General features: G+C 33.3%; 14 protein-coding genes, 3 long non-coding RNA genes and 3 pseudogenes across 39 annotated transcripts; 7 read left to right on the forward strand and 13 right to left on the reverse strand.

Moving 5' to 3' along the window:
* Positions 1–12,327: 12,327 nt before the first annotated feature.
* On the reverse strand, positions 12,328–50,564 carry LOC102627515 (glycosyltransferase-like At2g41451; annotated as a pseudogene).
* A 2,108-nt stretch (positions 50,565–52,672) lies between these two features.
* LOC102624560 (disease resistance protein RPV1-like) lies at positions 52,673–59,720 on the forward strand. The gene is made up of 6 exons (XM_052433162.1): positions 52,673–52,814; positions 52,925–53,421; positions 54,957–56,070; positions 57,174–57,476; positions 57,576–58,907; positions 59,015–59,720. Exons 2-6 carry the CDS (start codon positions 52,934–52,936, stop codon positions 59,528–59,530), a joined length of 3,753 nt encoding a protein of 1,250 aa, XP_052289122.1. The 5' UTR covers positions 52,673–52,814; positions 52,925–52,933; the 3' UTR covers positions 59,531–59,720.
* Positions 59,721–69,543: 9,823 nt separating this feature from the next.
* Positions 69,544–72,709, reverse strand: LOC102622516 (uncharacterized). Of its 11 annotated transcripts, none has more exons than XR_008051562.1 (7): positions 72,397–72,707; positions 72,207–72,288; positions 71,485–71,579; positions 71,349–71,416; positions 71,004–71,039; positions 70,255–70,448; positions 69,544–69,866 (listed from the first exon to the last, which is right to left on the reverse strand). XR_008051562.1 is itself a non-coding variant. In XM_015534313.3 (7 exons), the coding sequence occupies exons 3-7, from the start codon at positions 71,564–71,566 to the stop codon at positions 69,780–69,782; spliced, it is 303 nt and encodes a 100-aa protein (XP_015389799.2). In that variant the 5' UTR covers positions 71,567–71,579; positions 72,207–72,288; positions 72,397–72,705; the 3' UTR covers positions 69,544–69,779. The 11 variants fall into 11 exon arrangements, 3 of the variants coding, with proteins under 3 accessions (XP_015389799.2, XP_024948437.2, XP_024948438.2); XR_008051563.1 differs by having other exon boundaries at positions 71,349–71,429; XR_003062171.2 differs by having other exon boundaries at positions 71,004–71,044; positions 71,539–71,579; positions 72,397–72,706.
* Positions 72,710–74,135: 1,426 nt separating this feature from the next.
* Positions 74,136–80,197, reverse strand: LOC102622221 (glycosyltransferase-like At3g57200). Its single transcript, XM_052433163.1, has 11 exons — positions 79,639–80,197; positions 78,664–78,813; positions 78,514–78,566; positions 77,771–77,879; positions 77,540–77,674; positions 77,350–77,394; positions 76,942–77,129; positions 75,727–75,868; positions 75,218–75,264; positions 74,898–74,985; positions 74,136–74,805 (listed from the first exon to the last, which is right to left on the reverse strand). Exons 1-11 carry the CDS (start codon positions 80,041–80,043, stop codon positions 74,530–74,532), a joined length of 1,638 nt encoding a protein of 545 aa, XP_052289123.1. The 5' UTR covers positions 80,044–80,197; the 3' UTR covers positions 74,136–74,529.
* A 6,755-nt stretch (positions 80,198–86,952) lies between these two features.
* On the reverse strand, positions 86,953–101,207 carry LOC102625690 (folylpolyglutamate synthase). Of its 7 annotated transcripts, XM_052433539.1 has the most exons (18): positions 100,901–101,205; positions 100,598–100,780; positions 99,805–99,984; positions 99,215–99,426; positions 97,703–97,768; positions 96,849–96,958; positions 95,129–95,189; positions 94,158–94,241; positions 93,293–93,349; positions 93,025–93,085; positions 92,698–92,744; positions 92,470–92,547; positions 91,688–91,846; positions 90,887–91,237; positions 90,654–90,732; positions 90,061–90,216; positions 87,888–88,081; positions 86,953–87,268 (listed from the first exon to the last, which is right to left on the reverse strand). In XM_052433539.1, the coding sequence occupies exons 3-18, from the start codon at positions 99,968–99,970 to the stop codon at positions 87,209–87,211; spliced, it is 1,941 nt and encodes a 646-aa protein (XP_052289499.1). In that variant the 5' UTR covers positions 99,971–99,984; positions 100,598–100,780; positions 100,901–101,205; the 3' UTR covers positions 86,953–87,208. The 7 variants fall into 7 exon arrangements, with proteins under 7 accessions (XP_052289499.1, XP_006491539.2, XP_006491541.2 ...); XM_006491476.4 differs by lacking the exon at positions 100,598–100,780; XM_006491478.4 differs by lacking the exon at positions 100,598–100,780 and having other exon boundaries at positions 99,773–99,984.
* A 4,473-nt stretch (positions 101,208–105,680) lies between these two features.
* On the reverse strand, positions 105,681–110,363 carry LOC102628696 (peptide chain release factor PrfB3, chloroplastic). The gene is made up of 6 exons (XM_052434275.1): positions 110,013–110,363; positions 109,052–109,269; positions 108,494–108,694; positions 107,261–107,470; positions 106,851–107,028; positions 105,681–105,987 (listed from the first exon to the last, which is right to left on the reverse strand). The coding sequence occupies exons 1-6, from the start codon at positions 110,176–110,178 to the stop codon at positions 105,698–105,700; spliced, it is 1,263 nt and encodes a 420-aa protein (XP_052290235.1). The 5' UTR covers positions 110,179–110,363; the 3' UTR covers positions 105,681–105,697.
* Positions 110,364–121,582: 11,219 nt separating this feature from the next.
* On the forward strand, positions 121,583–122,101 carry LOC107178885 (uncharacterized). Its single transcript, XM_015534535.2, has one exon. The coding sequence runs from the start codon at positions 121,583–121,585 to the stop codon at positions 122,099–122,101; it is 519 nt and encodes a 172-aa protein (XP_015390021.2).
* Positions 122,102–122,681: 580 nt separating this feature from the next.
* LOC127899855 (uncharacterized) lies at positions 122,682–125,602 on the reverse strand. Its single transcript, XM_052433995.1, has 9 exons — positions 125,195–125,602; positions 124,484–124,636; positions 124,291–124,395; positions 124,031–124,207; positions 123,773–123,943; positions 123,256–123,687; positions 123,076–123,171; positions 122,847–122,975; positions 122,682–122,729 (listed from the first exon to the last, which is right to left on the reverse strand). Exons 1-9 carry the CDS (start codon positions 125,234–125,236, stop codon positions 122,682–122,684), a joined length of 1,353 nt encoding a protein of 450 aa, XP_052289955.1. The 5' UTR covers positions 125,237–125,602.
* A 1,436-nt stretch (positions 125,603–127,038) lies between these two features.
* LOC102628395 (U3 small nucleolar RNA-associated protein 18 homolog) lies at positions 127,039–129,266 on the forward strand (annotated as a pseudogene).
* A 1,623-nt stretch (positions 129,267–130,889) lies between these two features.
* LOC102626757 (uncharacterized) lies at positions 130,890–151,993 on the reverse strand. 5 transcript variants are annotated; one of them, XM_052433758.1, is made up of 14 exons: positions 151,835–151,993; positions 151,615–151,727; positions 137,230–137,286; positions 137,033–137,103; positions 136,666–136,763; positions 136,482–136,533; positions 135,780–135,872; positions 135,139–135,249; positions 134,567–134,840; positions 133,751–134,220; positions 132,713–132,822; positions 132,544–132,602; positions 132,268–132,455; positions 130,890–131,291 (listed from the first exon to the last, which is right to left on the reverse strand). In XM_052433758.1, exons 5-14 carry the CDS (start codon positions 136,725–136,727, stop codon positions 131,103–131,105), a joined length of 1,608 nt encoding a protein of 535 aa, XP_052289718.1. In that variant the 5' UTR covers positions 136,728–136,763; positions 137,033–137,103; positions 137,230–137,286; positions 151,615–151,727; positions 151,835–151,993; the 3' UTR covers positions 130,890–131,102. The 5 variants fall into 5 exon arrangements, with proteins under 5 accessions (XP_052289718.1, XP_052289720.1, XP_015389802.2 ...); XM_052433760.1 differs by having other exon boundaries at positions 151,615–151,689; positions 151,835–151,991; XM_015534316.3 differs by lacking the exons at positions 151,615–151,727; positions 151,835–151,993 and adding exons at positions 137,468–137,569; positions 137,663–137,731 and having other exon boundaries at positions 133,751–134,196.
* On the reverse strand, positions 140,422–156,460 carry LOC112495816 (polyadenylate-binding protein 2-like; annotated as a pseudogene).
* On the forward strand, positions 144,584–145,916 carry LOC102627228 (agamous-like MADS-box protein AGL103). The gene has a single exon (XM_052433761.1). It carries the CDS (start codon positions 144,910–144,912, stop codon positions 145,768–145,770), a length of 861 nt encoding a protein of 286 aa, XP_052289721.1. The 5' UTR covers positions 144,584–144,909; the 3' UTR covers positions 145,771–145,916.
* A 9,950-nt stretch (positions 156,461–166,410) lies between the features above and the next one.
* On the reverse strand, positions 166,411–173,847 carry LOC112495806 (uncharacterized). Its single transcript, XR_003062150.2, has 4 exons — positions 173,645–173,847; positions 173,221–173,280; positions 167,083–167,147; positions 166,411–166,676 (listed from the first exon to the last, which is right to left on the reverse strand). It is a non-coding gene; the product is annotated as an uncharacterized LOC112495806 (long non-coding RNA).
* A 1,680-nt stretch (positions 173,848–175,527) lies between these two features.
* Positions 175,528–176,386, reverse strand: LOC102628885 (probable F-box protein At5g04010). Its single transcript, XM_006491484.4, is given in 2 exon segments — positions 175,528–176,116; positions 176,119–176,386. Coding segments are annotated over 2 exon segments (804 nt in total). The 5' UTR covers positions 176,372–176,386; the 3' UTR covers positions 175,528–175,565.
* An 18,880-nt stretch (positions 176,387–195,266) lies between these two features.
* LOC127900012 (uncharacterized) lies at positions 195,267–200,603 on the forward strand. Its single transcript, XR_008051919.1, has 3 exons — positions 195,267–195,402; positions 196,081–196,161; positions 200,345–200,603. It is a non-coding gene; the product is annotated as an uncharacterized LOC127900012 (long non-coding RNA).
* A 9,460-nt stretch (positions 200,604–210,063) lies between these two features.
* On the forward strand, positions 210,064–210,664 carry LOC127900009 (uncharacterized). Its single transcript, XR_008051915.1, has 2 exons — positions 210,064–210,302; positions 210,415–210,664. It is a non-coding gene; the product is annotated as an uncharacterized LOC127900009 (long non-coding RNA).
* A 224-nt stretch (positions 210,665–210,888) lies between these two features.
* On the reverse strand, positions 210,889–212,364 carry LOC102629146 (malonyl-CoA:anthocyanidin 5-O-glucoside-6''-O-malonyltransferase-like). Its single transcript, XM_006491485.4, has one exon. The coding sequence runs from the start codon at positions 212,362–212,364 to the stop codon at positions 210,889–210,891; it is 1,476 nt and encodes a 491-aa protein (XP_006491548.2).
* A 14,244-nt stretch (positions 212,365–226,608) lies between these two features.
* LOC127899856 (uncharacterized) lies at positions 226,609–234,142 on the reverse strand. Its single transcript, XM_052433996.1, has 3 exons — positions 233,268–234,142; positions 232,856–233,198; positions 226,609–226,833 (listed from the first exon to the last, which is right to left on the reverse strand). Exons 1-3 carry the CDS (start codon positions 234,140–234,142, stop codon positions 226,609–226,611), a joined length of 1,443 nt encoding a protein of 480 aa, XP_052289956.1.
* Positions 234,143–236,108: 1,966 nt separating this feature from the next.
* On the forward strand, positions 236,109–240,579 carry LOC102630107 (GTP-binding protein BRASSINAZOLE INSENSITIVE PALE GREEN 2, chloroplastic). The gene is made up of 3 exons (XM_052433504.1): positions 236,109–237,659; positions 238,428–238,591; positions 239,905–240,579. Exons 1-3 carry the CDS (start codon positions 236,180–236,182, stop codon positions 240,259–240,261), a joined length of 2,001 nt encoding a protein of 666 aa, XP_052289464.1. The 5' UTR covers positions 236,109–236,179; the 3' UTR covers positions 240,262–240,579.
* Positions 240,580–240,759: 180 nt separating this feature from the next.
* Positions 240,760–242,251, reverse strand: LOC102629439 (protein EARLY RESPONSIVE TO DEHYDRATION 15). 3 transcript variants are annotated; one of them, XM_006491488.4, is made up of 3 exons: positions 242,084–242,251; positions 241,207–241,573; positions 240,760–241,095 (listed from the first exon to the last, which is right to left on the reverse strand). In XM_006491488.4, the coding sequence occupies exons 2-3, from the start codon at positions 241,547–241,549 to the stop codon at positions 240,974–240,976; spliced, it is 465 nt and encodes a 154-aa protein (XP_006491551.2). In that variant the 5' UTR covers positions 241,550–241,573; positions 242,084–242,251; the 3' UTR covers positions 240,760–240,973. The 3 variants fall into 3 exon arrangements, with proteins under 3 accessions (XP_006491551.2, XP_006491549.2, XP_006491550.2); XM_006491486.4 differs by having other exon boundaries at positions 240,760–241,101; XM_006491487.4 differs by lacking the exon at positions 242,084–242,251 and adding an exon at positions 241,946–242,068 and having other exon boundaries at positions 240,760–241,101.
* Positions 242,252–251,387: the final 9,136 nt, after the last annotated feature.

The following is a 251,387-nucleotide window of genomic DNA, read 5'->3' on the forward strand; positions in this document are numbered from 1 at the left end:
TTCTGGAGTGGGTAGATCTAAGGCATGATTCTGAAGCCTATAGACTAGTTGGTGGTGTAAGGTGGCTATTTTGGCAGAGGAAATTTGTTCAGCACCTTGAATTTGGATTTGAACTTTGAGGGTTGTGGGCAAGTTGGGATCTTGAAGGGAAAGGTTAAAATTTGGATAAAAGATGAGCAAGACACTTCCTGCATGGAGGGTTGTGAGGACAGTGCCTATAACAGCATCTTGGTACTGTTTAAACCGGGTATCAAGCATAGCAAGGCGAGCTGTAACCGGTAATCCTTTTCGACCATGAAGGGTAAGGATTAATCTGATGCCGCCAAGATGAAGATGGGTATAACCTTCACGTTTCCAGTGGGAGAGGAGCTCGGGGGGTATTTTCAGAGTGACATATTGCTCAGCAGAGGTTGCTTGGAGAGCACACTGATCCAGGCGAGAAGACTGGATATATTCTTTAGGATGGGGGCGTCTGGTTGAGATGAGGGTGCGGATACTGCGGGCAATAGAACTAGGACGTTTGTAAAGCTGATAGGGACTGAGGAGAGGATAAGAGGACTCACTAATTTGGGCAGATTCAGGGATATAGGAATATTCGACAAGGTTTTCGATTTTATTGGTTGTATGAGAAGTACAAGATGTAGGTAAAGAGAGTGTAGAAGAAAGAGTAACCGGAGTTGAAGATGAAGAGGAAGCCATGAAGGAGAAAATCTCTCTGCGTGGTGAAGATTAGAAGACAAAACAGAATAAAGAACAAATCATACCATTTTGGGATGAGAAAAGCAGATTTTGAAAACATAGATTTCAAGGACGAGTATGGCTCTGATACCAGTTAGGGTGAAGTACGTGGCGTTGTTATACCAGAACTACAACAGTTAAGACTGTTCTTAGGACCAGTAGTCCGCAAGCTCAGGTTTCCAGCCGATATACTTTCGCAAAACTTTTAAAACATTTTTTCTCGGGTTATACAACCCAAAACAGACTTTCCTTTAGTCTAAAACAGGGTACCAAACCAGATAAGAAATGATCAAAAGTTTTCTGATGCACAGGATCCTTAGAAAAGGCAAGTGCAGAGCATACTTCCTTAGGTTTTCAAAATGAACAGATTTAATTCTTTATTCTTTTTTCTGTTTCTAAAACTTCATTTGCAGAGAGAGAAGAGGGGTTTAGGGAGTCATGGAGAAAAACACACGAGTTTATTTCTTTCAAACTTCTATATAATAGAATCCATACTACACCAGCATAGTATTGCATTACAATTTAATGTAATGCATCATAATGCAATACATCATAATGCGATACAACTAATTAATACAGCATAATATAGTATAGTGTGCCAATTACACCCCAACAACATAAAACATAGCTCCATCAATGTCATTTTTTATTTTGATATTTTGACAATTTTAACTCTAGACTTCTGGAAAATAAGATTTTGATGTATCTAAAAGAAATTTTACAAAGGAATCCCCCTTAGTTCCCAAAGGCATATTCAGATCAAAAGACAATTTATGGGTTTAATTTGAAAGTTCTTAACTTCCATTTATAAATGCAACTTTTGAGAATTAAAATGCATTCGGAAGCTACCCTTTTTTCCTAAATTAGAATTCAAAATTGGCAAGAAAAAATTAGTTAATTTTAATTTTTTTCTAGACTTATTATTATTTTGTGCCCTAATAGCATGCAATAAATTACAATTACTGAATTTAATAAAATCTATTTATTTGTTATTCATATTGAGCATATATTCTTAGGCCTTATTTATAATGTATGTGATTTATGTATTGGACATAAGATGTGAATATTGAAAGTTCTAAATCACAACTTCTGTATAAATTAAAAAAGAAAAAAGAAAAGAAAAGATTGTTCAAATTCATTAATGAAATAGGCATTTCATTATGTAAGGCTGTAGCCTTTATATTTCTATGGTTAGTGGTCACCAAAATAGGGACTTCAAATAGAAAAAGTTAGTATATATATAAGATATATATATTGAATAGGACTATTGTGAATTATGATCTAGTTTAACAAATGTTATTGATCATGATTCACATAAGTTTCAATAAGCTTAATCAACATTAATCTTGAGTGGGAATTGAACTTGCGTTCATGTTTTATGTCTTTTGAGTTATCACGAAGTGAGATCCATATACGACCTCGATATTTTGGAGATATGATTTCGTAGGAATATATATATATATAAGATGGAATCTATACAAAAATGATGTTTACCTAAGCTGTTTGTGGTACTTGATCATTTAAATATGTAATCCCGGTTTATTCAATAAATTGCTTATTGAATAATAATATTTATTTATAAATTTACTTACAAATATAAATATATTGAAAGGGATCATTTGAACAAATGGTGACTTAGGGCTAAATATTTAATTATAGAGGCATGACGGTTATCATGGGCCTAGCTTTAATTACGAGCCTCAAATAAAGGGTCAATTGAATGCTTATTATTAGCCTAGAACTAGGTTTAATATTAATTAAAAGGGGCTTTAGTTAATTGGATTTTTATTTATTTATATGGATCACTAAAGTGCAGTCTTGGGCTTTCAGTGGAAATATCTTAGGTTAACTTAGTTCTACTATGTCATGAGAAGAATGTGCCATAACTATTAAGTTGGAGCTAGAACTGCATGAGTTTACAATTCTTCTACTAGCTCAATTCCTAATTAAACTTTGACTAATAAGTGTCGATATAAAGGAGAGGAAATTAAAACAGAGACAATACCTTATGTATAGATTTTCTTGGAAAAGAAAAGATTCAGTTCTGGGGTATCCATCTCCTGCTCGATAATCTGGATTCTTTACACACCCATGTGAGGGAGACTAGAGGGAGACCATTTAGGATAGCAGAGAAGATTGCAATATCCTTACACAGTTCTTCATAAAAAAATTGAGGCATTTCTCTAACCCTTTGCATGTATACATAATCAAGAAAAGATCCTGACTTCCATTAATTTTATAAAATAAAAAAATAATTTTTCTGGGCTTGATTTACCTACAGTTTTACAATATTTTATTTATTTATTATAAAAAAATTTAGTCATGAAAAAGATCAATGATCGGTAACTTCAAAAAAGAAAAAGCTTGTGGAATTTTAATCAATCTCTTTTAATTTAGAGTGGGCTTGCAATGTTATTTAATTTTTTTATTTTAAAAAATCACTGAAAAGAATCAATTACATAACGCAATGAGAGGATCAATGATCGAATAATAATTTAATTATATGTAGAAAAATGTTATGCTACCTAACCTAACATAAAAACATGTCAAAAACAAGGATCCGGCCATGTTGCAACAGTTGTATCATGCCCCAACTTTTGCCTTTTATGATTTAACTATTGTCCAATTTACTTGAGGACTTTGTACTCCTTTCATTTGCAAATTGTTTATAAGTCTTAGAAATAGAAAATTACCCTTCTTAACAAAGGTTGAAGATAATTGATAAGGTGCAGATTTCAGGTACTTTTGCGGTCATGAAAAGCCATTGCAGCAATAGACTTTGCTTGCTGAAATTATTGCTGAAGCAGGGAGAAAGAGATTGGATAAGTGGAATTTGATGGGTAGATTTTGAAATAAAGCTGGGTCTTTGGTAATGCGGCTTTTTTGAGGTTGGAAATAATTTATGTTAAGAAGCATGAAGCAGGTTTATTAATGTCAATTTGAACCTCAAGATCATTTTTTTTTTGGGGGATTTTGCTGATTTTGAATTGAAAAACATAATAATATCTTCTTCTTCTTTTTAGGGATTTTGCTGATTTTGGGTCCGAAAACAAAAGATTATATTCTTCTCCTTTTTCTTCTTCTTTGTAGGGGTTTTGCCGATTTTGGATCCGAAAACAAAATAATATCTTCTTTTTCTTCTTAAAATATGTGGAGATGAATGTGATGATGATAATAATGGAGGAAGATGAAGGTACGGAGTGATGATGATGGAGACGAAGGTGAGAGGAAAGAAAAAAATTCTAAAATTGTATTTATAATTTATAAATTTAAGGATATTGTTATCTTTTTATTTATATTAGTGTTCTCCGTTGATTAATATGTATTGGATGTAAACAAACAAATTCTTTAATACTTATAAAAAAAATAAATCAAAAGAGTTTACAGTGCTAAATAGAATTTTAGTAGTGTATGTATGTAGAAAATACCATAATATTTCTTCACATCTTATGAATACAATGGGAGTGTAACTGTGTAAGATGATCAGTGAAATTTAACTTTACTTAAATCACAAAAAAATGAAAACCGGGGTTCGGTGATTGCAACGTAGCTGGACCCAGAAGAACAAACTAAAAGACGCATTACTTTTTTTTTTAACTCAAATTTATGGAAATTGTGCTATTGTTGAACTAGCCCCTCTAAAATTAAATACAGTGGCGGAACTAGGATTTTAGTTTGATTGGGGTTTACGTGTATTATTTTAAGTCCAAATTTTCATTTTAAAGTTATTCCTAGTGCAAATTTGACTTTCAGCTTAAAAGTTATGAATATATAAGAGAATGTTACAAATAAATAAATAAAGATTATTCAAATATTAAACATAACTACTAGAAAACAAGTAATAGGTGATGGAAAATAACTATTATAAAAGGGGCGTATGACAGACAATTTATTCGTCAACTATGTCAATGTCATTAATTTATGACATAATTTTTTTCATCATAAATTTATGATAGTTTTTAGTAGTCATATGTATGTGACACTATATTTTAGTGGGAAATTTAAAACTATTTGAATATTTTTCTTTTTTGAAAAATTTTTGGCGGGAAAATTTTTATTATTTCAATTACTATTATTTCAAATTATTATTATTTTTTGAATTTTATTATTATTAGAATGGAATTAATTTTTAATATTAATATTATTTAAATTGTATCATTTATTTTGTAAATTCTCAAATTTTTTAATTTTTTTAAAATTTAATTTTCAAATAAAAATTAGTATATCAAATAAAATCCAAAGTACAAACGACCATCTAACAAATCAAAAGTTACATCCACCAGAATAATCAAATATCTAATAAATCAAAAATTACATCCACTCCTTTCAAAAAAAAAAATCTTCTTTTCTTAGTGTTTGCCTTCAGGTATTAAGTATTTCTTTGACTTATATGATTTTTTTTATTAATTGTCTGCCTTTAATTACTTGTAGTATGATTTCGGTAATATATGTGTGTTTGTAATGCTTTGACGATATGAACAGTCTGCATTCTTTGCTTCAAATCGTCTTCTTTATTTAGAATCACATGAATATGTTTATATATCATGGATCTACACATCCTAGGCTTTCCATTGATAGGTTTTGTGTTGAAATACTCTGAGTATGCAAATTGTTATGATTTTTTTCGAGGTTGGGTTACTGGTGCTGGAAAATTCCGATTTTCAGCAGCAGTTCTCACTTCTGGAAATTTTTCTGTAAGGTTATTCATCTTTAAAAATTATGGAGATTTTTGTATCAACAGATCTATGTCTCGCATGACTGAAAATTTAATTTTGTGATTTTATTCATTATAATTAAATTATTAAAAATCATAACCTACGGCTGCTGCAGATCTAGAAACTGTTTTCCAGAATTGCAGAAACTGAAGCATGTAACAGTTTGGGCTAATTTATGAACATTATATGCCATGTTAGGATTCTACAATGAAATTTCAATCTTTCCTCTGTCTTTAAAAGCTGGAATCTTGATTTTTGGGCATGTAAAATAAAAGATATGAATTGTTTAAATTCTGTCTTCAAATCTGGAATGTTTTTGGACAGGTTATATGTTTTCGGAAATAAAACGGTTTTAAAATAGTATCAGGCATCCAAAATTTAAGAATTTTACTTATATGATTTTTTAATGTGTTTAATGTAATTAGAAAAAGAAACGGATTATTTCGAGTACTAGAGAATATTTTATGAATTTCCTAAGTGGTAAAGGTCTGTTTTGGTCAATGCTGGACAGTTTTGTTACTTTGGTGAAATGTCAATATTCTGACTTGATTTTCACTTGTGCTGATTTTTGTGAAATTTTGTATGCAATGCTATGCATGTTCACAGTGCCTCTGTAAAATTTCATGGTTTTCCAACATGTGCATAGGTTATTAAAAATCAGCATGTGCAGGATACTCATGTTTATGTCTAGAATATGTATAAGTATTGAACCAGTATAAGTGCCTATGATTTAAGGATGATTGGGATTATGTTTAAGGTTAGAAATAATATTGATAAAGATATTTTTATGATGATTATAAGACGTGGGTGAGCTCGTTGGTTTGTTCTTGAGGTATTGAATTGATTGCTGTGGTTCGAGGTAAGTAGATTCATGCATAATGTGCTTTATAATAAGGGAGAATATCATTTTCCTACTAAAGTTTTTATGACATATTAAGTTAGTACCATGCTTTGGCAAAAACTGTATTTTACCACCAAATGTTTAATTTCTTATCGCTTCGCTACTTTTCCATTAAAAATAAGTTAATATTTAACGGAATATGAGTTAAAAGACGATTTTGGGCATGGAGCATTGAAGACAATTTTAGCCATGGAAAAGAAAGAAATAACAAAAAAGAAAACTACAAACTTATTCTAGCAAGTATCCGTTAATTAAAAATATCTCGCATAAGATTTTTTGAGAATTAAGATGGTAATACAAATGAAAAAAGAATCCGGCAATGACAAATCTACACAAAGGGATTATAGAGATAGAAATAGATTAAATACTTCTACTAGATATTATAACAAATTAAACTCCAATCTTTAACGCCACACTAACATGAAAGGCTAAAGAGAGAACGTCATACAGACAGATTCAGATCAAACAAACCCAAGATTTTAATCAGATCAAAAAGCATGAACATGCGACCTATAAAGCGAAAAAAAAGAAAAACAAATAGGGTCATATTTGGCTGATTTTAGAGAACCAGCCAGGAATAACAGAGGAAATACAATCAAGCTGTTTGTTAGAGCCCATCTCCATCGACACATTCCCGTTATTGTTGTTATTAGCCTCCTTCTCTCTGTCATCTCTCGACCTCTTCACTGGCAAATCACTAGCAGTAATAGACCCAGTTTCCGCCATAACATATATTATTATTTATTATTCTCTCGGCTTTCAATTCCCTAAAAACCAACAACCACTTCACTTTTATGGTGTGTTTACTTTATGGAATAGGGAATGAGAATGAAGGAATGAGAATGAAACTCATGTTTACTAGGCAAAATGTAATTTGGGAATAGGAATAAAATATGTGGATCCCACACAATTTGGGAATAAGGAATGAGAATCTCATTCCCATAGGGGGGTTGGGAATGAAAATGAAATATATGTTTACTTTTGTATCCCTCAACTTTTTTCATATTTCCCAAATTACCCTCATTCAAATCACAATTAATTTTATTATTTTAAATGTCATTAATAATAATAATAATTATTATTATTATTATTAAATTTTATTAACTTTATTATTTTAGTTATTATTAATTATTTTTATTAATATTATCATTATTAACAATAAAAATAATGATAAAAATAATAATTTAAAAAAATAATTAATTTATCATTATTAAAAATATTATCATTATTTTTTTTGTTATTATTAATAATAATAACAATAATTAATAATAACTAAAATAATAAAGTTAATAAAATTAATAATAAAAATAATTAATAGTAACTAAAATAATAAAGTTAATAAAATTTAATAATAATAATAATAAATGTTAATAATGATAATATTAATAAAAATAATATTAATAGTAATTAATAATAACTAAAATAATAAACTTAATAAAATATAATAATAATATTAATAATAATAAATGTTAATAATTATAATATTAATAAAAATAATAATAACAATAATTAATAGTAACTAAAATAATAAAGTTAATAAAATTTAATAATAATAATAATAATAAATGTTAATAATGATAATGCTAATAAAAATAATATTAACAGTAATTAATAATAACTAAAATAATAAAGTTAATAAATTTAATAATAATAATAATAATAATAATAAATGTTAATATTAATAAAAATAATATTAGCAGTAATTAATAATAACTAAAATAATAAAGTTAATAAAATATAATTATAATAATAATAATAAATGTTAATAATGATAATATTGATAAAAATAATAATAACTAAAATAATAAAGTTAATAAAAAAAATAATAATGATAATATTGTTAATAATGATAAATTAATTATTTTTATTAATTATTAATACTATGGGTATTTTGGTAAATTGATTCTCATTCCCATTTATTTTGCCAAGTAAACAAATCAATGGCATTCCAGCATATTCTATTCCCATTTATTTTTGCCAAGTAAATATTGAAATCTCATTCTCATTCCAGCTCATTCTCATTCCACCTCATTCTCATTCCCATGAAATAAATGCACCATTAATGAAAACTAATTGTTGATGCAACTCTTGAGAGTCAAGAGCCGCCACGCAAACACAATCTTGGTCCTTCTTTGCTGTATATGTAGAAAAAAAAAAAAAGCAAGCAGCAAGTGGTGGGAGAATATATATAATAGTTACAAATCTTTTATAAAAAAAAAAAGATAAAAGAAAAGTTACAAATTTGGCTTTCCAAAGATGCGGCTCCTGTGTGTGTTTGTGTTTTGTTTGTTGTTGCTTGTGCTTGGTTGATCGTGAGAGAGAGAGAGAGAGAGAGAAGAGATGGAGGGTTACAATTTTTTTACTTTTTTTAATTATTTACCAGGCGTATGTTGCAAGACTAATTGTTTATTTTACAATTGCAAACACAGCGTTTTGACTTTAGCCGAAAATGTCTTAAATGTCCTTGTAACATCAACAAATTTTTAACTGCGTTACCGGAATGGTGGTAAAATGATAACAGATTAAATGTTTGGTGGTAAAATATAATTTTTACCAAAGCATGGTGCTGACTTGATATGTCAGAAAAACTTTGTTAGAAAAATGATAATATCCCTTGTAATAAATGCAATTTATGTTATAAGAATTATGTTTCAATGAAAATTTTTACAAAACTAATTTCTAAAATATTTAAATGAATTTTGTAAAGTAAAAACACTTTTAAATGAATTTACATAAATATATTTTAAAATAATTTTTTCTTAAGAAATTAATTTTCTTAAGCAAAATGTTTTCTTAAAGAGTTTTCTAAAAGAATTAAATGATCAAAGAAATGTTCTTAAATGTTTTAGAAGATTTTAAATGCTATTTATAAAAGGATATAAGATGGATTAATAAAATGTTTTGGCTCATAGTCTGTAGTAATGTAGATGATGCTAATATTATGATGTTATATAATGCTATGGCCAGCTTGCTGGTATGATGATGATCTTGTGCACAATGATATAATGAACAATGCAAGGTATAGTACCCTAAACGAGGAACAATGCGGGGTATAATACCCTGAATGATGAATGATGATGACTACAAGGCACAAGATACCAAATATTTATGTTTTAATATTTTTATGAATGTTTTAATGTCTTTAATGCTTTTACATGAATCTATCCCTTATGCTAAATGAAGATGTTATTATAAGATGATATAAAATGTTTAAAGGTATAATGACAAATGTTTTCAAATATTGTGTATGGATTTACTTACCAAGTTGACGGCTCACCCCTCGTCTCCAATATTTTGTAGATTTATTAGAGATGTGATTTGGGTACTTAGATGGAGATTTTTTTTTTAGTGGATTTTTGGAGTTGCTTTAAAGATTAAATTTGACTAAACTTTTTATTTTGGATTAGAGACTTTTCTTTGGACACTTTATTTCAGATGTTTTATGTAAGGATTCAGTTAAAGTATGAATAATGATTGTCTATCTTGAAGTTTATTAATAAGAATAAACGATGTGAAGTTTCATTTCAATTTTACCCTTGTGCTTTCATGAATAAATTTTTGGGGTGTTACATTAATACTCCAATTTTTTAATTTTTTATAAATATTACAATACAATTTTACTAATACTATAATAAGAAGTTTGCCTAGACCTATTTTGATAATTTATTTGAAGCATAATCTTGAACTCTGCTTCAAAGAAAGATAAAGAGGCATAGTCCTAGATTGGGAGAAATTCTAAAGTTTATACAAAATTTGTAAACTTCAAAATTTGTTTCAACGGCGACGGTCATAATACCACGCGTTGGCCCCCTATATAACCGGCATTTAACGGCTAGTCTTTGGCGCCTAAATTTTAGACCAAGCTTCATTAGTAAACTTCTTATGCAAGCAAGTAAAACACCTTCCTAAACTGTAATTTGGTTTAAACAGCTATATATATATAACTCCTAAATCTTACTTAATCACACCAACCTAGCTTGATTTTAAGTAATTTAATCCTGATCCCAGAAGTTGTTTTCTACAAGTGTACTGTGTTGGCACATCATTAAATTCTCTATTGTAAATTTAGCAACAATCAATCTTTTTTATTTAATAAAACTGGATTTTATTAATGTAATGCAGTATGACAAAGGCTGCATCATCAATTTCATCTTTGTTTATAATTGTTTGGGAAGAGTCTCTGCCCTAGTGCTTCTGTGGTATTGTTTGTTATTAATTGATTGTTTGTTACGTATGTATGAATGTTACTGCAATTGGTTGAAATGTTCATGGGGTATGAAACTAATTTAAAATGACCAATGCTTCTAGCTAGAGTACCCAAAACTTTTCCTTGTTTGGGTATTTTTTTTTAATAATTTTTGTTTTTTGGGTTTACAGCATTTGCATCATCTATGACCTAGCTCTCAATAAGAGGGAAGACATTTTACATCTTTTTCCCTAAATTATCTGTATTTTTAATAAATTTTGTTCTTATTAATTGTCAAGGCATATTTTATAAATTATAACACACTTTTAGGTTGATTAGAAAATATGAAAAATGAAAAGCAAACGGCCTGTTCCTAAGAGTTCTGAATCTATTAACGTGTGGCCTGAACTCATTCGACTGATAATAAGAAACAAATATCCAATTATTTTTATCTAGCTAGCAGCACATATACTTTAAATATATTTATGCCTAAGAATACATTAACATATGATATGTACTCGTTTGACAAATAACAAATAAACCAATTATTTTTCCCTAACAACACGTCTATTCTAGATGTATTTTTTCCAAATAACACGTCAACATACGATATGGATTCATTTCAAACAATATATTTAATTTAGAATTGAGTGGACACCAATTATTTCAGTTGATAAAATTGCTTGTGCAGAAATAAAAAGTCTAAAATTCGAAACTCACTCACGTTAATAGGAAAAGGTTTGAGTTACTGTCTTAATAAAAAATAATTAATTTAAAATTAATGGTAACAGCAGGTATGCGTTAATGCTCCATTTTTTTTTTATAGTTTTTAAAAATTAAATCAATTTTTCTGATATTCTTATTAAAAGTTTACCAAGATCTATTTTGATATAATGTATTTGAAACCTCACTTGGAACACTGCTTCAAATAAGAGGCATAGTTGTAAATTGGGAAAAAACTCTAAGTTCATACAAAAAAATAATACTGAAATACTAAATCATGTTTAGACATGGACGTTTGCACAAAATTAAGGGCAATTCAAAATTAGGACTTGGTAGAATTCACATGGCCGCTAAATTAGAACTTCAGTTTCAACCGCAACGGCTATACAACCATACACCGGCGCCAAATATAACCTACATTTAACGGCTAGTCACTGGCGCCTAAACTTTAGATCCGGCAATTCTTTTGTATACTTGCTGTGCAAGCAAATAAAACACCTTCCTAATCCAAAATTTGTTCAACAGCTATAAATAACAACAAATTAGCTAGACTTGCAAGTAATTGATATTCCAAAATTCAGCGTTTTACATCTCTCTTGTTCTTCATTCTTCAATCTATTTAGTCACCAAAATTTAATGTACGCCCAAAATTCCTCAACCGTATTTCTTTCAGGGAAAAAATTTCTTTACAATGCCTGAGGTTGATTACAGATTTCATCAAACGGAACAAGAACTGGTTTGTAGCTTCCTGTAGGACAAGATTACACAAAAACCCAGTTCTTGATGATAGTCTTGCGAAAGAGTATGGTGTTTATGGGCAAAAAGAACCACGGCAGATTTGGAACTAATTGGAGAACACGGTTTTCTAGAAGATAAAGGGGTCTGACTAGCGAGCCAGGCAAGAAGAACGCATCGAGAGTCTCCGCAATTGTACAAACGATAGTTCAACATCTCCAAACGGGCAAACTAAAGCTCTGTATTTTTTTTTTTGGGCCAAGTCGGCTAATAGTTCAAGAAGATCAGCGCTGTGGAATTCCCAAGCAGTGGATGGAGCCAGGGCATTGGGGTTGCGAGTCTGATGATCATATAATAGGATTCAAGAAAAGGTTTCGGTATAAAAATATTAACAACCCTCAAGAAGACGACATGTGGATTACGCATGAATTTACGGTTAATTCATCGATATTAGAGGACTATTCAGATAAAGCAGTCCACTACGCAGAAAGCCAATTCAGGTAAGCACCATAAGAAGCTGAAATAAGTGAGTGATAATGAAACTTTTAAGGGCTGAACAAGCAGCACTTTTGGTTCAAGAAAAGTAGTTATCAAGAGCAAACAACAACATTCCGTAAATTAATCTGACACTGGTCTATGAAAACAGTTGGTTTCATTTGCAGTTACAATATAATATCTTTTCTTTCCTATTGCGAGTACTAATATGGTTGTAGGATTCAAAGAATATGAAAGAGGACTTGAAGATGATGTCGAACCTCTCATCTTTTATTTTCAATAAGAAATGATAGTGCCCCTTTCAATGTGTATAACAAAATGCAATCACAGTGGTTCAAATTACAAACCCAGGTTATAAGCCGAAGCATTTCTAAAATATGCAACTATGAGATTAAAAAAACAAAAAAAAAAAATGCAACAGCAATCATAATACCACTCTACATCTCTCACTCCATAGAACCTAAAATCTAAATCTGAAATGAACACAAGCGCTTGGGTAATAATCGGGAAGAGCTCCATAACTCGTAACCATAGGTAGACCTATCTATCACGCCCTTGAGTTTTCCCTTTCACATAGTAACAAAATCTTAGATCCCAGTTCAAAAACGAAGCAGCTGGATACAATCACCACTGCTAACGTAATATGATCATGTGTCAATGTTAAAGATCATCTGGGCCAGGGGGAGATTCTGGTGGGATTGCTAAGGTATAATTTGCATCATCAATAAATTCCAAGACCCTCCTTGCAGTTGCCTGTGATTGACTGAAACCACCAATCTTTCTTGAAGAATTTACAGATTTAAATTCTCGAGTAGGGTTACTACTTTCAACCGATGATAGATTTTTGAGTTGGAATTTGAAGATCAAAAGGAAGAAGATGAAGAACTGACTTTCATTTTATTATCACAAAAACTAATTATAGAAATGAGCTAAGCTGAGTATTTATAATAGAATCTAATACTTGCTAAGCACGCTAATTACAGCTAAGCAATGTAACTACTAATAACAAACTCTGATGTAACTGATTTCAATACAATTGATAAGTGCTGATTTGTTAACTAATTTCTACATCATCTAGCTGCATGGGAATCTCTTCATAACAGTTTTGCCATCTGGAACTTTCCAGCTTCTCACATGCACCTTTCACTTTCACTCCTAGACTAGCTACTGGATTTACAGCTGGCACTCCAACGTGTGTTGCATCAAGTTCAGCTTCATCAGCTAATTCAACACCCCTTCTCAACTTAAGTCTTTTGGAAAGACTTTAAGTTTGCTTCTGAAGACGCTGAACTTAGGATAAGTAAGAGGTTTAGTTAATATATCAGCAGCTTGGTCATTTGTAGACACAAATGCAATTTCAACTTCTTTCCTCTCAACTTTGTCTCTCACAAAATGAATATCTATTTCAATGTGTTTGGTCTTAGAATGCATTACTGGGTTTGTAGCTATAGCAGCTGCACTTGTGCTATCACTTAGCAGCAGTGGAGTATTTTGAAGTCTAATGTCCAATTCTTTAAGAATTGAGCAGATCCAAGTTAATTATGAACAAGCCAATGCCATAGCTCTGTATTCTAACTCTGCTGATGATTTGGAAATTATGCTCTGCTTCTTTGAACTCCAGCTGATTAAGTTTTCACCTAAATATACACAATAGCCACTAGTCGATCTTCTGTCATCAATGTCACTACCCCAATCTGCATTAGTATATATTACAAGGTCTACAAAGTCAGATCTCCTGAAAGTCAAGCCATAGTCTATGGTTTCCTTGAGATACCTCAGTACTCATTTACAAGCAAGCCAGTGAGGTTGTAAAGGATTAGCCATGAATTGGCTTAACTTGTTTATAGTATATTATTGTGTAAATTTTATTGAACTCGCAAATGCACGAATCTATTGTAGAATAGACTAATGGTGATGAGTGTCGATCCCACGAGGAGGTGGATTTTAATTATATGGAGAATTAATTTTGTATGAGGGTGGTTGGATTTGTGGTGAAAGTGATTTGAATTATCCAAAAATTCAAATTAAAATGGCGAGAATAAATTGAAGAGAAAACTTTTATAATTGAAGCGCTTGGGTATCTGGATCCATATCAACATGCACCATGAGCTAAACATTCATTATTAATGCCAATTAAATCATGAGGGGGGAATCCACACCTCATGAACCACACTCTAATCAATATGGTGCTAAAGGCTTATTGTGCCAAATAATAATAACCTTATACTAGGGAGCCGGTGAAACCAGGGTGGTATGTAGACAATATTATTATTATTTGTCGACGAGAAGTCAAAACATCCACAAAAACTAGAGGGGAAGAGAAAATAAATTTACCAAATAAAGCCCATGACACATGTTGAGACTTCACCTTCAACCCAAGCTTGAAAGAAAATTAGCTACTCATAATTGAATTAGGGGTAAAATAAGAATTTATTAAAATACGTAGAAAATACAAGATGGAGAAGGAATTACAAAAAATGGAGCTAAAAAATGGATTCAGAGATGCCAAATTAGGGGGGAGAGGTCCTTTTTTTATAGATACATTGAGTAAATCATGGTCATCAGATTAAAAACAGTTTGGACGCTCAGGATTGCACTACGTCATCAGTCAACAGTACGCAGTTTGAATAGTGACACAGTTTGACCACGCGGTTTGAACAGTGACACGGTTTGACCACACGGTTTGAACAGTCAACCGGTTTGAACAGTCAACCGATTTGAATAGTGAGGTGGTTTGGTTGAAAATAATCCTGTGTATATGCATGTACCGTACGCGTAATTTTTGGTCCACTAACATACTGCCACGTCACCAATCAACAGTGCATAAGAATTTTCTCCAATGGAATCGTCACACCTCATCAGTCAATGCCACATCATCGGTCAATGCCACGTCATCGATCCATCTATGTAAACAGTGTCGTGAACAGTAACATAGACAATACCGTACATGTGAACAGTGACATTTTTCCTTTTATGCTCCTCCTAAGGTTTTCAACTGTCCTGAGTTCAAAAGTGATGTTCGTTTTGCCGTCTGAGCTCTCGTTATTGTGAAATGACCATAATGCCCCTAAAATACATAAAAATACTTAATTAAAATAAAACACACGTAATTAAATCACAAGAAGTTTAAATACATAAAAGTAAGGGTGTTAGTATAACTTGAAGTGTAAAATGATGATTTTCTCCTTTATAAATATACATTTTCTAACACTCAACACACCCCCCAACCAGCTTATTGCTAGTCTCTAGCAAATAAAGCGAAAACAAAATTCAAACCCAAAATGATTTCTTTTTTTTTTTTAAACATTCTTGTTTATTCAATCAGATTAATGATAGCAATCAAATAAAAGTATAAGCATTATCTCCATTCTACAGAAACATCACACCCACATCAACCATCCACATGAATCAGCCCAGTAGACTTTGTCACAGCTACTTTCAAGAATGACATGTCAAACCCCAAAATCTCACTGACAGTAGTGACACTCTCACAAGGAAATTAAACCAAAAAAATAGTCACTCAAATGAATGGTAATTGAGAGAAAATAATAAAGAAGTAATATCACATGTTCTCACCATGATGAAAGAAATATGCAATCAGCTTAGAAACAATACGATCTCAAATCAAACAAAATGCTAGTCAACCCAATTTATTTATTTATTATTTATTTATTTATATGTATCACTACATCTTTTTAGCCCATATAACTAGCTTCTACTTCAGACTATAGTTCCCTAAAATCAAGAAGGACTTTTATTAGGACGTAACGTAGGCTAGGGACATGGCTAACAAAGGAAGGGAAATAAGGAAAACAAAGTGTATGTTTGAGAAAAATGTAGAGATTTTTTTATTTATTATTTTTTTTTTGAAGTTGCAAGGTGGATTTCACCTATTATTGTTATTTTTTTCTTTTTTTTTTAAAACAATTTTTTTTTTGTTTGGCACAATTTCATTGAACAAAATAATTATTTACATTTTTCTCAAATATAAATAAGTGATGAAACTTGTAAGATATCGGGTAATACTCCAAATCGGAGTGGGTCAAGATGATAAGTTTGACAAAGAAAAAAAAAATTTTAAGGCTCAAAATGGTTAACTATGGATAATTCATAATATGGATGGCTAGAAAGGCTCAAACGAGTCAAAGATGGCCTTTCCATAATCTTTTAAGGATCTGAATAATCTTCCATATCTACTAATTAGATGGGCCTCCAGATGTAGCAACACACATTTTTTTTTTAGTTTTTTGAAACAATTTTTTTTAGAGGGTTGACTCAAAAGAAATCTAGAGATCGTATATAAAATAATAAACTACTAAGATGTATGAAGAATGGGCAAAAAGGGTTACTTTTCAAGAAAAATGGTAGGCTCAAAAATTCACTTGGTACTTATTATGACATGTTCATTCTTTCAAGTAACTCATATTTGTCTCCGACATCAACATGTAGAGTAGCAAACATTGCGTAACAACACTTAAGACCAAAGATAATATAAATACTAAAATTTAAAATTCATCATGTCATCCAATGTTAAAACAAATCACACAATTTTTTTTTCAAACAGCATTCTACCCCCAACCTATTCTAAATATGAAAGGAAAATATGCATGCAGAAATGTGAAAATAATGCAAAAAAATTAATTAGAAAAGTTATACTTAAAATGATAAAAACAAATAATATTTTTTTTTAACTAAGAAGATGCGTTTCTAGAGGCACTACACACCATATTCAGCCATTTTCGACTAAAAAATTTGAAAATGTATATTTATAAAGAAGAAATTAGAAAGAAGAAGAAAAATGATTGTCAAAGCTTAATAAACAAAAAGAAAATGTCTGAATCTTTTTTTAAACGAAGAAAATGCATTTGTAGAGTAACTACACTCCATATTCAGCCATTTTCAACACAAAAAGTTAGCAACAGTTAGATTCTACAACAAAAAATCAGTAAAAACTTGACCAAGATTCCACAATTGTCGACTATTCCCTCCCCCCAACCAGAACGAAACATTGTCCTCAATGTTTGAAAGAAAAGAAGTAGAGTTTAGAAGATATCACCTGGTTGGTGCAACACAGAAGAGAATATTTATAAGCGGAGAGTTAAATCTAATTTGTACTTCTTACTGCGGCGATTATTACCATCATTATTTGGACACTCCAATACAAAGGTCCAGGGCTCTGGCTACAGTCTATAAGCTTGTAACAGATCAAGTAGCTCATTAGCAGTGTGAGCACAAATAAAAAGCTTTTTCGTTGTGGAAGGAACGAAATAGTTTTTTATTGCATGGTTAAGAAATGCGATAAAACCATCATAAAAGTTATTGACATTTAAAAAACCGATGAGTTTCTGGTGAATGTGCAGATGGGCCCAAGATGCTAATGTGATAAGTGCCTCTAGAGTTGCAAGATCTCCTGGTAGAAAAATAAAAGCATTAGCATGATTAAGCATTTCAGTTATTCTTTCTTGCATACATGAGACGACTAACTATTCTCTAGTCGATGAGTCAGACAAACTGCCCAAAGGTTTTAGGGCTCTTGGGATGATGCCTAACACTTGGCTTCCTCTGACAAAAGCAGCTTCTGAGACCAATTTTGATAACCCTTGGTTACCTCCTCCATACACCAAGTGTAATTTTCTCTCTGCTATGCTTCGACCAAGATCTATGGTTGCCTCAACGAACTCTTTATGTTTGCCGTAATTAAATCCAGAAAGCACACAAATGTTCTTGAATTGTCTATTGGGAGTAGCTGCCATTGGGATACTTCTCAAAAATAATTTGTGAGTGCTTGACAAAAAATCATATTTAAGAATCTTGGTGACAGTGGGTCACAGCTGTGTATGAAGTAGCATGTCAGTGTCAAATAACGCGTAAAGCACATGGCTCGCGAGTAAAAAAGGAAATATTAAAAAAAAGAAAAAGAAACAATGATAAAATAAATTTATTAAAGACAATAATGCAAATGATAAAACAACAGTGAAATAAAATAACAGTGAAGTAAAATGATATTTACAGGTAGTTGCGACTGTGGCTCACATCTTCCTCTGGTTTTATGTCCAGAAACGGCTTGAACACCCTCTATGGGTCGAGGATAGGCTTCCCATCCAGTTTTCTTATAAACTGGCAAACAAGGTCGTTTATAGTCAGATTCCCGAGACTATATCGTTCATGCTCTTTCTGGAATAATGGCCATAACTGGAGAATCGCTCCTTGCACATATCCACTGGGATGCGTTTCAAGAGACAAAAGGATATCATCCAATGACTCCTTATTCAAGCCATCCCTAATGAATTGAATCTTATCTTCCCTGTTATTAGACACAATTCTTAAAGAACATGGGTTTTTATTGCATCTCATTCTGGCACATTTACGACAAGCAACAGAAATTCTTCGAGCTCTTCGTTTTCTTGCATAATTTCCTTTACCACAACCAGGCATGTATGCAATAAATTTTGGAGGTAACTCACCTGCCAATCATACTTTAGCCTCGATTAACCAATCGATGTTAGCAGATATGTTATTTCTCATGAGCAATCGCATGCGTTCGGACCGAGCTTTATAGATTGTAAGGAGGGCATTCTGAGGAAGTGAAGGGAATCGATTGTGAAGCTTCGCTAGAATCGCGTTTCTGTCTATACATTCACCTCAAAATATCAGTTATTATGAAAAACTGGAGTAACCGACTTGATTGTCACAAAGTACCGTTATTCGCCACTTCACCGGGGTAACAAACTAAAGCACACAAACAAAGAAAAACAAACTAAAACACATAAAGAAAATTACAATCGTCCTCTTATTGAATTTATCTCAAGCTCCAACTGGATGTTGTAGACACTTCTCTCAATGTCTCTGAGTTGGCTTCTTAAATCATCAACATAGGATACTAACTCTGGTGGTTGCAGAGCCCAATACGATGTGTTTTACAAAATCGAATCTAAGTTTTGAGATGAGATTTTACACGTTAAAGTGGTTTAAGAATGTCCAGGAGGATCTGTTTAGCTATGGCACTCATTATTAACAATGATAAGAGAAAACTTAATGGTTAAACAAACACACTTATGCAAAAATAATTTCAATTAGCAAAAGAATAATAAAAAGAAAAAAAAATCAAATCACCGAAAAGAAAGAAAAAAAAACTCAATTCAAATATGGTGGGTCACTCAAATTTATTTCGGTGTCCTCTCCATGTGGTTGGTACTCTAAATATGGCTTTAATCTTTGACCATTAACTTTAAATGTGACATCGTTCTTTGGGTCCTTAATTTCAATTGCCCCATGTGGAAAACCAGTATGAACAATAAAAGGGCCAGACCATCGAGAGCGTAACTTACCTGGGAATAGGTGCAAGCGAGAATTGAATAAAAGCACTTTCTGACCTGGAGTGAAAGATTTTCTCATAATTTACTTGTCATGGAAGACTTTCATTCACTGCTTGTAAATTTTGGCATTTTCGTATGCATCATTGCGAATTTCTTCAAGTTCTACCAGTTGTAATATTCTTTCTGAGCTAGCTTGCTGCATGTCAAAGTTGAATTTCTTGATGGCCCAATATGCATGATGCTCGAGTTCCACAGGTAGGTGGCAAGTTTTTCCATACACTAGCCTGTAGAGTGACATCCCAATCGGGGTCTTGAAAGTCGTTCTATATGCCCATAATGCATCATAAAGTCTTAATGACCAATCTTTTCTGTTTGGCCTCACCGTCTTTTCTAATATGTGCTTTATTTCTCGATTGGAGATCTCAACTTGGCCACTGGTTTACGGATGATATGGGGTCGCCACTTTGTGAGTGATTGAATACTTTGTCAAAAGAGCTTTGATTGCTTTGTCACAAAAGTGGACACCACAATCACTGATTATCGCTCGAGGGAATCCAAAGCATGAAACAATGTTGCTTTTCAAAAATCCTATCACCACCTTGTGATCATTGGTTCTACATGGAATTACTTTTACCCATTTCGATACGTAGTCAACAGCAACCAATATGTATTGATGGCCAAAAGAAGGAGGAAAGAGTCCCATGAAGTCGATACCCCATACATAAAAAATCTCAACCACTAAAATTGGATTTAGTGGCATCATATTCCTTCGCGTAATGCTCCCCATTCGTTGACACCTATCACATGAAGAACAGAAAGTGTAAGCGTTACGAAATATAGTTGGCCAATAGAAACCACATTATAAAACTTTAGTTGTTGTTTTCTTAGCGCTGAAATGGCCTCCACACCCTTGTTCATGGCAGAATGAAAGGATATTTTGAATTTCACTTTCTAGGAGACATCATCTAACAATTTGATCTGCACAATACTTGAACAAATAAGGGTCACCCCAAAAGAAATTCTTTATTTCCGCAAAAAAAAATTAGTTTAGTCTTGCTTGGTCCAATACTCTGGAAGTTGACCTGTAATAAGATAATTAACGATATCAGCATACCACGGTAATACTTCCACACTCATCAATTGTTCATCTGGGAATGACTCATTCAATGTTAATGGCTCTGTAATTGTGTCAAAATAGAGACGAGAGAGATGGTCTGCCACAACATTTTCTATGCCTTTCTTATCTTTAAATTCCAAGTCGAATTCCTGCAAAAGTAACACCCAACGAATTAGTCTAGCTTTTGCATCTTTCTTTGTGAGAAGATATTTAAGAGCAGCATGATCTATAAATACAATTATTTTACAACCAATGAGATAAAATCAAAATTTCTCTAATGCAAACACTACTGCTAGCATTTCTTTTTCAGTAGTTGAATAGTTCAACTGTGCATCATTCAATGTCATACTAGCATAGTAAATAACATAGGGAATTCGATCAACCCTTTGTCTTAATACTGCTCCTATTGCATAATCAGATGCATCACACATGAGCTCAAATGGTAAGCTCCAGTTTGGGGGCTGAATGATGGGTGATGATGTCAACAACTGCTTTAATTTTTCAAATGCCACAAGACATGAATCATCAAAGACAAAAGGTACATCCTTAGCAAGCAGATTGCATAAGGGTCCAGAAATTTTACTAAAATCTTTAATGAAACGTCTATAAAAATCAGCATGCTCAAGGAAAGATCTTACTTCTCTGACTGTTTTAGGTGGAGAAAGATTAGAAATAAGATCCACCTTGGCTTTATCAACCTCAATACCTTTGCTCGAAATGATGTGACCGAGAATAATACATTGTTTTACCATAAAATGGCATTTCTCCCAATTGAAGACTAAGTTCTTCTCGATACATCTCTGCAGAACTAATGTTAGATGATGTAAACATTGATCAAATGAATCACCAATGACAGAAAAGTCATCCGTAAAGACTTCAAGGAATCGTTCAACCATATTAGAAAAAATGCTTAACATGCATCGTTGAAATGTAGTAGGTGCATTACATAATCCAAATGGCATCCTCCTATATGCAAAAGTGTCAAAAGGGCAAGTGAAAGTGGTATTGTCTTGATCTTTTGGTGCTATGAGAATCTGATTATATCCTGAGTAGCCATCTAGAAAGCAATAAAATTCATGGCCTGCTAATCTATCAAGCATTTGATCGATAAATAGTAAAGGAAAATGGTTTTTACGTGTGATAGAGTTCAACTTTCTATAATTAATGCATACACGCCATCCTACAGTTACTCTAGTGGGTATCAATTCATTATCGGCATTCGTAACTACTGTGACTCCTAACGTTTTGGGAACAACTTGCACATGACTGACCCATGAACTATCAGAAATTGGGTAAATGATACATGCATCTAATAGCTTAAGAACTTCAGTTCTAACAACTTCTTTCATGTTAGGATTTAACCGACGTTGCATTTCCCTAATAGGTTTAGCATTTTCATCAAGGTGAATGTAATGCATGCAGTCTACTGGGTTTATACCTTTGATGTCTGCTATGGTCCATCCTAATGCTCATTTGTGCTCTTTTAAAATATCCAACAACTTACTTTTTTGTTCGTCATTTAGGGATGATGATATGATCATCGGCAGAGTACTTTCTTCTCTCAGAAATGCATATTCTAGAGTGTTGGGTAATGGTTTAAGCTCGAGTTTCGGCGGTGATTCTGATGATGGGATGAGTTTCTTCTCTGATGGTGCTAGTTGTTCAACTATTGACTTCTATTTATTATTGTCCATGGATGGTGCTGAGTCAAGTAGAGTGTTGACCTCATCGACTGATCTGTCAATATCAAAATCAAAATCAAAACCAAAGTGAGTTAAACATGTTTGTAAAGGATCATCACTAAGGTTTAAAAGAAAAATATTATCAATTATTTCTTCTATTAAATCCACATCAATAATTCCATCATCTGCATTGTGAGGTTGTTTGGCAATGTTGAAAATGTTCAGCTCCATAGTCATGTTACCGAAGGACAACTGCATATTTCCAGTCCTACATTAAATGTGAGCATCTGCAGTTGCCAAGAAAGGTCGACCTAGAATAATGAGGATGTGCTTCATTGAATCTTGTATTGGTTGAGTGTCAATTATAATGAAATCAACAAGAAAATAAAACTTGTATGCCTGGATAAGCACGTCCTCCACAATACTACGAGGTATTTTCATGGACCGATCTGCAAGTTGTAATACCACTGGAGTTGGGTGTAATTCTCCTAGTCCAAGTTTTACGAAAACTGAGTAAGGTAACATATTTACACTAACTCATAAATCCAACAAAGCATTCTCAATTGTGTGGTTCCCTATACTACATGAGATATTGGGGGAGCCTGGGTCTTTGTATTTCAGAGGAATTTTGTATTGGAGTATAGAACTAACGTTTTCTGTTAAAAAGGCCTTCTTTTGAACGTGAATGTTTCTCTTTTTAGTACAAAGGTCTTTAAGAAACTTGGCATAAGATGGAACTTGTTTTATAGTATCAAGTAAAGGGATGTTAACACTTACCTATTTGAAGATTTCAAGAATCTCACTTGTGGATTTTCCCTTCTTTCCTTTAGCTAACCTCTGAGGAAATAGAGCTTTGGGAACATATTCTCGTAGGTTGGTTTCTTCTTTCTCTTCCGATAGTGAGTCCTCAACATTCATAGGTACAATTTGATTTTCTTTTGTCACCGGCATCTCCACTTTGTTGTCAACTTCTTTTTCTTTTCGCAAGGTAATGACTGCTTTGACCTCTCCATGTTGTTGTGGTGAACTGGTACTTACTTCATGTACTCCTTTAGGATTAGGCACTAGTTGACTTGGAAATTTACCTTTCTCAACAGTCATTGCCAAGGTTTGAACTGAAGAAGCAAGTTGTCCCACTATCTTCTCGAGGCTTGAAACTGATTGGGCTTGTGAGTTAAAGCTTGCTCTCATCTCATTTCGTATTTCATCAATGGTGCGGTTCTGTTGCTCAATCGTGGAGTGAGTAACATTCTTGAAATTCTGTAATGAATCCTCACATGGTTTGGGTTGAGAGTAGTTCTGGTTCTGATTGTATGGTCTAAATGGTGGTTGAGAGGCTTGAGGAATTTGAGGAATTGGTTGCATTGGTGGAGCTGGAGCTGCTGGTCCATTATATTGGAATCCTTGAGACCACGAAAAATTAGGATGGTCTCTCCATCTAAGGTTATATGTGTTGGAGTATGGGTTGTAATTTTATGGTTTTCTCATTACACCTATGACATTGGCTTGATCTAAGTATGAGTCATGGTCATGTGGTTCTGTTGATTTAGCAGTCGTTAACGATACTATTTGTCGAGAGAGGCCTTCAACCATCTCCTTGACTTCTTTGATTCCCGAAGTTGACTTGCCAATGTGAATCTCATTCACTCCTTTAATTCTTTTAGTATTCTTGAGTAATCGACTCCGTTGTTGGGAATTATCCGCTTGTCACTGGAAGAATTCCCAAATCTCTGATGCACTTTTTGATATTATCTCTCCTCTACTTGTTGCCATTAGCCATTCTTGCACATTTGGCAATAATCCCTTCAAAAAGTATTGGCATTGGTGCCATTTCTCGTACGCATGATGTGGACACTTCAAGAGTAGCCCATTGAATCGCTCCCATGTTTCGAAAAATTGCTCGTCTCCTCTCTAGGTAAACTCTGAGATTTCCCTGCGAATAACATTGGTTTTATGCACTGGGAAATATTTATTCAAAAATTTTGTTACTATTTGTTCCCATGATGTAATGCTATTAGCATACAATGTATTAAGCCATGAACGAGCTCAATCCTTTAAAGAAAATGGGAATAGTCTAAGTTTAACATCATCGTCTGAAAAATTCTTGTATTTAAAAATTTGACAAACAGCATGAAAATCATTCAGATGATTATATGGGTCCTCATTTTCTAGGCCATAGAATGTTGGGAGACAATTTAGCACACTAAGTTTTAGTTCAAAACTCTTAGCAACTACATTTGGGTATCTTATGCATGATGTGCTCAAATTAGCTAAGGGACTGAAATAGTCCTTAAATGGCCTCTTTGGCGGTGCTTGTTGTTGTTGCAAATCCATTTCACTTTTATCTTTAATTACAACGTGTTTGTGTGTGCGAAGTGTTTTTTCAAGTTCAAGGTCTATAGGCTCAAGATTAGGTAATAATGACCTTTCGACCATGCATGCAAAGAACACAAAATAAATGGAAACAAAACAAATAAAAATAAAGAAGAATGAGAAATTACAGTACTAAACTTATCACGCTGTTACAACCTTTCTATAAAAAACACATTTAAAAAAATACGTGAAATAAATTAACTAAAAATAAATTAATAAGATAAACAAAAAAATTACAAAGAAAAATAAATTGAAAATTAAATTACAGAATTTTAAAGAAGAGAAGAAGAAAAGAAATTCTTACATCTAAATGTAGATTCACTTTTTTTTTTCTTTTTTTAAAATAAGAAAAAAATTACAAGAAAATAATTGAAAAAAATTATTTACAAAAATTAATTCTATGAATTCAAATAACTTACCTCCCCGACAACGGCACCAAAAACTTGTTGTGCAAATTTTATTGAACTCGCAAGTGCACGAATCTATTGTAGAATAGACTAATGGTGACAAGTGTCGATCCCACGAGGAGGTGGATTTTAATTATATGTAGAATTAATTTTTTATGAGAGTGGTTGGATTTGTGGTGAAAGTGATTTGGATTATCCTAAAATTCAAATTAAAATGGCAAGAATAAATTAAAAAGAAAACTTTTATAATTAAAGCGCTTGGGTATCTGGATCCGTATCAACATGCATCATGGGCTAAATATTCCTTATTAATGCCAATTAAATCATAAGGGGGGACTCCACACCTCATAAACCATACTCTAATCAATATGGTGTTAAGGGCTTATAGTGCCAAATAATAATAACCTTGTACTAGGGAGCTGATAAAACCAGGGCAGTATCTAGACAAGATTATTATTATTTGTCGACGAGAAGTCAAAACATCCACAAAAACTAGAGGGGAAGAGAAAATAAATTTACCAAATAAAGCTCATGACACATGTTGAGACTTCACCTTCAACCCAAGTTTGAAAGAAAATTAGCTACTCATAATTGAACTAGGGGTAAAATGAGAATTTATTAAAATACGTAGAAAATACAAGATGAAGAAGGAATTACAAAAAATGGAGCCCAAAAATGGATTTAGAGATGCCAAATTAGGGGGGAGAGGTCCCCTTTTTATAGATACATTGAGTAAATCATAGCCATCGGATTAAAAACAGTTTGGACGCTTAGGATTGCGCCACGTCATCAGTCAGCAGTACGCGGTTTGACCACGCTGTTTGAACAGTGACATGGTTTGACCACACGGTTTGAACAGTCAACCGGTTTGAACAGTGACGCGGTTTGGTTGAAAATAATCATGTGTATATGCATGTACCGTACGTGTAATTTTTGGTCCACTAATATACTGCTACTTCACCAATCAACAGTGCATAAGAATTTTCTCCAATGGAATTGTGACACCTCATCAGTCAATGCCACATCATTGGTCAATGCCACGTCATCGATCCATTTATGTGAACAGTGTTGTGAACAGTAACGTAGACAATATCGTACATGTGAATAGTACCGTACATGTGAACAGTGATATTTTTCCTTTTATGCTCCTCCTAAGGTTTTCGACTGTCCTGAGTTCAAAAGTGATGTCCGTTTTGCCGTTTGAGCTCTCGTTATTGTGAAATGACCATAATGCCCCTAAAATACATAAAATACTTAATTAAAATAAAACACACGTAATTAAAGCACAAGAAACTTAAAAACATAAAAGTAAGGGTGTTAGTAAAACTTGAAGTGTAAAATGATGATTTTCTCCTTTATAAATATACATTTTCTAACACTCAATACATATGTTATTTCGGGCCTTGTTAATATTGCATACTGTAATCCTCCAATAGCTTTTCTGTATTGAGTTGCATCAGTAAAATCTTCACCCATGTTTTTGCTAAGTTTTTCTATTGTGGCCAGAGGAGTATCAGTTCCCTTACATTCTTTCAAATCAAACTTGGCAAGCAGATCTTTTATATACTTTGACTGGGATAATACCAAAGTATCATCATTTCTAATAACTTCAATACCAAGAAAGAAATTAAGATTCCCCAAATCCTTAAGAGCAAAAGTGCTGCTGAGGTTACTGATAAGCTATTCTATTTCAGTATTATTGTTTCCAGTCACTATTATATCATCAACATAAATCAACAACATAATCATAGCATTCCCACTTCTCTTAAAGAATAAGGATGTGTCTGACCTAGTTCTAGTAAATTGCCAAGACTCAAGAACTGATATGAGTTTATCAAACCATGCTCTTGGTGCTTGCTTCAATCCATAGAGGGCCTTTTTCAGCTTACACACATAGTTTGGATGTTCTGAATTCTCAAAACCTTCTGGCTGAGGCATGTAAACAGTTTCACTGAGCTCTCCATTTATGAGTGCATTGTTGATATCTACTTGTCTCAGCTTCTAGTTGTTTATGACAGCAAGACTTAGTATAATCATTATGGTTGCTGGTTTGACAACTGGACTGAAAGTTTCTTGATAATCAACCCCTTCTGTTTGTAAAAGCCCCTTAGCTATCAAACGAGCTTTGTATTTATTGATTGATCCATCTGAGTTTTGTTTCACCCGATAGATCCATTTGTTTCCAACCAGCTTCATATTTTGTTCTGGAGGAACTAAACACCAAGTTTGATTTCTCATTAAGGCATTGAACTCTTCATGCATTGCTTGTTTCCACTTGTGGTTATTCAAAGCTTCAGCTACACTTGAAGGTGTGTTAAGGGACAGAGACTTTTCAGTGTTGTAAATTTTTTGTTTGAATATGCCATTTTTAGCTCTAGTTGTCATAGGATGTGAAGGTCTAGGTTGATATGTAGGCTGAGATGTTTCTAAAATTTGGTTGTTTGGTTCAGAATGAAAAGAAGTTTGAGGAGATTCATGTGTGTTGATTTCATTATCATGCATTGAATTTATTTTATCAAGGTTGTTGTCAGGATTATGTTCATTAGAAGGATCATCTAAGCTAGCAGTGTCTTCCAATGAATTTGTACTTGCTGTTGTTGCCTTATGATTTTGGGTTTCTAAGGGAAATGATATTGAGATAAACTTGCTAAATGTGTTTACAGGTTCTGGTGTGTGAGTAGACTTTGAAACCATGAAATTTGAATCATTTTGGAAAGGAAAAGAATTCTCATTAAAGTTAACATGAGCAGCAATATAAATTCTACCATTTGGATTCAAACACAGATAACCCTTGTGCAATTTACTGAAACCTAAATGAACACATTTAGAGGTATGAAAATCAAGCTTATGACTGTTGTATGGTCTTAAGAAAGGGTAACACTCACAAGCAAAGATCTTGATTTGAGAGTAACTTGGTTTCTTGGAATAAAGGGCCTCAAAAGGTGTTTTGTGATTCAATGTAAGTGTACTGATTCGGTTGATAAGATAAGTAGCATTATAGAATTCTTCCCACCAAAACTTAAGAGGTATATCAGATTGAGCAAGAAGTGTGAGTCCAGTTTCAAAAACTTTGTATTCTCCCCCCCCCCCATGTCACACTGAATTGTTTAGCTTTCCCATTTCAGTGATGTGTATAGGGGCAGGAATATCTTAGAGCTATCCCTTCATTTCTGAGGTAAGGTTCAAAAACGTTTTTTTCCCCCCCCCCCCCCTCCCCATGTCACACTGAATTGTTTTTATTTTCAGCTCTAAGCTTTTCTCAATTTGGTTTTTAAATGCAATGAAAGCTGACAGTGCTTGAGACTTATTAGCTAACCCATAAATCCAGGTGTAGTTTGTTTTGTCATCAATAAAAGCAATGTAATATTTGAACCCCTGATTTGAGATGGTTGTGCTGGACCCCAAAGATCACTATGAATGATCTCAAGGACAGTAGATGATTTTGATTCACTACTTTTAAAAGATAATCTGTGCATCTTTCCATATTGACAAGCTTTGCAAACGGACAACTCAGACATTTTATTTCCAAATGAGATATTACAAGCTGACAGGGTTTTTCTAAGATCAGAAACATTTGGATGACCTAATCTCATGTGCCAAAGATCAAGAGTTTTATTGATTCTTTGATCTTTACAACTTGTACAATGTTCTTTAGAAACAACTGACATCATAGACTCTGGTTTATTTATTTTACAAACAGAAAGTAGACTAGAATATGAAACTGAAGACAACAAAATAGACTTGACTTGAGAGTGATTTAGAGGCAAGTTCAGCAACTTGTACAGTCCATCTTTAGCCACACCTTTCATGAGAACAATTCCCTTTCTCTTGTCCTTAACAACACAATATGTTTTGTCAAATTTAGTGTATATATTGTTATCATTCAATAGTTTTGATATGCTGATTAGATTTTTGGTTATTTATGGTACATAGAGAACGTGGTTTAGTTTAATGTATTTCTGGATATCAGGTTCAAGTGTGCCAAGCAATGTATAACCAACAGAAACAATTTCAAGCTTAGAGCCATTACCTACTGCAAGCTGATAATTCCCTTTGTATTTAGAACTTATGCTTAAGTTGTTGAGATCATTAGTGACATGATCTGTTGCTTCGCTGTCAAGATATCAGCCTCCACTTTTAGTTTCTGCACCTTTAGCCACATAAGCACTCATTTTGTTTCCTACAAAATTAGGCACATAGTTTTTCTTAAACCTATACCAGCAGTTTACAGCAGTATGATTCTTCCTGAAGCAAATCTGACATGGTTCTTTAGGTGCTTCTTCATCAGCTGGAGCATTCCCTTTCATTCTCTCCTGAGTTGGATTAAAGTTTCCACCACCAGAATTAGTTCCATATTGCCTTCCACTCTGATTGGTAACATTTCCAGTGTTGTTGAAATTTGATTGCCAATTCCTCCTCTAGTTTCCTTTGTAATAAGCAATGTTTACTTGATAGTCTACACCACTGACAGAGTTCTGATGTTCAATCCTATTTTCTTGGCTCAACAGCATGCCATAAACCTCTTATGGAGTTATGCTTTCTGACTTAGCATTGATTGTAGCAACAATCGAGTCATACTCAGGTCCAAGACTAGCAAGTAAACACAATACAAAGTCATCATTACTCATATGATTACCAGCAGCTCTAAGTGAATCTAAATTCACCTTCATCTTAGTATAATACTCATGAACATTCAAAAATCTTTTTCTAGTTGTCTAGATCTGAGTTCTTAAGTAAAGAACTCTTGAACGAGATCTAGCACCAAACTGTCCAGAGAGGGTTTACCATACCTCTAGAGATGAGCTCGCTCCAACACAGCACTTAACACTTCTTCACTCAGAGTTGAAAGCAACCAGCTCATGAGTTGTTGATCAACTTTTCTCCAGATCTAGAACTACGGATTTGCCACGGTGATTACAGTTTGATCGTTATCAACATTTATAATCATTCGGCTTGGAGGATTCTTAGTATTGTAAATTAGATCTTCCAGTTCATTTGCATTGATTGTGGCAATAACTTGAGATCGCCATAGCAGGTAATTATTGTTTGTCAGCTTGATCGAAGTGTTGAAGATCAGAGAGTTAACTGATGAGTTGTTGATTGAGTTTGTGATTGGATTTGCAGTTGAGCTTGAAGCTCGAGTGCTTGTGGTTTGAAATTCATTACTAGCCATTATAACAACTAGCTCTGATACCAAGTTGGAATTTGAAGATCAAAAGTAAGAAGATGAAGAACTGGCTTTCATTTTAGTATCACAAAAACTAATTACAGAAATGAGCTAAGCTGAGTATTTATAATAGAATCTAATATTTGCTAAGCACGCTAATTACAGCTAAGCAATGTAACTACTAATAACAAACTCTGATGTAACTGATTTCAATACAATTGATAAGTGCTGATTTGTTAACTAATTTCTACATCATCTAGCTGCATGGGAATCTCTTCATAACAGTTTTGCCATCTGGAACTTTCCAGCTTCTCACGAGCACCTTTCACTTTCACTCCTAGACTAGCTACTGGATTTACAGTTGGCTTGATTCCAGCTGGCACTCTAACGTGTGTTGCATCAGGTTCAGCTTCATCAGCTAATTCAATATTTTGTCCTTTAAGAGCGTTGTATTCGCTGATGCTATTACAGAGGTGTAAATCCCAGATTCCTGTAGTCCTTGAGTAATGATCTATGAAGGGAACTAATATCAAACAGTTTTACGACACTGAGTACATACATGCAACACAAAATCCATCAACTACACAACTCAAAAGCACTCACCATAGGAGCATAAATGCGAGTCAAGATGCCCTTCATCATAAGTTTCTTTTTCAGTTTTTTGTCAAGAACCAACAGTGCAAAGGAAAAAAACTCAAAACTCAGTCAAATTCCAGCATAAACCATCTTTTAACATCTTCCTTTGTAGGCCTGCAGCCACAACGATCATGTCATGAAGTTAAATTAGAAAATTTGGTGTATGTGTAATGCAGGATAGCAGCGTCATCCATTTCAATTTCACTATCAAAGATTACACGACAGTATTAAGCCTGTGTCAAAAAAATGAGAAAAAGGAAGTATTCTGATCCTTACCAAAACTTTCAACTGAAAATAGATACAAGCTGAACTACAGTGACCAGTACTTCAATAAAGAGATTTTCATAATGACCATGTTCTAAAAGTGTTAAGACAGACACAAAGTACATGAAGGGATAGGAATTGTATTGGTTCCCAATTCTAATGGGAACTGCAATAAACCCATCATGGCAGGGTAACGCTTTTCTTATCATTTTGGGGATCAAGGAAATTTGAGGATTACAACTAAAAACACAAATAGGGGATGACACGAGGTCATGCTATGGGTGCAACACTTGGCTAGTCTGACCTGGCTATACTGCCAAAATTACCCTGGTGAATAATCCATATTCTTATTGTTACCACTGCTCTAAACTCTGTTATCTCTTTCTTCTTCTCCCCCAGGATATTTGATCCACAATCAATTTCTATATTTTGATTACAACTTCATTTAAAGTATTGTCTTCAATATATTAGTAAAACATAATCCATATAAGCAGCCTACCAGAAGCTTGTAACAAATAAGGTGTAAGTAACACAAACATACACCATCCCAGTATATATAAAATGTCTATTCATTCAGGTGAATTGATCATTCAGAGCTTCACTTTATCCCCTTTCCTATCTTTATTTCTTCCCAAACAAATTAGTTCGGGCTGATAGTGCTACATATGAGCCCAAACATGGCCTGAACCCAAGGCAACCCATTTGGTTTTGGAACGATGGTTGGAATGAAGTATGTGAAAGACCTGGGACAAGACATGTTGGCACTACATAGGAGCCTAAACTATCCATATATACATGCATTTCGTGGTAATGTACTTCACATTATCTATCCATATAGCATCTCAATAAATATATACATACATGGATGCAGATGAAATACATTAAAATAGTTAGTGTAGTATAGAATCACCATACATTGGGTTATTCATGTAGTTTTGCCATCTATGTGCACCATTAGAACGAAGATGATCTTGAACACGAGCATATGCTTTACCATTTCCATATGTCAGAAAGTAGTTCGGATTATTGCGGGCTGCTTCCCTATAGTTTCCAAAGTAAACATCTTTAGGAAGATGGTCATAGTTATTCTTAAACATCGACACCTGTGACAATGTCATAGATCAACAATTACAAATGTTTTGTCCTCATGTTAAGATGCAAACATCCAAGATTGTCAAGAAAACTTGCAGATGATAATCATATATATTAGCAAAAACTTGTGAAGCCTTTAATAAACGAGCCTAGAATGACTCTAACTTTGATATTGTATTGATTTATCTGTTTACCCAGCCAGAAGCATAGGAAGCAACCAAAAGAGAGATCCTACCTCGCTGAACGGTTCCTGAATATCGTCTCACTCAATACAACTCTCCTGAAACAAATTATATCGCACCATTATCTTTCATGTCAACGCAACAAAATAAAGGGACCATCAAAACAAAGAGTGTCAAGTTCTTTTTGCACCAAAATATATACTAATGGGATTTTTCATCTGCATAATAAGTATTGTTCCACTCACATAATTGGGGAAGACTACCATATCGACATTGCTAGGTACATCTGACAGCAGCTGTCTCATGGAGTACTCACGAGCTCCTGCAGGATGTATTAGCTCATCTGTATCAAGATGAATAATCTAATCCATGCCTACATCCTAAAAGCTTATAAGAAGAAAGAGTTATCATCAAAACATATGAATATGACATATACGCAGGGTCACATGCTGCAGATGTAAATGTAGAACCCATACCCTTGCCTTGACAATAGTCATTTTCCATATTCAGGGATTGCTTCATAAATAACTCGTAATTACATGGTTTATAGAAGAAGCTCGACAACCAGGTCTCATTTCAGATGCGGCTATCCCAAAAACATTTTCAAAACTATTTATTTCTCAACATGTTTTCACATAACCTAAACCAAACAGAATGGGTTCTGTGGTTTTTATAAAATAAAATACTAATCCGAAAATTATGAAATTAAAACTGGGAATCCTAGACACATATATTAACCTGCATATAAACTTTCAGAATTTTCCGAGTTCATTTGGTGGTACAAATAATCTTGTGAATCCGATCGCAATGCTGGAATCGCAGTTTTCCAGTGCAGTGGTTTCTATTTCGAAAATACATATAAAATTGAAAACGAAGTCGAATTTAATGAAATAAAATTTACTCAAAAAGCCCTACATGTCTAGTTTCCAGAAATATAAATTTCATAAGAAATATCATTCAGAAAATATAAGTTTAAATTCGAGATACTCATGCTGTCCAGAATTATCCTGTGTGATTAATACGTCAAGGATTGATTAACTAAACTCCTAATAAATCAAAACTCTAAACAAAGTCTAAATACATTCTAAATCATGCATTATGATCTATAACCATCTAGAATCATGCCAATATAAACCCTAGATAAAGTGATTAGAAATCTGTTGAGAATGGGGAGAATAACTTACCCGTCGCTTTGATTCTCTCCTAAACAAAGGTTTGAATCCTAAGATTTTGGTAGAAGCGTAAAGAGCAGCAGAGAAGAAGAATAAATGTCGTGGACTGAGGGTTATGGAAGGGAAAAAGTATGAATTTATAGGGAGTCTTAAGAAACCCTATTTAATTAGGAAAAATAACTATTTTCCAAAACTATCTCATAAATAACCTCTATTTATAAATTAGTATCCCTTTCTTAATAAGGGTTATAGGCCACCCATAATTCTCAATGAAATCCCAATTTCCATAATTTAATATTATGAAAATTTGTGGCGTTACAATTTCTCCCTTCCTAACAAAAATTTTGTCCTCGAAATTAAAAGGGTACCTTATGCATGGAAGAGTTTAGTATACTTCTCCAACACTTCTGCTTCTCGCTCCCATGTGGCTTCCTCATTAGAATGATTCATCCATCGTACCTTCACTAGGGGAATAACTCTACTCCTTAATACTTGTTCTTTTCGATCAACAATCTCAATAGGTTGTTCCTCATATGACATGTCTTTAGTTATTTGAATCGGTTGATAGTCTAGCACATGTGAAGGGTCTGCAATGTACTTTTTGAACACAGACATGAAATACATTGTGAAGCCTAGATAGACTTAGTGGTAAAGCTATGCAATAGGCCACCGGACCAATTCTATCTAAAATCTCAAATGGTCCAATAAATCTAGGGCTAAGCTTCCCTTTCTTCCCGAACCGAAACACCCCTTTCCATGGCGATACTTTCAAGAAAACAAAATCTCCTTTTTCAAATTCCAATTCACGTCTACAACGATCTGTGTAACTCTTCTGTCTGCTCTGAGCTGTTTGAAGATGTTCTCTAATCAACTTGATTTTATCAACTGTAATCTGTACTAATTCTGGACCCAAAAGTTTTCTTTCACCAACCTCATCCCAGCAGATTGGGGACCTACACTTTCTTCCATATAATGCCTCAAATGGTGCCATGCCAATACTCGAATGGAAGCTATTGTTATAATTAAATTCGATCAACATTAAGCGCTCTTCCCAACCACCACCCAAGTCTAATATACAAGCTCGAAGCATATCCTCAAGGGTTTGAATAGTCCTTTCGGATTGTCCATCTGTATGTGGATGGAAAGCAGTGCTAAATCTCAATTTCGTCCCCAACTCTTTATGTAAGCTAGCCCAAAATCTTGAAGTAAATAATGGATCTCTATCAGACACTATTGACACTGAAACTCCATGAAGCCTTACTATCTCTTTAATGAATAACTTAGTTAGTTGCCCTATATTGTCTGTACTCTTCCTTGCCAAGAAATGAGTTGATTTCGTCAATCGATCAACAATTACCCAAATGCAATCATATCCCCTCCTAGAACGAGGTAATCTAGAGATGAAATCCATTGTTATGTGTTCCCATTTCCACTGAGGAATAGGAAGCGTTTGTAAAGTTCCTGCTGGTCTTTAATGTTCGATCTTCACTTATTGGCAGACTAAGCATCGAGACACAAAAGCAGCAATATCTCTCTTCATATTCCTCCACCAAAAACTCTGCTTTAGATCCCGATACATCTTAGTGCTACCAGGATGCATACTATAAGATGATTCATGCGCTTCTTTTAAGATCTCTACCTTCAACTCTTCATCAGTTGGCACGCATAACCTTTGCCCCAACCATAATGCATCCCCTTTGTCAAGTCTAAATACAGGCTTATGTCATTTGTTCACATCTTCACGGATTTTATTGAGTTCCATGTCGTTCTTTTAAGCTGCCTTAACTTTATCAATTCGAGTGGGTTGGACTATTAAATGTGCTAACAAGTCTGCTTGCCCATGAGTACTTATCTCAATCCCACATCTCCTTAAGTCTTTTACCAAATGAGATTGCATTGTGATAAGATAAGCCATGCACCCAGATGATTTCCTTTTCAAGGCATCTGCTACCACATTTGCCTTACCTGGATGGTAATTAATAAAACAGTCAAAATCCTTCACCAACTCCAACCATCTTCTCTGCCTCAAATTCAATTTCTTTTGAGTAAATAAGTACTTCAAACTCTTATGGTCAGTGAATATCTCACAAGTCTCCCCGTACAAATATTGTCGTCTCCAGATTTTTAGAGCAAACACTATAGCATCCAACTCCAAATCGTGAGTTGGATAGTTTTGTTCATGACTCTTTAACTGTCTAGAAGCATATGCTATAACCTTACCATGCTGCATTAAAATGCAACCCAAACCTTTTCTAAAAGCATCACTGAAAATCACAAAACCTCCACCTTCAGAAAGGAGAGTTAAAATGGGGGCAGTCACTAAATGACTCTTGAGTTCTTGGAAGCTCTTTTCACATGCCTCATCCCAATTGAACTTCACATTCTTCTTAGTCAAATTAGTCAATGGTGCTGCTATGCTAGAAAATCTTTTCACAAAGCACCTATAATAACCTGCCAATCCTAAGAAACTTCTTACTTCAGTCACACTAGAAGGCATTTCCCAATTCACAATTACTTCCACTTTGGCTGGATCTGCTGAAATACCATCCTTCATCACTATATGCCCCAAAAACATCACACAATCAAGCCAAAACTCACATTTCTTAAATTTTCCATACAATTTCTTCTCTCGCAATGTTTCTAATACAATCCTCAGGTGTGTCTCATGCTCCTCCTTACTCTTAGAGTAAACCAATATGTCATCAATAAAGACGATGACAAACTGGTCAAGATAAGGTTGGAAGATCATATTCATCAAATCCATGAACGTTGTAGGAGCGTTAGTTAATCCAAAAGGCATAACTAAGAACTCATAGTGTCCATAACGAGTTCGAAAAGCTGTCTTCAATAATCCTCACTTCTTATTTTCAAATGAAGGTAGCCAGATCATAAATCAATTTTAGAAAATACCTTTGCACCTCATAATTGATCAAAGAGATCATCAATTCGAGGAAGAGGGTATTTATTCTTGACAGTAACCATATTCAACTGCCGGTAATCAACACACAACCTCATTAAACCATCTTTCTTCTTTACGAACAAAACGGGAGCACCCCAAGGCGACACACTAGGACGGATGAAACCCTTATCTAGTAACTCTTGCAACCAGACCTTCAGTTCTTTTAACTCAATGGGTGACATCCGATATGGCGCCTTGGATATAGGTGTAGTACCGGAAACTAATTCTATAGTAAACTCAACCTCTCGATTTGGGGGTAGTCCAGGAAGATCTTCAAGAAATACATCAATAAACTCCCTTACAATAAGTATGTCTTCAAGGCATGCCCCATCGGGATGGTCAGCAACTACATACGCTAAAAATCCTTCACATCCCTTCTTTTGCATTTTCATTGCCTTAACCATAGAAATCAAACCTTTATGATTCATATGATTCCCTTGAAAATGAAATTCTTCATCGCCAAGTAGGCGAAAAATAATTTCCTTAGCAAAACAATCTATTGAAACATGATAAGGTCCTAACCAATTCATCCCCAAAATCAAATCAAGATCATGCATCTCTAAAGGTAGGAGATCCACAAGAAATTCTCTATCACACATGACTTATAGACATGATCCATTAACTGGCAATCCCTCATAGGGGTACTAATTGTCACATGAACATCTAGTGGTGTGATAGGCACATCAGTATAACGAGCAAACACACAAGATATAAATGAATGTGTAGCACCAGGATCAAAAAGAACTTTGGCTTCTCTAGAGAATAAGGACAATGTACCTGATACTACATCATTGGACACCTCAGCATCTTTCTCCGTCAACGCAAAGACACGCCCTTGCACCTTCAGTTTCTTCCTCTGCCCTTCATTAGTCGGAGTATTTGCAGTCTCGCTACGTCTCTTTGGGCAATCCATAATCTTATGCCCAGTTTCTCCACAAGCGAAACAAGCTCCAATTTTCCAATGGCATTCACCAGGGTGCCTCCTTTCATAATGTAGACAAATGAGGTAGTTCCTCCGAGCAGTGTCATCAGGAACACCCTTGTTATCCCATTTGTTACCTCCACCATTATACTTCTGGGAGTGAGTACCCTGTCTATAAGAACTTTCATTTCGCGATCCACCTTGTCGATTCTTTTTATTTCTCTGATCCCTTGTAACTTGAGCTTCAAGAATATCCTTCTCCGCAATAATTGCTCAATCAATCAAATTGGCATAATTGTTAATCTTAAGGATCGGCAATTGCCCTTTAATGTTAGGACGTAACCCTTCCAGGAACTTCCTACACTTACTACCCTCATTAGAAACCAAGGTAGGAGCAAAATGAAAGAGGGTAGTAAATTGTTCCTCATACTCCGTAACAGACTTTGTTCCTTAAGTCAACTTCAGGAAATCAGCCTCCATCTGATGTCGAACTCGTTCAGGAAAATTTTTTTCATAAAAAGCCTCCAGAAATAACTCTCAAGTAATGGGTGCATCTTGCAACCCAACCCTTAAAAGACGAGTTTTGGCATCCCACTAGTGGCCTACCTCACCCTGAAGGACAAATGAGGCCAATATTACCCTCTAATCATCATTACAACCCATAGCCACAAATATCTTCTCCATCTGTTTTAGCCATACCTCTGCAACCATGGGATCGGCAATCCCCTGAAAGGTAGGTGGTCCCAATTTCTTAAATCGTTCTAAGTTCACCATAGCTCCTTGATCTCTTGCGCCACCTTGCCTTTCAACTGGCACATTCTCTTGTGCCCTAACTCTACCTCTAGCCATATCTTGAATTAACTTACTTTGTTGTTCCATCAATCTAACCATTGCGCGCATCATAGGATTTCCTTCATTAGCCATCTCGTGCAAGGTTGGGTCAGCGTCATCAGCGATACCTAAAACATCTCTCGAGCTAGAGGCATGCCTAGCACCTCCCCTACGTTACATCTTTTGACTATAACACGGAGAATAAAAAATAATTAAATAATTAAAAGGGTAAATAATCCGTAGCTAAAGGTCGTGCAAGCGCGCAAAGTACTGAATAAGTAGTATAATTAAGAAAAATTAGTGATTGACAACAAGAGCAATAAATATTTCATTCTACGTTAATACCAAAAATCATATATCAAGAGTTATTACAAAGTCGCAAGCAACGTAGAAAATCAAAAAGACGAAAATAGAATTACTAGTCATAAATGATTACTCCTTGCCTTAAATATTTATTCTCTCTATTAACATCAATAAAGTCTACAGAGTCTCATGTCCTACAGCTACAAAGTTCATAGGTGTACTCAACCGGATAAGGAAAGGATCTAATTCTACTTTTCTCTCCTCAGTCAGGACTCTAGATGTCCTCTTTTCCTTAGGAGTTTTATGAGGTAGTTTATCTAGGTATGGATAAACCCATCCTTTGCTATAGCAAGACTTAAATCGAGGTATTGTCCAAATTAGGCGACTTATTACAAGCTTATTCTTGTTAGCTCCCTTGCCATAAACACGTAGTTCTCGTATAGCCTCGTTGAGCTTTTTCTTTGAAGCTCCAGGTCCTGGAGGAGTATCTTTGTAGACAACTTTAGTTTGTCCTAGTCTATCTTCCATTCGCTACTTATGAAGTCTCCTAAGATCTTTGACAAGAACTCCACCTAAGATAAACTGTTCGGTCCTGTCAATTTCTGTCCATCTCTTATTCTTAGCACTTTTCATGCCCATATTGTTTGTCTTCATGTCTACAAAACAAATGTAATCAATTCCATTAGACAATCTAATTAATCCTTAAAAGAAAGTCTATAGAATCCTAACCTAGCACTCTGATACCACAATTGTAACACCCCAAAACTAACACGTGCGGAGCACGTGAAGAAGGAGGTTACTTACAAATCGTAATCCTTACTCATAAATTCCAAACTGAAATACCTCAAATTCTTATTCAAACAAATCCACAAATTCCAACGTCTAACACTAAATAATCTCTCCCAAAATATAACAATAACAAAAGTCTCAAACTCTAAATTACAAGTTCATAACGGAAATAAACTGAATAGAAACATGAGTCTATTCCTCTTCTTATTCAAATGGCAAACGGAAACGAAAAATTACTAACTCCAAAGCTAAGCGCACCTCTCAAAAGAAACTTAATCTGCAAAAAGTAAGGACGAGGGGTGAGTTGTCAACTCAGTAAGTAAAACCATTCCTAACACACTAGACCTATCGATACTAAAAAATATTGCAAGCCTTCTTTTGTTTAAAACATATATCATAATCCATAAATTTCATAAAACGATAAATCACAATAATATAACATAAATTCTTAATAATTCAGAATATCCAAAAGCATATTTACTTACGAAGCAAATCATATAATATGTATACAGAAAACAAAACGTTAGCTCATATCACATAGTGTCACCTATAGTCCCGGTAACCCGGCCAGAAACAAAATCAGAATATCGTGTGCACACTCAGAACAGAAACCCAGTATTGGTCCAGATAGATATATCGTATATTACGATCAGAATCAGAATCAGAATAACTCTGCACAATGAGCCAAAATATTAGGAATCTCATACAATCATCAATAATTGAAATCAAACATGGGTACAAAACATTTGTATCATATTCATAAAAGTCCATATCAATAATTTAGGCTTGCATAATATTTTAAAGATAAAATCATAAAAGGTTGTAATGTCATAAAATAATTTACATATTAAAAAGCATTTATAAAATACTTTGTTAAAAAGAATTTAGGTTTGAAAACATTTACATAAAACTAATTTTGTTATCAAAATCAATTAATCCTTTAAGTAATATAAAAACAGTTATACTTATAATAATATCAAAATAATCATATATATATCCAGTACATTAGGAATGAAGTTACTTACCTCGACTAAAGAATTTGACTTAACACGCCTCTAAGCCTCTAAGAGCCTCAATCACCTCCAAAACCTTAAAGAAGTACAAGATATGACAATTAATAACTTATTCTAAGAATCTGATTTTCTAATTCATACCCGTACAGGTCTGATTCTCAGAATTTTGACTCTTAATCTAGAACTCATAATGACATAATGTTCTATGGAACTATTCTGGACATCCATGAGTACCCCATGTAAACTTTGCAAGAGGATCCGGTATCAAAAACATTTTCAAAACTATTTATTTCTCAACAAATTCGAAACTGTTTTCACATAACCTAAACCAAACAGAACGGGTTCTGTGGTTTTTATAAACTGAAATACTAATCAGAAAATTATGAAATTAAAACTGGGAATCCTAGACAAATATATTAACCTAAATATAAACTTTCAGAATTTTCCGAGTTCAGTTGGTGGTACAAATAATCTTGTGAATCCGATCGCAATGCTGGAATCGCAGTTTTCCAGTGCAGTGGTTTCTATTTCGAAAATACATATAAAATTGAAAACGAAGTCGAATTTAATGAAATAAAATTTACTCCAGAAGCCCTACATGTCTAGTTTCCAGAAATATAAATTTCATAAGAAATATCGTTCAGAAAGTTTCGAGATACTCATGCTGTCCAGAATTATCCTGTGTGATTAATACGTCAAGGATTGATTAACTAAACTAATAATAAATCAAAACTCTAAACAAAGCCTAAATACATTCTAAATCATGCATTATGATCTATAACCATCTAGAATCGTGCCAATATAAACCATAGATAGAGTGTTTAGAAATCTGTTGAGAATAGGGAGAATAACTTACCTGTCGTTTTGATTCTCTCCTAAACAAAGGTTTGCATCCTAAGATTTGGGTAGGAGCCTAAAGAGCAGCAGAGACAAAGAATAAACGTCGTGGACTTAGGGTTATGGAAGGGAAAAAGTATGAATTTATAGGGAGTCTTAAGAAACCCTATTTAATTAGGAAAAATAGCCCTTTTCTAAAATTATCTCATAAATAACCTCTATTTATAAATTAGTATCCCTTTCTTAATAAATAGGCCACCCATAATTCTCAATGAAAGCCCAATTTCCATAATTTAATATTATGGAAATTTGTGGCGTTACAACATCAAACTGTGTTTTTCATTTACTCATTTCAAGTCTTATTTCATGGCTAAGCAGTATTGAAAACAATTCTTCAACTGTGATCTTTTCCTTCTCAAGTCTAGTTAAGACATTTGTAACAAGTGATTCACAGGAGTCATCCAGACCAGCAAGAATATGCATAATGAACTCATTTGATGAGAGTGTATTAACTCCAATAGCTAAGGTATCAGAAATTTTCTTCGTCTTGTTGAAGTAATCACTGATGGAGAGTGATCCATTTTTATTAGTCTGGATCTACATCATTAGAGGCATAAACCAAGCCTTTGATTGAGACATGAAAATTTCTACAAGTCGTTCCCGAAGATCCTGAGAAGTCTCACAACTTATCACTATTATCAGCACATTGTCCATCATTGAAGAGAACAAGTAGCTCTAAAGTAGCTTATCAGTTTTCTTCCACTGAATATATTCTGGATTTTTAGTTTGCCTTACAGCTATAGCACTTGATTTACTGGATTCTGCCATAGATTCTGATAAAAGCTTTGTAGGACAGGGATTATCTCCATTAATGAAACCTTCTAGACCATTCCCGATGATGGAAGCAAGAACTTGTGTTTTCCACACAAGATAATTTGTTTGATCAAGCTTAACAGGTTGTACAAAGCTAAAGGATAAAAATGATGAGGCTGCTGAGTTATTTGCCATGTGATAATGGCTCTAATACCATGTGAAAATTTATAAAATGATTGTTACGGGAAAACTATGTGATTTAAGTTGAATAAACTAAATACAAATATTCTCAACACAATGTGTATCAAAGATCTGTGTGGAATAAATTATGGTTTCAATTTGGCAAAGTTTTCCTTTCTCTCTCAATTTTTTCGTCTCATTCTTCATCGGTTTCTTGGCCTTTTATAGGAAATCATCTCACGTTTTCTGAGTATTCTTCATGTCCCCCATTTTAGGGTGATGATGGACCTTCACAGGTCTCCAACCATCGAATCGTGGGTAAATGTGGGATGTCATGTTCTCCCTAGCGGCTTGGGGCATTGCGAAACTGTCGTGAGTTCGTGAGATCGTGTCCTTTTTCTTCGGGTGATAAATATCTAGTCGGTATACACCTCTGGTCGGTACTCATTTATAGTTGGCATAGACCCCATACAAGATGTATTATCAAGACTTTGCTCGTGCCGTTTAGCTGGGGAGTTTCGCCCTAGGGTGAGGGTGAGAAGATAGCTGAGCTGGTGCTTTTCATTACTCAACAAATATATATGTTTGACTTGTGTGAAAAGCCTATTTTGATATGTATGAATATGGATCTATATGTCTTTGCCCATATGTTTATGTGATGTGTTGTTATGTGTTGAGCTTGATTATGTACATGGGCATATGTATGTGTGATGGTTCATTGGCATAAGCACGAAAATGCATTGAGTGTTCTATGAATGAGAAAGTGGACTTTAACAAATGAGATTTATGTTTTATGAGATTTTGCATTGGGGGCCACCTCTTAAAGTTGTGTGGAGGCCACCTCTTGAGGGCCAAAGCGCCGCAAAGTGTCACACACAGTACAAAGTGCCACATTGCAGGATATGTATTTTATTGAAAGAAAATATGAAAGTTTGAAAGCGACAGAAAGAGATTTTAATGAATTTGTTTTACAATACAGTATTTCTAAAAGATCATGGCATATAATCCATCTGCATTATGTATAAGTATGTATGTATTTTCGTATAAGAAAAAACTAGTTTGCTTACTGAATTTTGTACTCATTATAGTTTATTGTGATTCAATTTCCAAAAGTCATGATTGATTCGTGATGAGCAAGAAGATGAATTTGAATTGAGAATGGTAGATGGTTTAACTGAATTTTTAAGTTATTCCGCTGGCTTTTGTATTTAAGGCTCGAATTTTGTCGTTTGTAAAGAATTATTTAAATTTATATGTGAGTTGTGGACATATTTGCCCTTGGAATTCGGGCTGGGGTGTTACATGTATTGTGTTGGCACATCATTAAATTTTCTATTATAAATTTAGTAACAATCAATTTTTTTATTTATTAAAACTGGTTTTTATTAATGTAATGTAGTATGAAAAAGGCTGCATCATCAATTCCAACTTTGTTTATAATTGTTTGGGAAGAGTCTGTGCCCTAGTGCTTTTGTAGTATTGTTTATTACTCATTCGTTATTTGTTACGTATGTGTGAATGTTACTGCAATTTGTTGAAAAATTCATGGGCTGTGAAGCTAATTTAAAATGATTAGTGCTCCTCGCTCGAGTACCCAAAACTTTTCCTTGTTTGGTTTTTTTTTAATATTTTTTTGGTTTTTTTGGGTATTTTACATCTTTTTCACTTAATTATCTGTATTTTTAATAAATTTGGTTCTTATTAATTGTCAACGCATATTTAATAAATAATAACACACTTTAGAATATATGAAAAATGAAAAGCGTCTTTCAAAAAAAAAAAATGAAAAGCGAACGGCCTATTTTTGAGAGTTCTGAGTCTATTAACGCGTGGACTGGACTCATTTAACTAATAATAAGAAACAAATATCTAATTATTTTTCCCTAGCTAACAGCATGCATACTTTAAATATATTTTTGACCAATAATACGATAACATATGATATGCACTCATTTGACAAATAACAAATAAACCAATTATTTTTCCCTAACAACACATGTACTCTAGATGTATTTTTTTTCCAAATAACACGTCGACATACGATATGGATTCATTTAAAAAAATATATTTCAATTAGGATTGAGTGGATGCCAATTATTTCAGTTGATAAAATTATTTGTGTAGAAATAAAAAGTCTAATATTCGAAACTCACTCATGTTAATGGGGAAAAGGTTTGAGTTACTGTCTTCATAAAAAATAAATAATTAAAAATTAATGCTAACAGCACGTATGCATTAATGCTCCATTTTTTTTTGTAGTTTTTTAAAATTCAATACAATTTTTCTGATATTCTTGTTAAAAGTTTACCAAGATCTATTTTGATATAATGTATTTGAAACCTAACTTTGAACAGTGCTTCAAATAGGGGCATAGTTGTAAATTGGGGAAAAACTCTTAAGTTCATGCAAAAAATAATACTGAAATACTAAATCATGTTTAGACGTGTACGTTTGCACAAAATTTCGGGCAATTTAAAATTAGGACTTGGTACCAACAAAGTGTTGACTCCATTGGCAATGGAGTCCCCTTAAGTGGTTTGACTGGGTTTGCTCCGCAGTTCGAGTCGCAGGGAAGTCGCCTTTGTTGGGAGAACATGTGCCTCTCGGTTCGAGCGAAGACTTCTAGTCTGGGTTGTGGTACGGGCTTAAAGGTGCCTCCCACAGTTGGGGCCCTCCCCAGGATACCTCGTGGTCAAAACCAAAAAAAAAAAAATTAGGACTTGGTAGAATTCACACGGCGCCAAATATAACCAACATTTAACGGCTTGCCTGTATAAGAAGCTGAAATAAGGGCTGAACAAGAAGCACTTTTGGTTCAAGAAAAGCAGTTATCAAGAGCAAACAACAACATTCCGTGAATTAATCTGACCCTGGTCTATAAAAACGGTTGGTCTCATTTGCAGTTACAATATAAGATCTTTTCTTTCCTATTGCAAGTACAAATATGGTTGTAGGATTCAAAGAATATGAAAGAGGACTTGAAAATGATGCCGAACCTCGCATTTTTTATTTTCAATAAGAGATGAGTAATATGATAGTGCCCCTTTCAATGTGTATAACAAAATGCAATCACAATGGTTCAAATTACAAACCCAAGGCATAATACCGCTCTACATCTCTCACTCTATAGAACCAAAAATCTAAATCTGAATGTACACAAGCGCTTGGGTAATGATCGGGAAGAGCTCCATAACTCGTAACCATAGGTAGACCTATCCATCACGCCCTTGAGTTTTCTCTTTCACATAGTAACAAAATCTTAGATCCCGGTTCAAAAAGGAAGCAGCTGGATACAATCACCACTGCTAACGTAATATGATTATGCGTCAATGTTAAGATCATCTGGGTCAGGGGGAGATTCTGGTGGGATTGCTAAGGTGTAATTTGCATCATCAATACATTCCAAGACCCTCCTTGCAGTTGCCTGTGATTGACTGAACCACCAATCTTTCTTGAAGAATTTACAGATTTAGATTCTCCAGTAGTGTTACTACTTTCAACCGATGATAGAATTTTGTCCTTTGAGAGCGTTGTATTCGCTGATGCTATTACAGAGGTGTAAATCCCAGATTCCCGTAGTCCTTGAGTAATGATCTATGAACAGAAATAATATCGAACAGTTTTAAGTCACTGGGTGCATACATGCAACACAAAATCCGTCAACTGCACAACTCAAAAGGACTCACCATGGGAGCATAAATGCGAGTCAAGATGCCCTTCATCATGAGTTTCCTTTTCAGTGTTTTGTCAGCCCACACAACATGTTCACGGTTCCTGTGTCAACAGTAGCCTTGAGAAAGCAATAAATTCGCATCAACTGGTACCGGTATTATGATATGAGAAACAAATTCTGGGGAAAACGCAATGAATAAAGCTGATTATATCCTGAGATATCCAGAAGCTTATAACATACGGAACACATAAAAGCTCAAGAGGTTCCCAAAAAAAAAAAAAATTGGAACTTCTAGAGTGAGAAATTGTGTTAATTCCTCAATAGGATACTATATTAGTTTAACATTATTTTACCAGCTCAGCATCTCATCCTCTGTTGCAGTTGAGGCAAATATAAATGCCTGCACAGAACATAATATGAAAGAGCTAATGTTAAAACTGTTTCACCGTTAGCCGCAAAAAAAGAAAAAAAATTTGAAAAATAGTCAATGATTATCAATATCTTCCAGCAGCAAGATGTGCCATAGAGAAGTTACATATATTAATTAAAAGTTCTTATCAATTATCCTTGAGAAAGTCTAAAGATTATTTTGTGAGGAATTTATTTTGCCTCTTTTTGTGTATACAACTTTGCTCTTAGAAGGAATTGTCTGTAGTAGAAAACTTTACTTTGAAGCTAACTTAACAAAGTAGAAAGCATATATACATTTAGTGGTGAAAAAATTAAAAAGAGACATGTGAAATTCAAATAATAGGAGCAATGATGCTGAATCAGAATGAAGTAACATAGATGCTGCATTGTAAAGAACAAAGAGTGCAAAGGAAAAAACTCACGGCTCGGTCAAATTCCAGCATAAAGCATCTTTTAACATCTTCCTTTGCAGGCTTGCAGCTACAGCGATCACGTCTTGAAGTCAGATCAAAAAATTTAGTGTATGTGTAATGCAGGACAGCAGCGTCATCCAATTTGATTTCACTATCAAAGATTACACGGTAGTATTAAGCCTGTGGCAACAAATGAGAAAAAGGAAGTATTCTGATCCTTACCAAAACTTTCAACTGAAAATAGATACAAGCTGAGCTATAGTGACTAGTACTTCAATAAAGAGATTTTCATAATGACCATGTTCTAAAATTGTTAAGGCAGACACAAAGTACATGAAGAGATGGGAACTGTATTGGTTCCAAATTCTAATGGGAACTGCAATAAACCCATCATGGCAGGGTAACGCTTTTCTTAACATTTTGGGGATCAAGGAAATTCGAGGATAACAACAAAAAAGACAAATAGGAGAGGGGGCAAGGTCAGGCTATGGGCACAACACCTTGCCAGCCTGTAATCCATATAAGCAGTCTACCAGAAGCTTGTAACAAATAAGGAGTAAATAACATAGACATACACCATCCCAGTATAAACTAGAGAATCTCTCCCAAATTCTTTGCACAAAGTACACTCAAGTAAATGTTGTCATTTTTTTTTTCAATTAGGAGGTCTATTCAATATTTAATAAGTTATATGAAACTCCATTCATTCAGGTGAATTGGTCATCCAAGCTTCACTTCCTCTCCTTTCCTCTCTTCATTTCTCCCCAAACAAATTAGTTTTTGCTGCTGGTGCTACATATGAGTCCAAACATGGCCTGAACCCAAGGCAACCCATTTGGTTTCGGAATGATGGTTGGAGTGAAGGATATGAAAGACCTGGGCCAGGACATGTTGGTACTACATAGGAGCCTAAACTGTCCATCTATACATGCATTTTGTGGTAATGTACTTCACATTATCTATCCATATAGCATCTCAATGAATATATATATATATATACATGGATGCAGATGAAATACAGTTAGTGTGGTATAGAATCACCATACATTGGGTTCTTCATGTAGTTGTGCCATCTATGTGCACCATTAGGACGAAGATGATCTTGAACACGAGCAGCTGCTTTACCATTTCCATATGTCAGAAAGTAGTTTAGATTATTGCGGGCTGCTTCCCTATAGTTTCCAAAGTTGTTAGAAGATGTGTTTAGGACTGCTGATGTGGAGTCATAGAAGTTGCTTCTGTTGAATGTTTCAAATTTTTCCTATTTTTCTGGTGTTGGTTATTTATTTTGTTGATTCTTGCTGTGATCGTGGCACAATCTTTGGACCATGATACTAGTGGGTCGTTATTTGGCTTTGTTGTTATTTAAGCTTCAAATTGTAATGTTTTTAGTTAATGAAAAGTCTGCAGTTCTTTTTGCAAAGTCACGTAGCCCTCATTCGCATTTGCTTTTACCTTAACTATACTTTGTTTTCTTTTCTTATTCAAGTAACAACAAAAGTAAACATCTTTAAGAAGATGATCATAGTTCTTCTTAAACATCGACACCTGTCACAATGTCATAGATCAACAATTACGAATGTTTTGTCCTCATGTTAAGATGCAAATATCCAAGATTGTCAAGAAAACTTGCAGATGATAATCATATTAGAAAAAACTTGTGAAGCCTTTAATAAACGAGCCTAGAATGACTCCAACTTTAATATTACATTGATTTCTGTTTACCCAGCCAGAAGCATAGGAAGCAACCAAAAGAGAGATCCTACCTCGCTGAAGGGTTCTTTGATATCGTCTCGCTCAATACAACTCTCCTGAAACAAATTATATTGCACCATTATCATTCATGTGGAGGTTTGTCTACGTCCTGTTGCACGATTTCAATCCACGGGTATTTATTTTCAAGCTTTTGCTCTCACCATATTGGATACTTATTTGCTCGTCCTTTCTTTTTCCAAAGACAAAAGTTTCATTTTTCAGCCTACTCCCAAGACTTTCTTAAAACAGTCCAAAGTTTTATTAGGCTATAAATAGAAGAAACTGAATAATGATTCCAGCTTTGCAACAAAATTAACACCCTCCCCCCCCACCACAACAACCAAAAACCCAATGCCATAAACGCTTCACATCTACATCACAGTTTTAAAACTTTATATATGCACATAAGAAACTCAAAACAAAGTGCATTGCATCATAGTTGAAACAACTAGAAACTGGATAAAACTATGCATGATTTGAAAAAAAAAAAGATAATCTCTATCATCATCAACTATTTAAATCGAATATCAGTGTACACTGACCTTTTGGCTTGTTGTTCCTCTAGTTCTCTTGTTCTGTATATAACCTTCACCCCCTACAAACATAAAAGTTATAGCTCATGGCTACGGATATTTGAAAAACAACAGTGAAAAGTCTGAATTATTACAGGCAAATGAGGAAGTAGATCTCACCGGAATTGATTCAAAGACTTTGGATACAGCAGGAGAGGCAGCCCTCCCCTCCACAAAAAGAAAAAAATTAGAAACACCAATAACCTTGTGATAAAAGATCCAAGGTATGGTCTGTTCAAGGCGAGCAGAATTGAAAGGTGTTTACTTCAAAGAGATACATAGTATTAGATTTATTGAACTGAGAAAACATTGATATAAGACCAGTTTTGGAGTTGATTACAGACATTGACTTAGAAGACAACAAAACATGAGGTTTATCAGAAGCAGAGACTATGGTGAGTCCTTCAATTTGATAAAGTCCATCTCTAGCAATCCCCTTCAGCAATATGATCCGGTGCTCTTGTCCTTGACAAAACAAACATATTTTTGAAACTCAACAATAGCATTATTATCAGTTAACAATCTAGAAATACTAAGTAAATTTTTTGTGATAGCTGGTTCATGTAACACATGGGTGAGGTGAATGTCTGGAGAATTAAGAGTTTTTATATTAGTTGTCCCAACAAATTAATATGCAAGCCTAAACCATTTCCAATATGTAATTTCTCAATACCAGTATATCTAGAACAGGATAAGGATATACTTGCATCTTGAGTAACATGGTTTGTAGCCCTTGAGTCAATATACCAAGCCGAATGTGCAACAAAATTGTAATTCGCCAGAGGAGCAGCAGCAGCACCTTGACTGATGGCAGTGAAAGCATTAGGATTGGCATGCGAAGCATCAGCAGTACCTTGAGTAGAATCAGTAAAAGCTTATTCAGAATTCAAACTTGCATTTCCTGCATACATATTAGCAGAAGGATATACAAAGCTTTGTTGCATTGGAGGCTGTTGATAGTTATAAGGTGATTAATAAGTAACATATCCTTGATAAGGTGCTGATCTAGGAAAGCCACCATTGAAACCTCTTCCAAAGCATCTTCCATAATTTCCTTCAAAGAATTGGCCACCTCTAGGCCTAAAACAACCTGGATTACCCCTTCCTTGTCTTGGAATAAATGCATGATTGAACCTGTTTCTGCATTTATATGCACTATGTCCAGGTATGAAGCAGATTTGACAAATGACATTCTTATCTCCAACAAAAAGAGTTTCTAGATTCTCCATTGTCAAGCATATTATTGTTAGGCTTATTATGGAAGCAAGAACTTGTGTTTTCCACACAAGATAATTTGTTTGATCAAGCTTAACAGGTTGTACAAAGCTAAAGGATAAAGATGATGAGGATGCTGAGTTATTTTCCATGTGATGATGGCTCTGATACCATGTGAAAATTTGTAAAATGATTGTTTGGTTACTGGAAAAACAGAGGGAAAACAGAGGAAGAATGAAATCAAAGAGGATTTTTGTATTATTGTTTTTCACACTATAAAATGTACACGAGCAGATTGTATTTTTATTACAATCTCTAAACAAACTTGCCAATAATAGATAGATAGTTGTACATCTCTAAACAAACTCATGTCATGCTAGCTAATTAACTAATTCAATTTAAAAGTGTGCCTACATTTAAAAAAATGAAAGCGCCCATTATTATTATTATTACATTGTAATTTGCTCTCTCTTTACCACTCTGTTCTCTCAAGTTCATGGTTTGTGTATTTATTCCGACGGTAGCAGTCGCCGCCCTTATCTTATTGACCATCTATATGGAGCCGAATAACAGTTTTTGCACTGGGGAGTATGTTTCATGACCCTAATCCTGTTCTCACTTGCTGTGGCAAAATGGCCCAAGTTTTTGAAGCACTGGTACTAGTACTAGTATATTTGATATCGTGCATTCCATATCACTATTTGTTTAATTTTTTATATTGTTAATTCTAGGAAGAGGAGTGGAAGAAATTTTACATCCTTCCAAATGGAGTGGATTGCAGGGTACACATTATTGTTAATTAAGATCGATAAAATAATATTTGTGGATATATTATAGAGACCAAGGTCTAGCTACATTGTTTAGTGGGCAACCTTACCAATACTTAGGTCTTTGGTGTCTTTGGTTTAAGTCTTATGTAATGTAGTCTCATAGACTTTATTTTTTTGTATTATTGCAATGCATTTTTCTCCAGATTCAGTATGTACCTCAACATTTTGTGGCAATCCATTGCAATCTTCCATTTAGCTTCGAAAATCTTGCGTATACAAGACCAGCACGCTTCTTGGATATATTATGGCTTCATCAACGGTGAGCTTCAACTGTTCAACCAGCCCTGAGTAGAGGTCATGTCAGACCTATGTTTTCTAGAAAGATGTTCTAGGTTTACTGTTCGGAAGGAATCCTAAAAAGAATATGCCCTTGTCAATGTTCCATTATTAGATGTAGCTTGGTTCAACACAACCCACACCAAAACAATCATTTATATCTAGCTTTCATCACCTTTGCCACTATGGAATTAGGATACTCTTATCAATGTTTTGCATGAAAAACTTGGTTGAAGCAGACAAGATCTCAGTATCCCTGGCCTCCATTCTATTTCCACAAAGCCCACCTAATTCCTTTGCCCATTTCATTCTCACCCCATCAGAATGCCGATAGCAACTTTTGCATATTTACTCATAGTCCCCAAGGAATCTTAAAGATGCTCGAAGCATATGTAGGAATTGCTTGAGCAATGGCGTTAATAAGTAATTCCTTTCCCCGACTGAGAATAATTTGTTCTGCAATCCTTTGTGTCTTTTTTATGTCTCTTCGCCATAGATTTCAAGCAAAGATACTTGTCACACCTTTCCATAAAGTTTTTATTAAAAATCCTCACGTAAAACTGAAATGACAAACCCTAAGAGAATAAGTAGAAATGCACAGCCACTTTTTCTCATTTCTTGAACTTAAAAATGTCCCTTTTTTTTCTTTATGTGTTAATTCAGTTCAAACCAAATTATATAAAATGTATTATTTCAAATTTTCAACAAAGTTACACCACCAGTTTAGCTTTGGGATAATCAATCATAGTCATGAAGTGATGACACTCGCCATCTCGCAGCAATGATACACATATATTAGTCAAAAGTGAAAAAACACAATAATTTGTCTTGATGAAAAAACACAAAAGTGAAAAAACACAATAATTTTAGTCAAAAGAAGTAAAACACAATAATTCACTCCCAACCAATGGAATCTGCCTGGTGGGGTAGAAGTGTAGGCAACCAGAAGTGGCCGTTTGACTTTTGAGGTCACCGTTTATATCTTGCTAGTGAGGCAGGTCGTTACAAAAATCAACAAAAGATAGCGTTTATTTTAAGCTAGTGATAAAAAGTTAGCATGAAAGTTCCTAGAAGGTTGAATTGACCTAAAGTTTTCTAGTTACCATAAAAATCCCTAGAAGGTTGAATTGAGCTAAAGTTTTCTATACGCTCCTTATGCTTTGTCTGATGCAGTCTTCTAATTTAATGTTTTCTGCATTCTAAATTTTCTGATCAAGAATCTCATCAACAGGAGTGACAGATGGCTTCTTCTTCATCATCGATCAATATGAATCCTCAGATAAAGTATGATGTTTTCCTTAGTTTCAGAGGCAAGGATGTTCGCCACAACTTTATCAGCCATCTCAATGCAGCTTTGTGCCGGAAAAAGATTGTAACTTTCATCGATGACAAACTTAATAGAGGAAATGAAATTTCTCCTTCACTTTTGAGTGCAATTGAAGGATCAAAGATTTCGATTGTCATTTTCTCGAAATGGTATGCTTCTTCCAGATGGTGCTTGAATGAACTTGTGAAGATCCTCGAAAGCAAGAACAAGTATGGGCAGATTGTAGTCCCAGTTTTCTACCTCGTTGATCCATCAGATGTAAGAAACCAAACTGGAACTTTTGGGGATTCATTTTCGAAGCTTGAAGAACGATTTAAGGAGAAGATAGATATGTTGCAAACATGGAGGATTGCTATGAGGGAGGCGGCCAATCTATCCGGCTTTGATTCTCATGGCATTAGGTAACTCTTTTCACAAAATTTCACTATAGAGAAGGAATTGTACATAGTAAGATTTTGAAAGCATCAATACACTTCATTAAAATAATTGACAATAAAGTAGGATTGGTGATTTGTGGCCCTGGGCTGGGGCTTTTTTATTAAATATAAAATAATTTTTTAATTAAGAAAAAAATATTTAAATTAAAGATAATTATCTAATACATAGTAAAAGAATAGTCCAATACATAAAATATTAGTAATATAACTTAAAAATAACAAATACTAATATAAAAAATTAATCGAATTTAGTATTTTGAGTTTTTTCTTTTTTATTTAAATTAAATTTATTTTTTATTTTTGTCTAGGCCTAATCTATGCGGGCTTTAAATTTTTGGACCCATATCCAAACTCAACCCATGCGGGCCTAGGCTTGGGCCAGGCATTTTTTGCCAACCCTTCAATAAAGTTTTAGATCACAATAATTGACTAACTTGAGTCCAACCATTATGTGTCATTCATCTATTAGATAATAATATTACATCATTTTGATTTAAACTATGGCTCAACTATTGGAATCCCTAACGTTAATTAATACTTAATGTTTGGGATCAGGCTACGGTGCAACTGTGGCACCGTGCCACAGTTGCATCTAGCCGTTGGATGCAGTTAGAGTGGTGGGGTCCACTGGCATCCAACGGCTAGATGCAACTGTGGCACGGTGCCACAGTTGCACCTAAGGTTCCCCCTAATGTTTGATGTAAATAGCTTGAATCTCTTCTAATAATATGTCTGATGTTTCATGACATCCATGTTATATCTAAAAGAGAGTGAGGAAACTCTTAACCTCTTGCTTCTAGGGATGGCAAAACTTGGGGGCGATCAAGTATGGCAATGCTCAGATCTGGCTCGGACATGTTTTTTGAACACCCAGCCGAGGCTTTTTTATTTGAACTTAAAAGCTTGGATTTTATATTTTGTAACATTGTATATGTATGTTTTTTAATTTTTAATTTTATTTTTGTGAAATTGGGAATGAAAATATGAAATTTAAAAATTTAAATATATGTAATAGTTGAGCCAAATAAATATAATTATTTAAAATAATATATATTTTATAAAATTTCTTTTATAAAATTTGGGCTCCGGACCAAACCATGAGCTTATCAAGTGATTCCCGAGACCAGTTTGGCCTCATTCTCAGGCCGAGTATTGCCCGAGTTCAAGCCGGATGGGTATTTTTAACATCCCTACTTACTTCCACCACAAGAGGCCAAACAAAATATGCTTATATTTTGGGATACTATTTAAAATAAATAGTGAATGATAAAACATATCAAAAAGTTTATAAACTATTATGCATAATAAATTTATATTTTTAACATTAGGCGATGGTCACTATCTTGTAAAATTAATTTCTATTTTTTTCTTTTCTTTGATCAAGTTTCAGTGTGAAACCTCGGCATTGTTACCAATTGGAATTATAAACACAATGTTCAGCTTTATTGAAGAATTTTTTATCCACATTCAATCTTACTGCTATTTTTCTTATTTGTTAGGTCCGAATCTGTACTTGTAGAGGGAATTGTGAATGACATTTTAAAGAAACTGAATGATTTATTTCCAAGTGATAACAAAGACCAGCTGGTGGGAGTAGAATCAATCATCAAGGAAATTGAATCACTCTTATTGACTGGGTCAACTGAATTTAACACTGTAGGCATTTGGGGCATTGGTGGTATAGGCAAGACCACAATTGCCAGTGCTATTTACAGTAACATCTCTAGTCATTTTGAAGGTTCTTATTTTATGCAAAATATTAGAGAAGAGTCAGAAGCTAGCAGATTGGCTGGTTTCCGACGAGAACTTCTTTCTACATTACTAGATGATGGAGATATGAAGATTGACATACCCAATATCGGCCTCAACTTTCAAAGAAGAAGGCTCAGTCGAATGAAGGTTCTAATTGTTTTTGATGATGTGACTTGTATACAACAAATAGAATTATTAATTGGTGGTCTTGATAGACTCGATTGCTTCATGCCTGGGAGTCGAATTATCATAACAACGAGAGATGCACAATTGCTCAAGAACCTTCCTGGGAGTCGAGTGGGTCATGTATTTGAGGTTAAGGTATTATCATACAATGATTCTCTTACCCTTTTCAGTCGAAATGCCTTTGGGCAAAACCATCCTGCTGCGGGTTATTTGGAGTTGTCAAATATAGTGATAAAATATGCGAAGGGTGTTCCATTAGCTCTTAAAGTTTTGGGACGCTATCTATTCGGAAGGAGTGAAGAAGAGTGGGAAAATGCAATAGAAAAACTAAAAAGAATTCCTCACATGGATATCCAAAAGGTGTTGAAAGTGAGTTATGATGGCCTTGATGATGAAGAGCAAAATATCTTTCTAGATATTGCATGTTTTTTTAAAGGACAACATCGAGATTTTGTTATGAATTTCCTAGATGCCTGTGGCCTTTCAGCGAAGATAGGAATATGTGATCTTGTTGATAAGTCCCTTGTGATTATATCAAACAACAAGATAACAATGCATGATTTGCTACAAGAAATGGGTAGGGAAATTGTGAGGCAAGAGTCCATTAAAGATTCAGGAAAACGCAGTCGATTGTGGCATCATGAAGACATCGATCAAGTTTTGAGCAAAAATACTGTAAGTTCAAAGCATTAACTTTCCGTTTCTATTTTGGTTATGGCAGAATTAGTTTAGTACTTTGTCAGATAGATAATATTATTTCTTATGACGCCCCCCACAAACACATTATAATATATAGAAAACTCTTTTATACAAATTAAGGAAAATATATAAAACTAGTGGCGGACTGATGTGCTACATTGTATATATCATATAGGCCATGTTACGATTTATAATAATAAATAAAAGGTTAAATTAGTGAAATTTGTTGAATATTTCCTTTAATAATCAATTAATAATTTTATTTTTATTATTAGTTATTTATTTCACATTAAATTTAATACTTATAATAATACTTCCATAAAGTAATTATAATAATAAATAATAAGTTTAAATTAAGTGATATTTATTGAATATTTTATTTTATAATCAATTAATATTTTTAAATTATTACTGATTTATTTTAAATTAAATTATAATAGTTAGAGTAATACTTAAATTAATAATTTTTCTTTTTGAATTATTTATTATTTATATTTTTAATTATAACATCAAAAATATTATTATACACATTGCATATTGATATGATATAAACATTGATAAATTAGTAAATATGCTTGAGTGATAGAATTGATCCCAACAAATCAATCCTTTGGAAATCATGGAATAAATTTTCTTAAGGTTATGGGATTATTCTGTGAGCTCAGGATAAGTTTATTCGCTGTGTTTTCACCAAACATAAAATAGGCTAAATTTCTGATGAATCAGTCGATGTCAAATTTCCTGCCACCAAATGCACCTTTATTTTGGTATCATGTACATGTTATTGTAGAGTCGTGTCATAAGTCATAACAATTGAACAACGCAACATATTTTTTGTTTTTGTTTCCCAGATTTCGTTTTATGTCCTAACTCCTAAGCTTTTCATTAAATGTCCCAACTTATGCATCATATTTTAAGAGTTGAAAAAATTTGGGAAATGTAACCTGAAACTTAGACTCAACAAAGAACGTGGGAAAAAGAAACAAAAAAACTTAATGAACTGTATGGATACGACGCCTGTAGTCTAGGCTTCTAGCATTTCCTTACACATTATTATTATTATTATTTCCTCTTTTTAGGGGAGTGAGATAATTGAGGACATCTCCTTGGATATGTCTCAAGTTAAAGAGATACGCTTCAATCCTAGTACTTTCACAAAGATGCCCAGATTGAGATTCTTCAAATTTTATAACTCAATCTCTAGAGAGAACAGATGTAAGGTGCATCATTCAAGATGCCTGAAATCCCTTTCCAATGAACTAAGGTATTTTCGTTGGGATGGATACCCTTTGAAATCATTGCCTTCAAAGAATTTTCCGGAACATCTTGTTTCACTTCAGATGCCTTATAGCAATATTGAACAGCTCTGGAATGGTGTCCAGGTATATCTTGAATATTTATATGAAAACCTTTCAATACCAAATTTTAAATGTGATGGATGCTAATTACTGGTGTTGAATTTTTTCCCTTTTTTTCCCCAGAATCTTGCTGCGTTAAAGAGTCTAAATCTCAGACATTGCAAGCAATTGACCAGAATCCCAGACCTCTCACTGGCCTTAAGTCTTGACTCGTTGGAATTAACAGGCTGTACAAGTTTGATTGAGATTCACTCATCTATTCAACATCTCAACAAGCTTGTCACCCTTAATCTAGAAGATTGCAATAGTCTAAAGAGTCTTCCAACTGGAATTGATTTGGTTTCCCTTAAAACGCTTTCACTTGCAAATTGCTCAAATTTCAAGAGGTTTCCTGAGATCTCTTGTAACATAGAAGTGTTATATTTGCAAGGAAGCGCAATTGAAGAACTACCTTCATCGATTGGGAATCTATCCAGACTTGTTACATTGGAGCTTCAAAACTGTTCAAGGCTTAAGAGTGTCTCGAGCAGCCTCTGTAATTTAAAATCACTTCGGAGCCTTTATCTCTCTGGTTGCTTAAAACTTGAGAAATTGCCGGAGGAAACTGAAATTAATTTGGATTCCCTTGAAGTGCTAAATCTTCGAGGGTGCTCAAATTTGAAGAAGTTTCCTGAGATCTCTTGTAATATAGAAGACTTAGATCTAAGGGAAACTGCAATTGAAGAACTGCCTTCATCGATTGGGAATCTATCCAGACTTGTTAATTTGGACCTTACAAACTGTTCAAGGCTTAAGAGTGTCTCGAGCAGCCTCTGTAATTTAAAATCACTTCGGTACCTTTTTCTCTCTGGTTGCTTAAAACTTGAGAAATTGCCAGAGGAAATTGGAAATTTAGAATCTCTGGAAATTATGTCGGCCAGAGAAACTGCTGTAAGCCAAGTACCGCCGTCCATTGCTTGTTTGAACAGGGTTTGGTCGTTATGTTTTGAAAGATGCAAGGGTCGTCTGCCAACAATGGGTTTGAAATTGCCTATTTTCTTTCAATTACAGAATCTGGAGGAACTGTCTCTCGTAGATTGCGGCATCACAGAATTACCTGAAAGTCTTGGCCAGTCGCCCTCTTTAAAACATTTGAATCTAGCAGAAAACAATTTTGAGAAAATACCTTCAAGCATCAAACAGCTATCTAAGTTGTTGATCCTCACACTACAAAATTGTAAGAGGCTTCAATCCTTACCAGAACTTCCACGCTGTAGCAGAATATGTGCCCGTCACTGCACATCACTGGAAACATTATCAAATTTATCGACATTATTCACACGTTCGTCAGAGCTTTGGCAGGAATTTGACTTTAGCAATTGTTTCAAATTGAACCGGAACGAGGTTGGAGAAATTGTTGAAGGAGCTCTAAAGAAAATTCACGTTATGGCAACATGGTGGAAACAACAAGATCCGGTAACTCTCTATCTAAGTGCATATATATGCATTTTTATAAGTTATTATTACCTTTTTCCCCCAAGTTAAATTTAATATTATACAAAATGATGGTTTTTGTGGTGCAGGAAGATGATCATAACCCTCCTCGGGGTTGTGTCAGTTACCCCGGAAGTGAAATTCCAGAGTGGTTTAGCTATCAAAGTATGGGATCTTCTGTAACTCTTGAGCTGCCGCCAGGTTGGTTCAACAATAACTTTGTTGGCTTTGCTCTGTGCGCTATTGTTCCAGATCATCATGGCATCACACGGGGTTTTAATGTTCGATGCATACTCAAAACCAAAGACGATGTTGCAGTTTGTTCCCTTTATGTATGGAATCATTTAGGAGTAAATCCGTCTATCGAGTCAGATCACGTGCTTTTGGGGTATGATTTCTCTCTGTCTTCAGATAGTCTCGGTGGTTCCAATAACGAGTTCTGTATCCAATTCAATATTCAGCATTACGAGGGCCCAGGCATAGAGGGTTTTGATGTGAAAAAATGTGGAGCTCATTTAATATACGCCCAAGATCCCAGCAAAAGGTTGAGATCTGAGGTGGAAGATTATCAGGTGCTACACCCCAAAAGACTGAAATATCCTTAAAATCGATTGCACGAGAGGTGAAAATAGTTTTTGACAGGTCTGTTTTTACTTTCTTTAATTTGTTTGGGGACAATATAAGCAACTTCGAATGCGAAGTCCTAGCAGCACTTTAGAAGGCCCGTATTCGAATGTTAGGAGAGGTAAGCATCTAAAAAATGATTCTCTAGATTTAATGTGAAACTACTATCAAGTGCTTGGTTCTTGTAAAAATTAAAATGGACTCACTGCCATTTTCATTCCACAAATTCACTAGATCTCTCAAATCTGTGCTTATTATAAAGAATGACCTAAGACCGTGGTGCATGTGGTTATGGAAATGAAATCTTAATTAAAATCAGTATGATTAAAATGACTTTTATGTCTCCAAATAGATAAAACATTACATCGGATTTGTATCACAATATTTTTATTCCTAAGTATTGAAGCGACATTTGAATAATTAGATTTATAAAATTGCCTATTTGTCCATCATGGACTACCTCACTTGGAATGAACAGGATAAGAATTTTTAAGTGCGTAAATTTTTAATTACTGCTTTTATATCATGTGTTTGCATTAATACTCCAATTTTTTTTTAATGTTTTATGAATATTACGATACAATTTTACTAATATTATAATAAGAAGTTTGCCTAGACCTATTTGATAATTTATTTGAAGCATAATCTTGAACTTTGCTTCAAAGAAAGGTGAGGAGGCATAGTCCTATACTGGGAGAAATTCTAAAGTTTATACAAAATTTGTAAACTTCAAATGCGTTTCAACGGCGATGGCCATAACACCACGCATTGGCACCCAATATAATCGACATTTAACGGCTAGTCTTTGGCGCCTAAATTTTAGACCAGGCTTCATTAGTAAACTTCTTATGCAAACAAATAAAACACCTTCCTAAACCGTAAATTAGTTCAAACAGATATATATATACATATATATATATATATATATATATATATATAGCTACATATAACTCCTTAATCTTACTTAATCACACAAACCTAGCTTGATTTGCAAGTAATTGATATTTCAAATTTAGCGTTATCACTCTCTCTTGTCCTTCCATCGCTATGACACATTGACACTATTCAGATGCTAAACAATAAGTTTAATTAATAAACTAACATTATATAATATACTAGATCAAACTTATGATCTATCTCCATAAATAATCAATTTCAAATGATCTGTCTCTAATCTATCACTAATCAATTTAAAAATTTTAATGCTAGAATTTAATGGCTAAAATTATCTTCATTTGACTTAATAGTAATTTAATCTTATACAATGAAATTGGAACAAGATTAAATAATATGACTTTTAGTCTTTACTACCTTACAATTAATAAATATGTTGTAAATGATTGAATAAAAAATAATTTAATTATCTATTCTTATCGAGAAGAAGTCGAAGAGGTGAGGAAGCGAAGAAAGAAAGCACGTTTTGGAGTCTCGAATGAAGTAAATGCTCCCTTTGTTTTGTTATATGAAAGGCAAAGTTGAAAGTTGTAAATTAATATAGTGGTCCATTTATAAATAAAATAGTGGCAATTTTGTAAACTTTGCACAATGGCATTTTTATAAATGTATCAAAAATTTTGGACTCTTAACCCACGCATAGCCTTTGTTGGGAAAATATGCTCTTTAAAAGCATATGTGTTTATTTAATTGTAATAAACAATTTTTCTGATTAATAAAATAAATGAGGTATTTTATACAAATATCTTAATTGCATTAATATTTTTATTAAAGTCCATTTAATCATATTATATGTATTTATGTGATCACCATGTGGATTCACAGAAGACATAAATACAAGTTATCTTATGATTAAATAAATTTAGTTCGCATTTGATAAATAAAGTTGGGCACTTTATTTTGGTATAGACTGTAATAAATTCATTGAATGATTTGTCTTAATCATGTATGAATTTATTGATGTAGTACGACTACATTGAACAGGATCACATATGAGATTTAATTAACTTTGTAATAACTGTCAGACTTATTAAATCTCCTAGGCATTGATTTTACTGTAATCTTAATCTTGAGTTAATTATGATTTCATGATTGTAATTGTTATTCCATTTGAGTTACCAATGGGCACGGCACATACTTGTGGTCAATATTACTCGGTATCTTGGTGGGAGCAATTATGAGTATTGGAGTTATGGATTAACAATATAGAATTTGTACAACACATCTCTTGATGGGTTTTCGGCACTTGATCATAGAATTCTCTAGCCAGAGTGTGTCAACATATTTAGTATGTTGGAAATTATCATTAGAGAAAACCAGTAAGTATCAAGGAATAAGACGTTATTAAATTGATTGGACAGTTGAGATATCAATTTAATTAACGATGTGGTACAAAGGATTGTGCAGTAAAGAAATCAATGTGGCTTAGGACGAATTATTATTCGAGCATACAATTATGGAAGTCAGTTCCAATCTTTTAATGGAGTAGATTTGGAATTAAATAATTGGGCTAATTTAATTACAGGCCTAATTATTGTAGCCACTATTGTATGTTCCAAAATGATCAACGGGTTAGCTCATTTAATTGATTGCACCACTACTGGACTAATAAGTAAGATAACTAGTTATTTGGGTCAAAAGCCTAAATATATCATTTAGTGAGAGGCTCCATTTAATTAGCTTTTGTGTAAGGAGCCTTATGTTATTTTACAAGGTGGGTCCCCTATAGAAAAAGTAAGTAACGTGAGCTTTGTTTTTTGATTATTTAGAGTCTAGGGTTTTCACTAAAGGGTGATATAAAAGGCTTATTTTCTCAAAAGAAAAGGGAGAAGTCACTTTATACAGATCAGAGAATAAGATTTTTCTCTCTATTGTTGAGAGAAAAATTTTCTCGTGCTAGTTGCTTTGGTAGTGATAAAGACGCTCACACGTCAAGTGCAGATCGAACCTGAGTCATAACCTGGAAGATCATTGGTGACAATTCGTGATCTAACAAGCGTGGTGGTGACGGATCGTGATCTAACAGGAGTGGTGGTGGCGGATCGTGATCTAGGAGCCTAAATCACTTTAGCGGAAAAAGTCAACTCGGATTTTCAAGGTACGATTTCTAGAATACAAATTCTTATATATTATATGAGAGCGATCTTCAAAAGGTTTTATAAAAAATTTAAAAACCTAATTTTTCCCCAACAGCCTTACCACTGCAAACACGTACATGTAATTTTTTTTTTGTGTATATATAATAATTGATAATTAAAATAAATATTTTATTTTATTGATTTTATTTTTTATTTTATTATCTCAATATAATTTTTAATAATAATAATCTCTTTAAATTTAATGATTTTATTTCCTAATTGAATAAGGATAATTTTGAATTTTTATAAAATATGGGAGGAGATATATGAAATTGTATTAAGTATAAAACTGATTCTCAAAATCAGATTTTGAAAAGCTACTCATTGTTTGTTTTTCAAAAATTATTGTAGGGTGGAATAATCTTACTGAAAGTGTCACTTTTGAGCCTCAAAGGCAATTCCAAATGCTCTAAGTGTAGCAAAAGATAGGGGGACAAATTTCTATATGGGATGGGATATTTCCACTCCAGAGTTTGTGTAACCACCCCATCTTATAAAATTATTTTTTAAAAAAAATCACATTATTTTTTTTTTAAATTTCAAATGAGAGAAATTTTAAAATAATTAACTAATTAGATTCTTTTTTTTTTTTGGATAAAAACTTTTGACTATTGTTGATCACAAATGTTGCTGTAACAAAAATGGTCAAGAGATCTAAATCACAAAAACTAATTAATGAAAATTTAATTGGTCAATCATTAAAATTTCTTCTTGATTTAAACGTAATGTAATTTTTTTATAATTATTCTTTTGAAATGGCATGGGTTACACATTTTTAGGGTTGGAAATATCAAAATTGTTTCTATATGCAATTTATATAAAATTTCTAATTTAATCCTGATCTTTCCTAGTTGCTTCACTTAGAAATTTTGATTAAGCGAAAAATTGATATCTATATTGTAGTGATGATAAAAATTTTTCCCAACCAATTAATTTAACAAAAGAAACCTTTCAAAATTTAAAAAAAAAAGTTAGAAAAAAAAAACACGGGACGGCTAACATTTTTTTTTTTAATATTAACTCAGATACCCATTAAATCTCGAATTAGTACTTGATCCTTAGGAAAGTCACTAGAGCTAGACCTTAGCTTCACGGCTAACATAAATGACTAGGTGGTAGATAATTATCTATTCACATAGATAATTATCTATTCACATCCCAGAAGTTGTTTTCTACAAGTGTACTGTGTTGGCACATCATTAAATTCTCTATTGTAAATTTAGTAACAATCAATCTTTTTTATTTATTAAAACTGGATTTTATTAATGTAATGTAGTATGACAAAGGTTGCATCATCAATTTCATCTTTGTTTATAATTGTTTGGGAAGCGTCTCTGCCCTAGTGCTTCTGTGGTATTGTTTGTTATTAATTGATTATTTGTTACGTATGTATGAATGTTACTGCAATTCGTTGAAATGTTCATGGGCTATGAAACTAATTTAAAATGACCAATGCTCCTAGATAGAGTGCCCAAAACTTTTCTTGTTTGGGTATTTTTTTTAATAATTTTTGTTTTTTGGGTTTACAACATTTGCATCATCTAGAGGTGGCCAATAGGTCGGACGACACGAGGCACGGCACGGGTACGGCACAAGGCACGGCACGAGCACATTTAAGTAGAGCACGCGGCATGGCACGGCATGCACGTGGGCTTTGCCGGGCTTAAATTTTAGGCACATGAGCCTTAAAAATACGGCACGATTAGAGATGAGCCAAAGCACGGCACACAAAAAAGCATGCAATAAGTATGTTTTATTTTTTAATGAAAGTAAACTTAAAATTTTATAATTTTATAAATAACTTGAAATTGAATATTTTAATATAGTTTATTGGCTCAAGTTTTTAAATTTATTTAATTCTTAGTTTCAAAAAAATTATAATTGATTTATGTTTATAATTTATTAAATAAATAATTGGTATCATGATTTTAATAATATAAAATTATAAATGTCATGATTTTGTAAATATGTATTGATATTATTATAAACTATGATATATGACTCTACGTAATTCCAAGTTAACAATTAAGTTAACCCTTTAAAAAATTATTATTGTTGTTGTTGTTAAGTACTAAAAAAGAATTCTAATACCATAGAGTCAAACTGAGCAACTAATATTCCATTCTCTTATTATTATTAATTTATTATTATTAAATATGGACTTGAGTTTTGAATTTTTTATTCTATTAAATTTAAATAAAGGCACATGGATCCAAAAAAAATACACAAGCTTACAAAAAATAAGATAACAACTTGACATGCACTCTAAAAAAATAAAAAAGGAAAAAGTGTAGTGGGCTAGTTTTCCTAGGTACGGCACGTGCGGGCACGGCAGGTGTGCCGGGCTGGCACAGCACGACACAACATGAAATACATAGTGGACACAGAACAACACGAGCATGAGCACGCGTGGGCTTCCTTTAATGGGCCTGGGTCGGCACGGCCCGTTGGCCATCTCTAGCATCATCCTAGGACCTAACTCTCAATAAGAGGGAAGACATTTTACATCCTTTTTCACTAAATTATCTGTATTCTTAATAAATTTGGTTTTTATTAATTGTCAAGGAATATTTAATAAATAATATTACACTTTTAGATTCATTAAAAAATATTAAAAATGAAAAGCGAACGGCCTATTTCTGAGAGTTCTGAGTCTATTAACAAGGGGACTGAACTCATTTGACCGATAATAAGAAACAAATATCCAATTATTTTCCCCTAGCTAACAGCACATATACTTTAAATATATTTTTGACCAATAATAAAAAAGTATTTAATTTAAAATTAATGCTAACAGCACGTATGCATTAATGCTCCATTTTTTTTTGTTTTTTAAAATTAATACAATTTTACTGATATTCTTGTTAAAAGTTTACCAAGATCTATTTTGATATGGGCACGGCTACAGTAAGTGCATGTATGTGATACATGCAAGCAATAAAAAAAGGAAAAAAAACAGAGCAATGGTTTGGCTGCCACAAACACTAAAAAAAAAAATAATAACTGGGAGCAACTAGTTGCTCCTTAAATGAATTAAATAATAATAAATATAATAATATTCAATTATAATAAAAAAAACATAAAAATAAAATAATTATTATTTTATATTAAAGGACACATAACAATAAAAAATTATTTTTATAATAATAAAAAAAGAGTTTCAAGTTTAATGGTATAGATATCAAGTTAATGGTCTGGATTTCATATTTATTGGTCCATTAATTTCATTATTTTTATAGTTGCAAGTTAATTATCTCAAGTTTCATGTTTATTGCCTTAAGTTTCAAGTTCCTTCAGTTTCAAGTTTAATGGTCCAGGTATCAAGTTAATGGTCATGGTTTCATGTTTATTGGTCCATTAATTAAATGATTTTCATGGTTGCAAGTTAATGATCTCATGTTTCATGTTTATTACCCTAAGTTTCAAGTTCACTGGTTTCAAATTTAATGGTTTAGATATCAAGTTAATGATCATGGTTTCATGTTTATTGGTCCATTAATTAAATGATTTTTATGGTTGCAAGTTAATGATCTCATGTTCCATGTTTATTGCCTTAAGTTTCAAGTTCTTTCAGTTTCAAGTTTAATGGTTCAGGTTTCAAGTTAATGGTTATGGTTTAGTGTTTATTGGTCCATTAATTAAATGATTTTCATGGTTGCAAGTTAATGATCTTATGTTTCATGTTTATTGCCCTAAGTTTTAAGTTCACTGGTTTCAAGTTTAATGGTTTAGGTATCAAGTTAATGGTCATGGTTTCATGTTTATTGGTCCATTAATTAAATGATTTTCATAGTTGCAAGTTAATGATCTCATATTTAATGTTTATTGCCCTAAGTTTCAAGTTCATTAATTAAATGATTTTCATGGTTGCAAGTTAATGATAACATATTTCATATTTATTGCCCTAAGTTTCAAGTTGACTGGTTTCAAGTTTAATGTTTAGGTATCAAGTTAATGGTCATAGTTTCATGGTTATTGGTCCATTAATTAAATGATTTTCATGGTTGCAAGTTAATGATCTCATGTTTCATGTTTATTGCCCTAAGTTTCAAGTTCATTAATTAAATAATTTTCATGGTTGCAAGTTAATGATAACATGTTTCATGTTTATTGCCCTAAATTTCAAGTTCACTGGTTTCAAGTTTAATGGTTTAGGTATTAAGTTAATGGTCATGGTTTCATACTTATTGGTCCATTAATTAAATGATTTTCAAGGTTACAAGTTAATGATCTCATGTTTCATATTTATTACCCCATGTTTCAAGTTCATTAATTAAATGATTTTCATGGTTTCAAGTTAATGATAACATGTTTCATGTCTATTGCCCTAAGTTTCAAGTTCCTTTGGTTTCATGTTTAATGGCCGAGGTATCAAGTTAATGGTCATGGTTTCATGTTTATTGGTCCATTAATTAAATGATTTTCAAGGTTGCAAGTTAATGATCTCACTTTTCATGTTTATTGCCCTATGTTTCAAGTTCATTAATTAAATGATTTTCATTGTTGCAAGTCAATGATAACATGTTTCATGCTATGGCCCTAAGTTTCAAGTTCCTTTGGTTTCATGTTTAATGGCCGAAGTATCAAGTTAATAGTCATGGTTTCATGTTTATTGGTCCATTAATTAAATGATTTTCATGGTTGCAAATTAATGATAACATGTTTCATGTTTATTGTCCTAAGTTTCACGTTCCTTTGGTTTCAAGTTTAATGGTCCATGTATCAAGTTAATGGTTCTGATTTCATGTTTATTGGTCCAATAATTGCATGATTTCCATGGTGCAAGTTAATGATTTCATGTTTCAAGTTAATGATTTAATGTTCCTTTAGTTTCCCTTGCTTCCCCCGAGAAGTTTCACCACCTGCCATGGAAACCAAAATCTTACTTTGAATAACAAATATTGTGTTTTAGGTCAAGATGAACCGATTAAATAGCATGCAAATGGGTTTGAAGTCAATGTGGGTGAGTAATTTCAGCAATAAGAAGTGAACGATTACTCAATTTTAGAGAAACAACCTCAGGCAAACCTAGGGTTTTCAATTGGGGTTTGAAGTGAAATAAAGTTAAAGAGTAATTAACTAAAGAAATTTGGATGTGTAAATGAAGGAAAATGATGAGGAGTTGTATATTTTCTCGTTAATGGCTGAAGAAGCCGTGAATTTCGTGCGACAATGAGAGAGGTGGTCGCAGGTTGAAGTTGAACAATGAGGGAGATGGGTAGCCATTTTGTTAAAGAGGCTAGCCATTACAAATGTAATAGATTCTGGATCGAAAATGACTAGCCTCTTTAAAATAAGCAGCTAGCCGTTTTCGATCAAAATGCTTTTTGGAGTAAAAAGGGTTAGCCGTTTACTTTATCGCGGCTAACATCTTTCAATCTAGAGAGCATGCAACTCCAAACAGCCAGCCTCTTTATTGAAACGGCTAGCCATTTTTGGGAAACATGCTCTCTGGAGTGAAAAGGGCTAGTCGTTTCCCACGAAGAGGCTAACATTTTTCATTCCAGAGAGCATGCGAAGTGAAAAGGGCTAGCCTCTTCATTGAAACAGCTAGCCATTTTCGAGAAACATGCTCTCTGGCGTGAAAAGGGCTACCTGTTTCCTACGAAGAACCTAGCCTATTTCATTCCAGAGAGCATGCAACTCCAAACGGCTCACCGCCTTTTCACTACAGGCTAGTCAATTTAGCTCTACATGATATATAAGCGCAATTAATTTATTTGTACATCAACTCAGAAACCAACCAAATCCTTCCATTAATGGTGACATTAAATGTTTTAAAAACCCAACCCAGATACCACTAAGCTTCTTATTACATGGAAGAACTAACACATTTTCTTACTTGAAGGATCGGGAATGATCAATGCACTCAATACAATAAACTCACCTAACCGTAGGCGTTTTGCTACTTAAAGTTAGTGGTTTGCCTTTTTAATTCTAAAAACTCTCCAAAATGGAATCAATTGGCCACTTTAAGTGTTAGCGGTTCACCGTCTGTGCCCCAAAAATTACCATTTTATTAAAAACATTATGAAACTCAATCAAACCTATTTTCCAAGATTTCAAATAATACTTGTTAATTTTCAACATTATGAAAATTGTATTTTATAATAGATATAGATTTTTTTTAATAGTACATTTATTATAACTTTAAAATACGCGGACTTTTTTTGGTTAATTTTTAGATCTATATAATATAAGTAGGGATGGCAAAATCCCGGGCCGGGTTCGGGTATTGCAATGACCAGACCCTGCCCGGATGCAACCGGTCTGGGTCTGGGCCAGGTTTTAATCCGGGTACCCAAATTTGATATTTTTTTTAATATTATATGTCTATATATTTTATATTTTTTGGTAATTTTATAAGTTTTAAATTTATTTCAATAAAATTTGACATGAAAATATAAATTTTAAGTGTTTAAAACTTTCTATATGTATAATAAATTAGTCAAATAAATATAAATATTTAAAATAATATATATTTTATAATTTTTTAAAAAAAAATCTAAGTTTCGGGTTTATCAAGTGATGCCCAAGACCGACCCAGCTTCATACCCGAACCAGATAATACCCAGACCACAACGCCTGGATACAGTCCGGGTCCAGACCGGACTGATATTTTTACCACCTCTGAATATAACATTATAATTCTTCTCACAAAAATTTTTAATTTTGAAAAATTTATTTTGGTCAGTTACATATTGCAAAATTAAATTTAATGTTAAAACAATGATTTTTCATTGAGGGATTATTTTAATGTAAGATGGAAGCCAATAATTCTCAAAATACTATTAAATTAAAAGATTAACAAACTTGATATTTTAGTTCTTGATTAATTATGGAGATCACTCAAAAAAGAACAAAAAGGAAAATAAAATTAAGCAAACATCAGTAAAAAAATATAGGACAAATCACAAGGTCGTACAAATTTTAGACCCTGCTGTTTGCAATTACATTTGGTATCATCATGATTCGAGAAACAAACCCACTACCCAAAGCCACCAATATCTGAAACCAAACGAGAAAAAGAAAATGCTAATGATTCAAAATAAAAGAAAAATAAGAGAATTGCTTCTGAAATCCAGGTCCTCATTGGTATCTTCTTGCTCCTTGTCCAGAAACTGCTAATAACCGATGGCTAACTCAGTTCATAGCTGGGTAAAACTACAGATTCGTTCATGGAAGAGAAACAATATTGGTAGTACTTGAAACTGAGAGCTGCACCCTAAAAACAAGTAAAAGAAGATATAATCCCAAGAACGAATACTAGACAAAATTGCAATTGAGATAAAATACAAGGGAATCTTCCCATTTTAAAAATTAAAAAATAAAAAGCAAAATGGAGATCATATTGAAATACAAATTATAGGTATATAAAAGAGCAGTTAAAGTCTTTTTACACAAATATTAGTAAAACAGTGCCAGTAAATTTCCTGGTGTTGTTTTTGCAGCATAACAGCAGCTAAACAGCACCTGGAAATTTTTTAATTTTTTTTAAAAAATAATGCATAGCAAATGCGAAGAGAGACTAAAAGATGCACGATAAAGGCAATCAGTACTTAAAAAAAAAAGGGGCTAAAGAACCACTTGCTCTTAATAAAACAAAGACGTACCAGATAACATTGGTAGATAAGTATAGCTTGCAAGCAAAACCATCCGGTTTGTATAATAACCATTCCTTTTGCAAACAAGAACCAACACAAAACTGAAACTCAAAACTAACTTCATTGTGGCTGTTGTATGGAAGGGAAAAACCGAAATCCAATAGCAAGGTTGAATTTGGGAATTTTCCATATGTTATCCATACCTGGACAATTACACCAAGTGAACTTCACAATTATGACATGGATTAAAGGTTTAAACCCCAGAGCACGACTTTACACATTTTAATGGATATTTTCTCTACACTGAAATATGTATGAAAAGTGTGTTTGTATGTGCCATTTCCCACAATCTATGTAGGGACTTCACAAACTGTCCAAGGACATAACATATATATATATTCTTGAATCAATAACAAATATAAATATTTTTAAGCAGCAATTTCTATCTGCATACAACGATTAGATATGCAGATGCCAACCTTTAAGATGAAAGAAAAGCCATTGATGAGCCACTAAACATCAACATTATTAATCAATGTAAAGAAAAAAAATTTCAGGCTCTTGTGTTAACCAGATGGCCACATATATGTTTACAGCTATATCCAGACAACACTAGAAGGCGGACAAGTAGGGAAAAAAAAAACACAAGAAACTGAGTATACACATCTAATACACATTATATAAACAGAAGTAAGTTCCAGAGAGTAATCATAAAATTATTTTAATAGAAGAAAAGAATCATCAAAGCCGCATATGACCTTTTCTTTAGGAGCATAATCTCGATCAGCAATAACCTGCACTGACAAATTCAAAGAATTAATATTAGAAATAGATATTTCCTTCAAGCCTACCAAATTTTACAAAATTAGCTCCAATAATGAAGACTTCCTACTTTATTAGGACCAGAAATAAGAGCAATGGTCAACGAGAACAAGCATCTTGTCCAGAACAATTCTGTTTTAAGTTTTAAATCAAGTTTTCCTATTGATTTTAAAAATAAAGAACAATTTATCAAACATTAGAGACCATATAGAACAGAGTTTTATTCTACTATTTGTCTCCATCACAGAGCTGGAAAATTAAGAGAAAAAGAGAGAATATACCTCTGACAATTGTTTATCCTCATCATGCAACACAACTGCTTCTGAAAGCCCATCGTGATTAAAAAAATCTGCAAATGGAATCTATAGAATAATTTAATAATTCAAAGAATTGAGCAAAATAAGGGGGAAAAATTACAAATGAAGTGAACACCAAAAGTTCTATACAGATGGCATTTTTATAATATGATACCAGTGATTCCCCCCTTGTGCTTCTCCATGCTCGCGACTCAACTGATACATTCACACCAAACTAATCAAGATAACTTATTATATTTTAGATTCAAGAGTTTATTTTTAATTCAGGAGTTCAGATTACAAAACAGAAATATAGGAAAATAAGACAAAAGCAAGTAGAACTTCTAACACAATAAGCTATAAAATAAAAAATAAAAAAACAGACGATTAAAAAATTTTTGCATATCATTTGCAAAGTGAACAGGTTATTCCATAAAGTTAGAATCTGAAACAGTTTAGGATTTTCAAGCTGCAAGAAACTAAAGTGTTATCACATATTATGTTATCAAACAAAATAAAACTAATTTCCAAAATATATATGTTGAATAAAGCTATTCACCGCAAGCTTAAGGCCATGCATCACATTTCATTGAATTTAATAAGCATTCGATTAGGTTGGCATATCTATCCAGACATGCACAAATAAATAAATGAAGACAAGATATATCTCAACAAAATGAGAAACAAACAATTTCAAAATCTGATTTTTAATGTTCATCCAAAAGCAAACAAACCCTAAAAATTCACACAAAAGCAAGCCCAATTTCATAATCATATTAACGAAATTTTAAAAATTGGTTCTTAGCATTTTTTGGTAGCATGTGTGATTGATTAACATCATACCCAATTTCTTCACGACGTCGACAAAGAATAGCGATTGCGGCTAAGAGATTGGACATTCATGCATGTCAGTGGTGGCTAGTGGCTGTGATGGTTTGTTTAATGGCAAGGATTGTCCAGCGTGCACCAAAAAAAAATTAGCAAAAAAAAGAATTGAAAGGCTATGTAATCAGTTTAGAGTTAACCAAAATACCTGAAAATCAAATCCGCCGCTGACCATTGTGGAAGTTGTGCCGCCGTTGACTGTTGTGGAAGCAAAAGAGGAGAGGAATTAGTAATTAGGGATTTTGAATTTTTTTTGCCCATAAGCCTGCGACAGGTGAGAGAGTGAGACTGAGTGAGCGGGGCAGGGGGTTGTTCATGCGCCGCCGTTCACCGTTGTAGAAGTTGTGCCGCCGTTCATCGTGCCGTTCACCATTGCCGAAGAAGAAGAGGAGAGAAGAACTAGCTTTGCGTGAGGTGAGAGCTTTTTTCTTTTTCTTTTTTTTTCACACAAATATATATAGCCGGTTGGGATGTGTGCCTGTTACCGTTTCTATAGGTTTCAGGTTTTGTGAAATTTTTTAATTATTTATTAATTAAACTCATCTCAACCGTTGGATTCGTTATATTCAATCCAACGGTCATCTTTTATGCATGTATCACATACATGCAAGTCTTGTAGCATCAATATTTTGATATAATGTAATTGAAGCCTAACTTGAAACACTGCTTCAAATAAGAGGCATAGTTGTAAATTGGGGAAAAACTCTTTAAGTTCACACAAAAAGTAATACTGAAATACTAAATCATGTTTAGAAATGGACGTTTGCACAAAATTTCGGGCAATGCAAAATTAGATCTTGGTAGAATTCACATGGCCACTAAATTAGAACTTCTGTTTCAACAGCAACGGCTATAAAACCATACATTGGCGCCAAATATAGCCTACATTTAACTGCTAGTCACTGGCGCCTAGACTTTAGACCCGGCAATTCTTTTGTATACTTGCTGTGCAAGCAAATAAAACACCTTCCCAAACCAACATTTGTTCAACAGCTATAAATAACAACAAATTCGCTTGACTTGCACGTAATTGATATTCCGAAGTTCAGCGTTTTACATCTCTCTTGTTCTTCATTCTTCAATCTATTTAGTCACCAAAATTTAACGTATTCCCAAAATTCCTCAACCGTTTTTCTTTCCGGGAAAAAAGTTCTTTACAATCCCTGAGGTTGATTACAGATTTTATCAAACGGAACAAGGACTGGTTTGCAGCTTCCTGTAGGACAAGATTACACAAAAACCCAGTTCTTGATGATAGTCTTGCGAAAGAGTAGGGTGTTTATGGGCAAAAAGAACGACGGCAGATTTGGAACTATTCGGAGAACGCGGTTTTCTAGAAGATAAAGGGGTCTGACTAGCGAGCCAGGCAAGAACAAAAATCGAGAGTCTCGGCAATTGTACAAACGATAGCTCAACATCTCCAAACGGGCAAACTAAAGCTCTGTAATTTTTTTGTTTTTTGGGGGCCAAGTCGGCTAATGGTTCAAGAAGATCGGCGCTGTGGACTTCCCAGTGGATGGAGCCAGGGCATTGGGGTTGCGAGTCTGATGATCATATAATGGGATTCAAGAAAAGGTTTCGGCATAAAAATATTAACAACCCTCCAGAAGACGGCTTGTGGATTATGCATGAATTTACGGTTAATTCATCGATATTAGAGGACTATTCAGATAAAGCAGTCCACTATGCAGAAAGCCAATTCAGGTAAGCAGCATAGGAAGCTGAAATAAGTGAGTGATAATGAAACTTTTAAGGGCTGAACAAGAAGCACTTTTGGTTCAAGAAAAGCAGTTATCAAGAGCAAACAACAACATTCAGTGAATTAATCTGACCCTGGTCTATGAAAGCAGTTGTAGGATTCAAAGAATATGAAAGAGGACTTGAAAATGATGCCGAACCTCTAATTTTTTATTTTCAATAAGAGATGAATAATATGATAGTGCCCCTTTCAATGTGTATAACGAAAGGCACTCACAGTGGTTCAAATTACAACCGAGGTTATAGCCAAAGCATTTCTAAAATATGCAACTATGAGATAAAAAGACAAATGCTCCAACATCATAATACCGCTCTACATCTCTCACTCTATAGAACCTAAAATCTAAATCTGAAATGTACACAAGCGCTTGGGTAATGATCGGGAAGAGCTCCATAACTCGTAACCATAGGTAGACCTATCTATCACGCCCTTGAGTTTTCTCTTTCACATAGCAACAAAATCTTAGATCCCAGTTCAAAAAGGAAGCAGCTGGATACAATCACCACTGCTAATGTAATATGACTATGTGTCAATGTTAAGGTCATCTGGGCCAGGGGGAGATTCTGGTGGGATTGCTAATGTGTAATTTGCATCATCAATAAATTCCAAGACCCTCCTTGCAGTTGCCTGTGACTGACCGAAACCACCAATCTTTCTTGAAGAATTTACAGATTTAGATTCTCGAGTATTGTTTCTACTTTCAACCGATGATAGAATTTTGTCCTTTGAGAGCATTGTATTCGCTGATGCTATTACAGAGGCGTAAATCCCAGATTCCCGTAGTCCTTGATTAATGATCTATGAAGGAAAATAATATCAAACAGTTTTAAGACACTGGGTGCATACGTGCAACACAACATCCGTCAACTGCACAACTCAAAAGGACTCACCATGGGAGCGTAAATGCGAGTCAAGATGCCCTTCATCATGAGTTTCTTTTTCAACGTTTTGTCAGCCCACACAACATGTTCACGGTACCTGTATCAACCGTAGCCTTGAGAAAGCAATAAATTTACATCAACTGGTACCAATATTATGATATGAGAAACAAATTCTGGGGAAAACGCAATGAATAAAGCTGTTTATATCCTGAGATATCCAGAAGCTTATAACTCAAGAGGTTCCAAAAAAGAAAAAAATTGAAACTTCTAAAGTGAAAAATTGTATTAATTCCTCAATAGAATACTGTACAAGTTTTACATTATTTTACCAGCTCAGCATCTCATCCTCTGTTGCAGTTGAGGCAATTATAAACGCCTGCACAGAACATAATATGAAAGAGCTAGTGTTAAAACTGTTTCACCATTAGCCTCAAAAAAAGAAAAAAATTTTGAAGAACAGTCAATGATTGTGAATATTATCCAGCAGCAAGGTGTGCCATAGGGAAGTTACATATATTAATTAAAAGTTCTTATCAGTTATCCTTAAGAAAGTCTAAAGATTATTTTGTGAGGAATTTATTTGCCTATTTTTGTGTATACAACTTTGCTCTTAGCAGGAATTGTCTGTAGTTGCCATTTATCTTGAACAAATTCTACCCGACAAAAACTTTACTTTGAAACTAATTTAACAAAGTAGAAAACATATATACATTTAGTGGTGAAAAAATTAAAAAGAGACACGTGAAATTAAAATAATAGGAGCAATGATGCTGAATCAGAATGAAGTAACATAGATGCTGCATTGTAAAGAACAAAGAGTGCAAAGGTAAAAACTCACAGCTCGGTCAAATTCCAGCATAAAGCATCTTCTAACATCTTCCTTTGTAGGCTTGCAGCCACACCGATCACGTCTTGAAGTCAGATCAGAAAATTTGGTGTATGTGTAATGCAGGACAGCAGCGTCATCCATTTTGATTTCACTATCAAAGATTACACGGTAGTATTAAGCCTGTGTCAACAAATGAGAAAAAGGAAATATTCTGATCCTTACCAAAACTTTCAACCGAAAATAGATATAAGCTGAACTACAGTGACCAGTACTTCAACAAAAAGATTTTCATAATGACCATTTTCTAAAATTGTTAAGACACACAAAGTACCTAAAGGGGTGGGAACAGTATTGGTTCCCAATTCTAATGGGAACTGCAATAAACCCATCATGGCAGGGTAACGCTTTTCTTAACATTTTGGGGATCAAGGAAATTTGAGGATAACAACTAAAAACACAAATAGGGGATGAGGCAAGGTCAGGCTATGGGTGCAACACCTGGCCAGCCTGACCTGGCTATACTGCCAAAATTACCCTGATGGATAATCCATATTCTTATTTGTTACCACTGCTCTCAACTCTGTAATCTCTTTCTTCTTCTCCCCCAGGATATTTGATCCACAATCAATTTCTATATTCTGATTACAGCTTCATATAAAGTATTGTCTTCAATAAATTAGTAAAAAGTAATCCATATAAGCAATCTACCGGAAGCTTGTAGCAAATAAGGTGTAAATAACACAGACATACATCATCCCAGTATAAACTAGTGAATCTCTCCAAAATTTTTTGCACAAAGTATATTCAGGTAAATGTTCACTTTTTTTTCCCAATTAGGAGATCTATTCAACATTTAATAAGTTATATAAAATGTCTATTCATTCAGGTGAATTGGTCATTCAGAGCTTCACTTACTCTCCTTTCCTCTCTCCATTTCTCCCCAAACAAATTAGTTTGTGCTGCTGGTGCAACATATGAGCCCAAACATGGCCTGAACCCAAGGCAACCCATTTGGTTTCAGAATGATGGTTGGAATGAAGCATATGAAAGACCTGGGACAGGACATGCTGGTACTACATAGGAGCCTAAGCTATCCATATATACATGCATTTCGTGGTAATGTACTTCACATTATCTATCCATATAGCATCTCAATGAATAAATACATACATGGATGCAGATGAAATTCATTAATAAAGTTAGTGTAGTATAGAATCACCATACATTGGGTTCTTCATGTAGTTGTGCCATCTATGTGCACCATTAGGACGAAGATGATCTTGAACACGAGCAGCTGCTTTACCATTTCCATATGTCAGAAAGTAGTTTGGATTATTGCGGGCTGCTTCCCTATAGTTTCCAAAGTAAACATCTTTAGGAAGATGGTCATAGTTCTTCTTAAACATCGAGACCTGTGACAACGTGATAGATCAATAATTACGAATGTTTTGTCCTCGTGTTAAGATGCAAACATCCAAAATAGTCAAGAAAACTTGCAGATGATAATCATATTAGAAAAAACTTGTGAAGCCTTTAATAAACCAGCCTAGAATGACTCTAACTTTGATATTATATTGATTTATCTGTTTACCCAGCCAGAAGCATAGGAAGCAACCAAAAGAGAGATCCTACCTCGCTGAATGGTTCCTTGATATCGTCTCGCTCAATACAACTCTCCTAAAACAAATTATATTGCACCATTATCATTCATGTCAACGCGAAAAAATAAAGGGACCATCAAAACAAAGTGTCAAATTCTTTTTGCACCAAAATATATACTAATGGGATTTTTCATCTGCATAATAAATGCTGATCCACTCACATAATTAGGGAAGACTACCATATCGACATTGCTAGGTACATCTGACAGCAGCTGTCTCAGGGAGTACTCACGAGCTCCCGCAGGATGTATTAGCTCATCCGTATCAAGATGAATAATCCAATTCATGCCTGCATCCTAAAAGTTTATAAGAAGAAAGAGTTATCATCAAAACATATGAATACGACATATACAGAGGGTTACATGCTGCAGATGTAAATGTAGAACCCATACCCTTGCCATGACAATAGCCATTTCCATATTCAGGGATTGCTTCACAAATAACTCATAATTACATGGTTTATAGAAGAAGCTTGACAACCAGGTCTCATTCCAGATGCGGCTACCCCACATAATATAAACAAAACAAAATAACAATTCATCAGACACACAGTGCGTAACATCTGAAAAGGAAATTTTGTATAACAATCTCATCATAAGAGGAAACCAAAGGCAAACTATAGCCATACAACATCGAAAAGAGAAAAGGGTAGTGATCCCAATTAAATGTTAATGATGGTGGTTGGTGGAGGTTTGTCTATGTCCTGTTACACGACGTCAATCCACGGTTATTTATTTTCAAGCTTGTGCTCTCACCGTAGTGGATACTTATTTTCTCGTCCTTTCTTTTTCCAAAGACAAAAGTTTCATTTTTCAGCCTACTCCCAAGACTTTCTTAAAACAGCCGAAAGTTTCATAAGACCATAAACAGAAGAAACTGAATAACGATTCCAGCTTTGCTACAAAATTAACCCCCCCCCCCCCCCCCCCCAACCCACCCACTGCCATAAACTCCTCACAACCACATCACAGTTTTAAAACTTTATATATGCACATAAGAAACTCAAAACAAAGTGCATTGCGTCACAGTTGAAACAATTAGAAACTGGATAAAACTGTGCATGATTTTGAAAAAAAAAAAAAAGATAATCTCTATCATCACCAACTATTTAAATCAAATATCAGTATACACTGACCTTTTGGCTTGCTGTTCCTCTAGTTCTCTTGTTCTGTATATAACCTTCACCCCCTACAAACATAAAAGTTATAGCTCATGGCTACGGATATTTGAAAAACAATAGTGAAAAGTCCTAATTATTACAGGCAAATGAGGAAGCAGATCTCACCGGAATTGACTCAAAGACTTTGGATACAGCAGGAGAGGCAGCCTTCCCCTCCACAAAAAGGAAAAAATTAGAAACACCAATAACCTTGTGATAAAAGATCCAAGGTATGGTCTGTTCAAGGCCAGCAGAAGTACTTGCCGTAATACATATCTGGACAAGGTCACACCAATAGGGAGAGTACATGAATTAGTGCCAATACCTGAAATTTAGCAAATTTAAAATGATCCCAAAAACCAGATTCCAAATTTCTCTATTGAGTGGTGAGGAAAAAACAGAGTAATGTCACTGATCACAGCCTGACTTAAAAAATCCTCAGCTTGCAGTACAAATTCTATTGAATTCCACTCCATTCAGGGACATCAATTGTTAGGTACTACAGATTTATGAATCACAACCCATTCTACGCGTAAATTTAAGAATTCTCTCAGAAAATTATGTTTCATGTACGAGGTATATAATTAAAAAGTGTTGTAGATCTGCACACTTCCACACCACATCTGCATTTAATGCATAAGCCCGTAGCAACCTTCAATACTCCACAGATGAGAATAATTGACTAAACGTTAAAAAGAGAAAAAAATAAAATAAAGTAGTGAAAGCAAATGGAATATTCATTTTCCTATTAAAAAAATGGAAGATTCATCTACATAAGCGTAAATAAAAAAAAATATGGAGTAAATAAAGCTAACAGAAGAAAATTAACTTGATCACAGAAAGTGAAACAGAATCAAATTTTTCAACCAAAACACAACAAAAAAAATGCAACTTTGAATATGCAAGAAACAAGATCCAAAAATTAAGGAAAATAACAGATACCAGACAAAGAAAAAGAAAAAAGGAAAAAAACAAAAGCAGAATAGTGTGTCTACTATATAAATAAATACCAAAAAAAAAAAATATATCAAAGATTGAATCTTCAAAAACCCATAAAGGGCATGAATCAAACCAAACGAAAATGACAAGAAAAGCGCTCACCTTGGGTTTTAGATCAGCTCCGTAATCAAACTTCCAGTCTTTGAAATAAGAAAAGGAAAGGGAGTTACTCCGGCCGAGAATATCAGCGCAACCACCGGGGGACGTGGAGGAGGAGGAGGAGGAACGGACGGTGGTGGTGGCAGGAAGGAGGGAGGAGTCGATGTCCATGCCGGGTAAGTGGTGGTGATAGTGGGACCAGCGGGCGACGGGGTCGGCAATCAAGAAGCCGTCGCCGACGCCGACACCGCCGCCGCGCCATTGGAGAACGAAGGCAAATGCGGCTAAAGTTAAGGGCAAGAGAGTTAAGAGAAAGAGGAGACGCGAAGTGAAGAGCTGTTGATGTGGGTGTGATGATGATGTGGAAATGAGGGGCCTTGATGATGATGAACCGTGGAGACCCGCCATTTGAGTTTTAAGAAAATGAACAAGAGATTAAGAAAGTTAAAGTATTGCGTGTGATTTTTTTCATTTTTGTTTTTGTTATATATATATACATATATATAATAAATGAAATGAAATGGAATGAAAATGGAAAGAAACTGAACTGAAACTTTGGAAGGAGATTGATACTAGGAAACCGTTTTGTCGTTGATGTTGTTTTTGTTTCATTACTGCCGTCGTCTTCGGTTTCGTTTATTTTTACATAATATCATTTACACCCCTTGTCTTTTACTTTTTTTATTGAGGGATCAAATTCTCCCTTTATAAAAATTATGTCCTTATGGTGCAGATTCCCCACATTTAATTTAAATTCAACTGATGTGATAAATAAGATTAGTTTTAAATAAATTTTAGATTATCTCAGTTGCAAATAAATTGTCTTTAAATTACTTACTTTTCTTTTGAAAACCTCAAATTACCCTTATATTTAGTTAAAAGATAATGAAAAAAATAAGGTTGGAGTGATGATTTTTTTTTCTTCTTAACAAAAATAAAGAGTAAATTGAGGTTTTTAAAATTAAAGGTATATTTAAAAATAATCAATTCACAAAAAGGATAATGCAAAATTAACCTATTAATTTCAACGATATCAAACTAGTTATTAATATTTAATGTGATATGACACTTACAAATAAATTGTCTTATCAATTTAAACTTAAGTTAGAATTTAAATATTTGAATCCTTCGAATTATTGTCTTTAATTAGGGGATGAGTTTTTCGTTTGTAATAAATCTCTGATGAGGTATGAAACATAAAAATTATTTGTAAGAAGAGAGCAATTTTGTTGAAGTTTCTATTGATGTTCTTACAAAATAGAACATTATTTTCTAACGTACAAAATTGCATAGATTATGTGAATTCAATAATAATTGAAGGTAGCACATAAAGTTAGCAATCATTGAATATTTTTATTTTTACTAATTATGACACCATGAAATGAAAATATACATGATCATATATTTAATAACACAATATCAAAATACATATTTTATCCCATGTTACACTAAATATAGTGTAACGCAAACTTTAATACTCTATAATAAATTACAATATAGTCCATTTGAATTTATTTATTTTACCTTGCTCCTAGGGGTGGGCATATTTTAACCGAACCGATCCAAACCGACCATTTGGATCGGTTTGGATTGGTTTCATTAGTAAAAAAACTGGTTTCGGTTTATTGGATTGCAAACCGACATCACTCGGTTTGGATTTCGGTTTGGAAAGATTCCAAATCGATTCAAACCGATCCAATCTAAAAATATTATATAATTACATTATATTCTAAGTTAAGCAATCTAACTAATTATATTTATCATTTTATGCAGATTTTCACAAATCAAAACTAATTAGGCCATAAGTTTTGACGGACAAGATGCACAATATTTTAATTGTCAAATGTTGTTCAACTTTATTTTAATTTTGTGAGTTTATTTTGAATGAATAGGTTAAGAACTTCTTTATTAGGATGTATTATGTTGTAAACTTATATGGATGTATCTTTGAATTGTTATGTAGATGTCTAGGTAGATATGAATAATATAAAAGAGGTATCAATTTGGATTACGGACACAAAAAAAAAACAAATAATTTAGGTAAAATAATAAAAAAGAAGTGGGTTTTTAGTTAATAAACTCAAACCGAGAATCCAAACCGATCCAATCGGTTTGGATCGGTTCGGTTTGAAAAATTTTTAAGTTGATATCGGTTTGAAATATTTTCAAACCGATAAGTTTGGATCGGTTTGAGAATATGTCTCAAACCGATCCAACCCGACTTTGCCCACCCCTACTTGCTCCCATCGCCAACAAACACCACTTTGGGCATGAAATTACATGTTGAAGTATTTTGGTCATTTTAAGATTAGGGACCTATTTGTAATTGAAAGATAAATTATAACATTTTTCAAGAATATGTAAATGCTTAGGAAACCAACATTACTATCGTTATCCAAATTCATGTTATCTGTTTATTCACATATGGTAAGTATCCAAAACGTAAGAATCTCGCCTTACTTGTACAAATATTTAAAAAATTTTATGATTGAATTTATAAAAAAAAATAATTAACATATTAAACTTTTCCCAGGAAAAACAAAAAAGAAAAAACCTTGATTCTGTTGCATTGAAATTCTAATTTATCAGATTTCATACCATATTATCTGTTTGTGATAAAGATATTCTTCTATGTATTTCTTCAATTTGTAGATTTCTTTCCTTTCTGGTGAAAAAAAAAAAGGAAAAATGCATTTTTCTATTTTGCAAATTTAACCTATAGTTGTAACTTGTCTTTTTTTTTTTTTTTCTTCTTCGTGTCATATTTTCATAGTGTCTGTCTAGTAGCTGCCAATTAATTTTTTTTTCATTTTCTATATAAAACTTGGATTATATTAAACAACATGGCCCTTAACTATAAGGACAGTTGGATATTTAAATTTATTTAAGGGAAATTATCATTGCACAACTTTTATTTTGTTTTATGTTCATCATCATAAAATTTTAACATGTTCTCTGCACCAGTTTTCTTTTTAAATTTGTATCAATTAGCCACTTTTGCACTAACACCGTTAAATAATTTAAACGAAATATCAATTTTATCTTTAATAAATTGAAAAACTATTTTATCTTATAAAAGCTTTGAAAAATAAAAAAAATTATAATTATAAAAATAACCCTAAATTTAGTAAAAAAAATAAATCCCAAAATTAGAATTTTTGTTTTTTAATAAAAAAATTATAATTATAAAAATAACTACAAAATTTTGGGATTTAATAAAAATCCCCTAAATTATTAAAAATTTGGGATTTATTTTTAATAAATAAATTCAATTTATTTTAATAAAAAATTTCAAAATTATAATTTTTTAATAAATAAATTCAGTTATTTTTAAAAAAAAATTCAAAATTAAAATTTTAAATAAAAATAATTATTAAAATTTTAGAAAATCTAAATTTAATAAAAATCAACTGAGTAGCTCTATTTGAGATTTATTTTTTATTAAATTTAGGGTATTTTTATAATTATAATTTTTTAATTTTTCAAAGCTTTTATAAGATAAAATGGTCTTTTAATTTATATAGGGGTAAAATTATCATTTTATTTAAATTATTCAACGGTATTAGTGTAAAAGTGACTAATTGATACAAATTTAAAAAAAAAAGACGGTGCAGAGAACATGTTACAATTTTATAGTTGTTGGATAGATATAAAGCAAAATAGAAGTGGTGCAGTGATAACTTTCTTTATTTAAATTTTAAGGTTTAGATTATGCATATATTGTTTTTTTTTTGGGAGATTAATTTCTTTGCATCATTACAGACACAACCCAATTACTACTAATTGGACTAAAAGAAAAATGGTTAATTTTATCCATTATCATCTTGTCTTTCAAATTTTAATCCAAAATATAATCTAGTTGTTCACTTATCAAATTTGTTATGATTATAAGGCTCAAATGGTCGTAAATGAGAACAAATTATGGCAAAAATTCAATAATTAAAAGATTCCATAATTTAATAGTCAAATTTATAAATTTCATAGTTTTTTTATAAAATTATTTGCGATGTACCATTATTTTTTGTATATAGTCATTTAAAGTTTTCTTTTAACTTGTTTTACTTTAATATCTCTTGAATATACTAATTAAATTAAGGGTTCAATTATGTTGGAACTACTCTAAGATAAAGCACCCTTTCATAACCACACGATTAAAATTATAATGAGTTTTTTTTAATGATTTATTACTTTGCGTATGTGGCTATAATTCGTGCTTTATTTTAGAGTAACTCCAAAATAGTTATGGTCTTAGATTAATTATCAATTAATGTAATAATATTGTATGTTTCAATACTTGCAGATATATCGTGATAGAAAATATATGACACTATTACAAAAAAAAATTGTAGTTAACAAAAAAAAAAATCTTTTATAGTAGATCATTTATTAAGAAAAACTGATAAGCATAATTCAAAAAAAAAATAAAGATCTAATAATAACTTGGTCCTGGACATCTACCATTATACTCACAATGGTCGGCCAAGTGATCCTATTTTATAGAAGTGGCAAATAGGTTAGTGGAACACTATGGAAAGAAATATCCATTAATAAGAGATAGCATGAGCAATAGCATTAGAGTAATGTATGGTTATGAAATCAGATTGCATGGAATCCACATTTTCTCATTTATCTAATCATGCAATCCATTATTTATTTGATCTGGATAAAAAGTTTAAATGCAACCTCCCACCATCATTATGTTTTAGTTGATTCATTAATTAGCCTTCTTTTCAATCATTCGCGGATAGCACCTTGTTATCTAAAACAATTACTAATTTCAACCAGAAAAAAAAAAGAAGAGAGGAGATAAGAGTAAGTGCTTGGTGGTATATGCACTCAAACTAAATTATCTTCCACAAATAGCTTTCAGGTTTCGCTTCAGGTATTTTTAAATTCTATGTTAACTTTTGGTGATAATTTTTAATATTTCATAAACTGAGTGTTATAATTTGATATCCAAATTCTATAATTACATATTTTAAAATGTCACGTTTATGACAATAATAATATAATAAGGATCAATACATCCACACCTTCATATTAATACTAGAGCCGGCAAAACGAGTCATCGGGTCGTGTTCGTGTTGTGTCAGTTTCGTGTCTGTCAAATTTAGGTTGACCCAAATCCGACCCATTTAATAATTGTGTTAGAATATTAAGACTCAAACCCGACATGAAAAAATAATCAAGTTACCTAATAACCCGTTTAATATCTATATATTAAATAAAAGTTACATCAAATATTTACACTTTGTCATACATATGTATGCACATAAGTACATACATACATACATACATACTTTATCAATATTATAAAATATACATATCTACTAAAATATTACACACACTATTGAGGTTTTAATTATATATATGTAAATAATATTATATATCAATATTATAAAATATACATGTCTACCAATATTTTATACATTTACACTATTAAAGGTCTAAATGTATTTAAAATTTTATAAATAAAATATTGTGTCTATATTCATCCTTTTAAAGAATAAAAATAATATCTTAATATTTGAGTTTTGATGACAAGAATCTGTAAATTATTTTAAAATAAAAAATATAATCAGGTCATTGATCGGGTAAATGGGTCAAGAATTTTAATCCTAACCCGACACGAAAAAAAATCGTGTTGACCCGGACCCGACCCATTTAATAATCGTGTTAAATTCGACGACCCATACCCATTTATTAGTGTCATGTTCGTGTCGGGTAATCGGGTCGTGTCAAATTTTGCCAGCTCTAATTAATACCACCATTTTCATAAGCTTTAAGATACTCAACGGAAATGAACAATAAACCTCAGATATAAATTTTAATAACAGCTAAGTGTAACTGCGTACCTAGTTTCTCTTTATCTCAATTAATTATGTAAAATGTAGAAGTTAAACATAAGGACTACAAGAAACCAATGAATGAAGAATAATACAACCTAGAAGCACCCAAAAATTTTCCACCTAGGGATGGCAATTGTACCCGCAAACCCGCAAACCCGCCCAAACCCACCCGCCAAAACCCGCCCGTTGCGGGTAATTTTACCCGTTGCGGGCGGGTTTAGTATTATAAATTAAAACCCGCACATGGATGCGGGTGGGTTTGGTATTAACCTTATATCCGGTGGATACCCGCATGGATATCCACCAAACCCGCAATATTTTTTTCAAATATTTTTAATTTAATTTTAATATAAAAATGTATAAAGAAAATAATGTCATTAATTAAATTACCAAATAGCTAAAGGCTCAAAGTTGTGTATGTGTGTATATGGCCTATATCCTATTCTAAAGTCATAATCTAAAGAAAACTAAAGGCATTTTCCTTCGAATTAGTATTTAAAAATATTAATCTTAATTATTATTATAGGCATTGTGTTGGATGGGTGCTTATGGTGGTGAATGAAATGAATATTTTCTCTTGGAGCTTGTTTTAAATGATAATATGAAATGTAATTATTATTTTTAGATACTAGTTTGTGTTTTTTAAATAGATTTGTGTAATTTATACTTAAATTTGAGAATTTGTGTTGAATTGATGTGGAAATTTTAATTTTTCATTTACATTATTTAAATATAAAATTGAGTATGTTATATGAAATTTGAGGTTATTATTATAAATTTATATATTAAACATTTGTGATTTTAAATACGGAAACCCGCAAAAAATCCGCCGGATACCATTGCGGGTTTGGTAATTGTTAAAACCCGCTGCGGGTGAATTTTTGTAAAAAAATTAAAACCCGCTGCGGGTTGCGGGTGGGTTTGGTAATTTAAATTTTGTGCGGGTTTGGGTTTGGTAATGGCAAACCCGCTGCGGGCGGTGCCCATTGCCATCCCTATTTCCACCCTTATTCGAGAAATTTATGTGGAAAGAGAAAGGCCAAAGTTTGACCGCCACATAGATCTTCTATTGGATTCATGCACAACAAGGTGACCTCAAAAGAATTAAGAAACATACAAAGTATAATGAAGGTAGACAAGAGTTGACACATCACAGCCCAAAAAAATAAAAAAGAAAGGAAAAAAAGTACCTAGGAGGCACAACCAACAAAACTCTATTGCTCCTTGCTTTTTCCCACCATTTCTATACAAACCAATCCACCAACATTCAGCCAAAAATAGGAGTAATTTAACCCCCAAAAAAAAAAAAATCTACTCGAACAAAGACATACACAAGATCGGCAGCGAAAAATTTTCTTGGAATAAATGACTCAAAACTCCTAAACATTTTATTTGACAAAGAGATAAGCATGGAATACATCAGCAGAAATAATAACAGTAGATTTGGCAAAATACAGACATACGGATCTTTCCAGCAACAAATTTTAGAATAATCGTTTCTTTTCTGAATTTTACAAGCATCATGTATTTTACACAGCACAACAATGAATCGTACCTATGCTGACTCAAAGAGAAGCATTATTGGTTTAGCCATGCATCACATTCCATGATGACCTTAAGACCAATTAATGATAAAAGGTTTAAAGAAGGCATTTGACGGATACAGAAGAAACATAAAGAAAAATGCAGCCGACTTCCGGAAGCATCACTTTTAAAATACTATACTATCTCTTTAACAGCTTTAGTACATCTCCAACCAAATGCAATGATCCGGTGACAAGAACCTGTAAATACACATTAAACAAATATAATATTTACAAGAGTGACTGCTTAGTGCATATATACATACATAAACAACAAACAAGCAAAGCAAAGTAACAGAGAAATAATCCATGCTATTGATATTTATCCAGAAGGGGGGGGGGGGGGGTCATTGCTTCTGATGGCAGGAGTATGATCTGGTTTATAATACAATGGTCATGCAACTAACAACAAAAAATAAGATGCCAATGCACACCCAGAGAGAGACAGAGAGAGAGAGAGTTATAAAACAACTTAAATACTGAGAACCCAGGTCCCAAAATCCTTCAAGAGTATGCACTTTTTCCATTAAAAAGTGATAACCAATATATTCATATATTCATAGGTGGTCATTCAAGTAATTGAGAATCCCCAAACCCCAGTAGTCTGTATATACAGTATCATATTAATGGCACTGGGTGCCTACTGATCCTGTAGATTAAATAAGAATAAAAATTAGTAAAACACTAACTTGTCGGTTTTTTGGAACCCATCCTTTGTCGATTCTAAAAAAGCCAAAATTGCAGTTCATTTTAGTTCTATGTTCTACCCATTTAGCCATGTTGTCTCAAACCAAAAAGATATCAAAGAGATTATTCTTACCTGAACTCTTATGGAAGGGTTTTCTTGTACACTATCTCTCAACCACTTTATTGTCAATGGCAATGAAGGAATTACTGCACTGCAAGCAAAACATTCTTCTGCAGGACTGCAAAGAGGAGCATCCTCATAAAGGAACTTGCAAGGAGGTAAGATCTCAGTGCTCTCCTTCATAGAGCTCTTTTCAAGTACAGGATCTGCCATCAACCCAAACGAACACCAGCCTCACTAAATTAATGTTCAATATCTTTAATCACTATCTGTTAATGCATGTGAATGGAATCTATACAGAAGGGAACTTTGAATAGAAATTTTAATCGTGATGACTCATCTTCATGTTGTGTATGTCGCATAACTGTCGTCAAGGGTACTCCTACAACTGTACCAAATAATTTGTGGAGTCAAAATGTTGATACTTATTTGCAATAAAATGAAAGCTTCCCTTTCTTGTTTGTCCCTGAATCCTGATAGTTTGTGCCTGAATTATTGGATGGCCTAAAAAAAATGGAAGTTAAAGGATGTGTTTGGCACATTACATTACATGGGACTACATTGCATCAGTTAGTGCAGTCAAATGTTTGGCAAATTAAAATATGGTGCATTATAATGTACCCCATAATATAGCACCTGCCGCATTAGACAAGCCCGGGGGACCCTAGGATTGCTCAGGGGATGTTTGGCACACTTTATTGCAATAGAATACATTGCATTAGGGTGCATTGCATACTGTAACGCAACACCACGTTTGGTGTAGTATGGACTGTATTATGAACAATAATCCATTATATTAATATTTATATTAAAAAAATCTAATTTAGATTTCTTAATATTTTAATATTTCATTATTAGCTATAATAAATTAGTTATTTAATTTATTATTAAGTAATTTATTCTATATATTAATTATAACAATATAAAAATAAGAAAATAAATTATTATTTATTATATTATAGTATACGATATTATTGAATAATATAACTAATGTAATATTCATATATAATATAATATCAAATTGTGGATTCATTTTTATATATTAATTGTTATAGCATAAAATAAAAAAAGCCAAAAGGCTAACGAGGCAATTGCAGCATTAAGCATACCTAAGATCCCTCGAGATTATTTAATGCAGCAGTTTCTACATTATAGTGCATTGTAATGCAGTCTCTTAATTTGCCAAATATGGGGACTGCCAAACATGGGGACATCATTAACTAATGCAATATAGTCCAATATAATGTAGTCTGTCAAACACACCCTTAATGCATCAACTGACACATTAATGCAGCAACAGCCACATTAACCCTTTTCTTCCGGTTATATTATAACAATTAACATATAAGAATGAACTTATAATTTAATATCACATTATACCTTTTTTATTTCTTTTATAGTATAATGATTAATGCCAAATAAATCGTATTAAATAATATTTATATCATTTAATACCCTAAGAATTTTGCAGTTTCCTTTTCTAAACGAAGAAACACGAGCCTTCTTTTCTTTTTTTTTTTAAATTATTACGTTATTGAGATAGAACAGGCAATTATTAATCATACTATGTTAGCTAAGTGAGCTTAAGACACTTATGCTGGAATCAAAATTGCTTTTGGCTGCTTGGAAGTCGAATTCATTACAGACTCCATCCTATGGTTAATTCAACCAAAGAGCCACTGGTATCTAGTCAACAAGAAATTACAAACTGTATTTACTCGAAGGCCACCTCAAGCTCAAAGTATTAACAGAAAAGCATAACTTATGCGTATGAACAGTAATTAGTATACCCATGTTAGCCCAATGAAAACTTTTGTTAGGTACAAATATAAAGGGGCGGGGGCAGCTTAGTGATTTTACTAATTCACTAATTAGGACTCAAGTATAATTAAGAGATTAAGGAGTCATTTAGGGTTTATGTTGAGTTTTGTCAGGTATTAGGAATAATTAAGAGTTTTGGGAGAGATTAACCTACCTCTCAAGTTGTAGGTCAGGATTGTTTTTTTTTTTAATTTAATTAATAAAAATTAGCCCTAATTTACCCCCAAGCCCAATCAACCCATTAGGTCATAATCTGTTATTCCCATCTATCATAATGCTTACTGAGTGGGTTAAGACCTGACAAAGAACATCAAGCAGAAAATATAGCTATTCAGCAACAGAGAACAAAAGAATTAGGTATTACCAGCCCCATGAATAATCCTCTCCCAAAGTCTCTGGAGGCTGAATTGCCAAGACAAGTCCTTGCCAGAGATAGCCAAAGGAATGAATGAGGAACCAGACGTAACCTTGCTATATGTTGAAACACTTGGGACGAAAAGTGCTTTTGAGAAATGAGTGCCTGAGCAAGATCGCATTACACATTGAATTAATAGAAGCTCAAAATGATGTGAAAACAGCAAAACAGCAATTGCCTTGCTGAAAGAAAACAGATGATAAAATATCATTTTGACTTTCAGTATTCAAGTACAGTTCACTCAAGTGATTTTTCCCTAGGAAGTGTTTCTCCAAGAAATAAAAGCAGCAAGTTGGGGGGGGGGGGGGGGGGGAAATCTGATTCCAGGCAGTATGAGCAGGACCGACATGCATAGTGTAACATAAGGATGCCAATGGCTTACCAAGATAGAATAAAAATAGAGCAAACTCATAATGCAAATTCACACAGTTGAAAGAGGTGATATGTTGACGAATAGGCTTGAGGTGATCCATAATATACGGTCTACATGTGTAAGAGACCAACAAAATGAAACTGATCATTTGTGTCTGAATTAGTGATACCTGAGGAAGCACATGTACTCACAAGCCGTGGAAGCAGAACTTGAGGGTGCCTCGCCTCCATGCAATTGAATAAAAGAATCTACAATGAGGCATGTACACCGAATGAGGTGCCAATAAAGGTGCCCACGAAGATCCACATTTAAAGAAAGTAATACAGGATTTACATACGCTTTCAAGGAATCACATGATGTAATCCACTCCTCAAAAAGTCTTTCTATTTGCAAAGTGTTTACCTGCTTAGATATTTTGTTAGCATGCTTGGTTTTCTCCATTTTATGTCCAATGTAACCATTCCTTTGAACAACTTCTTCCATATTGTTAGTTTTGGTTGTAGAAGACATTGATGATAGTGAAGAATTTCCGCTGCCTTTCACGACACTAGAGAACCATTTGGCACACGCTTCCATGCTCTCAGCAGTATGAGCTCCATCCAAGTAAAAGATCAGCTCTCCAGAGGAATTCTCAAATAACCCTGATGAATTGGGCACCAAAGAAATATCATAAACAATTTGAGCCCTCCCCAAAAGATGTGCAGTTGAAAGACCCCTAACAAATGCATCCGGCAAATCTGCTCCCTGGCCATCCTGTTTATCATTTCACCAATTTTCATAGTAAGTGCTCAGTTTCAAACCTAGACTGCATACTAAAGAAGAGGACCATTAATACCCATTGCAAAGATGATTACTATTTTTGGTGTCCATAGAATTTAACTGGAAAAGATGAATCACCAGATTCACACAACTTTAGGTTTAAGCAAAACCTAAGATGCCTCTCTCTCTCTCTCTCTCTCTCTCTCTCTCTCTCTCTCTCTCTCTCTATATCTGTGTCTGTCTAATGCTCAAACCCACCCTATAGCCGCATGCATATTAAGAAAAAATTGAAAATAATAACTCCCAATATAATTTCCACTAATTTCAAAGAATTGCATGAAAAAGAAAAAAATTACAAGTTTATATGTCCTCTGGTGTCTATCATGTAACTCCATGTTAAGCAGAAAGAATAATAAATTAAGGAAGAATAGGGGCACAACTGACATTGTGAGACACTTTCTCCCAGTTTCCAGTTCTTCGAAGCCAACATTCAGAGAGGGAGACAGCAAGACCAGCATTAACCAACTGGTGATCGCCAGACAAGCTAAGCTCTAGTCCCTTTAACTTTTCAATATCCAGAGGTGCTGCTACCTCCAGGGGAACCTGCAATTGAGAAAAATGTTCTCTGAGGAATGCTGGTAACAATTATAGTCTTTCTGCTGCTCTCCCTGTGTGTGTGTGTCAGATTCAGTCAGAGTGAGGTTTCCTTTTATTGGTTCGATGTGGATGGAGGTGAGTGATCTGCATCAAACCTACAATGACTAATGTTGAAAAGCGATAGTTGAAGACGAAGATTATAGATGTATGATATGGGGAAATTATAAAATAAAACAATAGCAATCTACATTGGTCTAGTTGCACATCAGATTGTACAAAAAACCATTACATAACTAAAGTCCATAAAAAAATTAGAGTCGAGTTGGACATGCTTATATCTTCTTTGGTGGAAATGGTTATTTTAAACTAGATTGTAATAAAACTAAACACATTTCATACATGTCAGCATACAAGTTAAATTGGCATGCAAAATGGATCACAATAAGAAATCATTCTGATGCTATTCCCTGCCAATCCATTGAGAGAGTTGAATTCTTTTACAACATGGGATTCAGATATATTCCAAATACTTCTATAAAGACAGAACCAGGTGTTTAACAAGAAATATATAAGCATGTGAAGTAGGAATTAGGATAAAGGTTACAACAGAGAAGAGTTTAGAATGATACCATCAATTCAAGTGCCCTGTCCTGAAGAACACTCATTGCTTCAGAGAGCTGGGGTACAGTGAATGCGGGAATTTGTGGCTTCAGAAGCAGGAAAGACATCAACTCAGAAAATACTTGAAAATGAAAACTGCCCATTTGAACAATTGAAATACCAATAATGAAATAAATCAATGCTAAAGAAAACCATATATTCATGCAAGTTGAGTAGCTAGCATATCAGATGTATACCTTGAAAATTCCAGCTTTGTGAAAAGCAATGTCGTTGAGGGTATTTCCTGCGTAAGACAAATACTGTCACATAAATAAGAGAATAACTCATTCATCTTGCATTTTTTAAAACCCCCTCCCCCCCCCCCCCCCAATCACAAAAAAAAAAATCAGCGGCAAAATTTAGAAGAACGCACGAGCAATTTAGTATGAGAGCCACAACGGATTCCAAAACCGCTAATGACACTCCCGTGGAAGTGAAAAAAATAAATTTTCCACAAAGTTTGCAACAAATAAAATTCGAACTATCTGTGAGCAAGAAAATGAAATTTTCAGAAAACAACTCACCCAACACTTCCATATGATCCATGCCAAGAGAAGTAACGCCACAAACAACAGGCTCTTTAATCTGCAAATTTCCAACATCAAATCCCATAACCATTAAATTTATCCTTTACAATTATTTTCACAATCACTTCAAATAGCATGCTAATACAATGCACAAGGTCATCTTTAATTTTTTGCTTTTTTCTTGTAAAACCATAAGGATAAGCTCTTAAACTTTTTGTAAACTCTACAACAATCACGAAAGGCAGTTCTATGATGAGATCCTTACCACATTTGTTGAATCCTTTTCTCCGCCAAGACCAACTTCAATAATAGCAACATCTACCTGCGAACAAGAATTGATTCAGTGAAAGAGAGAGAAAGGGATTAATAACAGGTCAAAATAAGGCACCAAAATGTTAGTCTGTGAATCTGAAATTTTATAAAAAAAATTGCTGCTGGTGAACAATGATCGCATTAGGAATGTGCAAATTAAGGAGATCAAATGAAGGCATTAAAAATTTAATAGAACTAGAAATAGAAAATATAGGTGGAGAATTAGAAGGGGGAAAGGAGTCATACATGATAGAAAGCTTGTGGTGATAGATGACATTACCAATAGCAACAAGCATAGTTACTTTTATGTATATTATGAATACCTAATTCGTATTTGCAAGCTGGCCCAACAAAATTTCATGGAAGTTTTTGTGGTGTGGCAAACGTTTCATGGAGTTTAAAGTGGAAAATCTTAAAGACAAGATTATTGGGGACAATATAAGTGTTTCAATTTTGGTTTCAAATCAAATGATATGATTGAGTGTCTAGAGTGATATTCATGGAAGATCTGAGGATCACTACTGGTTGCAGAAACATAGAAATCATTCCAGAAAGGTTTTGATACAATCTTCCATATGCTTCTAGAAATTTTTTAGGAGGAAGATTTAACACTTTGGAAAGCCCGGAACTTGAATGGTATCAGTCTCTGGAAGAATGGAAAATAGAACATACTGTGAGTGAAGGAAAATAAACATCCTAGAATGTGGTTTAACAATAACTGCTCAGTTTTTACTGCCAGCATGAGTAAAACAGATAGCCACTGCAAGGCCAGATTTGAAAGATGAGCACTGATGAAAATTAGATATTTCCCGACTCACCTGTTCACATACAAATATTTTGAATGCCAATACAGTGAGGAACTGAAACAGTGGAGGCATCGGCAGGTCTTCCGTAACATTTTCCTGCAAATTGAAATGATCCCAAACACGATTAAAGTACTAAAACAATATTTAGCCACAAAGCCCAAGGAAAATTTACTGGACAAATTATCATCTAATGCAAGGTCAGATAGTTAAGAAGTGATCATAATCAACAATACACCTTCACATACCTAATCACCTAAATTTAGTTTCCAACATTCAGGCTGGGAAATCAGCTCCAACTTTTGTTTAAAATACCGCTCATATTCTGCCTTGGCTTCTAAAACATACAAATGTCTATTTTTTCCATTGCTTTAATATAGCTATTTGTATAATTTTTTCATGTCCAAAATGAGCTTGAAAGTAAAAACTTTTTCACAAATTCAGGTTAGTAAATGATATGAGATTTGAATTATAGTCCTTCACCGTAAGTATGAAAAAAGGAAGAAGAGTATGGGAATGCCAATTGCCAAAACTAGAAGCAACAGGGGCTGCTCCTAGTTTTGTTTAAAATACCACTAATATTCTGCCTTGGCTTCTAAAACATACAAATGTCTATTTTTGCCAGTGCTTTAATATAGCTATTTGTATAATTTTTTCATGTCCAAAATGAGCTTGAAAGTAAAAACTTTTTCACAAATTCAGGTTAGTAAATTATATGAGATTTGAATTATAGTCCTTCACCGTAAGTATGAAAAAAGGAAGAAGAGTATGGGAATGCCAATTGCCAAAACTAGAAGCAACAGGGGCACAGCCACAACCAATTTCACATTTTACTCATTTAAGAGAGACTAAATGCAAAAAGGGTACCCATCAAGTACAAGAGTAGCAGAAAAGATAGACTTGGGAAAAAATACTTACTCCCAGAGTAAATACGTATCAAATCGAGACTAAAAACAGTAGTTACCATAAAGAAAAATATATCTTACCCTCAATAGGTGCCAGCACTCCCAAAAATAAAATAGAAATTTATCTTCAGTTATGTCCAACCTACAAAGGCATTTCAGTGTTAAAAAATAAGATAGAATACTTCAGAAATATCCGTAATTCAGGTAATTGATCGCAGCTAGTTTATTATTGAGGATCTCTCAAGTTGAGGTAACATTTATCCCAACCATTAAAATGACTTTTAGTTAGACACTAAGTGCCAAGTTAATACATACATGACGACAGTTAGATTTTGAATCTGCTTAATATTGATAGTAATACTTCTATATACATCAAGGAAATTGTTCTAATAATTTCCCCTGTTCTCATGAAACTATTAGTTCCCTTCTGAAAAAATTAATCAGATCACATTCAGCAAATGAACTATCCCTCCAGCCCCAATTATCCATCTCAATAAATAGTCAAAAGTTACTCAAGTTGATGTCTCATCTATGTTATAACTGAATTTTCTGTAGACCCTCAAATTTGACAGCTGAAAGAAATGAATACAGAAATCACAAAGATGACTAAAGCAGATGACCAATGAAGTTTAATGTCCCTAAGTAAATTAATAATAATAAATAAGTGAAGGTCCAACCATACTGAAATTTCTCTATGATATCTTATTAAGAAATAGAAGGCTACAAAGTTTTCCTTCTACACTGAGACCATCATCACAAAAATGAGTAAAGATAAATGATAAAAGGCATAATTTTACGGATATAGAGATTCTGTTGCAACAATTCCACACACCATTCCTGAATTTGGCAAAAAATGTAGCAATACTCCATGGAAAAAACCAGGAACTTTCATTTTAACGGCTTAGTTCTTTCATGATTCATCAATTCATACATCCGAACCAGCTTAGAGGATGTAGAAGGCAAAGGTGCATGGAAAAAACCAGGAACTTTCATTTTAACGGCTTAGTCCTTTCATGATTCATCAATTCATACATCCGAACCAGCTTACAGGATTTAGAAGGCAAAGGTGCTGGGCAAGGTGCAGTTCACGCATGGCTAATTGAGCATGGCAAATCAAGTACTTTCAAGGTAATGTAGATAGCAAAAATTTTACTGGTGTATTATGTGAAGAGGAAAGCATTGATTATGCAAGTGGCTTTGGAGTTTTGGTACAACCTTTTCAGCGTAGCTGAGATTTCAAGGGTGATTCCACCCTCCTGTGATCCTTTGATAACAGATCATTTCTGTACCTATGGCAGGGAAAGGACACCAAAGTGCTAATGGAGTTTCACTGTCATGGCAGTGTTCCCAATGATGTGGATGGAAAGAAATTTCCGGGATATTTTAAGAATGAGAAAAAGATCTTCAATTTTAGAAGGTGCATTTCTTAATTCTTAGATTCTCTTTTGACTCCAGTTTCTAAGGATAATGAATGTGCATTAATTTTTAATTTCATGCCTTAATTGGGTTCTAATCATTTTGTTAATAACGAGATGTGTTTAGCAGACTGCTGGTCCACAGAGTAGTATAATATTTTGTTTCCTATCAAAAAGTAGATAAATAAATAGCCATTTAAACATGTACATGAGTCTTGAGCAACATATCCTTCGGGAATGCAAATCTGGTCTCTAGTTATCTTGTCGTATTTTTATTTTTTTTGTGTAAAACCGCTCATACCCTTGAGTGATGCGTAATAAGAACCCAAAATGAAAATATTTGTCAAATTGGTTCTAAAAAGCTAGAAAATTTGAACATTACTAACCCATTGATGCGAAATCGTTCTCTCACATCAATGAGATGGGGTGAGGTGAAGAGTCCAGTTCGAAAACCACACTCCCGTAAAATAGCCTCGCAGAATGTACACGTTGAACCCTGAAATATGTATTCATCAGCATTAACAAACTGAAAATACAATGAAAGGTGGGAGAGGGGTGTCCTCCAATTTTACGTGATTCAAATTCTCAAATATTTTTATGCGTACACCCAACACTTCTTCAAAACAGATACTGAAGTTTGTTATAACAATAAAGATTGATGCAGATATAAGAAGGGCAGGGATCTATAAATCCAAAAGACAATTCTTCATTACTGAAGTACTAAAAACTCAAAGTACAATCAGAGACAAAATCATTTAATTGGTATCTGTTCTTTTTTCTTTTGAATAATCAAATACGAGGATATCAGAAACATATAATGACATATTTATGAGTTGGAGAAGCAATATCTTTTAAAAGGCTCTAACAAAATGAATGCATTTTTCAATTTAACCATCGATTTTGAAGCATTTCTTTTATGGATTTGGCAGCTTTTTATCGCTGGTTGACTAAATAAAGAGAAAATGTCCAGAACATTTCTAATGAAATAATATTGTCCAACCACTACCAAACTGAATCAGCGCTTGCTTAATCTATAAAATTTATCATTAACTGGTTGCACAGAGTAAAAGTTCAATTCACAGAATATTATGGCTGATCAATTGAGAATATCAGCCTAGACCATACTGTGGGTCCAATCCATATTAAAGGACTATTTTATTTGTACAAAAACAAGCAGAGCATGAAGGTTTCAAACCCTGCCTTATCCAAGAAGTAATGAATTAGTGAAAATGATCGATACCTTCCCTTTTGTCCCTGAGACATGGATAACTTTGAGCTCAGCTATACGATCCTCCAAGCCTAGTATCTATATAACAGATAACTAGATTTCAAAACTCAGGCAGAATTATTTCAGAAGGAATAAATGAGATTCCAAAATGGATATGCATCCAAAGTAACTAAGTTTCAATCATTGATATTCATTCTAATAACTGAAAACCATGCAACCAGAAAAAAATGCAAACCAAATCATATCACTGACAACAAATCAGCACAACAAATACAACATAAAAGCATAAAAAACTAAAAGAAAATGGATAATGATAGGTTATAAAAGAGAATAAGTTTATATATGTACCGAAAACATGGAATGGAGCACATCCTCCTCGAATTTGAATTTCTCAACACATCTTTGGGTTTCAACATGGTTAGAGAAAGAAAAGCCAACATCTTGATTCCAAAAGTCTTTCAGTTCTCATCCACTATGAACTAATCTGCCATCCATGGTCCCAAGACCCACTCAACTACTTAATGCCCCAACTAAAGTGATAGCACTGGTCACAAGTTAACTATCTCATGTACTACCCACAAATAGTAAGAATTGGGAAACTACCCATATGGCAAGATGTGAAAATGAAACAAGAGTTCACTCAAGTATACAGTTCTCTGGAGCAGAAAGTTCTCTCCTATGAATGACATACTGTAATTGCTAGCCTAATAACATCCTCTTTTGGTTATTGTTGGGCTTGACCTTAGTTCTTCGTGAGTCCTGAACGGTATTTGCCCTTAAGTTAATGTCACAAATATTAAAGAAAAAATTCAAAAGATGAATCTGCAAATAAAAGCCTTCTCTTTTCTTTCTTACACACCCAAAGTGTAAGACATTGCAGAGATACATAATATATATAGACTTCTGGGAAAAAAATTGAAGGCACTTTGGTCAATATTGAGCATCATATTAGTTTCTCATAAAATTAATGTTTGCCATGGTACCAACAAAGTAAGCTTCACTCATAAAACCAACAAGTAGAGATGCTTTAAATACAGCAGCTAAGAGAAGAAAAATTTAGAGCTAACCAAAGAAGCCACATAAATGCTAAATTAAGGAGGAAAATCGCCCAATTTGTTTGGTACAATTAAAAAGTTCTTGAAAGACAATTACTATTACCTTAAACTTTTAAGATTACCTTAAGGATGGAAATAACATTGAACATTTCAGAATCCAACAACAAGCAAAAATGTAAAACCCTAGAAAAATGTAAAACCCTCAGACTAGAAATGCAAGAATTCCTATAAGATTCAAGCATGGATGTAGACCAAGAAACTAAGTTAAGATAAGAAAGACTGACTATTTCAGTGATATAACACAGGGCAGTGGTGAAGCTACTGCATCCAATTCCATTTCTAACATACAGAAAATATGATGTAGCATTCATGTTTCATGAATTGTACGTAAAAAATTACTTTTGGAAGTCAGAAAGATACAATATTCTAAAAAATAAAGACGTGAAAATTTCAATCCTGCCAGTGTTACCTTAAGATACATCGACATTCTTTGCAGTTTTCCATATCTACCAGCTATGTGTGATTGCTCTCCACGTTTCTGCCGTGTAATTAGAGAGGAAAGTGCTTGCATTGCATTTTCATATGAAGATGATAGAGGTAAATTTTCCTCGTATTCTGTCGTGAGTGCATTACTTACTGTTTTTCCCTTGACCTGAGATGACATCTTTGCATATCTCAAACCTGAAACATTAGTGCAGAAAAAACTCAAGCTCCTCTTATGCACCTTGCATCAAGATAAAGGACGTAAAATTTTTGAAGTCACTAACGCTGGGTGATTTGTGGATAGAAATTTTCCCAATCTCAAAGAATAACATATTACAATGTTTCAAATACAATCAATGATCCTTAACCAAACCTGTGACATCTCATAACTAAGGGTGTTAAGTGAATGATTTGGTTTTACAGTCAAAGACCAGGAAGAAATTCAGACTTTACAGTTGAACGATCTTCAACACTCATACAAATTGTATAACATAAAAATTAGAAATTATATATGCATTTCCAATGTGCAACCAAGTGCATTTACCTTATAAGTAATATATAAAAGCTTGGTCCTACCCTTTGTCATCTGGTGGAGATCATTGTTCCCAGTGAGATCATGAATGTTAAGGGAGGCAGGTAAACTAGTAAAGCTCCATTTTTTTCTCATGGAGAATTGACAATTACGGAAGTGTAAAACTCCAAATATCCCACAGTTCAGAGTAGTATTTGAATGAACAAGCATCAAAGAGATCAATCCTGCGTGTCAACCAAAAGCACAAGTAACAATTAACAAAATTAGCTGAAGGCATTCTCACTTAAAAATAGAAAATATTGCTTTGAATCTTTTATTCTACAACGTCATAAAGAGAGGCAGAGGGCCACACAACGGAAAAGGAGACAACCCCAGCCCCAGATACCATTTTTTTTTTTTTTGTATGTAGCCTAATGGCAAACCAAATCAGCCACAATTGTTCAGCTTTGTTTTTCATTTTAAGAGATATGGTACTTATTATTTACCAGGACATAGCATAATTGTCAAATTATGAGTTGTGATCCTTATTACTGCCAAGTATTCTCTTGATAAGGACAATAATAAAGTAGCAAACCAGAAACCCATCTTTGTGATTTCTGAGCATTCAAAACCTGCCCATGGTAACATTCAACCTTTATTTATTTTGTGAATACGTAAGCTACTGGAAAACAGAATCTTTAAAGATTGCTGCATCTAAGGACCAAATTAATGAGCATCATGATGATTCAACCAACACTAAAAGACCATCTCATGAATAGCAATCAAATAGTCAGGAATAATTAATTAATCCCAAGGAAATGATCTCAACTCAACTCAAAATTTACATGTATTGATCACCTGAATTAACAGAACATCTGGCAACACCTATCCTCGCTTATTACTACTTTCTTGTTTCTATGAAACTGGAGCACTAGGCTAAGCTCCGAAGGAGAACTTGATTTTCCCAGGTCGTAAACAATGAGAAATCAGGTACCCAGAAGCTATAGCTTGAAGAACACAGTAATCATTTCTTCTTCAACTCTAGTAAAATAAAAAGAAAAAACCAAAGATCATATGCAAACATCAATGACGCACCCACATACAAAAAACATGGTAAATATGTAGTGAAATAGAGAAGTAGAGTTTAGAGGCTCAATTTACAAGTAAAAGGAGAAGACGTTGTCCTTCTTTTAGAATGTTGAGAGTTGGGTGCCACTTTTATTTGTTGTTATTTTTCAATTGAGTAACGAGTCGTTCGGTGGTACTTTTTGTTTTGCTTCCTTCTGTCGTCTGCTTCAGTGCTTTTGCGGCTTTAAGGTAAGCAACCACGGCTCATGATCAATGGCGATAACGGGTGTTTCTTTCGAATTACGGGAGTTCTCGTTCATCCTTATCAAATTGGTCCTTTTGATTCCTCAGATGGAATGACCAAAATACCGTTTAGCACTTTTTTTTTCTGAGTTCAAATGCCATTGAGCAATTAGTTTGGTAGTTCTTTCATCCTTATCAAATTGGTCCTTTTGATTCCTCATATGGAATGACCAAAATACCATTTAGCACTTTTTTTTTTTGAGTTCAAATACCATTGAGCACTTAGTTTGGTAGTTCTCTTTCATCCTTATCAAATTGGTCCTTTTGATTCCTCACATGGAATGACCAAAATACCATTTAACACTTTTTTTCTGAGTTTAAATGGATCTGACTACGGTGCAACGGTGGTATTGTGTCACCATTACATCCAGTTGTTGGGTCTACTTGGATGGATGTATCCATTGAGATTCAACGGCTGGGTGCAACGGTGGCACGATATCACCGTTGCACCATAGTTTGGTAGTTCTCTTTCATCCTTATCAAATTGATCATTTTGATTCCTCAGATGTGAAATACTAACTAGACAACCCAAGAGGGGAGTGAATTGGGTTTTTAAAACTTTAAGCTAAACAAATTGCACTATAATTTAATCTATTGCCTTAATCAAATAAAAAATAATAAATTCAATAAAGCTCAATAATAAAATAGTAAGGGAAGAGAAAACAAACACAAAGATTTTTACGTGGTTCGGCAACCCCACCTACGTCTACACCTCCAAGTACACCGGGCTTGAGGATTTCACTATCCAAGCCTCCCAAAGCTTCAAATGCTTACAATTGACTTTTCAAGATGTCAATGAACGTTTACAACAAGAGATTATCTCCTCAATCTCTTCACCTCAAGTGTTTCTCATACTTGTACATTCACAATTTGATGAGAAATGAAAATTACAACAAACAACTCTCTTTTAGAGTGGATATACAAATGATAGCTCAATGAAGATTTAATCTATGATGATTTTCGAAATTGAAGCTCAATATATGTTGTGTGCACTTGTTTATACTTGCAAAGATTGCTAAAAAAGAATTGGATTTAAGTTTATATAGTTTGAACTCAAAAACTAGTTGTTATTCACTTTTTGTTCATAACCGGCTTACCGTTTGTGGAATCCGGTTAGCCGCTTGTATGTTACCGTTAAGGTAAAAATTTAAATTTTAGAACATCTGATATGCTGCTTACGATATCCGGATAGCCGTTTATGCTTCAAAAGCTTACTGCCCAACATCCGGATAGCCGCTTACGAAATCTAGATAGCCGCTTTCCATCTGAAGAGTTTCTGCCCAATATCCGACTGGCCGCTTGTCACATCCGGTTAGCCACTTGCTACAGTAACGATACAGTGAACTGTTTACTAAAATTACAGTTTGATCCTAAAATTTTATATAATTATACTATAGCTCAAAACGTTATAAATTTTATAAATAGGTCCAATTTCAGAATCTCTAAATAATGTTTGTTATTCTTAAAACTTTTTGAATTTATGATATGGCCTCCAATGCTATGAAACTTTTCAAATAAGTCCTTCTCTAAAATTTCAAGCAAAACTTGTTGATTTTAAAGTTTTCAAAACTCTTTCAATTAAACCATAAACTTGAAAAACAACTAATTTCATAAAATCATTTTTCCATTAAATATAAAACCTTTATAATGTGAAAATAATGGTTTATTTAAAATGTATAAAAAATAATTTGAGCTTAAAAGATTAATCATTCTTAATCTTGTTTGTTATCATCAAAATCAACATTATGGAAACATATATGCTAACAAGATGGAATGACCAAAATACCATCTAGCCTTTTTTTTTAATTTGAGAGATAATTTTATTAAAATCCATAAGCATGATTACAACAAACTTAGATTAATAGTTGGAACTTTATCCGACCATATTATGGAATAACAAATCCTTAATTAATACAGATTTATTAAAATATAAATCTTTTAATTAAAACATGCCGAAATATAAATATATAATTCAATATAATATATTATTGTACACTATTCAGTACTCACTAATTACTTACACCACTTTGCTTATTAAATTAATGCACTATAGTTACTAAAACAGACCAGCCTTATAGTTATAAGGATGCACAATATGATAACACGCTAGGGATGGCAATGGGGTGGGTTGGGGGTGGGGAGGCCAACCCCATTCTCCACCCCGTTAGAAATTTTTGTCTGTATTCCCCAATAAATTTAGTGGGGTGGGGATGGGGAATCCCCATGTAGGGAATGCTTTCCCCATCCCCACCCCATTCCCCATTTATTTATTTTATATTAGGTATAAATACATGAATACATGATTTCAGTAAGTTAAAAATTAGAGACTTAAAATAAAATCATCACCATATTATAAAGTATTTAAATTCTTTTAAAAAAATATCTAAAAGTTTGAAACAATATTTTAAAATGATATTAAAAGTGAAAAATATGGTGAAAAATATAATAATGTTTCATAGTTGAAAAATATTGTAGGTTTTTCTTTCATTCATATTCTGTTTATATTGCATAAAAATTTAAAAAAAATATTAATTGACATTATAATTCATAAAATAAAAATTATTAAATAAAAATTAAAAACATATTTATATATAATGGGGATTGGGGTGGGGAGTGCAAAACCAAACCCCACCCCATTAAGAATTTGGGAATTATTTTTCCCTCACTCCCCACCCTATTTCCCAAAAATTATTCAAAATTTTTCCCATTTGGGGTGGGGCTCCATGAGACCCCAATCCCGTAGAGGATTTTGTCATCCCTATAACATGCTTCATGAATATATTATTAGGGATAACAATGGGGTGGGGTGGGGGGTGGGGAAGCCTATCCCATTCCCCACTCCATTAAAAAATTTTGCCTCCATTTCCCACCTTATTCTCCAATAAATTCAGTGGGGTAGGGATGGAGAATCCCCATGTGGGGAATAATTTCATCATTCTCATTCCATTTTCATTTACCTATTTTATAGTAGGTATAGATACATGATTTCAGTAAATTAAAAATTAAAGATTTAAAATAAAATCATCACCATATTATAAAATATTTATAAAAAAAACTCTAAAAGTTTAAAATAATATCTTAAAATGATATTAAAAGTGAAAATATTCAAAGAGAGCCGCACCTTAAAAGAGAAAAGAAAACATAACAAGATTTTAGAGTTGAAAAATATTATAGGATTTTCTTTTATTCATATCCTATTTATATTACATAAAAATTAAAAAAAATATTAATTGACATTATAGTTGATAAAATAAAAATTATTAAATAAAAATTAAAAATATATTTATTTATAATGAGGATTGGGGTGGGGGTGGAGTGGAGAGTGCAAAACCAAACCCCACCCCGTTAATAATTTGGGGATTATTTTTCTTCCATTCCCCAGTCCATTCCCCAAAAATTATTTAAATTTTTTTTCCATTTAGGGTGGGGCTCCATGGGGCCCTCAAACCTGTAGAGAATTTTGACATCCCTATATATTATATAGAATCTTATTTTATAAAAGAAAAAGTAAAAAAAATACAATAATATCACTTGATAAGTATAGAGACCCCAATTGGTAATTACATCACAATGAAGTATTTTTCCATAGATTTTTGAGTAACCTGCGACCGGGCGTCTCTTTCTTTACGTCCAGACAAAAATTTTGCACGTGATCATCATTTTATGGTTTAATGGGTTTTGTGTTTCTTGTTAATTGTTTGTTTTTTATTTTATTTATTTATTGTAGTAACAAAGTCAAACTTAATGAGGGAACAATATGATTGTTTTCTTTAGCAAAGACCCCGTTGGTTTGTTGCTTGTAATAAAGAGTTCAAAGGAATTGATTTTGTCTCATGCTAATCTTAGGAGTCCAGAAAATATATTTTCTATCTATTTTTTAAATTTAATATTCTGTTTTTTTATACTTTAATAGGAATAGATGTTTTGCCTGTTGTAATAACAGAACTTTTCGTTTCATTTACCTCTTTCACTCGTTATGAAATCTCATGTTCAAAAAATTGTTCTCAAGCATCAACCAATATCACTTGTTACAAAAATAAAAAAGCAAATACAAAATTAAAAAATTAATATCTCTTTTTGTTGAATGGCCTTTTTGAGCATGACTCAAGAATAATTGTTTTATGAACCACATAAATCATGCTTTGTGTTACCCACCAGGCAAGAACAAATTGTTAATGTTTGTCATTAACAAAAGAATAATGCAAGAGACTTGTAATTTGCTTCATTGCCACAAATCAACTTCAGCCATTACCCTAATAGGATTGATTGCTTTGGAGTTCTCATGGTCCATTTTCTCTCAAAGTGTCACCATCACTTAAGAAAATTGTTTAACCACACATTAGGTTGAATATGGGACATTTAATGTATGAATTTAGACCCAACTTCCACCAAATAGATTTGTATACTAGGTGAACTCATAAATTTCTATTTTTCACATCATCAGCTATTTCACAATCTTGAAGGGTGGTTGTGTTCGCATATATAACTGTTGATTTCCTGTGAAATTTCAAAATAATAAAAAAATAACGACAATAACAAAAGCATCACAATTCCATGGTACAGCGACAAGTAGGCAATAGTGAAGACTTAGTCTGTATCACTCGACCGTCTACTATTGATATGAGCTTCAATAAAAGGTTTAATGTTTCCATCCAAAACAGAATTGAAGTCAGGCAGTTGGATGCCAGTTTTTACATCTTGTACTAGCTTGTATGGGTGAGAGACATACCTTCGCGTCTCTCTTTGCCATATATTGACGATGGCTTCTCTCTTTATGCAACTTACATTGGAAACTCCTTGCTCTCCCACAATCACAAGAAGTTTGGCTTTCAATCGATTAAGGGCCTTCATCTTATTTGCAAAGTGGTTCCTCTCACCTGCAGATGAAAATATCACTTTTCTTCTTCTTTGAAGTAACAGAAACCAGGGAGGAAATGCCATAGATACAAGATTAAAAGTTATTTCCTCTGCTAGTGAAAAGAGAAGAGAATATAGTTAGGAAGTGAATCAATTATTCACAGTGTGCAGTACAGTAACCATTTTATCAATGACTCTAGGCAAACTAGGATTGCTATATGCAAACATTTCCTTCAATGAAACACAAAGAATGCCAAACATTTCCTTTAATTTTGAGGACAATGGAAAAAACAAGAGAGCAACAGAAGTATTTTGATAGGCTTCCTTAGGTGAATTAAAAGAAACTTCTTCGGTGCATTATTTGTCAATAGCCAGTCAAATGATGTGTCATTCCAACTTATCATTCTGTGCACTAAAAACTCCAGGGTGAGGGAAAGTAGCATAACTGAAACTCATAAAAAAAAAATTCCATTTCAACCTCCAGATAAGCACAGAAACAAAGAATGGAACCGAAAATGCAGGAGCTACTCCACCTCCCCCCACCTCACTCTCCATGCAGTTTGATATCCCATTCATACAAGTTCCTTAACACTCATAAAACCGTCGAAAGAAGTAACATTGTGAACCTAGGAGTGGCAGAAGTGCCATTTATCATATCCTATCCCTCATGTGTTGCTGCTCGTCCTTGAAATTGCTAAATACTCTAAGGATGTGTACGTGGAAACATTTTTCTAAATATCAGGATCAGAGGAAGATTGTCTGTTTTCCTGATCAGAGGCATGTTACTGGATTAGATGACAAGCTTTCTAAAAGAAATAAAAATACTGATAGGACGAAAACCCAATAATATATCGGTAATGAAACCTAGAAAATCATCAAGCACCTAAGGACTGAACTGCAATGCCAGTAGGGATATGCTGAATGCAAGCTGCAGGTTTAGCAATACTCTGCCTTTCTCCTGGCAAGGAAGGGGATGAGAAAAGCAAATCCTCATCACTAATTTGCAGGTCAGGAGATGTTTCCAAGAAGAGAGGAACAACATCTACACATGCTAACGTAGCCTGCAAGATCAAATTTAATTAACAAAAAGGCTAACCGTTGCATAATGAGCATAACATTCGTAAAACACTCACCTAAAAAGGTGAATTGAAATAAAATTGATATTAGAAGCTATAGGACAAAAACGAATTCATAGAAAGTAATCAAGAATGTTATGGTGGATGCTTTGGTTCCAGGGGAAGAGAAATGTGGATAACCTCGAACTTTAGCCAGAATGGAAACAGTAGTTTTTACCTCATGAGGAAAAGAACCATTCGGAAAATTAATGAGGCAGTGAGCACCTGTCTCTCCTGAAAGATAGCCAAAAGCATACTCAAATTCGAATTCAATAGTTGCGGACTTGACACCACCATTCTTGCAGCAACACTTATCAACTACCCTTCCTCTATATCCTTCCTTGTCAGCCCATCTAACATACATGTTGAGAAGTTGTTCTGCCCATATCTAAATTTGAAAACATTAGTACTTTGAGTAAGAGATGGTACCACATTCCATTGTTTCATATACACAGATCATATTGCAACTCAACCCAATAGAACTTCATATAAACCATGCAGGACTACCATGCTCATTGAATGAATTAACACCTTAAATAACTTGGATATCCATATATACAATTCAATCAATGCGCAAAATTATACAAGAGGTGAGGCTTACAAAGATGAAGATTTCTTCTCAGAATTGGTAAGTTGGGGTAAAAGATAAAGAAAAGGAGGAAGCATGATTCAGTAGTTGAATACTGAAACTTGTTAAGGTTATCTAATAATATTCGATAAAAGAGCCAACAATGAGTTGCAACCATTTAAGTGAACAACAATGCATGATAAGATTGACTCCCTCTGTAATTTTAGACTTATTTTAATAGGAGCAAACTAGAGATAAGGACAACTGTAACAGTAAGGCTAATGTAAATTCTTGAAAACAAGAAAATCAACAAGCTATGAGCCTACGTTGAAATTAAAGAAACATATAATTTGGAGCAACATCTCACAGACCAAATTAAAAATGCGGAATTCAGAGGAAAAAGAACCGATGATAAATCTTAACAGTTCCCATCATGAGTAGGAACCCAGCATCCACAACGGCTCAGCTATAACAATCAGCAATATATGCATCTATGGTTTACTTGGACATAAGCATCTGCGAACCTGATAGCAACACAAAATTTTTTCACACCACTAGTTGGATGAAATTTTTAGGAAGGTTTATTACTATCAACTGAAAAAGCTTGTTGTCCAAGGACCAACAAGAATGAAACATTAACATACGCATTGTTTACCCATGTGCACTGCCATTTATAACAAGTCCTCCAGAGAGGCAACTCTTTTGTTTACACATTTTTTCTCTTCTAATTTGAAAGAAAAGGCAACTTGTGACCTGGATATTGAAGCTGCATTCATTTTTCATTTTCCAAGATTTACTATTTCAATCAAACTTAAAATTAAGAGCAAAACATGAAGACCAAACCTCAGGACAGATGCCATTTGATCCAGCTTTAATAGTTACAGATGCTCCTTCCACGTCATTTGGCCCACGAAGAAGCTTGGACATCTCATACTGATCCAATAGCTTGCTCACATCTAAAGATGCACGGTATGCTCGCTTGAAAAGCCCATAATCGATAGCTTCCATCTCAGCCAACTGTGATATCAACTTTGCTTCCTCAGCCTGCAGAAAAAAGCAAACAAGCTCCAATCGTTAATTTTACTTTAGAAAGAATAACATTGTCTAGGGACAAAGTTCTGAGATTGTCCAAAAAGCTTATTGAGGTTAAAGATTTATAAGCATACATCAAAACAAATAAACTGGAGTTTGGTCAAGATGAGTATGTTTTACATTTAATTTGTAGACATCTAAAGGTCATGTATGGTTTGTATCAAGAGGCCAAGGAAAGTACACTGAATCAGAACAATGGCTACCGTCAAATTATAGGCATACAAGGTTCATCTATGTGGATCTGTTACTATAGTGAAATAAGAATTCACACATAGAAATCCAATAAATCCAGTATAAGCAACACATTACCTTATATCGTAGATCTTTGAGAGCATTAACTACTTTGAGACTGTCAGCTAGCTTGACAAGAACTTCATTGGATTTAGTTGGGTCATCCCAAAGGTTATAGTTACGGACCATCGCTTCCTGCTTAATTCTTGTTGCTTCCTCGAGTTCTAGTGCTGTTGTTGCTAAACTCTCAGCACGAAGAACTGCATCTTCAATCTTCTTTTTCAACGAAAACAAGCCTAAACAGGTCCAATTTTTATTTCAAATCGAAACCAAGATGTACAACAACACAAAGATATTGCAAAGTGACTAATTCACTAGTAATGGTACCAATTTCGTTAGAAGCTAAATTACAGATTCTAATTTAGTGACATCAGTGATGTCAATCTACACCATTGGATTAAAGAAGAAGGATGGTTGGAATTTCTGCCAAATGTTTTAGGCCAAAATTCAAGTGAAAAAGGTCCCAAGTTGTTCACCTAATGCATTGTAAACCAAAAAAAAAAAAATGGCCATCATGCTCAATATCAAATCACTAATAAAAGTTTCCACATGTAAATGGAACGGGCGAGCAATTCAAAGCCAGTGGTCACAACCTTTTCTACGACAAAATAACTGGATTAAGTTAAATTTGTTAGACAGTAAGCATTACAATTAACACTGTAACAACACTTCTCCTTGTCTGAAAAAGCTTAAGGCACAGCTACTTAACATATTCCAAAAGCAACAATTAGCAAACCTTAAGTAAGTTCAGCACTTGCTGTACTTGACAATTAGTGATTTTATTCAACAGCAGCAAGGTAATAAACCACAGCACTTCAATATCAAAGATACCCAGATACCCAAAATTTTAACATTAAGCAATTAAATTTTAACCGGGTGGAAACCATTTGAAGGAAGAGAACAGAATATATATATGTACACACACACACACACACACATGAAAGGGACATTAATGCAGTTTCAGCAAAAAGAGACGAACCCAGTTGTTTGTAGACCTTGTTTTTCTTGTCAGTGGAATGAGAAGCTCCGATTGTGAAGCAAAGAAGCTGAGCTTGTGACTTGCTTCTGTTCTTACTTGTACAAGCTTGCCATGAAGCTGAACTAGTAGTTCCAGTTCCTCCTACAAATAAAGGCTCCGCAGCCATTTTACTTTTCTTTTTTTTTTGAGCTACAAATTATAGCTGAAAGCAGAAACAAAGATAAAATCGCGGGCTTTCCAAAAGGGAAGCGTCATGTCTGATTGTTAATTATTTGGTCTGTGTACCTTGGAGATGGCTAAGGTACAGACGCTATACCTAACAGCTGCACCTTAGCCAGCTTCACAAAGGGTGCATTTGGTAAGCAATTTCTCTCTCCTGTGCACGTGTGTCCTTCCACCATTGGGTGTGTACCTAACAGATAATGTACCCTAGCAAGCTCCGTTGTTTGTTTGATTGAGTTTGAGAGTTGAGACGTGCGTGCGAGTCCACGTACTGGATTCTCGCTCTCTCTCTTTTGGCGCGTCTTATCCTCATGTTTTGTTCATTTGCTCATGCCATGTCAGCTGTCTATATGATCAAAATCACCTCCCTAAATAACTGAGGTAAAAATTAGAAATGGTATTATTTTTCAATTAGTGTTCTTTAATTTCATTTGTTTTAGGAAGAAAAATTAGTGTTTTTGTAGTAATATCTTTAAAGGTTAAAATTTTTAAATAGGAGTGGGTACGGGGTTGATTTAGATCTAAATCGATCTAAATCAATTGATTTATGTCCACTATATAAATTTTGGAATGACAATGGTGTGGGGTTCTCTTCATTCTATTAAAAATATCGCCATCATTCTCTTAATAAATTTAGTAGGGTGAAGATGGATAATTCTCGTGTGGGGAATAATTTCTCTATTCTCACCCCATTCCCTGTTTACTTATTGATAGTACCGCATACATAATTTCATTAAATTAAAAGTTAGAGACTTAAAATAAAATCATCACTATATTATAAAGTATTTAAATTATTGAAAAAAATCCAAAAGTTTGAAACAATATCTTAAAATGGTATCTAAACTGCAAAATGTTTGCATATACTTTTGTATGTCAAGATCAAGCTACAATTAAACTATTAGTCAATAGTAGAATATTTCTAACTTACCAAACTTTGCTCAAAATTTTTGAAGAATGAGGTTTGATTTGTTTGAAGAGAACAACAACTTAAGAGAGAAAAGAAAATATAACAATGTTAACGGTTGTATAACAATAATATTTTAGGTTTTTCTTTTAGTTATACTCTATTTATATCATGTAAAAATAAAAGAAAATATATTAACCAATATTGTAATTGATAAAATAAAATTATTAACTAAAAATTAAAAAAATATTTACATATAATGGGGATTGTGGTGGGTTGCGGTAGGAAGTACAAAAAAAACTTTATCCCATCAAAAATTTGGAATTATTTTTCTTCAATTCTCCACCTTATTCCCCAAAAATAATTTAAAATTCACCTCATTTTGGGATGTGGCCTTATGAGGTCCCAAACTCATAGAGAATTTTGATATTCTTACATAAATCGAATGGAATCGATTGAATTGATTCAATTTTTTATTCAGTTTCAAATCAATTCAATTTTTTTAACTAATTCTTTTATATTTTGTAATTTTTCCCGATTTCTAATTTTTTTATGTTAACCAACAATTTTTTAAATTAACCGAATCGTCGGTTCAGTTCAATTAACCCATTTGTTTTTTACCTTTTCCTAATTCTGAATAAAATTATGTAAAATTGCTTCCTATCACTTTTTATGACTTCAACGAAGACATTGACGCTTCCCACCTCCTCTTTGTCCTTGGTGAATAAGAATAGTGCTTAGCACCTACACCTTCAATTCCGATATGGGCCGCACTAACGATCATGTTATTGTTAACATATATGTTTCCATAATATTGATTTTGATGATAACAAACAAGAAGAGGGAGAAATTTGTGGAATCATTCTTTAAATACATGAAATATTTGTCATCATCAAAAAGGGGGAGATTGTTAACATATGTTTTCATAATGTTGATTTTGATGATAACAAACAAGATTAATAATAATTAATCTTTTAAGCTCAAATTATTTTCTTTTTAAATAAATCATTATTTTCACATTTTAAAGGTTTTATATTTAATGGAAAAATGATTTTATGAAATTATTTGTTCTTTCAAGTTTATGGTTTAATTGAAAGAATTTTGAAAACTTTGAAATCAACAAATATTGCTTGAAATTTTGGAGAAGAACTTATTTGAAAAGTGTCATAGCATTTTGGGCTACATCATAATTTCAAAAATTTTTGGGATTAACAAATCATTACATAGAAATTCTGAAATTAGACCTATTTGCAAAGTTTCATAACGTTTTGGGCCGTAATATAGTTTTATAAAGTTTTGGGGTCAAACTATAATTTTAGAAAATATGTCACTGCAGCAGTTACTGTAGAAAACGGCGATACGACATATTGATAATGGCTCACCGACATCTAACAGAATTGAAGATTAGCCTCTGGACCTAAACGGCGATCCGACAATTTTGATAAACGGCTCGCCGATATTTAACAGAACTGAAGATTAGCCTCTGGACCTAAACGGCGATCCGACATCTAGATAACGGCGATCCGACAGTATGCAGAAAGTCAATAACGGCTAGTTTTCTGCTCCAACTATAAATAAGCTCAATCCAATTCAAACAAGAAGATTTCCAACGATCATCATTGAGCAAAATATTGAGAATACAACTTTCATTGAGCTTTAAATCCTTGTATTCATCTCATTCATTCACACATTGAGCTTTCATTTGTGATCAAACACATTGTGTGAGAGAAATTCATTTGTAATCCTTTTTGTAAAATCAAGTTAAAAGATTGTAAGTGTTGGGATACACTTGGGTTAAGAGATTGGGGATAATCTCTTGTTGTGAAGGTCCATTGACACCTTGGAAGTCAATTGTAAGCATTTGAAGCCTTGGAGGCTTGCTTAGTGAAATCCTCAAGCCCGGTGAGCTTGGAGGCATGGACATAGGCGGGGATTGCCGAACCACGTAAAAATCATTGTGTTTGTTTTCTCTTCCCTTAATCTTTTTATTGTGCTTGATTGATTTATTTGTTATTGCTTTAAATCCGTTTTAGATTTGCATTGAGTTTTGTTTTAAAATTGAATAATTTTTAATATCCCAATTCACCCCCCCTCTTGAGTTGCATACTTGTATTTCAGTTATTGCGTTGCAGTATTGCACCTTTTAAAAAATATAGCAAGGCCTAGAGCTTTGCATAGGGTCTAGGCTCCGAGAAAAACCTGATAACAACAAATAGAAAATGTCAAAAGTGAATAAAGATAGAATTTTAAATCGAACCTTAATGATCCGATCCTAACCCAACAGCTTCGATTCAAAACCGGGTCAACCCGGCCAAACCAAAAAATAAAAAATATGGGTAATTTTTACTTTCCTCCCTTGAGTTTTGGGCTTTTTATACTTAGATGGCGAAGATCTGTTTATTAGTGAAAACCCCCTACGAAATGCAAACGTTAGTTCTCTGTTAGTCAGTTATGAGCACTTTGGTAATCTAATTTGACAAGCAAAAGTTTTACACATTTTGGTTGACATGAGCCAGTGAGTTGTCAAATCATTTTGAAAAATTATGTCTTAATTTATAAAGCAAAATTTGCAAAACAATTCAAAGCTTAAAAAAGATCTTTCTGTCTTGAATTTCAAAGTGGACTTTTCTCTTTCATGAAGCACGACTAAGAGCTCTTTGTTCGAAGGCTAAAAAATCTTCCTTGTTCATAAAGCAGTATCCATTAGTTGAAATCGCTATGTTGAAGCCAATAACATGTTAGTTTCTTACAATTTGTTTGGGCAAATTTAGAGTGTTTTGATACTACTGTAAGTCAAAAATGTCGAGTGGGTGCTTGATTTCTTGTTTTGATGAAATTTGTGGAACTATAGAGTATAAAATTCAGAACGATAAGGTTTTAGCTTATGTCGAGTAGGTGCAAGCAAATGGTTTCAACTTATGTCTGCATTTGAAATTCAAACATGTGATGCACATGACGAATTTTTTTAAGTGATGAGTTTAACAATATAGCATAATGATGGATTAATGTTTAATTGAATTATTATTAGGCAGTTTTTTTAGTGATCATAAGTTAATATATCTCTTATTTTTGTTTGTACCTCCTCATTTTTGGAGCATATTCCTGGTATTAAGGTAAGATTTGACCTAACAAATTGAAATTTCAATTTTAGAAGTATTGTTAAAATTTGAATTCACATATGAATACAAACATTTGTAAAAGCTAATGTGGGAATGTTATATCATTGATCCATTAGAAAATGATTGTGTGGAATTTAGGGAAAAATGCTTTGAAAGTTACTACAATTTTACTAGTCAAAACTTATAAAGAATCTATCAAAGTAGCTTTTAGTTTCTTTTAACTATTTAGGAAGGTATCTATACTCCAAACAAGAGTGGAATTGGTTATAATCAATTGATTGACATTCTATCATTGCATTATAGAGCAAAACGCTAGTGAACTAGCGAGTCAGTAACATATAAAAAATACTATCATAGCTAGATAGTTAGTGTAATTAGACCATTTTGATGTTCAAAGTGTTACTGCTCCAACACAATAATAAATTTGTTTTCTTTAAAATAGTAATACTTTTATCATAGCTTATGTTATCAAACAACAGTACAAGTCCAGAAATTGTTGAAGACATTTTCAACTTTTAATTAGAAAGATGAGAAAAAAAACGTATCCGTTTGCACTTAGTCATTTATAAAATATTTGTTTTGGAAATTATTTTTTTCACTGTTGTTTATGGAAAACAGAGAACTAACTTTGAGAAACAATACTAAACACCCCTTAACATTATTTAATGTTGTACTGTAACTCACTTGTTTTGGGCTGATTTGCACATTGGTATTATAGTCACATATTGTTTGCATTTAGTATTTAATACATTTTAGCTTTTTCTTTAATATATGTAGAATTTATTTATGTTGTTTTATGGCATTGCAATGTTATGTATTATAATGTTGAAGCAGTAATTAATAGCAAAGTAACTTAGATTGGTTATGTTATTCCTAACCATTATTCACCGGCCAAGCTTTAGGCTAACATTAGGGACATTTGTTGGGGTAAGCCCATTAGACATGCTACTGGCTTTAGAGCTCAGCTGCTATTGCCTTGGACATCTGATGGCAGGGACTTGTTGAGTGACAGTGACATGCAGCAGGCTTTCAAAGAACTGAAGGATAAAGGTTATAAATGGGCAAGATTCAAAGTGACATCTTTTATAGGGCGTGAACATATAGTAACATCTTTAAATGGACAAAACACAAGCAAAGAACAACCACAAGACTTGATAACTCCTAAAGATCAGTTCTCTGTCAATCTCAATGCTGATCCTGAGATTAATTAGAATAAATTGGATGATGTTGAAGAAATTAACAATAATAAGCATACTATGACACAAGTCAGCCTTGGTGGTGGTTTTGTACTCAAAGATGACATTGCGGTTTAGCTCGGCTTTCAGAATTCTAAAAAAAGTGGTGAGATTTCAATTGAGTCAGATTTTATTTCTAAATCAACTTCAAGTGATAAAATAGAGCATCCTACTATTGAACTCGAAGATGTTGATGGTTTGCCTAATGCGATTAATGATGAAAATACAATATTAGATGGTGAAGAGAGTGACCACGGTCTTGATGATTACCAGTCAGGTGATGACACTGGTGATTAATCTGATTCTTCTGATGATGAAGTTGCTGTTTGTGTGAGGTACGACACTAACTCAGGTGGATTTGAGTTCACACCAGATGGAGATAACATTGTTCTAAGGCCTGGTCAGTTATTTATGGATGTTTATGAGTTTAGGAAGGTGTTGAGCGTATATGCTACTAGAAATGGGTTCAAGTTGCATAGACTTAAGAACAAAAAGGCCTTAGTGACAACTAAATGTGCTAAACTAGGATGTACATGGAGAATCCATGCTAGACCAAATTGGAACAGCAAGTCATTCCAAATCAAGACTCTATGTGATGTTCATATGTGTAGTGGGATTGATGATGACAATAAAAAAGCTACTTCAACCTAGATTGCAGCCACTTGTCTCCATGTCTTCAAGTCAACTCTTGAAGTTAGTGTCAAAATAATAGCAGTTGATCTCTTAAAGAAGTATGTAATTGAGTGTAGTGTTCATAGGTTATACTAGGGATGACAATTTAACCCGGACCCAGACAAACCCGGATATTCCGAATTGGGTTCAACCCGCACCAGAATAAAATAAATCCAGTATTCAAAATTAATTTTATCAACCCGCATATATGCGAGTCCGGTTCCGAGTTTGGGTAAACCCAAAAATCCAAAATCCGAACCCGAATATATTTATCTTAGTATTATTTTTAATTATTTTTATATTATAAATAGGAAAGAAAAATCAGCCATAATTCACACTTCTATAGTCGCAGCCACCAAACCAAAGCCATTCTTTTCCTCCCTCTTCAACTCTTTCTCTTTCATCTAATCTTCGTCATCTTCACACTTTCACAGTTGTCCTAGCCAAAGCAAAGTATTCTTTTACTCTCTCTTCAACTCTTCTTTTCATCAAATCACTGTCGTCACTCGTCATCCCTTCGCCACCTTCACTGTGTTTCATGTTCATCATCATCACCGCCTGTCGCTTGTCTATCTATTTCATCGGTTTTGGTCGACGTTTGTCTGCCTTCGCGATTGTAAGTAATCACGGCTGTGGCACTATGTTCATCATCATCTTCATCGGCCTCCATTCGTTGCTTCGCTGGATACAGATCTTTAAAATTCATAAATATTGAATCTATGAATCATCAGTTTGAATTATAGATCTATGTTATGGATTTGTATTTGTGAATGTTTCATTGCTTCGAATCATTGAAATTAGAATATGTATTTGTGTTTGATCTTTTAGAATTTGGGATTTGTATTTGTAATTGGTTTCTTGAGTTGATTAAGTGATTCGGGTTTAAAACTTGTAATTCGAAAACCTGAATTTTTTTTAGTTGAACTTGTACCGGACTCGGAGGCAATAAATTTGAGTTTAAATTTGGATCCGGAACAACATTTTAGTATCCAGGTCTAGAACTAGAACGACCAAACTTGGACCCAGACTCGAACCTAGATTTCGCTATCCTTAGGTTATACAGAGCAAAACATAAAGTACTTGATATGCTTGGCCAAGATCGCAAGAAGAGTTACAGCAAAATGAGTAGATACCAACTGGCTCTATTAAAGTATAACCCTAGATCGACAATAGCTATTGAGAGGGAATTTAATGGAGATGCAATTCACCCAATATTCAAAAGATTTTTCATTATGTTTGATGCAAGTAAGAGGGTTTTTTTTTTTTAAAGGGTGCATACAATTTATAGGGGTCGATGGCTGCCATTTGAAGGGCCATATAAAGGAGTTTTACTAACGGCAGTGGGCATTGACGCTAACTATGGGATATACCCACTAGGCTTATGCTTAGTAGAGTGAAAACACTCACTCTTGGGTGTTTTTCATGGAGGTTGTATGATCGGATTGGCTATTATGGAGGAGAAGGCCTATGTTTCATGAATGATCGGCAGAAAAGAGTGCTCAATGCAATTGATAGGGTATTTCCAAATGCAATCAAGAGATACTGTTGTAGGCATATTTATGCCAATTTTAAGAAAAAGTTTCTTCGCACATTGTTGAAGAAAGTATTCTGGAGAGCATGTATGAGTCCAAACTACTCAGAATTCAACGAAAACATTGAGAAATTGAAGAAAATTAGTGATGCTGGTCACTAGTGGCTTATGAACATTCCAACTGCATACTGGGCTAAATATACTTTTCCTAACTACAACAAGTGCAATCATGTGACTAACAACATGACTGAATCCTTCAACAATTGGATCAATAGTTTCAGAGGCATGCCTAGTGTTAGAATGCTTGAAGAGATAAAGAGAAAGGTTATGAAACTTATTCATAAAAGGAATGAGGCTGCAACAAAGTGGAATGAACATCTATTATCTCTTAGCAGGAGGAAGATTGTGGAAGCACAAATTGAAACAAGATGTTTGACAGTGATATTTGGTCATGAAAACATGTTTGAAGTGATGGAACATTTTTCTAAATTGTTCATGGTAGATTTAGGTAAAAAGACTTGTGATTGTGGGGAATGGCATATATCTGGCCTACCTTGCAAGCAGAGTGTATGTTCTATTGATGTAAAGAGGCTGAACATTGAGGATTATATCCATACTTATCTAAAAAATCAAGCTTTTGTCAACACTTACAAGTATCAATACTTCCTTTTGCCCGATGAGAATAAGTGGCTATTGGTTCCAAATAATAATTTGCAACCACCTATTGTGATCAAGTCTGTTGGCAGGCCACAGACAAAGAGGAGGAAAGCAGCTGATGAACCAGCAACATTCAAGAGCAGATCAAGTATCAAATGCTCAAAGTGTGATCACTGGGGTCATAACAAGAGGACATGCAAAAGGGCAACAGTCTCTGGCAAACAGGTTAGCTATCATTTCTATTTCATTAAGTAGTTAAGTTGAATTAATTGAATTACTTTTGATGTAGTGTGTGCCACATGCTATGAATAATTAAGGCAGATCTAGTTCTGATCAGCCTGCAACTCAAAAGACTACTTGCATTGCATTATCTCAATCTAGTGTCCATGACAATGGTGAGTTTGATTCACAATTCTCTTAATGGTTTTAGCAATCAGCATCCATCTTTATAATTTTAATATGAGATTGTTTGTTTTATTCATGACAACAAGACATGTTACTCAAGAATGAAACCATTAAAGTTATAGCATCCAGCATGTGAAGCAGATCAAGTGCAAATGTAAATGAAATAAAATAGCAGTGAAGCATAGATTGACCATTTTTTAAAGGGATCAGATGATACAACATCTTATTATGAGCAGAATGATGGAGATGACTAATTATAGGTTTGAGCATTTTGTTATTTATTTTTTTCGTACATGATACTATTGTGCAACCAAAGATAAACTTGCTTGGTTAACACCTGCAAACTATCCATGAATTTGTAGGAACCTGTTTATATTTAGTTACTTCATGCTTTGTGATGGCTTTTCGAATGTAGCCATGTATGATACGACTTCAATTATTTAATGCTGGAATGGAATTTAATGGATTAGCTTCACACTTGTTCTGGGTTGGTTTGCTTGTTGGTGTATTATAGTTTCAATTCAACTTCAGTTTTGCTACTATTAATTGAAATTATTATAACCAAATTATTGTAATTTCACTTAATTTTCTAATAATGCTTAAAATATTCATGTTATCAATTAGATAAGAGTTGCAGTATTGAAGTTTAATTTTATGTTCAAATCAAATAAGGTAGTTCACATTGTATGCACTTAGCAAATATAAGTTGCGTTTTTTTTTTTTATAAGAAATCTGAATAGGTCTGAATTTTGCTGAAGTCTGAATATGTCTAAATAAAAATATCTGAATGACATATTTGTTTTCTCTTTTTTGACACTTGAAGAGAAAAACTTAAAAAATAGTAGTTTGACATAAATATCATTTTAAGTGGTGCATATATTTGTTTTTCACAATTTATAATTTTCATAGGTTGGTTAGTTTGGTAGCATTAAATAAAAAATACTATCATTGTTGATCTTAATTTAATTTTGTAATAAAAGATGTAATTATAACATCAAATTTTATTATAAAGTCAACACTGTTGTTTTAGTTTTGATTCATCACAATGGACATAATTTGATTTGTTTAATATTTCAGTTTAATTAATGTTATCATGTGAATAAAAATTTAAAGCAATTAAAAAAAATCAAGAATAATACAAAAATATTAGGTTTATAGATAATATTGGAAATACATGAATTATTAAGGGTATTTTTGAGATTTGAAATTAAAATTTTTCATTTAGACTTCAGATAAAAGTGAACTTTTTTTACTTTTTCTATTCAGATAAAATTATCTGACAATAAGTGATAAGTTAAAAAACATAACGTAAAATAAATAGATATCTGAAAAAAGTTATATCAGATTTCAAACTAAAAAACAAACAACACCATAGTATCACAACTTTATGAAGACTTAAGCCACTATGACTAGTTACAAAAAAGGGCATTATAACTTTACTACATTTTCATCTTATCATTACTCGTTAAAATAGTCAAAGTACAACTTATTACAAAAGCTAAGCTAGAAACTTAGGTTAATCATTTCAGTGCAGTACCCATAAGAACACTCAGGAAAATAAATAAGTTATTGAAACAGGGGAAATTTACGAAAATAACCATTAATATTTTATTATTTTCGCAATTAACCCTCTCAACTTTTTTCTATCAACATTAGCCAAACACAAGTCTTTCTTCCCAAATTACCCTTCTTTATAGAACAAAACCAACATTGTTTCTCCCATATCGCCAAACCAAAAGCAGTTTTTCACTCTTGAATCATCAGCCAACGGCGACCGCAAAAGACAACGGTAAAAGTGATATCCGATCATAATCTATCCGGATCCAACACAAATCGACATCACTTAATGGTATGAATTATTTTCTGAACTTACTGAGTCGGGTGAATCTGAATCTAGCAACAGGCTGCCTGTCGCACCAAGGTTTGGTGCGACAGGTGCATGTCGCACCCACCCTGGAGATTCATTAAAGCTGTATTATTTTAATAGGACTCAAATAATTTTTTTTATAATTTCAGGCTTAATGGATTCAGTTGTACTTGAATTGTGTTACGATGGTTGGTGGGAGACATTAGAGAATGGTCGTATGGAGTACGTGAATGGTAAAAATCAAGCTTTTTTGGTTGGAAAAAATTATCTGTTTGATCAGTTATTGACAAGAGTATACGAGGTGTTACAAATAAACCCTAATGACTATAGTATCACAATGAAGACAACTTTGAGGTCTAGTAACACATTATATCATATATGTGCAATGCCCATGGATATATGTGATGATGAAATGGTGAGGGTTGTGTTGCATATGGCATCTGACGTAGCTATTTTTGGATGCATTCCTATATTCGTGACCACATCACCTCGAGTTCCAAGCGAAGGTATTGAGCCACATGTCGATACAGAAACTTCGTTTACAACAAATATGTCTGGCCCCGATAATGATGAAGAGGTGTTGCCAAGGACAATATCGCTACAGCAATATTACTCTCCAATCCACGACAATTATGACAACATTGATGATAATGGCGTTACGTTACAGGATGTTGGAGCAACGATATTTCCAATAACAACGTCGTTGGAGCAACGATATTTTCCGTATCACAACAATGATTTTCGGGCGGTTGATTACCTAGAAAATAATGTCGGTACGTGTAATTGGGCAAGGTCTCAATTTGAAGGTAGGAGGTACAGCATTCTTACCACCAACATCGCAGAGAGTGTTAATGCTTTCATGAGGGAACCTCGAAAATTTCCTATTACTCATCTTGTTGATCACTTTAGGAAAACATTGCAGTAATGGTTTTATGATAGAAAAATTGTGGCTGAATCAATGACTACTCGGCTAACAACATGGGCGGATGAAATAGTCACTGAGAGGAGAACTGTAGCTGAAAGAATGATAGTTCGGTCGGTGTCTCCGCATCGCTTTCAAGTTATAGGCGGTGGGCTTAAGGAAGGGTTGGTTGACTTGCAAAAGAGAACTTGCTCCTGCAGAGTGTTTCAGCTTGATCAGCTTGTGTGTGCTCATGCAATTGCGGCGTGTCTAACACACCGGGTGGATTTTATTAACCTTTGCTCGGACTTTTACATTACAGAATCGTTGGCGATGGCTTATGCACAACCAGTGGAGCCAGTTGGTGATGTGGCTGATTGGGAAGTTTCAGATGAAATTCAGGAGATGCAAGTATACCCACCAGTTAAGGCACCACCACCTGGCCGTCGTAAAGAGCTCAGAATACCCTCGGCTGGCGAGGACGTTGACCGGCGGACTGTAAGATGCGACCGGTGTCATGAACTAGGCCATAATTGTAGGCGATGTAAGAATCCTATTGCGTCGACTCGAAGTTAGTTGTATTTTGTGTGTTATTCGTTGGTTAAAACTATTATTGTTTTTGTGTTTCGTTGGTTAAAACTGTTAATGTTTTTTGTATTTCGCTGGTTAAAACTGTTATTGTTTTTTGTGTATTGTACACTTATATTTCATAAAACTGTTATTTTATTAAATAGTTCAAAATGTGAGGCATTAAAATTATATAAACTTAAGTGCGCAAATTAAAAATTAAAATTACTACATAGGTCTACAATATAATATCGTCATTAAATATATCAACCGCAATCTTCTTTCTAAAGTACTCGACATGACTAGCGTTAAACTCCAATCTAAGCCCGAACATTAAATACATCGTAACCATCAATACGAAAACACCGCAATCGCCAGTTCCGGGCTCTTGTTGCGGCGCGCTCTTAACTGCGATAACTTTCCACGGGTCTTCACTCCGCAACTCAGTTCGGATATTGTAGAAGCCAATATATTCCAACCATCGAGGGAATATAACTTCAAGTGGCTTGAATTTCAACTTGTACCTTTTGTTGTCGCGAAATGTGAGTAATGAGTCATAAATCCAGACTTTATTTTTCCGAAAGTCAACTCATGCTAGTACCCAATGCGCACCGTCCAAGTTAACAGGGATGAGTAACTGCATATAAAAATTGAAAAACATGTTCGTTATATATGCAATTGAAATACAACAAAGAAAAAGCAACAACTCGAATATTTTCATTATAGAGCATGTGAAATGTAATAAAATACATACCATATCGACATCCGTCATTGATTTTGACATTGTGTGCTGTCGCCCACAAAGATAACTATTCAAGCGGTCGTCAAATACCATTGAATCGACTGCACAATTCCCGTTATTCCATAACTGATTCAAGAACACCTAGTACATAGATAACCAAGAAATGCATAAATTAATAAAACTTAAAGGCAATAATTAAAAAAAAATTAAATAGTATTTATAAGTTTTGTCGGCACGTTACCCAAAAAAATGTGTCAGTATGTGTGACACGTTGGAGTAAGGCATTTGGATACTGCCGTTGTTTCTCGCTAATCAAGCGGAGATACTCGTGAATATGCTGTAGAGAAACAGAAATATTACGATTTTAAAAAAATTATACACAAATCCACAACAGTATACACCACGAGGAAAATATAAATACCTCATCGCCTAGCCATCCCATCGAAGTTGTCCCCAAAATTATTTGAAAGAATGACCGCGGGTGCTGGACTCTTCGGCGGACTCTGCTATCACCAGTGAACCATCGATCAAACTCAGCAAACAGACTAGAGTCCTCCAATCCTCTCAGTGGATTTACATCTACACTCGTATTCATGTCAATTGCATGCTCCATGATTTGGGGTCGAGGTAAAGGCCGGACGTTCTGTCCTCGCCTGACCGGTGGAATCATGTAAGGACTGTTATAAACATACGATAGTATGTACGCACGGCCGAACTTACTAACGCCTGGAGGCACCTCTGTGAACACCTGCACGCTCTCCCCACTAACATCCCCGTAGAAACTATACAATGATGTGGGCGTAGACAAATTTTCATTGCCCACGTCAGTATACACTCCATAGTCATCCGGGGCCTGTACATTCGCCAAAAAGAACATATTAAATAACTATCAAATTAAAAGTTAAACGAACATAATTATTAAATTTAAATTAACTTACCGCATACGAGCGTGCAGTGGGAGAATCCTTATTTGGACATTTAGAAAATGTGTCGATGAAGCCAACAACGGTTTCTTTAAAATCTTTTAATTCTGACTTTATTTCATACACATTACAATTAATCTTATCCAGCCGTCGTCGTACGTAATCATTAAACTGTTTTGTCCTCGACTATTACAAAAGAAAAAAATAAAACTTTAGAATAACAATAAAATAATAATAATTTATAAAGGAAAAATATCGTATATTATTTATAACCTCAGAATCCCGTGCGTCATCAGAGTTGTCTGTTTGCTGCTGGTGGTCATCAACAGCTACCTCATTCTCAAAAGTGTCATGACGTTGCTCTGGTATTGGGTTTGGTATGTCGTCATGATCGTCATGCTCGTCTGATTGCCTTGTAACCGACGGCATCACGTTGATTGAGGGTTGGTGCTGTAAAAAGTATTATTTAAAATTAGTAAATGAAAAGTCAAAAATTTCGATTAACAAGTTTTTAGTACTTAGAGTATACCGACCTTATGAACCCAGTCTGGAATGCTTGGCAAGTAATCCTTCACAGAGAGCCAATATTTTCTGCTACTCTCCTTTGAATTTGGCTCAAGAGTTTGTAAAACGTCCCCCTGCCATAAATTCAATTGAAAATTTTAAGTAAGTATACATAACTTAAATTTAGTAAAGTTAAAAAAATACGTAATACATAGTACTTACAAGACGAGATTCGTCGTTGAAGAACGAATAAACCTCCGCAAAGTTGATTCTCGAAGACGCCATGGGCTTCCATTGCAGAATGCGGGGAATCTTATTCTTCGTTTTGACGACCCATGTTGATGGCAACCCTCCGATTGCTTCGTAAATCCAAGCCTACAACAACCAAAGTGAAAAATCAAATAAAACAACTATCAAATATTTAATACTATAAAACTTATTAATAAACAAAAAAAAGCACTTAAACCCCAGACGTAAAGCCGTAAAGATTGTATTTTTCAATATTATGATCTGGATTTTTCAACCGAGTCTTCTTAAATTTCTCGTCTTTCTCGAACAGTGCATTGTCAAGACTCTCGTAAATCATTTCCCACAACAATAGACCTCATGGACGCTTTCGGAAGTACTGTATATCATCAACTTGGTCAAGCCAATCAAAATTAATTTGACAGTGATTTTTTCTTGCATTTAATACTCTGTCCGCAAAATAAAACAGCGCAATCTTTAATGCGTCCATATCGTCCATTTCCTCGAATTTTAACTCCTTAAATACTGCATCGAATTGCTTCACATTAATCTTACGATGCACACCACCAAAATACGTATTCCGTAGCCTCTGCTCCATTTCATCATTTTTTTTATTGGTATCAACACCAAATGAAAGTCCAGTAACCAAGCACCATTCGACAATTGACAAGCGAATCAAATGCTTACCAATTTGAAACCATAACTAATCCTCACGGCTATCTTCTTCATGGGCCACTTGCCGCAGTAAAAGATTGTGCAAAATTACCCCACTAAATGGAAAACTTCGACACTCCAAGAAATGCCCAAATATATCTTTTTTTAACATACTCAACTGCCGCTTTGTTAATTTTTCCTCGATGGCTTTTACGACCGAAGATAACATACACATGCTCGAAATTCGACCAGGAAAGTGATCAGCATAACGAAAATACATCTTGCCTACTTTAATATCCCGTGATTCTGATTTCACCATGTATCTGTAATATTTATAAAATTATTACATTACATTTACAGAAAAAAAAAATTGACTCGTTAAAAAAAAAAACTCTAATTTTTGGTGCGACAGGCTTGGTGCAACAGCGTGCCGCGCATGGGCGCGCGCGCGCGCCCTGTCCCCCTCCCTCCCCACCCCCAAAATTAAGCACAATCACTCCAAAATCGAAAACAATACTCCCAAACACCACCAACCACCACAAACATCATCACCACCACTATTATTCTCAAGCTATAACTATTATTATTCTAAAATCTCATTTTAAATTAATGAAAATAAGAAAAATGACTAACCTAGGTTTTGTTGAAGGTTGTAGATCGTAGATCGGATGCCGGTGAGAGATGGAGCCGCCGCCGACGAGGGTCGATGTCGCCGCCGATGATGGGAGTTGGATCGGTTTGGGAGAGATGAGTGAAAGGGAGTGTTGGAGGAGAGATGAGGGAGGGGTATTTTGGTCTCAAATGTTGTTTTATGGCTAATGTTGATAGAAATATTTTTGGGGGGTTAAGATGAAAAAAAGCAAAATTTTTTTGGTTATTACTGTAAATTTCCCTTGAAACAGAGTACAACTTTTAGTAAGCCACACATCACTCCACCTTGTTCTATTGTCTTCACTTTATGCACATCACTTAGATCTTATGCAGGAATATTTTGAGCTTGATAAAGTTTTTTCAAAATAGTCTTTACTTCATTTAGGGCACTTAGTACTTCTTCAAGTTGTGCATTCACTTGTTTCTGTGTTACTGCACAACTTCTATGACCTTCAAAGAATGCGCTATTGTCGAAATCACTTGGTTCTAGCCTTCTAGGCACCACCACTGGAAAAAATCACAGACATCATAAGGGCAGTTGAAGAATAGCATGTTTGGATTATCTTCAGTCTCTGAAATTCGAACAATGGCACGTACTCTGCAAGCACAACTAAAATTCTAAACTTGATCAAATTTTATTAACTTGACTCTTCCATTTCATACTGCCCTTATTGTATCTACTCTTCTTGATGGTTGTTGCACATAACCCCTCTAAATCCATGTTGTTGGGATTGAAAGATTGAGAGAAATGTAGTTAAGTCTAGAAAGTGTTGAGAGGAGGTGGTGAAGCTTGCAAACAATGCTCTATATTTAAATAAGCAAATTTGTGGCAATGTGACGGTTGGGATTCAACAGTCCAATTACAACAGTAAGTATTTGTTTTACCTTTACTTAAATTTTTGTCTTTTTATGTGAATATTTTGGTTAATACGATTTATTGTTGGGGTTACAATTATCTTTTTATTTGTTGAATTCAATTGTAAATAACTCATATTTAAGGAGTATAATAGTAATATTGTAGTTGTTATAATCTTAGCGCCAAAATTTTCAAATGTGTAAGATTTTGAAAATCTAAACAAGGACATTTTAAAATTTTTTACTTCCACTAACAGTTAAACACAAAATTAACTGACGGTAGAAAAATTTTCACTAATGAACGGACCTTCGCCGTCTAAATGCAAAACGTCCAAACCTCAAGAGAGGAAGTAAAAATTACCCTAAAAAATATTTTTAAAACGGAGCCCTCGTTCTGACCTAGTCAAATCAAAACAAAACCCGCCAAACGAAAAATCCCTATAATTCGGGCGAGAAGAACCTGCTGCCTGCACGTCGAGCGTCAGCCCAGCTGCTACCACCCGCTGCCGTTACTCTGCCATCCGTCGTCTTCCTTCTTCCTTACGCCGCTATCTTCGAGTTTGATACTTGTTAGTTAATCTTCAGTAATTGTATAATTTTTATTTGTGTAGGATTGGTTCGCCTCTGCGCTTGTTTGCCATCTGTTTTTAAGTTATTTTTAATTAGATTAGCTTCGTTTTTCCTTTGATTGAATTTCGTTATACTTTTTCCTAGGTTTCTATTCTCAGCGAGAAATTGCTTGGAATATTTAAGTACAGTTCATATCGTAGTTCTTACAGTCAATTATGATCTCAGCCAAACCTTAGAATTTGAATTGGAAATGTTGGGTACAGTTCATTTACGTACTTTTTTTTTTTTGGTGCAGAAGCAAAGCTTATTTTGTCAAAATGAGTTAGATATCTCAAAATGCTGTTTCTAGAAATAGATTGAAGACAAAAACAGAGGATCGTGAGGTTCCTTTGGCTGAGGAAGAGAACAAAGATGTTGAGGATGGAAAAGACTGATTTGGAAACATCACGGGATAAGAAGAGAAAGAGAGAGAAGGAAATATGAGGGGAAATAGAATAAATGAAGGAAATGAAAAGGTGGGAGAACGTTTTGTTTGGATCTCTCTATGATTCTATTGAATTTGGGAAGGAAGATGAGGAAAAGGTCCAAGATGAAGCTGAGACTGGTTCTGCCATGTACTTCGTGGACCCTTCTGCTAATAGCATGTTGTCTACTAATGAAGATGATGCACAATTCTCAGAGGAAAGTGATTATGAAGGGGAAACTTGGCAAAAGAAACCTGCCTGGGTGGATGAGGAAGAGGAAAATACCATTGTAAATATAGCTAAAGTTAACAGGTTGAGGAAGCTGAGGAAGGAAGAGGATGAGAGTTTGATTTCTGGTGCGGATTATGTTTCAAGACTGAGGGCTCAGCATGTTAAACTGAACTTAAAGATTGGGCCCAGCTGATTCACGGTCAAGGGATGGTGACCCTCATGATGAATCATCAGATGAAGAAACTGGGGCTGTGGTGGCTCGTGGTCATGAGGATGTTGAAGCTGTTGATGATATTCTAAGAACAGATGAAGATCTTGTTGTGAAGAGCAGCGCCAAGTTGTCTCCTGGACTCCTTGAATTCTCGAGACTTGTAGATGCAAATGCTGAGGATTCATCGAATGGTCCTATAAATTCAGTTCAGTTCCATCGAAATGCTCAGTTCCTACTTGTTGCTGGGTTGGATAGAAGACTAAGATTTTTTCAGATTGATGGCAAACGGAATACCAAAATACAGAGCATTTTCCTTGAAGGTGTCCTGTTCGAAAGGCATCTTTCCTACCTGATGGTTCTCAGGTCATAATAGCTGGAAGAAGAAAGTTCTTTTACAGTCTTGATTTAGTGAAAGCAAAGGTTGGAAAAATAGGTCCCCTGGTTGGTAGGGAGGAGGAAAGCTTGGAATTTTTTGTAGTCCTCCCTGATCCAAGTACAATTGCATTTGTGGGCAATGAAGGTTATATCTTGTTGGTCTCGTCTAAAACAAAGGAGCTGATTGGAACTTTAAAGATGAATGGAACCGTTCGTTCTCTGGCATTCGCCAATGGTGGGAAGCAATTGCTGAGTTCTGGAGGTGATGGGCAGGTCTATCATTCGGATTTGATAACAAGAATGAGCATCCATAAGGCAAGGTGCATTAATGATACAGCTCTTTGCACTTCCCCCGATGGAGCTTTCTTTGCTGCAGGTTCTGACAGTGGGATGGTGAATAATTACAACGGGGAGATATCTCTAATGTAGCACTAAATTTAGGCTGCCGCTAAGTTACGTGAACGTAACTTGCATCCCTCTTACCGCTACAGTACCCGGCTCCACCAGGGGTACTGTAGCTGTGAGAGGGCCGTAAATTACGTTCACGTAACTTACGACTCTCTCCTAAATTTAACACTAAATCATCTTGGGGGTATCTCTAATGTAGCACTAAATTTAACACTAAATCATCTTTTATACTATTTTTGGTGTAAAATACTTCTTCAATGTAACACCAAAATCAACACTAAAATGGTGTAATGAATAGTATTGCACCATATTTGGTGTTAGAAAAAAAAAGTTTCAAATATCCTTATATTTTATCATATTTACATATATGTCCTATTTTATATAATATTTTAAGTTATTATTATTATTATTATTTTTGTTATTTTTTTAATTTTTGAATATTATACTAATATTTTAAATAAAAAATATTCAACACAAAAATTAATAATAAAAATAAAATGTCAATAACATTAATTACTAGATTACATGTTACAAAATTAAAAATACAAAATTAAATTAACACAAATTAAAAAAGCTACTACTACTAGCATAAATTAGAACAATTATTTAGTAATATGGGAGATCATTATTATATCCTCCAATATTATCAAAATATTGGCCAATATTATTGGAAGTATTTTGAGATGCTTGGCCTTGCTGAGATATTCTCTGCAAAATCTTAATTTGTTCATTTTGAAAATATTGACATAAGCTCGGATTACATATCAAATTTAAATCTTTAAGTAAAATTTTGTTTTCTTCACGATATGTGACCATCTCCAATATGATAATCTTAAATCTTAATTTGCTTGCATTATTATGCACAATATGATAATCGAAGATGAACGTGATGTTAATGCAACAATTAATGATTGGATGCAAGCCCTAATACCAACCGTTGATATGAGCGTAGATGAGAATACTAGATTTCAAGAATTTTTTGCTCGACATAAACAAATCAAGGATAAAGAGGCTCACATTGCACTCCGAAATGCACTAGTTGATCATTTATGGGATGAATTTTGTAATTCGAATAACTAGAGTATTATTGTTATTGTATTGTATTTTTCTATATTATTGTTGTTATTTATTGTTATTGTATTTTTATATATTAATGTAATGTTTAATTTTCATAATGCACTTATTATTGTTATTGTATTTTCTATATTAATGTAATGTTTAATTTTCATAATATACTAATTTAGTTAATTAAATGTAAATTTAATAATTTTTTATATTTTTTTGTTAATCGATATAAAATTACTTGTTACTTAATTATCTATATTAATAGTAATATTTATTGTGTTAATTGAATTAATTCTTGAGAATTAAAGGAATAAAAAGAAGAATATTCTTTTCGGTGTAAAATTTGGTGTAAATGGGTTGGAGATGAAATAGTAATTTGGTGTGAAAGATGTACATTTTTGGTGTTGGTGTTACACCAAAATGGTGTTATGCATTGGAAATGGCCTAAGAGAAAAGCAATCAAGGCCATTGAAAATCGGACCACCAAAGTGGATTTTATGAAATTTAATAATGGTGCACAAATATTGGCTATTTGTTCTACCGTGAAGAAGAACAGTTTGAAGCTGATACACGTTCCATCATATAATGTTTTCTCTAACTGGCCTCCTCCGAATAGGAATCTGCAATATCCTCGATGTTTGGATTTCGGTCCTGGTGGAGGTTTTATGGCTGTGGAAAATGCTGCAGGAAAAGTGTTATTATACAAGTTGCATCATTACCACCATGTATAGCCTGAACGTGGGCTGGAATATTCATTGGTGGTCGAAGATTATTATTTTCTTGCTTCTCGAGTTCACAATGGGGAAGATCTTATGTGGCAGTCACTAGATGAACAATGCTATCAGTTTTGGCTTATCTTTTCTGTTTTATCATTAGAGCTGCATCTGTTTCTTAGTGATTTATTGAATAATTATGTGAATCCCTTTATGGTTGAAGAACTTCAATGTTTTATACCTGTTGGTACACTGATCTCTGCAATAGAACTGGGTGCCTTAACACCCTCAATTCAGAAACTTATGTACTTAACTGAGTTCTCAGAACAGCAAAAACATGAATAATAAATATTACAAAATTTAGCATTTTCAAGCTGAACATAATATACACCGTCAGTTCACAATGACTCTGCAAACTGGGAGTGCTTCAAGTCAAGCTCTTGCTTCATGATACAATTCATCAGCCACTCACTGCTGAACGTCCATATTCCTTTCGTCGCCGCTGATAACGCCTCTTCCATGTCTTCTTCACAAGCAATAAAAATTGTTTCTGATGTTTCCTTTACATTGTCCAACTTCGAAATGACCTGAATTAATGACATGGTTAGTTGATACTAAAGATGGTATGAATGACACAAACCTCATATTGCAGCTGTGATGATATCACTATGATAAGCCGTTGAACTTTAATTGTTATCAGTGTTACTAATCATGAATTGAGCTACTATCAGCTCTGTAACTAGAACTTCCCACTCTTTGTGGACGATCAAAGTTCAACTCATATGAAGAGGACAGCAGGTGCATTTGGGGCAGCTGCGCTGTCACACTCAGTGTTTTAACATGTTAAAATAAAACAAAAATATTGAAAAATCAATATTTTTAATTTCTAGAAGCAAAGTTTTGCTGTAATAGCTTTTCTGTATTTAGAAATGGCTAGGAACATCCATGCAACCGAAAGCACGAAAATGATGAACTTGATTTATATTAAGAGAGCACCAAAGACAGTTTGAGATGACTATCAAAGCACTCTTGTATGTATGTATGCAAGAAAAACTACAAGTTCTTACGCTGCATTGAAAAAATGAGTATAACATAAAGAACCTGAAAGAGGATAATAAAAAACTGTATTGTTATGATTAATAAAGCTCAACCAAAAAGACTTAAAACCTCTGAAAAGCAAATTAAGTATTAATATAAAGACCCAAAAGTGGAAAATAAATAAATTTATTGTAATGATTAATAAAGCTCAAGCAAAAAGAGCTTAAACCTCTAGGAAGCAAATTGGTCTATAGCATGCAATAAGATGAGAAAAGAGAGGTTCAGAGAAGTTCTGTTATAATACTTGCAACAGATCCACCTCACTTGACGAGCAGCACATCCAAAATACATCCAATATTAAGAAGTTTGTCTTTCTATAGTTTTATCTCCATGCAATCTTAAAGACATTAAGCTTGTGCTAATCATGAAAAAAAAAAGTCTAGAATGAAAATTAATTTGTTCATAGAAGCTTGTAGGTTTCCCTCACAAAATTTAGACATTGTGTCAGAGGTACTTAGAACTTACATTTCCACCAGCAGACCTGACAATGGCAGACAGAGTTTTGATAGGGGGTTGAATATGAGCTGCCATGATTATATTATATCCTCTAAGTAAACCTCCTGGTCTTGCCTTTGCTCTAAGAACTGAATCTTTTAACTCACTTCTGTACTTCAACACATAATCATCATCATTTAACATGTAGGATGATTCATCTGCACAACAAGATGGGAACTTAATGGGAAATTACAGTGCTTTGAAGTACTCCATTCATTATATAATTAAATAGTCCTTTCAACTAACCCACAAATCTGCCTTCTCTGAAGCTTTCTTTTAACCAATTGGGTGACACGATCCAAGCTCTGCATTATGAGCCATTGCCTCAATATTGTAAATAACAATATAAAACCAGTAATTTTATGAGTCCTTATACAAAATTGAGTAAGATTTTGAGGATTCAGCAATGACTGACCCTGAACAGAGAGCTGTCAAGAAATTCAGAGTTTTTCTCACTTTTCCTGTTACAACATGTGTGCTTGTACTTCCATCAGAAGTAACAGCACCTCCTAGGTCTTCGATTACCTATATCAGAAACATTAATGAATAACAAACAGACATTCATGCAAAGATCTAGGGAAGAAATCAAAATTTTTGTAATCACAAAACATTGACATCAATTTACTGAGAAACAACAAGAAAGGAAATATCAAAGCAAAGAAACTAATTTGAGAGATAGATCCAAATTAATACAAATTTTAGGAACATTCCCTAGCCGCAAAGATATCCAGATACTAAAACAATAATTAAAATTAGTAAACTAGTATATGAATTGAACAAACTGAGTTGATAGCTAGAATCAATGTCACAAAAAAATCACTAGGTTTGAAGAGAAACTATGGCTCAGATGGGGGCAGAGATAAACTAGACATTGGTTATTTATCCTTAATCAATTGTTGAAATTTTGATATAGAATTTGGTTATTTCTCTTTAAAAACTTGTCAAGCAAATTTTTGGAATGTTTTCAAGTAATAACTTTAATAAACTCAATACTGATTATTCATATAACTGAGTAAAAACCACGCAAAACTAATTTCTCTTATCCAATTATGGTGGAGCAAAAGGGAAGACAATGCAATTCAGTGAAAGTTTAGCACAGTACATCATCCTCAACCTCCTCCCCCTCTCCCACTGAACCCCCCCCCCCCCCCCCACAACAGGAAACACACATTAAAAGAAAAAAAATTTAAAAAATTGGAACTTAAACAACTGGGCTATCCTTCAGGGATAATAAATTTTGGAGGCCTAATTTAGGGAAGCATCAAAATTTGTAAGAATTTCCTGTAAAGTCAAGAAAGATAGGAGATTGAAAAATCCTCACTGGTCCATATTTCTAAGCACTAGTATATTAGTAAGAATCTCAACCATACGGTAATTACTTCTTGGATCCCCACAAGAATACCCAAGCAACAAAATACACTTTGTGCAAAGAAAATAAGTCAGATTCATGTACCTTCGTGAGATGTACTTTCTTAGAGTCATCCGCAATATTCATCAACATGATTCTAAAGCATTTTCCATTTGACTGAAATTCTTTGCTGATAAAAGCTGCTGAAGTTGTACATACTGGCCTATCTTCTTTAGCATCATTCCCTGTGCAATCAACAGTCACATGATTGCTAGGAGTGATTTCCCGTAAAGGTTTACATCCTGAAAGCCCAACGGTTTCACCGCCTGCTGAAGCTAAGCTCCTGTCAGAATCTAAATGACAGTCAGCACAACTGCTTCCTTTCACTTTTTTCGACTTCAATGAAGATGTCGAGGCTTCCCACCTCCTTTTTGTCCCTTGTGAACAAGAACAGTGCTTAGCACCTGTATCAGTTCCAATCTGAGCTGCACCAACCGTCATGTTACTGCAGTGCACATTCTCAAAAGCAGCCAGTTCCCCAGAGCCATGCACTGGCTCTAGGCTCCGAGAGCAACCTGTTAACAACAAACAGAAAATGTTAGCTCTGCAGTGTAGAGCGTCTGAAGATTTGCTTGCGAAGACAAACTGACAAAAGTGGCGCTTAGATAACACGTAGAAAAGAGAGAAAGATAAAGGATTTCAAAACCACATGAAGTTCATGTACTTACTGAAACATAAACTACTTTTATTACCTTTGAAGGCTTCACAGATCTATGCTCATTTTTTATTACAACAATCACTCTCGGCAATGAAACCTTTTTCTATTGCGATTCCAATACAAGACACCCGTTGATATAAGTTCCCAGGAATTTCTTCTTTAAAAAAGCAATTTGTATTACCAAAATACTAAGATCTACTTACCACTTGACTTGGCTCCGTCTCTTGAACACCCATTCATCACCAACCTTTCAGCCTCTAGTGATCTATTAACAGTAACTAGTGAAGACTTCTCACAAGGCTTTACTGGAAAACAGAATTTTAGAGAGACTGCAGTGTCAGCTGATGTGTCCTTGTCAAGATGAGAAACCATAAGGGTGGAACCACCAGGAAAGCATAACGCTTTACGAATATCTGCCTTAATAGGTAGCCTGCGAGCTCTACCTTTTGTGTCTACCTCTGCTACTGATGCAAAACCCTGCACTTGCTTCAATTATTAACTGTCTCAAGCATCAAATATCAAATAACCAATTTCTGTGAAATGATAGACATTTCTTAACAAACAAACAATTACGCAGCTACTTTCAGAAAGAATAACTTCAGAAAGAAAAAAAAACTCCTTCTCAATAACAATGTTTAGTGTATTATTAAAAACTAACATCAATTGTTTCCATTTCTGTTATCTGTGATTTCAATTTTATTCAGGATTTTCGAAACACAAAAGAACTAATAATAATTCAATTCCTATCTCAAGAGAAATTCCACTCAAAACTTACCTGTTTATGCCAAAAACCTTCAGATTCCTTATCACCCCAACAGAATATAGTTCGAATACCAACACTCTGAAGTCTCTTTCTCAATTCCAAGTACAACAATCGACCAACACCCTAAATTTATAACATAAACAGGTTGTTAAGAGCAAACTTTTACAAATTTGCCCCACATAATAAACTAATGGGAGTGAGAAAAAGAATAAGTGACCACTAATAATATCCTGTAATAAACTTTATATTATTTTGTTAAGCCACCTAATGGGGATGAGAAACATATGGGATTCAAACATCAAAAAATAAAAATAAAATCCATTGAGTTACAAGATATTGATAAGTTCCCAGACCCAGGCTGGTTTCAAATCAAAGAAACTTCTTAAAAGTTCTAATATCTTGTATTCTTGTAAACCAGTTTCTGATATCTATTAATCTTACATATATTGCATCTCTGAGAGTGTTTTGCTGATATAATGTCTCCATCATATAACAGGAAACCAAGCAAAAATTAGTACCTAAAAATATTCTTTAAATGACCATAATCCGACAACAAAATTGGCTATGGTTTTGCTTTAAGAGATTAAAATAGAAAATATCGACACTTTGAATGAAGTCAAGCAACAGAACCAGAAACATTAATGCGAAACAACCTTATGTTGGTAGATTGAACTAACAGCAGCAAGAGGGACCTCGGCATATTGTGTATCTGCAGGGACAATTTGATAAGTAATTGCTGCTACAACCTGGTTAACGAGATAAAGGAGAAATAATTACTAACAAATCTCGGTAAAATAGTTACCTAAATTTCTTTCTTCTATTGCTCTAATTTATTAGCTACAGTCATAATGCTGGCTGAACCATGCAGAACTTAATGGTGGACGTAGACATTAATATTGCTCAGAAAAGGCAAAACAAGCTGCAACTAAAATATATGCACGTACGATATTCTTTAGATTGAGCACACCTTTCCCAGGTTCAATAAACTTGCCACCTTGGACATTGAGTGTAGATTAATCAGGAGGTGTATAGAACTCATATATAACTGATAAAATTCCATGGGCAAGATACTCTACTGAGTTTGTTCAGTGCACATGCTTGTAAGATAATTGTGGATTCTAGTTAAAAACTATAGAGGAATTGCTTTCCAGTATTGACTCATATAGGGAGGGCGCTTTTTCTGTAATTTGAACTGATGGGAGTTCTTCGATATATTATGCGATTCTTGTTGATTTCTTGCTGTTATCTTATAACTTGCAGCTTCTATTTAGCAATAAACTCTTGTTTCTTATAAGAACGAAAACATTAGCAGAACTAGACACTGAAAAGACTACGGAAGAACTTATCAAGCCTACCACATCATCATCATCCATGAAACTGGATTTCAGAAGCAACGTACAGTATTTCCTGCAGGATTAACAATAACATGATCACAACTTTCCACCCTAGTAACTTATTAGCTCAAAATATGAGGATTAATGGCTATTCTGGAACAGAGCTGTCATAAAAATCTATTCAAGAGAGTGAAAATAAATATACCCATTCAGTACACATTTTTCAAGGAACATTGACCGCTTCCCAGTATTTGCAGCATAATTCATTGTAGGTAGCTCTCTTGAGTATATTTGCAAGACATCCTGGAAAACAAGTAACGGCTACTTATAAGCAATATATCTTCTGAAGAGAACTATTCAATAGGCTACATACACATAAGGGTAAAAGGAAATATGATAAATCGAAAAGAACATCATCACTATACATAATATATCAAATTCAAAAGAGGAAGACACAGAAACCCTCTCATTAAATGTAGAGCCCATTATGAAATATTCATGGGAAATATGGAATGCTCGATGTAACACGTTAAGCCCATGTATGCTTGCAAGTTGTATATAAATAGAAGTACCTGAAGGTAGGATTTACTACAGCTATCTTCGGCATCCTTAGGATTAACAAGCACAAAGATATACTCCTCCCCTATACAATTACAACGAGTATTGCAAATACAAAAGCGCCATAGTTAATTCACCACAAATCAACAAAATTCCCAAATATCTATCAAATAATTGAAATTGAAACTGAATTAATGGGTTATAAGTGTACCTTTTTCTTCCGATTTCGAGTGAGTAGTATCATTACTGGACTTCAAATCTTCTCTAACTGCCAGGAACCAAACGATGAGTAAAAAAGTAATAACATAAGGAGTTACTGTCGTTTCATTTATTAAAACATCAATATATAGAGAAAAAAAAGAAGATAAATGTGTTTTAAGCTAGAGTGATATGGATTGAAATTGTAACTTAATTAAATCAAAGTAAAACTTATTTATCAAATTAAGTACCTGCGATTTTGATTTTTGCGGTTCTGGATATGGAGATTTGGAGAGTGTTAGGATCAGATTCGCAAGTGAACTTTTTTGCTTCTACGGTGACCTCACAATTACCTGCCAAATTTTTTTTTACAGAAAAAAGTGAAAAATTGACCTGGAAATGGGGAAACTAGAAGATTTAATTTTTAGGGTTTTCGGAGTGCCCACCGATTGGAATTGGAGATTGAGACACATGCGATGTCTTTTTTGGCGCCATGGTTTCTTTTTGGGGGGTTTTCGAATAGCAGAGGGGCGCTTAAATGGGCGGGACGGAGGACATTTTCGTGAATATGATAAAAGTCTGTGGCATTATCGTCATCCAATTTTTTTTTTCTATTTTCGTTTTGTATTCAAATTGATTATGCAAAATAAAATAAATAAAGTAGTTACAGTCAAAATTTCGAAAAATTAATAACTTGAAAACCACAAAAAATTTATTAATTTAGCGAATATTAAATAATCAATAAATGAATAAAAATATCCCTTATTTTAGAAAATATTTTCACAATTATAGAATTTCAACTACCTTAATTTGGTATGTTTCATTTGATTATTAATCAGTTGCATCATATTGGTACTAATAATATTATTTTAGAGTTTTTATTTTACGTTAAATATGATATATAAAGCTTGTATGACGCAAAAAAAGTACTCATAACGGTAATGACATTGAATGATTTTTTTGTTGCAAAATTATAACACCACCTGAATTTCACATTAGAAAAAGTTAGAAATAAGATTTAATTCAAAATCAATTTTAAGAAAACATAAGCAATAATAAAAACATGTTTTACAAAAATACGTAGATATAGAATAATGATATACACACAAAAAATAAACCCCAATTAAATCCCGCATTGGTAAAAAAAAAGTAAAATGAATTACACTTAGATGAGATTCAGTCATGGTTCATTTTTGGGGACGACAAGTATTTTCCCATAGATTCATTACAAGGATTTAGTTTGAAATTAGGTAATTATTTATTTATATAGTAAGTAGGTCCTAATGTAGAAGAGTTCGCTTATCGGCAGCCCTCCAAAATTATATTGAAACCCTTTTTATTTATAAATCTTTCAATTTCTAATCACTTTCTCACTCTTTTCTCTCTTAATATTTGTATTCCTCTCTTTAAAATTTTATTATTTAATTTCTAAATAAGAAATTAAAAGAAAAAGTAAAAAAAGCCTTTTTTAAAAAATGAATATTACATGAAAAATCAAGTTTTGATGATTCTGCTGAGATAGCAGATGCTCTTGCAGCTACATACATTGTGTTTAAACACTTTGCTCAAGTATATTCTGCAACACTTCTTAGTAGGGTTAAAATGGTAGGTGAAATCAATTTTATAGTTTTAATCAACCCCCAAATTATTGTATGTATAAATTTTGGGTGCAGGAAATAGTTTGAAAATCTTTAAAAAACTATTTGCAGTGGGTTAAAATTTTATTTAATTTGTTTTTCTATTGTGTTGTTTCTTAATTTAGTTGCTATATTTATTGCAAGAATTTTGCTTTAGCTTATAGGATTGCTTTTTAAATTCGAATTATTTTAATAATAATAATAAAATTTATAATAAGCAAAATAAAAATTAAAAGAGAGAGATGATTGTTTTAATACCAACTGTTATGACCTATGGGTAGAACCCATCCGTAAGCCTAGCACTATATATTTCCATATGTATATCGAAAAGACATTGTTTTTATTTTATTTTTTCTTTTTTAAATATCTCAATATCATTGTTAAGTTGTTTGATTTTATCAATTGAAAACATCTAAAGATGAATAATTTCACATTTATAAGACTTAATGATTGTTTGCATTTAAATTATTACTTTCATGACAAACAATTTTAAAGAATTAATTGAATATATAAAATATTAATTGTGACTTTTCAAATTAAAAAAACATTTTTGAAAAATAATGAAAAATAAAATTATATCGCATGTGAGATATATATACATTTTACATAAATAAGGTTTTTTTATTTTTCAATATAAATGCAATTAAAGGGCGCTGACGTTCTTCATACAAAGAATAAATTGTAAAATTTAATAAAAGGGAAATTATCACTACACCACCTCTTTTTTGCCTTATGTTCATCCAACCACCAAAAATTTTTAATATGTTCTCTACACCACATTTTTTTTAAAATTTGTATCAACTAGCCACTTTTTAACTAACACCGTTAAATAATTTAAATGAAATGACAATTTTACCCCTAAATAAATTAAAAAATCATTTTATTTTATAAAAACTTTAAAAAATAAGAAAATTATAATTATAAAAATATCCCTAAATTTAATAAAAATAAAATCCCAAAATTAGAATTTTTATTTTTAATAAAAATCTAAATAAAAATTATAATTATAAAAATAATTATAAAATTTTGAGATTTAATAAAAATCCCCTAAATTATTAAAATTTTGGGATTTATTTTTAATAAATAAATTCAGTTATTTTAATAAAAGTTTGCAAAACTATAATTTTTAATAAATAAATTCAGTCATTTTTATTAAAATTTTGCAAAATTATAATTTTTTAATAAAAATAATTATTAAAATTTTACAAAATCTAAATTAAATAAAAATCAGCTAAGCACCTTTGGTTGGCATTTATTTTTTTGTTAAATTTAGGGGTATTTTTATAATTATAATTTTTTTTATTTTTCAAAGTTTTTGTAAAATAAAATGGTATTTTAATTTATTTAAGGGTAAAATTATAATTTCATTTAAATTATTTAACGGTGTTAGTTAAAAAGTGGCTAGTTAATACAAATTTTTAAAAAAAAGATGGTACAGAAAATATGTTAAAATTTTTTAATGATTAGATAAATATAAGATAAAAAAAGAGATGGTGCAGTAATAATCTCCCTTAATAAAAAATTAAACAGTCAACAAAGCAAATCATGCGGCCCAGCAGCTACTAAGAATCCTACAAAACAAATTGACAGCATATCCAGGATCAAACTACATAAACACCTACGTCATCCATGCCAAAAACGAAGACTTTAATTGTTTGAAACCACAACTAACCCAAACTTGTTCAATGACCGCAAGATGCTCAAGAAAAATAGGTTATCATTCAGGGACAATGAAGCCAGTTGATCTGCTGGATTATTAGCCTGCTGCTGAGCAACACTCCTCAAAACCTCCATGGCCTCAGCTACTTTCGCCTTCAAAGCCTCCGGTGACTCAAGAAGATGCAAAACCTCTGTCTGGTGCATCTCCAAAAGCATTCCTGTTACCTTTTCAGCCGCTGCATCTCGCTCCAGCTGCTCTATTAGAGGATATAAACTTTCACCCGGCAACGTCCTTCGCTGTTCTGGTGATGCATTTGCAAGGGCAGTAGACAAAGGCGTAATCGGCGTAGGTTGTCTAACAGATGCATCTCGCCTAGGCATGCCAGCACCCATGTCAAAGGGAATAGGAAGCATACAGCCAGCAACACCTTGCATTGGAACATCTTGCATATTACGGCCAAGTGGGCACCGATAGACATGAGCCCTGGGAAGCATCTGCTGCTGCGTCATAGGGAGTGGCTGCTGCGTCTGTTGCACAGGTCCTGCACCACGTCGCCCGCCAAGACACTGGTCCTGCTGACCTTGCAAGACCACTGGAACAAAGAAGTTCGGCATTGGTGCGCCACCAGGACTCATTCCAAGAACAAGTTGCTGCTGGTAACCAAATCCAGCTTGAGGAGGAATTATTGCTGGTGCTGTGCTTGGCCGTACAGAAACTGTTGCCCTATGCCTGGAGCACCGTGTGGGTACATTGGCATACGAGGAGGAACCGAGGGAGCTATAGCTACTGTTCTCATTTGAGAAAAACTAAGCTTGCAGCCTAGCCCTCACTTTTTTCTGCTAAGCAAAAACAACATAAAGAGGCTTGCTAACGATCATTTTACTGTTCATCTCTGCAAGATCTCTAGTTGCTTCCTCAGGAGTTGAAAACACCACAAATCCAGCGCCTTTTCTAATTCCACTAAGATCACGCATAACCTTGAATGAAGTAATTTGTGCCAAATTTAGAAAATAAGGGGGCGTTTGTTAACGTTTTCTTGATGGGTGTTTTTTATTTTCCAAAAACAGAAAATAAAAAACACGTTTGGTTAAGTCATCTTTTGATAAACAATAAAAAAAATGAAGCACAAAATATTTTCACTTTCTAACTTTTGTAAAGACAAATTAAGAATGTCAATTTGGTCTTTTTGAGTTACTGGAGAATAATATAAAAAAAATAAGATAAAAAATTATTCTAGGTCCACCACTCTTATTTATTAAATTTTATTTTCACCTTATCTTTTTTTTCATAAAAGCAATCACTTTTACAGTTACATCACATTTACAATTACACTTTATCTTCTTCTTCTTCACTATATCAAGTAACAGTATCCAGGTGCTTTTTTTTTTTTTTTGAATTTGTGGTTTTGTTTATTGTGTATTGAAATTTTGTATGATTTTCTTTTATATCAAATATAAGATGAAGAGCCCTCTTTTTTTTTTTTGGTAATTTTTACCTAGTAAGAATAAATAATGGTGGCATTATTTTGAATATTCTATAGCTACTTTTTTTTTTTGGTTTATTTGTAGGTGACGCTAGGGATGGCAATTGTACCCGCAAACCCGCCCAAACCCACCCGCCAAAACCCGTCCGTTGCGGGTAATTTTATCCGTTGCGGGCGGGTTTAGTATTATAAATTAAAACCCGCATATGGATGCGGGTGGGTTTGGTATTAACCTTATACCCGGTGGATACTCGCATGGATATCCACCAAACCCGCAATAATTTTTTTCAAATATTTTTAATTTAATTTAAATATAAAAATATATAAAGAAAATAATGTAATTAATCAAATTACCAAATAGCCAAAGGCTCAAAGTTGTGTATGTGTGTATATGGCTCATCTCTTATTCTAAAGTCATAACCTAAAGAAAACTAAAGGCATTTCCCTTCGAATTAGTATTTGAAAATATTAATCTTAATTATTATTTTAGGCATTGTGTTAGATGGGTGCTTATGGTGGTGAATAAAATATATTCTCTTTGATCTTGTTTTAAATGATAATATGAAATGTAATTATTATTTTTAGATATTAGTTTGTGTTTTTTAAATAGATTTGTATAATTTATACTTAAATTTGAGAATTTGTGTTGAATTGATGTGGAAATTTTAATTTTTCATTTACATTGTTTAAATATAAAATTGAATATGTTATATGGAACTTGAGGTTATTATTATAAATTTATATATTAAATATTTGTGATTTTAAATACGGAAACCCGCAAAAAATCCGCTGGATACCATTGCGGGTTTGGTAATTGTTAAAACCCGCTGCGGGTGGGTTTTTTAAAAAAAATTAAAACCCGCTGCGGGTTGCGGGTGGGTTTGGTAATTTAAATTTTGTGCGGGTTTGGGTTTGGTAATGGCAAACCCGCTGCGGGCGGTGCCCATTGCCATCCCTAGGTGACGCCTTTCATGTTGAAAGGATTAGATGTAGAAATTTAGACATGTTTTGGATACAAATATTTTGTACTCTTTTGTTCATTATATTTTGTGCTATAAAATATAATTAGCACAAATGAACTACTTAAATGTCTATAATAAATATAATTTTAGTATAAATTTTTATTTTGTTATATGCTAATTAATTCTACATTTATTATTTTATTTTTCATTTTATTTTAATTTCTTAAACTTAATAAAATATAAGAGAGTTTTCTAAAAGTTATCATTCTTGTATGAAATTTGACTTTATTTTGATTAAAATTCTAATATAAAATATAAAATGTATAAATAAATTGAAGAAAATTATTTTATAAAATATTCTATAAAAATTCTATATTTTTAGATAAACAACCAAACATATATATTTTTTAAGATAAACAACCAAACGTATTTTTACTGTTATTATTTTCATATATTGTTTTGAAAACACATTATCAAACAAATTTTTATTTAAAAAACATCACGACAAAAACATCAGTCTCTTTCTCTAAAGTAAGAGTAAAAAACACTAAATAAAAAATATTACCAAACGCACCCTAACTCTTCTAATTTTTCATCGTTAATACTATCATTCAAGTTCTTGATATACAGGTCCAAACCTTGGAATTTGTATACAGTTTCCTTCATGGCTTGCTCAAATCGCCCTTAAAGCTCTTTTTCTCTTCCAGATATTATCTGAGCTTTTCCAACATACCACTCTCTGTCTCTATTAAGAGCATCAACAGTTTTGGCAGCATCATCTGCATTTTCAAAATTCACAAATCCAAAACACTTGGATTTTCCATCTCCATCCCTCATCACTACTGCACTGGTAATTGTTCCATATTCACCAAAAATTTTCTTCAAATCTTCATCTGTAGTTGACTCAGTGAGGTTTTTGACAAATATATTATTGAATTTTGTTTTATTCGTGCAGTTTCCCTTTCCTGCTTACGAAGAAAGCGTCCAACGAGCACCTGTTTATCATTAATAAGCATATGCCATTGAACTTTTAAATCGCACTTTGAGCAGATTCTTCATTGTCAAATTGCACAAGACCATAGCCTTTGGACTGGCCAGAACCATCGGTAGCTATCTTATGCTATCTTACAAGAAAGAATGCTTGAGAAATGACGCCATTACTTGGTGCAGAATTTCTAGCAGCTCGGAGTGAAAGCGATGCTCTGGAGTCTTGAGTCACATAATCATATGAACTTCATGAAATAAATAAGCAAAAAGCAAGAGATAGCAGAAAAAAACGAAGAAGAATGGCATTCCCCATGCTAAGAAAACACAAAGACAAATTATAACTTGCTAGGTAAATGTAATATAGTTCATGTACAAGCTCCCCTATAGATTATATCAAACTAACAGTTGAATATCCTCAAATAACCTATTACAAGATAAAGGTTACCCATTAGCTGCCCTAGAGTCTGGTTCCTTTGGCAAACAAAATATCCCGACAAAAATGAAAACAAACTATATATCCCATGGCTTCAAGCTGAGAAAAGCTACCGACCGACCCAACGACAAAATCTTTTTTTTTTTTTTCCCCTAAAACTGGAATTCTAAGGAAAAAAAAACTACACTCAAAATTCTAGTTTTTTTCTTTTCGAATTTTTCGGAGATACGACGGGAGAGGAGGAGTAAAATAGAGATAAATTCGTCGGAGATCCGAACGGAACCGGACGGAGTTCGACGGAGGAAGTTGAATTATTTTATTTTATTTTATTTTTTAATTTTCTGTGGAAGGGCAGAAACAACTGCACCGCTAATACAAGATTCCTTATTATTGAAAGAAAATAGGAAGAAAAAAATCTCACAAAGATTTCCCGTGTCTGTTAGGGAAAGAAACATAGCGCCCCCTACCTATTTATAAATATCAAAGCTGCACTCAATCATCGTTGTTTCTTGAATTAATCTCAGTTCTTGAATGAATCCAATGGACGCAGAAACAACACAAGTTAAAAGAAAAAGATCCGTGAAGCTCATCGAGGAGCACGGCGGGAATTCACGACAGGGCAATTTCGAGAAGAGAAAAGAGACACTGAAGAACAAAGCTCACGAGCTAGAGACACTATGCGACGTAATGGTTTGTCTCGTCTGTTACGGGCCAGACGGGAAAGTCGAGACGTGGCCGGAGGACAAGACAAAAGTCAACGACATGATCAACAAGTATAAGGAACTGAGAGAGATGCCGGTACTGATGAAGAAAGCCGAACAGAGGCTCGACCTTCTGGAGTTGTTTGAGAGTAAGAAGCAGAAGTTGATGGAGAAGAAGAAAGCGTTTGTTGAAAAGATGTTTTCAATCTTGGAAACGAAAATAGACGAAGCATCATCGGTGGAGGAACTGGGGGTTGTGTATAATAAAGTGGAATCGAAGTTCGCGAGTATGAGGGAGACAATTGAATTGGCGATAATTGAGGAGCAAAAAAATCAACAATTTGCAGCACCACCGATTTGGCCTCAAGTTTATGGCAACAATCTTTTAATGAGTGATTATGTTAGTAGTAGTAGTAATAATAATAATGCTTTTGGGAGACAAGAGAGTTGTTTGTTTCCTCCGAGTCAAAACCATCAGATCAATGGTGGTGAGAATGGCAACATTGGCGACAATGTTATGCTTCCAGACAACAATTTTTTGCCGAGTGAGATTGGCAACAATTTTATGCTTCCTGATGACAGTTTGTTACCAGGGTACGTGCATGCAAATGAGGGTGCTTGGGCACAGGAAAAATTTTCTGGTTTAATAGGAGGGCCTTGCTGTAACTGTGGACGCGGCCCCTCTTCATAGGAATTGATGTCCTGCTTTTTTCTCTTTTTTTTTTCTTTCTTTTTCTCTCCGGTTTGATTTATAGAGTAGAGGAGGTCAGGCAATTGGAAACAACTATAATGTTAAGTATGTTTCAATTTACCATGAAATAAAAATCTGTGCCCTTTCTTTCCTTATTTTTTATTTTTTAAACGATTCAGGAGTGCTACGGACCCTGCGGTAACTTTGATTTCACGACTCTTTTTCAACAAGATAACCACTGGGAAGTAAATTGAGTATTAACATACAGAACCCGAAAGGGGAAAATGAATAACTGTATTGTAATGATTAATAAAGCTCAAGCAAAAAGAGCTTAAACTGTCTGGGAAGCAAATTGGTATATATAGCATGCATTAAAATGAGAAAAGAGAGGTTCAGAGAAGTTCTGTTATAATACTTGCAACAGATCCACCTCACTTGAGGAGCAGCACATCCAAAATACATCCAACATTAAAATGAGAAAAGAGAGGTTCAGAGAAGTTCTGTTATAATACTTGCAACAGATCCACCTCACTTGAGGAGCAGCACATCCAAAATACATCCAACATTTAAGAAATTTGTCTTTCTATAGTCTATTTCCATGCAATCTTCAACACATTAAGCTTGTGCTAATCAATTTGTTCACAGAAGCTTGTGGGTTTCCCTCACAATATTTAGACATTGTGATAGAGATACATAGAACTTACATTTCCACCAGCAGCCTGACAATGGAAGATAGCGTTTAGATAGGGGGTTGAACATAAGCTGCCATAATTATGTTATATCCTTTTAAGTAAGCCTCCTGGTCTTGCCTTTGCTCTAAGAACTGCATCTTTCAACTCACTTCTGTACTTTAAAACATAACCATCATCATTTAGCATGTAGAATGATTCATCTGCACAACAAGATGGGACGTTAATGGGAAATTACTGTGCTTTGAAGTTCTCCATTCATTATATAATTAAATAGTCCTTTCAACTAACCCACAAATCTGCCTTCTCTGAAGCTTTCTTTTAACCAACTGGGTGACACAATCCAAGCTCTGCATTATGAGTGATTGCCTCAATATTTTTAATAATAATATAAAACCAATAAATCTGTGAGTAGATATACAAAATTAAGGTATCAATTTGAGGATTTAGCAATGACTGAACCTCAACAGAGAGCCCTAAAGAAATTTAGAGTTTTTCTCACTTTTCCGGTGACAACATGTGTGCTTGTAATTCCATCAGAAGTAACAGCACCTCTCAGCTTCTCAATTACATATATCAGAGACATTAATGAATAACAAACAGACATTCATGTGAAGATCTAGGGAAGAAAGCATAATTTTGTAATCACACAAAATAATGGCATCAATTTACCGGAAAACAACAAAAATGGAAATATCAAAGCAAAGAAACTAATTCGAGAGACAGGTCCAAATTAATACAAATTTTAGGAACACTCCCTAGTCATAAGGATATCTAGATAATAAAATAATCATCAAAACTAGTAAATTAGAATATGAATTAATCAAACTGAGTTGATAGCTAGAATCAATGTCACAAAAAATCACTTAGTTTGTTTGAAGAGAAGCTATGGCTCAGATGGGGGTAGAGATAAACTATACATTGGTTATTTATCCTTAAATCAATTGTTAAACTTTTGATATAGATTTTGGTTATTTCTCTTCAAACACCTAGGAGACTAATGAAGCAAAATTTTGGAACATTTTCAAGTAATAGCTTTCATGGTGTATACTCAATGTTGATTATTCATGCAACTGAGCAAAACCCATGCAAAACTAAATTTCTTTTATCCAATTGTGGTTGAACAAAAGAGAAGACAGTGTATCTCGGTGAAAGCTTCACCCCCCCCCCCCCCCCCCCACCAAAAAAAAAAAAGGAAGCTTTATATATTTTAGCTAACAAGCACTCACTTGGCTTCTCCACCCTCAAATTAAATGCCATCCCCTTGAAATTGCCCCAGACCTCTTACTTCAATTGCTAGAGGCCAAAACAACAAGGCTGTCCTTTAGAGATAATCATTTTGGAAGCCTAATTTAGGAAGCATCAAAATTTGTAAGTATTTCCTGAAAAGTAAGATGGATAGGAGATGGAAAAGTACTCATTGATCCATATTTCTAAGCATTCATATATTAGTCAGAATCTCAACTGCACAGTAATAACTTCTTTGATCCCTACAAGAATGCCCAAGTAACGAAATACACCTTGTGCAAAGGAAAATAAATCAAATTGGTGTACCTTTGTGAGATGTACTTTCTTAGAATCATCTGCAATATTCATCATTGTGATTCTAAGGAATTTTCCATTTGACTGAAATTCTTTGCTGACAAAAGCTACTGAAGTTATACTTACTGGCCTATCTTCTTTAGCATCACTCCTCATGCAATCAACAGTTACATGATTGCCAGCAGTGATTTCCCGTGAATGCTAACATGCCGAAAGCCCAACGATTTCACCACTTCTGAAGCTAAGCTCTGGTTAGAATCTAAATGACAGTCAGCACAATTGCTTCCTTTCACTTCTTTTGACTTCAGTGAAGATGCTACAGGCTCCCACCTCATCTTTGTCCTTGTGAAAAAGAGCAGTGCTTAGCACCTGTATCAGCTCCAATCTGGGCTGCACCAACTGTCATGTTACTGCAGTGCACCTTCTCAAAAGTAGCCAGATCCCCAGAGTCATGCACTGTGTCCAGGCTCGGAGGGAAACCTGTTAACAACAAACAGAAAATGTTAGCTCTGCAGCATAGAGCATCTGAAGATTTGCTTGTGAAGACAAATTGTAAAATGTGACACTTAGATACTGCATAGAAAAGAAAGAAAGACAAAAGATTTCAAAACCACATGAAGTTCATGTACTCCAAATACTGAAACATGAAGCATCTTTTCGTACCTTTGAAGGCTTCACAGATCTATGCTCATTTTGATTACAACAGTTACTCTTGGCAATGAAATCTTTTTCAATTAAATATAAGACACCCATTGATATAAGTTCCCAGGAATTTCTTCTTCATAAAAGCAATTTGCATTACCAAAATACTAAGATACACTCACCACCTGACTTGGCTCCTTCTCTTGAACACCCATCTATCACAACCCTTTCCGGCTCTGTTGATCTAATTAAGAGCAAATAGTGAACACTTCTCGCAGGTCTTTACTGGAAAACAGAATTTCAGATAGACTGCAGCATCAGCTGATGTGTTCTTGTTATGATAAAAAACCATAAGGGTGGAACCACCAGGAAAGCATAACACTTTCTGAATTTCTGCCTTAAAGGCAGCCTGTGAGCTCTACCTTCTGTGTCTACTTCTGCAACTGATGCAAAATCCTGCACTTGCTTCAATTATTAACTGACTCAGGCATCAAATATCAAATAACCAATTTCTCTGAAATGATAGATATTTCTTGACAAACAGACAATTGCCTAGCTACTTTCAGAAAGAAAAAACTCCTTCTCAATAACAATGCTTAGTGTATTATAAAAGATTAAAAACAAAAATAAAAACAGTAGAAAATTTAGTTCTCACTAACATCAATTATTTCCATTTCTGTTACCAACGGTTTCATATTTTTTCAAAATTTTAGTAACACAAAAGGAGCTACTAATAATCCAATTCCTATCTCAACAGAAATTCCAGTCAAAACTTACCTGTTTACGATTTATCACCCCAACAGAATATAGTGCGAATACCAACACTCTGAAGTCTCTTTCTTAATTTCAAGTACAACAATTGACCAACACCCTAAGTTTATAACATAAACAAGTTGTTAACAGCAAACTTTTATGGATTTGCCCCACATGATAACTAATGGGAGTGAGAAAAAGAATAAGCGCCCACTAATAATATCCCGTAATAAACTATATATTATTTTGTGAAGCCATCTAATGGGGATGAGAAACATATGGGATTCAAACATCAAAAAATAAGAATAAAATCCATTGAGTTACAAGACATTGATAAGTTCCCACACCCAGCCTGATTTCAAATCAAAGAAACTTCTGTAGAAGTTCTAAATGTTGCATTCTTGTAAACAAGTTTTTGGCATTTATTAATCTTCCATATAATGCATCTCTGAGAGTGTGTTGCTGATATAATGTCCCCATCATATAACAGGAAACCAAGCAAAAAATTATTAGTACCCAAAAATATTCTCTAAATGGCCAAAATCAGACAAAAAAATTGGCTATGGTTTTGCTCTAAGAGACTAAAATAGTAAATATTGACACTTTGAATGAAATCAAGCAACAGAACAAGAAACACTAATGCGAAACGACCTTATGTTGGTAGATTGAACTAACAGCAGCAAGAGGGACTTCTGCGTACCGTGTATCTGCAGGGACAATTTGATAAATAATTGCTGCTACAACCTGGTTAATGAGATAAAGGAGAAATAATTACTAAGAAATCTTGGAAAAATAGCATCCTAAATTTCTTTCTTCTTGTGCTCTAATTTATTAACTACAGTGATAATGCTGGCTGAACCATGCAGAACTTAATGGTGGACGTAGACATTTATATTGTTCAGAAAAGGTGAACCAAACTGCAACTAAACATCCTATGCACCTACAATATTCTTTATACAAGCACATCTTTCCCAGGTTCAAGAAGCTTACCACCTTGGACATTGAGTAGATTAATCAGGGGGTGTATAGAACCCATATATAACTGATAAAGTTCATTAGGCAAGATACTTTACTCTGTTTGTTCAGTGCACATGCTTGTCAGGTAATTGTGGATTCTAGTTAAAAAATATAGAGGAATTGCTTTCGTGTATTGACTCATTTGGGGAATTCTCATTCTCTGTATTTTGAACTGATGGGAGTTCTCTGATTTATTAGGTGACTCTTGTTGATTTCTTGCTGCTATGTTATAACTTGCAGTTTCCATTAGCGATAAACTCTTGTTTCTTATGAAGAACTAGACACGGAAAAGATACTTAAAGAATTGATCAAGCCTACCACATCATCGCCTCCATGGGATTAGATTCCGAAAGCAGCTTACAGTGTTTCCTGCAGGATTGACAATGACATGATCACAATCTTCTTGACCTAGTAGCTTATTAGCTCAAAATATGAAGATTAGTGGCTATTCTGGAACTAGAGCTGTCATAAAAATGTATTCAAGGGTGAAAATAAATGTACCCATTCAGCACACATTTTTCAGGGAACATTGACTGCTTTCCAGCATAATTCATTGCGGGTAGCTCTCTTGAGTATATTTGCAAAAGAGAAAGATGCAGAAAGCCTCTCATTAAATATAGAGCCTATTACAAAATATTCATGGGAAGCATGGAATGCTCGATGTAACATGTTAAGCCCATTTATATTTGCAAGTTGTATTTAGAAAGAAGTACCTGAAGGTAGGATTTACTACACCTATCTTCAGCATCTTTAGGATTAACAAGCACAAAGATATACCCCTCCCCTATACAAGTAATGCAAATACAAAATGGCCATAGTCAATTCACCATAAACCAACAAAATTCCCAAATATCTATCAAATAATTGAAATTGAAACTGAACTAATAAGTTATAAGTGTACCTTTTTCTTCCCGATTTCGAGTGATTAGTATCATTACTGGACTTCAAATATTCTCTAACTGCCAGGAACCAAACAATGAGTTAAAAAAGTAATAACATAACGAGTTACTGTCTTTTCATTTATTAAAATATCTATTAGGATCTTTATTATGTTCCTATGTTGTTTCCTATTTTGTTAAGGAGTGCTTTATTGTGTTTCCATTAATTAGTTTGGTCTTTATGAGTCTTAGTTATGAAGGAGTTGTTATTTTACGCTATATAAAGAGTTTTTTCACTTGTTTAATGGAACAGGAATCATTACCTTAAAACTCTCTTTCCCTCTCTGACTTCTTCTGTTCCTCCACTCTCTGCTATTTCTACTGTCAATTCTTTACCTCTAAATTGCTAATTTTGTCAGTAGCAGCCTATCGATATCTATAATATAAGGGAAAAAAAGATCAACGTGTTTTAAGCTAAAGTGATATGGACAGAATTTTTAGCTTAATTAATCAAAATAAAAGTGATTTATCAAAATAAAGTACCTGCGATTTTGATTTTTGCGGTTCTGGATATGGAGAATTGGAGAGTGTTAGGATCAGATTTGCAAATGAACTTTCATGCATCTACGGTTACCTCACAATTACCTGACAAATAACTTTTTTAAATAAAAAAGGTGAAATTTAACCCAGAAATGGGTTTCGAATAGCAGAGAGGCACTTAAATAGGCGGGAAGAAGGGCATTTTCTTGAAAATGACGAAAGTCTGTGGCATTATCGTCATCCAATTTTTTTAATTTTTATTTTCGTTTTTCATTTAATTGATTATTTTCGTTTTTCGTTTTTCATTTTTTTAATTTTTATCTCGATAAATTAATAATTTTAGAACCATAGAAAATCTGTTAATTTAGTGAATATTAATTAATCAATAAATGAATAAATTATTCATTTATGAAAATATTCATTTTTCTAGAAAATATAGTCACGATTATAGAATTTGAACCACATTAATTTGGAGCATATTATGTTTTATTTGAATATTAATTAGTTGCACTAGAATGGTAGTAATAACATTATTTTAGAGTTTTGATTTTTTTATGTTAAATATGAGATATGGAGCTTATATCATGCGAAAAAACACTCATAAAAATAATGACATTGAATGATTTCTTGTTGCAAAATTATAACACCACCTAAATTTCATATTATAGAAAGTTAGCGATAAGTTTTAGGTCAAAATCAATTTTAAGAAAAAAAGTAATAATAAAAATTTATTTTACAAAAATACATAGATATAGAGCAATGATATGCATCCAAAAATAAACCCCGATTAAACCCTGCAAAGGAAAAAAATTGCATAAAAAAATAATGTAAAATAATTTATACTTGGGTGAGCTTTAGTTAAGATTCATGGGGACAGCAAGCATTTTTCCATAGACACATCATAAAGATTTAGTTTGAAATTAGGTAATTATTTATTTATATAATAAGTGGGTCCTATAGTATAATAAGAATTTTAAAAAAATTATTATCTTATAAAATCCAAACTCAAAATTGGAAAAAAAATTATTATTTAATTGAACTTATCAATTTATAGAGGTTTTAGGGTGCGTTTGGGATTGAAGTTGGGCAGCAGCTACAGCACTAAAGTGTTTGGTAAACACTAACTGCTGTAGCTTTTAAGCTATATTGATATGATTTTTCACTTGTATAATACAAAATCTATTATATCTTTAATAATTTTATCAAAATTATTATTTAAAATTTATATTTAATATATATTATTAACTTTTGTTTCATAATTACAGCTTTTTTTTCACAGTAACTATAGCTTAAAAGCTACAGCACCTCAATCCCAAACGCACCCTTAATCTTATAAACCAATAAAAGTTCTTTTACAAAATAGAAAAAAAATAACACTAGAGTAGCACTGACGACAATATTATACATGAAGAGTGTCATTTTGGTGTGCTACAGTCTCATATAGCGAACAATAACACTATTTTGATTGTTGTGGTGTTGCAGCGCTATTCAAATTAATATAAATGTTCATCAAAATAAGCCTAATAAAAAAAAAATTATGTGAAGGAAAATCTTAATATCAAGATGAAAGTTAGCTAATATTTTAACGGAAGTCTACCAAAATTAGGATTAATTTAAAAAATAAATTACTTTTTTTTTAACTTTAACAGCCGAAAGGCCAAAAGTGGACATATTTTACACTAATTAAGATGGATTAAGTTGGTACTTGAGCAAGTCAATAGCGCTCGACTAAATCGATATCAGATTGTAAAGGGAGAAATGAGGATGCCTATGAGCCTTATATTTGGATTTATGGTACGTTTACTTCGCAAAATTGAAATGAGTTCGAATTAAAATGAAACTAGAATCAAAATGATTGAAATTAAAATGAATTGTACTTCCATTAATGTATTTATTTTATTTTAGAATTAGAATGCATTGATTCAAGCTACTAAAATGCTACCAATTAAAATTATGCATTTGTTCTTCAACAAATTAATAAGTAAACATTTTAAAATGAAACATATGCATATTCATTTAATTATTAAGCTATTATTGAGCTTAATATTATGATTTTTTGAGTGAATTAATTTTTTTGAATTAAAATTTTATATTTTTATTATTTTAAACACAATTATAATAATAGTAATTATTGTTATAGTTATTAATTTTATTATTAAATAATAATTATTGTAATTATAAATATTATAATAATAATTACTATTATAATTATTAAACATCGTCATTTTGGCTTGTATGGGCAGAGTGCTCATAAGCCAGCCAGTATATACTTGCATTCGCATATTTATATTTTTTTTGAATGTCTAAAAGATGTCTCTATAGGGGAATCAGAAAAAGAGATAATTTGTAGGGAATTCTTCGTAAGACTTCAGTAAATTAGGAAAGTCTTGAACCATTCTCTAAATTCCTAATTAGCCAATCAAAGCAAGAACTACCATAATTATTAATCGAAACAAGAATTACCGTAATTATTAATGAAGAAAAAATGCGGGCTTTACAGAAAGTGTTCAACAAACACTTGTTTATCATTAATAAGCTTGCCATTTAACTCATCAGTGGCGTTTTGAGCAGATTACTCGCCAGAACCATCAGTAGCTATCTCACAAGAAAGAATGTTCCCACATGAAGAAAATGTTGGGAAAATATGCTCTTTAAAAGCATATGTGTTTATTTAATTGTAATAAACAAAATTTTTGATTAATAAAATAAATGAGGTATTTTATTCAAATATCTTAATTGCATTAATATTTTTATTAAAGTCCATTTAATCATATTATATGTATTTATGTGATCACCATGTGGATTCACAAAAGACATAAATACAAGTTATCTTATGATTAAATAAATTTAGTTCGCAGTTGATAAATAAAGTTGGACATTTTATTTAGGTATAGACTGTAATAAATTCATTGAATGATTTGTCTTAATTATGTATGAATTTATTGATGTAGTACGACTACATTGAACAGGATCACATATGAGATTTAATTAACTTTGTAATAACTGTCAGACTTATTAAATCTCATAGGCATTGATTTTACTATAATCTTAATCTTGAGTTAATTATGATTTTATGATTATAATTGTTATTCTATTTGAGTTACCAATGGGCATGACACATACTTGTAGTCTAAATTACCCGGTATCTTGGTGGGAGAATTTATGAGTATTGAAGCTATAGATTAACAATATAGAATTTGTACAATACATTTCTTGATGAGTTTTCGGCACTTGATCATAGAATTCTCTGGGCAGAGTGTGTCAACATATTTAGTATGTTGAAAATGATAATTAGAAAAAATCAGTAAGTATCAAGGAATAAGATGTAATTAAATCGATTGGACAGTTAAGATGTTGATTTAATTAACGATGTGGTACAAAGGATTATACAGTAAAGACATCAATGTGGCTTGGGACGAATTATTATTCGAGCATACAATTATGGAGGTCAGTTCCAATATTTTAGTGGAGTAGATTTGGAATTAAATAATTGGGCTAGTTTAATTACAAGGCTAATTATTATAGCCACTATTGTATGTTCCCAAATGATCCCTGGGTTAGCTCATTTAATTGACTGCACCACTACTGGATTAATAAGCAAGATAACTAGCTATTTAGGTCAAAAGCTTAAATATATCATTTAGTGGGAGGCTTCATTTAATTAGCTTATGGGTAAGGGGCCTTATGTTATTTTACATGGTGGTCCTCTATAAAAAAAGTAAGCAACGTGAGTTTTGATTTGCATTATTTGGAGTCTAGGATTTTCACTAAAGGGAGATATAAAAAAAGCTTATTTTCTCTAAAAGAAATAGAGTGTAGCCATTTTATACAAATAAGAGAAAAAGATTTTCTCTCTATTGTTGAGAAATTTTTTTTTTTCATGCTAGTTGCTTTTGATTTGTAGCCACTTGGAAGATCATTGGTGACAGTTCGTGATCTAACAGGCGTGGTGGTGACAGATCGTAATCTCGGAGCATAAATCACTTCAGCGGAAAAAGCTAAATCGGATTTTCAAGGTATGATTTTTAGATTACAAATTCTTATATATTATATGAGAGCGATCTTAAAAAGGTTTTATAAAAATAGAAAAACTGATTTTTCTCCAACAGAAAATGTATCACATAATGCTTCGTGATCAACAAACTTGTCCAGATTCTCGATAAGTATGGTCGCAGGGCCGCTTTCTTGGATACTAGGATCGCCATGAGAACACGTGATTCTGATGGACTTATTATTAAGTGGAGTGAAGTTCAGAACATCGAGTGCCCTCGCCGCATCTGCAGGGTCGCCGTAGTTAACGTAGGCGTAGCCGAGAGAGCGCCTGGTGCTCAGGTCTCGACAAATCGTAACCGACATGACTTGGCCGACCAGGCTGAACAAATCATAAAGCTGAGAATCGATTACGCTGAAATCGAGATCACCAACATAAAGGGACGTCACTAGTAACTGGTTCCCTGACGCACCCGCCGCCTCTCCGTTTCGCCCCGACATTTGCCCTTGAAGTTGATATCAAAGAGCTCAAGAAAACAAAGAACAGGTTGATGCCGCAAGAAGCAGAAAAAACAGCAGCCACGAATTGCCTCTGGAATTGGCAGCAAAAAGCATAAAGAGAGGGAGGGTTTCTTTTGGTTCTTTGCATTAATGACCCTATGGTCTTAGTAATTTATTTTTCATGTCAAAGTTTGGACTTTTGTTGCATTTAAGTCCAACAGAATATGTGATTTAAGGTTTTTGGTTTCTATCCCATGGCACCCCACAGTTTCATCATTTTATGGTTCAGCCAAAGTATTTGGGTTTTGGGCAGAAAAATTCAAATTTTTATTTATATTGGATCTAAGCCCATTACTGGTTATCAATTGAATAATATAAATAGAAATTTGATAAGCCCAATAGTAATTATTTGTCTAAATTTATTTATATTGGTCCCAAGCCCATTTTGAGATTTCAAAAATATAAATGAAAATTTGGTAGATCAATAATAAAATTTATTTGACTATAGAATTTTTGAAAATAAATTTGGGCTTATTTTATTAAATTAATTGGGTCTGAATTTTATAAAAAGATATTTAAAAAATAAGACCCAATAGAATTTTTATTTAAAAGGTGCCCAAATTTAAATTTAAAAATTGAACCAAGGATAAATTTAAAAACCCAAAAGTCCCCAAGTCCATAGTGTTAGACAAGAGTAAGTACGGGAAAGAGAAAGAAGGAAGATGGACATTACTTGAAGATTAAGTCAAAATTTTCTTAGGAAAACCATGAATTGAGATTGTTTAATTGCTTTTATTTATATACTATGTAGAGCTGGCAAAACGGGTCATTGGGTCGTGTTCGTGTCGTGTTAGTTTCGTGTCGTGTCAAATTTAGGTCAACCCAAACCCGACCCATTTAATAATCGTGTCAAAATATTGAGACCCAAACCCGACACAAAAAAATAATCGGGTTACCCAATAATCCGTTTAATATCTATATATTGAACAAAAGTTACATTAAATATTTACACACTATCATACATACGTATGTACATAAATACATAATTTATCGATATTATAAAATATACATATCTACCAATATATTACACATTTACACTATTGAGGTTTTAATTTCATATATATATATATATATATATATAATATTATATATCAATATTATAAAATATACATGTCTATCAATTTTTACACATTTACACTATTGAAGCTCTAAATGTATGTAAAATTTTATAAATAAAACAATGTTTATATTCACCCTTTTAAAGAATAAAAAAAGAAAATCATCTCTAATATTTGAGTTTTAATTATAAGAATATGTAAATTATTTTAAAATAGAAAATATAATCAGGTCATTGATCGGGTAAATGGGTCAAGAATTTTAACCCAAACCCGACACGAAAAAAAATCGTGATGACCTGGACCCGACCCATTTAATAATCGTGTTGAATTTGACGACCTATACCCATTTATTTATGTCGTGTTCGTGTCGGGTAATCGGGTCCTGTCAAATTTTGCCAGCTCTAATGCTATGTTTGGTTGATAACATGTCATGATATCATATCATATCATATAAAATAGGTAGTGCCACTCAGTGCATCATAATACATGTCATCTATAGATTATGAATCAAGACATATATTGTTTGGCATTTGTATGTGCTTAATAATATTATTAGATTTTATCTAGATAATATTATTTTAGGAAGCATGCAATTAACAATATGAGATATAATCTATATATTGTTTAAAATGAAAAACCAATTTTAAAATATTGAATGAGAGAGTGAAAATTCAAGATAATTTTTCCCACGGGCTCCATTGTTAGTTCAATAATAAAATTATATATATACATCGACTTAATGAGACGGTGATGCTCCCTATGGAGGGTATATATATTAGACATTTTATTTGATGAATTTCTTTATAGATAAGATCAAAATATTGATCAATGTATTGATCACCCTAATGATGACTACATGATAAAAAAGATATGTAGATTGAAATAATGGTTATACACTCAACAAAAATATATTATTGACCTTCCCAATAAAGCTCTTTTAATAAATTCTGGCCCTAAAAGATAACGATAATTATTTATTATGTTTCGACATGAAAGTAAATAATCTAATGGTTAATTGGGTCTAGTAAGTGTATGCATGACTTCCCCATAGGATAGGTTGCCAAAGCAATAAAGTAAAATGCATTTATAGTTTTTGCATTTTAGATTTTTATTGTGAATATTACTTGTTTCGAAATATTTATGCATGTATGTTTTATTTTTTAGAAAATGTCTTCCCTAAGCCCCACTCACTATTATTCTAAGTCAAAACAAACTCACAAGCAAGAACTATATAGATTGGAAACAAAATCTATTTATAGTCTTGACTACTGAAAAATTATAAATATGTCTTATCGCAGCCTTGCCCTCCTAAACCAGTAGAGGACGCTAGTAGAAATCAGAGGAGGTTTTATGAGAAATGACAAAAAGCTAATGAAATGGAAAAATACTACATTTTATCCTCGATTTCTAATATTCTGTAGACCAAACATCAGAACATGAAAATAGCCACTGAAATAATGAAAAGTCTCTAAGAGATGTTTAGGCAGAGTACTCGCTTTACGAGACAATGAAAGGTGTTATGAACTCCAAGATGGGAAAGGGTAAAAGAGTTCGTGATCATGTCCTAAAAATGATGAACTATTTAAATGAGGTTGAGATTCAAGATGCACATATTGATGACAATTTAAAGATTGACTGGTGCGAGAACCTCTGCCTAAAACATTCAAAGAATTTAAGGTCAATTATAATATGAATAAAAGAAATATGACCTTAACAGAATTAATAAACGAACTTCATTTAGCTGAAGAAATTTATCATGCTGAAAAATCTCAAGGAAGCATTAACCTTATTGAAAAAAGGTACTTCTTCTAAGCCTAAGCTAAAAGGCAAGAAGAAGAAAGCTGGGAAAAAGAAACCGTCTACTTAGAAAAATGGTAAGCTGAAAATCAAGTGCTTTAAGTGTGAACAAAAAGGTCATTGGAAAAAAAAAATTGCATTAAGATTGTGAAATCAGGTATGAGAAATCTTTTAGTCATAAAGACCTGTTTAGTTCAGAATGATGTTGACACTTGGGTCTTAGATTCTAGAGCAACTAATCATATTGGTAATTCACTTTTTTTGGTTTCAGAAAACCAGAAAACTAAGTGAAGGAAATGTCAAGTTGCAATTAGGGACAAGCTAGTTCTTGTTAGTAGTAAAGACTAGATTTATTTTATTATCTTTTAATCATGAGACTTTAGTTTTGAATAATTGTCTTTATGTTCCAAACATTAAGAGGAATTTAATTTCAGTAGCTTGTTTATCAAAACAGGGGTATACTGTAAATTGTAATTCATTTATTTACATTTTTAAAAATAATAGACTAGTATGTTCTGGTACATTGGAGGATATTAAGTCTTTTGATCCATTATATGCATGACACAATGATTGAAAATAATGAGCATTTGCACCTATCTAAGAAAAGAAAAATTTCTTCCAATAAATGTTACCTCTAACATTTGTGTTTGGGTCATATAAACCTAAATAGGATACAGGAAATGACCAAAGATAGGCTTTTAGGTCTATATAAACCTAAACTTTGTGAAACTTGTTTAGAAGTTAGTGCCTAAAACCCTAATAAAATTATGGTCAAGTTGCAAACCAAATTTGAAACATATCCATATTTGGGGTTCACTAGCACATGTACTGAAATCAAAGGCCGATGAAATCGATTCAAGTTCTGAGGTTTTTGTATTTGTTGGGTATCCCAAAGAAACAAGGGGAAATTTATTTTATAGTTCTCAAGACAGAAAAGTAATTGTGAGTACACATTTCACTTCTCTTGAGGAAGGCTATATGAATAGTTTCAAACTTAAGAGTAAGGCAATACTGAAAGAATTATCAAGAGATTATGTTGATGCTCAGATATCGATACCTGTTGTTCAACATGAAGAAGAGCAATAATTGGAACATCATAACACTATCCCAGAACATCAACCATCCATATAACCTCGTCATAGTAGGAGGGTAATTAGATTACCAGCATGGTACATGTTACTGGGAGAAATTTATACAACTATCTCAGATGGACATGTACAGGATCCCACTAGCTACAATGAATCTCTACTAGATGGAGATGCTGAACTATAGAAAAATGCTATGAACTAAGAAATGGAATCTATCTATTCCAATAGAGTCTGTGAACTTGTAGAAGCACCAAATAGGGTAAAACCTATAGGGTGTAATTGGATCTATAAGAGAAAAAGAGGAGTAGATGGAAGGGTGGAAAAGTTTAACGCAAGATTAGTAGCCAAAAGTTATACTAAGAAAGAATGAATCGATTATGAGGAAACTTTTTCAGTGGTTGCTATGCTTAAATCCATCAAGATTATGCACTCCATTACTACAGTGCTAGATTATGAAATTTGGCAAATGGATGTAAAGACTGCATTTCTTAATGGACATCTTGAAGAAGACATCTATATGCAGCAACTAGGTGGGTTCATTAGAAAAGGCCAAGAACATATGGTATGTAAGTTGTAAAAATCCATTTATAGATTAAAGCAAGCATCTTGGTCATGGAACATTAGATTTGATCAAGCGACTAAATCGTTTGGATTCATACAAAATATTAATGAACTGTGTGTGTACAAGAAAATTCAAAGAAATGTTGTAGCTTTTCTAGTTCTTTTTGCAAATGACATTCTCTTAGTTGGAAACAATATATGAGTATTAACATCAATAAAGAATTGGTTGGCTAAAAAATTTGATAGAAAAGACCTAGAAAAGGCAAGTTATATTCTTGGTATCAAATTACTATGAGACTAGAAGAATGAAACTTTGGCCTTATCCCAAGCTGCTTGTATTGATAAGATACTAGCTAGATTTAGTATGGAAAATTTCAAAACTGGTTTGTTACCATTCAGGCATGAAATTTCCTTCTCTAAAGATTAGTCACCTAAAACACCTGAGGAAAGAGAAAAAATTAGGCGAGTTCAGAAGTTGTGGGAAGTCTCATGTATGTCATACTATATACTAGACCAGATATTTGTTTTGCAGTTGGATTGGTCAATAGATATCAATCTAATCCTAGTCTTGAGTACTGGACTGCAGTCAAGCATATAATTAAGTATTTGAGAAGAACTAAGAATTATAAGCTTGTGTATTCTGGTGATGATCTTATTCTAGTGGGTTATCCAAATTCTAACTTCATGTCAGATAAAGATTTTAGAAAATCAACTTTCGGTTATGTGTTTACATTGGGAAGTGGAGTTGTGAGTTGGAGGAGTGTGAAACAAAGCTATATCGCTGACTCCACAATAGAAGTTGAATATGTGACTACATATAAAGCTACTAAAGAAGTTGTTTGGCTCCGTAAGTTCTTACAAGATCTTGAAGAGTTACCTGCAATAACTACACCTCTTAAACTATTTTGAGATAATAGTGCTGCAATGGCTCAATCTAAGGAACCAAAACACCACAAGAAGCAAAAACATATTGAAAGGAAATACTATCTCATAAGAGAAATAATGCAGAGAGGTGATGTAAAGGTTAACCAGATTGTCTTAGAACAAAACCTGGCAAATCCTTTCACAAAGGCAATACCTGGGAAACTTTTTAACCCGAACTTATAATGTATGAGCATGCGTGAGTTGCCACATATGCTTTGAGAGCTAGTAGGAGATTGTTGGAGTTATTTGCTTTTTAAAGCATATTGATTTATTTATTTTATGATTAATAAAATATTTGAGACATTTTCAAGCATCTTAATTGCATAAATATTTTGAATAAAGACTGTTTAATCATATTATATATATTTTATATGATCATCATATGGATTTACAGAAGATATAAATACAAATAATTTTATGATTAAATAAATTAAGCTCGCAGTTAATAAATAGAGTTGAACGCTCTATTTATGTTTGGACTATAGTAAATTCATTAAATGATTTTTCTTAATCATGTATGAATTTATTGCGGTAGTTTGACTACATTGAACTGGATCACATATAAGATTTAATTAACCTTAAAATGATTGTCAGACTTATTAAATTTCATAGGCATTGATTTTATTGCAATCTCAATCGTGAGTTAATTATAGTTTCATATTTGTGATTGTCATTTTATTTGAGTTACCAATGAGCGCGACATACATTTGTAGTCAAGATTACCCGGTATCTTGGTGGGAGCAACTATGAGCAGTGAGATTATAAATTAACAATATATAATTTGTACAAACACATCTCTTGACGGGTTTTCAGTAATTGATCATAGAATTCTTTGGCTAGAGTATGTCAACAAAATTAGTATATTGAAATGATCATTAGAGAAAATCAGTAAGTGTAAAGGAACAAGATGTAATTAAATTGATTTGACAGTTGAGATATCAATTTAATTAGTGATGTGTTACAAATGATTGTTCAGTAAAGAAATCAATGTGGCATGGGTTAAATTATTATTCGATAACACTATCTTAGATAACATACAATTATGGAGGTTAGTTCTAATCGTTTAGTGGAGTAGATTTGGAATTAAATAATTGAGCTAATTTAATTACAGACCTAGTTATTGTAGATACTATTGTATGTACCCATATGATCCCCGAATTAGATCATTTAATTGACTATAATAGATAGCATATAATTATAGAGGTTAGTTCCACACTATCCTAGATAGCATATAATTATGGAGGTCATTTTCAAATTTTTAGTGGAGTTGATTTGGAATTAAATAATTGGGCTAGTTTAATTACATGCCTAGTTATTGTAGTCACTATTGTATATACCCATATGATCACCGAGTTAGCTCATTTAATTGACTGCACCACTACTGTCTTAATAAGTAAGATAATTAGCTAGTTGGGTTAAAAGCTTAAACATATTATTTAGTAGGAGACTCCATTTAATATGCTTATGTGTAAGGGGCGTTATGTTATTTTATAAGGTGGGCCTCTATAAGAAGAACAAGTGTAACGCCACTGTTGGTTTCTCTCTTATTTTTTATTTAAATCAAATTTGATTTAATAGAATTAAAAAAAGGAGATAAATAAGGAGCCTAGGGTTTCCACCAAAGGAGATATAAAAAGGACTTGTTTCTCTACAAAAAAGAGACACAAGAGCCACAATATTCAGATTAGAGAAAAAAGAGTTTTTCTTTCTAATTTTGAGAGGAAAATTTTTCTCTTGCTAGTTGCTTATAGTAGTGATAAAAATACTCACACATTAAGTGCAGATCAAACCTGAGTCACAACATGAAAGATCATTGATGACTGGAAGATCGTTGATGATAGATAGTAATCTAACAAGATTGGTGGTAACAAATCGTGATTTAAGAGCCTAAATATTTTCTACGAAAAAGTAAAGGTATGATTTCTAAATGATTGTAATCTTATGTATTATATGAGAATTGCGATCCAAATATTTTCGTTGCAAAAGTATTTTTAACTAACAGCTCGACCTTCTAGAGTTGTTTGAGAGTAAGAAGCACAAGATGATGAAGAAGAAGAAAGCGTACGTTGAAAAGATGTTATCGATTTTGGAAACGAAAATAAACGAAGCATCATCAGTGGAGGGACTGAGGGTTGTGTTCGAGAGTATAGCGGAGACAATTGAATTGGCGATAATTAAGGAGGAAAAAAAATCAACAATTTGCGCCACCATCGATTTAGCCTCAAGTTTATCGCAATAATCTTTTAATGAGTGATTTTGTGTGAGATTGGCAACATTGGTAACAGTTTCATGCTTCCTGACAACAATTTGTTGCGGGAGTAATAAGTGCATGCAAATAAGGGCTTTTGGTCACAGGAAAATTTTCCTGGTTTAATGGACGGCCCTTGCTGTAACTTTGGCGGCGGCCTCTCTTCGTAAGAATTGATGCCCCCCTTTTCTCTATCTCTTGTTTTTTTAATCCTTTTTTCTTTTAGTTTGATATTGTTTGTATCTTTCAATTAATCATGAAACAAAAATCTGTACTTTTTCCTTTTTTATGATTTAGGGAGTGATACGTGCGGAAACTTCAATTATATATTACTACAAGCAAAAAGTTCTTAACAACATGAAAAAGGAAAAAGAAGTTTTAACATGTATTCTTTTCGACATGTAATGTACTTTGTTAAATACCATTGACAATGTTCCACCACATGCTTACATTGTGAATGTTGTTTTCTTAAAATACATATTTTCAACAACATTCAATGCTTCTAGTCAAAAGTCTTCTCTATTATTAAAATACATTTTACCACACTCAATAAGGTAGCGTTTATATTTTGAATAGGTGTGGGAATCTTGAAGAGTGAAAATCATAGGATTGAGAGTATCGAGTGTGAGTGGGAATATGTTATTTACTTGGAAGCATGAAATGGAGAGATCAGAATCTAAATTATGTGTTTACTTTGTCTTGAATTGAAAGTAAATAGTTTCAAATTATAATTTTACCCTTATTTAAAAAATTATAGTTTTTAATAATAAAGTTAATAAAAAATATATTCGATGAATAAACATTTATTTTATTATATTTGTAAATTTATAATAATTATTAATATTCTTAATTATGTACATCACAATTTTTTATTAATTTTAATTTTAATTATGTAAATTAAAAATTATTGATAAGGGTAACATAAATGAAACATTTTTACTATTAACATAGTACAAGATTAATATTTTCTTAGAATAAACTATTTATTATTATTAATTATTAATATTAAAGAAATATAATAGTATTATATTTAAATAAATATAATAATATTATATATTCAAATAAAGATAGTATATAGTAATATTATTAATTCTCTATTAATGTAATAATATTATTTTTAAGTAGTTTTAACCTAGAATCAAACCAAATTATTATTTAGTTAAATATAATAATAATATTTAAATAAATATAATATTATTTTATTTTATTTAATATAATTATATTAATTTATTAAATATAATTACATAAAATTTATTATTATATAAAATAATAAAATAATAATATTATTTAGTACAAAATCAATATTTTCTTAGTAATAAACTATTTATTATTATTAATTATTAATATTAAATAAATATAATACTATTATTTTTAAATAAACATAATAATATTATATTTTCAAATAAAGATAGTATATAATAATATTATTTTTAAGTAATTTTAACTTAGAATCAATGCAAATTATTATTGAGTTAAATATAATAATATCATTTAAATAAATATAATATTATTTATTTTATTTTATTAAATATAATTATATTAAATTTAATAAAAGGAAGGAGAAAAAGGAAGAGGTGGGAGTGGATTCCCACTTCCACCCCTCATGGGAGTCCCACTCCTACTCCCCACTCCAAAAATGGATGGGACCGACGGAGTGAGATTCTCAATTCTCTCTTAAAATGTGTAAGTAAACACTAGAGTGGAAGGAATTCACACTTCTCACTCCTACTCCAAAAAGTAAACACAACATAAATGAGGTCAAAACTTTATTTTGCTTGTACATTTTACACATGCAGGCACAAATTGTGAATAACAACTTTTTTAAGAAATAAAATATATATATGATACAACTCTGTAGCTCAGAGTTTATATCAAAGAATTACACTTTTCGAGTAAGTACTAACTCCAGCAAAAACCCAAAAAAAAGAATTGAAATTAAATGAGGAACAAAGAAAGCAGAAGAGACCGAGAGAAAAGAAGAAATATTAATAATTTTTTTTCATTAGTTCCTCACTGACGTGTTTCCTTATACATATATATGTTACCCCTCAACAATACATGCGTGACTAACCAACAACGTAATGATTGGCAAAAATAAACAAACAAAATAACAGAATCACAGCTGTGATCTTCGCCCCCTCTTTTAGTTCATTCTCGAATATTCTTTAGGTAATGTAATCTTTGAGCTATGTTGGTGCCCTACGAATATGAGTTGGACCTTTATGGGCTCATCGACAACCTGGGCTTCTTCCTTTGTTTCAAGTGCTGGCTTTTCATTAATCTCGATTAACTTAGCGGGCCAAGTTGTATCAATATCTATACACACATTTTAATTGCAAGCTTTTGTTAATATTAAAATTAACAAATACTAATAATATATAAATTTAAAAGAATCCATTCACATCCTTATATATTTGTCAATACAATATTGTTTAACAAGTATAACGTACAAGAATTTAATAACCAAAAATAGCAATTCTTATATTGATGACTTCTTTTCTCAATGGTAATTGCACATGATATTAGCAAAAACTCTTAACCAAATCCAATTCTTCAATCTCTCTATGATAGCATTAGCAATAAACCTCAAATTATCACAATTATCACATCGTCAATTCCTGCACAAGCAAGACCAAAATTAATTAAAAATTAAAAAAAAAAATTATTACAAGCAACTACTAGAAAGACAAAATCCGCAATAGACATCGCAGGGGTGAGAAAAAGTCTGTAAAGGCTAATAGAAAGAGAGATCAAACTATTTCCAAGATTGTGTAGTATATATAGGACTCCATGCAATAATGAAATTTTGCAAAAGAATTCTAACTTTTGAATTTATCATTTTCAGGAACACATAACAAGATAACTTTGGGTATCCCAGAGAAAATAATGAATCATAAGCAGTAAAACCATTGCCATAGACAGAAATTACTCAATGGAAAAGTATTATAATAAATTTGCTAGAAGCACTCAACTAAAACAAAATTCAAGTTGAGTAAATACTAGGAGCCTCTATCTTTCTCTTACCATGCTTTATATTCAGAGATTCATTCATATAGAGTGATCCGCTGCTCTTCCAAATAGGCCACAACCTGCCACGAATAAATAAGGCTTAGCAAACATATCACAACTAATACCAAAAGAGCAACGTACGAGACTATCTCAACAAAATCTACCATAAAATCCACTTATAAATGAATTTAACAAACCTTTAAAAAATATAATGGAAGGATAAATTCATATGCAAGTAAAAGGAATAGCAATTTATCAATTAATATATGAACAGCATTTCAGTAAAATAAAAAACAGATATGAAGAAAATTACCAACGGAACCTCTGTAAAGTGCTAAATTACTTTGATTAGCCTAGATTCTATTCCAGTAAAAATTAGAATTCAGTAACACAATCATTGCAACTTTAAGGCATCAACAAAACTACTCTTGATCACTTACCAACTAGTGCTCTAATGCTGCATAATAGGAAATGTTGTAGTTCAAAAGTTTAATTTGTGAAGAAAGCACAAAGACACTGGATAATAGCAGAGAAGAAGCTGATGTTACTGGACAAGAATTAAAACTATACTTTGCACAGAAGTTACAATAACAAAATAAAGAAGCTTAGAATAGAGCCAAAACAGAGCAAGTCCAATAAATTTAAATTTATTATATTTCTCAAAATGTTTCAGCAACCAAACCCGGTTCCCTGTAAACAAGCCACCCGGATTCAACAATTACTAATCACAATTACAATCAAACAAGAAGGAAAGAAAAAATTAAACCAAACAAACTGATAAGAAGCGACACAGAACTAATCGTGTAGCCAAACCCAACTTACGTACATGGAATATGCATGGGCACGTCATTAGCCATGCAACCTTTGAGATGATGATTTGGAGTTGACTTCTTCAAATTATTCGTTGCTAGGAATATGCATGGGCACGTCATTAGCCATGCAACGTTTGAGATGATGATATGGAGCTGACTTCTTCAAATTAACCGTTGCTTATTCAGAGGAGATCTTTCATGCAAGTATTTGTTTTGGTATATTTTGGAATAATAGTCAGGTTGTTGAGATGTTGTTAACGACTTGATTTAGCTAGCTTTGTTCAAGCCTTGTTTCACGGCTAAGGAAATTAGTTTTGTATTAGACTATAAATAAGCTCTTTTATTCAATAATAAGATCATCAGATTTTTATTCCAAAAACATTATTTGTGGTAGTTCTCGCCCAAAGAAGAACAAGCAATTTACTTTGTCAATTCTGCTAGTTTTGACTGGGACCTCTATTAGTGGTATCAGAGCTAGGTTAGGATGGCAACCAACAAAGAGCGTATCGAGTGAATAGAAACAGAGGTCAGAGATATACAAGACAAGATGCAACGGATGGAGTTGGGGATCAATGACAAATTGGCACACATTGAGGCAACATTAAGCAAGCTTGCAGACTCAATCAATACTTCAAGAGGGTCGCCAAGTATCAACAACAATACTGCATCTTCACGACTGGGCCGAGAAGTCAGTATAGGAAGGCCTCAACATTTCCAATCCAAGGTAGCAAAACTAGAATTCCCTCGCTATTCGGGCGACGACCCCACCGAATGGTTCAATCGTGCAAGTCAGTTCTTCGAATACTAGGAATCAACAGACGATCAGAAAGTGGTTCTAGCGTCATTCCACTTGGAGGGGGAAGCAAATCAGTGGTGGCAGTGGCTTCGAAGGTCTTATCAAGATGAAGGCAAAGTCGTGACTTGGGAGGTGTTTGTGGAGGAGTTATGGGCAAGGTTTGGACCGACATACTGTGAATATTTCGACGAGGCTCTCTCACGTGTTAAACAAATCGGTACTCTCCGTGACTACCAGAAGGAATTTGAACGACTCGGAAACCGTGTTCAAGGATGGACACAGAAGGCACTTGTTGGCACATTCATGGGAGGGCTTAAACTAGAGATATCTGAAGAAATTAGGCTGTTTCGACCGAGGACTCTTAAGGAAGCAATCAGCTTGGCAAGAATGAGAGATGAGCAACTGACCCGACAACGGAGACTGTTGAGATCACCAATCTTCACTCGTTCACCAACGGCTCAAGTCACCAACCAACGTGCTTCACCAACAGTACCCTTTAAGAGACTTTCTTGGGAGGAGATGCAAAAACGCAGGTCACAAGGATTATGTTTTAACTGTAATGAAAAATTCTCTGCAGGTCATAAGTGCATAAAGGCGCAATTGTTAATCTTAAAAGCGGATGACAACGAAGAGTCCACAGAAACAACGCAACATGAGTATGAGACAGAAAAGCACGACAATCCTAAAATAACATTCTATGCTTTGGTGGGTTGGGCTGCTCCTTAGACAATGCGAGTGAAAGCTAAGATTGGGCCACACGAGATCATTGTCCTAGTGGACAGTGGCTCAACGCACAATTTTATCAACTCGCGATTGGCTAATATGCTTCAGCTCCCAGTTCAACCGACATCAGCATTTCCAGTAAAAGTGGCCAACAGAGAGAAAGTTATTTGCCAGGGGAAACATGACAAGGTACATGTTTTAATTCAGGACATCCCTTTTGAACTTACTCTCTACTCATTGCCGATTACAGGACTCGACGTGGTGCTTGGTGTCCAATGGCTTGAAAGCTTAGGGTCGGTGGTTTGTAATTGGAAACAATTAACAATGGACTTCGATTGGGATAATGCTAAGCGAAGGTTGCAAGGGCTGGATCCACAAACAATTCAAGCTACAACATTATCTGAAGTCACCAAAGATATGAAACAAGGGCACAACGTGTTTGCTATATGTCTTTATTTAAACAATGAGGAATCATATGCAGTAGCATCGGCCAACATGAGGAGTTTGCTAGAAGAATATTCCAAGTTGTTCGTGGAGCCCAAACAACTCCCACCAACACGGGAAATTGACCACCAAATCACTCTTAAAGAAGGAACAAAACCAATTAATGTGAGATCCTATCGGTACGCTTATTTCCAAAAAGCGGAGACTGAGAGACAAGTGAACGAAATGCTGTCTTCCGGGCTCATTCGACCAAGCACCAGCCCCTTCTCATTACCGGTATTCCTAGTAAAAAAAAAAAATGGCAGTTGGAGGTTTTGTATTGACTACAGAGCACTCAACGAGGCCACAGTAAAAGACAGATTTCCAATACCAACAGTAGAAGACATGTTAGATGAATTGCGCGGTGCAGCATTCTTCACCAAACTAGACCTCAGAGCCGGCTACCATCAGGTACGGCTAAACTCATCAGATATACATAAGACGGCTTTTCGCACACACAATGGCCATTATGAATATCTGGTCATGCCATTCGGCTTATGTAATGCTCCCTCTACTTTTCAAGCAATTATGAATGCTATTTTTCGGCCCCATCTTCAGAAATTTATATTGGTATTTTTTGACGACATCTTGATTTATAGTCCCACGTGGGAATGTCATTTGAAACACGTTAGACAGACCTTGGAAATTCTTAAACAACATCAATTTTTTGTTAAGGCTAGCAAGTGCAATTTTGGCCAGCAAGAACTTGAATATTTGGGACACATCGTTACTTGCCATGGTGTGAAGGTGGATGAATGGAAAATTACAGCAATGGTGTCATGGCCAAAGCCATGGAATATTACAGAGCTAAGGGGATTTTTAGGCCTAACAAGGTATTATCGCAAGTTCGTTCGTGGGTATGGCTTGTTAGCCCGGCCTTTAACCACTCTTCTGAAGAAAGGACAATTCGGGTGGAATACTAAAGCTGCAACAACATTTGAGCAATTGAAACTTGCCATGACTCAAACTCCAGTACTTTCTATGCCTAATTTTAACGATGTTTTTGTTATTGAAACTGATGCGTCCGGTGATGGCATAGGAGCAGTACTGTAGCAAAACGACAAACCAATAGCTTACATGAGTTGAGCGTTGGGTATAACAAAAAAGACTTGGTCGACATATGCGAAAGAGATGTTGGCAGTGGTAGAGGTGGTCAGATTTTGGAGGCCTTATTTATTGGGGCAATGATTTGTGATACAAACAAATAAAAAAAGCTTAAAATATCTCTTGGAGCAGAAGATAGCAACTCCCGATCAACAGCAATGGATGGTCAAACTCATGGGTTACGATTACGAAATCCGATACTGCCCCGGCAAGGAAAACGCTGCTACCGATGCACTCTCTAGAAGAACTGACAGCCCAACTCTTAATCATCTTTTTGTACCGCAGGTGTCACTATGGGGAGAAATTAAAAAGGCTATGCATGAAGATGATTATCTAAAGAAGATTGCACAGCAAGCTGAGACTCAACCTGATGGCCCTTACACGGCAAAAAACGGCCTCATATTCTTCAAAGGCAGGGTAGTAGTTCTGCGGAAGATGCGTGACTTATTATTATTTGAGGCCCACAATACCAAAATAGGAGGGCATTCCGGAGTCCTTCGCACTTACAAACGCCTGGCGCAGCAATTTTATTAGCCCTCAATGTTTCAATCCGTTCATGATTATGTAAGTAAGTGCGTTGTTTGCCAGAAGACTAAGAGTGAAACGTTGCAACCAGCAGGGCTTCTTCAATCGTTGCCTGTTCCTTGCCAAGTGTGGGAGGATATTTCTTTAGATTTTATTGAAGGGCTGCCTAATTCACAAGGAAGAGATACAATATTTGTGATAGTTGACAGGCTCAGTAAATATGCACACTTCCTTTCCTTGTCTCACCCATTTACCGCTAAATCTGTTGCTGAAAGATTTGTTGACAGAGTGGTAAAACTACACGGCATGCCCAAGAGTATTGTAAGTGATCGGAATCCAATATTTATTAGCAAATTTTGGAGTGAATTTTTTACATTGTCAGGCACACAATTGAAGATGAGTTCAGCCTATCATCCGCAAACGGACGACCAAACAGAGGTTGTTAACATATGTCTGGAGCAATATTTACGCTGCTTTGTGCACTAGTGGCCACGCAAGTGGAACATGTATTTGTCGTGGGCTGAGTTTTGGTACAATACCACTTTTCATGTATCCACCCGAATGACTCCTTTTCAAGCTCTCTATGGTCGGCCTCCACCTTCGGCCCCCATGTATTCGATCGGGTCTTCGCCGGTTCACGAAGTTAATCACGCCTTACAGACCAGAGATGAGTTATTGCGGCAACTAAAATCTAACCTTGTTGCAGCGGCTAATCAAATGAAACAGACGGCATACAAGAAAAGGAGGGATGTCGAATTCAAAGAAGGAGACATGGTGTACTTGCGCTTGCATCCGTACCGGCAATCTTCAGTTTTTAAACGTGCACATCAAAAATTATGCAGCAGGTATTTTGGACCATATCAAATAATTCAAAAAGTGGGGCATGTCGCTTATAAGCTCCAGTTGCCAGAGGGTGCCAAGGTCCATTCTACATTTCATGTTTCCGTACTAAAAAAAGCAGTGGGAGATTCAACAATGAGCAGCACGGAGTTACCTCCTATAGATGATGAAGGTGTGCTGGATTTGGAGCCTAGATTAGTTCTGGACACTCGGTGGCTTAAAAGAGGTGGTAATGTTATTGAGCAAAGTCTGATTCAATGGAACAATCTACCAATGGAAGAGGCCACTTGGGAAGATACTGCCGTCATTAAGCAGCAGTTTCCTTCGCTGGCCCTTGAGGACAAGGGTCCTCTTCCACGGGGGAGTGATGATAAGAAGCTACGCAGAACTAATCGTGTAGCCAAACCCAACAGCAAGTACATGGAATATGCATGGGCATGTCATTAGCCATGCAACCTTTGAGATGATGATTTGGAGTTGACTTCTTCAAATTATTCGTTGCTAGGAATATGCATGGGCACGTCATTAGCCATGCAACGTTTGAGATGATGATCTGGAGCTGACTTCTTCAAATTAACCGTTGCTTATTCAGAGGAGATCTTTCATGCAAGTATTTGTTTTGGTATATTTTGGAATAATAGTCAGGTTGTTGAGATGTTGTTAACGACTTGATTTAGCTTCAAGCCTTGTTTCACGGCTAAGGAAATTAGTTTTGTATTAGACTATAAATAAGCTCTTTTATTCAATAATATGATCATCAGATTTTTATTCCAAAAACATTATTTGTGGTAGTTCTCGCCCAAAGAAGAACAAGCAATTTACTTTGTCAATTCTGCTAGTTTTGACTGGGACCTCTATTACAAACATTACCTGTGTCCATGATTTCCTTCTTTTATTTTCTTTTCGGCTTGGCCAAACAAAAAAGTGCAACTGGTTACAGAAAACAAACTTTAGAAGCAAGCAGACAATTTCAACTGATTTCAAGCTACAATTTGTAGTGATATATCACCTAAACATGTGTTCTCTTTCCAGCTAAAATTGTCAGTATGCTATTAAAAAAACCCAACGTTAACTATCATTAAGCTCTTAACAGCTTGTTCAAAAAATACCAAACTCTTCACAATAACTTCTAAACCTAAACCCTCCACCAACAAAGCAAAATCAATAAAACCTACAATCCAGAAAGTATTTGATAAATTAAAATAGTTAAAATTAAAAATACTATGAAAAACTCCAGAACTAATAATATGAAGAAATATGAAAATACAGAGAGAGAAAGTAAAAAGATACTTACCGGAGCAAATCCAATCGCCATTACGAGGGAGCCACTTGAAGCCAGCAGAGGCTTTAGTGTCGACTAAAAGACGGAGCTGCTTGCACTTGTTGCAAAAAGATCTAAACACGTAGTTTCATTTCTTATACCCATTACACTCCCAATCTCCTTCTCTCCCTTCTTCCACTCTTTTTCTCTCTCAAAAGTCAGAAGAGCTGCAAGGCTACTCTTTCCTGCAATTCATGGATTCTCATCACATGAAAAAAATTAAAATTGATAATAATCAAATAATAAGTGAATAAAAATTAGAGATAAAGTAAACAAACCTCTTGTTCTCGCTTAAGGTCTTGAGAATGTTCGACCCAGAATTGATAGGTTCGGGTTCTGGCTTCGACCCACGAAGCCAAATTCCTATACCTCCCATCAAATTCATAACAAAGGACCTAACATTCCTGATAATTATAAACCCTAGAATTGCCATAAGGAGGCCATGATAAATTCGCTAAATGAAGTTGACGTAAGCCATGATGAAGAATATGGGTTTTGCAGCTACTGAAATTAAGTTTTGTGGGTTCAATTTGATTCGATTGAATGACGGATCTAGGTTTTGGTTTATGGATTTAATGAATTTGCAAGGGAGGGAACGTGTTTGACGATGAAAAGAAAAACAGCGGGAACCTGTAAAACTTTCCAAGTATCGGATAGCAATGTTCTTCTCAACGGCACCAACAAGAAAAAATATTTAAATGATAAATATTTACTTATTAACAAAAATGTATAACGGCAAATATATAATTATCGGTTCGCTATTACAAAGTAATATTTGATAATCTATTTGAATTAATGTTTCAATAATTCGATAAATAAACTCTGTTAAAATTTAGTAGTTTAGTGGCATAATATCTATCTATTATTTGATTTGATTTCACTTAGTGCAAAATAGTATTATAGATTCTGAAACCCAATCTAATAAGTCTTATCTTATAACTAATATGTTCAAATTTTTGCATAGCAAATCCTGAAAATTTAAATTAAATTACCATATAAAGAATCGCTTATTATTTGAAATTAGTTGAAGTTAATTGCTTCGGTATTCTATAGACATTAAAAAAAAAGACCATAATTAACAAAGTAAAATACATTTACAAGTTAGTGGTAAAATATTTTTTACAATATTCGAAGATGCACCTGTTGAAAATACAAATGCCAATTACCAATAAGAAAGTTGTGGTATATTCTTATTGAGAAAATGCCTTTTGAAGATGAAATTTTTAACAACATGCTTACCGTGCAGGTTGTCATTTTGTCTATGAGATTCAGTCTATGAGATTCACCGCAATCAGAAAACTATTGTAATAATATGTTTAACAATGGGCCCTAAAACATGTTGTTAAAGGTGAACTTTTAGTAATTTTTAGCAATACGGAATCTTGGAACGTTATTAAATATGATAATTTACAAATTAAAACGTTGTTAAATATCATATTTTACAACAAAATCGTAACACGCACGTTGTTATGTTCTTGTTATCTTAACTCTTTTTTCTTGTAGTGAATATCTTTTTTAAATAAGGAAACAAAAAATAAATTAAACTGACTAAAATAAATAAAATAATAGGAGATACTGTCAAATTAGAAACCTGTTGTTGATATACGAAGGAAATTGGATTGACGACTGGAATACAAAAAGCATATTAATTTGAAGAATTAATTAATACCTGATGATTAAAAACAGCTTCTTTTTACACATCCAAACTCCTATTTTGTGATCAAGATTTCGAATTCTATTTCTTACACTCAAAAACTGCCTTATTAATCAAATAATTCGAACAATAAGGAAATATAGTGAGACAATTTGTGGAAATAATTAATGCCAACACATAATAATTAAGCAAGAAAGATAAATTCATCAAATTCGATTATTCTTTTTCATTGAACAATATTCACATGCACATAGTGCTATTGGGCAAAAGAAAATGTTGCAAGTACCTGAGTCCATCATCAACAGTGACATACCTCCAATTTACAATACTCAACATTCCCACACACACTTTCTCAATCCTAACTTTCTCATCTTCACAAAAAACGTTGCTACTAGAAAACCCTAACCTCAAATCTGCAACAATCCCACTAGCAGCTTCACTAGAACAACACCTCGGCGACGGCAGCTCCTCCGAAAACCACGACTCGGACGCCGCCGGAGAGAAACTCACCCTCCCTTCATAATCCATCATCGCAAAAACTCCTCCCCATCCGCGCAACAACACATTCCATGTGATTCCCACCTCCTCTTGTAAATCGATCAAACCAAAGCTACGAAAACAATTCACGTTAATATCGATATCGAACCAGAACACGCCACTCGTGTCAGCACAACGTAATTCGTTTGCAGATTTTGCTAGGGTGAAAATTAGGGCATCAACTTCTATGGTGCGTAGCTCGACGGCGAAGATGAGGTTGTCGAGGGAAATGCGGGGTGGTGGAGGGGGTTTGAGCGACGTTTGGTGGCGGAGTAGCCGACGGAGAAGAGACGGCGATAGGAGATGTCCGATGGGTCGGTGAGTTTGAAGTTGGAGAGAGAAGGGTAATGAGATGAGCAAATGGGTTGCCAGAGGTAATCAGAGGACATGGATATATACCATGATTTGGACACACATGAAGCTATGGCTAGGGTTTTGGGGTCAAGATGCTGAGCAACAAGACTGAGGACCTACCATGGCGGAAAATTTCTTGAGGAAAGGCGAGACATTGGATTTCGATTGCTTTTTTTTTTTTTTTCTTTTTCATCTTTTGTTCACTCTTTAACGTGTGAAATTAATAGATTATTTTGGTTGTACTGGTTGATGTTTGATGATTATTGAGGGTTTTGCAAGCACGTGGAATGCTATGGTCAGTTGCATGGCTTCAAGTTGACACGTAGGATGAGATTGTGTGCCAATGTAATGTCTTTGTGTCATACACGTGCCGGTCAACGAAGCGCACACTTTATCTTTGTTTTACCATTTTGTTCTTCTACGGCTAGAGTCTGTTGGAACTTCATTAACTCTCTTAAGACTCCTAAACAGATCTCATCCAAACTCAAATTTGGCTGCACTTAATTTCATAAGTCCAACAGACAAATAGCTGGGGCGGCACCGATGCAAATTTTCTTGGGATCTCATGTCAGTAATTAAATGTGCGATTAGGATTTATTATTGTTATGTTTAATTCAATTATAGCAAATTAAACATTCCAACCTAATTGGAATACGAAATGGATGTTTGGTTGAAAAAAATGAGAGAAGAATGAAATGGAAAAGAGAGAAAAAAAGAAAAAATAAAGAAAAATTGTCAATCTCAATTTTAATGTTTTTTGGTTTAACATAAAATTATTTTTTTCTTTTATCTGTGTTCTTATTTTATTTTATTTCTTCAAATTAAACATGCTATATTATTCAAATAAATAAATCCTTATTGAGATTTAACAACAAATCAACATAATACTCCAAAACGATAGAAGAAGGTTTTATAGGCAGAAAAGAGCATGAGATTCGGATTCTTAAGGTCCACGGGAGGTTCTGGACATTTGTTAGTTAATTCAACAAGCTTTCTTACTTAGGTATAATATATCTCCATTAACTGATTTCACATTTTATTTTATTTTTTTAATATTCTTCTTCTTTGTTCTACTTCATCTGTAACAACATACTCAAGTTAAAACACAGACTATCAATGTAATTTTGAGAGAAATTAGGTCTCGTGCCTTTCGTTCAGAGAGGACGAAAGAAGAGAAATTAAGGAGGTAGGTATAGAAAATGCATCACTTAGGGTTTTTCTAAGATAATAAATAAAAAATAAATTCTGATAATTATCGCGTCTTAGTAGATCAAAGAAAGGTTAGATAAAAGTCAAAGAGTAATGATACAGCCACAAACTCTTGTACAAACTTATTTTGTACAAACTGACGTGGCATTAATTCATTGGTTGAATGAAAATATAAATTAATAAAAACAAATCATGTGGGCCAAGTGATATTTAATTCAACCAATCTTATCAAGCCACATCAGTTTGTACAAAATAAGTTTGTACAAGAGTTTGTGGCTGTATCATTACTCAAAGTCAAATTATGAGAGGATCTAAATTTAAAATTTGTTTGAACTTTTTACTTAAAGAAATATTTTACTAAAGGGATAGGAGAGATTTGACAGTCCCTTTTTTGACACAATAATATATACAAAATCTTAGAGTTTGTTTATTAAACGTTTGAAGTCTTAAATTTTATTAATTTAGATTTTTTAAAAATTACTTTTTTAAAACTAAATTTCTTCTAATTTATATTTGAATAGAAAAAATAAACTTTTGTGACTTTAATATGAATAGGAAAAGGTCTAAATGAGAAGTAAATATTATACTCTAAATAATATCTATATTACATATACTTATTTCATAAATTATAAAGCCTAATCCCCCTTATTTAAATTTTGATTTACAAGTACATGAATGTCAAAAAATCAAGTTTAAGATGTTTTTATTACTAAAAGCAAACAAGATGTCACTTATATTCAAGATACTGAGGAAAAAAAAAATAAACATATCATTCAAAGATTTGTATTCAAACTTAAAAAAAGCTCAGATCTATTCAAATTTTAGCTAAAAAACATATGATACCTTAGTGTTTCAATACTAAACAAATCAAAGGATCAAATTCAATGCATACTTTTATTTGTATTAATAACAAATTAAAAATTAGTGAACACCATAACAATTATTAAATCATTTTTTCGTTTCTTTGTCTTATTTGTTGGATTTTTTAATCCAATATTGTTAGATCCTTAATCCAACATTGGGCTTATATTTGAATAATTATGTGTTGCGGACTGTCATAAAAGGTTAAGCTAAATTAAAAGTGATTTATTTAGGTTTTCGGTATTATGGACTTTAATGTATCTAATATGGTATGAGCCTTTAATGTGTAGAGACCCAATAATTTTTTAATTTTATGATGGGTAGAATTAGGAATATTCAGTGACAATAGGAAAATGTCGATTATATATGTGCTTTTGGTCCCTAGGTCACACATATCTTTTTATTCTTTTTCAAATCTCATCGTCAGAGAGAGAGCCCTAAGAAAACTTAAAGGATTCCCTAAGAGAACGTATAGATCTGGAAGGCCAACCACACAACACTAGAAAGCAATTCAGTATTATGGATACGGGTATGCTTCCGCATAATTTTGTTATTGATTCTTGGTGATACAACATGAATGCTCCTAGATTATAGGTGATGGTTTTCGCCAAATGAATTTCTTATCCCAACAAGTGGTATTAGAGCCAAGTTCATGTTGAATAATTAAGAATCAAATTTATTTTGATTAATGATTAAAAACTTTGGTGTTCTCCAATTTAATAATAGCAGAATTATTAATATTATTAATCTTGAGAACAAGATTAAGGAAATTTAGATTTTAAAATAAAAAAAATCGGTTTAAGGTTTAAAGCCGGCGGCAGCCTAGCCACCGTCAGCAGTCGGGAAAGGAGGCCGCAACTTGATTAGTATTAAAAACTGTCTAATTATCAAGCGATAATAATATTATTTTGTGCTTATGTTATAATTTATATTTGTGTTTATGCAATATATTAGGAATTATTAATTATGTTTTAAATATATATAATTTTGTGTATTTTTATGTATTTATTAGGTAAAATATTAATTTTATATAATTCGAGGCTCCAAACAAATAAATGAAGGTCAAATTTGGATTCTGGAGGTCCGGAAACCTTAAGATCAGTCAAGATCGGCTTAAAATTGAGCTTGTGTAAAAAGAGTTGACTTTTCCTATTGACCGAGCATTGATTGGATGATGAAATGAGCTTACAATAAATATGAGTGCATGAGATAGCTGGCAGTTTTGACTAAATCTAAACTGTTCATGATTCAATGGCCATAATTGTGCCACGTGGTAATGGTTGGTGAAGCAAGTTGTAGGATCCGAATCTTTGTATTTGGGTCGATCCGATCCACCCATTAACCTGCCAAATCTCAACCGTTCTTTGGCCAAATCGGACGAGTCAAACGATGCCACGTGTGATGTTGACTTTTGAAGTTTGACCAGCATTGGATCTTGATCTAAAGGTTGTGAGGAGCATATGCATGAAGCTTATGATGGACTGCAACACACTCGATTATGAATTTATTTTTCTATAAATAGAGCCTCATTTTATGTTTCTAATCATCTCTCTACAACTCTCTTCTTCTCAAATTCTCTCCATCTACTTGTAATCTTGATTTTCAGGTGTGTTTTTAATATTTTGTATAGTTATTTTTATAAATAAAATTAGTTTTATTTTCAATTTTAGTTGTTTTTATTACTTTTAATTATAAGTAATTCAATTTTAATATTTCTTTTTATTTTAATTATGCTCAACTAAATAATATTAGTTAGGGGAAGGTGAAACTCTTAAGAAATAAATATGATTTAATCAAATTCTATTTTTAATTTCATAAATTAAATTATTTTCTATTTAATTTTATACATATTTTATATTTTGAAATTTTGATTTATTGTAAACAAACAAATGAATTTAGCATAATAAATTCTTAATATCTTAATATAAGGTATGGTAAAATAATATTTTGACTTATTGTAGACAAATTAAATTTTGGCACAATAAATCTTAATCCATCATAAAATTAAAGGGAAAATAATAATAATTTATATAATTAATCTTTTGGGCAATAAATAAAAAAAAGGCAAAAAGAATTTGTTAAGTTTTATTTACTATTAAGAGTGGATTCACAACCCTAACTAGTTCAATTTCAGAGTTTCATTTAAATTAAGTTGTTTATATTCAAGTTTAAATTTCAATTTTTAGTTAAAATAAAATAAACAAATTAAATCTTTTCTCTGTGAATCGACCTCGGACTCACCGAGTTATAATACAACAAGACACTCTTATACTTGGGAGTTAAAAATTACTTTTAAGTTGTGTCAAGTTTTTAATTATCCCCTAGCAGCCAAGCCGTGGCTACATGCCACGACAAACAGCTTAAAAGAGGCAGCCATGGCCGCCTCCTAAAGGAAGAAGAAGCAGCGGCATGGCTGCCGTGAGCAAGAAGGAGAAAAGAAAAAATGAAACTAGGGTTACATGGATAATATCTTAAAGGTTCTTCAATGTTATAAATTTCTTTTTCAGCAAAATAGTCAAGACGTTTTTCATTTAAGTCCTAAACTTATTTGGGCTTAATTAAATTAAGTTTTGGGCCCAATATTTTGGGTTTGATTGATTAAAGCGGTTGATTTATATTAGTCCTTTAAAGTTAAAATTAATTTTAGTTCATTAAATAAAAAAAAGGGTTGATTTGATTGTAGGCTGGTTCAAGATTCGGTTCAGGTTACCCAAACTGCTCCAGTCTTGAATCGGTTACTAGTTGATCGGTCAACAGTCAACGGTTGATCATCACATTCACCAAAATTTGATCTTTTTTTTTTAATTTTTTGAGGTAATTTTTGGTATAATTTTAATTTCAAACATTGGTAAGTTTATATGTATATAAATCAATTAAAGCAACATGTCGCCAAAGTGACCTCTATTATAGAAATTAATTTATTTTGTAATATAAATAGTTTCGTACATTAATTTCTTTAAATATTGATTGGCCCAAAAGAAGGTCCATATTTAATAGAATTGCATGTACACTTGTGGTAATAAACACGTGATGATTATTCGGTTTTACATGTGAGCAATAAATTAGCCCAAAGGAAGATTAATTATTTGATATGTTCTTATTGTCAGTGTTTGATTACTACACCAAGATATCACTTACAAGTTAATATTTTGTCCAACGATGAAATATTAATAGAGTGCTTGGTATCTTAAGATGGGGTTTACCTTTATTTGAATTTATTTTTTATTTTAAGACTAATATGAGCTTGTTTTGTTTGTTAGTTGTTCTTAATTCAGTTATGTTTGCTGCTAATATTACTACCAACAACAATTCTATTCCTATGCTAAATAGCTCTAATTTCAAATCATGGCACGAGAACATCTCAATAGTTCTCGCAGTCATGGATCTTGATCTTACATTAAGGGTTGATTCTTCCTTACCTCTTACGGATGAGAGTACCCCTAATGATAAAAAGAGAAACGGAAAGGTGGGAGAGATCAAATCACATGTGTATTATGATCATGAAGAAGGCAATTTCTGAAGCATTTAGGGGTTCAATGACTGAAAAATAACTACAGATAAGGTGTTTCTTGCATAGATTGAACACAAGTTTGTCAAGAACGAAAAGGTTGAAATTGGTACACTCTTGACAAGCCTAATTTCAATAAGGTATGCAGGTTAAGACAATATTAGGGAGTACATCATGGAGATATCTCATATTGCTTCTAAGTTAAGAGCACTTAAACTAAGAAGCACTGCACTAATTATCACGCATGGCGTGCTAAGAAAGGTATGCTTCTTAGTTTGGTTTGTTTTGAGGTTAATTTAACTTCGGTACCTAGACATATGTGGTGGATAGATTCTGGTACAACCACTCACATTAGTATGCCTATGCAGAGTTACCTAAGTTGTCAAAAACTCAGTGATGGTGAAAGATACATGTATGTGGGCGATGGCAAGATTATTTTAGATAATTATTAAAGACTGGACTTTATTTGGAACTTGATGAAACATTTGTTGTTCCATCTTTTAGATGGAATTTGATTTCTATTTCTACTTTGGACAAATTTGGTTTTTCTTATTCATTTGGGAATGAAAAATTTAGTTTGTTTCATGATTTAAAATTGGTTGGTTTCAGTTCTTTGTCAGACGATGATAATCTTTATATACTTGATACAATTACTTCATTTAATGAATCCCTGCAATTAAGTACATAAGGTGTAAAAAGAAAATTAACCAATGAGAATATAGCTGCGTTATGGCACAAAAGATTAGGTCATATCTCCAAATAGAGAATAGAGAGACTTGTGTTAGACACAATTCTCGACCCCTTAGATTTTAAAGATTTTAACATATGTATTAATTGTATCAAGGGGAAACAAACCAAGAAGAGGAGATTTGAAGCCAACAGGACTTCAGATGTCTTAGAACTCATCCATACTGACATTTGTTGGCCATTGCTTGCGGCTGCTTGGAATGGTTAACAATATTTTATGATGTTTATAAACGATTTTTCTAGATATGACTATATATATTTTCTCCATGAAAAGTCACAGTCCTTGGATATGTTCAAAATTTTTAAGGCTGAAGTTGAGAACTAATTTGACAAAAGAGTCAAAAGCATCATATATGACCGTGATGGCGAATACTATAGCAAATATAATGGTTCAAGTGAACAACGTCAAAGACCATTTGCTCAATTACTAAAGGAATACAATATCGTCCCACAACACAATATGCCAGGTTCGCCCACTATGAATGGTGTTGCTGAAAGACGAAACAGGACGCTTAAAGACATGGTAAGGAGTATAATTTGTTGTTCTACCTTACCAGAATCACTTTGGGGAGAAGTGCTTAAGATTGCAGTATATATTCTTAATAGAGTTCTAAGTAAAGTAATTGTTAAAACCCCTTACGAGCTTGTAAATGTAAGAAGCCTAGTTTAAAGCACTTGCATATTTGGGGATGTCAAGTTAAGGCAAGGCCTTACGGATATAATGAGAAGAAGATGGACTCAAGGATAGTAAGTTGTTATTTTATTGGATATTCAGAACGATCTAGAAATAAATTATACAAGTTTTATGATCTCACGACTAAGTCGATTTTCGAGTTGGGAAATGGTCAGTTCTTTGAGGATGTCGAGTTTGCGAGGGGAGATACGGTTAGAGATTTTGTCTTTAAAGAAGAATATGTTAATATTCTCATAGGTGGTATTGGCATTGATCAGGGTCTCATTCCTGACTTTGTTCAAGACACAACATATCAAGATAATGTTGGAGATCCCCCCATATAAGAAGTTGTTCTAGAAGAATAAGCTCTACCACCTCAAGAACCTATGATATTAAGAAGATCCACTAGAGAAGGGAGAAGTACATGGTCAGATTATATTGTATTTCTCTAAGAATATGAGGCAAACATTAGAGTGATGAAAGATGATCTAATCATTTTTTGCTAAGCCATGAAAGTTCCAATTCCCCGAAGTAGATTGATGCCATGAATGAAGAGATGAAGTCCATGAAGGACAATAAAGTATGAGATCTTGTCCCATTGCCACAAAGTGCGAAACCTATTGGTTGTAAATGCATATTTAAGATTAAGGGGGATTCGAAAGGCAATGTGAAGAGGTACAAGGCGCGTCTTATTGCAAGGGACTTTACACAGAAAAAAGACATCGACTATAAAAAGACTTTCTCTCTAGCTTCTTCGGAAGACTCTTTCAGGATTATAATAGCGTTAGTGGCGTATTTCGATATTGAGTTACATTAAATGGAAGTAAAAACGGTATTTCTAAATAGCGACATTGATGAGATGATCTATATGGTGCAACTGGAAAATTTGTGTCCGAAGACCCAAAAAATATAGTTTTGCAAACTTAAAAAATCTATCTATGGGCTCAAATATGCATCTTGACAATGGTATTGCAAGTTTCATCAAGTAATTATCTCATTCACTTTTGAGATGTATTTGGTCGATGATTGTATATACCATGAGTTTTGTGGGAGCAAATATACTTTTTTGGTTTTATATGTTGATGACATTTTACTTGCTAGCAGCGATATAGGTTTATTGCACAACACCAAGAGATTTCTAGCAAAGAATTTGAAGTTAAAAGTTCTTGGTGACGCCTCTTTTGTATTAGACATACAGATACATCGGGATTGCTTCTAATTTTAGGGTTATCATAAAAAAACTATATTGAAACAGTTCTCAAGAGATATGACATGTAAGATTGCAAATCAGGTGATACCCCTGTGGCTAACGAAGACAGGTTTAGTCTTAATCAGTGCCCTGCGAATGATTTTGAGGAAAAAGAAATATAGAAGGTTCCTTATGCGTGAGCAGTAAGAAGTTTGATGTAAGCTCAGGTTCGTACGCGACCGAATATTGTGTACGTTACTGGGATGTTGGGCAGATATTTAAGTAATTCAGGAATAGACCATTAAAATGCAGCCAAAACAAGTCTTGCAGTACTTACAAAGAACAAAAAACTACATGCTCACATATCGGAGGTCGGATCAGCTTGAGATCGTTGGGTATGCTGACTCAGATTTTGCTGGATGTCAAGATAGTATGAAGTCCACTTTGGATTACATCTATCTACTAGCTGAGGGTGCTGTCTCTTGGAAAAGTGCTAAATAGCCTCTTATAGCCTCTTCTACGATGGCGCAGAGTTTATAACATGTTATGAGGCATCCAATCACAGAGTATGGCTACGAAAGTTTGTCATGGGACTGTGTATAGTAGATGGTGTTGATAAATCACTTAAGTCATTTTGTGACAATAAGTCAGCAGTGCTGTATTCTAATAACAACAGGAGTTTGACAAAGTCGAAGTATATAAACATCAAGTTCCTAGTTGTTAAAGAAAGTGTTCAGAGTTGACAATTATCTATAGAGCACATCAGTACTGTTAAGTCTATTATTTATAGAGTTGGCATTTTGTAGCAAGTTTAGTTAAATTGGAAGTTTATTTATTGCATATCTTGTAATATGGATTAATTTATTAATTCTCTAATTTAGTGAGATTCCAATTAATTAGGAATATTTATTTTCTAATTTAATTAGATGTCTATTTTAGCAAGTTAATTAATGGTGGGATTCTATAATTGGCACATGAGATCTATTTAGAGCAAGAAGTTGGTTCAAACAGGAAGTCATTAAATGCATTAGATATTTCTTAGGAGACAAGTAAGGCAAGATGACCAAATTTAATCTTATTCAGATTCATGGGAATTATAAGAGGAAAGAAACTCTTATTTAGAAAGAATCCAAGTCTTTTAAGACTTGCTATTTTAGTGAAACCCTAGTGCCTATATAAAGAGAGGTATTTTACAATTGAAGTTGGATCGCACAACACAGAACATAAAGTAGAGAAGCAAAATTCGGCCTCCTCCCTAGAGAATCCAGATTTGGTGCATAATGTTGTGTTGATTTATTTTCTTATCTTCTTTTTATCTCTGTGGAGAGTTTATGTGGATCGTGGATCACTAGACATTGAAGAATTGCTATTGATCACTTTGCGAAGTGCCTTGAGGATCGTGGATCAAGAGTGGTAGCAATTATTCAAGAGAAGCAGATTCATTTTATGGTTGAGTAAATTGTATGGTAATAAACTGTAAGTGAGAGTCTTAAGTTTGGTAAATCTATAGATTGTAATATCCCAACTTAGTGAATTAATTAATTCGAACCACGTAAAAATCTCTATGTCATCTATTTTTTGCATTTTATTGTGTTTTTGAAAAATTAATATTTTTTAGGGAAATTATCATTTGTATACCCTTAGTTTACTCCATTATCAAAAATACTACAACACTTTGAGGGTGTATCAATCGTCCACCCTAAGTTGACAAAATGTATCAGCTGACCACCAAACCGTTAGTTGCCGTTTAAGTATGATGACGTTATAAGGATAATTTGGTCTTTTCATATGATACAAGTGATAACTTAAGGGTATAGAAGTGATAAAAAGAGAATTTAAGGGTATACAAGTGATAATTTTTAAGGGTAAAATCGTCAATTCACTGTAATTTCGTTAACTTTCAAACGACAACTAACGGTTTAGTGGTCGGTTGATACATTTTGTCAACTAAGGGTGGATAATTGATACACCCTCAAAGTGTCGTAGTATTTTTGATAACAGAGCAAATATAGGATATACGAATGATAATTTCCCTATTTTTTATGCGTATAAACAGTAACTGTGAACAACACATGAACAGTAACTATAAATAGTACTTCTGAAAAAAGTTAATTTTATTTGTGCTTATTTTAGTAATAATATTATTTATTCAAAATTGAGTGTTTTGACAAGTTCAAATAGCCTTACCCTCTATTAATAAGTAGGAGTAGATAGAAGGATTCAAAAAAGAAAAAAAAAAGAGTGTATGACATGTCTTACAATTTCTAAACAAAATGTATGACATGGTCTTTTGTTATAAAACTATCTAAAATGTCATCCAACTAGAGATGGCAATGAGGTGGAGGTGGGGGTGGGGAGGCCTAACCCATTCCCCACTCATTAAAAATTTGGCCTCCACCCTATTCCCCAATAAATTTAATAAAGTGGGGATGGGGAACCCCCATGTGAGGAATAATTCCCCATCCCCATCTTATTTCCCATTTACTTATTTTACAATAGATATGAATATATGATTTTAGCAAATTAAAAATTAAAGACTTAAATAGAATCATTATCATATTATAAAGTATTCAAATTATTTTAAAAAAATCTCCGAAAGTTTGAAATAATTTATTGAAATAATATCGAAACTGAAAAATATTTTAGAAGAGTATCATTTTAAGAGAAAAGAAAACATAACAATGTTTTAGGGTTGAATAAGAATTATATTATACGGTTTCTTTTAGTTATAACCTATTTATATTAGGTAAAATAAAAAAAATTATTAACCAACATTGTAATATATATATGGGAATTGGGGTGCGGATGGGGCATGGAGCACAAAACCAAATCCCACCCTATAAAGAATTTGGAGATTGTTTTTAGTAGATTTTGAACGCATGTATGAATGCCACAAAACCAAGCTAAGAACAATAACTTTATTTTTATCGGGGTGCGGGGTGCCTCGCTTGTTCGGGGTGTACAAGTTGTTTCGGTTTTTTATGGAGTGAAGGAGGACTGAGATGGTGGTGGATATGGTGGGAGGTTCGACTTCAGGTGTGGAGAGCTGCCAAGAGTCACCTTAAACCTGCAAAACGAAGAGAAAGAGGTCAATGTTGTGCAAATTTTATTGAATTCGCAAGTGCACGAATCTATTGTAGAATAAATTAATGGTGATTCGTGTCGATCCCATGAGAAAGTGGATTTTAATTATGTGTAGAATTAATTTTCTAAGTGGGTGGTTGGACTTTTTATGGAAGTGATTTGAATTCTCTTAAAATTTAAATTAAAATGGCGGGAATAAATTAAAACGAATTCTATTGAAATGAAGCACTTGGGTATTTGGATCTGCATCAACATGCACTATGGGTTAAATATTCCTTATTAATGTTAGTCAAATCATGAGGAGGATTTCCACTCGTCATGAGCCACACTCTGATCAATATAGTGTTAAGGGCTTATCGTGCCAAATAATAATAACCTTGTATTAGGGAGTCGGTTAAACTAGTGCGGTATCTAGACAAGATTATTACAAATTGTCGACGAAAAGTCAAAATATCCACAATAATTATAGGGGAAGAGAAAATAAATTTACCAAATAAAGCCCATAGCACATGTTGAGACCTCACCTTCAATGCAAGCTTGAAAGAAAATTAGCTACTCATAATTGAACTAAGGGTAAAATAAAAATTTATTAAAATACGTAGAAAATACAAGATGGAGAATGATTTACAAAAAATGAAGCTCAAAAATGAATTCAGGGGTGCCAAATTAGGGGGGAGCCCTCTTTTTATAAATACACTAAGTAAATCATGGTCATCGTATTAAAAATATTTTGGACGCTTAGGATTGCGCCACGTCATTAGTCAACACTACACAGTTTGACCACGCGGTTTGAATTGTAACACGGTTTGACTACGCGGTTTGGTTGTAAATAATTCTATGTATATGCATGTATCGTACGCGCGATTTTTGGTCCACTAACATGCTGCCACGTCACCGATCAACAGTACATAAGAATTTTAGTCCAATAGAATCGTGACACCTCATCAATTAATGCCACATCTTTGGTCAATGCCACACTTTCTAACACTCAACTACTCCGACTCCTGACTTTTTGAGGACAACTTGCACATGACTGACTCATGAACTATCAGAAATGGGGTAAATGATACCTTTATCTAATAGCTTAAAGACTTTAGTTCTAACAACTTCTTTCATATTAGGATTTAACCGACGCTGTATTTCCCTAGTAGGTTTAGCATTTTCATCAAGGTGAATGTAATGCATGCAGTCTACTGGGTTTATACCTTTTATATTAGCTATGGACCATCCTAATACTCTTTTGTGCTCTTTTAAAACATCCAACAACTTACCTATTTGTTCGTCATTTAGGAATGATGAGATGATTACCAGTAGATCATTTTCTTCTCCCAAAAATATATATGCCAAAGTGTTGGGTGATGGTTTGAGCTCGAGTTTCAATGGTGATTCTGATGATGGGATGAGTTTTTTTTCTGATGTTGCTAGTTGTTCAATTTTTGACGTCCATTTATTAGTGTCCATAAATGGTGCTGAGTCAAGTAGAGCGTTGACTTCATTGACTGATCTGTCAATATCAAAATCTAAACGAAAGTGAGTTAAATATGTTTGTAAAATATCATCACTAAGGTTTGAAAGAAAAGTTTTATCAATTATTTCTTCTATTAAATCCACATCAATAATTCCATCATCTGCATTGTGAGGTTGTTTGGCAATGTTGAAGATGTTTAGCTCCATAGTCATGTTGTTAAAAGACAACTGCATATTTACAGTCCTGTATTAAATGTGAGCGTTGCCAGTTGCAAGAAAGGTTGGCCTAGGATAATGGGGATGTGGTTCCTTGAATCCTGGATTGGTTAAGTGTCAATTACAGTGAAATCAACAGGAAAATAAAACTTGTCTACCTGGATAAACACGTCTTCCACAATACCACGAGGTATTTTTGTAGATCGATCTGCAAGCTGTAACACCACTGGAATTGGGTGTAATTCTCCCAGTCCAAGTTTCATGAATACCAAATAAGGCAACATATTTACACTAGCTCTTAAGTCCAACAAAGCATTCTCAATTGTATGGTTCACTATACTACATGAGATAGTGGGGGAGCCGAGTCTTTGCATTTTAGAGGAACTTTGTGTTGGAGTATAGAACTCACGTTTTATGTTAAAAAGACATTCTTTTGAACGTGAATGTTTCTCTTTTTAGTACAAAAGTCTTTAAGAAACTTGGCATAAGATTACACTTGTTTTATAGCATCAAGTAAAGGGATGTTATCACTTACCTATTTGAAGATTTCAAAAATCTCACCTGTGAATTTTTCCTTTAGCTAACCTATAAGGAAATAGAGCTTTAGGAACGTATTCTCGTAGGTTGGTTTCTTCTTTTTCCGCTGATAATGACTCTTCAACATTTACAGGTATAATTTGATTTATTTTCGTCACCGGCATCTCCACCTTGTTGTCGACTTCTTTCCCTTTTCGCAAGGTCATGATGGTTTTGACCTCTCCATGTTGCTGTGGTGAACTGGTACTTACTTTATACACTTATTTAGGATTAGGCACTGGTTGACTTAGAAATTTGCCTTTATCAACAATCATTACCAAAGTTTGAACTGAAAAAGTAAGTTGTCCCACCATCTTCTCGAGGTTTGAAACTGATTAGGCTTGTGAGTTGAAACCTACTCTCATCTCATTTCGTAGTTCATCAATGATGCGGTTCTATTGCTCAGTCATGGAGTGAGTAACATTCCTGAAATTCTGGAAAGTATCCTCCCTTGGTATGGGTTGAGAGTAGTTCTGGTTCTGATTGTATGGTCTAAATGATGATTGAGAGGCTTGAGGAACTTGAGGAATTGGTTGCATTTGTGGAGCTGGAGCTGCTGGTCCATTTTGTTGGAATCCTTGAGACCATGAAAAATTGGGGTGGTCTTTCCATTCAGGGTTATATGTGGTGGAGTATGGGTTGAAATTTAATTGTTTTCTCATTACACTATGACATTGGCTTGTTCTGAGTATGAGTCATGGTCATGTGGTTCTGTTGATTTAGCAGTCGTTAACGATGCTATTTGTCGAGAAAAACCTTCAACAATTTCTTTGACTTCTTTAATTCCTAAACTCGACTCATCAATGTGAACCTCATTTACTCCCTTAATTCTTTTAGTATTCCTGAGTGATCGACTCCATTGTTGGGAATTATCCGTTTGTCACTAGAAGAAATCCCAAATTTCTGATGCACTTTTTGACATTAGCTCTCCTCCACTTGTTGATATTAGTCATTCTTGCACATGCGTCAATAATCCCTCTAAAAAGTATTGGCATTGGTGCCATTTCTCGTACCTATTATGTGGACACTTCAAAAGTAGCCAATTGAAACGCTCCTATGTTTCGAAAAACTGCTCGTCTTCTTCTGGGTAAACTATGAGATTTCCCTGCGAATAGCATTGGTTTTATGCACTGGAAAATATTTATTCAAAAATTTGTTACCATTTGTTTTCATGATGTAATGCTATTAGCAGGTAATGTATTGAGCCATGAACAAACTCTATCATTTAAAAAAAAATGTCAATAATCTAAGTTTAACATCATCATCTAAAAAATTCACATATTTAAAAGTTTGACAAACAGCATGAAAATCATTCAAATGATTATATGAGTCCTCATTTTCTAAACCATAAAATGTTGGGAGACAGTTTAACACACTAGGGTTTAACTCAAAACTCCTAGCAGCTACATTTGGATATCTTATGCATGATGTGCTCAAATTAGCTAAGGAACTAAAGTAGTCCTTAAATGGCCGCTCGTGTGGTGGTGCTTGTTGTTGTTGCAAATCCATTTCAATTTTATTTTTAATTGCAACGTGTTTATATGTGCGAAATGTTTTTTTGAGTTCAAGGTCTCTAGGCTCAAGATTATGTAATAATGACCTTCCACCATGCATGCAAAGAACACAAAAAATGGTCACAAAATAAATAAAAATAAAAAAGAAGAAGAAATTACAATACTAACCTTATCACGCTGTTACAACCTTTCTATAAAAGTACACTAAAAAATACGTGAAAGAAATTAACTAAAAATAAATTAATAAGATAAACGAAAAATCACAAAGAAAAATAACTTGAAAATTAAATTACAGAATTTTAAAGAAGAGAAAAAGAAAAAAAATCTTACCTGAAAATGTAGATTCACTTTTTTTCTTAAATAAAAAAATTACAAGAAAACGACTAAAAGAAATTATTTACAAAAATTAATTCTACGAATTATAATAACTTACCTCCCTGGCAACGGTGCCAAAAACTTGTTGTGCAAATTTTATTGAACTCGCAAGTGTACGAATCTATTGTAGAATATATTAATAGTGACGAGTGTCGATCCCACGAGGAGATAGATTTTAATTATGTGTAGAATTAATTTTATAAGTGGGTGGTTGGATTTGTGATGGAAGTGATTTAAATTATCGTAAAATTTAAATTAAAATGGCGAGAATAAATTAAAACGAATTCTATTGAAATGAAGAACTTGGGTATCTGGATCTACATCAACGTACACCATGGGTTAAATATTCTTTATTAATGCCAATTAAATCATGAGGGAGATTTCCATTCCTCATGAACCACACTCTAATTAATATGGTGCTAATGGTTTATCGTGCCCAATAATAAAAACCTTGTACTAGGGAGCCGATTAAATCAGTGCAGTATCTAGACACGATTATTACTATTTGTCCACGAAAAGTCAAAACATCCACAATAATTAGAGGGGAAGAGAAAATAAATTTACCAAATAAAGCCTATGGCACTTGTTAAGGCTTCACCTTCAACCCAAACTTGAAAGAAAATTAGCTACTCATAATTGAACTAGGGATAAAATGAAAATTTATTAGAATATGTAGAAAATACAAGATGGAGAGAAATTACAAAAAATAGAACTCAAAAATGAATTCAGGGGTGCCAAATTAGAGGGGACAACCCCCTTTTTTTTTTTTTTATAGATATACCGAGTAAATCATGACCATCGGATTAAAACATTTTGAACGCTCAGGATTACGCCATGTCATCAGTCAATAGTGACACGGTTTACCACGCGGTTTGAATAGTGACGCGATTTGGTTGTAAATAATTCTGGGTAAATGCATGTACCATACGCGCGACTTTTGGTCCATTAACATGCTGCCACATCACCGATCAACAATATATAAGAATTTTAGTCCAATAGAATTGTGACACATCATCAGCCAATGCCACATCTTTAGTCAATGCCATGTCATCGTTCTCTATATGTGAACAACATCGTGAACAGTAGCATGGACAATACCATACATGTAAACAATGCCATTTTTCCATTTATGCTTCTCCTAAGGTTTTCGACTGTTCTGAGTTCAAAAGTGATGTTCGTTTTACTGTCTAATCTCTCATTCATTATGAAATGACTATGATGCCCCTAAAATACATAAAATACTTAATTAAAATAAAACAAACATAATTAAATCACAAGAGACTTAAATACATAAAAGTAAGGCTGTTAGTAAGTCTTGAATTGTAAAATGACTTCTCTTTTGTAAATATACACTTTCTAACACTCAACAATCAGAGGTGGAGCTAGAGACCCAGCCAATCGTTTTTAGGATTATATTTCTTTCATCCCTTGACATTTTTTAAAATATTTTTCTGACCTTTTTAGCCTTATCGGTGTACCCTAGATACCCCACCGAACACCTGGGGTACCCGATGTAGGCCAACATTCTTATGATGACTTTAACTACAAAACTCCATATCGACACGTGACACTTTTCTTTGGTCTTCTACCTTTTCGCCAAAAAGGGATTATTTTTCTTCCATTCTCCAAAAATTATTCAACATTCATGAGCCCCAAACCCGTAGAAGATTTTGCCATCCCTACCTCAAGACATTAAAAGACATGTATGACAATCAGAAGCTGTCATCTCTGGCTTACGTATTCTTTAGGATGCATTCAGTATGTTGCATTAGGTTGGACTAGACTATATTCAATTATAATATATCATATTATGTGAATTATATTTTAATATAGTGCCATGTTTGTATAGTCTGAAGTGCTGCATTTTATAATATTCTATATTATTTTATTTTATTTTAATACACATATTAAAACTTTAATTTATTTGTAAAAATGAGATTACCATTGGCTGCAGTTGAAAATAAGAAATTTTTATTCATTTATATAAGATTCAATATCGTTAGAATTATTTTCTTGAGCTCTATTTGTCATATATATAAACTTAAAGTTTTGTGAAATTTTTGACTAAAGATAAACAGAGAACAAGAGCTCGATTTCAAAAGGTATTTGTATTGTTGCGTAGAGCTCAAGACAAAAATTCCAATAACACAATATTGGATTTAGACAAATTCTAAAAAGTGTCGTCGGTAGTGATGAAAAGTATAAACTATTCATGTTATAGTACTAATGTATTTATGTTAACAAAAATTGTTTATAAAGTACATAAATAAATTATTTAAACTTGAAAATGATTTAAATTAAAAAAAAAAAAGAAAGAGTGCAAACTATTGTAGACATGGGGGGAACTGCAGGTCTAATTTGCTAGTTAATGGGGATACTTAATACAGTACAATGCACCTTTTTTGCTACACCAAACATGGATTAAAAAGGCTAATGCAGTGTAGAACATGGCAATATAAATGCACCGAATGTGACCATAAAAGGATTTGGATTTTTTTTGTTTTTGGTTTTGGATTAAAATCCCTATATAAAATATGATTCTCTTTTATCTTTATGTGACAATTACAAACAATGGAGAGAGAGTACTATATATTATTGTTAGTTGTTCCTAGAAATTTGCTTTAGGTTATGAAAAGTGTAGTCTTTGAGTGATACCATTTGATGGTATAAATTTTATTCGAACTTAATAGGTGATAATTCCAACTAGAGATGGCCCTCTTTGGACCAGACTTTCTCTTCGTTGGATCAGATGATAATGAACTTCTCCTTTAAGCTAATTTTAATGGGCCTTTGAATTTTCTCCTAGGAGTTGACTTCCTTAGGGGACAAGGATGACTTAATCAGACGATGATCTACAAATATAAGAAAATGATCAGATGGCTAACTCTGCCGGTGTAAACCCTCTGATGATCAAGTTAGTTAGTTACTAGATTTTGGAAATTTAAATTTGGAGGGAGAAAATCGAGAGAGTGAAATTTAACATTTTCCCCATCAAGTGATTTATTTTTTTAGTTACCTTTGAATGAGAATAAAGGGCATATTTATAAGGCAAATTGATTTGATTTGAATCCTAATTACTTTGATGACAAGTGTCGCTATTCTTGTGACATTTGGTGACGCTCATTTTCATATGCCCATGCTGAGTGGCACTTGGACATGCAACTTTATTCTCGGGTTCAGGAAGAAAGTGTATTTATCCACTAGTAGAAAAATGATGTTCGCTGATACGAAGCTGCTGATACTAAATTAAAAAGTATCAGTATTTGGTAATTGAAGTTATTTTTAGCGTGTTCAACATAGGAGTGTCAGCGGTTGTTGATACCTTAGTATCATAACATTGTACTAATACTAAGGGGCATATATTTTATATTTTATTTAATTTTTTATTATTTTAAATGGCTGCGTTTTTATTTCGCTTAAGCTAAACGACAATGCTTTTATTTTATTTTTTATTTCACTTAAGCAAAACCGTAGTGTTTATTGTTTCTAATAATTCAATAGGGACTTTTTATTTCCCTCACTACTGTTTTCGTTTCCCTCTAGCTTCAAAAAACCTAAACATTTAAGCAAAACAAAATTGAAAACACAACGAAGCAAAACCCATAGCATAAAATAAGCAATTTGTGCTGACAAAAAAGATAAAAGGCACAAGAAAACCTTGAAGATTGAAGAATATAAAGCTCACAATAAGAAAGAAGAGAACCAAAATTATTGAAGCAGAAAAGAAAGATCGAAGAAAGTAAGAGTAAATAATAAGTTGTAATCAGGTCAGAGCACTCACCCTCTCTCTATATCGGTTCTTGCACTTTCCTCTATTTTTTTGTAAAGCCCTAATTGTCAATTTATTTCAGATTTTTTTGTTCTTGACTTGATTTTAATTTAAATAGGCTTCTATGCATGAATCATTTGTTTATTTACTTTTTCACGGGCATGCACACATGAATCGATGATTTGCAAATATAACTAAGAAAATTCCAGTGGGTGTTTATAAAATATGATTCAGAAGATGTGCTGTTTGTTTATTAGTTTTGATTTTAGGAATTGATGATTTAAAATTTTTAAAAATTATGTATTTGTCCTTTTTTATTATATAGTAGCACATGGTTGGACATGATGCATAATTTAATATGTTTCAGCATGAAAGTTCCTTAATTTTTTCAAAATTTTATCCTTATGGCAACAAATTTTAATTATTTCATGACAAGTTGACCTTAATTATTAAAATTATTTATCATTAAGATTTGCTTTTGTGTGCGCCTTTATGTGCTGGCTTTTAGTAAATAAATAATTTTTTAAATGTGGTAATTGTGTTCATTTGCTGTTTTGCAAGATGTTTTAAAAGTAATTGTATCATATTTGTATTTTGTTATTTTTTGTGATTTACTAAGTTAGGTTTTGTAGTAATAAAAGTATTAATACTATTATAAATTAAATGTGGTTGGCAGGTTTTTAAATTTGTCTGATTCGATTACTGCTGTGGTTAAAAGTTTTGTTGAGTGAGACAAAAAGGTGTTTGATTGGTTCAGGTACGAATACATTGTCATTTCAACCTTAATTGTGTGGCTTTATGACATGTTACCTCAACTTTAATGGTTCTTTGAATACAAATGTGTTGTTTGGTTTGTTATTACTTTATTTTGTGAGAACTACATGCATGACTGCTTTTATAATTTGGTTTATGTTGGCAATGGTGTACAATACTAACATTCCTTTGTTTATTGACAATGTTTTTTATTTTCTTATATGTTTACATTTATATAAGTCTGGTTCATGGAAAGATAACCTCCAAAGTCATAGGCCACAACACCATATACTAGATTACTACTAGTCTGTTTTGTTAGTTGTATAATTAATAGGATTTTACTATTAATATGAATTTATTATTAATATTCTGAATTGTATTAGTACAAATAAAGCATTTAAAACTTGAATTAACATGTATAGTTATATTAACATGCATTATTGTTGATATGGATAAACCTCGGATATGGTCTGCTAGTCGATTGTTTGCAAAATATGAAAACAGAGTAGAAGAGTTCTTGAGATTTGCTATGGTTAATTCTAAAAATCATAGGTTACTTAGATGTCCTTGTACTTATTGTTGCAACATGGAATTTTATGCTCCTGAACAGATAAAGGATAATTTGTTCACATACGGTTTTCTGCCATCATACATAGTTTGGGATAGGCATGGAGAGGTTGAGCAAAAAACAACCTCCGTAAGTTGCTATGACTATTCCGAGAGTCATCAATTTAGATTCAAAGATCAAAGTAACATTAAGGACATGATCTATGATGCTTACGAACAATGTGATAATAATCCTAAGAGTTTTAAGGATATACTTGAGGATGCTGAGAAGCCATTGTATGTAGGTTTAAAATATTCTAGGTTGTCCGGGTTAATGAAATTGTATAATGTGAAAGGCAAGTATGAGTTATCTTATCAATGCTTCACAGTTTTGTTAGAAGTTCTTGCTGACATGTTTCCAAAAAATAACACCATTCCTAAGTCAATGTATGAGGCAAAAACAATAATGAAAGTGTTGGGTTTAGATTATGAAAAAATACATGCTTGTAAGAATGATTGCATTCTCTACCAAAAAGAGTATGCAAATCTGAACACATGCCCTATTTGTAGAGAGTCTAGGTGGAAGGAAAAAAAAAGTCAAAACAAGCAGTAAACAGGTGCCTACAAAGGTGCTCTGGTACTTTCCTCCTATTCTTAGGTTTAAATATATGTTTCAATCACCTAAAACGGCCGAAAACGTATCCTAGCATGCTAATCATTGAATTAAATATGGCAACCTTTGCCATCCAGCAGACTCCCCAACATGGCATTTAGTTGACAGCAAGTGGCTTGACTTTGGCCAAGAACCTAGAAATCTACGATTAGCTTTCTCAATTGATGGGGTTAATCCACACAGCACACTTAGCACTACTTATAGTTGCTGGCCAGTCATGTTAGTCATTTACAATCTTCGGCCATGGATGTGCATGAAAAGAAAATTCATTATGCTATCTTTATTAATATCTGGGCCTTAACAACCTGGAAATGATCTAGATGTTTACCTAGCACCCTTGATTGATGATTTGAAAACCTTTTGGAATGTCGGTATAGAAAGTTATGATGCTTATAGAAAGGAAACCTTTAATCTCCAAGCTGTGTTGTTGTGGACTATTAGTGACTTTCCTGCATATGGGAACCTCTCCGGGTGTTTTATTAAGGGCCATTATGCTTGTCCAGTTTGTGGCCCAAACAAGAGTTCAATATGGCTTACACATAGCAGAAAGTGTGTATATTTAGGGCACCATCGATTTTTACCAAATAACCACTCATTTAGGTCACTTCAAAAGGTCTTTAATAATGAGATAGAAAAGGAAGAACCTCCTAAATATTTAACTAATAAAGATATTTTGAAATTAGTGGATGATATTGACTGCAAAAGTGGAAAGCACAAAGGCATCAAGCGAAAGCGTGATGATTTTGATGATGATAGTAACAAACTATTCAAAAGAAAATCAATTTTTTTTACTTGGAATATTGGCGACATTTGTTAGTTCGTCATTTATTAGATGTGATGCATATCGAGAAAAATGCGTGTGAGAGCATTTGTGGCACTCTACTTCATCAACCTGGAAAGACAAAAGATGGGGTAAAGGCTAGAAAAGAGCTTATAAAAATGAAAATTAGGGAGAAATTGGTCCCTGGTGAAAATGATAGAAGTACCATACCTGCAGCACCTTTCACCATGAGTAAAGAAGAGAAAATGAAATTCTGTCATACTCTGTTAGAAACCAAAGTTCCAGAAGGTTATTGCTCAAACTTTAAAAATCTTGTTTTTACTAACGATTGTCGGCTTTAAGGTCTTAAGTCTCACAACTATCACACTTTGATGCAACAACTATTACCCTTAGTAATCCGTGATTGTTTACCCAAAAATGTTAGAAAAGTTGTTATTAGGATGTGCTTTCACTGCAACTCATTGTGTAGTAAGATACTGGACAAAAAATCTCTTGAAAAATTAAAAAAAGATCATTTCGTCACTGTACGTTTGTTTGAGCAATATTTCTTACCCGCCTTTTTTTACATAATGGTCTATTTGACTGTAAGCTTGTTGACCAAGTCCAATTATGTGGACCGGTTCACTTTTGTTGGATGTATCCATTTGAAAGAAACATGAAAACGTTAAAGGGTTATGTTCGTAACCACTATCGGCCCGAGGGTTGTATTGCGGAATGCTATGTTGCAGAGGAAGCACTAGAATTTTGTGCTGAATATCTCTCAAACCATGATTTCATTAGACTACCACATGATTGTATAGTTGATTATACAACTGAAAAGCCTTTAGGAGGTGGAGATGTTAAGATGGTCGACGCTGCACTACTAGAGCAAGCACATCTATGGATTCTGGAAAACACCTTGGAGTTGCAATCTTATATACTGTAACTCATAAATTTACATTAGTATTTACGCAAATTTTTCAAAACTTTATCCAACAACAACTGACTTTTTCAGTATTGACATAGTAGGGAACATAAGATATTCTTGTAATCAAATTTTCCAAAGTAATCAAAACAAGCTCATTGGTTAGAAATTGAGCATGCTCATAGCTTTTCTGAATGGTTACAAATGAAGATTAAGATTTGACAATTTTATCCTTAATAATATTGTTAATTTTGTCATAAGTAACTCATAATTTGTTCTTGAAACTGTAGGTAATAAACATGACAGCAAATGGTTTAAATGTTGATGAAACTGTTAGGATGTTGGCAAACAAACCTAGTTGCACTGTGATTGCATATTCAGGGTACATTTTAAGATGTTGGAAAACCACGAGGGATTGAGATAGCAACCGTGTTACGCAAAACAATGGGGTTAATATCTTAGCAACAACCTTACAAGTCTCAAGCTTAAAGGATAAAAATTATTTCACTGGTATAATGGAGTTTTATGGGATCCTTGTTGAAATTTGGGAGTTGCAATATCTCATGGCTAAGAAAGTTGTTTTTAAGTGTGATTGGGTTGATAGTAGATTGGTTAAGGTTGATGATTTAGGTTTCACCATTGTTGATCTTAATTGAGTTGGTTATAAGTCTGATTGCTTCATTCTAGCTTCGCATGCAAAGCAAGTGTTTTATGTTCAAGACTAAGTAGATCTAACAAAATCAATTATTTGTTCAGTGGGTCAAAGAGTCAATAAATCAATAGGTGTTGATGGGAGTATTGAGATGGTGATACATGAACCTTTATGTAAAGAATATTCATCCCCAAAAAATAGATATGGATAAAAATGATGTTGGCATATATGAAAGACCAGAGTGTGTTGATGTTCTAATTGATGATGACTTAACAGGGGAATGACAACTATAGTAAGTTATCTGATTTCAGTGTCTTTATTCTTTTGTATATAAATTAAATGCAAGTTATTTGAAGGTGTCATATGCTTCTTTTTCCATACACTGAATTCAGTGTCTGTATTTGTTTTGATATGGCAAGGTAAATGTAATATCTCATTCTGTCACATGTTTTTTTTTCTCTTGTATTGATTTCAATCTTTTTATTTGTTTGTATATGAATTAGATGCAAGTGTTGTGAAGCTGTCATGTGTTTTTTTTAATATTTTCCTTTATTTATAGATTTGTTTAAATGTAAGTTATAAGGATATGTTTTAATTATTAATTTTTTTATTATCTGTCATAATTTAATAGATATGGCTGACATTGAAGAACAAAATGAGACAAAATTTTCTGACTTGGATGGGAGACCAAAGAGGAGAAAGCAGACAAAAAAGAAACATTTGCTAAAAAGATCAGCTAACGATAAGGTTATACTGCAATATAACCAATATGGAGCTCCTGTTGGAGACGAAGCAAATGATCTTAGAAGTTACATAGGTGTTCTTGTCCGAGATAATATTTCAATCTTCTATGATGATTGGCGACGTGTTCCTCTAGAGATTAAGGACAAACTTTGGGACCACTTACAAGTAATTTATCATTTCTTATTCACTTTTGTGGTTTAATTCCTTTTTATCTCTTTACTAATATTTATATTGTTTCTGCATATATGATAGGACAGACAAAACTTGAACTTGATATAAAAAGCAAAAAACATGTGGTTCAATCAATGGGAATTGCTTTAAGGAACTTCATATGTGCTTTAAACACAGAGTTTATTCAACCTAACAAAGATAACCATAGTCAATTAAAGTTGCCTTCGTGGAAGTATCCCAGAATTAGAAAATTGGAGTGGAAACAATTTGTTGACAAGGTTCTTGATCTTGAATTTGAGGTAAAATATTTTACAACAATGTTCATTCCTTGTTACTTAGAAAACTCGTTTGTTTTAATGTATGATGATTGTTGTAAACTGTTTTTATGAAGGATAAAAGTAATAAAGCGAAAAAGATGCGTGAGCAAATCAAGTACAACCATCGTTTGGGTAGTACATGTTATAGTGGCATGCTGCACAGAAAGGTATCATATGACAACATCCTCAAATCAATTTTTATATAATTTAGAAATTTTATTTTTATCTCATAAAATTAATTTCTCTTTTGTACTCGTTAATATGAATATAAGGATGAGATTACAGTTTTTAAAAAAGAGCTTGACCGAAGTCAGTTGTAGTTGATGGCCCGAAAGAATAACAAGGGTGGTTACGAACCTGATGTGTTGCCAGTGGTAGAGAAAATTGTGAGTGTTCATTATTTATTACTTAGGTTTAATTCAATATGAGATTTGCATGTGTATCTGTATATTTGAATAGCAACTTTTTTATTCTAAGGATTGAATTTGGATGCGTATTGTTGTAGGATGAAATTCTGTCAGCAGCTCTTGGGAAGCAGCCGAATGGTAGTAGAGTCCAAGGACTGGGGAAGTCAATCACCCCAACAATGTATTTTCATATACCCAATACTGCAGACTTACTTGAGCAAAGAATGACCATTGAAAGCTAGGTATATAAAGAAAGGTTTCAGATGATGATGGAGATGATGGATGTAAAGCTAAATGGCACTAGTCGTACAGAGATTGGCTGTTGTAACTATGTTAACACTAAATCTCCAACTGTTAGAGATAATGACAAGAATGTTCAAACAAAGGCAAAAAAAAAAAAGGTTATTATCTTACCTTAATTTACTTACTTTGTATTACACCTAATTTTTATTTTTTTAATTAATAATTGTGTTGTGTTTACATATTCAATAGGCTGCAGACATTATAGAGGAAGATTCCCCAAAAAATGGTCAATCAACAGCCAAAACAAAGGTTATTGTCTAACTTCTATTTTTTTACTTTATGTTACACTTAATTATTATTTTATTGAACTAATTACTGTGTCATTTTTACATTTTGAATAGGTTGCACATATGATGGAGGCAGATTCTCATAATGAAAGAAAATTAGCAGAAACTCCTTCAGTTAAAACTAAGAAGAAGACTCCAGGGAATACTCCCAAAAGGACTCAAAAAGGTCTCCTAGACTTAACCAAACCCCAAACCAACAAAGGAAACAAGAAGATCCTGTTGTTTTCTGTCTTGGTTCTACAGCTTCTCCTCCCATGAAGCCAAAGGTGATTAAAGCAACTGCTAGTAGAAAACTAGTAATGCAAAAGAACACTAGGCTAGCTGCGCAGGAGAGAAAGAATAGCAGTGCAGCAATAAAAATGTTCTCAGTTATAGTTGAAAATTTTTTACAGAAATAAATTTTGATTGAACATGATGAATCCATTTTTGGTTATTAAATTGTAACCCTATTGACGAAGAATATTTGTCAAGTGATTATTGATTTTGCTGCATTGCGGAATGAAGTGATTGACCTCTGGGCAAGGTAACTCGTTGTCTTATATTCTTACATTATATAACTGTCATGTTTTATTCATCGTATACAATGATGTTCAATTATTAATATTTTACCATATCATAGGTATTTACATGAATCAACGGAGAATGATGAAGGGATGTTTTTCGTCGGATTTGGTCAGGTGATGCTTGGTAGAGCCAAACCACAAGAGGAATATATAACTCAAAAGTCTCGGCACATGTCTGAACTGTTTCGAGTAGCTCTACCTGGACAGATTACACTAACCATATATAATCTAGGGTAAGTTCTTCTAGCTTTTTCCTACACTAATATGCAATAAGTTGTTCTTAATCCATTAAAATTTACTTTCCATGACATATCAACATGCACTTTCTTTGCCATTTTGTTTTAATGTGTCTTATATTTGGTATTGAGTTGGTGACTAAAAGGATGATTGCTTTCATAGCAAGGAGTATACTCTAGTTTTGGAGTTTCATTACATAGAATTCCAGTGAAGGCTATTCATATGCAATTTCACTTCATTTATTCTAATTATTTTTGTTGATTGATATGATCGATTTATCAGGATACTAATATTACTATTTATGTGTTGAATTGTAGCAATCATTAGGTGTTAGTTGCAATTGATATGTTAGTCTCTACTGTCTATTATTTGGATTCAGCAATTGGAGAAAAAATTGATGTGAATTTAGAGCAAATACTCAATCAGTTAAGTTTTTGTAGACTTCTATTTTAATATTTCATATACCTTACTTATTAAATTATGGTTATTATGTTGATCTCTATATTCATTGTGGTTATTACCTAAGAGGAGTTAGGATGTATCATTCAATCAAGTTCAAAACTAAGTTAAACCTGAAATGGGTAATTGTTCAAGTAAGTAAGGGCTGATTACATTTTTGCCTATTTTGTTTCAATTTGTAACTTAACTTTTTTATGTTTTCAGTTGTAAAACTAATTTTATAAATGTACAGTGCCCCCAACAAATAGGTGGTTTTGAATGTGGGTACTTCGTTATGAAGTACATACAAGATATTGTGGGAAATGTGAACATTTTAAAGGAAAATATAAGTTTGAAATCTTATCTTTGTTACTTGGCTATTTTCAACCATGAACATATTATTTACGACATTATTTTCATTTCCTTAATTGAAGTTTAAGGGGATAACTGAGTATTCAGATGAGGATCTTATGAAGGTTCAAAATGAGTAGGCTGCCTATGTGGGTAACTTAATCACTCAGTTAAGAAAATATGTACATATCATTGTTGAATAAATAAATTTTCTGTTACCAAGCTTATATTAGAATGATATTTAATCTTGCTGTCATTATTTTTCCTTTATACTTTCAGGGAATGTTGCTGCTAATTTCCATTGATTTATACTGATTTCATTAAAGATCATTGCTACTGATTTATGTTGTAACTCATTGAAACGATTTGGTTTTTTTTGTTTCTGGTTTTAAGATGAACAAATTTGTGCATGTTTGAATGTTTATGATACTTGTGGTCTCGTTTGGCCAAAAGTGCACTGATTTAGTTATTGTTTGTTTTAGTTTGTAATTCTAATTCTAATCTTGTTGAATGATACTATGTTGTTGGATGATTATGATACATTGTATGTTTGAAATAGAGCTTACAATAGCATTCATAATCAACTGCAAATTTGATTAATGTATCAAACAAATTTTATTTTTTTTATTTTCTCAAATAAATTGTGACACCAAATTAGCATCCCTGTAACACTATTGCTATACAATCAGAATTTGATTAATACCATTACATTAGAATTTCTTTTATACAAACGAGTTATAATTTCTTTGATACTATAAAATCACAATTTTTTACTACTTTCGAATCATTATGTGCGTGATGCCTTATCATCAAATTTATTTTGATACCATAGAATCAATATGTAACGATGTCTTGGCATCAATACTATTTTGATACCATACAATCAATATCTATGTGATATCTTATAATCAAAATTTCTTTGATACCATTGTAACACAAACTTGTTGTTACTAATAACTACTGTCAGTGTAACACTGGCATAGGCTATGCTGACACTATAACACGGTATCAATAAAACATGTTTCTGATACCATAATAGTATCAGTGAAGGTCATTTTTCTACAAGTGATCGCAGGTTATTTGTTTTAGAATCTTGGGATCATAAGAACCTTAAAACCTTAGAACTTACGAGGTTTGTCTTAGAATCCTAGGATTTTAGAACCTAGGTAGACTGTCCTAGGAATATTGGACCCTATGAGATTTTTCCTAGGAGGTTTATCTGAGGAACCTTGGAGGTTAGGATCCTCGGAACCTAGAAGGTTTTATTTTAGGTGGTTTGGCCTAGGAAGTTTAGAACATAGGAAATTTGGAACGTTGGAACCTTTGAGCTTTTTCTAGGATTTTTTTCAATATCCTCTTGGGCTTTTTCAGGACCATATTTATTTAGGCACTAGTTAGGCCTATTTTTTTTGGTCCAACAGCTGCCCCCTAAGTCTTGAAAAATATTAGACAATTTATTTTGATCCTAGGATTCTTTATCCGAGGTTATTTAATCCTAAGATTTTTAACCTAGATGATTTTTCTCTAATGATTTTTATCTTTGAATTATTTCATAAAACAATTTTCCTACAAAGATTTCATCCTAGGATGATTTGCTTTTGTCCCTAGATGATTAAGTTTAAAAGATTAAAACCTATCGTAGAAGGATTTTATACCAAAGACTTTTATCCTAAGATGATCTATTTCTATCCTTAGATGAGTGAGTTTGAAAGATTGAAAGCTATCTTAGGAGAATTTTCTCGAAAGACTTTCATCATAGGATGATTTATTTCCACTCTTGGATGGCTGAGTTTTAAAGATTGAAAACTATCTTAGGATGATTTTCTTTTAAAGATTTTCATCCTAGGATAATTTGTTTCCATCTTTGGATCATTGAGTATGGAAGATTTAAGGCTATCTTAAGAGGATTTTCCTCTAAAGATTTTCATCCTAGGTTGACTTATTTCCATTCTTGAATGTTTGAGTTTAGAAGATTTAAAGCTATCTTAGGAGGATTTCCTCCAAAGATTTTTCATCCTACGATGGTTTGTTTCCATCGTTGGATGATTGTATCTGGAATTTTGAATTTTAAAAAGTCTATTCTAGGACTTTTATCCATATCTATTCCATTATTATTTGCCTTGAATTAATTTTGAATTTTGAATTTTAAAAAGTCTATTCGAGGACTTTCTATACATATCTATTCCATTATTTTTTGCCTTGAAAATCAATCTTCTTTGATTGGGTTAGATTAATTGCCTTTATTAATTGAGATTTTCCATCCATAATTGCCTTAATTATAGATCTTTTTTAATTGGATAATCTTTATCTCCTATATTATGCCTCATTTTCCTTTCTTATTTCCCACTCAAGACTTTTCAAGAGAGAGCATATGTTTTACAGAGAAAATTTCTCAAGTTTAAAAGAGAGAGTGCGGCGATTTAAGGTGTTTGACGCAACATTCACAGTGGCTAGTGATGATTTTCTACTTTTCAGTGACCTTTTAGCGATTTTTCAGTAATTTTTCGATGATTTTTATTGAGTTTTTGTTTTTCATTATTTTATCTATTAGTTTATAATTTTTTTTTATGTACTTAGGAGAGTAATCATATGTCATTGTGACATTGTAGGTCTATCTTAGTTCAAGAAGACCTAGGGGTGGGCATCAACCCGCCCAACCCGTGAACCCGACCCAACCCGTGTGATTTTTTGCGGGTTGGGTTGGGTTGATAAAATAAATGGGTTAGGTTGTTAAATTCCCAACCCGCACTATTTGCAGGTTGGGTTGGGTTAAAATTTTTTAACCCAACCCAACCCGTCAACCCGTCAACCCGTATATCCATATATAAATTTTGATATTTTCTATAAAAATTAAAAAATATAAATATGAAAACTTTGAAATGTTCGATTTGTTCTAAGGATTTTAATATTTGTATTTTTTTAGTTTATCTAATTAATTGATTTATTTTTGTTCACTAATAGATTTTTTTCAAAAACCCAATCCAATCAGCCTAACTCAACTGGCCAACCCGTATGTGTGTAAAAATTATTATATAAATTTTGATATTTCATATAAAAATTAAAAAATATAAATATAAAATTTTTGCAATGTTGGATTTGTTCTAAAGATTTTAACATTTGCATTTTTTATGTTTTAATTTATTTACTTATTTTTGTTCACTATTTAATTAAACTATAAAAATGAATTGTTTTAAAAGTCCAACCCAACCCACAGTTTTGCGGGTTGGGTAGGGTTAGGTTGAGATATGTAATGGGTTGGGTCGGGTTGAAATTTTTCAACCCGCTCTACTTGCGGGTTGGGTCAGGTTGAATATCAACCCGACCCGTGCCCACCCCTAAGAAGATTTAGTGTAGAAATGGGCAAGGATAAGAATATAGTGATGGATGCTACTCCTTTGACAACTATTCATTTACTAGAAGTGATATTGGCAGTTGTGACTTGTGAGTTAAAAGAGGAGATATATGAGTATAGTAGTGCATATGTAGATGAAATAATAGGAAAAAGAGAGGTTATCAACTTAGAAGATTCTGAGGATAAAGATGAGCTTGTCATTGAAGATACCTATCCAGTGGAGATGAAGACAATTAAGTGTGGATTAGGCGAAATGTCCTGTGATATTTTGATGATCCGACATAGCATTCCTAGGTCAATCACACTTTGTTGTACTTTAATTAGAATGAGCATTACCAATCCTCCTAATGACTTTGTTGTTACTAGATGTAAAATTTTGGGGTATGACTTCTTTTTAGCCCTAAATATTACATAAAACCATTTTCCTCTCAAACATCATACAATTATAAGATAATGTACCATCAATCTCCCTTTTTATATAAAGTTGTTCAAAGTGCGTACCCATATTAATTGTGTAGAGGAAACATTCACCTTCTATAATAGAATTTTGTACAAACAAATCAATAGTTTCTTCAAGCTTGTCTTGAAACTCTGCTTCTAACTCCTTATACCTTTTGTCATTAACTGCCCTCCCAAGAGAAAAAACAATTGTGCTTTATTGGGATCTAATTTGATCTAATCTTTTAAACTAATGACAAAATTCTCGCTCAGTTGGGTACTATTGATTCCAGATGCACAAGTCCATTTCTCCCTTAATTCAAATATAGTTTTCAACCAATGATTATCACACACATCAAATTCCTCAAACATTTTATTCCAAATGCTCAAAAACTTATTTTCCTCTTCAATAGAGTTTTTGAAGGTAAATAATGGACTTTTTACACCTCTAGGACATATAAAACACTATTTACATGCTTCAAGGCATTTTGCATTTCATGCCATCTATAAAGCCTATAGTTTGTATTAGGCATTGCATATGAAATAGTCTTAGCCATCACAGCATCCTGATTTGTGAAAATCATTTTCTATGATTTCCCAGACATTACCTTTATCAATGAATCAACAACCTTATTATACATCAAAACTAAGCCAAATCTAATTGTCATTTGATGATGATTAAATGCAACAAAAGTTGGGAATAATTAATTTTCTTTACTTGCTTTGTAAGTTGTATCAAAACTTACAACATCTCCAATTGGCCATAATCAATAATTGTTTTATCATCTACCTAAAATATATTTGTGATCTCTCATTGTCTAGATATATGGAGTAGGAAAATAATGGATATTTTAAAGTTTCATCAAAAAAATATTTCAATAAATATCACATTTCCCCATACGCTAATTCTTTCTCTCTCTTTATTCTTAAATAATACTTTTGATCTAGTTTTGTGTATCAAAGAAATTCTCACCCTCTCACTTACCTGCCTATTAATCCATATGCAGAATTAAGTGAAATCTCATGGATTCTTCTACCAAATCTACTCATACACATTGTGAAGCTATTATTTTTCTTTAAAACGGTAGTATGTGGGCACACTCTTACATTTCAAGCAGATTGTTATGAGACAGTTATGAGACTCAATAAAGTGATTAACAAACTAATTATATTCTTCCTATTTAGCTTGATAAATAGTCAAGCAGCACACCCAATTCTTGTTTTTGCTCTATATTTTACTTTTGGAAGATACTTTTGGCTTTTAATCGATAACCTTGTTTGCAACAAACAAACACTCTTGATGTCATTTATTCTTAGCATGTTTATCTTTTCTAATACTAAACTCCACACTTAAGGCATCTATATTTACTATAAATTTCATATTCTGCTTCTTCTGAGTCAAACTCCATGCCTAATCTTGGTTTGCAGGACAAATCAATTGAATTTTCTTAACTATTCTTTATTGCAGCCATTTTAATCAATGAAAAAAATCAGCACAAAAAATATGAAACTGACCTTGTTGAATTTTTCTCTTTTAAAATTTCTTCAATTGATATCATGATGAGGATGATGATGGAAGTAAAGTTTGTTTGAAGGTTGAAAGCAAACAATTGAGAAGAAAAAGTAGGCTTTTGTAATCAAGATTTTATTTTCAATATGATGAACTTTTGGAAGAGTTAAAAAAAAGAACAAATCTTAACAATTGATAGCCAGAGATAGCCGATGTAATAGGATCTTTAAAAGTTGAACAAGAAATCAACTCAACATCGGATCCTAATCTTATAAATTATATACAAAAACAAATTTTAATAAATTATAAAATATTTAATTAAAATACATGATAATAAGCATTTTTATAATTTTTCAATAAATCCACTAAAAGAAACAGTAGTACCATTACTAGGGATATGCCTAAAAAATAAGATAATACATAAAATAAAAAATACAATAATTAATAAGATAGTTACATCAATATCACTAGAAATAGTGGATGAACTCACTACTCTCTTATATTTTTGGAGGCGGTAGCTCCAGAATGTGTAGTAGTCACAATAAATATAAGTATATGCCAGCCAACATGTTACAGTAGCACTCATGCACAAACAGTAGTATGACGATAAATATAAGCTAGCATGCAACATGATCAATGCTAATTACAAATCAATAATTATTGGATCCCAACAGTTGATTATCAACTTGAGTCTTAATTATTATATAGCATTTGATAGTGAAATTTATAACTAATAAAATTAATATTTTACTATTTACTAGATGAATGCCACATCAATTAAGACTTAACTTGAGTCATAATTAATGTGACATTTGTATATTGAATAGTATTCACAACTAATAAAACTAATATTTTATTATCTACTAGATGAATGTCCCATCATCTAAAACTCAAATTAGAACTTAATTGTTGGAATCTCCTCACAAAACTCATCACAAATAGGGATGACTGACACAATTTGAATAACTTGTATGTTTTGAACAATTTTGTGTAATTTTCCTCTATTGTTTTAAAATTATTTTATATTTCTTTTATTAAGTTAAAAGAGAGAGAGAATTATACCAGTGATTAGTTTCTTTTTTGTATTCATACTAATTTTTTTGGACATAGAATAATAAGATTCACATGATTAAATCTCATATTTTATGCCTGATTTCACACAATTAGTCAAGTTTGAAACTTATCTTAATGTCCATTTTATACATCAGAAAATGATAGCTGAACACCAGAACCACAAAATGAAGACAGAAACGGCAGCCACTTGTTGCCATTTTCATTCACTTATCATTTTCTCTGCATTGGCTGGCTCCACAGTTCTATTTAAATATTAATAATAAAAAAAACGAAATCCCCACCTTATCTCTAAATCAGGAAGAGAAGATATCAAAGCAACCTCATCTGATTTGAAGAGAGTGCTATGCCGTTTTCATTATTTGAATGTAATGAGAGAGACCAACTTACCAATTAATCAGTAATAATTTTATCAAATTGCCTCCGTTTGTAGATCTATTACCACTGATTTTGTTTCATTTTTTTTTTCTAACTATCGAACAGATCTAACTTCTCCCTTCTTCCAAATGCAGGGCAGGAAATGCAGCTATTTGAACTGAGAGAAGACAGAAGGAAATGCATTGGCTGGAAATGCAGCTAAAAAGTGCGCCAGGTGCAGATGCTGATAGAGTTGGGGCCTTTCACTTTAGATCCTCACGTTAAAAGTTAGAACTTAGAACCCTTGTGCAAAGAAAAAAAACAAAAAAAGCAGAACTCTATTCATGCACTTTTTTTAAACTTGTGGCCCCACATTTTTATTGGTTAATTAAATCATTTATGTCTGCCTTCTGTCTTCACTCAGTTCAAATAGCAGAACACACATACATCTCTTTCAAAAAGAATAGTTTCCTATTTATTAATCATATTTGAACCTTATCTTCATGTCCATCTCATAAGTATCTTTCAAAAAAGAGTATTTTATTTGGTGCTCGCAAAAATCCGCAATAATATATTTCTTTTGAATATGACCAATAATATATTGAGAAATTTAGATGATACATCATTAATTAAACAAGATCACTTTTCAATCCATCAGCAAATAAAGATTCAAAAACCTCCATTTGTTGCTTCTCTAAAACAACCCCAACCTCAACGCCGCCTCCTCCATCTCTTCTCTCTGCCAAAGAGATGGCTTGTGTCCTATCTATTGACACAATCTCCACCTTCTTGGGCCTCCCCCACCCGAAATCCGACCCGTAAACATCAAATTGGGTCGAGCCAGCCACAGAAAAAATTATTGCTCCTTCTTTCAGAATTTCCAATATTTCTGAAACCTCATCATCATTAGCTTCAATAGCATCCGCATCGATCCCTTTGACCATATCACTTAACATCTCTGCAACAAAAGCAACCCCATTTTCTTGAACGAAATCACCTGCTTTTGCAGTCTCACAATGTCTCCCATTGCAGTTACCAAAATAATTAAGTGGAATTGGAGGATCCAAACGGCTCCTATAATCCGCAGTGAATCCCACAACAATATTTTTAATTGCATCATTACCTGCTGCAGCTTCAGCTTCAGTTTTGGCTTTGGCTAATTTAGCTTTAGCCATGCAAACAAACACGTAAGCTAATGTAAGCACAAAAGTTGATAAATGAACTTGCTTTGATTTTGATGATTTTGATAACTGATGATTAACCTTGTGCCTGAGTTTCGTAATATCTTCACGCGTCAACTGAAATGTGGCTCGGACAAATTTGTTCAGAGACTCAGAGTCTAAGAATGGTAAAACCTTCAAGCTCCGTATCTTCTGGGGATCCGAATTATCTGACCCGACAACCCACTTATTCAGTTGCAGCATGTCCTGACCTGTCGGATCTTTGATGACAGTCCGGTCGAGAAGAGGGGTTAGTTCAGGTGACAAACAAGGGTGATGGCATAATTGTAATTGTTTGCACAAATAAGCCCAAGATTTCAGGAAAAAGGTTGAAGTTTTGCCATCAAGAATTGCGTGGTGAGATGAAACCCCAATTGAGAAGCCCTGATTCGGAAACAGTGTTATTTGGATAGCAATTACCTCAGCTTTATCGTCCGTAATCGACAACTGGGGCACAAGAGGATGAAACTCAACTGCTTGGCGGATTTCGTTGCCGGAGAGGTGATGGAAGCCTGCGTGGGACTCGGAAGACCACTCAGCAACTGCGAATGAAACGCCGTCGTTTTGGTCGGGGAAGTAGTAGACGGCAGGCTTTGCGGCATCCAGCGGCCACGTGATGTGACCAGCAAGAGGGAGGTAATGAAGGAGAGTGAGGGAAAGGGAGTGCTTCAGCTTTGGGAGGACCTCCGAGTTGAATAAATCCCACGTCAAGTCAGTCATCTCATAGAAGAAGAGGCGTTCCACAGGAGGATTCTTGAACCAGAAAAAGTCGAAATAGGTGAGATGGAGAGTGAACGACGTCGTCTTTGAGTTGGGGTTGACGAAAGGGGTGACTTTGGTAACCTCATGCTTCTTTACTGTTACTCTGTTTTCAATTGCAGCCATGAGTTATTGTCAGAGAGAAAGAGATGGAAGCTAAATGAAAGCCAGCCTAGCTAGTAGCCACATGCGCAGCAGGAGAACATTCTATACATGCATATATACAAATAGAAAATTTCAAGGTGTAAGTATTTTTTTTTTTTTAATATGAACACGACACGTGATTTTAATATAATAAATGTTTAATTTATTATAAAATTATATAATTTAATAGTATATTTATTCTGACTATTAAATTATGAGTGATGATATAATTATAAATTTTTATATAAATTAATGTGATATTAATTTATTAATTGAATGAAAATATAAAATAAAAAAATATTTAATTTTAATTAATAAATTAACGTCATATTAATTATATAAAATAAATTTATATAAAAATTTATAATTTATTAAATTATACAATTTAATAATAAATTTATATTAAAAAAATTTAAGCACAACCACGACTCTATATATATGAAAATTCTCAAATTGCGTGCTCATGCGGATAAGGTTATGGGCTTGGTGCAGACCATGTAATTAATTTTATGATTTTCTTAATATAAGCACCATGCGAGTTCCGTTAACTAGTGGAGCCACCAAATCAATAGTTGAAATTTTTCCTTTGTGAATTCTACACAATTATTAATCATTAGTCGGTGCTCAGTTAAACACCAATTCCTGACCCTACTCATACTCGAGAAAAAGCAAATTGCGACACTCAATTTAAGTTCTGGTAGCCTAAATTATACTTTATAAGTGACTGATACAGTTCAGTGAATTTGGTCCTCATATTTTATTTAATTAATTATTATAATTCTCTTTTAAAGTTTGTTGATCCAAAACTTATGTATGATATTGTCCATGTATTTAAAGTAGATAAAATATTATTGTACGTATTTGAACATTTAACTTAAAATCAAATTAAAATCGGGTGATGACCCATCAGCTATGAACTCTCTTTAAACGATAGCCTATTACCAGAATTAACAATTCTCAGACCAAAAAAAAAAAAATCGATATATAAATATATTTTTTCTATTTATCCCCATCCCAATTGAGTTTAACGTGGGGTGGTGACTTGCGTTTGGTCAGGCACGCAATCAAAAATCAATTTGGACTCTCTCATTACACGGACCCACGTAGGCCAGCCTTTTATTTTAATTAAATAACATATGAAACCCCCGACTTTAATAGCAAATTATTTCCGAAGAGTTTAGGAAGATTGAGATTGCCAAGATTGAAGACACTATCTATATGCAAATGTGGCTTAGAGCTAATTGATAGTTGCCTGCCTTTTGAACATAACAAAAACACAGGATAACATAGCTTTTGCTTGCTGTTCTGTAGTAATAAGGTGAAGATGTGCTCTTTTCTATCATTTATGCTTTCGGTTATTAACTTGGCTTTAATTAAATTTAGTAAAATTAGCTAATATAGATCTTATATAAATGATCACGTGGTCATATTATGTCACTACAATGTCAATGGCTTATTTTTCAAAATATGTGTCTAATTTGGTCCCAATGGCTAATCAAACGATAGATCGAGAGCCTTTGGTATGGTTGAAAAAAAACTCCACTGAGACATAATGTGCTATCGTTGTATTGATATGTCGACATTATATTTAAATACTATATAGATCAAAAGTGACAAATTAATATGAAATAAAAATTATTTAAAAAATAAAAATTATAAATATTTGATTTTAAAAAAATTAAACTTAAAACTCATTTGAGAGAGTAATTAATTTTATCGTTTGAATTCTTGAGTTTCACCTTTCACTTTAACTTAGAAAATTAGCCACCTATATCTAAAAATAAAACACTCAGTTTATTTAACAAACTTGTGATGTACAATACAAAAAAATTTAATACAAAAATTCACCCTAGACTTACACTTAAAAAGCCTACCTCTAAATTCCACCACACAATTCTCTCTTGTTTCTTGCTCTCCCAACAAATATTTCACACCTCAATTATGAAATCTCCTGACTTTATATAGGCAAACTTTGAGTTGATCAAGTGTGGGCATTTGCATGATATTTTTGGTGAGCTTACAATCATAACCTTTAAAAGAGTCTTAGTAGTACAATCCAAAGGCTTTGAAATTGCAACCATTATGGATCGTTCGATTCAACATAATCAATGACTATAAATGAAGTCAAAGTTAGACCCTCAATTTGCTCATTTGTCAAGGTGGATGATCTACCAAAATGGTGTGTTAAATTTAGTGCAATGCGGTGCACATGAGCTTAGACATATGGCATGATCTCATCCATTCATAATTAACACTAGATCGAAGGGCTAGCAATCTTCCAAAGACTTTTGAATCTTTGAAATTCAAATTTCATATCCGTTTTTGCTATTCAAGGATCATGATTTTAAGGATTTACCTACAAAAAACAAAAATCATACTGGAAAATAAATAAAAATATGTAATTCATAAAACAGGCTAAGGATTTGTAAATAAGATGAAATTGTTAATATTACCAACACTGGAAGTAAAAAAATGATAATTTTAACATTTATCAAGTGATAATGATGATGATGATTCTTAGGTACTGGCGCTTTCATATTTTTTTCTAATGTGGACACATTGTTAAACCATATAGTTTAATAGAGTTTGTTTTCAATGCAAAAATCGTGCGGTATAATAGCGTTCTTCACTTACTCTCTTAAACTGCAAAGTTTAACAGTTTGTCCACATAATATATATATATATATATATATATATATATATATATATATATATGTATGTATGTATATCTATATATTCCAATAAGTGATTCTAACCATATTAAAGTCAATGATAAGATAACATACCAAAAAACACAGGCTTTAGTCAGTGTATTATATCGTGTAGTGTATTAAAATATGTGCTTTTTTTTGTTTGTCTTTTAACTTATTCTTGACTTTAATATAGTTAAGAATCCCTAATTAGAAACTCACTATATATTAAGGACATTCATATATATATATATATATATATATAGAGAGAGAGAGAGAGAGAGAGTCCTTTACTAGTCCGGGAGCTCTCATTTTTTTTCATGCAGACAAGTTTTTAAACCATGGGATTTAAGAGAGTTAATTTTTAATTCTCTTAAACTGCACAATTTAAGAGCGTGTCCGTACTAAAAAAATGTGGGTGTCTGCACTTGAGTATGATTTTGTGTGTGTGTATACACACATTTAATCTTCTTTTCTATTATGTCGGGTGTTATGCTTTATAATCATAAATAAAATAAACATTATATTAGTGTTATGCTATACAGTCATTGCATAATATTCAATGAGTAAGGGTTATATTAGAGATGGCTAACGCACCATGCCATGCCAAACCAACCCATAAAAAGAAGGTTCATGAGGGCCAATGGCCTACTATGTGATTTGTGCCATGCCTTACCTAATTTTTTTTTTCCTTAGGCTTAACCTAGTACACATGCTAAGCTTACACGTGTCATGACAAGCTGTGTCGTGAGTCATGCCTATGAAAAAACATGACAATTTTTTATTTTTTTTTTAGAGGGCATGCCAAGCTATTGATGCATTTTTTTCGTGTCTATGTACATTTTTTAAGACCATGTGCCTTTAGTCAAATTCAGTAAAATTAAAATTTTAAAATTCTAGTCCATATTCAATAATTATAAACTTTTAATAGTAAGAGAATGTAATACAAATTACTAGGTTAAAGCTTACAGTATTAGAATTTTTTTCAATACTTAATAACAACAATAATAGTAATAATAACAACAAAAACAACAACAACAACAATAAGAATAATAAAATTTTCTTAATAATTAACTCAATTGATAATGTGAACTTAAATAGAGTCATAGATTATAGTCCATAATAACATTAATGATCATTTACAAAATCATGATATTTATAATTTTATTTATTAAAATCATGATATTATCTATTCATTTAGTAAATTATAAACATAAAATAATTAGAGTATTTTTTTTAAAACTAAGAATTAAATGAATTAAAAAAACACAATAAAGATTTAATTCAAATTTATTTGTAAAATCATAAAATTTTAAGTTTACTTTCATTAAAAAAAATTATTTTAATATAATTTGACCACATGCTATTGATGGCCCATAAGCAGCATGCTAAACCATCAATGAAACGTACTCATTACAAGCTTTTTCATGTGTCGTGATTTAGTCTATCTCTATTTGTGCTGTAATTTTAAGGCCAACGTGCCTAAAATTCTTAGCCTAGCCTAGTGTCACGGGATGAGTATTTTGAGCAGCTAACCCGTGCGGCACTTAGACAACTTCGCTGAATGTTGATAAGTAAGCCTAGAGCTTCTTGAACTAGAGAAGAGAGCAATGGAGTCGAATAAGAAAACTTGTATTGCACAAAGAGAGATTACAATGCTTGAGTTGCTTACAATGCTTGTTGTTGTGTTTATTGAATACAAATGCCTAATGTCATTCCATATTTATAGGGGAGGCTTGACAAACTCTAGAGATTCTAGAGAATTCTACCATGTGCCTAGAATTCTAGATATTTACATGTGCTGGAAATGTATGGAGAATTCTAGAGTATTTACAAGCTCATTTGTGCTAGAGTTGCCTAGACGTTTTCGGAATTAGGCCAAAGTAGCACTCTTGGCCTTGTGTTGGCTCTCTAGCCCGAAATTGTGGGCAATTGGGCTAGCATCTTGGGCGGTCCGTAACATCCTCCCCCACCTAAGCTCGCGGCGTCCTCGTCGCGATCTCATCCTTGCTCCTTTAGGGACTTATTCCGCGATTTGCCGTTAGTCTTCTTGTGCTTCACTCTTGGGGAGGTTTCGCCACTTGCTTCGCATGTGGTCGTTTCCTTTTTTCGCTTGGTGTTGCGGCATCCCCTCGTGTGTTTCCGTAACTCCTCATGCTCGGATGGCTTTGTGCGTTGCTCAACTACTCGTCTCGGTGGGAGCTTCGGAGGCATGGCGTCCTTGCCTTTACATGGACGGCTCGTGCTTGTTATGGGACTTGGATTGGAGGGCTTTTGGAATCCTCTCCCTTGTGGTGTTGCCGGATGGAGACCAAGTGGTCCGGATTCTTCTTAAATCCTCATCTGCATTGCATGATCGAGAGTGCCTTTTCTGCGGGTTGTGCGCGCTCGACTGGTACCACGCATGCCTTACTCCCATCGAAGATGCTAAGGGAGTTCGTTGCGGGAAATGGAAAGGCATGTACCTTGTCGAAGAATTTCATGCCAATGATCATTGCAAAGTCATCCATCGGCACAATCGAGAAGTCGAGCTTCCCATTCCATGTCCCAAGCGTAACGTGTACGCCTCGCGTGGTTCCCGCAAATGGCTTGGTGGGTGAGTTTACAACCTTGATGGTGCCTCCATGTTGCGTTACCTTGAGGCCTAGACACTTAGCCTCTTCTTCGGAGATGAAGTTGTGCGTTGCTCCGGTGTCAAGGTGCGCACAAACGGTTTGGCCATTGATGAGCATACTCACGAACATGAGCCATTTCCTTGTAGGTGCTGGCGGTTGGCTCACGAGTATGCTAAGGCGTTGGAGCGAACCCAAGTTGTGTTGAGGTTCCTCCGCAGTCGGTGTGTGTTGACCCTTGAGTTGTGCCACGAGGGCATTAAGCGACTTTTTCTCCGGGCAGTCGCGCACCCAATGAGGGCCATTGCAAATGAAGCATGGGCTTCGAGGCTTGGGTGGCTTCTCAGACTTACTTTGCCCGCCCTTGCTGCTTGGAGGCTTTTTCTTGCTCCACTCCTTGCAATTGTGGTTGTTGTCATCATGACTCTCTCCCCCACCTTAGTCATAGCTAGACCTCTTGTCCTTGAGCTAGGCGGAGTATTCGGTGAGTGACTCCGCAACGGCGATGGTGTTGTCAAGTGTTTGAACCCCATGCCTATCAAGCTCGGTTTTGGCCCAATCCTTGAGGCCATCTTGGAAGTAGAAGAGCGAATCCTTGTCGGACATGTTGCTTATCTCCAACATAAAGGTAGTGAACTCGTTGATGTAGTCTCGAATGCTACCCGATTGCTTGAGGAGACGTAAGCGCGCTCGCGCTTCCTTCTCCGCATTACTTGGGGCGAACTGCTTTCGGAGTTCTTGCTTGAAGTCGGCCCAAGTGTCGATGGTGCAAATGCCCTTGCCCATCTCGCCATGCTTGCGACGCCACCATAATTGTGCAGCGCCTCTAAGATAGGTGGGTGCAGTGCCCACTTTCGATGCCTCATCTCGTACACCCATGGCATCGAAGTATTGATCAAGCCCAAATAAGAAGTTGTCCACGATGGTGGCATTACGTGTGCCATTGTATGTGTTGGGCTTTGGCACGTCAATGCGGCGCGCATCACTCGAGTTTGCGGAAGTTGGACTTGCGGAGAGTGTGCACTTGTGCCATGTCCAATCCGAGCAGACTTCATCCACTTCCGCACGAACAGGGCATAGTTCGTCCTGAACAAGACTACGAAGTTTGAACAACTCATCATGAAAAGAACAAAACTCACCTCGAAGAGTATTCGCTTGCTCTTGGATGAGGACCTTTGTTGCCACCGTGAACTCGGCGTATTCTCCCTCGAGACTGTCCACTCGTTCCTCTAATCCCTCGAGGCTGTCTTGAGTGGCGGATAACGCAATTTCGAGAGTAGTCACACGAGGCTCCAACGCATCCACGGATGGGGCCTTGGACTTGCCACGAGTCTTGCCTTGGGCGCGTTCTCCCTCTTGGCCGCGGCTTGGTTCCGGTGGAACATCCATACCAACAACACCCTCTTGTGCTACGTTCGAAGGGTTGGCCATTGCTCGTGAGCTAACTTGCATGCGTCCAAACCTTAGCTCTGATACCACTTGTCACGGGATGAGTATTTTGCGCAGCTAACCCGTCCGGCACTTAGACAACTTCGCCGAATGTTGCTAAGTAAGCCTAGAGCTTCTCGAACTAGAGAAGAGAGCAATGGAGCCGAATAAGAAAACTTGTATTGCACAAAGAGAGATTACAATGCTTGAGTTGCTTACAATGGTTATTGTTGTGTTTGTTGGATACAAATGCCTAATGCCATTCCATATTTATAGGGGAGGCTTGACAAGCTCTAGAGATTCTAGAGAATTCTACCATGTGCCTAGAATTCTAGATATTTACATGTGCTGGAAATGTATGGAGAATTCTAGAGTATTTACAAGCTCATTTGTGCTAGAGTTGTCTAGAAGTTTCTGGAATTGGGCCAAGCTAGCACTCTTGGTCTTGTGTTGGCTCTCTAGCTCGAAATTGTGGGCAATTGGGCTAGCATCTTGGGCGGTCCGTAACACTAGCCTAGCCTAGCCTAGCCTACGTGCTTTGTCATGTCGTGTTGCGTGCCCTACCAGAATGTGTTCGTGCCATACCATGCCTTATTTGTACGAATGTGTGTCATGCTCATGCTGTCCTATGTGCCACCCGGACTATTGGCCATCTCTAAGTGATAATGTCACTACGTTAGTAATAGAAGATTAGGATAAAAATAGGGGAAAAGGTAGCAATTATTATGTCAAAGCATGACCATCATGGGATTTCAAGGCATAAAGTTTAAAATCTTATAATGAGATGAGATTTCTAAAATTTAAACAACAGCCATCAGGAACCTTAAGTTCAAACAACGTCTTACAAAATATTTTCTTTTCTTCCCTTGACAAAGTATAATATATAGGAGGCAATTTCGCTCCAGTTTGGCCAATTTTTGGTAATAATTCTTTCCTCACAACCATTTCATCTAAATCCATACAAGCTGCAAAACAATCCTTTGATTTCTTTAGAATGTTAGGTAAAGTTCTTATAAGGCTTTCACACACATTCTTTTCAATATGCATAGCATAAAAGGTGTGTCTAACATATAAAGGCTTCAAATAATCAAGCTAAAAGAAATATAGATTTCTTATTCCAATAAGTTTTTTCATTGATATCAGTTACACACTATTTGCTTTTTTTTCTTTCCTAACGAGAAATTTAATTTTTGAACTCGTGCCAGGATTTCCTCTCTTTTAAACGATTCTGGAGCAATTTTAACTTCCTTTTTATTATTAAACGCCTTCTTCTAAAACTCATATGGATGATACCACAACAAAAATCTTCTATGGCTAGTATAAGACATCTTTAGCTATGGGCAAGTTGAACCGCATATGTTTTTTCACTACAAATTAGACTTGCTTTACATCATTTTACAGTGCAACCAACTAGGTTTCCATAAGCAGGAAAATCATTTATCGTCCACATTAAAATAGCTTTCAATATTAAAGACTCTTGCCAATAAACATTATAAGCTTCAATGCATACCTCTCACAACAATTTAAGATCATCAATTAATGGTGTTAGGTAGACATCAATATCATTACCATGCTGTTTGGAACCTAAAATTAACAATGTCAGCATCATAAATTTCATCTTCATACAAAGCCACGGAGGAAGATTAAACGTCATAGTATCACTAGCCAACAACTATACATGCTACTAAGAGAACTATGTGGATTAATCCTATATGCAAATAGTACAAGTTGTAAGTTCCTTGGTTCAATTCCAAAATCAAGCCATAAGTGATCTATTAGTTTCCATGTTAGTATGTTTGCAAGATGATGTAATAGACCATCAATTTCCCTTCGAGTGGCATACCATGTTAGATTTTTCGAAGTTTCAACACTTCGAAACATTCTTTTAAACTTTGGGATAGGTGGAAAATACCATAAAACTTTTGCTCGAACACCTATATTCATTTCAATTCAATTTTTTTTAGCTTCCACCTTGATACACTGTAATTAAGACGTATAACATCATATTTACACTCCTTTCTATATAAGTATGTAGTCATTTGGACACGCATGTATCTTCTCATACTCCATCCCTAATGTATTTAAGGAATTTTTTGCCTCGTACATTAAACAAGGCATTTCATTATTGTCAGGAAACTTTTCTCTTAACAATTTCAACAAATCTGAGAAGCCTTGGTCTGACAATCCATTTTTTGCTTTTAGGTTGTACAATTTTACTAATGCAGATAATTTTGTGAACTCATAACAACCTGGGTATAACTTTTTCTCAGCATCAGCCAATAAATTCTCAAATTGTTTCGGATTATTTTCAAAATGATCATGAGCTCCTTGAATCATCTCTATAACAATGGCCATAGATTCAGTTTTAAAGTCTCTTGTTTCAAATTCTCGTATACATCGAAAATTGCTAGTAGTTGATGGCTCCTTAACAAAGTTTCCTCCATGCAAAATCAAATTACTATAACTTTGATCTATACCATTCAAATACAAATGATCCCTAATCTTATAAACAGTTTGATGTTTCACATTTTCACATTTTATACATGGACATAGAATGCGATTAAAATTCCTTGCATGAACCATTGCAAAAAAAATTTGAAAATCTTTCAACACCAATCTCATAATTTTTTTATCTTCAATCTTTAGACATTCAAGACTTATCCATTATGAATGTAAAATATAAATATATCGGTTTAGAATATTTTTCATAATTTCTTCATGATTACCTATGCCCTAATTTGAGAAAAAAATAATATTAACAACTTGATGTTTACTAAAGCACATAACATAGCAGATTAACCAAAGCTTGATAGACATGAAGTGTCAAAGACTAAGCACAAAAGCGCAACAAATGGATTGCTATAGTGGTAAGCATTTCTATTAAGTGCTCATCATATAAAAGATGAAATACTTTAGTACTTGTACCTTCTCCAAAGTATGCAAGTATAAACATTACAATCTCCATCTCCTTCATAAAATCTAATCCCTAGAAATAACTTTACTGTTCATCCATATTGTCAACATTTGCTATTCAAAAACGAATAAATTAGACAAAGGAAAAAAAACAATACATGTAGACCGCCCACAAATAAACAATCTATCACTTTCTTTCACAAGAAGGAAGTACCTTTATATAGGAACCAAAACTTTAAAAATCCAAGATTAAAGGGGGTCAAATGCTTTAATATTTTACTTGATAGCGTTGTGGTCCCAAGCTTTGTAATCTTCTCCTCAAAATGTGTGATCTAAGGTTTTAAGATTTTGTTGTTTCGAGTTCAACCATGTGTGAGTAGTCAAGATTTACTATTTTGGCCTATGTAAATAATGAGTGAAATTAGGAGTTTACAACTTAAAAGTAGAAGATAAGAAGATGTTTTATGTGGGGGAAAGTGAATTTTACAAATAAAGATTGTGAAATTCCAAAGAAATGGAGGCTGAAAGAGAGAGAGGTATTTCATGGGAGACAAAGAAAATAAAAAGGAAAGTTGAGTTTTTATATTTGAAAATAAATGACAAATTAGAAAAAAAAAGAGTCACCTTTTGTTTAATTAGAGAGACTTTTTATTTAGTGATGAATCATTTTTATATTATAAGTAAAAACAATTTTATAATACATTACTTTCAAAAATAAATAAAAGTCATCTAGAAACTAATAGATGACAATTAATAGTGTGCGCGTCATGTATTACATGTCATCTTTGTCATGTTTCATAGTAGTGAATGGTCATATTAGAGCTGGCAAAACGGGTCATCGGGTTGTTCGTGTCGTGTCAAATTTAGGTCGACCCAAGCTCGACTTAGTTAATAATCGTGTCAAAATATTAAGACTCAAATCTGACATGAAAAAATAATCGAGTTATCCAATAACCCACTTGAAATACTAGCTAGGCAACCCAAGAGGGGGGGTGAATTGGAATTTTAAAAATTATCCTAGGCAAACCACACAACAATTTAATCTAATGCCTTAATAAATTCGAAAACAATAAATTTGATAAAAGCACAATAATAAATGAGTAAGGGAAGAGAAAGCAAACTCAAGGATTTTTACGTGGTTCGGCTATCCCCGCCTACGTCCACGCCTCCAAGCTCACCGGGCTTGAGGATTTCACTAAGCTAGCCTCCCAAGGCTTCAAACGCTTACAATTGACTTCAAGGTGTCAATGAACCTTTACAACAAGAGATTATATCTCCAATCTCTTCACCCCAAGTGTTTCCCACACTTGTACACTCACAATTTGATGAGAAATGAAAATTACAACAAAAACTCTCTTTAAGAGTGGATATACAAATTATAGCTCAATGATGATTCAACAAATGATGATTTACGAAATGGAAGCTCAATATATGTTGTGTGCACTTGTTTATACTTGCTTGAGTTACCAAAAATGAATTGGTTTTGAGTTTATATAGTTTGAACTCAAAAACTAGCCGTTACTAGCCGTTATGCACATTTTTTGTCGTAACCGGCTTGCCGTTTATGGACATCCGGTTAGCCGCTTTCGTTCTGGTGCTTACTGCCCCGAATCCGGATTTCCGATTTTTAGAATCCGGTAAGCCGTTTTCGTTCTGGATGCTTACTGCCCCGAATTCGGCCTGCCGTTTATCAGTATCCGGTAAGCCGCTTGCTACAGTAACTGCTACAGTGAAACATTTCCCGAAATTTACAGTTTGACCCCAAAACTTTATAAAACTGTAGTATGGCCCAAAACGTTATGAAAGTTTGCAAATAGGTCCAATTTCAGAATTTTAAATAATGCTTTCTCAATCCCACAACTTTCTGAAATTATGACTTCGCCCACACTTTATGAAATTATATAATGGCCCAAAAACATTTAAATAGTTTCAAATAGGTCCAAATCCGAAATTTCAAGCACTACTTGTTTATTTCAAAGTTTTCAAAATTCTTTCAATTAAACCATAAACTTTGAAAAACAACCAATTTCATAAAATCATTTTTCCATTAAATATGAAACATTTATAAAGTGAAAATAATGATTTATTCAAAAGGAATAAAAACAATCAATTGCATAAAATCATTTTTCCATTAAAATATAAAACATTTATAATGTGAAAAAAAATGATTTATTTAAAATATATTTTTCAATAATTTGAGCTTAAAAGATTAATCATTCTTAATCTTGTTTGTTATCATCAAAATCAATATTATGGAAACATATATGTTAACAATCTCCCCCTTTTTGATGATGACAAACATTTCATGTATTTAAACAATGATTCCACAAATATAGTCTTCTTTTACAATTTGCCAATTAGCTAAATTAATGATTTAAATACATGGGTTTTTCTCCCCCTCATCATCAAAAAGAAAAACTTAATTGGCAAAGACAAAAGTAGCAAATTTTTATAGATTTGAAAAACATGTATTCTTCTCCCCCTTCATCATCAAAAAGAAAACTTTAAAGGAAAAGAAAAAAAATAGCAAATTTGTTACCCATGTTGTTTGAGTAGAAATTTTGAAAGAATCTCCCCCTAACAACAAGCATCACCTCAAATACAAGATTAGTGATATCACTTCCAAAATATCATATAAAACAATGTAATCAAATCATTATCATATCTTAAAAAACATCACCATAAGCACATATTCATCATCAAAAGAATATTCAAAGTGCATGTTATTCTCCCCCTTTTGACAACAAAAAAGTTCAAAATGCATATTGTTCAAAATCATATTGTATGCTCCCCCTAAATATATGGCCAATTAAAAAATTTAACCAAAATGATTTTATCCAAAAACATATCATATTTATCTCCCCCTTCATCGTAAAAAGGAAAGATAGATGCAATTGAAACAATATCATGAAAATAATTCGATGAAGATATTACCCATTTTGTGAGAGCAAACATTTCGGTAAAGTCTCCCCTTAAAAATGAACAAATTATCAAATACACAACATGGTTAAAAAGATATAAGCTTCAACAATTATAACAAACCAATAACTCCATCAATTCATCAAGCAACGCACATTTAATCATCAAAATCAATATGAATTCCTCCAACACATGTAACAATTAAATCTGAGAATTCCATAATCATATATCAACCATTAAAAGAATGCTCAAAATGCATGTTATTTTCCCCAATTTACATCATTAAAATGATTTATTACTTTGTCTCCCCCTTTGGACAATAAAAATGTTCAAAAAGCATATTATCCAAAATAGAACAAGTAATAAGCTAAGCAAGGGAATGCAAAAGTCATAAGAGCATAATGTCAACAATTCAAGCTCTATAATTACTAATCACATTTTAGAAATTAAGACAACTAAACTCATCAAATATAATGTGTCATTTTAATATAACTTACACTCGCGTATACGCCAAGATCTCAATGATCATGTATTTCTCCCCCTTTTGATGTTATTTAAAGCAAGTAATGCATATTTAACAATACGTCAAGAAAGCATACAAAAAATGTATCCATTCACCAATCATAGATTCCATAAGATCAAATTTCATCAAATACAATGGAATCATCAAAACACATTCTTTGTCATCAAAGCATAAGTATATAATAGCAATATATAGATAATCAAAATCAACATAGCTAAAAAGCTATCATTATGAGCTAAAGAACAAGTGATCAAATCCATTATTACAAATGCTCACATATATTTTTAAGTGATGATCTAGTAGTTACACCTTGTGATGGATCTTCAAAATTAAATTCTTAAGGTGAGAAGAAATATACCTCCACTCTTTAGGGAGTGTTTGAGAAGTACCTTCATCTTACTCCGCATTTGTTTCTTCATGTTGCTCCTTTTGATTTTCAAGTGGTGCATTCTTTTGGCTATCATTTGATAATCTTCTTGTAGCTTTTCATCTACATTATCATCAACAACAACTTTCTCCATAGAGGAAGAATTAGACTCATCAAATATAACATGTATAAATTCTTCCACAATCAAAGTTCTTTTGATATACACTCCATAAGTTTTGCTTGTGTTTGAATAGCCAAGAGAAATACCAACATAAAAATTTGCCAAGATTATCTTTTGTGCTCAAAATAAAACATTTGCATCCAAATATCAAACAATAATCATCATCAATCCACAATGAAAGCAACAATGCATATGAAAATGTAAGTGCATAATATAATAGAAAACTATGGTAAAATCCATAAGGAGAGCACACTATGGAAGTGGTAATTTGAAATACTCAAAATGCACAAATTCGAATTTTCAAGATATTGAGTAAAATGAGTAAGTTTGAATCAATTAAAATGATTTTAAACACAAGAATGATTTTAGACACAAGAATGGATGGGGAATAATTTATATGAATCAATTTGGATTGAAAACGAATGAGAATGATGGATTTTGGAATGAAATCAAGTGAGGAGTAATCGGCTTTTAGTGAGAGAGAGAGAAACGGAAAGCCGAAAGAGAGGGAGAAGATGAATAGTTGAAATAGCACCCGAAACCGGATTGCCGAATGAGCTTAACCGGAAATCCGGTTGGTTCCAGCAAATGTTTCACGCAAATCCGGTTTTCCGGATAACACGAACCGGCTTGCCGGTTGGATCCAGAAGATAGCAAGAGAGAATCGGCTTGCCGGTTTGCCAAAATGCAGCTCGAATTCGGAATTCCGAATTGACAGAACCGGAAATCCGGTTTGGTCCAGCAAGCGTTCCTTGCGAATCCGGCTTTCCGGTTTTGCTAACCGGTAGTCCGATTTGAGGCAGAAAGTAACGTGCAAGCTATATACCGTTGGAAAGATAATTAAGTTAGCTTTCCAATAAATTTTACAGAGCTGGATTTGGAGTTCTCTAGAAGGAGTTATGACCAATTCATTATAGCATGTGCAGACTAGAGATTTTCACAAAAATTAAACATATAAGCATTCAAAAGTGAATAAATCAAACACACCACTTATCTATCATGCTTAAACACTTCATAAACATTAACATCAAACAAAACCATCATGATGAGTTGACAAGCTATCATCTTATATATATAACCATGCATCATGATAAAGCACTCAATGTTAAACACAATGATAATTCAATCATATAACCATACAAGTATACTTTCACAAATTCAAGTTATTATCCATTTATCATGATCCATTCAACAAAATTAATATGGCAAGAATTGTTACCAAAATAATCATCTTGCCTCATCTTTTTTTTTTTTTTTTAGATCATGCTCAAATGATTATCTCACAAGTTTCATCAAGGAACTCTCCACCATTCCTTATTTGTGGTACCTACAAAAAAATTCAAGTTGTGTGCTTTGGTACCCAAATACTCTTGGGTCCTTGAGTGTTAGCAATGGTTCCTTTTGGAACCCAAATACACTTGACTCCATAATATACATTTCTCTTAATTGGACATCTATAACTCATATGACCATTTTGATTGCAATAATGACAAACAATTTTATGATCACTTGTGGAGGTAGCCTTAACAAAATAATTCTTATAATATTTTTGTTTCAAGTGAGGCTTATACCCAAGTCCTCCTTTATCAAACACACATTTTTTAGAATTAAGCATGTTATCCAACATCTTTTGCCCATTTGTGAATTTCAAAACAATTTCATTGAGCTCGTTACTCTTTTTCTTAAGCGCTTCATTTTCTTTCATCAACTCATCAACATGTGATTTTTCATGCTCATACGAAATACTTTGTTGACATGTGAATGATGCAATTCTATCATGCAACATTTTATTATCTAACTCTAGTCCTTTAATCTTTTCATTTAATGAATCATTGCATTTTTGTAAAGCATCCTTTTCATTATTCAAGTCATCTACATATGATTCTAAATGCTCATGTGAAGTACTAGATTTCTCATTTGATAATGCAACTCTATCATGCAATGTTTTATTCTCTAATTCTAGGCATGTAATCTTTGCACATAGAGATTCATTTTCATTTTTGAGCTCTACCATTTTCTTTTTAAGACATGCATTCTTTTTACCAATTTTTATCCAATTATCATGCAATTCTTTAAAAGCATCATGTAATTCATCATAAGTAGGAAGATCATTTACCTCATCAAGTTCATCATCAGATTCATCTCCAATTGCCATAAGTGCCAAATTCGACACTTCATGAAATTCCTCCTCGCTCGTAATCTCCTCATACACAATTTCAAGTTTTCTCCAAATTTCATAAGCATTAGAACAATTTGAAACTCTATGAAATTCATTTTTATCTAAGGCACAAAATAAAGCATTCATAGCCTTGGAATTTAAAGACATCTTTTTCTTATCCAATTCACTTAAAACATTCTTTCTAGGAATGAGTAAATCATCACAAACAACTTCCCAAATTTCATAATCTAAAGCTTGTAAATAAATTCTCATCCTAGTTTTCCAATAAGGATAATCATTTCCATCGAAAAATGGAGGTCTTGTGATAGATTGTCCTTCCATGATAGTTGAGCTAATTTGGGTTGCTATGGATCTTTAACTCTAGACGATTAAGTCTACACAAGAGCACCTCGCTCTGATACCAAATGAAATACTAGCTAGGCAACCCAAGAGGGGGGGTGAATTGGAATTTTAAAAATTATCCTAGGCAAACCACACAACAATTTAATCTAATGCCTTAATAAATTCGAAAACAATAAATTTGATAAAAGCACAATAATAAATGAGTAAGGGAAGAGAAAGCAAACTCAAGGATTTTTACGTGGTTCGGCTATCCCCGCCTACGTCCACGCCTCCAAGCTCACCGGGCTTGAGGATTTCACTAAGCTAGCCTCCCAAGGCTTCAAACGCTTACAATTGACTTCAAGGTGTCAATGAACCTTTACAACAAGAGATTATATCTCCAATCTCTTCACCCCAAGTGTTTCCCACACTTGTACACTCACAATTTGATGAGAAATGAAAATTACAACAAAAACTCTCTTTAAGAGTGGATATACAAATTATAGCTCAATGATGATTCAACAAATGATGATTTACGAAATGGAAGCTCAATATATGTTGTGTGCACTTGTTTATACTTGCTTGAGTTACCAAAAATGAATTGGTTTTGAGTTTATATAGTTTGAACTCAAAAACTAGCCGTTACTAGCCGTTATGCACATTTTTTGTCGTAACCGGCTTGCCGTTTATGGACATCCGGTTAGCCGCTTTCGTTCTGGTGCTTACTGCCCCGAATCCGGATTTCCGATTTTTAGAATCCGGTAAGCCGTTTTCGTTCTGGATGCTTACTGCCCCGAATTCGGCCTGCCGTTTATCAGTATCCGGTAAGCCGCTTGCTACAGTAACTGCTACAGTGAAACATTTCCCGAAATTTACAGTTTGACCCCAAAACTTTATAAAACTGTAGTATGGCCCAAAACGTTATGAAAGTTTGCAAATAGGTCCAATTTCAGAATTTTAAATAATGCTTTCTCAATCCCACAACTTTCTGAAATTATGACTTCGCCCACACTTTATGAAATTATATAATGGCCCAAAAACATTTAAATAGTTTCAAATAGGTCCAAATCCGAAATTTCAAGCACTACTTGTTTATTTCAAAGTTTTCAAAATTCTTTCAATTAAACCATAAACTTTGAAAAACAACCAATTTCATAAAATCATTTTTCCATTAAATATGAAACATTTATAAAGTGAAAATAATGATTTATTCAAAAGGAATAAAAACAATCAATTGCATAAAATCATTTTTCCATTAAAATATAAAACATTTATAATGTGAAAAAAAATGATTTATTTAAAATATATTTTTCAATAATTTGAGCTTAAAAGATTAATCATTCTTAATCTTGTTTGTTATCATCAAAATCAATATTATGGAAACATATATGTTAACACCACTTAGTATCTATATATTAAATAAAATTTACATCAAACATTTACACATTGTCGTATATACATAAATACATACATAATTTATTAATATTATAAAATATACATATCTACCAAAATATTACACATTTACATTATTGAAGTTTTAATATTATATATATATATATATATTATCGATATTATAAAATGTACATGTCTAACAATATTTTACACATTTACATTATTGAAGCTTTAAATGTATATAAAATTTTATAAATAAAATACTATGTTTATATTCATCTTTTCAAAAAATAAAAATAAAAGAGAGAATCATCTCTAGTATTTGAGTTTTGATAATAAGATCCTACAAATTATTTTAAAATAGAAAATATAATCGGGTCATTGATCGGGTAAATGGGTTAAGAACTTTAACCATAACCCAACATGGAAAAAAATCGTGTCAACCCGGACCCAATCCGTTTAATAATTGTGTTAAATTTGATGACTCATACCCATTTATTCGTGTCGTGTTCGTGTTGGATAATCAGATCGTGTCAAATTTTGCCAGCTCTAAGTCATATAAATCTCTTGGCATCTAAAATGGTCACACAAACTCATTTTTTAAAATAATTATTATACAGTATGACAATAGTCAAAGCTTTTACAATAAATAAAGAGAAATAATAAACATAATTTATTATCTCAAATTTCATCTAAAACTAAGTTTCATTTGTGTACTCTAGAATTTGTTTTTTACAAGATCTAAGTGAGATTAACTGTATTGTCTTACCAATTAGTTGATAAATATCATATTTTTTTAAACAATTTTTTAGAATAAAAAGTTTGAGATATATAGCACTATTCATGAATAAAACAACTGGATTTTTTGTCCTTATAACAGTTCGGTTAAAAGAATACCCACACATGCACCAAAAATTTTACCCTTGTAATTGGGCCTTATTTATCCACTAGGGCATCAGTCCAAAGAGTGAAGCCCGTAACACCCACTAGATTTCTTATGGGAAAAATGATAAATACACCCCCAACGTTTAGACAAAAGAAAAAAAGCTCCCCTAACGTTTTAAAAAAAATATTTACACCCTCATTCATTAACAGAAATAATAATTTTAATAGAAATTACCGTTATACCCTTCTAGCATATAAAAAAAATATACAAGTTTAACTTGTGGTATTAATACCATAAAATTTTATTTCAATTTTAAACTTATATATTTAACAATTCTCCACATGTTATCATTTAAACTTGTATATTTATAACTAATTTTTTATGTTATTTTTTATGGTATTAATTGAAATACAAGTTAATGTTAATAACCAATTTTATTTATTTTTATTCTTGAGTAATGAATTAAATTTATTTGGCTTGAAGAGGGAATTTGATAAAAATTTAAATAGATGAATTGGGTAATGAGGGTATATTTATAATTTTATTAATAATATATGGACAAATTGGAAAATCAACAATTTTTTTATATGCTAGAAGGGTATAACGATAATTTTTGTTAAAAGTTATTATTTCCATTAGTGAATGGGGTTGTACATGTCTTTTTTGAAACGTTAGGGGGATTTTTGTCCCTTTGTCTAAACGTTGGGGGTGTGTTTGTCCTTTTCCCTTTCTTATGACACCACTTTTTAATTTTATTTTCTAAAATACCGTAGTTTAATTTATAAAATAAAAATTCGTGAATTAAAATTAATATCTTACCATAAATTAAACTTCAACTTGAAAAGGTTATTTATTTTTAAGTTTTTATTTATAAAATGCATACAAAATTTTAAAATTTAAAATTATTTTAATTAAATAATTTACATTTTCAGAATCTAAACTCTAATAAAATATATAAAAATATTTTTAAACAAAATTTTATAACATAAATATAATTATATAAACTACGAAATGGGGTGAGTGAAAAGTCTTTTAAAATAATAATTAATTTAAGTTTTTTTTTTAATTTTGTTTTGAAATTAAATTTATTTTTGGTTATTGAAATTAAAAAATGGTTATTATCATTTCACTACTTTAAAAATTGAAAAATATCAAACGATTACAAGAAGTATTGTCCCTTATCATTTTCCTATAATATCTTTACAAAAATATTATATTGCTATTTTTCTGTTATAACTGTTAGTTGACCAGTTAGTTCACTAATAAAATACCAATTTTACTCTTCATAATTAAAAAAACAATTACTTCAAACTTATTCCAGCAAAAAGAAAAGTAAAAAATCCACAATGAAATCATTAAGTACACAAATTTAATCCATATACGATATTCGTGCAAAAAAAGAAAAAAAAATAAAAAAAAAACCCACAACAATATCAACTAAAACTTCCTAATACCTACTGAACCTAAATAATATCCATTATCTAAGTAGCCACGGTCCAATGGTTGTTATCCATAAAGTAATGCCTGACTAAACAAATTGGCAAGCGACCCATTCTACAATGATCTTCAAGCTTGTGATTGAGTAACACCTGTAATCACATAAAATTGTATATAAATGAAATTCTATAACCTTGTAAAAAAAAAATCAAAAGCAAAATTTAGTCTTTAATTTTACCTCCTGCACTTGTCTTTATGCCTATTTGTCTTTAAATTTAGTCTTTAAATTCTATATCCAAATCTTTTGACTACTCTCACCCTTTTGGCCACCCTCAACACTTGTGTTCTGTAAATTAAAAGGTTACAGAAAGAGCCTAACAAAAACATAATAATTTTTCACCACGTACTTGTTTCAAATATATCATATTCAAATATATTGTACCTTATTCTTTCTAGTTTTTTTTTTTTGCTGGGGGTTGAGATGATTCTCCTAATTGTTCTTGAGCTCTCATTCCGATTCTCTGCAAAAAAAAAAATAATAATAATAATAATATCATAGTTAAAGAATAACGTAGATGCGAAAGCCAAATACTCATAAACCCAACAAAGCAACATTGACACATACTTGATTTTGTCTTGTCCTTGACCTTTTAGCATTGGATGGAGCAAGTTGACAAGTTCTTACATTATGAGTTGTCGAGTGGCAGAAACTACATCTAATCACAAATGACCTATTAGATTTCACTGGCTCATTTGGCTCCCTTCTTCTAAGCTTCTTAGGTCTGCCGGCTTGTCTTCTCTTCACTGGAGGGTTAATTAACCCTCTCTCTCCTGCCTCCCATGTAACTTGATCAGGTATAGGGTGAACAATAACTGAATAAGTGTCTAGGTACGCTCGCTTGGTGAAATAGTTTGGAATATAGTAGTGAACATCGTGTCTGCAGTACATAATAGAGGCCATTGCATGCCTACATGGCAGTCCAGATATCTCTCAGTACCCACAGTCACATGTTTTATTTTCAACATCCATAATAAACCATCTCACTGGGGTGTAGTTAATGTCTTTAACCTGGAATACAGTATCACCTGATGGTTTTACACTCAACTTGGATGACTCTTCAGATATTTCATCAATTTGTTTCTTAATCCTAGGAGTAAGAATCGAAGGCCACAATTGTGCTTCATTTCTCCTCTTTGTAAATCTTTTCATCAACTTGCATCTAATCTCCTCTAACATAGTCAAACAAGGCTTGTCTCTGTACTTACCAATCCAACTATTGAAGCACTCAGTTGTATTGTTGGTAGAATGGTCTACTTTGGCATTTTTGTCAAATGCCCACCTGGACCACTGATAGTCTTCTAAGTTATCAAACCACTCTTTTGCACCATCTTTAACAGACCTCATTTTGTCCAAAGCAGCAAAGAAATCAGTTCGGTTGTTGGCCTTGCATGCTCTCCAAAATAGCTTTTTTAATGCCAAGCCAGAAAATTGTCCTCTAAAATGTCTCCCGCAATGCCTACTGTGAGCAGTAGGCCGTGTCTGTTGAAGAGCAGTTATTAGTCCCTTTTGTCTATCACTCATAAAAGTAACTTTTCTACCATCATCAAAGTACTCATGCAAGAGTGACAAGAACCATCCCCAAGACCATTGATCTTCAATCTCACAAATAGCATAGGCTAAAGGAAGAATGCCATTATTAACATCCACACCCACTGCTGCCATCAGAATTCCCCCAAATTCACCTCTCAAATGACACCCATCAATACCAATATATGGCCTACACCCATTTAAAAATGCATTTCTCTGAGCAGGTAGTGACATAAAGAATCTCTTAAACACAATTTTGCCTGGAATACTCTCTGTGTCACACAAGACTTTGCACTTAGACCCTACATTGTGCTTCTCTACCATTGCCTGGTATTGGAATAATTTTTCATGAACCCTTAGAGTGGTCACCACCTAGTAAAGATTCTGCCTTCTTCTTAGCTCTATACAGTTTTAAGTTATTTGGTGCAACACCATAATTAGTCTTTAAATGGCTCCTAATATGTGAAATCTTGATTTTAAGGGTTTTCTTCACTAAGTCTTTTATCTTCTCTACAATCCAATGACTAGAGGTAAGAGCATTTTTCTGTGCTCTAAAGCAAGTGTGCACATTATTCAGCTTTCTAATGACAAAACCCCCACTGTTACCCAACAAGCCACATGTGACAGACCATGGACAATCTTTAACCTTGCACCTTGCATAATATCTTTTCTTGTCATTATAAATCTTCTCAACATCAAACCCCTCTTTGATCATAATGTTGTGTAGTTTTCCCCTAAATTCTTTTGCATTATCAAAAACAGCTCCCAAAAAAAGCTTATCTATCCCATTTTCTGGAGTTTTATATTCATTAACTTTAATGTACCTCATCATCTTAGCCGTGGCAGTGTGATCCTCCTCATCCGAACTAAAGGGCATGTTTTCTTCATCTTCTTCAGGACCTGACAGAATATCATTTTCTTTACTGTCATCAACTGTAACAAGCTCTACAAAAGGAACATCATTTACTTGACCATCACCAACAACAACACCGCTAACATGATCACCTCTACCATCATCACTATTGACATCATCACCACTAAGATCACCACTAGCATCAACCTCACTATCATTAGAATATCCCCCATCCGAACATCCAGACCAGTCATCATTACTTGTATCATTATCATCAGGGTTAGGCAAGTCTTCATTTGGGGTAGGTTTAGTTTGGGTTTGGAAAAGCTTTGATACAACTTCAAGTGGCGTATTTTTGGGGTCTTGGTGAGTCAAAGATGCATTTTGCAAGGTTTCAAACATTGAGTTCATTAGGTTAGGTTCAGGGAAAGCATCTTGCAGATTGGTGAGAGAGGACTGAATCATGAAAGGCATTTCAGTCGTAGGGTAAGGTATAAGCTCAATCTCTATTGTTTTCACCCCGTCATTCTCATGGCTAAGGCACTGCATGTTATAGGTTTCTTATTGTCAGTCCTTGGCTCCTTACATATCATCTTCAACATCTCATGATCAGCCAAACCATCAGCAGATGTTATACGAACTGCATCTACTCTCAAATTTTCAATTTTATATTGGTCTGGATTGATCAAACCTATAGGGTGGCGCATGCCCTTGTACAAAAAATTAGCTCCAGAGGCAGCATGATATCTATAAATTCAAAAAAATTACAATAAAAATCACCTTAAACCACAATTAAACCTACCTAATTTCATGAATAAATCGAAAGCAACCCCCTCACCCACCCAAAAAAAAAATTAATATACAACGCAAATAAATCAGACATACAAGATCAATTTAACCAATGAGTTCGGTTGTAGAGCACTAAGCAACTTCGACTTTTCGATGTCGATAGTAAATGACAAACTACAACTTCGAACACCATAAGTCTTCTGCAACAACCACCTATGAATTCATTTGAAGCGTTTAATCTGGAAAAATGCCGAGTTCAACCACTTTACAAATATTTACTACTTTAAGCTTTTTAAAGATGGCGGGACGTATCACTTGCTCCCCTTTTGTCTTCTTTTTTTTTTCCAAATAAACACTTTTATCTTTATTTTTGTGTAAAAGTCATTTTTACCGCTTTTATGTCAGAATGACACCAACATTAAATTTGCAGTTGTAACGAAAAAATAATAATTTTTTTTTTATAAAAATAATAAAAAAATAATATTTTTTTAATTTTTAAAATAGTGAAATGATAACAATCCTTAAAAAAATTATAAAGAATTTCGAGGGGTGTCAAAAGAACAGCTCCTCTCCATATCCAATTGACACCAGTACACAAAAATCAAAACGATGCGTTTTTGTTGGCACTCTATAAAAAACGGCGCGTTTTGATTTTCTTGCCTCTCTTCCCATCGCCGAGGACTGAGGATAGTGTTATTCCCATTTGCTTCAAGAAAGAAATGGCAGTTTTGTTATCAACAACAATCACCACCACGCTAAACATCAATGTTGCAAGTAAACCAGAAATCCCAGAGACAAAATTTGATTTCTTGGCAGGTAACTTCACTTCCCCACTTCATTTTCCTTCACTTTTTAACACTTGTCTGTTACCAAACCTAAGGAATAAGAAGAGACTCTCACTTATTAGTCTAGCTGTAAAGAAACGATCAAATTTTGAAACAACTGTGAATTCTTATGGGAAGATAAATAAACCAGGGAAAGGAAGTGGAAACACTCTAATTTTGAGTGAGGGAAGAGATGAGGATGAGCATTATGGGCCTGTTTGTCCAGGTTGTGGGATATTTATGCAAGATAAAGACCCAAATTTACCTGGGTATTATAAGAAAAAGAAAGTTATTGAAAGAAATGAAGAATTTTCAGAAGATGAGGAGGGCATAGAAAATGATGTTGAAGGGTTTGAGGAGGATATTGTGGATGGAAATTTTGATGAAAGTGATAGAAAAGAAAGTGATTCCAGAGACGGGGACGTGTTCGATGATTGGGATTCTGATGAATGGGAAGCCAAGTTTTTAGGTGAAGATGAAGATGATTTGGACTTGGATGGCTTCACACCAGCAGGTGTTGGGTACGGTAACATAACAGAGGAGTTGATAGAGAGGTCAAAAAAGAAGAAATTGTCAAAAGCGGAGAAAAAGAAGAAGGCTAGGGAGGCACAAAAGGAAAAAGGTGAGGTTACAGTGTGTGCTCGGTGTCATTCTTTGAGGAATTATGGACAAGTGAAGAATGAAGTAGCGGAAAACTTGATACCCGATTTTGATTTTGATAGGGTAATTGCAACCAGGCTGCTGAAACCTAGTGGCAATGCAAATGCTGGTGTTGTGGTCATGGTAGTTGATTGTGTTGATTTTGATGGGATGTTCCCAAAACAGGCAGCTAAGTCCTTATTCAAGAAATTAGAAGAGGCCAAAGACGATGCCAAGCTTAGCAAGAAGTTGCCTAAGCTTGTTCTTGTGGGTACAAAGGTTGATCTCCTTCCATCTCAAGTTTCACCTACAAGGTTAGATAGATGGGTCCGTCATCGTGCTAAGGCCGGAGGGGCACCTAAACTAAATGGGGTTTACTTGGTTAGTGCACGTAAGGATTTGGGTGTTAGGAATTTGTTGGCATTCATCAAGGAATTGGCAGGTCCTCGAGGAAATGTGTGGGTTGTCGGGTCACAAAACGCTGGCAAGTCCACCTTAATCAATACATTTGCGAAAAAAGAAGGGGTGAAAGTTTCAAAGCTTACAGAAGCTCCAATTCCTGGCACAACACTTGGAATATTGAGAATTGGGGGGATTTTGCCAGCCAAGGCTAAGTTGTATGACACCCCAGGACTCTTACATCCACATCTGATGTCTATGAGATTGAATAGGGATGAGCAGAAAATGGTTGAAATTCGGAAGGAGCTACAGCCTCGGACATATAGGGTGAAGGCAAGTTACCACTTAATTAGTTTGTACATTCCAACCAACTTTTCTTGTCTAAGCGACTAAGCTTCTGCATATGCGTTTTTTACTTATGTCTGTAAAAAGTTAAAAAGTGATTTGGGTAAGAGCTTACACAGCCCTGCTGGTTGAAATTCTATAAATGGATAAAAGCATCAATTGCTTTAATGGATATTGTTTAGCTGACCAGTAATAATAAAGTACGGTGCATGAAACATTCACCAAACCAAATGAATACCCATCAATTCAGTTTTATGTTAGACTTGATTTATTTACATTCTATTTTCTTGTGATTCTAAATTTCTATTTTGAATGATGCTTGGAGCTTGTTAATAAGTTGTGTCTGATTAAACTTATATACACTTGGGTTCCATGTCAAATATGTCACCATGCCAGCTACATTTCATACTTTGGAGTAGCCATTACTGTAAATTAATGTGCTTTCTTCAGAATTCAGATTGTAACATTTCTCATGGAATAGCAGTAATGCTTAGGTAAAGCATGCTTTGATTAATTAGAGAGGGAACGACAGACATTATATAATGATAGCTTGTTATTGTCATCATATAGCAGCTTGTTATTGTCATCATAAAGTTTGTAGTTGATATCTGGCTTCAGTGACTTACTGTCTACGGGTGTTGTTACTTTTGTACTTCCTTGGGTATAGATTTATCCAACATATCCTACCTATAACAGTCTTACTAGAATCAAAGTTTCGTTTAGGGCTGACACTTTAACTTGTTTTGACATTTTTAGGGAGGGCAAGCCGTACATGTTGGTGGCTTAATGAGACTGGACCTTGATCAAGCCTCAGTGGAAACAATTTACGTGACAGTGTGGGCTTCACCAAATGTTTCCCTACACTTGGGGAAAATAGAAAATGCTGATGAAATCTGGAAAAACCATGTTGGTATCAGATTGCAGGTGAGAATTTTTTAGAAGATTTGCTCTTGTTATGAGCATTACTCTAATAGTTAATTCCTTGGTTCACTCTATATGATGGATTAGGTTCTGTGTGGTGTTTGCTGGTTATGCTGGTTATCATCAATGCTGCATTCCTTACTAATTCAACTGGCACTTACATGCAACTTAGCCAAAATAATCCGAGTTAGCTCATTTATGTTCTTTTTGTGTGCTCTATTCCTTTTAGGGGCCACGACTGCTCATGTTAATGTTCTATGATCTCCCTGCTGTCAAACTAATTAAGGAATTAGTGAACATATGCTCGCTCTTTAGTCCGTTGGATGCTTTTCACTAGGCCATGCATACTCTATATACATTGTCAAAAATTTGGATTAGCAAAATGTCTTAATTTATGGCACGTATTTCTGAAGATGGTTTTAACAAGGAAAAAGACTTAGAAAAGATTTCAACAAAAGTTGTCTTTCAACCATTTTACATACAAAAATGACGATTGTTTTTTGTGGCTAGGATACTGATTCATGGAGTGAGAAAGAGAGGGAGACATCAATATAAACAAAGAACATTTTCATGTCTTTTTTTTCAGTTGCTAGCATGTTTAAATATTATTTAACGCAATGATAAAAAAATAATTTGATTTTAGCTTTAGTTGTAATTGGTTGAAAAAAATGAGATGTAGTCTTGATAAATGAAGTGATTAATATATGGTCTGATGGCACGAAGTGTTTGACCATCAATCTGAAGGTTCAAACCTTGGCAGCATTTTCAATTCATGAATGACTCCGCCCACTAAGTTGTATGAATCCACTGCCCAGGTTTTTCTATTTTTGGATTGATGGCAATTTCACTCGCCCTCCCTAATTTTCAAACTTCTATCTGTTCAAGAGGCCAATTTGCTTTGTAGTAGGTTTTCCCTCCAAGATGTATCATTGAGCATCTCTATTCTCAATTTTAGATGCTCTCTCTGTTTTCCTATTTCACATTGGTGGAGAAAAATGGAAGATTCTTGGCTTTGTGCTAGTTCGAATGGCATTAATTGTTAGTAGTTCCATAGAATAAAATATCAGTGTATGTTTACTAATGTGAGAACTATGAAACTTGGTGTGGTTCAACTACATAATAATTCCTCCCAGTATCCATTAGAAAAGAAGAATTTTATGCCTAAAAATGTCATAAATGACAAGTCAGCTTTGTTTCCTCAATTATTTGAATGCTTCTTTGAACGATCGTTAAACATAAACTTTGAATGTCATAAATAAAAACTGGTCTTTGTCTGATGTATAGTCCGTTTAACTACATTTAGCTTCTTCTCTCAGCCTCCTATCGGCCAAGACCGAGCTTCTGAGATAGGCACATGGAAAGACAGGAAATTGAAAGTGTCTGGAACAAGTTGGGATGTGAACAGCATTGACATTGCTGCAGCTGGCTTGGGTTGGTTTTCTTTGGGTCTAAAAGGTGAAGCATCCTTGACTTTGTGGACATATGATGGCATTGAGATAACCTTGAGAGAACCTCTCATTCTTGACCGTGCACCATTCCTTGAGAGACCTGGTTTTTGGCTACCCAAGGCTATATCTGATGCCCTCGGCAGCAAAAGTAAACTTGAAGCTAAGAAGAGGAAAAAGCTTGAAGAGACTGAAGATTTCCTTTCAGAAGTTTCTGATTATAATTAGAAGTCTCCCTTGTCATCAGTATGTTTGAACATGCAGCCGTAGAAGATAATATTGTAGAACTGGAAACAGGTTCAGTTGGCATTTGCCTAAATGGGTTAGAGGTTTAAGCCATCATTTTGGCAGAGGTATAGGCATCCAGATTTTGTCACCTATTTTTACCTCACGTTGAGTTGCATCTCGCGTGAGCGAATTTTGATGACAACTTCATTCAACTTGATGGATGACGAATCTGAGGGAAATGTAGTTGCATGAAGCCATGACCCATGTTGCATAGTGTACATCTGTGGTTAATGTAATCTATGTGTTGTTGTGCTCTTATTATGATTCAGGGAACCACCATTTTCAAGTTACAGCAAATCTGTATGCATATGAACAAGCAAGACCAAGCATACTACAATGGTACATAAGAACAATGAAAACAGCCTTTGCTTTCCAACTGCCATTTCGCTTAACAATTATCAACAGGACTTACACAGCACTTGAGGGAGATTCAGTGAGGAAGACGAAAGAGAACAATTTCTTGTTTCATTTATCCTAAATTGTACATCTTTTTTTTTACAATTTTTTTCCCCAATGATTCTTTGTTTCACTGAAATTAAAGACGAGAATGAACAAGGAGTTATACAAAGAGATAGAGCCTTGCTCTATACAGCAACTACAGAAAGCAAAAAACTACATACTGCAAACAACAGTCATTGCACATTTTCCCTCTTCAACGGGGTTGCTGGATGCGGCGGGGGCTGCACTTTGGGTTCACATACTTGGCCGGCTTCTCAACATATTTGGCAGCTTCCATGGAAGATTTCGACACCCTCAAATTCTTCATCAGTGCATCTGCGTCTGTTTACAATTATTCCATGTTAGAATTCAGTTAACATAAGTTTGATGTCTACTGGCATAGTTAAAATATTCACTGAAAATATCAAAAGAGTCTATCTGTATCACCATTTGCAGGCGGTGGGGATGAAATGTTTTCCAGTTCACTTTCAAACGACATAACAAACTCATCGAATTGAGCTTCTATGCTAGAGAAATTTTCGCCAGCATCAAGGTCAAACGTATCTGGAAGCAAGTCAGCTACATTGCTGACATCAAATTCATCATCTCCACCATTGTCATAAAAGCCATCCTCATCTTGATGCTGGCTGAGCCAGTAGTTGTGGTACCATGTGGAGGTCGTGATCAGCTGCCACCATTCGGGGGAGAAATCCTCCACTTGGCGAAAAGCAGCTGGAATGAAGAGTGGGGCATTGGGGTTCAACGTCGACCTTCCTGAAACTAGCGCCATCAAAGTCCAATTCTCACTTCTGATCTGCAGCCCAAATCAACAAAAATCAAAAACAAAAAAATGAAAATCTGTCCAACTCCTCAATCGACATCAAAATGTCATGAATCCGAGGGAAAAAGCCACACCCACCACAACATCTCCATCCAAATCAACAAAAGCCAGTTCATCCAACTATCAGATTCAATGTTTGTATAATTTGAAAACCCATTTCAAAGCAATTCCAAATACATATAAATACATGCATCCAAACATCAGATCGGACCAACACAGCTGATACAAATAAACTTATCCCTCGAAATCAAGAAATCAAACACATGTCCAAAATTGAATTTTTCATACAATATGCATGTGAAAAATCCAAAATTTCATACATGGATAACTCAAAATTTTACAAACATGATACAGATCTGTTAGGCCCTTTATGAAAATACTACAATTTTCTTTTAAGATTCCCCTTCACTTCCCACCGATTTCTCAGCAACCAAATAAATTAGAAAAAAAAATTAATAAATAAAAATTCGAGAAAGATATTACCTTTGATTTGAGATAAGATATTTTCTCGTTTTGCTACGTGTTACAGGAAAAGATCAGGAAGCCAAATGTCTTATATACCAAGGGAAGTTTCGGGCCTGTTTGGTTCGGATTCCGAATCTGTTTGGTTTGGACTATTAAAAACAACACCGGCAAGTTGTTTTGTTTCCGCTGTGGCACAGCCTGCCTCGTCATTCAGTCAATCTCATTCCTGCTGTTGTTAGTTGACCTTTGACTTTCTACTATGGTTTCTTATTTTACGGTTATTACAACGTTTACCACTAAAAACATGCCGCGTCGAAATAAAAATAATAATAAATTGCATGGGACCCATCCACGTGCGCGTCAACCGGCCTTTTTGTCTTTCGGACAGCCAAATCACGCCCACGGCCGATAGCAATCATTGAAGGATCTGACGTCCGGGATTTTTCCGATCGTGGGTGATTATAAGTGTGGAAGGTGGGACCGGATTAGGTTATCGAACCCATCTTTTGCGCGTGAGCCACATGGCCTGCTGGTCGGTCATCAGGTAATAAGTGCATGATTTCGAATGACACGACACGTATCTATGCCGATCCAACGGCAAACATCCTAATCATATCATAAAACTTTAATATTGTTTTAATAATTAATCCCATTTATTTTGTTTTTTGTTCTTTTTATTTAATTAATTGTACTTTATAGCGTGGAAATATGTGATAGATATAATATGATAAAAAAATCCCTAATATGTTTTTTTTTAACTGTTGTCACCGAAGTTAGAATAATCGTAACCAAATTATATATAGGATATATATGGTAGTAGTTGGTCTATAAATTGATCTTTAATGTTTTGTCAAATCTATTGTTGTAGAGTAAATGTTTATTTGATTGAATGAAATTTCACTATATTTCAAATAAATAAATAAAATAAAGTTAACTTTGATTATTTAAAATGCAATGAGAGAATAAATTATATTTTGATCGAGATAGGAGTATCTTTTTATTTTATTTTTAAGATAAAAAGTTTGTGTGTCTCCTTTACATTATAGAGGGTGATTTTTTTCTACATTTTTTGAAAGCAAACACAACTCGTTTTAGGTTCAAATATTTAAATTTCGTCTCACAGAGTTGATTTTATAAGCATCAGCTTAATTATAATAAATATCTAGTAACTTTTAAGTTTATTATAACGTAAAAATAAACGGGGCTCTTTGAGTCTAATAGATGAAGAAAAATTTTCATTTATAAAAGATAATACAATCAATTAATAATATAATGGGTCATACTATATGATATCAGCTATAACATACAAATTAGAAATTTGAAAATTAATTTTGGGTCAGCAGTAAATTATAATTAACAGCTGCCGAATATTATTATTAGTACTAATAGTGGTGTAAAAATACATACACAGTTGAAGACCGGAGAAGTAATTGGACACCAACAAGTTTTTATATTAAGACAAAATCAAGATAATTGGATTTCACAATCATCAATCAGTCAGAAATTAAATTGTACAGATAAATGCATTGGGATTCACTCAAAGATTCGGAGTAATCCCCTTGGTTAAAAACAGAGCTTCCACATGTGCTTGCTTTTCGCCAAAATTAATCACCAAATATTGAGCTATTTTGTTTTGAGAATTAAGATTAGCTCTGAGTAAAGTATACTTGTTATGTATTTAATGAAAAGTACTTTATATTCTTATTTCATTTTATACTTTTTGAATCTCTTTTATTTTATTTAAAAAAAACGAATTGTCTATTTCAGTTATGTTGAAGATGTTTAGGTTTGTAAATTAGTTCGTTGTCCGCGTAATGGAGATTCTTTTCTACATCATGGAGGGAATGAATTTGAGTTCATCGACGGCTTCCTATTCTTTGTAAACATTTACTTATGAACGTGGGTTAAATTTTATCTATACTGCATTTCTAAGCAACGTCTTTGGAACTATGCTATAATTGTATGCACTTTGGGATAAAATTGGAGGACCGCTCACACATAATTGTGCTCTCCTCATTATGAGACAAAGACAAAAAGAAATTGTGAGCAAACACCCATTAGGAGGTTTTTTTTTTCCTCTTTTGCTAACTCTTAGTAGTAAACCATGTGGAGGAAATTTATGAGCAAATATTATACAAAGGGACATTTAAACTAAGTCAACTCGAAAACAAGACTTAGGTGACATTTGTTTTTTAACTTAATGACTTAATGTGACTTAACTTAATTAATTAAGTTAATTAGAGGTGTTTGTTTTTATAACTTAATGAGACTTTTTAGATAATTTTAACTTAATAAAATAAGCCAATTTTTTTTTGGCTTTTTACTTAATGGAGAAATTTGAATTAAGTCAATTACTTACTAATGTCAAAAATATCCATGTTTTATAATTTATTTTTCATGTATATCCCAAAACTCACCCATAGACATTTACTCCACATAAAAATATCCTTATTTTTTCTTTCTTATAGTATATACGATAAAATTTATGGTATTTTATATATTAAAATTTCAAAATAATTATGTATTCACTTGAATATAGTTTTACATATAAATGTTAAAATATTGTGGTATTTAATATATTATTTATTTGACATTCAAATTTAATAAGGATACAAATGTAAAAGTACATATTTTCAGCTTTTTCAATTAAAAAAACAAACAACTTAATACTAATTTTCCGAGATTTAGACGAAAAAACAAACATATTATTCAGATTCAAACATTCAGATTTATTCATAATTCAGACTAATTCAAGTCTATTCAGATTTCAGACAAAAAAACAAACGCCGCCTTAGTCAAAATGAATCTCACTTAATTTCTTCGGAATATCAAGGATTAGATTCTTAGTGGGTTGAGTGTTATTTCAACAAGATTTTAGGGAAGAAGATTCTAACCTCTATAAAAACCTCAGAAAATTCAGATGAAGATAAGTTCAATTTTTTTCTCCTTACTCTATCTTTTATTTCTTAGTCTTTTCACTTAGAAGATTTTTTTTTTCTTTCCTTTCCCATTTTACTAAAAACCAGGCATTATTTATCTTATTTTTCTAATAAACTCATAAAACTGGCTTAAACGTCGGAGGGTTAACATCAGAAAAACTTATAATACCTCTTAATATCTATTGAGCTTTGAAATGCTCATGGATTATCTGCTTGTGGTTGTAGGGTGTCCTTGGAGATTGGCAAGCTGCTTCCCTCTAAATAAACTTAATGTTGGTGCAGAGATCTAATATGTAGACGCTAATCAAGCCGACCATATTTCGGCATAATATTATGGATTTAAAATTTTCTCAGACGTTTGATTTTATTTTAATAAATTGTAATATAAAAAAATTATAGTTCCAGTCTATTATAATGATTTAAATTAAGTGCTGCACTGAACTTTGTGATAAGCATTTTATAGTATTGTGACTAATCACTAATAGTTATTCGATGAAAAATAACATATGTTTAAATCTTAACCGTAAACAATTATAAATACATGCCGTGCCTAAAGACTATAAAAACTTAATTCATTTTAGCACCAGATCAAAACTCTTATTAGGTGAGCATGAATTAAATTGGGTCATAATTCTCCAGCTCATTAGGTGGCTGAAATTCAACCTAAACCAGAACGACTTCTGCTTGGATGTAAAATTGACACAGAAATTGGGATGGCAATGAAAACAATTTTCTGCTCCTGTGGGCGCATCATGAAAAGAGAGTTCTGATTTGATGCAATTTTGACCCTCTATTATTTTTATCCATAGATGTTTAGAACGTACTGATATACAACGCTTTTGATGGATCAAGAGAAATGCAGTGCTGTTAATGGAGTTGATCATGATTATGAAAATAGACTGATGCGCTAGGAGATTGACCAAGTCACTCATTTAAGCTTTATATTATGGGTCGGATAGAGTCTCTGTGGGCCTGACTTATATTGTTAAGTCCATTTTGGGAGATTAACCTGCAAACCAAAATTGAAAAGAGCGGTGATATTTATTCTCTTAATTTGTGTCATCAGCTTTTAGGAATAGTAATGGGTGATATCCACTGCTGAGTTTATTATTAAATTCACCCTACAAAAAAAATAAATTACTAAACCTACCCACAACCCACAACGGGATTTTATTTTTAAAAAAAAATCTGCTGGCCGTGGGTTTTAATAATTACCAAACCTACTTACAATCTTCAGTGGATTTTTTTACAGTTTTCTCATTTAAAATCATAAATATATTAAAAAATACTTTTAATAATACATAAACATTTAAATTATATAATTCAAACTATAAATTTATAAAAATAGCCGAGAAAATCTATATACAACACTCAATTCTAAATTTTATCAATGTAAATAAGAAATTAAAATTTGAACATTAAAACAAATGCACAAAATATTTCTGTTGTAAATAAATCATTATCATTAATATCACTGCATTTCTCTATCTTTTAATCAATAAACAAATAATGTCAACCATACTAATAAGAAAATTTTATACAACTACTATAAACAATAAATTAAACAAATAAACACCTAACTTTAGTAAGTAATCATAAGATTCAAGTCATTACACACACGCACGCACACTCACACACTCACAAAGTAGTTTTTCAGTCAGCGATCCTTAACTTTGTTAAAGTTAGGGACAAAATAAAAGACAAAAAATAATATAGTAGTTTATTAATATTATGCTGGAGTAAGATAAGTTAGGTTTATTAATTAGGAACTTTAACTTACATATATTATGATTAAATTTTTTTAATATAATTTTTATTATTAAAATAAAAATATAAATAATTAAAACAAAAATGCTGGTTGGTGGATACTTGCATGGGTTCTAGTAGATTTTTAATCAATACCAAACCCTCTCGCAACTTCCTACGAGTTTAAGTTTAAAATATCAAATTCGTCCATAACTAGGGATGTAAAATAAATCCAGATCTGGCCTGGATCCGCATATTAAAAAATACAGATTCGGATATGGAAAATGGGCATCTGCACGGATTTGGATCTGGATAAATTTTATTTTAAATTAAAAATTAAATTAAAAATATATATTAAAAATTAAAAATAAATTTTATTTGCGGATTTATTATGTTGTTATATATTATTCATGTTGATATATTAATTGTTGGATTATGATTGAATTTTATTTGATATTATTAGGTAAATTATTGAATTTTATTTTAAATTAAAATTAAATTAAAAATTAAAAATTATATCAAAAATAAATTTTATTTGTGGATATGATGTTGTTGGATTATAATTGAATTTTATTTGATATTACGAGGTAAATTATTGAATTTTATTTTAAATTAAAAATTAAACTAAAAATATACATTAAAAATGAAATACAAAATGAAAAATTAAATTTTATTTGTAGATTTATGAGATTATTTGTATGTTATTCATGTTGAATTATTTATTGTTAAATTATGATTGGATTTTATTTGATCTTATTAGGTAAATTATTGAATTTTTAAATTCTATATTAAATTATTAAATTTTAATTTTTGCGGATCCGGATATCCGAAATATTCGCTCGCATCCGTTGCAGATATTACCCGCATCCGAATCCACATCTTTTTTTGTGGATCCGGATATAAAATTATTAATCCAGCTCCGGATCAGGATGCACCTACATGTGGATCCAGATCCAAATTTTGTCAACCCTATCCATAAGGACCATAACCCACAAAATTACCCACAGCGAACAGGTTAATTTCATAGTCATAGGTAATTTTGTCATCCCTGTCAATTCTCACTAATTATTTTTATACCAATATAATAGGGTTATTTGAATCTAGCAAATTCATTACTGCATCCTTTTTTGAATTAAATTTTTTATTGTGAATATATAATTTGATCAGTAACTTATTTGTTCATGTTCTCTCTCTTCCCCCCTCCCTCCATTCTCCTTTCTTGTCAAAATTTATATGATATATAAAGTACATAATGCATTTAACAAATGAAATTGTTTAAAAATTAATAAATTCATCCCTATTGTAATTTTGAAAAAAAAATGAAATGATGGATACCCATCATAAAAAATCAAAAATAAAAGTTTTTGTATCACTGTCAATCTATTAGAATTTTTTGGGTCAAATCTCATAACAACCAACTCTAAATGATAATAATAAGTAAAAATTAATACTGTTATGTTAAAACTATGAGAAACATAAATTTTCTTTTTGGATAAGAAAAGAAACTTAAAGTTGATTGAGCAAGAAAAAATAAAAACAGAAACTAGTTTAGGTTTTGCCTATTGTTACTGTAGAGGGGGAAAGAAATTAATCAATGGTAATTTTGTGACTTTTCAGAGTTAATGAATTAAAAGAATAAGTACTAATTTGATAATTATTTTAATTAAAAAAGTGAGTTCTAAAAAGAAATTAATGGATTCAAATAACCTTGCCCATACCAAAATACTCATTTTGTCCTTGTATGAAATTATTTAAAACAATAAATAATTTTTCAAGTGCATCCATAACAATTCTACTAATATCTTCACAAATCATTCAACCAAAATAAAGAAAAAAATCGATTCCTACTATGTACTAATAATTTTATCCATTCAGTGGAAAGAACAAATATTTGAAGACTATACCATGCCTTAACTCATCTAACCTAAAGCAAAAATCTAAAGTAATTCTAAGAATTTCATTGATATTTTTAAAAATTCGATGAGTTAATTATAGGGGAAAAAACAAACATGGACTAGACAAATAAAGTTGGTTATTGAAATTGCTCCAGTTTAGCTCTCTCTCTCTCTTTCTACATATATATATATTAAAAAAAATCCCAAAATCTTGTACAGTTGTAAGCTTAGGCTTATCAATCAAGATTTTTATTTAAATATGACAAAATCATGCACAGTTTACACAAATATGACAACTTTTATTCAATTAAGTGTGTATCACATTTTGGTGGTCTTTAGTCTAAAATACCCTTATCAACTCCAACAAAAGCATGCGCCCAGCACTTGGAAGTTATTATCAAACACTTACTAAAATCATCATCTTGCCTCAACAAAATTCAAACAGCTCCAAGAAATTCTTCAACACAACCTTTATACATCATATTTGCTACTGTTTGAAAGAAGTTACAACTCTTCAATATTTATCATAAGGGTTGGTTTTGATTTACTTAAAATTAAAAGTATTAGCAGGTGTTATTTAGCTTTTTTTCGGTAAAATGTGATCGATTATACTTAAATATACATACTACTAAAAAAATGGTCTTTACTGACATTAGAATAGCATCAGTAATTACTTTTAGTGACACTTGCTAATTGTGTCGGTAATCTGGCAGTCAGAAAAATAGTAACACTTGTTTATGGTGTCACGAGTATAGTGTCAGTGATTACTATTACTATAATATCACCAAAATCATGATACCATAATATCAAAATATTACAATACTATATTAGTGTTTGTGATTATTGTTACTATAGTATCAATATTTTATTTATTATTTAATAATAATAATAATATAAAATGACACGTTGTCCATTGATTTGTTGATAAAATTAAAAGGCAGTGAGAAATAAGAACAAAAATCAATTTATATTGCAAAACCTTTCATAACATTTAAATATTATCAATATATATTACACAATCCAAATACTTCAATACACAAGACGTCTTATTCTTATAATTGAATAATCTCAAATACTTTAAAACTGCTATTATCCAATCAAATTCCTTCTACTCGTAGCTGAATTTAAGGGCTAAATTTACCAAATATAAAAACTAAATTTAGAAGGATTATTATTTTTCATTCCATGAACATAATTATTGCGATCATGCATTATCACAGACAACTTCTTCATTCGATGAATTTGATGGGTTAGGGATATAAGTTGAAGAAGAAACATTTTAAACATATTAACCATATTTGCAAACAAATAAAACAAAAAGGAAAGGTTTGCACAAAAAAGCTTTTCCAATCCTTGATAGCGAAGTCATTCCCACGGATGAAGCAGTAATTCAAAAGATTTTTGCAACTATAGCAGGTTAAATCTCCATTTCTGCTTTGTGGCATTTACCAATTATGAGCTTTGATTGCAGACTTTGTGTTCTCGATTTGGCTCCTAGGTAAGGTGAGTATTCTTATTTTCTTCACATGCATCAAGAAATTGGTTGCCAAATTCCAACAGTTACAAAATAAATTAACAAGCAATACAGAGACAAAAGTTAATAAAAATAAACATATTTTGCTCGAAAATAAAAATATTCATAAGTTTTGAACAGATAAACTCAATTATCTTAAAGGAAAATTAGAGAACAAGAATGTTGTAGTTCATTTGATTAGAAATAAGGTAGAATATATTTAACTACAGATATAAATTAAAAAAAAGGGGATGGTGAATTCATTCTCTTATATATATGAATAAGAGAGAGTGAGAGAGCAAATTATAGCATTCAAGTTTTCAGTATAACATCTAATTTCAAGAAAGTGTGTTTATTTCTCATTATATAAAAAACATTGATTTTCCATCTAAAAAAATTCCTAATAAAATTTAATATGTAATACAACATAGTATATTTTTTTCAAAAAGGGCTTGCAATTATGTCTTTTAGCCACCAAGCCTAAGTGTGAGAGTAAATCATTTAACTCTTGATAATTACTATAATGCAATTAGTGTCAACTCATTCCAAATTACTCTATTAGAATAATAAAACATTTCAGCCATTATATTGATGGAGCTACTAATCCAGAATATTCACAATAAATATAAAGTTCAAGGCAATTAAGAGATGTATCTCTTAAAGCTCTACATATTCTCTATCTTTCTAAGGCAATCTTTAATTCATATAGGTCCACCCCCTTTGAGTTCACAAACCTAGACTTTACAAACAAAGGCCTTATATCATTAATCTTAATACATTTTTACCAAAAGTATCACTATATTCATAAATAAAAATCACAAGTTAACGCTCTAACCTCGTGTTGGGCTGTCTTAGTTTGCACATGGCAGAGGAATCTATGATAATGTGTATAGTTTTTCGAGAAGAAAAAGGAACAAAAAATAGGGAAAGGAAGTCAAGACTAAGAAGTAATCATTCAATAAGCTGAAAAATTATCATATATCATGCATGTTTTATTGAAATTGATGATCATATATACACTCACTCACTCACACACACACACACACACACTACTACAAAAGTGTCTATAAGAGACAACCAATAAAGTTAGAACAGAACATACAATGCAAGCCAAGACCACTGCAATGGTAAAAGATGAACTTCCTGACCCCTTTTGAAGACCAATAGCTACTGTTAGAGCCGACATAGTAGCAAAATGCAACCAAGGCATTCCACCTGAATCAAGGATC

Source organism: Citrus sinensis, chromosome 9 (genome assembly GCF_022201045.2).
Source record: "Citrus sinensis cultivar Valencia sweet orange chromosome 9, DVS_A1.0, whole genome shotgun sequence".
NCBI classification, from domain to species: domain Eukaryota; kingdom Viridiplantae; phylum Streptophyta; class Magnoliopsida; order Sapindales; family Rutaceae; genus Citrus; species Citrus sinensis.

Coding starts and splice junctions, on each gene's coding strand:
- LOC102626757 (XM_052433757.1), bottom strand. CDS start 137,711: ATGGCGCCAAAAAAGACATCGCATGTGTCTCAATCTCCAATTCCAATC. Junction 132,603..132,712: donor TTGACAGCTCTCTGTTCAGG/GTCAGTCATTGC, acceptor CTCATAATGCAG/AGCTTGGATCGTGTCACCCA. Junction 131,292..132,267: donor TCAGGTCTGCTGGTGGAAAT/GTAAGTTCTAAG, acceptor TCATTAATTCAG/GTCATTTCGAAGTTGGACAA.
- LOC102628696 (XM_052434275.1), bottom strand. CDS start 110,178: ATGGCTGCGGAGCCTTTATTTGTAGGAGGAACTGGAACTACTAGTTCA. Junction 108,695..109,051: donor TCAAAGATCTACGATATAAG/GTAATGTGTTGC, acceptor TTTTTTCTGCAG/GCTGAGGAAGCAAAGTTGAT. Junction 105,988..106,850: donor CATTGCAGTTCAGTCCTTAG/GTGCTTGATGAT, acceptor TTTCATCTGCAG/GTGAGAGGAACCACTTTGCA.
- LOC102624560 (XM_052433162.1), top strand. CDS start 52,934: ATGGCTTCTTCTTCATCATCGATCAATATGAATCCTCAGATAAAGTAT. Junction 53,422..54,956: donor TTTGATTCTCATGGCATTAG/GTAACTCTTTTC, acceptor CTTATTTGTTAG/GTCCGAATCTGTACTTGTAG. Junction 58,908..59,014: donor GGTGGAAACAACAAGATCCG/GTAACTCTCTAT, acceptor TTTGTGGTGCAG/GAAGATGATCATAACCCTCC.
- LOC102627228 (XM_052433761.1), top strand. CDS start 144,910: ATGAATCCAATGGACGCAGAAACAACACAAGTTAAAAGAAAAAGATCC.
- LOC102630107 (XM_052433504.1), top strand. CDS start 236,180: ATGGCAGTTTTGTTATCAACAACAATCACCACCACGCTAAACATCAAT. Junction 237,660..238,427: donor GACATATAGGGTGAAGGCAA/GTTACCACTTAA, acceptor ATTTTTAGGGAG/GGCAAGCCGTACATGTTGGT. Junction 238,592..239,904: donor ATGTTGGTATCAGATTGCAG/GTGAGAATTTTT, acceptor TTCTTCTCTCAG/CCTCCTATCGGCCAAGACCG.
- LOC102622516 (XM_025092670.2), bottom strand. CDS start 71,566: ATGGAGAAGCACAAGGGGGGAATCACTG. Junction 71,040..71,348: donor AGGATAAACAATTGTCAGAG/GTATATTCTCTC, acceptor TTGTCAGTGCAG/GTTATTGCTGATCGAGATTA. Junction 69,867..70,254: donor TTATCTACCAATGTTATCTG/GTACGTCTTTGT, acceptor ACTTGTTTTTAG/GGTGCAGCTCTCAGTTTCAA.
- LOC107178885 (XM_015534535.2), top strand. CDS start 121,583: ATGACTACTCGGCTAACAACATGGGCGGATGAAATAGTCACTGAGAGG.
- LOC102625690 (XM_006491476.4), bottom strand. CDS start 99,970: ATGCTTGTTCATTCAAATACTACTCTGAACTGTGGGATATTTGGAGTT. Junction 94,242..95,128: donor AGTGCTGGCACCTATTGAGG/GTAAGATATATT, acceptor TTCAATTTGCAG/GAAAATGTTACGGAAGACCT. Junction 91,238..91,687: donor GGGAGAAAGTGTCTCACAAT/GTCAGTTGTGCC, acceptor AATGATAAACAG/GATGGCCAGGGAGCAGATTT.
- LOC127899856 (XM_052433996.1), bottom strand. CDS start 234,142: ATGGTAGAGAAGCACAATGTAGGGTCTAAGTGCAAAGTCTTGTGTGAC. Junction 233,199..233,267: donor AACTACACCCCAGTGAGATG/GTTTATTATGGA, acceptor ACTGCCATGTAG/GCATGCAATGGCCTCTATTA. Junction 226,834..232,855: donor CAAGGACAAGACAAAATCAA/GTATGTGTCAAT, acceptor AACGGTATATAG/CTTGCACGTTACTTTCTGCC.
- LOC102622221 (XM_052433163.1), bottom strand. CDS start 80,043: ATGGCGGGTCTCCACGGTTCATCATCATCAAGGCCCCTCATTTCCACA. Junction 77,880..78,513: donor GAGGAACAGCAAGCCAAAAG/GTCAGTGTATAC, acceptor TATGTGGGGTAG/CCGCATCTGGAATGAGACCT. Junction 77,675..77,770: donor TGGCTATTGTCATGGCAAGG/GTATGGGTTCTA, acceptor ATAAACTTTTAG/GATGCAGGCATGAATTGGAT.
- LOC127899855 (XM_052433995.1), bottom strand. CDS start 125,236: ATGAAGAAGATAGCCGTGAGGATTAGTTATGGTTTCAAATTG. Junction 124,637..125,194: donor TTAGTTATGGTTTCAAATTG/GTAAGCATTTGA, acceptor TGGTTGTTGTAG/GCTTGGATTTACGAAGCAAT. Junction 123,172..123,255: donor TGGGATGGCTAGGCGATGAG/GTATTTATATTT, acceptor GTTTCTCTACAG/CATATTCACGAGTATCTCCG.
- LOC102629146 (XM_006491485.4), bottom strand. CDS start 212,364: ATGGCTGCAATTGAAAACAGAGTAACAGTAAAGAAGCATGAGGTTACC.
- LOC102629439 (XM_006491486.4), bottom strand. CDS start 241,549: ATGGCGCTAGTTTCAGGAAGGTCGACGTTGAACCCCAATGCCCCACTC. Junction 241,102..241,206: donor ATCCCCACCGCCTGCAAATG/GTGATACAGATA, acceptor AATTGTAAACAG/ACGCAGATGCACTGATGAAG.